Below are 245,765 nucleotides of genomic sequence, written 5' to 3' on the forward strand. Positions count from 1 at the left end.
CTGACATTGTCTAACTTGGACCCTTTGTAAATGACCAGATTTCTTTTCTCCCCTCTGGAAGCCTTTAGAGTCTGGGCTTCATATTAGTTGCTTTTGCTAGATTATGCCGTGTAACAACCTCAAAATCTTAGTGACCTACAACAAATATTTATTTCCTGCTCCTGTTACAGGGCAGTGGTTGTGGTTTGGCTACTGCAGGTTATGGTTTGAAAACAGGTTCATGTGTCTTCTCACTTAGACACCCAGGCTAAAGGAGCAGATGCTATACGGGGTATGCCCTTCTCATGGCAGAGGGCACAGGAACAAAAGGCCCAGTGGAAACTTGCAATGCCTCTAGAACCTTCTACTCAGGAGCAGTGCGGGTCCCACGGCAAACCACCAGACCCAAGCCCAAGTCCACCTTCTCTTCTGAGTTTGAAAGTGTTCCCTAGGAAGCATCCAACCATGAATCCAGCCCCTGAATTTTTACAAAAATTCTACTCATACAAAGTAATCTGTGGGTAGCATTCTTTACTAAGGATGGGGAGAAAATGAGAAGATGGAGGCAGGATATCTATAGTGGCTCCAGAAAACTCCAAATTTGAATGTTGACATTCATGGGTAGAAGAGTCCTTTTATTCCCCTACCACAGAGGCCATTTCACTCCCACCTCACCCCATGTGGCAACCAGACATCCTGCTCTCTCCATCTTCCTCCCGCTCCTCCCTTCCCCACACTCTCCTCAGTTCTTGGAATTTGGGGATTAATATTTTGGAACTTGAGCAGGAAGCAAGTGACCTGACAGAAAAAGATTAAACATGCCTGTTCCAGTTATCTTTTGCTCCATAACAAACCGCCCCAAAACTTTGAGGCTGACAACAACAGCCATTTCATTATCTCTCACCCGTGTGGGGGTCAGCTGGGGCCCAGCGGGACCATGATTTCTGCTGGCCCCGCTCAGGGTGTCTTGTGCTCAAGCACAAGCCAGATAGCGATGGGGCTGAAACAGCCAAGCCTGCCTCACCCCACACCTGCCTGGAAGGAGGCGCTGAGATGGGGCGCCGGGCGGCCTGGCCTGCCTCCATGTCCCCTGGTAATTTCAGGGCCCGTCTCTCTGTGTGTGATCTCTCCATAACGTGCATCCAGCAGGTGGCAGAACTTCTTACATGTGTGCTCGGGACTCCAAAATAGACAAAAGCAGACGCTGCCAGCCCCCTTAAAGCCAAGAACGGACAGGGTGTCACTTCTGCTACCTTCTATTAGCTAAAGTGAGGCCTGGGTCAGCGCAGATTCAGTGTGGCGGGGGACGTCCCAGGAGCAGGAATTAACAGGAGGCCACCTTTGGAGAGGGATCCCACCATGCTTTAGATAACAGTGAATGGCATACATGCCTTTGTTAAGTGTGCTCATAAAGTAGTAATAAAAGTTAATACTCTCTGGCATTAGACTACTGATATTAAACTGGGTATTTATTACTTTTTGATTGCTGATTGCAGATTTTGATCACTTGGACTCCTTGGTGCCCCCTTCCTGCCCCCCCAAATAGATCTAGTTCCTCCGTGGGTTCCCTTTTATGCCTCTAACACACGTACGCCTTTTAAAGTCCATCAGCTAGACTTGGTTCATAAAGCGGGAGGCACCACCGCACCCTCACCTCTCCTTCTCCCTGCCAACTTCCAGCCCCATAATCTCTGTCGTCAGGGTTGGTAACATTTACAGGGTTCTGGACGGAGACTTGCTCTCCCTGCTTCTCTACAGACTGATTCTAGAAGCTCAAAGACCACAGGCGGTCAGGAGAGGCCTTTGTGTGGACCACCAAGTGAGAACTCGGATGGACTTGGAACGAGGTAAGGCCTTCACATCCTCCTCAGCTGCCGTCCCAGCCTCTGCTGGCTACTGCAATCAGTGTTTTTTATTTTAATGAAAGAAAGGAGGGGAAGGAAAAGAGTGGGAGGGGGAGGGGACGTTTGTGGCCACGTTAACCCGTCACACCTGCAGCGGAGAGGGCAGAAAGGTGGGTAACCTTGTGACCGGACCTGGAGTCCTTTTTCTCCAAAGTGTTGCATGTAAAAAAAAAAAAAGAAAGAAAAAAAGAAAAAGTCTTTCACACTAGTGCGATTGTGGCCTTTGTGGGTGGGAAGCTGATACTGCCACACTGACCATCCTTACAGCGATAAAAGCCTCAAGGGCGCTGGCTGCAGGGTGGGGCCTGAGGGGGGAAGCCGGCCAGCCACTAGGCAAGCCCCTGGGGCCGCCACGGACCCTGAAGATGCATCTACCCCACTGCTGCCTCCGAGTGATTTCTTTGTTCCCAAACTTTCCATAATGTCTCATGAAAGATTATAGCCTGGTACTGAGGCACCATGAACCGTTAGAGAGCTTCCAGCTAGAAGGGATGGAGCAGCCAGGAGGAGTCAAGGGATAGCAGTGGAGTAAAACCCTACACATCTGTAAATAGGAGACCCCAAAATTTGGTGATTGAGACTACAGAGAGGTTGACTTCCCTGTCACCTAATGGTCCAAGATAGGGCTGCACCGCCATGGGCCCGGCCGTTCCTCACAGGCACTCAGGGCCATGAGGACGGCTGCTGTGCCACCCTTGACGCGCAGCTCCCAGGGTCGGTTCAGTCATCGATGTTTAAGCCACAGGAAGGGAGAAGAGGGAAAGTGGAAGGCCAGGAATTCTTTTTACCTGAGACAGATGGAACTGCTACATCGCTCTTCCTCACGTCCCCTGGTTAGAGCTTAGCACCCCCCCCCCCCGGGGGAGGGAGGCTGGGCGGTGTGCTCTGGCTACCTCTCTTTCTTGTGGAAAAGAGGGTGTTTCATTCCTGGTGGACAGCCAGCTTTCTCGGCTGCTGTGGTCACAGCAGAGACCAGGTGACGCCAGCCGGGCGGTAAGCGGAGGGCAGAGGTGGTGCAAGGGCAGTGTGGCTGCTTGAGGACTTGACCCAGCGGGAGATTACAAGAGCAACATTCAGTGACTCCTGAGGCAGCAGACTTCAGACTCGGGGAAACAGCTGGAGGACCCTTGAAAGGGAATTAGCTTCAAGCAATAAGGTTGCTGGGGATTTATCTTCCTAATTGCCATGATGAATGATTCCCCCCTTTGCTTTTATGGAGAGGAACTGTGGTAAAGTAGAAGGAAAAAGGGGCTGGAATTAGGAGACCTGGGTGTAAATCTTCGTTTTTTACCTGTCAGTAACTTTGAAATCAGAAGTCTCTCATTTGGGGGCAGAGGGCACCTGGCTGGCTTTGTCCGTAGAGCATGTGACTCTTGATCAGGGGGTAGTGAGTTCAAACCCCACGCTGGGTGTATAGATTACTTGAACAAAAAAATCTTTACAAAAGTCTCTCATTTTTAGTTTCCTCATCTGCACACTGTCAAGACCCTTCCTTCTTAGCTTGCAAGATTGTTGAGTCAAACAAAAAGGATTTTAAAGGCCTCTGTAAACTATAAAATACATTGCAGATAAAAAAAAATTGCTCGTGATAATAACTTGGTTTATCACACTATGAGATGACATAATGCAAGATCTAAAAAAACAAAAAACCCCACAAAACCCCTGGTCCTTTGGCAATCTCTTGTCTGCAAGCAAGAGCTCCGGGTTGAATGCAGTAAGTTCACATTGCCTCAGACCCACTTGAGAATGAGGGGAAGTTTATATGAAAACATTAATCAAGGATCATAAATCTGAAGGAATTGAAATAGGAGCCTCATTGCTTTCCTATATTTGCCATTTGGATACATGAACAGGAAGTACCCAATATCTGCCCAGCATCTTCCTGAGCTGAGCCTCTAATAGCCTTGCTTCTTCGGGACTTGTATAAAGAGGGAACTTTTATTTTTATTTATTTTTAAGATTTTATTTTTATTTATTCAGGAGAGACACACACACAGAGAGAAAGAGAGAGTCAGAGACACAGACAGAGGGAGAAGCAGGCTCCATGCAGGGAGCCTGACATGGGACTCAATCCTGGGTCTCCAGGATTGTGCCCTGGGCTGAAGGCAGCACTAAACCGCTGAGCCACCAGGGCTGCCCAAGAGGGAACTTTTAGACAGAAAGACCTCAAACTTCATCTCCGGCTTCAAAGGATCATCTCTAAGAAACCGAACTTCTCCATAAATTCAATACAAAAGGCAAAGGAAAGAATGCTCACCAAATAAATCCCAAACCCAAATGCCAGCTATGAAGAATGAAGGAAAAGAGATCAAAATAATTTTTTTTCTGGGAGTTTTTTTTTTTTTTTAATGACTCTAACATCCTGAAACTGTCCCATCATGGGCTCGTTATTATCAGAGCCAGCCCATCTAGGTAAACTGTGAGAAAGGCCATTTGCCTCTGTCTCCCAAACCTTCACACACAAATACGTTCTCATTCATAAGGCATTGGAAATCTACAGACATTGGACTTTCTCCCTTTACCCCAGGGAAACCCCATTCTCAGCAAAGGAGCTGAGGCACTCACTTTCTTTAAGGTGTAAATATTAGTAAAGCATAACATTTTATTCTTTTTTCATGTTTAAGATGAGATAACATTTTAAGCCAAAGGACTAGATCTCTATTTGTGAAATTTCAGATACCAGCCAGCCCATTTCCCAAAAGTCTCACATAAAAAAAAACAAAACAAAAAACAGTCCTTGTTATAAACTTGCATCTTTGCCAATTTGTTCAATGAAAAACAAATTGGTATCTTCTGGTTTTAATTTGTATTCAATATAAACTTTCCATATGTGTTTTTGCCACTTGTGTGTTTTCTTTTGAATATCGCTTACTCATGTCCTTTAGTAGCTCAGTAGAAAGCATTGGGCAGGGAGTTGAGAGACCTGGGAATCAGCCCCAGCCCACACACCTCAGGCCTGGGTTTCTTTAACTATAAAATGAGGGTGACTGGTTCAAGGTGACCATGATATTCTCTAAGAGCTCTAAAATGCACTGCTGAGCACATAATGCCTGGCTTTCTGTAATTTTTGCTTAAAAATAACTAATCACATAGACAAAAGTAAAACCAGGAGCCAAAATCTTTTACCTCCTTTCCACGCTTAATAAACAAATAAGGATGATTCATATACAGCCTGCATTTGCATCATCCAAGCCAATTTGTGTCATCTACGGGCCTAAACCCCTTCTGGCTAATTTCGAGGTGAATTCTTATCTGAGGCCTTTATTTACCTCAGTTATGTTTACAGAAGTTAGTTTAATAATTGCCCTTTTTAGACATTATCTACTACATTTTCCTCAAGTTTGAGAATAAGGCTACATTAGATTGTATCTGAGTTGTTCAAATACTAAATACAGTCTTAAGCAGACACTTGAACGTGGTTCGAGTGATGAATTCTTAGAACAAAACAAGTACCTGCCACTCACTTTATAAAATATAAAGACATGATAGGCAGACACATTGATAGAACTGATGGCTACAATACCACAATTTTGGTTAATAATATAATTACCTAAAATCCTATTTTGGAGACAGTAGATAGGAATTACCACACCCACATTCAGATCCCTTAGTATAGATTCTACTTAGCAAAGATGTTAATAAGGAATTTTAGATGCAAAGGTACAAAACCTCTAGACTATTTCCAATAAACCTACATAGAACTAGGCATACAGTATTCTTGATAGACTGTTTCTTCCTGATTTTTGTTGTTTGTTTTGAAAGATGGTTGAAAAATATATTACACTTGCCTGTTTTCAACAGCCTGAATGAAACAAAGTTAGAAAAGACATTGAAAATAAGGAAGGTAAATTATAATACAGCGAGAGCTGTGCTGTCCAATACAGTAGCCACCACATAAGCCCTTGAGTTATGGCTGGTTCAAACTGAAATCTGGTTAAGTGTAAAATACATACTGGATTTCAAAGGCAGTATGAAACAGAGAATGTGAAATATCTCATTATTAATATTCTATCAATTATATGTTAAAATAATACTTTGGATATACTGGGTTAAAAATTGTTTTAAGCATGCATTTCTAATATATCTATTTACTAACTTGTAAATCATACATATATACATACTAAGCTAAATCACATGCTTTAGAAAATATTTATTTCAGTTATTACTGATACAAAAATTTTGCTCTTACTAAAAATTTCATTACTAGGGGCACCTGGGTGGCTCAGTGGTTGAGGATCTGCCTTTGGCTCAGGTCCTGATCCTGGGGTCCTGGGATCGAGTCCCACCCTCTGCCTATGTCTCTACCTCTTTCTCTGTCTCTAATGAATAAATAAATAAAATCTTAAAAAGTATATATCATTACTAGCATAGCAATATAATTAGTAAGAGAAATATAATTTAATATGTCATGATTATAATGTTTGGTTTAGCACTTTGCAATGAAGCAAAGGTCTGGTTCTATGTTCAGCTTTTTTTTTTCCCCCAATACATTCCATTAAAGTCTGTCAAAGCTAAAAAAAAGTGCTTCAAAACAGTATTATATTATTAGATAAGCTTCCTAAATCATAATACTCATTTTTAATCCTTACCTAACAATTATATTAATGTGTTGTTGAAATTTGGTTAGAAAAGTTTTTCATTTTCCCTAAAGTGAATTAGTTATTCTTACAGATTAATTGGAAGTCGTCAAATTCTTATTTTAAACAAGTGTATTTGAAACTTATTAAAACTCTACATTTGTAAGATTTTTAAACATGTTAGAAAATTCTGTTTTTAAATTTTTTGTGTGTGCACATAATACAGATTTTTTAAAGGTTTGATTATAGGGGATCCCTGGGTGGCTCAGCGGTTCAGTGCCTGCCTTTGGCCCAGGGCTGTGATCCTGGAGACCCGGGATCCAGTCCCACATCAGGCTCCCTGCATGGAGCCTGCTTCTCCCTCTGCCTGTGTCTCTGCCTCTCTCTCTCTTTCTCTATGTCTATCATGAATATATAAATAAAATCTTTTTAAAAAAGGTATGATTATACTTTGAGGGTTTCTTTTAAATTTTTATTTATTTATGATAGGCACACAGTGAGAGAAAGAGAGGCAGAGACATAGGCAGAGGGAGAAGCAGGCTCCATGCACCGGGAGCCCAATGTGGGATTCAATTCCGGGGCCTCCAGGATCGCGCCCTGGGCCAAAGGCAGGCGCCAAACCGCTGCGCCACCCAGGGATCCCTACTTTGAGGTTTTTTAAAAAATAGCAGAATGATGGAATTCTTTCCAAGTATACTTTTTCAAAATAATTTCTTCAAAGTATACATTTCTTTCAAAAAGCAGTTACCATATTATCTATTTCTAAAAATGTCACTTGTGTCTTAAAAAGTTGGTCTGGTTTGTTTTTTCTTTTCTTTTTTTATAAATTTTTTTATTTATTTATGATAGACAGAGAGTGAGAGAGGCAGAGACACAGGCAGAGGGAGAAGCAGGCTCCATGCACCGGGAGCACGACGTGGGATTCGATCCCGGGTCTCCAGGATCGCGCCCTGGGCCAAAGGCAGGCGCCAAACCGCTGCGCCACCCCAGGGATCCCTGGTTTGTTTTTTCTAAAAAATATCTAGTAGCAAGTTTAAAAAATTGTCAACACTTGAAAGACAAGATCAACCTGTATCTTTTTTTTTTTTTTTTAAGATTTATTTATTTATTTATTTATTCATGATAGAGAGAGAGAGAGAGAGGCAGAGACACAGGAGGAGGGAGAAGAAGGCTCCATGCAGAGAGCCTGACGCGGGACTTGATCTTGACACTCCAGGATCATGCCCTGGGCCGAAAGCAGGTGCTAAACCTGCTGAGCCACTCAGGGATCCGCTGCTTGAAGATTCTCTACCTCTGCCCCTCTCCCTACTCTCTCTCTCTAAAATAAATAAATAAATAATAAAATCTTAAAGACTGGATAGTCCCAAAAGAAAAGATGTTCCCCACACTCCCTACCTCATTACAAAGTGTTATTATAAATATTACACTAAGTCCACTTAAGAAGACTTACCTCAGGTGCCTGTACGGCTCAGTTTGTTGGATATCCAAGTGTTGGTTTTGGCTCAGGTCATGATCTCAGGGTGGTGGGATTGATCCCCTTGTCATGCTCTGTGCTCACAGAGAAGTCTGGGATATTCTCTCTCTCCCTCTCTCCCTCTGCTCTTCACGCTACTTATGCACTCGTGAGCATGTGTGTGCACATGTGCATATGCATGTGCATATGGGTTCCTGTGCATGTAGGTACATGCTTATGTGCATGCCTGTGCATGTGAGTGCACTTGCACGTGCTCTCTCTTTTTTTTTCTCTCTCTCAAATAAATAAATCTAAAAAAAAAAAAAAAAAAAAAAGAAGGCTTACCAAGGCTACAATATTCCACAAATACTCTAATAGGCTAAAAGTCAAAGAGTGAATGGAAGCCTCACTGTCAAACTATCCATATCATGAAACTTCTTTCTCTCAGATGTGGCTAAATGAGGATGCCAGTGTTGGTCTCCATGTTAAATAGCAGAATGCTTCGTATCTTTTTTCTTTTCCAGACAAAAAAAAAAAAAAAAAGGGAAAAAAAACAAGTTATGATATTTTCTCTCCATGAGATCTTGTATCCTGAGTGCATGTTTCTGCCTTTGGAGAAGTCTGCTCCAGGCCAGTGAGACTCAAGAACCAGTTGGTTTTTCTGGATCACAGCAAAAATGAGAAAAATATGGACAAAAAAATAATTTTTTCCTTAAGCCAAATTAATTCAAAAGTCTCTCTTTTTTTTTTAAATTTTTTTTTTTATTTATTTATGATAGTCACAGAGAGAGAGAGAGAGAGAGAGAGGCAGAGACATAGGCAGAGGGAGAAACAGGCTCCATGCACCGGGAGCCTGATGTGGGATTCGATCCCGGGTCTCCAGGATCGCGCCCTGGGCCAAAGGCAAGCGCCAAACCACTGCGCCACCCAGGGATCCCACAAAAGTCTCTCTTTTATTTGGGGATTATTCTTCCTTCTTTTTTTTAAACTAAAATGTCTTATCATTTGTAAAATGATGGCCATAGGACATGGCAGTATTAAGTCCTTTCTTGACAACAACAACTACAAAAAAGTCAATTCCTCTAAAATATTTTCAAATTGAATTTCTCTGTGAGGATAAAAAAATCTGTAGTTTATTGTTCTAGATTAAATAGTATTTCAAATCATTCCTGCAAAAAGATTAGGGAAAAGTTCAGAAAGCTGCCTAGTAAATATAAGTGCAGGAAGATACTCAATCATGTCATTAGGAAAATGCAAATGAAAACCACAATGAGATGTCATTTGATACTAATCAAAATAGCTATTCTTTTTTAAATGGAGGAAAATAAGGAGTATGGGCTGGGAAATTGAGAACTCCCTCCTGCACTGCTTTGGGGAATATCAAATGGTGCAGGACCTGTGGACAACAGTTTGGTGGTTCTTCAAAAAGTTAAACCTAGAATTACCACATGATCTAGCAATTCCACTCCAAGGTATCTACTCCAAATAATTGACAGCCTGGGTTAAAACAGGTCCTTGTCTACCAATGTTCATAGCACCATTGTTCACAATAGCCAGAAAGTGGAAACAACCCAAAAGTCCATCAACAGATAAATAGATAAAGAAAATGTGTGATATAGATACAATGGAATATCATTCAGCCTTAAAAAGGAATGAGATTCTTGATACATACTTCAACATAGACAAACCTTGGAAACCTTATGCTAAGGGAAAGAATCCAGAGACAAAAGGACAAATATTGCATGGTTCCACTTCTATGAGATACCTCAAATAGTCAAATTCATAGAGACAGGAAGTAGAATAGTGGTTACCAGATGCTGGGAAGATACAGTTTAATGGGTACAGAGTTTCAGTTTGGGATGTTGAAAAATTTCCAGAAGTGGGTAGTGGTGATGGTGACACGACACCCTGAATGCACTTAAGGCCACTGAATTGTACATGTAAAAATAGTTAAATGGTAAACTTTACGTATATTTTACCACAATAAAAAGAGGGTGGGGGGAATGCCTGGGTGGCTCAGCGGTTGAGCATCTGTCTTCGGCCCAGGGTGTGACCCTGGAGTCCCAGGATCAAGTCCCACATTGGGCTCCCTGCATGGAGCCTGATTCTCTCTCTGCCTGTGTCTCGGCCTCTCTATGTCTCTCATGAATAAATAAATAAAATCTAAAAAAGAGAAAAAAAGAACCAACTACTGATCCATGTAATAGCATGGATGAGAGAGACTTGCTATTTCAATGACATTATGTTGAATAAAAGAATCCAGATACAAAAAGGAGAGTACATAGTTCATGATTCTATTTATATAAGTTCAAACAGGTAGAACTATTGACCTGTGGTGATACAAATCAGAAGAGTGGTTATTTGGAGTTAGGCTGGGATAAGTAAAGAGCAATGAGGGAATTTTCTAGAGTGATGAAAATGTTCTGCATCTTGACTGGGGTTACACAGATGTATACAATTGTCAAAACTCATGCAACTGTACATCTAATATCTGTGCATTCAGCTCTATGCAAAGTGTATGTCAATTAAAAACAAAACAGACAAAACAATATGATGAACTAAAATAGAACTGAATTAAAAATAGACATTTAAAAATAGAGTCATGGGGCATTACAAAACAAAGTGGCTCTCAATACTCAATACTGCCTCAACAATTCAGGTCTTGCTGAATTGCCAGAGCTCATCTCTTCACTGCCTGCTCAGTGGTGGTCAACACAAAAAATTCACAATCCCCAAGAACTTGAAATATTTTTTCATTGTTTCTTGTTTTTTTTTTTTTTTGGTCTGTTTTGTTTGTTTGTTTGTTTGTTTAGTGTTAGATAACAGCGCTAGCTGGCTATTAAGACAAGGGAACAAAAGAAACTGAGCTAGAGGAGAACATTAACCTCAGTTCCAAAGTGTTGTTTCCCCAAGTGTCTCCATTATGGTCCATGAATTCTCGAGATTTCCTAATTTTCAGAAAAACACTCCCCTCTCTACTGGTTTTACTCTGTGGCATTCTATTCTGTGAGGTGTTAATTTAGAGAAAAACAAATTAGGTCAGAAAAATATTCTGTCTGGTTTTCTGCTGAAAGAGGCCCAAAGGATGGATTAAATCATCAATGCAAACCAGAATGTAAATCCCAACCAAACCTTCTGGAAACCACACCCAACTTCCTGGGTAATAGGGCAATGCCTGGGGAACCAGAGTAGTCAGGGCTGCCAGGAGGGAGGAAAAGAGACAAGCGAAGGGAGGATCACACACTATTTTAGGAGCTTTACTCTAATTATGTCACTTAAAGAATGTAAACAAGAGTTTGGAAAAGAGAGTCAAAGAGAGGTTAAAGAAAAAAATGTCTTGCCTATCTTTACCCACCAAGTACAAAGTCATATCTCAGCAGAAGCTGACAATGACAGATTCCAGGAAGGACTGGGTGGAGGTGGCTGCCAAGAACAGTCACCTCCTAGGAACTCCAGTACCTCCTTCCCTACCCCCCCACCCCCACCCCAGAACAGGTGGCTGGGCTTTTGCAAGACTTGTCTAAACAGCCAGTAAAAGAAAGTGCGTGTTTAATTTTGGAGAAAAGACCTGCTGTTTTACATGATTATTTTTAATTAGCTATTTTCTGGGGTTGATTAAATTTGGATATAATTGCACCTTAGGAACTATTTAAGAACCTCAGATTGTAAACCTAGGGCACCTCAGGAATTCAGGGATGGGTTGTCACTCTATGACCAATTGCCAGTCCTGAAAACAAGCATCCTTTGTCCACAGAAGAGATCGTGGTCATGCAAATTTTTTCTGGTTCTTCTTTGCCTGGAAAGAGAATCCCATCTGGCCGACTTCTCTCTCCAATCCATTTTCTTGTATGAAATATGCAAAACACAAATGCATGAGCCACCAGAGCAGCAGATTATGTCGCCTGCATGTAGCAGATAAAATTGAAACATGACAAGAAGTTAAAATTTGCCTCTGGGAGATGCACGTAAAAGATGCTTTATTTGCATAATGATTTTATAAAAAGTTTAATAAGTCCAAGATGGGAAGTCAAATAATTATGGGGGTAAAAAAAAGAAATTTGCCAGTTTGGAAGATTCAGTCATAAATAAAATATAAGAGAAATAGTTTAAGGATCTAGAATATTTTAAACTGAGATGTGAACTTGCTTTATAAATAGAAAAACGTAAGATATGTTTTATACTGTTAAGATTCTATGTCTAACCCAATTTACAATGCACTTTCACACCCGTTATACTATCTAATCCTTATGACTAAGTGGTAGGCAGAGAACATATTATTAGATTTATTTTACAGATGAAGAAGCTGAAGCTTAGAACAATTTTGCCAAAGTTCATACATGAGCTTTAGTTGGAACCCACAAGCAGGTTTTGACATTCAAAACTCCTGGGCTTTTGCCACAATACTCCACTACTTCTATTCTCTTACTGAAAATATTATGAAGCTAAATAATAAGTTAATCAGAGAGCAATCTCTTCAGTTAATTATATTTATCAGTACACATTTAGAAAGGCATTATAGTGTGGCAGTTAAGAGCATGGACTGCTTACCATTGCTTAGCTGTGCTGCCTGGGGTAAGATACTAAACCGTTTTCTCCCTCAGTTTACTTATCTGTAGAATAGGAATACTAAGAGCACCTACCTCATAGAGGTTTTAAAAAGCAATACTTGAGTTAATACATGTTAAGCGCTCAATGCAGTGCCTGACTCATAGTAATCATTTTGCAAGTATAAGGTATTATTCTCTTTGCAAATTAATTTCTGTTTAGGTTACTCTGGTATGTATTGAAATATTAATTATTTCAAGTAGCTGCATTAAATTTGCAGATTAATTTTACGTTTAGGTTACTCTGATAAGCACTGAGATATTTTAAGTAGCTGTGTGTGCTGTATTATATAGATCCTAAAATCCATACACATTAAAGACTGAAACCAAATATCTCATTTTACTATCTCCAGCATGCTCTTGCCAATTATGAGTGAGTGTCTTTTTTTTATCTGATTAAGGATCTGACCTCAGAGTCAGTTAACCTAAAGTCATAACAAAACACTGCAATTTACACCTATTCTGAATCACCCTAGTCTAAGAATCACAGAGACTTCGATATAACTTTGAACAGGCTTTGCCCTTTCCAAAATAATGGTCAAACTCATCTTGCGTGAATAAATTTACTGTGGAGAACATTATTTAGATATCAGGTCCCTTCTGGTTAATGTTCACTAGCAGACTTTGTTCCTGCCCTCAAGATTCATATAAAAACAATCAAATACACAGTCAAGAATCACTGAATCTTCTTGCATCAGACAGCAAGATGCTCTAAACACCTCCTGGAGCCTGGTGGAAAGAACACAGCAACAGCTTGAAGGAGATTCCATCAGGTAAATGAGAGACTATTTGGATATTCAAAAGAATGGTGACTGTAACAGATTTTAGCATGCTGAATTTCCAAAGTCTATGAATCCATGGTGATGGAGGAAGAGAGGAGAATAGAGAGAAAAGTAGGGCAAGGCAAAAGAAAGTTTTTCTGTATAGAAGGATTCCAACTAAGGGTGCCTGGGTGACATAGTCAGTTAAGTGACTTGGTTTTGGCTCAGGTTGTGATATCAGGGTCCTAAGATTGAGCCCCATGTGGGGCTCTGTGCTCAGCAGGGAGTCTGCTTAAGACTCTCTTCTGCCCCTCCACACTTTCTGTCTCTAAAATAAATAAATAAAACTTTATAGAAAAGGATTCTAGCTAATGAATCAACAAAATGAAAAAGCAACCTACAGAATGGAAGAAAATATTTAAACCACATATCAGGTAAAGAGTCAATATCCAAAATATATTAAGAATTTATAAACTCAATAGCAAACCCCACCCCCTAAACAATCCCATCAAAATAGGTAGAGGAACTGACTAGACAGTTTTCCAAAGAAGACAAATGGCCAACAGGTACATAAAAAGATGCTCAACATCACTAATCATCAGAAATGCAAGTCAAATGCAAGTCAAAACTATAGTGAGATCTCACCACACATCTGTTAGAATGGCTATCGTCAAAAAGACAAGAAACAACAAGTGTTGGCGAGAATGTGGAGCAAAGGGAATATTTGTACATTCTTGGTGGGAATGTAAATCAGTGCAGTCGCTACGGAAAATATTATGGAGCTTCCTCAAAAAATTAAAAATAGAACTACCATATTACTGATCCAGCAATCCCACTTCACTTCTGGCTGTATATTCAAAGGAAATAAAAATAGGATATTGAAAAGATGGCTGCACTCCCATGTTTATTGCAGCATTATTCACAATAGCCAAGATATAGAAACAAACTAAGTGTCCATCAATGGATGAATGAATAAAGAAGATGTGATATATATAATGATATATATATATATATATATATATATGGTGGAATATATATATTATTATGGTGGAATAATAATGGCCAAGATATAGAAACAAATTAAGTGTCCATCAATGGATGAATGAATAAAGAAGATGTGATATATATAATGGTGTATATATATATATATATATATATATATATGGTGGAATATATATATTATTTTTCCACCATTATATTCCACCATATATATATACATATATACATATATATACATATATACACACACACAATTTTCATCATATATATGATGAAATATTATTCAGCCTTAAGAAAGAAGGAAATCTTGCCATTTATGACAACATGGATGGACCTTAAGAGCATTATGCTAAGTGACACATGCCAGATAGAGAAAGACAAATTTACATGATCTCATTTATGAGTGGAGTCTAAAAAAGCTGAACTCAGAGAAAGAGTAGAATTAAAATTATCAGGGGCTAGGGGCTGGAGGAAATAGGAAAATGTTGGTCAAAAGATAAAACCAGCAGTTAGAAGATGAATACGTTCTAAGCATCCGATACAAAGTATTGTGATTAGCAATATATTATATACTTCTAAGTTACTGAGACACTCAATCATAAATATTTCACCACACGAAAAAAAGAAATGATAATTATGTGATCTGAAAGAGATGTTAGCTAACACTATGATGGTAATCATATTGCAATATAGAATTGTACCAAGTCAACACATTGTACACCTTGCACTTACCCAATGTTATATGTCAATAATATCTCAGTAAAAAAAGAGGAAGAATTCCAGCGAATAAGTGTTCAATGGATGATGGAAATTTACCATATTGCAACTTCAATAATTTAATTAATGCCAGTAAGGAGTATCTAAATCAGTGGTTCTCAAATGTCAATGTGTATTAGAATCAATTAGAAGCTTGTTAAAACACAAATTACTGGATCCACCCCCAGAGTTCAGCTGGTCTGGGGGCCGAGGGTGCTAAGAATTTGCTTTTTTATTCAAGTCCCATATGATGCTGATTCCAGGATCACACTTTAAGAACTATGGGTTTGAGAACCCATTGGGTGATAGTTTGTTAAGGGACAGAGTATTCACAAAAGCAAGGATTATTTAAAATAAAGATATAAAAGGGGGGAAAAAAAAGAATCAGTAAATCAACACCTTTCTCTGGCTAAGTTCAGATACTGTTCATGTTGTTATTTTGTCCTAGAATCACAGGATCTGAAAAGGGCAGACCTTCCTTGAAATACCAGGCAAGATCACATTGAAAGGTTATAAGCATTTTAGGACCAAGAAATCTAATTTTACTTTTGGTATTAACAGACTTGTTTGACATCAAGCAAGTACTGATTTTTCTTTAGGCTCTATCCCTTTACTTACAAAATTAGGATCTCGAACAAAATGTTTCCTATAAGCCTAATGGCAGAGGGTCGCAATTCCTGAAGAAATTATGCTCAGAGAAATTACTGCATTTCGTGGCTTTGAAGTTAGAAAAGAGCAACACAGAGACACCCATATCTAGTGAAAAGTATTTTTATAACATTGCATCAGGGATTTCTTTTTCTAAGAAAGTTGCTTGTCTTAGCATCTTAGCAATATAGATTTTAAAAGAATATGAAAGAGAAATGTTGTAAGACAAGTTTAAAAAAAATCAATGCTGCTGCAGCCACTCTGCTTTCTATAGCAGTGGGGGTGGGGGTGGGGGTGGGGGATAGGAATCACTTTACTCTGCAGAAATAAATTAGCTCCGTTCTCTGGAACAAGTACTACCTCCTTGCTAGATATAAAACCATAAACCACTCTTGTGAAATTTTGTGTGATAATGAGGAAGACTAAATCAGAAAATAATGTGTCTTTGCTCCTGACAGCCTGTAAAAGACAGCTAGTTTAATACTCAGTCAGGGACACCAGGGTGGCTCAGTGGTTGAACATCTGCCTTAGGCTCAGGATGTGATCCTGGGGTCCTGGGATCGAGTCCCGCATGGGGCTCCCCCTGGGGATTCTGTTTCTCCCTCTGCCTATGTCTCTGCCTCTCTGTGTCTCTCATGAATAAATAAATAAAATCTTTTTTAAAATCCTCAATGCAGTTTAGACAGGCCCCACACTTATCTTCTTTACAGAGTCTCCATTCCAGTCTCAAAGCCATTTTAAGGAATCAATGGAGTTGGATCTATAATGAGCATAACTGAAAGGGTACCTCAAAGACCACTTCTCTAGCTCCTGCCTTTTTACATGAATTTCATCAGTAAAGATCCTCCTGGCTGGGGAAAGGGCAGGTCAAAATGATGGGAATACAGCCGGGGAAAAGTGGTTTCCCAAAGGAAAGCTCCCAAAGGAAAGAAGGGGGAGCTGGATAGGCAAAACTAAGGTTACATGCCAGGGTTTGGTTCGGTGAATTCAGAATCTCTGAGGAAACGGGAGTTTGGACCCTGGCAGGTGAGGACCTTGGAAGTGAGGCTTGGGTAAGGAAGGGGGAGATGGAGCAAAGAGGCAGCCAGGTGGGCAGGATGGGTGGGGTGACGCTTTGGGCAGCTTGAAGGCGAACCCTGTCTGTCAGCGGGGGAAGAAGAGGATGACCCAGAGATACTGGACTAACTTTCATTTTTTCCTATGTTGCAAGTGGATTATAAATGTCACTTTCAGCAGAGCTGATAAGACCGAAATTATGCAGTTCTGGGCTCAACATTCTCATATATTTTTATCCCCTGCCTCAATCAGCACAGCCTTCTCCTCCCCCTACTCCACACACTCCCAGTCCAGCAAGATGTCGTTGTGTCACTGTCCATCCTAGCTACGGGCTGTGGAGCTCAGAAGGCAGGGCAAAGCAAGCGCTGAACTGCAGTGCCCACTTTTTCAGGCTCTTTTAGCTCTAATCTCCAAGTGCCCTGGAGTGAAAGCCAAAGTCAGATAGATATGCCAGACTGAGAACCCAGGGGGAAAATCATGTCCAGTCTTTGGCTCGCCTACATTCCATGATAATTATATACAACAGAAACACATAATTAAAGACATTCCAATGTGTACTTAAGCAAACACATTTATTTGGCTTTAAGAAAATGTCCTAATACTGCAAAATATAAAAGATTTGTAAAATGGTAGGAAACAGCTGCCCACCGCCCCCCACCCCGGGATGGTGTTATATCATGCTAAATTAACTTAGCAATGGGTCTCATTTTGGGGAGATTCAGTGCTGGTCTCATTTTATGTAAAGCAAATGTAAAGCATATACAGATCACAAACATAAAAATATGGTTTCACAAACTTAGGCCAAGGATCCATTTTTCTAGGACTAAGTTTTAAAGGTAGGAGTTACATAGTGACTCAGGATCAGATTTACCTCCTAAACACAAAACACTGAAGAACAAGAATGGGATTGAGCAGGGTGACTTGTTCAAGTTACAACCTGCTGTCAGCCCCAGCTGGACCCGACATATTCTCACACACTGATGTCCTTCGAAAGATCAAAGAATAAGCTGTTGGAACTTTCCTCTCTTGAATGGTCTCATTTTTCAAAAGATAAATCTGAAACAGCAATGTACAGAGAGTCCTTGGCATGGGGAACCATGGAGATGAAGTGCAGTAGGCAAGCACAGACTCTGGTCCGCCAACAGCATTGCAGTGGGTGAGGTAGGGCAAAGTGCTTAAATTTGCTGAGCCTCAGTTTTCGCCTCAGAAAAGTGGGAATACTAACCCCTGCTTCGTAAACTAAAATGTAAGTAAGGTATACCTGGGACATTGGAAAGGCTCCAAAATGTTCGTTTCTTCTGCCCACAGCCAAACCAGTTCTTTGAAAGCAGCACCCTGGGGTGATACACATGGTCCTTGAATTAAGATGAAGGAGAAGGATGTGGCAGGATGGAAGAGCTCCAGGTTGATGGTTTTGATTTTATTAATGAGGTAAAAATCAAGGTCAGGAGCAAAAAGGAGGTGGAAATAGGTGGGAGAAATAAAGTAAGAGGCAAAGGTGTAAATTAGGTGTTCCAAAGACTGGTTCAGTTTACAAGGCTAGTGATCATGAAATTATGGTGACACCAGCTGAGCACAGCCCAGATCACATGTGCAGGCACAGAACTGGTGGGTGGATGGGGTTATTGAAGGCTGAACTTTTTTGCAAGGCAAGTATGGTAAAGGGAGAAAGGTAGGGAAATGGAAAATATTCTCAAGGGATTGATCATAGTGGCAAACATGGGATTTAAACCAAATAAGAGGAGAAGAGACAGTAGGCAACTGCCCTGAAAGTGGAATAGAATAGTGCGGATATTTATTCCTTTTCCAGTATAAATTATATTACCTTTCCCCTTTGAAGGCAGAAGCAGTTAAGGCCAGTTTTGCTTTAGAATAATAATTATTTATCTGAATCACACCAGCAAACTAAACCCAGGAGTTTATTAATATGAGCAAGGACAGGGCAGCCCTGGTGGTGTAGCGGTTTAGTGCCGCCTTCGGCCTGGGGCCTGATCCTGGAGACCTGGGATCGAGTCCCACCTGGGGCTCCCTGCATGGAGCCTGCTTCTCCCTCTACCTGTGTCTGTGCCTCTGCCTCTTTCTGTGTCTCTCATGAATACATAAATAAAATCTTAAAAAAAGAAAAAAACGAGCAAGGACAGTTTATTCTAGGAATGTATGAGTACTTAAATATTACATCAAAAGATGAATGAAGAATAACCAAATGCTCATATTATTAGGTATAGTACTGGTTATTTATTACTGTGTAACAAACCACCTCCAAAACCTCGGGGTGTAAAGCAACCATTTGCTTACACTCATAAATACTGAGGGTCAGTAATCAAATAGAGCACAGCAGAGACCATTTACCTCTGCTCTACAGTGTCCAGAGCCTCACTGGGGAGACTCAAAGTGTGGGGTGTCTTGATGACTGAGGGACAGAATCATCTGGAGGTATCATCACTTGCTTGTTTTACACTTAATGCTGGGATGTCAGGTGGAAAACTCATACATGGCCTCTCCAGGTACTTTCTGCAAGGGTTAATCTGAACCCTCTCATAGCATGGCTGATGGGATCCAAAAATGAGCATCCCAGGAGCAGAGGGTAGAAATGCATTGCATTTTTATGATCCAGCCTTGCAGGTAACATACCATCATTTTGGACATACTCTGTCCAGGCAGTCGCAGAGATATTCTCAGGGTCATATAAACCCTACAACTCAATGAAGAGCACATCAAGCATGTGGGGTGGGTGATAATATTTCAACCTCTCAAAAAGTATTATCTGCTACAGATACTAAAAAAATCATTTGATAAAATTTACCAGCCCTTACCTTTTTAAAGCCCTAGGAAGAAAGAAATGGGTATGCATTAAAAGCAGGACTTCAAAGAGATATTTGTACAACCATGTTCTTAGTGGCATTATTCGCAACAGCCAAGAGGTGCAAGGAACCCCAGTGTCCATTGACAGATGAATTAATAAACAAAATGTGGTATATCCATACAATGGAAGATTATTCAGCCTTTAAAAGGAAGGAATTCTGACACATGATACAACATGGATGCAACTTGAGGGCATTATGCTAAGTGAAACAAGACAGTCACAAAAAAGACAAATATGATTCCACTTAAATGAGGTACCTAGAGAAGTTGGACTCATAGAAACAGAAAGTAGAAGGAGGAAATGGAGAATTGTTGTTTAATGGGTACAGGGTTTCAGTTTTGCAAGATGCAAAGGGTTTTGGAAATTGCACAAAAAAACATGAATATACTCAACACTATTGAACCATACACTTAAAATGGTAAGTTTTATGGTATATGTATTTAATCAGAATAAAAATAAGAGATATAAGGAAACAGGCTAAGGAATACTATGGCCAGTATTGCAAATTGGCATGCTTTATAATGAATGCACAGATGGAAGCTAAAAAACTCTATCCCAGGCTCTCTTTGTGGCTAAGGCTCAAGATGTCCCATCAAACAGAAGCATGCATGTGAGATTTTAATCTGAAACCAAGTCATCTGTGGAGAGGCAGTGTGCAGAGCATCTGCATTGTTGATGTAGACCACGGCAGAGGTGGCATGGTTCTGGAGCTAGCCACAGTAGCAGTAGCTTATTAATTTGGCAGATGACTTTTTGATTCAGCAGCTTTCAGCATCAGTAGTGGCAGCATTTTCAATTTTGGTCAAGGTAGAGTGGAGAGTGGTTATAGGGTCCAGGTCTTGCTCCTCCCTCCCTCCTTATGAAAAGGCTGAAGGCAAAATTGTCAAGGTTTGCACAGAAAATGATCATAAACATAGGGAATCAAAAACACTGTATTTTAAAAAGAAAACTGTTGGTGTGAATGAAAAACTTCATAAGGTAGCCAGAGTTAAGATAATTATATGAAAGCAATGGTTAGATTAAAAAAAAAAAAAAAGATTGGGTAGAAATGTAATTTCAAAATTCCATTCCAAATGACAACAAAAGTTAACAAGAACTAGGAATAAACTTACAAGAGATGTGCTTAACCTAATAGGCACATAGATTCCATCTCAAGTCTTTCTCCCTCTGCTTCTCCTACCTAAAATCAATAAACAACAGAAAGGAATATTGTAACAAAATATTTTGTGAGAACTGGTCCCACTGGCTTCAGTAAGAAGATAATCTATTTTTGCCTGATCAGCTGAGAAAATTAAAATTCAATTCTTGAAGCACCTGGGTGACCCAGTCGGTTGGGTGACTGACTCTTGATTTCAGCTCATGTCATCATCTCAGGAGGGTGAGATCGAGCCCTGCATTGGGCTCTGCACTGAGCATGGGGTCTGCTGGTCCCTCTCCCTCTCTGTCTGCTCCGCCCTCTCACTTACTTTGTCTCTCTCTAAAATAAATAAAATCTTTTTAAAAAAATTCAATTCTTAAAAAATAAATACATTCTATAGCTGTTGGTGTTGTTTTCCATCCTCAGGCTTTGTTGTTTTTGTTTTAACTTCTATGTTAGAGTTAAGAAAACGAAAACTAGACACCCCATAAATCAAGGCAAACTTTTTCATTTCTAGGCAGAGGAGGTTAAGAGGAAATCAGTTCTGAAGCAGTAATGCTTCTGCCTCAGGGACAAGAAAAGTTTAATATAATCCTTATGAAACTATGTTTCTGGCATTCTCTTCATAAGCCATGCATGTATAAGTAATTTTCAAAGATTTGGGGAAATGTGCTGTTGCACAAGGGATGATGGGATGTGCTATTTGTTTTTGTATTACTTTTCTCTCTCTGTCTTCTTTTAGAACTGCTGGTAGTTTACTGACCACCCCCCCCCCCCAAAAAAAGAGATTGTCTCTGTCCGAAGCAGTTAAAGAAGAATAGATTTGATGAAGTTTGAATGCTTTAGCCATATTTATTCTAACTAAACTCTGTTTAAGGAACATAACCAAAATTAGGGTAAACTGCAATCTCTTTACTGAGAGATGTAGAGCTATATCAATTTCTGTGCATATCATGAGAAAGGGATCAGTTTAGGAAATTATGGATGTATTTCTATAATCAATGAATTTAAGGTGTTTATATGGATGCATCATGATTAAAAACATCGGTTGATATCCTGTAAACAGTATTTATTCACAAAAATATTAGTTGGGTCTGCTGGGAAGACCCAACTGAGATGAAGCTAAGAGTGCAAAAGGCTTACTGAGAAGTTAACGTCCATGAAGGGAGAAAGGAGGAAGCAAGACAGGGCAGAGGAGCCAGAAGACCACAATGCAGATCTGCAATGACTCTCCCATCCCAGTGGGGAGTTCCAGAGCAAAGCTTGCCCAGTAGAGGAGTCCTGCAATGGGTGGAAATGGCCAGTCTTTTGTTCTACCATTTTGCTGAGTCATCAATTGAGGCCACCTAAAGAAGAGTATGGCCTTGGCTCAAAAGCTGAAGGAGACTTGAAGGGGTTAACAGCTGGAGGCTATCAGCTCACTGCATAATCCTTGCAGTTGGGCAATGAGTCCTTTCTTAAAGAGACATCTGGGCTACACAGCATCTCCATATCTGCCACAAGTTAGCATCAGTGTTACAGACAAAACAAATTATGTGCTGCTTCTTTACAATTTCTTATTTAAAAAAAAAAATGATGAGGATGTAAAACCTATAAACAACATCAGTTTTTTTTTTTTTTTTTTTTTTTTAAGAAATGACAACTGACCAATTGGCTTGACTGGCTCTATCATTTATTTATTTATATACTTGGGAAAAAATAGCCATTTTGTACGTCATTTAGCTAATACACTCTAGTGTAACTCCACTAGTTTGGCAGATCATTTTAGCTCTCAATGGGGTAACAGCCCTGATATCCAAAGAACTGACAGCAGGGCTCCTGGCTGGCTCAGTCAGTAGAGCACATGACTCTTGATCTCCGGAGTATGAGTCCCAACTCCATTTGGGGGTAGAGTTTACTTTAAAAAGAGAGAGAGACAGAGAGAGAAAGAATTGACAGCAGATGTATCGTGGTATAAATTTATCTGCTGAAATTAAGCTACATGCTTTATAGAATGAATACAGAATAAGACAATAGTATTAAAAATGATAATTTGTCCTATATATCATTCAGGAGGTATTACCACTTCAAGGCATGAGGTATAACTTCAAAGAAACTCAGAATACTGTCTTAAAGTCCTTAGAGATACTAATATAATATGAATAGTCACTATTAGGTTACTAAGATGTTTTGTCTTGGCTTAATATTACTACACCACTCCTAATGAGCACCCTAAAATACATTATGAACATTAAACAATCAGCCCACTAGTTTGTCTATATTTATCAAAATTGCAAATGTACTTTTCATGGACCCAGCAATCCCTCTTCAGGGAATTTATCCTCAGATATACTTGAATACAAGCAAAATAATTTTACTTGTTGCAGTGCTGTTTGTAATCAAAGATTAGGAAAAAAACAAATGTCCCTCAAAAGGTGACTGGTAAAATAAATTATTGTATATTTAGGTAATAGAATTCTACGTAACTACAGAAACATGAGAATTCTCTTTATGTATGGATTTGGAGACATGGTTAAGATAAACTATTAAAGGTAGCAAAAACATTTAAAACAGTGTTTGTTACAATTTGTTAATAAAACAGGAATGTAATAATACATATTTTTAGACCTAATAAATGAGTTTAGAATGTTGCAAGGCAAAATACAAATACATAAAAATTAATTTTATTCCTATATACTACCAATACAGAACCTGATAATGATATTAAGAAAACAGCTATTTATAATAGGATCAAAAAGAATAAAATAGAACTTAGAAATACAAAAAAAGTACAAGACTTACACTGTGAAAACTACAAAACATTATTGAAAGAAATTAAAGATCTGCACAAGTGGAAATGACATTTCATGTTCATGAATCAAAAAAGTTAATATTGTTTAAGATGGCACTATTAACCAAATTGATCTACAGACTCAATGCAATCCCTAACGAAATCCAAACTTCCTTTCTTTCTTTTTTTTTTTTTTTTGTGGAAATTGGCAAGCTGATCATAAAATGCATATAGAATTGCAAGGAAACAAGAACAGCCAAAACAATCTTGGAAAAAGAATAACAAAGTTAAAGACCTCACCCTTCCTTATTTCAAAATTTATTACAAAATACGGTAATCAAGACAGTGTACAATTAGCATGAGGATAGACATATGGATCAATGGAATAGAATTCAGTGTCCATAAGCAAACCCTGACATGTATGGCCAATTAATTTTCAATAAGGATATCAACACATTTCAATGAGAAAAGAATAGTTTTTTTCAATAAGTGGTGCTGGGATAACTGTTTATCCATCTACAAAAGAATGAAATTAGACCCCTTCTTCATGCCACACACAAAAATGAACTCAAAATGGATGATAGACCTAAATCTAAAAGCTGAAGTGCCAAAACTCTTAAGTGAAAATATAGAGATAACTCTTCAGGATGCTGGGTTAGGCACAGTCTTTTTAGAAATGACAACAAACACACAGTGACAACAACAGTAGATAAATTAGATTTAAATGAAAAACTTTTTTTTTCCAAAGGGCCGGTTACAAAATAAAAAGACAACCCAAAGAATCAGAGAAAATATTTGCAAATCATGTATATGGCAAGGGTCTTGTATTCAGAATGTAGAGAGAACTCTTACAATTCAATAATAAAAAGACAAATGGCCCAATTAAAGAATGAGGAGAAGATCTGAATAGACATTTCTCCAGAGAAGATACACGCATGGCCATTAAGTACATGAAAAGATCTCAGCATCATTAGCCATCAGGGAAATGAAAATCAAAACCACAATGACATACCACTTCATACCTGTCTAGGATGGCTATAATAAAAAAGAGACAATAAAAAAAAAATAAAAAAAAAATAAAAAAAATAAAAAAAATAAAAAAGAGACAATAAAAAATGTTGGTAAGGACATAGAGAAATCATAACCCTCGTATATTGCTGATTTAAATGTAAAATGATGCAATCACTTAGGAGAAAGTTCTGGTAGTTCTTCAAAAGATTAAACGTAGGGTTACCATATGCCACAGCAATTCCACTACCTACTTATATACCCAGGAGAAATGAAAACATATGTCTACATAAAAACTTATACATAAACGTTCATAACAGCATTCACTACCCAAAAAGTGGAAATAACCCAAAATTTCATCGACTAATGAATGGACAAATAAAATGTGGTATATCCATGCAACAAAATATTACTTGACAAGAAAATTAAATACATGCCATAACATGAAGGAACCCTTAAAGACATTATACTAAGAAAAAGAAGCCAGTCACAAAGACCACATATTGTATGTTTCCATTTATCTCTCTGGAATAGCCAAATCTATGTATGGAGGCTGGAAGTAGGTTAGCAGTTGCCTGAAGCTGGGGGAGGTTGGGGAAAAATGAGTGATGACTCTAATGGATATGAAGCTTATTTGAGGGGGGAGTGTGATGAGAATATTCCAAAATTGATTGTGATGATGGTTGCACAACTCTGTGAATATACTAAAAACCATTGATTTGAACACTTTATTTTAGAAAGAGAGAGAGCATGGGTGGGGAGTTGGGGGAGTAAAAGGGTAGGGGGGGAGAAAAAAATCTCAGACTCCCCACTCAGCACAGAGCCCAATGTGGGACTCAATCTCACAACCCTGAGACCATGACCAAGAGTTGAGCCACCCAGCACCCCGATTTGAAAACTTTAAACGGGTCAATTGTACAGGATGTGAATTACATTTCAGTAAAGCTGATTTTAAAAAAATAACATATATTTGTACAAGTTACTAATTAATCACAAAAGCTAAAAATAACTTTACATTGGAGAAATTTGTCTGACTCCACCTTAACCAAGTAATCAAAGTTAGCATCACCACTGATGGAAGAAACTGTCTTCGTGTGCCCTCTGATGTGACAGTCCCAGAACATCTCATTCATGTACTATCCCTGCCAAAAAGACAAAACCTAACTCTTAACATGCTCCTCAAACAAATCCACGCTGAGGAATATTATGTAACTAAATAGCCTGTCATCTTAAAAGCCAACACCAGGAAAGACAAAGAAAGACTGAGGAACTGTTCCAGATTAAAAGGAGACTGAGGAGCCATGAAATCTGAACGCGGTCTATGATCCTGACCAGGAAAAGCAGTCTCTACAGAGAACATTGTTGGAACAATCGATGAAAAAAGGCCTGGAGATTAGAGAGTAGTATTATATTGATGTTAATTTTCTGAATTTAATAATTTTACTCTGATCATGTAAATGAAAATCCTTGTTCTGGGAAATGCACACTGACTCACTGAAATGTTTGGGGTAAAGGGGATGACGAGTGCAAATGGCACTCAAGTAATTCTGAAGAAGTATTATGTGCACATATGTGTATGTATGTATGTATGTATATACGTATGGAGAGACAAGGACAGAGAGTAAATGATATGGCAAAAGTGGCAATGTCTTAAAAATTTGGTGAATCTCACCAAAGAAGACATAGACATGGGCAACAAGCACATGAGAAAATGTTCCGCATGACTTGCCATCAGGGAAATACAAATCAAAACCACAATGAGATACCACCTTACACCAGTGAGAATGGGGAAAATTAACAAGACAGGAAACAACAAATGTTGGAGAGGATGCGGAGAAAGGGGAACCCTCTTGCACTGTTGGTGGGAATGTGAACTGGTGCAGCCACTCTGGAAAACTGTGTGGAGGTTCCTCAAAGAGTTAAAAATAGATCTGCCCTACAACCCAGCAATTGCACTGCTGGGGATTTACCCCAAAGATACAGATGCAGTGAAACGCCGGGACACCTGCACCCCAATGTTTATAGCAGCAATGTCCACAATGGCCAAACTGTGGAAGGAGCCTCGATATCCATCGACAGATGAATGGATAAAGAAGATGTGGTTTATGTATACAATGGAATATTACTCAGCCACTAGAAATGACGAATACCCACAATTTGCTTCAACGTGGATGGAACTGGAGGGTATTATGCTGAGTGAAATAAGTCAATCGGAGAAGGACAAACATTATATGGTCTCATTCATTTGGGGAATATAAAACATAGTGAAAGGGAATAAAGGGGAAAGGAGAGAAAATGAGTGAAAATATCAGTGATCAGTGAGGGTGACAAAACATGAGAGATTCCTAACTCTGGGGTAGTGGAAAGGGAGGTGGGTGGGGGGTTGGGGTGACTGGGTGATGGGCACTGAGGGGGGCACTTGATGGGATGAGCACTGGGTGTTATGCTATATGTTGGCAGATCAAACTCTACTTAAAAAATATACAAAAAAAAATTGGTGATTCTACATGAAAGATATATGGGAATCCTTCCTCTGTTTTGAAGCTTTTCTCTGAAAAGTTTTTGAAATAAAACTTTTTCTTCATAAGAAATTTTCTGAAACTGGAAACTTGGAAACTTTTCTGTTAGAAAATTGTATTTGTGTCTGCTTGTTTTTGTATGGAGAATAAATAAGGCACTAATAAAAAATTGTTACCTGTTAGTAGCAAGAATAAGTAGAAGCATTATAGCTTGGGGGCAGGGTAAAAAAGATACTTTTTGAATAACATGAATATATTACCCTTTTAAAAAAGAAAAGATTTTATTTATCTGACAGAGAAAGAGAGAGCATGAGTGGCAAGGAGCGGCAGAGGGAGAGGCAGAAGCAGAAGCTCCGCTAAACAGGTGGAGGATGGGGGGCCCAATGAGGAGTGAAGGGCACTTGATCCTGGGACCCTGGGATCATGACCTGAGTGAAGGCTGACGTTTAACCTACCGAGCCACCCCGGCGCCCCTGTGAATACGTTACTTATTTGAAAATTAAAATGCCAAATGATTCTAAAAATTAACCCTTGAGGGACACCTGGGTGGCTCATTTGGTTAAATGTCTGACTCTTGGTTTTGGCTCAGTTCAAGATCTCAGGGTTATATAGGTCTTAAGTAATTTGCTTAGAGCAACAAAGAACAATAAAGGACTGAGTTCATTGGCCTAAGTAGCTCTTATTTTCTGTCTTCAGTGGTCTCTCTAATCTTTAGTATCTGAGATTGAGAAGCTTTGGAAATGTTAGCCTTTTGTTGGTGAGAAGAGCAGAGAAGGGAAACTGGCAGTCCGTATCGATGGCTTGTCTTCAAAGTGCTGTGTACTTGCGCTTACTTCTAGCTTCTGGTCTATAGTTAGGAGCAAATAGATTTTACTTCCTAAGTGCATTTCTGAGACTGTCACAGTCCTGTTTAGAATGGTCTATGAATTCACTCGGCTCTCTCAATATTCACCCATTATAGTCAACATCCCTCCTTTGTGTGTAGCATGTATTTGTGACATGTACATACAAAAAAAGAGTGTATGTGCTTAAATTTCAAAATAATAAGACAGGGGCATCTGGGTGGCCTAGTCAGTTGAACGTCTGCCTTTGGCTCAGGTCATGATCCCAGGGTCCTAGGATCGAGCCCTGTAACAGGTTCCTTGCTCAGCAAGGAGTCTGCTTCTCCTTCTCCCTCTGCCTTTTCCCCACCTGCTTGGCTCTCTGGATCTCCCTCTCTCTCTGTCAAATAATAAATAAAATCCTTTAAAAAATAAAATAATAAGACAAACAAGTCAATGTGTGCCTTAGTTCATTTGGGCTGTTATCACAAAATACCATATGGGGTGGCTTTCAAACAACAGAAATTTATTACTCACAGTTCTGGAGGTGCCAGTATTCCACAATTTGTTTACCCATTCTACTGTTTCTGTTATTACAATCAATTTCTGGAATATATATGCTATGGGAATATATCTATGCTAATTTATATAGGACATGTCCATGTTCACCTTTTAAGAAATAGTTGTAAGTTGTGTACTAATTTATTTTCACATAGCTGTGGATGAGAATCTTCATTGCTTTACATCCTTGCCAAATTTTAGTATTCTTCAGCTTCTAGATTTTTGCCAATTCAATGGGTATGACATAATATTTTTCACTGTGGTTTTAACTCGTGTTTCCCTGATCACTAATGAGGTGAACATATAGCCATTGTTATTTCCTCTAAAGTAAACTACATGTTCTGAATACAAGTTCTTTTTTGGTTATGTGACTTTTAACTGCTTTCTCTTATTTAATGGCATATCCTTTCACTTTTTTTATTGTTTTATTTTATTTTGTTTTATTTTATTTTATTTTAAAGATTTTATTTATTTATTCATGAGAGGCAGAGACACAGGCAGAGGGGGAAGCAGGCTCCATGCAGGGAGCCCCACGTGGGACTTGATCACAGGGCTCCAGGATCAGCCCTGAGCCGAAGGCAGATGCTCAACCACTGAGCCACCCAGGGGTCCCACCTTTCACTTTTTTAAAAAGTAAACTCTACACCTGATGTGGGGCTCCAAATCATGACCTAACCCGGAGGTCAAGAATTGCATGCTCCACCAACTGAGACAGCCGGCACCCCTTGTCCTTTCACTTGTTAATAGTATGTTTGGATTTAGAGAAGTTCTTAATTTTAATGAAGTCACATTTGTCAAACTTTAAATTTATGGTTTGTGTCTTTTGTCTCTTATTTGAGAAATTTTTTCCTACTTTGAGCTCATCAAAACATGCTATATTTTCTTCTAATGTTATGACTTTGTTTTTAATATTTAAGTCTTTCGCCAAAGTGGGACTGTTTTGTGCAGTGCATGAGTTGGGGATAGAATTTCATTTTTTCTGTATGTATTTATCAATTGCCTATATTCCATGTATTGAGCAGTACATCCCTTCCCTAATCATCTGCAATGTCTGCTGTGTCATGAATCAAGTGTCCGCGTATGTGGCCCTTCCCTGATCCATTGGTTTGTTTGTCTATTCCTGTGTTGACACCACATTGTTTTGATTACTCTGGCTCTGTAATAAAGTCTCCATATCTGGTAATTTTTCCTACCCTGTTCTTTTTATAGAAGAGCAGGGTTTTGTCTTGTTGTTTTTTTTTTGTTGTTTGTTTTGTTTTGCTATCCCGTATACATTGTAGAATCAGTTAATCAAGGTTCATGACAAACTCTGTTGGGAATTTGATTAAAGTTGCGTGGGATCAGGATGCAATCAGTTTGAGGTGCCATTACAACTTGCAAGAGACTTTTGCAAAAACAAAAACAAAAAGAAACTGGACTCTCGGGGGCTCTTAAAAAACAAAGGGCCAGGAACAGTCTCACGTTGTCTTGGAGAGCTTTTGGATCTTTTCTTCTCACCGTCCCTACCCTGCTCCCCACCGTCTTTGACCGAGAGATACAGAGGGAGGAAATCAGAGTTGTAACTAACAAGTGATAAAGGGTAGGTAAGCGGTGGTTTTCTGGGTCACTATTTTCCCTGTTGTAGTCTCTTAGGGACATACAATTTGGAGAACTGGAATTGAAAAAGTAGGGGTTGGGAGGACAGGGTTAAGGAGGGACACGAAGCGAGGATATGCCGCTGGAAGAGAGGACTGTGGCTCTGCTGGTGGCTGAAACTGCTGTTTCTTCTGCCCACTGGGCTCTAAAGCTTAACGGTAAGAATCCTGAACCCGGGGGAAGACCTGAGAGAGAAGGGGGCGCAGGAGCGTGGAAAAGAGTCAGTTCCTCGGTGAGTGCGCACATGGGAGATGAGGCGAAGCCCCGGCGGGGCGGGGGAGCAGCTGTGGGCTCACCACGCGGACGCAACCGCAGAGGCGGGAAGCAGAACGCGATGGGTTAATAGGAGGCAACAGTTGTCCCCTTTAAGTGAGACAGAGCTGGAGAGATAAGTAGTGTGGCCTGATTGTGCAAGGTCATGAATACCGAGCTAAGGACTCTGGACTTTATCCTGGGATAGCAGTGAAGGCTCCGAACAGGGAGGAACTGGACCTGAGGTCCGCTTCAGCAGGATGCCTGTCGCCGCAGCCAGGCGGGGAGCCCCGCGGCTGCGTGGGGGCAGGCGGCGCCGGGAGAAGAGCACTGCTGCCTGCAGGGGGCGCGCCGCCGGCCCAAGCTCCCTCCCCGCCCCCTTACCCGCGGCGCGGGGGCCGTCGCGACGCTCTCGGAACTCGGCTAGCCGTCCTGGACGCGTCGCGCTCGGGCCTCGGCTAGTGTGTCGGGCGCGCCCCCGTGCGTCACGTCCGCTCTGGCTCAAGGCTCTTTAGGGCTGGGGAGGGGCGCGGACGGAACCTCTGCGCCTGCGCCGCCGCGGGCGGCCGTCGGCCGTTAAGGCTGAGCGCCCCCAGGGAGTTTTCGCGTTTCTACTAGATGCACGTCCGTGTCTCCCGCGGTTGTCTTGTGCCGCTGCACGGCCGTAAGGTGTTTTGATTTGTGCCAAGAGACACAAGCAAACGGCGCGGAGGGGCTCGGTTGCTCTCCGACCTTAGCGGCGCCGAGCCCAGAACCACGCCCCTTAGGGCTCCGCTGAGAAGCGTCGAGCCTCTGCAATCTTCCTCCAGCTGCTTGCTCTCAGTCTGCGGCCAAAACGTAGATCTAAGCTAGTGAAAACCTGCCCTGGCCGTTAAGCATGCTCGTGCCGGGCTGTAACCCATGTTTCAGGAGGGCTTGTTTACCTCTGCAGTCAAAATCAGAGACTCCCAAGTTGTAGGGGACTCCAGATCTAACCTATTAACCCCGGAATGTACGGTTTTTATTGGCACCACCCCCACCCCCCGGCCCCGAAGACCGTCTGTGTTTCTGGGACGACTGTGATTCGACAGCCTTCCTCGAAGTTTCCTCCAACTCCCGTTCCTTTGAAAATACTCGTTGAGCACCTGTGTGTATCCAGGACTGTAGGTGGTGGGGATACAAGGATGCAACAGAGAGGTTGAGCTCTTGGAATGCACTCTAGCGGCTGTGATGATGCTAGCAAGGGAATAAGCAAGGTTTATGGTGAAAACAGATGGGTGGGAACAACTTGGCGTGATGGGAGAAGGGCTCCTGGAGGTGGTAACGTCTGTAACCAGCCAAGTGGAGAGTTAGAAGCAAAGTGAGTTTCAGGTTGAGGGAAGCACAGAGCTCCCGAAGCAGGATAGAGTTTGGTGTTTTCTAGGAATAGACAAAAGGCTAGTGTGACTTGGGAGTGTGGTGAGCCAAGGTTGAGAATGTAAAACAGGGGCCAGGTGCAGACTTTGCGGGTCGTGGTAAGAAGTTTTTTGAAAAGTATGCTAAGAGGGGGCGCCTGGGTGGGTCACTCGGTTAGGCAGCCAGCCGCTGACTCTCGGCTGAGGTCGTGACCTTCCCACGGCGGAGCCCGGGTGGGGCTCTATGCTTAGCAGGGAGTCTGCTTAGATTCTCACTGCTTCTCCCTCTTCCCCTCCTCCGCGAGCATGCTCACGTGCTGTCTCTAATAAATACTCTTTAAAAAAAAATGTATTCTAAGAGCAATGGGAAGCCAAGGAATAATTTGAGCCAGAGGCTTGATCTTACTTCAATTGTTTAGAATCACACAATCCTATGATTCTTCCATGTTAGTCCTTTCATATCATATTTGAAGATGGCTGGCTGAGACCCTTCTTTCCCCTGAAACCCCCTTCTCCTGCCCCCAACTCCTCTAAAAGCTGTGATTCCTCTATCTCCATCTTACCCACAGGATGTATGGATGGTTTTCAAAATGTCCATTGCGAATACTTTGAAAGTGTGAAGGATATTAAAATGTAAATTGCTTGTACATTTTAAAAGGGAAAGACCTAAGGCTTTTCTAAGAGTTTGGCAAAGAGGTCTTGTAGAGATTAGGAACTATGACTGCTTTAACGTTTTCATCTATGTGATCCTGTTTATTGTTCTCTGGAGTAGCAGTGTCCAGTATCAACTTTAACCAAAGCTTAGTTCTCTAAACTGTCTCCTCATCTGTGAAATGAATACAATGGGATTGCTATGAGTATTAAACGAGATTATGCTCAAGAAGCACTTAATGGTAAACCGTGAGGGCCAGCCACACAGGGCCGTTGTTAAACACCTGCATCCCTGAGAGGAACAGTTTGTAGATAATGCTCCTTTAGCGCTCCCCAAACATTCACTAAGTGCCTATTCTGTGTAGAGCCCTTAGTGCAAAAGATCTGCCTTGCAGGAGTTTGCTATCTAGTTCAGAGAGCCAGGAGAGATTACAAAACAGGTAAGCCAAATGCCCCACGTTCTGGGACCTGGGAGCTGCGAAAGAGGTCTGTTTCCACGGAGGTGATTCTTGGCGTTCAAATTTAAGTGGCTTTGAAAGATGAACATACTGAACTCAAAACGCACACGCAAAATCTACACTGCAGGTACGCATTTTATCCTTGGTGATAAACCTTGGGGTCGGGGGGGAGACGTATGGGAAATACTGCGATCACTTCTATTGTCCGACAAATATCGAGCAGTAGGTTGGTTTCGTGAGAAAAGCACCTATCTTTTGTCCAGTCTGTTTACTATACATTGCATGCTCTGGGCAGGTCTTCATGTTCAGGAACAAAGTACACACACACACTCACTCACACGCCCCTTTCCGAGACTAAAGGCCCGGGGACTCCCGAGACGTGGGAGCCCTCGCGACCCAGGCACACAATGGGGGTTGCTTCGCGGCAGCTCGCACCGCACCCCGCAGGCCAGGGTTCGACTCCTCGGGGCCGTCTGGCTCCTCCCCTGCAGTCCTCGGGGGCGCCCTCCCTCCCGCGCGCTTCCCTCCTCCTCCGCTGGGGAGCCGGAAAACCCGGAGCGAACCGGCCCCGCTGGGCGGCGCATGCTCAGTCGCGAGCAGGTTCAGTTCGCTACTAGGAAGCTGGAGCGCTACACCGGCGTCGGCGGCGGCACCTCCGGGCAGCCGGATCCTCCGACGACGACCTCGGGCCTTTCCCCTCCCCCGCTCCGCCCCGGCCCCGCTCCGCCCCGGGCCGCTAGCGTTTCGGGGTCCCCGCCGCGCGGAGCGGGCGCCGCGGCCGGAGCGTCCGTCCACACGCCCTCCCCCAGCCGCCGGCTGCGCCGCGGGGCCAGGCCGGGCCCGGGAGCGTAGCCCCGGCGGGCGGCGGCCGCGGCGGAGGGCAGCCCGGGGCGGCGCCGGCGGGCCGGGGAGGGGCGGGGGGGCCCGGCCCCGGGGCGGTGGTGCGGGATGCCGCCGCCGCCGCCTCCGGGCTGCGTTCGCTGTCCGCCGCTGGTGCCCGTGTCGGGTGGCTGGCCGGGCGCGGGCCTCGCCCGTCAGCCGCCTCTGCAGGGCTAGCCCGGCCGCGCGGCGCCCCGAGGGGGCCGGGCCGTCCGGTGGGGCCGCGGGCCCGTTCGGTGCTGCGAGCTCGCCCTCTCGCGGCTCCCCGGCCCGGCCGCCGCCGCCCCTCTCCCCGCCCAGAGGCGCCCCGGGGGCACCATGCAGGCGCAGCAGCTGCCGTACGAGTTCTTCAGCGAGGAGAACGCACCCAAGTGGCGGGGGCTGCTGGTGCCGGCGCTGAAGAAGGTGAGGAGCGCGCGCGGGACCCTGCTTCCCGGCTTGCAGCCCCTGCGAGGGCGCGGGGCCGCGGGGCCGCGGGGCCGCGGCGGGGGAAGGGCCGGGCCGGGGCCGGGGAAGGGCCGGGGAAGGGCCGGGGCCGGGCCGGGGAGGCGGGGCGCGCGCTGGGCCGTCTTTCTTCCCGGCCTCGGCGCCTCCCCGAGAGGCTTCCCCCACGCTCGCCGGCTCGCTGTTGACATTCACCGGGTGTGTGGGAAGGCCTCGGGAAGCCAGGCAGAGTTTGTCCGAATCATCCAGCCTCGGAGAGGTGAATGCCCTCCCCCCCCCCCCCGACTCACAGGCAGGAGTTGAGGGGGGCTCAGTTTGCAGCGGAGGTCAAAGCAGGCCACTTTTCCGCCTTGTCCGTCTTGCCCGGGAACTGCTGTCAGCCTCCAGTTTTAGGTGTCCAGGATGCTGTTTGCAGGGGGCTCGAGAACGCTCTAGCCACACGCTGGCTCTAGGTAATTGCAGAGCTCGCCTGCCAGCCGGAGCGCGGCCTGCTTTGCTCGCCCTCTGTAATCACTCTTCATTCCCCCGGGTTCCCCGACTGCTCCGGGGAACAGGGGCGGGTGCACAGGCTACTCCCTCCCCACCCCCACCCCCCCGGCGCCCGAGAATCTTCATTCTATCTTGCTTTGTTGATTTGGATTTTCAGCCTTTCTGTATTTTTTCAAGTTTGCCACATTGTTATCTAAAGTTGTACACTCCATGATCTGTGCTTTTAAAATGTTTTAGTACATTTAGGAATTGTTGCTACACGTTAAAAGCTTCTAAAGCAACATTGTGACTTAGTACAAACACCAAAGCGTCAGAAACTGATGTGTTTGAATGAACATAATAACGGTGTTTTTTTGTTTCCCTTTTACCTTTTCTATAAATAGATTACTTTAGTAGTGTTTCTTAATCCCAATTTCTTGTTGCTCAAAAAATGTTTTTTATGTTATTAAAAAATATATTTGCTCCTACTGAGAGTTGAGATTGTGGTGTACCTTTTGTTCTAAACATTTATACTTTTAAAAACTGTGTCTTAAAAGGTGCCTGATGTTTCCCAAAGGCCAGCAACTTTTACTTTCCCTTTTGCCCTACGCAGCACTCCCCCCCCCCCCAACAGCTCCTTGGAAGCTTACAGTGGAAACTATTTAGTTAGCCGAATTTGCTCATTTTTTTCAGATATAAGTTACTGACTCTTTTCCTTAAGTGTCTGAGTAAGTAACAGGCATCTCTGTGATACTGTTTTCTAAGAAAACCAGAGAGATGCCATATTCCTTATATACCGTATTCATTAGCTATCCCATCAGGGCTCTCAACTCTTTTTACTTTACCTGTAATCTTGGTGTCTTAGCTTATAAGAGGAGAGTAGGAGGTCCCAGTCATGATAGAAGCCTGGTACTGATGGAGGTGGGGGTGGAGTGGGGGAGGAGACAGAAACATTGTTGAGAACATACAGAAGAACTCATAAAACCCTATCTGTTTGGGGCTCTTTGGCTTAGGAGCAAACAACTCCTGTCCCAGGGAACCATCAAGATAGTCTGTTAGTTGAGGGTACTGTGAAGTAATGGAAAGAGCACTGTAGGAGTTGGCAGATCAAGTCTAACTGCCACACTGGTGGCCCTTGCTGAAGCATTTTCCATAGAAGCATTTTGTTTGGCTGGCACAGTGTTCTTTTACAAACTTTTAATGTAATTAGTTGCCAGTATTTAAACGTGGGAGATGTTACGTAAAATCTGAATTTTCAGTTTTTCTTGAAGAATAGGAAGGTGTCTCCCCACTGGGCAAGACCGTAAACTGCTGGAGCTGAGTGAATGGCTTTCCTCTTTAGACTGGGCATGCATCTCCAATTTATCACAGTCCCCACTGGTCCTCGTTGCCTATTTACATAAACCTGCTTTGACTTGAAGCAGAGATAACCTTGCGTGACAGAAGTGATGGGGGGAGGTGGAAGTGTACACAATCTAGCTGATAAGTAAAGATTCTTCCAATTCTTATTTGAGATAGCCACTGCTCTTGACTCTAAGCCACCTAAGATGAGGTTGAAAATCTATTGCATATCTGGATGCGCTCCTGGCAACTCAGAACCTGCATTTTCACCTGCTTGCTAGACATTTCATGTGGATAGCTCCCTATTTTGAACTCTTCCTTTAGACTTATTTTACTGTTTGCAGACGTGCCCAACTTGTGTTTTCTTACCTGAGGCTCTGTTGTTATGTTATTCTCTTAACCTGGACTGCCCTTTGCCTGGCCAGCACTAACTCAGGTGTTTTCTCAAATCCTCAGGGCTGAGTTGGATAGTCTTTATTTTCTTTTAGCAGCAAATCCTAGCACTTCAGTGAGTTGTAAGTTCCTATTTAGCCGTCTCCCCCATCCCAGGACTAGATTGGATGGTCCTTGAGAATAGGAATGGTATTTTACCCTTCACACATTCAGTGCCTGACATTTACCTAGTAGGCACATAATTTGGCTGAATGGGTGAGGGAATACCCAAACTAAAACCGTCACCTCTCTCCCTTACACTGACTATTTAAAAAATTCCTCTTGATTAGGGCTTTATTGTTTTATTTGGTTCAAAACTTTGGAATCATCTCTTACTTCTCTCTTTTACATTCCTCCCCATACCCAGGCACAGCCTAGCCTATTGGTTTATTCCATTTTGACATGTTCTTCTAATCTGTTGCCTTCTACTCCGAGTCTCCTTTCCCAAATACTGTAGATAGCCTCTTAACTAGTTTACTGCCTCTTACCTTTCCCATATCAGTTTTTTGAGATTTCAGAAGTTATAGAACACTTCTGAATATGTTGCACTCTTGTTCTCAACCACTGATGTCAACGTAGGGGAAGGGAGAAAAGGGAGAAGCAAACTCTAAGGGTCTCTTAACTCCAGAGAACAAACTGAGGGTTGCTGGAGGGGTGGTGGGCCAGGGGATGGGCTAAATGGGTGATAGGGATTAAGGAGGGCATTTGAGCATTGGGTGTTACATGTAAGTGATGAATCACTAAAATCTCCTGAAACCAGTATTATACTATATATTAACTAACTAGAATTTAAATAAAAACTTAAAAACACACACACCAAAAAACAATTGATAAATTTTGAGGGCATAAGATGAGGTACACAGTCTTTAGCATGGAATTGGTGGTGATCAGTGATCTGGCTTCATCCTGCTTTTCTGACTGGATTGCTTACCATAATATTTCATATTCTTTATGCTTCAGCTAAACTGGATGACTGCTTTTCCTGGATATGTGCAGAATGTTTCGCTATATCAATCTAAGTCCTATCTTATCTATTGCACAAATATGTCATGCTTACTACAGACCAGGTAATGCCCTTGGCACTAAGGATAAAAAAGTAAATGACATCATCCAGAAATGACTAAGTTAGAGCAGGGTGGGAAGGGGCAGAGGATGAGTTTGGAGAGGAAACTGGTTTATAGAGAAATTTTTTAATATTAAGCTAAGCAGTTTGAATTTTTTTCTTGAGGGGATGAAAATCAGTTTGGAATTTTAGAAAATTCACTTTGGCTATAGAATAGAAAATGCATTGGAGAAGAATGAGACCAGAGGTAAGGAGAAAAGTTAGAAGGCTAGTTTAGTAGTCCAGCCAAGAGATGATATACATTTGAATTAAGGGTGCATTTGAACTAAGATGGAGATGTAGGGATGGATTTTGAGAGACGTAGGGCGCGTGATAAGAGAGCAGGAAGAGTCTTAAGTTTCTGGTTTGTGTACCTTTATAAAGTCAAGACAGGATGGAGGAGGAGAAGCTCTTGGGGGTGGAGAGAGTGGCATAAAAACACGTTTGGGACATGTTGATTTAAAAGATGGCTTATCCAGGTGGACTTGTCAAAGCTGGCAGTTGGTTGTTGGTATCTGCCACCGCAGATTTGGGACTGCTAGGGGTGTAAGTAAAGGCTTAAGAATAGATGAAGCCTTGGGGCACTTGGATGGCACAATCAGTTAAGCGTCCGACTCTTGGTTTCAGCTCAGGTCATGATCTCATTGTCGTGAGATCCAGCCCCACGTTGGGCTCCAAGCTCAGTGCAGAGTTTGCTTGAACTGCTCTCCTTTTTTTTCTGCCTCTCCTGCTTCTTCTCTCTCAAATAAGTCTTAAAAAAAAAAAAAAAAAAAGATGAAGCCTTTATCCATACAAAGACTTACACCTAGATGTTCGTGACAGCTCTATTCATGGATTCAACCCAAATGTCCACTAACGGTGAATGAATAAACAAATTGTGAAATAGTCATACATTGGAATACTACTTGGTGATAAAAAGGAATGAATTATTGACACAAATGACAATATGGCTGAATCTCAAAAATAATTAAGCCAGCTCAAAAAAGAGTATATACTATATAACTATGTAAAATTCTTGAAATTGAAAACTCATCTACAGTGACAAAAAGGTCAGTGGTTGTTTTTGAGGAAGGCTTTTGTGTTCATTTGTTGATTATACTGATAGTTTCAGGGATATATACATTTGTTAAAATTTAACAGATTGTATAGCTCAGGTGTGTGGAATTTGTTGAAGACAAAAAACAGGTTTTGAAAGAGTAATTTGGTTAGAGAGTTTGCATTTTTATTTTTATTTTTTTGAGAGTCTGCATTTTTAAACACTATGCTATGCTACTTCTAGCAGGGGTGATGGCAACCTTTTTTCTGTGTTGGAGAGGAAAGAAATAAAGTTGGGTTTGTACGTTGTTGGGCAGGGAGTTCATGGCAGGTAGTCTCTGTTTTCATAATGAAACAAAAGGCAAGAATCTTTACGTAGAGTGAGGAAAGAGAAATGAGTAAGGAGTTTAAGAAGCAGGGTGAAGTTTTGGAATTGCTGTTGGGGATTGTGGAGAAGGAGCCAGCCAGTGAATTAGAAAGGAATTGCTGAGCAGTGCTGAGTGTGGAGACCATAAACTTGGGAGTATCATTAATTGGTCTGGTTATTAGATTTCCTCCAGCAGCACTCATCAGTTTAGGAAGAGGGGTACAGAACAAGAATTGGTAGCAGGTGGTTGCAATAGAGACTAAGGATAGCAGTATTTCAAATGATAGGAGGTAAAGCTGTAAGACAGGTCATGGAGGTTTAAATGAAAGCTCCCATGGGGATGCCTGGGTGGGTCAACATTTGAGCATCTGCCTTTGGCTCAGGGTGTGATCATGGGTCTGGAGATCAAGTCCTGCATTGGGCTCCCTGGCGAGCAGCCTACTTTGCCTACATCTCTACTTCTCTCTCTGTGTCTCTCATGAATAAATAAATAAAATCTTAAAAAAAAAAAAAAAAAAGGCGGCTCCCATGGATTAGGAATCCTGATGAGTTGGAAAAGGAGGGTAGGGTAGTGAGAGCAGATCGGGGATTATGAGTAGAAATGACAATTATACTTTAGCGTTTTAAGATTCCAGAGATGAGAGAAATAAGACAGGAGCTCCAGAGTTAGTATATTGAATGATGGATTGGAGTACTCTATACATATGGATGATGACGAAGTCCAAGGATTATGGCATATGTTGTAGTGGACAGGAAGACTCTAATCCAGCAATGTCAGTGAGGTCCAGAAATTACAGCAGTGAGGATACTTCAGCCAAAAATTGTGTAAGTGACAGCTACTCCCTATTTTCCATAATGTATTTTATTTCACAACTGTGGGTAGAATAGGAAAGAATTTTGCACTTTATTTTTGAAATTTTGTCCTTTTCTACCCAACATTTTATTATGAAAATTTCAGCTCATCACCTAGGTTCTATAATTTACATTTTACTGTTTGCTTTATCACATGCCTATCCTTTCCTCCCTCCATCCACCAATCCATTTTACATTTTCATGCATTTCAAAGTTAGTTACAGATATCAGTACATTTTATCCTTAAACACTTAAGTATGTATGTTATTAACTACAGTTCAGTATTTGTTTACAGTTCTTTTTGGTTTTTAGGTAAAATCTAATGTACAGTGGAATGTACAAGTGTTAATTGTACCATTTGATGAGTTTTGACCAATAGAATCCCAAGCCTCTATCAAGATATCAGACATTACTATCACTGCTGAAGTTTCCCTCATGTGCCTTGTCTGTCGATCCCTGCAACTGTTCTGATCTTTTATCCTCCTACCATAGATTAATCATACCTATTCTAGAATATCATATTAATAGAATCATATAGTATATGTTTTTGGTAAGGCTTTGTGGTTGTGTTTATCAGAAATTCAGTCCATTTTTCTATCATAGGATTGTGTCAGAATTTATCAAGTGCTACTTCTAGCAGGGGTGATGGCAAGTTTCTGGTTTGTGTACCTTTAGTCAAGGAGGGAGGTTTCCAGTTTGAGGCTATTATGAATAGTGTTTCGATGAATGTTCTTATTATACAAGTTTTTTTTTTTTTGTAGGACTACGTTTTCATTTCTCTTGGGTAAATACTGTTAGGTAAATGGCTTATAGAGTGTTTAGTTTTCTAAGAAACTGCCAGACTTTTTCTCAAAGTGATTGTACCTTTTATATTCCCATCAACAATGTATGAGAGTTCTAGTTGCTCCACATTTTGATGTTATTAGTCTTTAATTTTAGTTGCTGTGATGGGTGTGCAGTGGTAATGGTGGTTTTAATTTGCATTATCCTGGTGACTGATATTAAACACCTTTTCATGTTCTTATTGGCCATTCTTATGTCTTCCTTTGAATGGTGTCTGCATAAATCTGTTGCCCATTTTAAATTTTGAGTTTTTAGTATTGAGTCATAAGAGTTCTTTGTATGTCTTGGATAACTTGTTTATCAGAAAGATGTTTTATGAATATAAACATATTCTGTCCTGTGGCTTGTTTATTCGTTCTCCTAATGGTGTTTGATGAGCAGATTTTTAAATATCAAAGGAGTCAAATTTATTAGGTTTTTTTTTTTTTTTTTTGGTTATTGCTCTGTAAGAACCCCCTGCCTGCCACCAAATCATGAAATAATTCCCTAATGCTGTTTTCTAAAAAAACTTTATAGTTTTAGCTTTTATAGTGCTCGCTTTGGCAGCACATATACTAAAATCCGAAGTTTTAGCTTTTATGTAATCTGTGGTCCCTATCAGGTTAATTATTGTGTATAATATAAGTGGGAATTGATTCTTTTTTTATGTTGAGATCTAGTTATTATAGAACTATGTGTTGAAGAGATTTTCCTTTCCCTGTTGGACTGTAATGCTTTTATGAAAATTAAATGAATATATATCATATATATTTATGTGAATGTATATTCAGACATCTTCAGTCTATCCCAGTGGTCAGTTTGTTTATATCAGTACCATACTTTTGGTTACTGTGGATTCAGTAAGTCTTGAAGTTAGGTAGTGTTAAGTCCTCCAATTTTGTTCTTCTTTTAAAATATTCTTTTAGTGTTTCTAGATTTGGATTTCACTATAAATTTCTACCAAAATATCTTGGTGAGATTTTGATTGTGATTGCATTGAGTCTATAGATTGATCACTATGGAGAGTTGACATCTTAACAGTATTAAATCTTTGGGTCCATGAACATGGTATATCTCTCCATTTATTTAGACTTTTTAATTTCTTTCTTTCTTTCTTTCTTTCTTTCTTTCTTTCTTTCTTTCTTTCTTCCTTCCTTCCTTCCTTCCTTCCTTCCTTCCTTCCTTCCTTCCTTATTTGAGAAAGGACAAGCGCCAGCAGGGGAAGGGGCAGAGGAAGAAAGAGAAGCAGACTCCCCACTTGAGCAGGGAGCCTAATTGTGAGGCTTGATTTCAGGACCCTGGGATCATGACCTGAGCTGAATGCACCCCAAGAGTTTTTAATTTCTGTCAGCAACACTTTAGTAGTTTTCAATGGAGAAGTCTTAGATGTCTTTGGTTAAGTTGCATGCATGGGAGCATGTGGTGGGGTGAGGGACAGAGGGAGAGAAGGAGGAAGATAAGCAGACTCCCCATTGAGCAGGGAGCCCATTGAGATCATGATCTGAGCTGAAATAAACTGGTTGAGCCATCCAGCTACCCCTAGAATTTTATTTCCTAATTGTCACAAATATGCAAACATAAAGCTGCTTTTTATATGTTGAGGTCATATCCTTTGATTTTGCTGGTAGTTGTAGTTCCATAGAATTTTCTATGTGATTATGTCATCTGTAACTACAGACAATCCAATATATATATATATATATATATTTATATTTATTTATTTATTTATTTATTTATTTATTTATTTATTTATTTATTTATTTTCCTTTCCTTATTTTACTGGCTAGGACCTCCATTAAATGTTGAATGAAAGTAGTGAGAGTGGTCATCTGTTTTTATAGCTGAGTTTTACAGATGAGGAAATGATCCTTAGAGAGGCAGACTGCTCAAGATCTTAAAACTAATACAGGATAGGGATCCCTGGGTGGCGCAGCGGTTTGGTGCCTGCCTTTGGCCCAGGGCGCGATCCTGGAGACCCGGGATTGAATCCCACGTCGGGCTCTCAGTGCATGGAGCCTGCTTCTCCCTCTGCCTGTGTCTCTGCCTCTCTCTCTGTATGACTATCATAAATAAATAATAAAAAAAAATTAAAAAAAAAAACTAATACAGGATAGAATTAGGATTTGAACCTGAGTCTGTCGGCTTCAAAGACAACTCTTTCTACTGTACTGTATTGCTTCCTTTGAGTAGGTGGTATAATACAGTACAGTGGTGTTTTAGTTATCTTGCACCTTAGATTTTAGGAAAGAGAAGTGCCTTAGGATTCAGAAGACTGAATGAAGAGGGCTTTGAAATCCCTTGCTTTAAGCTGAGAAGCTCAGCCTTTTTATGGATTAGGGCTCTGCATAGGATGACATTTGGAAAAGGGGTTCTGCTGCATAAAAAATTAAGACTTTTAAGGGCACTAGTTAATGGAAAGCTAGTATAGACCACAAAGGAGGGGGCTGAGAAGTAAAGGCTTGGGGTGGCAATAGGAAGCTTGGAGACCATCCTGTGTGTTTATGTTTGGGAGTGACAGAAGTGATGTTTTAAGTGGAAATGGGAATTAAGTGAGGATGATGAGGAAGTATTCAAGGATTTGTGGTGGCTTGGAGTCTAAGAGGAGCTCAGCTTTTTAGGAGTTCTGAGTCGCTGGAGACTAGAGCATGGGGCCAGATCTTGTGAGCAGTGAGGAACCAATGAAAGGTTTCAAGCAGGATATTGACAATTAGATATGAATTTTTTAAAAATATTTTATCATACGAGCAAGTGGGGGGGGGCAGAGGGAGAGGGAGAGTGAGAATCTGAAGCAAACTCTCTGCTGACCATGTAGCCTGATAATGGGGCTCAATCTCATAACCTTGAGATTGTGACCTGAGTGGAAACCAGGAGTCGGAGGCTTAACTGACTGAGTCACCCAGGCGCCTCTAGGTGTGAATTTTGAAGGCTCACTGGCTGCTCTGTGGAACATACATTACATAGTAGTAGAACTGTAGGCAGGAAGGCTAGTTAGGATGGGATGATGGTGGTTTTGACCAGGGCAACAGCTGTGGGGATAGAGAAAAGAGGACAGATTCAGATGCAGAGGTAGAATGATGATTGAATGGTAGAGTAGTGAGAGAGAGAGAAATCAAAACTTATTCTTCACTTTCTGGCTTAGAGGTCTAAGTAGTAATGGGATGAAAAAGGACATACCAGGAGAGGAGCATCTTAGGAGAAGAAGAACTAAGAAGCCTTCAGTACTCTGGGAATGAGAGGGTGTGAGAGGCTTGTGTTAGAAGGGGTTTACGGTTAGAGGATAGCCAAGTGTGGCAGGGATAGAAAGTGTCGTTGGACTGTCCTCAGGAATTATAGGCAGGCAACAATCTGAAAGCTCTGATAATGTATTTCAAAGTACATTTCAAATACCATTTTCTCCATAAAGGAGGAGTAGAAACACTACAACTCCATCCCCTAAGGAGAATGAATCTCTTGGTTTACTTAGGACTCTCTACCTCTATTTTAGTACTTAGTGAGTCTGCCTTCAAAGTTTGCATCTATGGCTTCTGTCTTTATATTGGGAAGTACCTCAAGGTCAACAATAGGATCCTATATTCCCTAAAATGCTTAGCATATTTTCTCACGTATAGCTGATGCTCAGGACATATTTGTTGAATGGCATGTGTTTCTGAGTCTGTCCCTTCAAGTTAGGTGTTGGTTGACACCTTCAACTTCAAAGGACATCGGAATTGCCGTGTTCAGCATATACCTATTTTATATAGGTATTTTATACCTTTTATATAGGTACCTATTTTATAAAATATACCTATTTTAGCAAATAGGTAAGCAAATTACTATATTTTAGAAATAATTCATTTTAAATGGCTATATATATATATATATATATATATACATATATACATATATATATATACTCATACATGCATGCCCAGTGTGAAGCCCAATATGGGGCTTGAACTCACAACCCTGAGATCAAGACCTGGGCTGATATCAAGAGTTGGATGCTTAATAGACCACCCAGGTCCCTCGAAATGGCTAGTTTTTTTTTTTTTAAGTGTACAATGCAGGGGAGAAGCAGATGCCAAGATGGGGTTGGGTGTTCAAGTATTTATTAGAAGTACTTGTGAGAGAAAATGGGGAAGGAGTTAGGAAGAGTCTTTAGACTATGATGCAAGTCTGACTCCCAAGTGAAGGAGAGAGAGAGAGGTAAGGGAGGAAGGAACTTTGGGTGAAAGTGTCTGACACTTTCAGTGCAGTTCTAAGGAAAGTTCTTGAGTGAGAGTTGCCTGTCACAGGAACTCTTCGTCTCCCAGGAATAAGCCTGCCTTAGTTTGCCTGCCTTGCTCAGTCCCTGACTGGGAGCTGCCACCTGAGCGCAGCCTCTGTACGAGCACCGTGATGGATCTCTGAATGCAGCAGCTGGAGTCCTCAGTTATCTTCCCTGGAGTTCAAGATTTGAGAGACTCCTTCTCATAGCCAGCCAGGGTCACCTCTGTAGCTATAAATTGCCTGATTCGGGATAATCATTTACAATCTTCCACCACTTCAAGGGGGACTTCCCCCTGCCCCCAAGCCCTTTATGCTGTAAAAAGGAAAAAAAAAAATCTATCTATCTATCTTAGGGTGAGTTTTATTTTTTTTTATTTTTATTTTTTTAAAGATTTTATTATTTATTTATTCATGAGAGAGAGAGTGAGGCAGAGAGGCAGAGGAGCAGGCTCCACGCAGGGAGCCCGATGCGGGACCCGATCCCAGGTCTCCAGGAGCACACCCTGGGCCAAAGGCAGGAACCAAACCACCAAGCCATCCACGGATTCCTACTTAGGGTGAGTTTTATTTTTTTTTATTTTTTTTCTTTAGGGTGAGTTTTAAAAGTCAAAACTTAATTATCGTTCATATTAGTAGTACACAGTTTGCTTTAGTAGTTGTCAAGTAAAGTTCACATTTCACATTCAAGTTTATCTCGTAATTAAACCTTTAATGTACAAAACCACAAAGCAGTAAAAGCAAAAGAAAACAATGCGAATGATACCCATATTACTCTACTATATGAACTAGGAGCACTTCAGCACTACCTTAAGTGGTCCACTATCCAACATGAAGATGACTGCTTGTTGATTTTCCTTTCTAGACTTGGGCTACCTCAGAGGCAGACAAGCACAGATCAGTACAAGAAATTCATCAAAAAGTCAAATTCTGGTCACTTCCCATTGGGGTTTGGGGGAAAAATTTAAAGTTTGAGTTTTATGGACCCTGAATTACTTAGATATTATTTTTAAAATACATATTTTAAAAGTGTAACAGGAAGATGATTTTGAAAAAGTTTCTTTAATGTTGCTTCCTGCTGATTTGACTGGTTTGGTTTTATTCACTAAATTTGTGGAGCTCTTACTGTACGGCAAGCATTATGGATATGCAATTCAAAATAAAAAAAATTTGTTTCTCTGAAACTTGTATCTGGTGATAAAACAAAGTCTATAATCTCCCCCTATACATTAAAGCATCCCAATTGCAAATAGGATTGACCTTAGTATATAGAAAGGAATTTGACAGTTCAGGGTTCAAAATAGATAATAAATAGATCTTGAGAGAAAAAGAAAAGTGGAGTTTTTCATTAACAGAAACTATCTGTAATAAGCTAATAATTCCAGTTGCTCATTTATATACCCAAAGTAAAGTTTTCCCTTTCTATATAGATATGATTCATTTTCTATTTTACTTATAATCTAAATCATTTGCGAGTAAATTGATTTCTGTGTATGGCCAAATAATTTGTAATGGAATGCACTAACTGATAATTACTTTTACACCTGTTTTCGTTAAGGACTTTGATAGGATTCTGATTTTTGTACATACCCTTAATAATTCTCTTAATTTTAAATATATGTAACATGAAATTAGCCATCTTAACTGTTTTTAAGTGTATAATTCAGTGCCAATAACTACATTCACAGTGTTGTGCAACCATCGCCACTATTTCCAAAACTTTTTCATCATCCCAAACAGAAACTCTGCACAAATTAAGCAATAGCTCTCCACTTCCCTCTCCCTCAGCCCCTGGTAACCTCTAATCTACTTTCTGCCTCTGTGAATTTGCCTATTCTAGTTATTTCATGTACGTGGAATCATACAATATTTGTTTTTTTGTGTCTGACTTCACAGACACAAACACAGACACAGACACTGTATAATGTCTTCAAGGTTCATTCATATTGTAGCATGTATCAGAATTTCATTCTTTCTTAGGGTTGAATAATATTCCATTGTATGTTTATATCACATTTTGTTTATCCATTCACCTATTGATGGACATTTGGGTTGTTTCTGTCTTTTTGCTATTGTGAACAATGCTACAGTGAACATGGGTATACAGACACCTGAATCTTGTTTTCAGTTCTTTTGGGTATATATCTAGAAGTGGAATTGCTGGGTCATTTGGAAATGCTATGTTTATCTTTATGAGGAACTGCCATACTGTTTTCCATAGCAGCCATTTTACATTCCCACCAGTAACACACAATGGTTCTAATTTCTCCACATCCTCACCTATACTTCTTATTTTTTGTTTTTTTCTTTTAAAGATTGCTATCTTAGTTTGGTATGACATGATAGTTCATTGTGCTTTTGGTTTGTATTTCCCTTATGATTAATGATATTGAGCATTTTCTCATGTGTTTATTGGCCATCTCTAGATCTTCTTTTTTTTTTTTCTAGATCTTCTTTATAAAAAAATGTCTATTCAAATCCATTGCCCATTTTTAAAATTAGATTGTATTTTTGTTAAGTTTTAGTAAATCATTAGATGTCCTTTTTTTTTTTTTAAAGTGGGCTCCATGCTGTGTTTGAACTCACAACCCTGAGATCAAGACCTGAGCTGAAACCAACAGCCAGACACTTAACCAATGGAGCCACCCAGGCACCCCTATTTTTCTTGATGATAGACCCATTCAAACCCAACCATGTTGTGTTGTTCAATTTCTTGATAATGTCCTTGCATAAAATTTTTTTTTCTTGCATTGTTCATGCTTTTAATGTCATATCTAAGAATCTTTTGCCAAATCCAACATCATGAAGATTTATCCCTAAGTTTTATTCTAGGAGGTTTATGGTTTTAGCACTTATATTTATGTCATTGATTTATTTTGGGTTAAATTTTGTATATGGTGTGAGTTAGGTGTCCATTTTTTTTTTTTTTTTTTTTATTTATGATAGTCACAGAGAGAGAGAGAGAGGCAGAGACACAGGCAGAGGGAGAAGCAGGCTCCATGCACCGGGAGCCTGACGTGGGATTCGATCCCGGGTCTCCAGGATCGCGCCCTGGGCCAAAGGCAGGCGCCAAACCGCTGCGCCACCCAGGGATCCCTAGGTGTCCATTTTTATTTAGCATAATGCTTCAGAGGTCCATCTATGTTGTAGCAGATGGCAAATGTTCATTCTTTTTTATGGCTAAATAGTATTCCTTTATATATATCACAATTTCTTCATCCATCCATCTGTGGACACTTAATTTGTTTCCATATCCTAGCTAATATAAATAAAGCTGCAGTGAACATGCTAGTGCATATAACTTGAAGTTAGTGTTTTTGTTTTCTTTTCTTTGGATAAATACCCAGAAGTGGAATTGCTGGATCATATAGTAGTTCTTTTTTAAATTTTTTGAGGGGGATCCCTGGGTGGCGCAGTGGTTTGGCGCCTGCCTTTGGCCCAGGGCGCGATCCTGGAGACCCGCGATCGAATCTCACATCGGGCTCCCGGTGCATGGAGCCTGCTTCTCCCTCTGCCTGTGTGTCTGCCTCTCTCTCTCTCTCTCTTTGACTATCATAAATAAATTTAAAAAATTTAAAAAAATATAAATTTTTTGAGGAACCTCCTTACTGTTTTCCATGGTGGCCCTACCAACATACATGCCCACCAGTGATGCACAAGACTTCCCTTTTCTCTACATTCTTGCCAACATTTGTTATTTCTTGTCTTCTAATTTTTAAAATTTTATTTTTAAGTAATCTCTATACCCAATATGGGGCTTGAACTTGCCACCCTAAAATCAAGAGTAGCAAATTCTACCAACTGAGCCAGCCAGGCTCCCCTCTTGTCTTTTTAATAGTAGCTATTCTGACAGGTGTGAAGTGATACCTCATTTTGATTTTGATTTGTACTTTCCTGATGATGAATGTTGTTTAGCATCTTTTCATGTACCCATTTGGCTGTCTGTCATCTTTGGAAAAGCATCTATTTAGATCTTCTGCCCATTTTTATTTATTTATTTATTTATTTTTTGATTTGGGGGAGGCTGTTGGGTTGTATGGGTTCTTTATATATTTTGGATATTTGTTCCTTATCAGGCATATGATTTACAAATATTTTCTTCCATTTAAATGGTTGCTTTTACATTTTGCTGTGCAGAAGCTTTTTTAGTATGATATAGTCCCACTTACTTATTTTTGCTTTTGGTGTCACATTCAGAAGAACTTTGCCAAGACCAATGTTAAGGAGATTGCTTTCTATGTTTTCTTCTAGGAGTTTTATGGTTTCAGGTCTTATGTTCAATCAAGTCTTTTTTTTTTAATATTTATTTATTCATTCAGAGAGAGAGAGAGGCAGAGACATAGGCAGAGGGAGAAGCAGGCTCCATGCAGGGAGCCTGACGTGGTACTTGATCCTGAGACTCCAGGGCCACACCCTGGGCCGAAGGCCGGCGCTAAACTGCTGAGCCATCCAGGGATCCCCTCAAGTCTTTTTTTAATTATTTTATTTTATTAATTTAATTTAATTTAATTAAGTTTTTTGTTCATGTCTTTAATCCATTTTTAGTTAATTGGACAGCCACATGCAAAAGAATGATCGTTATCTTGTATCATACACAGAAATTAACTAAAAATGGATTAAAGACTTGTCCTTTCCCCATTGTATGTTCTTGGTTCCTTTGTTGTAAATTAATTGGCTAGTATGCATGGGTTTATTTCTGGGCTCTCTAGATTGTTCCATTGATCTTTGTGTGTGTTTTTATTCCAGTGTCATTCTGTTATTAATAAGTATTATAGCTTTGTAATATAGTTTAAAATCAGGGCACATATCTACAGTTGTTTTGTTTTGTTGAAGATTTTATTTATTTATTCATGAGAAATAGAAAGAGGGGCAGAGACAGGCAGAGGGAGAAACAGGCTCCCCGCAAGGAGCCCGACATGAGACTTGATCATGAGACTTGATCACGAGATCACGCCCTGAGCCAAAGACAGATGCTCAACTGCTGAGCTATCCAGGTGTCCCTGTTTTGTTTTGTTTTGTTTTGTTTTTTTTGATCCCTACAGTTTTGTTCTTCTTTCTCAAGATTACATTGCCTAGGTTACAAAACCTATAGGGTTTTTTCTAGTTCCATTTTAGGACTATTATTGTATACATTTTAGGATTATTTATTGTATTTCTTTGAAAAATGCCATTGGTGGGGCATCTGGCTGGCTCAGTCGGTTAGGTGTCTGACTCTTGGTTTGGGCTCAGGTCATGATATCACGGTCATGGGATTGACCCCCCCCCACCTTTGGGCTCCATGCTGAGCACAGTCTTCTTCAGGTTCTCTCCTCCCCCTCTCCCCACTTGTCCTCAACTCTCTCTCAGAGTGTTTTTTAAATGCCATTGGAATTTTGATAGATATTGCTTTGAATCTGTAGATTGTTTTGAGTAGCATGAACATTGTAATAATATTGATTCTTCCTGTCCATAAGTGTAGAATAACTTTCCATTTGTGTCGTCTTCAATTTCTTTTATTAATGTTTTTTAGTTTTCAATTATTCTTCCTCCTCTTTGGTTAAATTTATTCCTAGGTATTTTATTCTTTCTGATGCAATTGTAAGTGGGATTGTTTTCTTTATATTTCTTTCTGATAGTTATTGGTTTGTAGAAAGGCAGTTTTTAGTGTTTTGACCCTGTGTCCTTCAGCTTTACTGAATTAATTTCAGTTCTAGCAGTTTTCTGATGGAGCTTTTAGTGTATTCTTTGTATAATATCATGCCATCTGCAGGTAATGACACTTTTACTTCTTCCTTTTCAATTAGCTTGCCTTTTATATTTTTTTTTTCTTGCCTGATTGCTCTGGCTAAGACTTCCAATACTACGTTGAATAAAAATGGTGAGAGTGAGCATACTTGTCATGTTTCTGATCTTAGAGGAAATGCTTTCAGTTTTTTACCATTGAGTATGATGTTAGCTGTGGGCTTGTCATATATGTCTGTTATTATGTTGAGTGTTGTTCTATACCCACTTTGTTGAGAGTTTTTATCATAAATGGATTTTTTTGTCAAGTATTTTTCTGCATCCATTGAGTTGATTATATGATTTTTATCTTTCATTTTGTTAATGTGGTATATCACATTGACTGATCTGCAGATGTTGAACCATCCTTGCATCCCTGGAATAAATCCCACTTGACCCCAGACTATGATCCCTTTAATATACTGTAGAATTCAGTTTGCTAATATTTTGTTAAGGATTTTTGCATTTTTGTTCACCAGGGATAGTGGTCTGTAATTTTCTTGTGGTGTCCTTGTCTGATACTGCCCCTGATAGAGTAAAGGTAGCCTCATTAATTGGGCTCCTCCTCTGTTTTTTTGGAAGAGTTTGAGAAGGATTGATTGGTATTAATCTTCCTTTGACTGTTAGGGTGAATTCACCACTGGAGTTGTCTAGTCCTGGACTTTGGTTCATTGGGAGGTTTTTGTTTCTGTTTTAAGATTTTGTTTTTAAATTAATCATGAGACACACAGAGAGAGGCAGAGACACAGGCAGAGGGAGAAGCAGGCTCCATGTGGGGAGCCCGACATGGGACTCCATCCTGGAACTCTGGGATCACGCCCTTACCAATGGCAGACGCTCAACTGCTGAGCCACCCAGGTGTCCCAAAGAAGTTTTTTATTGATTCAATCTCCTTTAGTAATCAATCTGTTCAGATTTTCTATTTCATCATGATTCAGTTCTGGTAAGTATATTTCTAGGAAATTATCCATTTCTTCTAGGTTGTCCAATTTGTTGGCATATAATTGTTGAAAGTTGTCTCTTAAAATCCTTTATGTTTCTGGGATCCTTGGGGGGCACAGTGGTTTGGCGCCTGCCTTTGGCCCAGGGCGCGATCCTGGAGACCCGGGATCGAATCCCACGTCGGGCTCCCGGTGCATGGAGCCTGCTTCTCCCTCTGCCTGTGTCTCTGCCTCTCTCTCTCTCTCTCTGTGACTATCATAAATAAATAAAAATTAAAAAAAAATTATTAAAAAAATCCTTTATGTTTCTGTGGTATCAGTTGTGACTTCTTTCATTTCTGATTTTATTTAAGCCCTCTCTTTTTTTTCGTGATAAGCCTAATGGCTTGTCAATTTTATCTTTTCAAAGAACTAGCTCTTAGTTTCATTGATCTTTTTAGTCTCTATTTAATTTATTCCTGCTCTAAGCTTTGTTATTCCCTTCCTCCTACTAACTTTGGGCTTTGTTATTTTCTAATTCTTTGAAGTCTAAGTTAGGCTGTTTATTTGAGACTTTTCTTTCTTGAGGTAGGCATTTATTGCTATAAACTTCTGTCTCAAAACTGCTTTTGCCGCACAAATTTGTTGTATTTTCATTTTCAATTGTCTTAAGGTATTTTTGGGTTTCTCTTGATTTCTTCTTTGACCCCATTGGTAGTTCAGTAGCATGGTGTTTGATCTCTACATGTTCGTGAATTTTCCAGTTTTCTTCATGTAATTTCCAGTTTCAGATTGTTGTGGTTGGAAAAGATCCCTGATATAATGTCTATTCTCTTAGATTTATTAAGACTTCTTGTGACCACATATGATTTGTCCTGGAAAATGTACACTTGAAAAGAATGTATATTCTGTTGCTTTTGAATGGAATGTTCTGAATATATCTGTTAAGTGCAGTGATTTAACATGTCATTCAAGGCTGAGATTTTCTTGTATGTTTTCTGTTAATATTTGCCTTATATATTTATGTGCTCCTCTGTTGGATGCATAAATATTTATAAGTGTTATATTCTTTTGTTGGATTGGCTCTTCTGTCATTATGTAACATCCATCTTTTCTCTTATTACAGATTTTTTTTATGATAAACAAGTGTTTAAAATATATGTGTGCGTATATTTTTGTTTTTTTTTCCCTTTTTTTATTTTGGTATACCCTCTTTTGCATCTTTGTTCCCCCCCTTTTTCAATATATTTTGGAGAGCATAATATTTAAGATCACTCTCATTCTTTTCTATGGCTGCATTCTGTTGTTTCGTTATACTGTAATTTATTTAACTAGTCTATTCAGAAACACTGAGGTCATTTTCTGTCTTTTTGTATTGTAAACACCAGTGCAGTGAAAACTTGTATGTATGTCATCATCAGTATGTGAACTCTTCATGTCTCTTACTCATTTTCTAATCAGACTATTTACTCTCAAATTGGATTATTTAAAAATTCTTAAAACTCAACAGTAAAAGAATAATCTGTGTGTGTATGTATGTGTGTGTATATATATATATAAAATAAATAATATGTATTAACTAAATATATATATGCTAAATAAATACTCATACACACACACACGATGCTAATCATTTGTTGGATATGTGGATTGTAAATATTTTGTTCCACTCCTTAGCTTGTCTTTTTGTCTACTTAGCAGGGTCTTTCTCAGAGCAAAAATTTTAAATTTTGATGAAGTATAATTTATTGGTCTTTTATGGATTGGTGTCAAGTCTTAGTACTCTTTGGCTATTAATGGATCCTGAAAATTTTGTCATATATTTTTTTCCTGAAAGTTTTTTACTTTTATATTTCATGTAAGTCTGAAGTATCTTGAGTGTTGGAAGTTGTCTCTTCCATTGAATTTTTTTGCACTTTCTTCACAAATTAATTGAGCATATTTTTCTGGACCTATTTCTAGGTTCTCTATTCTGTCTGTGTCTCTCTGTCTACCAATACTACATAGTTTTTATTGCTGTAGCTATATAATGAGTCTTGAAATTGGGTAGAATAATTTTTTTCATTTTATCCTTTTCCAAAATTAGTTTAGCTATTCTAGTTCTTTCTTTTTCATATAAGTTTTAGAATAATCTTGTCGATATCCTTTAAAAAAAAAATCTCTCTGGGATATTGATAGGAATTGTGTTAAACCTATGTATTAATTTAAGTGGGTGGGAGAATTGACTTTCTTACTGTGTTGAGTCTCCCCTTCCATCAACATAGACTGTCCGAAAAAAAACAAAAAACAAAAAACAAAAAAAAAAAAACATAGACTGTCCGTTTATTTAGAGTTTTGATTTCTTTCACCAATATTGTATTGTTTTCAGCATATAAGTCCTGTATTCGTTTTCTTAGACTGGAACTGAAGTATTTTGGGTGTGTGGATTATTTTTAATTTAGTTCATTTAGTATGCTTGTGTTTATTGTCACTATATCAAAATACAATTGATTTCTGTATGTTTCTCTTGTATCCTTTGTCCTCTGTTCTAAGGATTCCCTTTTTTTGTTATTTTTGCTTTTTGCAGGTTTTTTTTTTTTTTTTTTTTTTTTTTTTTTTGGTAGCTTCTTGGAATTTGCTTCTTAGATAATTATGTCATTGGCAAATAAAGGATAGTTTTATTTTTTCCTTTCAAATTTGTCTTTCATTTCATTTTCTTGTATTATTGCACTGGCAAGAACTAATAGCATGATGTTCAATATGTTGACGGTGGATATTCTTGTCTCCCCACCTCCCAGTTGTAGGGAGAAATCATTAAGTCTTTCACTGTCTAGTGTATGGTAACTGTAGGTATATTGTAGATGCTCTTTATCAAGTTGAGGCACTTTCTTTCCTGTTTTTCTAAAAGGTGTTGTCAACTCCCTCTCCACAAATGGGTGTTGAGATCTGTCAAATGTTTTCTCTACCTCAGTTAATGTGATCAATGTGGATTTTTTCCTTTAGCTTTTTAATATGGTGTATTATATTGATAAGTTTTAGAATACTGATCCAGACCTACATCCCTGTGATAAACTCTTCTTGGTCGTGGTGTGTAATAATTACTTTTTGTGTATTCCTGAATTCCATTTGCCAATATTTTGTTAAGGATCTGTAATTATGAAGGATATTGGTGTACAGTTTTCCTTTTTGTACTGTTTCTGTCTGGTTTTAGTGTTGTGGGGTAATACTAGCTTAATAGATGAATTTGAAAGTATTTCAATTGTTTTCTGGATGAGATTGTGGGAATTGGTGTTAATTTCTTTTAAGTTTGCTATAAATTTTCATGAAACCATTTAGGCCTGATGAGTTCTTTTTAGAGTGTTTTGAAATTACAAATGAAATTTATTTAGTAGGTATAGGGTTATTCAAATGGTTTCATAATGAGTAAGTTATGGTAGGTTTTTTGTTTTTTGAGAAATTGATCCATTTTTTTCTGAATTGTCAACTTGTGTCTGAAGAGTTGTTCATGGTTTATTCTCTTATTATTCTTTTATAGTTGCACAGTCTGTGGTGGTCTCCATGCTTCAGTCCTGATTTTGTCCTAATATTGCGAATCTGTGTCTTGTCTTTTTCCTTTGTTAGTCTTCTTAGATGTTTGTCAATTTTTTATTTCTCAGGCCACTTGAGTGGTGCAGTTGATTAAGCATTGGACTCTTGGTGTCAGCTCAGGTCATAATCTCAGGGTCATGTGATTGAGCCCCACATGGGGCTTTGTGTTCATTGTGGACCTTTAGACTTTCTCTCTCTCCCTTTGCTCCTCCCCACCCATGCACACTTGCTTGTGCTCTTTGTCTTTTTTGAATTAAATAAATAAATCTTTGAAAGAAAAAAGAATAGTAGTTTCATTGATTTTTCTCTATTTTTTTTTTCCTGTTTTCAATTTCATTCGTTTCTCATCTTTATTATTTCCTTCCTTCCTCTTGGTTTGCTTTTAGCTTGCTCTTCTTTTCTGGGGTTCTTAAATGATTGATTTGACGCTTTCCCTCTTTTCTAGTGTGCTATAAATTTCCATCCCAGCATTGTTTTACGTAATCCCCACAAATTTTAACATTTAAAAAAATATTTATTTATTTGAGAGAGAGAGAGACAGGGATAGTCACAGTGAGAGAGGGCAGGAGCAGGGGGGAGAGGGACAAGCAGGCTCCCCACTGAGCAGAGAGCTCAAGGCAGAGGCTTGATCCCAGGACCCTGGAATCATAACCTGAACTGAAGGCAGATGCTTAACCAACTGAGCCACCCAGGCACCCCCAAATTTTAATATATTGTGTTTTAATTTTCTTTCACATGTATATGAAAGAAATATATATGTATTTCTTTCGTGTGTGTGTGTGTGTGTGTGTGTGTGTGTGTGTGTGTGAATTCCCTTGAGACTTACTCTTTGCCTCTTTACCCCATCTTTGTTTATTTAGGTAAAAGTGGTTTTTTTAGTTTCCAAGCATTTGGATATTTTTCTATTATTAATTTCTAGTTTGATTTTTACTGTGATCAGAGAATATATTCTGTGTGTTTTCAATTCTTTTAAATTTGCTAAGGTTTGTTATGTAGTCCTAGGTATGTTTATCTTTTTTTTTTTTTTATGTTACATACTTGAAAAGAATGTTGTCTCTACTATTGTATGGAATGGGGTTTTTTGTTTTGTTTTTAAGATTTTATTTATTTGAGAAAGAGCAGAAGCACAGAGGAGAGGCAGAGAGAGAATCTCAAGGCTGCATGGAGCCTGACAAAGGGCTGGATCCCAGGACTCTGGGATCATGACCTAAGCCGAAGGTAGATGCTTAACTGACTGAGTTACCCAGGTGCCCCTGTATGGAGTGTTTTATAAATGGTCAGTTAATTCTTGTTGATTGATGGTGGTGTGTGTGTGTGTGTGTGTGTGTGTGTTTATTGTTGGTGATTTTCTCTATACTTGTTTTATTAATTGTTCAGAGAAGGGTGTTGAATTGTCCAACTGTAACTTTGAATTTGTTTCTATATTCTTTCAGTTCTCTCAGTTTTTGCTTCACATATTTTGGAGTTCTGCTTGGTGGATATACTTTTGGGGTTGCTGTAGCTTCTTGTGGACTGACCTCTTTATAGTTATGTAATGTCCCTCTCTTTGATAAAGTTTCCTTGATTTGAAGTTACTTTATCTGATATTAATATTGCTACTCCTGCTTCCTTTGATTAATGTTTATGTGATATATATTTTTATATTTGAAGTATCATGTAGATAGCAAATAGTTGGGTCATGTCTTTTAAAACACTCTGCAACATCTGCTTTTAATTGGTATGTTCAGACCATTTTTATGCAGTGTAATTATTGCTATGTTTTGGCGTAAGCCTGTTATTTTAGTTATTATTTTCTCTTTGTTCTACTTTTTTGTTTCTATTTTCTTTTTCCTGCCTTACTGCAGGTTGCTTGAACATTTGTTAGAATTTCATTTTTATTTATTTATAGTGTTTTTGAGTATCTTTTTGTATGCTTTTTAGTGGTTGTTCTAGGCATTATATATACATATAACTTACTGCAGTGTATTGGTGTCATTTTGTCAGTTTGATTGAAGTATAGAGAAAACTTCCTTTACTCACTTTTGTTTATGGTTGTCTTGATAATTCTTCGCCATACGTTTAGAACTACATGAGACAGCATTATAATTTTGTAATCTTTTTTTTTTTTAAATTTTTATTTATGATAGTCACAGAGAGAGAGAGAGAGAGAGAGAGGCAGAGACACAGGCAGAGGGAGAAACAGGCTCCATGCACCGGGAGCCCGATGTGGGATTCGATCCCGGGTCTCCAGGATCGCGCCCTGGGCCAAAGGCAGGCGCCAAACCACTGCGCCACCCAGGGATCCCTATAATTTTGTTTTAACCATCAAACATAAATGGTTAAAGCAAAATTATAAAGGTCAAAGGAGAAAGAATTGTATTTACTATTGTATTTTCACATATATTTTCTCATGTTCTTCCTTTCTTCCTGGTATTCTCAAGTTCCTTTTCTTGTTGTTCTTTTTAGATGACTTCCTTTAGCAATTCCTTTTCTTTTTTTTTTTTTTAATATTTTATTTATTTATTCATGAGAGACACAGAGAGGCAGAGACACAGGCAGAGGGAGAAGCAGCCTCCACGCAGGGAGTCTGACCTGGGACATGATCCCAGGTCTCCAGGATCACACCCTGGGCTGAAGGTGGTGCTAAACCACTGAGCCCCCAGAGCTGCCCTAGCCATTCTGTTAGGGTAGGTCTACCGGTAATGTATTTTCTTAGTTTTGCTTCATTCCAGAATGGAGCTTAATTTTCTCCTCATTCCAGAATGTATTTTTACTGGATATGGTATTTTGGATTGATAACTCTTTTTGTTTTGCACCTAAAAAATACTATGCCACATCTTTCTGACCTCCATGTTTTTGGATGAGAAGTCTGTTGTCATTCTAATTTTTTTAAAATATGAATAAGGTGTTTTTCTTTGTCTACATTCCAGCTAGTCTATTTAGAAATTCTACGTTGTATTTGCATATGATTATTTATTTATTTATTTTTTGTGAAAAAATAGTTTTTTCCCAATTGAAGTTGTATTGGTCTTGAAATACCTATAAAGTTTTTAGTAAAATTACTTCATAATGAAGCTACTACTTTTTTTTTTTAGATTTATTTATTTGAGAGAGAGAGAGAGCGAGTGAACATAAGCGGGGTGAGGGGCAGAGGGAGAAACAGATTCTCTGCTGAGCAGGGAGTCTGACATAGGGCTTGATCCCAGGACACTGGGATCATGACTTATTAATAGCAGCTATAGCTATGTAAATTAACCCTTGAAAAGAAAGTCTCCAGGAGGTGAGGGGAAAAATTATATTTAACTTCTATATTAAAATTATATTTAAATTACATAGTAAAATTATTGGCCATTCTCACTCCTTGATTCTAAGCCAGGGCAGTTCAAATTATATAATAAAATAATTTTTCACTTCATTGAAATTTGGAATCAAGTATCTCAGCCCATAATATTTGTGCTATAAAACTACCAGGACTTGAGTGTAGTGGAGTCTCCTTATGACTATATTTTAAGTTATATTTGTGTTAAATTAGCATTTTACCTGGGTATCTTAAGCTTTCCAAGATGGGAAAAGTGAAAGTAATCAGAAATCTTTTCAGATCTTTGTAATAAGCCAATTCTAGTTTTGCTTCTGCTTTTTCTGGTTTTTGTCTTCTATTGAGAGTTCTCTTACAGTAATTAGGTCAAACAACTTTGAAGTTGGCAAAATACATAACGATACATTTATTGATATCTTACTAGTTTTAGTATATGAAATGAATTCCACTTTTTAGAATGATGAAAGTACCAAGTGTCCAGCTTCTTGCAGAATTAATTGTTCTACCAAAATATCAAGGAAAACCCAAAACATTCCTTATGTGGTCTAAGAATGTTAGTACATAATGCTTTTTAGCAATTCAGAATACTAAGCTGTTTTAGTCTGTATATATTGGTTACATCAAAATACAAGTTTATTTCTATATTAAAAATAAAAATTTCAAATGGCCAACATTTAATAGGCATTATGCTGGTAACTGGACATCCTTGTAATGGTTTGTAGCTGTCTTAAAAAAAATTTAAAAAAAGAACTTAAAAGATAGAAACCTTCCTTATGACTCATTTAAGGGAATCCTTTTTTTAAATAGTAATAAGCATTCAGTATTGAAATAAATAAATAATAGTACAAAATAAAAAGGAATATCTCTTCCTTCATTCTATAAGCCTCACTCAGAATCCATATAGCGTAGTCTTTTGGACTTCAGAATCTTTTGTTTTTCGTCTCAGTATTAAAACCCTAGTCCATTTTTAGAAGTAGAGATAGTACTTTATAAAACAATACCTTAAATGAAAACTCAATATATTAACAGGTCACAAAGAAAGTTGTGTATTTTTTCTTCTGGCAGAGGCAGTATGTAGAATTTTGCTGTCTCCTCCCCTCTCCCGGGTAGTGTTTTTCATACCTCTGGGGAAGCCCTTCATTCTGTGCTCATAATTTGAAAACTGCTCTTCGTGTGCTGCTGGTCATTCAAAGCAAGAAGAAATTAGTCAGGCATTTTATGAAAGAAGTATACATCCACTTTTTAAAAGTGTTTTTAAAAAATATCCTTGTATTTCTAACACAAATGCTCGTTTGTTAGAAGTTTCCACATTTGGAACAAATTTTGGTAATTTCTAAATAAATATAATTCAATCTAGGCTTAGTTAGGATGGGTGCCCAGAATGCTGTCAGGATTCATATAATGTGTTTTCTATATTATTTAATTGTTCAACAGTTGGTTTAGGCATACTACTAAATATTCTTGCAGCTAATATATAGGTTTTTCTTTATATTTTCTTACTGTGTTATGCCCTTTCTCCTCTTTCTCCGTCTCTCTTTTGGGGAAGAGTTTTATTGGCATATAATTTATATATTGTATAGTCCACCCATTTGAAGTATATATTTGGGGAATAATTAGTAAAACTGTGCAACCATCACTATAGTCAATTATCAGCCATTTTCATCACCTCAGAAAGAAACTTTGTACCCTTTAGCTGTCTCCTTCCAGGCCCCCAGCCCCAGGCAACCGTTTGTATACTTTCTGTCTCTCTGGTTTTGTCTGTTCTGGACATTTCATCTAATACAGTCATATGCACTCATATAATACGTGTTTTTTTTTTTTTTTTAAGATTTTATTTACTTATTCATGAGAAACACAGAGAAAGAGGCAGAGACACTGGCAGAAGGAGAAGCAGGCTCCCCAAAGGGAGCCCGATATGGGACTTGATCCCAAGACTGGGATCACACCCTGAGCCAAAGGCAGATACTCAACTACTGTGCCACCCAGGCATCCCATTACATGGGTTTTTTGAGACTGTTGTCTTTTACTGATCAAAATGTTTTCAAGATTCATCCACGTTGTGTGTATCAGTATTTCATTCCTTTTGATAGCCAAATTAGAGTCCATTTTATGGATATGCTAAATTTTATTTATGCATTTATCAATAGATATTTAGGTTATTTCTACCTTTTGCTGTTCTAATGTTGCTGTATGAATTTTATTTCCAAGTTTTTGTGTGGTCATAATGTTTCCATTTCTTTTGGAGGAAAATTACTGAGGTATATGGTAACTCTGTGTTTGAGGAGCCATCAGATTGTTTTCCTAAGTGGCTGCACCATTTTATATTCCCACTAGCAATATGTGAGGTTTTGATTTCTCCTTCACCAGCCCTTACCTTTTAGATTCTAGCCTACATTGTAGTTGGTGTGAAGTGATTATTTCATTGTGGTTTTTGTTTGCATTTCCCTGATAAGTAATGATGTTAAACACCTTTTCAATACATATTTGCCATTTTTATATCTTATTTGGGAAAATATCTATTCAGATTATTTCTCATTTGTTAATTGGGTTATTTGTCCTTTTGTTGTTGAGTTGCGAGCGTTCTTTATTATTCTGAATACAAGTTTCTTATTAGATATGTGAATTGCAAATATTTTCTCCCATTATGTGAACTAAAGTATTCTTATAATATTATGATTAATAAAGAATAGTTAGTTTAAAGCTTACATAAACATTTAATTTTCAATAGGTGAAAATACTTAAACTGTTCTCATCATGGATGTTGATCGTTAATCCATGCTCTTGTATGTTAGAGCAGTTGTTCTCAAACTTTATTAAGCATTAGAATCACATGGAGGGGCTGTTGAAACTTACTTCATTGGGGCCCACTTCTAGAGGTACCTAGATATTCAGAAGGTCTTGGGTGGGGCCCAAGATTTTACAGTTGATTCCTGGACCTTTACCTTAATGATCGCTATGAACTATCATAAAGTATTCAAGTAATGCTGATAAATAGAGGAGTTTCTACCTGATAAAAGGGATAAAACTTTTATTTTTATCCCACATTTCCATATATAATTTGCATATAATTGCATATATATTATAGTTTTAAAATAATATTTAGCCATTGTTAAGGCTAAATTATTTGGGTTTTTTTCAAGGCTCCTGTATATATAACATATACCTTTTTCCTAGGATTGTCTTTCGTAGATCCTCACAAATTTCCTTGAACTTAAGTAGATATTTAATAAAGAGTTTTAGGACGTAAATTCAGTCCCCCTCTGTAGAGATTAGTTAAATCACTTGATCCAAGATCTCATAGCAAATTAATGGTGGGTATTGGTAGTAATTTTATTTCTGTTAATTCCTTATTGTTTGAAGAAAAATAAAAATTTATTTCAGCTAATATATTTTTAGTGTTTCTCAAATATAGGTCTCCTTGGTAACATATTTCATTAGGTAATAAAAAAGCTTAATATTTTTGAAATGACTTTTTATACTTGTTCTATACTAAATGATATTTTATTACTTTACACCAAAAACAAACAATACCAAACAAACCCACATGAATGTAGCCTGACAAATAATTAGGTTTTAAAAGGTATATATTATTGATATCTCTTTGTTTTTGTTTTCTCTCCCCACCGACTTTAGCTTTATTGAGGTGTGATTGTCAAAAACTATTTATATTTAAGGTGTACAACTGTTTTGGTGCACATATACATCATGAAATGTTTACCACAGTCAAGCTAACTAACATATCTATTACCTCACATAGTTACCAGTTTTTTTTGTGTTGTGAAAACACAAAAAAATTTGCTCCCAATTACTCTGGGAGCAAATTTTAAACATATAGTACAATATTATTAACTATAGTCACCATGCTATGCATTAGATCTCCAGAGGAGTGTGTCTGGCTGGTTCAGTTGGAAGAGCATGTGATTCTGATCTTGGGGTGGGGGGTTTTGAGCCCCATGTTGGGTGTAGAGATTATTTAAATAAAGAAAAACTAAAAAAGAAAAAAGCCAACTCAACATTAGAGCTCCAGAATTTATTCATCCTATATGAATGAAACATTGTACCCTTTGGTCAACATCCCCCCTTATAGGCCCTTTTCTTTTCTGCCCTTAAAGGTAACATATAATGAAGAAGACAGATTTTAAAGAATGTGTGCAGGTGAGATGTGGGATAGATTTCCATAAATTAGCTCATGTAAAATGGAGCACTTTCAACATGTTTTTTCTTTGATACCTCTTATACCTATTAGAAAATTCAGAGGGAGTAACTGAGGAAAGGAAGTAATAGAAAAAGTATAAAACTGCTCACCTTTCCCCTTCTCTTGCCTTTAAAAAAAACTCCCTAAGTCTGCATAGGGGAAAGACAGTCTTGCTTTCACTAGCCTAGGTTATAGGCCAGTAGATGTTCATTTTAATTATTGTGGAAATACTAAAATGTCTTTTTTTCATTCAGCCTCACTTTAATAGTTAAACAACCTTTTTTGTGGGGTTCCCGCCCCAAATTAGTTGATCTGCATTGTTTCTTTTATAAGAGTTTGGGTAGCCAAATAAGTAGCTCCACATAAACATCTTGCTTCTCATGTACCAACAGTAGAATGCACAGAAATGATATTAAACATTAAAAATGGATTGTGAAAACACTACTGACTTATGAAACTATTTCCCAATGAAATTATTTCCCAGTTGCCTTTGGTCAGTTCATGCCTAGACTTCTATACAGCCAATAGCCTCTTCCAGTCATTCTGTAATGTTGCTAAAATAATTTTCTGCTTCACTCTTAAAACTCTTAATGACTCCCCTCTGTCCTCTTTGAACAGTGACACAGCCCTATCCATGTCAACTCAGAATATGTGGAACTGGGATAATTTTTGTCTTGGAAGCAAGTATTCCTATTAAGACTTGAGGCTTGGTTTGTCTCACCTTTTAAATTTTCCTTAATGTAGGGAATTTAGCAAAATAAGAAATGTTCATCTGGCCCAGATTGAGGAAAGTGAGTTATTTTACTATCTATATTATAAACTTGCATGTAGTCTGCAGAACTTTGGTACTTGAGAGCCACAGACTGACTGGCAATTCTCCTTTATAGCCTAGAAGCTATGGCTCACCCTTGCCCTTATGGATCCTCTCATTTCTGAGCTGAGCCTTTTCTGCTTGCCTAATCATAGTGTCTCTTTTTTTCAGGAAGCCTTTTTATGTTAACTCCACCCATTTACCAGTCCTGAAGTAGTTTCTCAAGAATCCTTAGACATTCTCATGGGTCTGAGAGTTCTCTATGAGATTTAAACAATTTTGTGGTTGTCTATATAGATGCAAAAAACATACATCTGGTTTCTCCTGGAGAGTAAAGTTGAAAATGGCCATTTAAAACAACGACAGAACCTTTCTGAAACTTAAGTAAGCAGCAAGTTTAAGCAGCAGTTTAAAATAAAGATTTAAAAGCTGCATTCTGTGAAATTCTAAGTAGTACTTTAAGGGATTTTCATGGTAGCTAAAATGATGGATGAACTGGAGGCAGAAAATACCACCCTCATTTTAACCAGAGTAGCTTTACTTTTATTTGTATTATGTTCTGTATTATATATTGTGGCTCATTGGAGATTTCTCTTGGGAGCTCCCTTCTCCTCCCTAAAAGTTATAAAAATCCTTGGACTAACAGGTTTATAGTTTTGGGTTTTAGTGAGAGAAGAGAGATGATGTGTGTGGCTGACTGTTAAATTATTTGTAAATAGATTTTCTGTAGTTTATCTGACAAGGAGTCCTCCAAAATTATTAATGATGTTTGGGGAATGCTACTCCAGGACATCTTTGATTGATAGATGAGTAGTTCTCAAATTTTTTATCTCAGGATCCCCTATGCACTCTTAAAAAATTATTGAGGCTCCCAAAGAGCACTGTTTATATGGGTTATACCCACAAATTTATATTTTTGAGAAAACAAAAAAATTTAATTTAAATAAAAATAATAAGCTGTTAGGTATTAACGTTCTTATTAAAAGAACTATATTTTCCAAGATAAAAAAAATTTAGTGAGGTATTGTTTTACATTTTTGCAGATCTCTTTAATGACTTCCTTAGTAAAACAAATCTGTATTCTTATATCTGCTTCTGCATTCAATCAATAGTGATATGTTGTTTTAGGTGAGCTGTATGAAGAAAATCCAGTCTTATGCATACAAATTGTTGGAAAGGGAAGAGGTATTTAACAGGTTTTTCAGCTATTATGAATATTTTTCTTTGACATCCGACCCCACAAGTGGTAGTTTCTTAAATGCAATGTGGAGTCTGAAACCATAGCAATGACCTTTTTGTTCCCTGAATTAAAAGTAGCAGTGCACCCTTGTAGAAAGACTCTACACGACCTTCTCATTGGCTTTTCATCATTGCTGCTGTATTGTGCTCAAAGTCCTTAAGTGATCTTGCCTCCTATCTCTCTGATCTCATCTCCAAACTCTGCTGACTCTGCTCTAGTCACACTGAACTTTTTGTTCCTCTAAGCAGTCTCCTGTGTTGGGTTTTTGTGCTTGCTGTTCCCTCTGATTTCTTAGCAATTTCAGTATTGTGTCAAATGATCATGGGGATCCCTGGGTAGGTCAGCAGTTTAGCGGCTGCCTTTCAGCCCAGGGCGTGATCCTGGAGTCCTGGATCGAGTGCCACATCGGGCTCCCCACAGGGCGCCTGCTTCTCCCTCTGCCTGTGTCTCTGTCCCTCTCTCTCTCTCTGTGTCTCTCATGAATAAATAAATAAAATCTTTAAAAAAAAAAAAAAGATCTTAAGTAAAAACCTACCAGTAGAACATATCTGATTTTGAATGTGAAAATAGGGATCCCTGAGTAGAATTTCTTACACTTGATCTACCCTGCTCTGTGTTGGTGGGACTGAAAGTGGTACTGAATCATTTGGATTGTAAATACTTTGCTCTAAAGAGCAAAAATGTGCTTTCCCATTGCAAAAACACTAAAAATTGTCTTTCCTGTTATAGTTTAGTAGGACCTATCATATGGGTGATTAGTTATTTCAGGAAAATATAAAAATTGTCTTTCCTGCTATAGTTTAGTAGGACCTATCATATGGGTGATTAGTTATTTCAGGAAAATATAGTAGAAATACTATATATATAGTAGAAAACGACTATTTTATATGTTAGGATTTGGTTTAAATCTAGGTGATTGGGGCAAGCCCCGGTGGCTCAGCGGTTTAGTGCCGCCTTTGGCCCAGGGCATGATCCTGGAGACCTGGGATTGAGTCCCACGTCGGGCTCCCTGCATGGAGCCTGCTTCTCCCTCCGCCTGTGTCTCTGCCTGCCTCTCTCTGTGTCTCTCATGAATAAATAAATAAAATCTTAAAAAAAAAAATCTAGGTGATTGAAACAAGCTACTGGTCAGGAACATTCAACATGTTTTTCCAAAATTAGTTTTATTGCTTGATGTACTTATTAATATTCTTTACTTAAAAGGTGTTATAAACTATAATACATTTTCAGGAAGTTGCATTTTTAGATGATATTTTATGTTTTACTGAATTTACCTGATTATTGAGTTGCAGACCAAGAATCTAGGGGTTTAAAAAAAAAAAAAAAGAATCTAGGGGTTTAAAAGATGTATCTCCTACACCAAAGGAGGTTACAGAATTGTTACGGTATTATATTGCATGATTAAGAGTCCCAAATACACAATAGCAAATTCTTACTAAGTCTTAAGGGAAAGGCTTGTCTCTGATTTAGTGGGTTAAAGACTGACATCTGGTGATTTTTTTTTTCCTGTTATGTGTTAAGAGTTAAGCAGGCACAGAAATATTCAATTCTATAATTTTATGTACCCTGGATATCTATAATAACTTCATACTTTAAAAATTCAATTTTAAGGAAATAATTATTGATATATCTTAATGATTAGGAATTTTATTTAATAATGTACTTTTAAAACCCACAGGCCAAATGTCAGCATGAGAAAGCAGCTCATCCACCTTCCTTATCATGTTTATTTCCAGATTTCAAAAAGACAAACCTTTCAGTTTCCCATTAGTTTAGTATACCAGTTGGGATTCTTGGTTGCAAATAAAAGGTCTTGATCATAAAAGAGATTTGTTGGAAGCTACTGCTCAGGGGTTCATGGAAGGAATTGACAGGAGCCCAGGGAGCTCTGTCTAGGGCTTCAGGGTTCATGCTGCAGGCTCCTAAGTGGAAAAGGCCTGGTGGATCTCAGCTTCTGCTGTTGATGGACTTCCAGTTTTTCCTTCCTTGGGTTACACGCTTATACTTTAGCAGAGATTGTCTACCTACCCCTGGAACTGGAAGAGTTAGGGTCTAGCTTCTTGGCTTCTCTATGGTCACCAGAAAGTCCTCTTTCTCTAAGATTGTACAGAGGGAAGAAGTAATTCCTCAAAAGGAAGTTACAGTCCTATTAAGAAGACACCCAGGAATGACGGGTATTTGCTGCATATTAGTTAAAGGGTAAACTCTTTATAAACCCATAGAAGGAAGGAACAAGGATTAGTTAAAACTGGATTGCTGCCTCTATTGAAAGCATTCAAGACTGCAGTTAAAATACTTTTTGTACAATAGTACAAAAACACCTGGACTGTTGCATTAGTAATTTCTTTCTTTTTTTTTTTCTTAAATATTTTATTTATTTATTTATGAGAGACACAGAGAGAGAGGCAGGGACATAGGCAGAAGGAGAAGCAGGTTCTCGCAGGGAGCCCGATGCAGGACTCAATCCCAGGACCCCAGGATCATGACCTGAGCCAAAGGCAACATGTAACCACTGAGCCACCTAGGTGCCCTACATTGGTAATTTCTGAAATAAACTTACTTAGGTCACTACTTACCGGTGTGATAGTATTAAAAAAACCTTACTGTGTATGTGGTGCATTGTGTAGTGAAGGGACTTCAATTAGCACTTAACTGATAAGGGAGTTACTTAAAATTTTATGGGCACATTCATACACATAATCCCTTGAAGTTATAACATATTTGAATTTATTATTTAATCTCTGTTTTAACATTGTAATAGAGGTATTATCCTCAGTTTATGGAGTAGGAAAACTAAGAAGTCAAATATTTTGTCTAGAGTCATACAGCTACTTAATAAAATAATCAAGATTTTAATCCAACTCTTTAAAGAAGATGTGATATATATACACAATGGAATATTAGCCATCAAAAAGGAGGAATATCCACCATTTGCTTCGATGTGGATGGAACTGGAGGGTATTATGCTGTCAATCAGCGAAGGACAGTCATATGATTTCATTCATATGTGGAACATAAGAAATAGTGAAAGAGATTATAAGGGAAAGGAGCGAAACTGAGTGGGGATAAGTTAGAGAGGGAGACAAAACATGAAAGACTCCTAACTCTGGGAAACAAAGAGTTGTGGAAGGGGAGGTTACTGGGTGACAGGCCCTTAGGAGGGTGGACCCTTGATGGGATGAGCATTGGGTAATATACTATATGTTGGCAAATTAAATTTAAATAAATAAATAAATATATTTTAATCCAGCTCTAAATTATTCACATATATTAAGAATGGCCTGTATAACCCCTTATTATCTGTACAGTGAGGAAAATATTGCCTATCCTATAAGATTTTTTGTAGATTATAAAAAAAGTATAAGAAGTTTCCTGTTACTGTAAGAGTTAACAAACCTTTATTTAAGTGTTAGTTTTTAAAATGCATTTATTTAGGGATGCCAGGTGGCTCAGTGGTTGTTGAACAGTTGAGCAGCTGCCTTCAGCTCGGTGTGATCCTGGTGTCCAGGGATCGAGTCCTGCATCGGGCCCTCTCTGCCTATGTCTCTGCCTCTCTCTCTGTGTCTCTCATGAATAAATGAATAAAATCCTTAAGATAAATAAAATTCATTTATTTAAAAAATTATAGTATTTCTGTGATAATTGCTTTTTTGAGATCTTTGTATATGCTGAGACTCCTTTTAAAGTTACATTTTACAAAAGAAGTAATAGTGCTTCATAAGAGTTCTGAAGTTATAACAGGATGTTGATATTTAGAAGTAAATTGTCATATTCATTTTAAGCTTTAATTGGAGACTTTGAGTGATAGGAAGTTTTTCTTGAATGCGTAATTTGAAGAGACATTTTTACAACTAATTAAGAGCTTCCAAGTAGATTTAAATTTGTCTTGCTTTTAAAGAGATTTTATTTGAAAATGTATAAGTCTTTTGAGGCTTTTATTTTTTGGTAAAAATTTATTTCAAGTTTTAAATCTATCACCTCCTCTCTTGCCTCAAGAAGCTATAATTTGTCAGTAGATATATAAGGTATAAATATATGGATTTTGCTATTTTTAAAAGTTGAGGTATAAATAGAATGTGAATGTATGTTTGTGAAAGCACAAGGAAGAGAATATTTAACAGAATATATTTAAGCAATAGTGAGGAAAAGGTCTATTGAGCCAGGCTGAAGAATTATGAACTACTGGGGACTTAATTTTTATCCAAGAAAATTTATAGGAGGTCAGGAGATCCAGCTGCACCTGGTAGACTGTGAAGAGATAGGGAAAGGTGTGCTTTAAATCAGCAGTTCTCCACCAGCAGTGATTTTGCCCCACCTCCAGAGGACACTTGACAATGTCTGATGACATTTTTGGTTGTCACAACTGGCAGGGGCAGGAATGCTAATGTCATTCAGTGGTTAGAGGCCAGTTATGCAGCTAAATATCTTATGCTACAAAAGACAGACCCTCACAAAAGAGAATTATTTGGCTCAAGATATCAGTAGTGCTGAGGCTGAAAACTCTTAGTTTAGATACAGAATGGCTGGTCCAAAATAAAGGACTAAGGGCAGCCTGGGTGGCTCAGCGGTCTAGTGCCACCTTCAGCCCAGGATCTAATCCTGGAGACCCAGGATCGAGTCCCACGTTAGGCTCCCTGCATGGAGCCTTCTTCTCCCTCTGCCTGTCTCTCTGCCCACCCCCCCACCCCCGTCTCTCCTGAATAAATAAATAAAATCTTTAAAAAAACAACAACAACAAAAATAAAGGAATAGGATTGATAGTCATCCTAAACTGGACAAAGAATTAATTCAAAGTGAGTCACAGACCTAAGTGTAAAATACAAAACTATGAGATTCTTAGAAGGTAGCATAGGAGAAAATCTAGATGATCTTGGCAGTGCTGTTTTAGATACAACACTAGGCATGATCAATGAAAGAAATAACTGATAATCAAAGAATGGATACTATTTACATTAGCACCCCAAAATTGAAATAATGAGGTATAAATCTAACAAAATATACATAAGATCTATATGAGGAAAACTACAAAACTCTGATGAAAGAAATCAAAGAACTAAATAAATGGAGAGAGATTCCATGTTCATGGATAAGAACTCCTCGATATTGTCAAGATGTTAGTTTTTCCCAACTCAATCTATAGATTCACTGTAACATCAGTGAAAATTATCCCAGCAAATTATCTTACTGATATTTACAAACTGATTTTAAAGTTTATATGGAAAGCCAAAAGACCCAGAATAGCTAAGGCTATACTGAATGAGAACAAAGTCAAAGTATTGATACTACCTGACTTTAAGAGTTACACTGAAGCTATAGTAATCAAGACAGGGTGGTATCGGTGAAAGAATAGACAAATAGATCAGTGGAACAGAATAGAGAGCCCCAAAATAGACCCATATAAATATAGTCAATTGATCTTTGACCAAGGAACAAAAGCAATACAGTTGAGCAAAGGTAGCTTCTTCAACAAATGTTGCTGGAATGGGATGTCTGGGTGGCTCAGCAGTTGAGCATCTGCCTTCTGCTCAAGGTGTGATCCCAGGGTCTGGGGATTGAGTCCCAAATCTGGCTCCTCACAGAAAGCCTGCCTCCCTCTGCCTATGTCTCTGCATGTCTCTCATGAACAAATAAATACAATCTTTTTTTTTTTAATTTTTATTATTATTTATTTATGATAGTCATATATATAGAGAGAGGCAGAGACAAGGCAGAGATAAAGGCAGAGGGAGAAGCAGGCTCCATGCACCGGGAGCCTGACATGGGATTCGATCCCGGGTCTCCAGGATCGCGCCCTGGGCCAAAGGCAGGCGCCAAACCGCTGCGCCACCCAGGGATCCCAATAAATACAATCTTAAAAATGAATCTAGACAGACATTACACCTGTCACAAAAATTAATTCAAAGTGAGTCACAGACCTAAGTGTAAAATACAAAACTAAGATTCTTAGAAGGTAGCATAGGAGAAAATCTAGATGATCTTGGCAGTGCGGTTTTAGATATAACACTAGGCATGATCAATGAAAGAAATAACTGATAAGGGGAGGGATACCTGGGTGGCTCAGTGGTTGAGCATCTGCCTTTGGCTCAGATCATGATCTTGGGGTCCTGGGATCGAGTGTCTCATCAGGCTCCTCACAGGGAGCCTGCTTCTCCCTCTACCTTTGTCTCTATCTGTCTCTGTGTGTCCCTCATGAATAAATAAATAAAATCTTAGAAAGAAAGAAAGAACTGGTAAGCTAGACTTTCATTAGAATTAAAATTTTCTGCCCTGCAGAAGATACTGTCAAGTGAATAAAAAGACAAGCCATGGGCTGGGTGAAAATATTTGCAAAAGATGTAATCTAATAAAGGATAGTTATCTAAAATATACAAAGAACTCTTAAGACTCAACAATAATAACCCAATTAAAAATGGGCCCAAAAAAAAAAAATGGGTCAAAGACCCTCACAGACACCTCACCAAAGAAGATACACAATGGCAAATAAAAATACTTCACATAATAGGTCATCAGGGAAATGAAAAATAAAACTAAAATGAGATATCACTACCTCTTTGTTATAATGAAATCTGGAACACTGGCAACATCAACTGGTGGCAAGAATGTGGAGCAATAGGAAACTCCCATTCATTGCTCTTGGAAATGCAAAATAGTGCAGCCATTTTAGAAGTTAGTGTGGTGATTTTTTTTATGAAACTGAATATACTCTTATGATGTAAGCCAACAATCACACTTTGGGAATTTACCCAAAGGAATTGAAAACTTACATCCACAAAAAAACCTGCACATGGATTTTATATATATATATATATATATATATATATATTTTTTTTTTTTTTTTTTTTTTTTTTAATTTATGATAGTCACAGAGAGAGAGAGAGAGAGGCAGAGACACAGGCGGAGGGAGAAGCAGGCTCCATGCACCGGGAGCCTGACGTGGGATTCGATCCCGGGTCTCCAGGATCGCGCCCTGGGCCAAAGGCAGGCGCCAAACCGCTGCGCCACCCAGGGATCCCTATTTTATAGCAGATTTATTCATATTTGGCAGGACTTAGAAGCAACCAAGACTTCCTTCAGTAGGTGAATGAATAAACTGTGGTATATCCAGACAATGGAATATTATTTAACAGTGAAAAGAAGTGAGCTATCAAGCTATGAAAGGATATGGAGGATGTTACATGCATTATTTTATTAAGTGAAAGAAGCCAATCTGAAAATGCTGCCTACTGTATATCTTCAAACTATGCCATTTGGGGAAAGGCAGAACTCTGGAGATAGCTAAAAGATCAGGGGTTGGGTGGGAGGGAAAGATGAATAGAGTACAGAGAATTCTTAGGGCAGGGAAACTATTGTCTGTGATACTGTAATGGTGCATACACCTCGTTATACATTTGTCGAAACCCATACAACACCAAGAGTGAACTCTAATTTTAACTAAAGATGTTGGGTGATGATGTAGCAGTGTAGATTCATATAGTTGTAGCAAATGTACCAGTTTGGTGTAGATGTTGGTACAGCAGAGGCTATGCATGAGTGGAGGCAGGGGGGTATATAGTATACAGGAAATCTATCTTCTCAATATTTTTTAAAAATGCTTTTAAAAATACTCTTAAAAAAAAGTTTAGGAGTTACCAGCTTAAAAAAGGCAATGAAATCAGCTGTATGCTGCAACATGGATGAACCCTGAAACATTTTGCCAGGGGAAAGAAGTCAGATACAAAAGGACGAATGTATGATTCCACTTCTATGAAATACCTAGAATAGCCAAATTCATGGAGACAGAAAATAAAAGAGTAGTTATCAGGGACTGGAGAGAAGAAGGGATATGGAGTGTTACTGTTTAATGGCTAGAGTTCTGCAGATGGATAATGGAAATGGTTGTACAACAATGTGAATGTACTTAACGCCACTAAATTGCTCACCTAAAAATGGTAAGTGGTAACTTTTATTTTACCACAGTTAAAAAAAGAAGCATGTTCCTTGGTTTCACCCCACACATACTGAACCATAAAATCTAGGGTTGAGGCTCAGAAGGCTGCATTTAAAAAGAAGCCCAAAAAACAAACAAACAAAAAAAACCACTTTCAGATAATTGTTATGCTTCGTGTAGGTTAAGAATGACTAATATTTAGGATTATATAATTCGAAGTGGAATAATATGGGTTTCACTGGTGTATCTTTTAAAGTGAAACTGCGACGAACACCTGGATGGCTCAGCAGTTGAGCATCTGCCTTCAGCTCAGGTCCTGATCCCAGGATCCAGGATCGAGTCCCACATTGGGCTCCTTGAGGGGAGCTTGCTTCTCCCTCTGCCTATGTCTCTGCCATTCTCTCTCTCTCTCTCTCTCTCTCTCTCTCTGTGACTCTCATGAAAAAATAAATAAAATTTAAAAAAAATAAAAAACTGAGAAACTATCAGATTGATAAGGTCAAGTACATATAATCTTCATCTATGTGTTTTATGTTCAGCTGTTAAAATGTGTGCCTCACTATGTATGGTAATGTGAATAATGACTACTCATTATTTAGCATTGTATTTTTTAAAGTGCCTTCAGATACATGATTTTATTTGATCATCACAGTATCCTGAGGAAATGGGTAATGATATTGCCATTTTCAGGAGAGAAGCTTGAGATTTTAGGAAATTTAATGTCTTACCTAAGATCATACATACAGGGGAAGTCAGACCTCCAAGATAGGTATTCTGACAACTCCTGTTATTTTTTTCCTCCCCCTTAGCAGTCTCCAAGAAAATAGTAGATCTTGTTATTATAAAGATCCCATGGATTTAATTGTCTTGTGATTGAAAAGTGTGAAGTTGTTAAATCATAGTACTTGAGTTTTGCAGACAAGACTTTATCATTTGACAACCCTGTTATTCTTGCCACGTTGGCAATGCTTAATATTTACAAAACTAAGATACACTGATTGTATTTAATGAAGTATTTTTATGAAGTATAAATATGTAATACTCACACGTAGTGTCAGTTATCAGGAAACCTGAAGCAACTCTGTCATTCTGTGGCACTGATCCTTTGCATCAAAGTGATTCTCTACACCCAACCATTTGTGCCTAGTATGTCTTCCTTAAATGTGACTATTTTCTAAAGCTTCCCTTTGAAGAGTATATTTGTCACAGTTGAGCCCAGGAGTCAGTAGATTCTGTTTTCTTGCCAGGGACATTCAGCCACATTCTAGAATAGTAGAAGGTAGTAGGGGAAAGCTACTTCTAATATTCCTGTCTTACACATACCCTCTGTAGCCTTACTGTCTGTGAGGGCAGGGGCTGTGTCTATTTTATATTCCTAGTATCTAGCACGATATCTGGTGAACACATGCCTGTGTGCATGTACCTTATTTGGGATATAGCCTCTTTAACTCAAAATCTGAAAATGGATAAAATTTACAAATAGATTCACAGATGACATTGACCATTTTACCTTCCAGAAAAGAAAATATCTATATGTGTGAAATCCATTTAGTTTATCTAGTAAATCAATTTACTACTGTCTTAGTAATTAGACATCAAGGAACCTGATCTGTTTAGAGAAGTTTGCATTTGTAAAAGCTTTTCCTTCTGCTCTTCTGCCTTTGACTCAGTAGATTTTAGAATCTAACACTTCAAAGTTAGGGGGAGTCAATTGGTGAATCTTACTAGAAATATATTCAAGTCACAAACTGCCATCTGTTGGTATTTTTAGGAAAACTACCAAAGAATAGACGGTAGACACACATGTGTTGTGAATTGCTACTCCAACTTTAAAGATGCCTCTTCAAATGGTATTGAAACTTCAGCAGAAGGATAGGATGTATGGGAATGCTATGGGAAAAAACTGGGATTTTATAGAGAGCTCCTGCTTGTGTCAAGGACATGACTGATAACAGGGATTTCTGCCACATTTGGAAGACTCAAATATGAAGATTAAGAAAATGCTTGAAGAACTAAAAAACCATCAGAGATCCTTTTTCTTGAATCAGTTCTTTGTTTTATTGGTGGGAACTCTGTTATCACAAAAAGTAATAAAAAATTTGTTTTGGAAGGCCATACTTATTGTTTTTAAAGCAAAACAAATGCAAGATGATATGAACTTGGCAATTGACACATATTTGGAATTTGTGTATAGTTATTTCCTGTGGGAAAGGACTTTGGATACTGTCTTTCCCATGGCTGATGTATACACAGCAGAAAAGCAATCGTAAGACCTTTATTTAAATGAAAAATTTTGTTTTATTTATGCATATATAAAATGTTACAAACATATATAAAAATGGCACAATTATTTTCAGTACAGTTTTTTGGGAAGGGTGGGAAGAGAGTGGTTGGTTTGTTTTTCTCCCATCATTCTTCCCTTCCATCCATATTCCTTCTCTGCCAGCACCTTTAACCCATGTTAACAACTTAGGTTATATTATTACATATTTTCATCCAGTTGTCATGTTCATGTACAAATGTATATTTATAATATAGTGTATACGCACATGCACATGTATATGGTTTGAGATTCCTTGTACTTTAATTTTTTTCTGTCTTGAGAATACCTTGGGCACCTGGGTGGCTCAGTCAGTTAAGTGCCTGCCTTTGGCTTAGGTCATGATCCCAGGGTCCTGGGGTGGAGTCCCACTTTGGGCTCCTTGCTCAGCAGGGGAATCTGTTTTCCCCTTTGCCCCTGCTTGTGCTGTCTCTGTTGCTTACTCTCTCTCTCAAATAGTAGATAAATAAAATCTTTATGGAGAAAAAAAATCATACCTTGTGGAAGTCTGTCAAATGGCATAGCTTTAATTCTTTTTAATGGATACATAGTTGTATTAGTTTGCCAGGGCTACCATAACAAACCAGATGGCTTAAACAACCGGAATTTATTTTATTGTAATTCTGGAGACTAGAAGTCTGAGATCAAAGTTTTGACAGGTTTGATTGCTTCTGAGGCCTCTCTCTTTGGCTTGTAAATGGCCATCTTTTCCCTGTGTCTTTGCATGATCTTTCCTCTGTGTATATATGTGTCCAAATTTCCTTTTTATAAGAACAGATTGGATTTGGGCCTACCCTAATGACCTAATTTTAACTGAGTTGCCTTTAAAGAGCCCATCTCCAAATATAGTCATATTCTGAAGTGCTGGGAATTAGGACTTAAACATACACATTTGTAGGGGACACAGTTCAGTCCAATAACAATACTATCCTACAAAGCATGTTTAACTTATAATATAGCTAATACCATATAGAATTTAACAGTGTGATTCATCCATTTCATAAGTACTATGTGAACAGAACTCTCGTTCTTCTGATTTATCCTAATGTGGGGAGGGATTCTGTCTTCTGGAAAAGAATGCAAGAAGACTGGTAGTAGGCAAGGAGCAGAATATACGGGTGATACGATAATTACAATAAAATGTAGGGAGGATAGGATCCTGGCTCTGTTGGGAAAGAGAATTCTGGATTAACCACCAGTTATGTGCTTACATGATACATTCATTAGTTATGTGTGAGTAGAGTGTTTTATATACTTTGAATAATAAGACATGTTCAATTCATAGAGACTATCATATGTACTGTGGTTACATATGTAGTTTCCTTTTTTTAAACATAGTTTTTTAAAGATCTATTTATTTATTTTAGAGAGTATGTGTTTGTGAGTAGGGAAAGGGGTGGCAAAGGGAAAGGTAGAGAGAGAATCTCAAGCAGACTCCCTGCTGAGCGCAGAGCTGGGCACAGGACTCTATTCCATAACCTTGAGATCATGACTTGAGTCGAAACCAAGATTTGGATGCTCAACCAACTGAGTCACCCAGGTGCCCCATCCTTTTTACTTGTATATACTTGATGTCTCATTTCAGTGGATTGAGGCTGAAGTTAAGGTTTCTTATTTTTAAAAATAAAAGCACAGGCCAAGACCCCTTTTCTTACTATAATATAAGCTCAGTGTGAATTTCATTTAATGTTGAATCTCTGACATTTAGAATAAGGTCTTGTTTCACAGCAGATCTTTAATAAATATTTGAGTCCAGTTGAGGTAGAAAATAACTTTTTTCTTTCTTTTTTTAATGTTCTTATTTCCTCCCACACTGATAAATACAAGAAAAGGGACATACTTAGACTAAACATAAGTCAAGGTTTTAATCCTATCAGAGTAAAAACTAGAAATGTAAATCCTTGTAGTTTCTTATTAAAACACAGCCAACTGCTTTGTTGCATTACTTGCCAAAGTGCTCTTGGTGGGCCTGGGGCCCAAACACAGCCTCCCACAGCGGAACTTCTTCCTTATTAAACATTTTTTTCTGTCTGCCTTGCTGGGACTCCAGTTACATATCTCTTAGACTGCTTAGTATTGTCCCAAGGGTCATGGAGGTTTATCATTTTTTTCAGTCGTTTCCCCCCCCCCCCCACCGTTGGTGCTTAATTTTGAAGAGTTTCTCTGCTGTGTCTCAAAGTTCCCCTGTATTTTGTTTTGCAGTATTCAATCTACTGTATCTTCCACTTCAGATATTATAATTTTATCTCTAGAAGTTTTATTTAAATAATTTTTTGTATCTTTTCCTCATCATGTTCATATTTTTCCTTTACATTATTAAGCATATGGAGTATATTCTAGCTATTTTATTTTTTCTTCGTGATTAGTGTATTCTTTAATCCTCATCACGTATTTCACCCATTCCCTCACCCACCTTCCCTCTGGTAACCATCAATTTGTTCTCTATAGTTAAGAGTCTGTTTCATGGTTTGTCTCTTTTTTTTCTTCCTTTGTTTATTTGTTTCATTTCTTAAATTTCACATATGAGTGAGATCATATGGTGTCTTTCTCTGACTTGCTTTGCTTAGCATTAAATTCTCTAGCTTTATCCATGTTGTTGCAAATGCAAGATTTCATTCCTTTTAATGACTGAATAATATTCCACTGTATGTGTAGACCACATTTTCTTTATCCATTCATCTACAGATGGGTACTTGGGCTGCTTCCATTGTTTGACTATTGTAAATAATGATGCAATAAACATAGGGATGTTTTGTATTTTTGGGTAAATGCCAGTAGTGCAATTCCTGGATCATACGATAGTTCTATTTTTAATTTTTTGAGGAATCTCCATAATAATTTCCATAGTGGCTGCACCAGTTTCCATTCCCATCAACAGTACCAAGAGGGTTCCTGTTTCTCCACATCATCACCTACACTTGTTTTTTATTTTAGCCATTCTGACAGGTGTGAGGTAATATCTCAACATAGTTTTGAGTTGCGTTTCCTTGATGATGAGTGATGTTGAGGATCTTTTCATGTATCTCTTGGCCATCTGTATATCTTCTTTAGAGAAATGTCTGTTCATGTCTATTAGCCATTTTTAAATTGGATATTTTTTGGTGTTGAGTTGTATAAGTACATAATGTTTTAGCTACTTACCCTTTATCGGATATGTCATTTGCAACTGTCTCTCCCACCCAGTAGGTTGCCTTTTAGTTTTTTTTTATTGTTTCCTTCACTGTGCAGAAATTTTTAAATTTATTTTTTATTTATTTTAAAGATTTTATTTATTTATTTATTTATTTGAGACACACAGAGGCAGAGGCAGAAGCAGGCTCCTTGCGGGGAGTCTGATGCAGGACTGGATCTTGGGACCCTGGGACCATGTCCTGAGCAGAGGCAGATGTTCAACCGCTAAGCCACCCAGATGTCCCTGAAATTTTTTATTTTGATGCAGTCCCAGTAGCTTTTGTTTTTGTTTCCCTTCCCTCAGGACACACATCCAAAAAAATGTTGCTATGGCCAATGTCAGACAGATTATTGCTATTGCTCTCTTCAGGGATTTTTATGATTTCAGGTCTCACGTTTAGGTCTTTAATCTTTTTTGTTTATTTTTGTGTATGGTGCAAGAAAGTGGTCCAGTTTCATTCTTTTGCATATAGCTCTCCTGTTTTCCCAGCACCACTTGTTGAAGAGATTTGTCTTTTTCCCATCGTGTATTCATTCTTCCTTTGTTGATGATGGATTGACCATGTGATTGTGGGTTTATTTCTGAGTTTTCTACTCTATTCCATTGATGTGTGTTTTTGTTCCAGTACCATACTGTTTTAAGTACTGGAGCTTTGTAATATAACTTGAAACCTGGAATTATGATACCTCCAGTTTTTTTTTTTTTCAAGATTGTTTTGGCTCTGCAAGGTCTTTCATGGTTCCGTACGAATTTAGGATTGCTTGTTCTACTTTTATGAAAAATATTGTTGGTATTTGATAGGAATTGCTTTAAATCTGTAGATTACTTTGGGTGGTATAGACATTTTAACAATGTTTGTTCTTCCAGTTCATAGGCATGGGATATCTTTCCATTTCTTTGTGTTATCTTGAATTTCTTTCATCAGTGTTTTATAGTTTTCAGGGCATAGGTCTTTGAACTCTTTGGTTAAGTTTGTTTTATTGGTTTTGGTGCAACTGTAAATGTGATTATTTCCTTAATTTCACTTTTCGCTACATCATTATTAATGTATAGGAATGCAACAGATTTTTGTACATTGATTTTGTATCCTGTGACTTTATTGACTTCATTTATCAGTCCAGTAATTTTTTGGTGGAGTTTTTAGGGTTCTCTGTGTATAGTATCATGTCATCTGCAAATAGTGAATTTTACGTCTTCCTTACCAATTTGGATGCCTTTTATTTTTACTGTTGTCTAATTGCTGTAGCTAGAACTTTTGGTACTATGTTGAATAAAAGTGGTTAAGAGTGGACATCCTTGCCTTGTTTCTCACCTTAGGGGGAAAAGCTCTGTTTTTCACCATTGAATATGATGTTGGCTGTGGGTTTTCATTTAAGGCCTTAATTGGGTTGAGGTGTTCCCTCTAGACCTAATTTGCAGAGGGTTTTTTTTTAATCATGAATGAATGTTGTGCTTTTTATTTTTTTAAGATTTATTTATTCATGAGAGTCACAGAGAGAGAGGCAGAGATGCAGGGAGAGGGAGAAGCAGGCTCCATGCAGGGAGCAGGATGTGGGACTCCATCCCAGGATTCTGAGATCACTCCCTGAGCCAAAGGCAGATGCTCAACCGCTGAACCACCCAGGCATCCCTGAATGTTGTACTTTGTCACATGTTTTTTCTGCATGAATTGAAATGATCATATGATTTTTATATTTTCTCTTATTGATATGATGTATCATCTTGATTATTTTGTGAATATTGGCCCACCCTTACATCCTGGGAATAAATCCCACATGGTCATGATGTATGATTTTTTTTTTTAATGAATTGTTGGATTCAGTTTGCTAATACTTTGTTTAGGATTTTTGCATATATAATACCTGAGAGATACTGGCCTGTGGGTTCTCTTCATTTGTAGTGTCTTTATCTGGTTTTGGTATCAGAGTGACAATGGCTTCATGGAAAGAATTTAGAAGTTTTCCTTCCTCATATATATGTATATATATACATATGTATTTTTTCTCTTTTGAATAGTTTGAGAGGAATAGGTATTAACTCTTTAAATGTTTGGTAGAATTCTGTGAAGTCATCTGGTCCTGGACTTCGGTGTTTTGGAAATTTTTTTGATTACTGATTCAGTTTCATTGCTGACAATTGGTCTGTTCAAATTTTTTATCATTCCTTGCTTTAGTTTTGATAAGTTTTATGTTTCTAGGAATTTATCTATTTCTTCTGAGTTATCCCAATTTGTTGGCATATAGGTTTTCATAATATTCTGTTAACAGTTGTTTGTATTTCTGTGATGTTGGTTGTTAGTTTTCCTCTTTTGTTGGTAATTTTGTTGATTTGGGTCCCCTCCCCCACCCACCTTTTTTGAGTCTGGCTTGAGGTTCATCAATTTTGTTGATCTTTTCAAGAAACATCTCTCCTGGTTTCATTGATCTGTTCTATTGTGTTTTTTTAGTTTTTGTATCTTTCATTTCTGCCCCAATCTTTAATATTTCCTTCATTTTTATTCCTTTTGCTGGTTTGGGGTTTTGTAGTTCTTTTTTTCCAGCTCCTTTAGATGTGAGGTTAGGTTGTTTACTTGAGATTCTTGCTTCTTGAGGTAGGCCTGTATTACTATAAACTTCTCTCTCAGATCCACTTTTGCTGCATCCCAAAGATTTTGTCTGTTTTTTAATTTTCATTTGCTTCCAAGTAATTTTTGATGTCTTTAATTTCTTGGTTGACCTATTCAATGTTTAGTAACATTATTTAACCTCTATGTATTCGTGCTCTTTCCAGATTTTTTTCTTGTGCCTGATTTCTAGTTTCATAGTATTGCGGTCAGGAAAGATGCATGGTGTGACTTCAGTTGTTTTTTGTTTTGATTTTGAATTTGTGGAGATGTGTTTTGTGGCCTTATGCTAGCTATTTCAATTTCTTTGCTGATTCCATCATCCTTACCATTTTCCAGGTTCAATTGATTAACTCTTCTGCTTTTGGGTTATATTTTTCTGTTGCTTTGCCTGCTAGTAATTTTTTATTGGTTGTTGGAAATTAATGAATTTTATAACAATTTTATATTGTTATTTTGTTACATTTTATGAATAGTATTGTATTTTGTTCTGACAAGTAATTAAATTATTTAGGATAAGTTTACCTTTTGAGATTTGCTTTAAGCTTTGTTAGAGCAGATCCAAAGCAGGTTTTAGTTTTACTACTGAGATAGTATTTTCTTAAGAACTTTACATGATATTCCATGTATTAAGAGATCTTTCCCCTGTGGCTGATGGCAGCATGAACTAATCCCACTCCTGTGTGAGCTCTAGGAATTGTTTTGTCTGCAGCCCTTTTGGTGGTTCTTTCCTGGCCTTGAGAAATTTTTTCTCACTTGTGCACATCAGTATTCAGCCATAGATTTGAGAGTACTCTGCAGATCTCTAGAGCTTCCTCTGTCTTGGGCAGTCTTCTCCATTTTCACACCCTACTGCACATATTTGGCCACTTTGACCTGTATGATTTCTGTCTCTTTAACTTGAGATTCCCGGGCTCCCTTTGAGTCCTTCCTCTATTCTCTCCCTGCTCAGAGACCTGAAAACTGCCTCCAGGCAGAAGCTGAGCAGTTATAGGGGTCACCTCATTGATTTCCCTTCCTTTTAGGCATCAGTTTTGAGTTGCCTTTTTCCCAATATCTGAAAATCTTTGTTTCATATATTTGGTTTTATAAATTTTTCAAAGTGGGAAGGTAATTCTGGGGCTTGTTACTCTTTGATGACCAGGGACCTGTTCCTTTGTTGGAACTGCTGGAAGTGCGTAGAAAAATCAGAAATGGGGGAAGGGAGAGTTATTAGAGGCAAGAAAAGAGGTCCCACTTGTCCTAGCTGGCAGGTTAGTACCCTTGCAGCTTTTGCATACTTTTCCTCCCTTTTCCCAATTTGTTGTTTACTTACGCTTTCTTCCCAAGTGGATTCTAAAAGATTATCCCCAAACAAAATGTCTGATTTAGTATACTTCCCAGTCTGTGTTTGTATTTGCCTATTTATCTTTGGCCACCTTATTACATGTGCAATATCCACTTTGGTTAGAAACAGAAGGAAAACATAACTCATTAGCCACTAAACCTTTATTAGAAATAAAAGCCAGTAAGAAGTAATAGGACATCCATTAGGTGTATACTGTGTATCTGAAACATAGGCTCTCAAGTAATATTTCCTGAATGAATGTGTCAGGCAGTGTGCTCATCTCTGGCACATGGGTGTTGAATGGGAAGTGTACCACACAAACAAGTGATTTCTTTTAAATCTTTATCAACATAGGTAAAATGTCTTCCTTTAAAATGCATGAAATAGCAAGAGTAATCAATTTTTGACTCACAGTTGGGTATTTCCTTTCCCTTCTGTGTTTTGGATCTCTTTTTAAGACTTTTACAGTTACATCTTTTCTTTTCTTCCCTAGAGTTTCCCCCCAGGAGCAGTCTGCGTTTAGGATCTCTCTTCCCCTCTCTCTCTTCCCATTTATTCCACAATGGCCAGACAATTGAGTCCCATTTTGTTGAGTTTCATTTGAGTTGCCATTTGGGTTCTGTGCGTGCTACTCTAAGAGGTCACCATTATGTGCTAATGGTTCATTAATTGGTCTTCTCAAAATACTGTGAATTTTGCAACATTTAAAGCTCTTGGACAATGGTTTTTGTTTTGCCTCATCTTCATCTGCTTGTTGCTTGCAGGTAGGTGCTACCAAGATTCTGTCCTGTCCTTCACTGCTCTGTGGTCTACCCTGGACTGCGATTTTATTCACTCTCAGTTTGTACTATTTCCTAGATCCATTTCTATGGCCTTCACCTCTTTATGGAGCTTTACGACCTAGCTAGATTTTCTGGCTCTTCTTTGGTAAATTTTGATTATTACATTAAGATATCTTATTTTTCTATTCTTCTTTATTTTTTCGTTAACATAGATTTCATTCTTCTTTGCCAAAAGTACAGAGGAAAATGATGGAAAATACACAAGTCTAACCTAGACCAAAGAATTTAAGTTCTGCGAGGACTAGACCTTTGTCTTTTCTGCTTTTCCCCAATGCCTGCTACACTGCTGAGCATATGGGCTGCTTAACAAATATTTGTTGCATGAATGAAAGAATTGTAAGAGGAAGGTTAGAAGAACTACCAAACATTCTATCAGGCTAAGATGGTCTATAATCTTAATTCTGATGTTTATATAGTAGTGTTTATTTTATTTCTCTTCCTTCTGTAGCTTGAATAATTTTGCTGTGCTCCCACATGAATTTAGATTTTTAACAAGTTTTGTAAAATACCTGACTATATCCTGTCTCTTGGCTACATACTAGCTAAGGACTTAAGTCCCTATTTCAAGTTTGATTTTCATTATTGAGATATAAGTAACAAAATGGAATAAATTGAACAGTTCATGATACTAGTCAGTTCAGGTTTACTTTTCTCCCTGGAGCGGACATTAAAATTAGAAATAAGATGCTTCTGGGTGAAAATTTCAAACTCACTCAAGGGTTTAACTATAAGTACTCTAACTTTTATTTTATTTTATTTTTTTTAAAAGATTTTTATTTATTTATTCATGAGAAACACACACAGAGAAAGAGGCACAGACAGAGGCACAGGCAGAGGGAGAGGGAGAAGCAGGGCTCCATGCAGGGAGCCCGACGTGGGACTCCATCCCAGGTCCCCAAGATCACACCCTGGGCCAAAGGGAGTACTAAACCGCTGAGCCACCCGGGCTGCCCCGGCTCTAACTTTTATTAAAAATAAGATAAAAAGTTAATAGTGTGTAACAAGGCAAAGAAGCCAGGCACCTGTGCTTAATTAGTCCAAAACTTGATTATTCTTAGTACTTTGTCAGCTTTTTAAATTTTTTGATGTGATGCATTGTATTTTCAAGATATTTTGTAAGACATCCTCCTTAGGTGGGAACTTAGGATACAAAGTCACTTCTGGCTCTTTCTTTTCAACACTTTTAGATCTTATGATTGTATGTGTTTGTATTTCCTTTCTTCAACTTTACTATTAATTCTTAAACAGGTATCATTTTCTATATCCTTTTTATATGACCTAGGAGAGTATTCCTTATGGAGAAGTTTTTAATAAAAAGTCCAGAAACTTGTGAATAGTCAGATGCTATATTTGTGAATTAAAAATCAGGGAAATTATCAAAAAATTTATATCATGGATTAAATATTTGCAAAGATTTAAAAATAAAAATGCCCTATGATGAATAGAAGGAACGTATACATATAAAGTTATAGTACCTTTTATTCTTAAGTATATATACATAGGCCTAAACACAAATCTTCTTCTTCCACCAGAGTTAACAAATTTTGGTTCCAGTTTTAGAATTTAAAATGAGATTATACAGATAAAGGGCTAGTTTCCAAAATCTATAAAGAACTTATTAAACTCAACACCAAAGAAACAAACAATCCAATCATGAAATGGGCAAAAGACATGAAGAGAAATCTCACAGAGGAAGACATGGACATGGCCAACATGCACATGAGAAAATGCTCTGCATCACTTGCCATCAGGGAAATACAAATCAAAACCACAATGAGATACCACCTCACACCAGTGAGAATGGGGAAAATTAACAAGGCAGGAAACAACAAATGTTGGAGAGGATGCGGAGAAAAGGGAACCCTCTTACACTGTTGGTGGGAATGTGAACTGGTGCAGCCACTCTGGAAAACTGTGTGGAGGTTCCTCAAAGAGTTAAAAATAGACCTGCCCTACGACCCAGCAATTGCACTGTTGGGGATTTACCCCAAAGATTCAGATGCAATGAAACGTCGGGACACCTGCACCCCGATGTTTCTATCAGCAATGGCCACAATAGCCAAACTGTGGAAGGAGCCTCGGTGTCCATCGAAAGATGAATGGATAAAGAAGATGTGGTTTATGTATACAATGGAATATTACTCAGCAATTAGAAACGACAAATACCCACCATTTGCTTCAACGTGGATGGAACTGGAGGGTATTATGCTGAGTGAAATAAGTCAATCGGAGAAGGACAAACAGTGTATGTTCTCATTCATTTGGGGAATATGAATAATAGTGAAAGGGAATATAAAGGAAGGGAAAAGAAATGTTGGGAAATATCAGGAAGGGAGACAGAACATAAAGACTCCTAACTCGGGGAAACGAACTAGAGGTGGTGGAAGGGGAGGAGGGCGGGTGTTGGAGGGGAATGGGTGACGGGCACTGAGGTGGACACTTGACGGGATGAGCACTGGGTGTTTTTCTGTATGTTGGTAAATTGAACACCAATAAAAATTAATTAAAAAAATAAATAAATAAATAAATAAAAGTATAAAAAAATAAAAATAAAATAAAATAAAATGAGATTATATGAGGAAATAAGTACAACCTGATTTTATTGTATAATTAATCAGAATCAGAGACTAGGATTTCTTCCCTTCTTATTAACTGATGTTTCCATAAAAATGAAAAAAACAGACAAGTAACCACTTTAATTCTGACTACAGAACATAGTATGGATTTTACCTCGTTAATAAATGCAAGAAAAAAAATCATCAGAACTTTTTTTTTTTTTAATTAATGATAGTCACAGAGAGAGAGAGGCAGAGACATAGGCAGAGGGAGAAGCAGGCTCCATGCACCGGGAGCCCGATGTGGGATTCAATCCGGGGTCTCCAGGATCGCGCCCTGGGCCAAAGGCAGGCGCCAAACCACTGCGCCACCCAGGGATCCCCATCAGAACTTTTTAACTTAACAACTATGAACATTCTTTGCTAACAATTAAGAACTTGTAGGGGCACTTGGGTGGCTCAGTCAGCTAATAAGCATCTGACTTTGACTTGGGTCATCATGATCTCAGGGTCCTGGGTTCGAGCCCCAGGTCCAGTTCCCTGCTCAGCAAAGACTCTGCCCTTCCTCCTGCTTGTGCTCTCTCTCTCTCACTCATATGAAGGAATAAAATCCTTTTTTTAAAAAAACCCAAAACTTGTCAATTTTATAGTTGCATCAATTTATTTGTTTTGCTCAGTACTCATTATCCAAATTAACAATAAAAACATTTTTTACTCGTAAAGTTATGTATTATTTATATTTTATAACATTTACTGAAGAAAATACTTAAAAACTTTCAAGACTAGAAAAAATAGTTTTAAATATTACTCAGAATCCTTTAATTAAAAAAAATTTAAGTATATCATACATTTAAAAAAGTGCATGTAACTAGCATTCAGTTTAAAATGAAAACCTATGTATGTAACACATGGTTTAAGATATAAGGTATTTCTAATACTTTAAAAAGCCCCTGAGTTTCTCTACCTGGTTGCATGTCCTCTCCCATCACTTGGAAGTAACAATTTACTGAGTTTTGGATTAATCAATTGTTTACATTTCTTTACAGTTTTATCACATATGTAAATTTCTGAACAATGCATAGTTTGATTTTGCCTTTTCTGAACTTGATATAAATTGAATCATATTGTTTATATTATTCTGTGACTTACGTTTTTACCCAATATTATGATTTTGAGAGTCATTTGTGTTACTCTGCAGCTTTTAGTTCACTCACTTTCACTGGTATATAATATTCTATTTTGTAAATTTACTACAATGGATTGATCCATTCTTGTGTTGATAGACATTGGGGTTGTTTCCAAGTTTTGCATTTCAGACGTTACTTACTATTAACATTTTTGTGCTTATTCATTTTTGCACACATTTAAGAGTTCTTCTTTGAGTATCTGGCTGGCTCAGTAGACAGTGTAGCTCTTGATTTCACAGTTGTGACTTCAAGCCTCACATTGGGCATAGAGCTTATTACTTGGGGGAAGAAAAGAGTTCATCTATAATATAATAAAAAGCAGAAATGCCGACCATGTAATATATGTATATTCAGCTTTACTAGGCTTTTTCAAACCTTTTTTTTTTTTTAAGATTTTATTTATTTGAGAGAAAGAGAGCACGAGCAGGGGGAGGGTGTGGGGTAGAGGGAGAGAGAGAAGCAGACTCCCCACTGAACAGGGAGCCCGACACATGGCTGAATCCTGTGACCCTGGGATCATGACCTGAGCTGAAGGCAGATGTTTAACTGAGCCACCTAGGCACCCAGTATTCTGAAACTTTAATCCAAAAGGTTATGTTGTTTTATATTTCCACCAGTAATGAATGAAGTTTCTTCACATCTTAACTAACACTTGATACTCTCAGACTTTAAATTTTTGTCAAAAAAGTAAGATCTGAAATTATATTTCATAGTTTTAATTTCTGTTTACCTGAATATTTACAAGGTTGAAGCTGAGCACCTTTGTATTATTTATGCAGCAGTTGTGTTTCCTCTTATGTGAAATCCCTTTACATTTTAAAAAAATGGAGTGTTTGTTTTTATTAATACTTTAGAGTTCTTTATTTATCCTGGATATTTATCCTTTGTAGATTACATGTGCTCCATTTATTTTCTCCCACTGTGTGACTTAGCTTTGTATTTTTTGTGTTTTGTTTGATGAAGCAGTAGTTCTTAATTTAAAAGATTGAATTATGATTTTTCTTTGTTTTATGCTTTTTGTGTCTTCAAAGAAATTCTTTACTGCCTCAAATTATAAAGATGTTCTTCCATACTTTTTTAAAGGTTTCTAAATCTTTTGTTCATCACAGTTATGTATTTGGTCCATCTTTGATTTTATCTGTATAGTTTGTATCTTAGCCTATTCAGTTGCTGTAACAGAATACCATAGATTTGGGTAGCTTATAAACAACAGAAACGTATTTTTCACAGTTCTGGAGGGTGTAGAGTCCAAAATCAAGGCACTGGCAGATTTGATGTCTGGTGAGGGCTTGTAACCTTGTTCTCAGACCCCCACTTTCTCTCTCTAGCTGCACGTGGTGTGGTGTGAGGTCCAGGGAGTTACCTATTTTTTATTTATTATTGCTTTTTATTTCTTTCTTTTAGGTAGTGCTGTTTTAATATATCTTTCTCCTCCCACCCCCAGTTTTTTACATCAGATGCTTAGCCCATTCATTTTCATCCTTTCTTCTCTTCTAATATAAACGGTAAGGCTTTAAATTTCTTTCTAGTACTACTTCAGCCACAACCCACATTTTTAAAAATAAACTTTACAGCAGTTTTTTATTTACAGAAAAGTTGCAGAGATAATACAGAAAATTCTTGTATACCCCTTACCTAATTTCTCCTTATTAATGCTATATGTCACTGTGGTATGTCACAACTAAAAAATCAACATAAGTATATGACTGTTTACTGAATCTACTACCTTATTCACATTTTGCCAGTTTACCCACATGGTTCTTTTTACTGCTTCAGAATCCCACCCAGATTACCGCATTACATTTAATCTTCTTGTCTCCCTTGCCTCCTCTGGTCTGTGACAGTTTCTCAGATTTTTCTTGTACTTGATGACTTTGAGAAGTACTGGTCAGGTTTTTTTGCAGAATGCTTCTCTATTTGGATTTGCCTTTTCTCATGGTTAGACTGAGGTCATACGTTTTTGATAGGAAAACTACAGAAGGAAAGTGCCATTTTTTGTCATAGCATATCAAAGGTACATGTTATTAGCATGATGTCATTGTTGATGTTAATCTTTGAGCACTTGGCCAAGGTAGTGTTTGTTAGCTTTATCCAGTATAAGGTTACTCCTCCATCCCCCATCCTTTATGTATGCTGTGGAAATGGATTGTAACTAAAGAGGATAGTATTAAGTACCCATCCTCCAGCTTGCTTCTAAAGAATATGGAAAAGATAGGGGAGGGAGTAACTTTATAGTTGCATATATGTATAAAGGAAATAATATATATTTCATATATATATGAAAAGAGACCATCTCCCTTTATTTAGGAAAATAAATATATATTTATGTTTCATATATCTATCTGAATATGTATCAGGAAAGCCTCATGGATACTTATTTATTTATACTTTGGGTTATAATCCAGTACTCTTTCCTTGCTCAGATTGTACCAGCTTTGACCATTGGAAACTCATGTTGGCTCCTGTGTTGTTTTTCCCTTTCTTTCATTTTTTTTTTTTCCCCTCTTAGGTCTTTTTGACATACCCTACCCTTTTGGTTTTTGAGCACTTTTTTACTTTCCAGTATTACAACATGCTCTAGGCTCATTCTGTATATACCCGTCCCCAGACCTAGAATCAACCATGTATGCAAGGAACCCTTCTTTCTCCTTTGGAGAATGATGTTAGAAACCAAGATGAGGGCATTGGATGTATTCTCTCTCATATTTTTGTGTATTTACCCGCAGTATTCCTGCTAGATTGCTCTCCTCATTGATTCACCCAGAAGATTTCCATTCATTTTTCAAAAGTTAGCTCAGGTTGTAGATCTTCTATCAGTGTTCCTCTTAACATCTCCAGATATATTTAGGACTTTAGAAGTTCTTTCTTCTATGTTAGTATTTCTCAGAGTATGATCTCAGGATCACTTGCAAGAATCTCTGGAGGTATTATTAAAGATACAGATCATGGGGCCCATCCCCAGACCTTCCCAAAGGGAATAGTAGGAATGAGGTGAATTTGCATTGGTGATAGTCTCTGTAGGTGATAGTATTTTTATATCTCACACCAGTATTTTTAAATGAAAAATTTTAAACATATGCAAAGTAGGCAGAACAAATCTTCATGTGTCCATCACCTAGAGTTATCTAGCTTTTGCCACATTTACTTCATCTTTATCCACCTTCCTTTTTATTTTTCCCAAAGGACTTTAAAGCAGATCACATTCATTAGAGGTCATTTCCTCCCTACCTGTTTCAGTATGCATTTTTCTTCTTATAGAACTACAATGCCATTATCATAGTTATCAAAATTAACAGTTTCTTGGTGTCATCTAGTAATACTAGTCAAAATTCACATTTGTCCATTTGAGAAGTGTCTTTTTTTTTTTAAGCTTTTTACTTATTTGAGAGAGAGTGGGAGCATGAGCAGGTGGGGGATGGAGAGGAGTAGAGGGAGAGGGAGAAGCAGACTCTCCTGAACTCTCCAATGTTCAGGACTCAATCCTAGTACCCTGGGATCATGAGCTGAAGGCAGACATTTAACCACTTGAACCACACAAGCACCAGAGAAGTAACGTTTTTGCAGTTGGTTTATTGGAATCAGGAGCCAAACAAAATCTGCATATTAAATGTAGTTGTTATGTCTCTTAAATTTCTTTAATTTATAGACTCTCCTTTCCCTATTGACTTGTTGCAGGAACTGGGACAGTTGTGCAAGATGTTCAACATTCTGGATTTTTTATTAGATTTATTTTTAGCTTTTTTGGCAAGATTACTTCACAGGTGGTGCTGTGGCTTCACACTGCATCAAATCTGACCCCAATTTTAGTGGTGCTATCTAAAATTGATCAGGGGATTCAGGAGGTGATAGCCTTAGCCCTTCTTTATAAAGATGAACTCTTCATATAACAGTTTCATTGGCTGGTGATTAATGTCTGAATTTATGTTGTTCAAGTTGCAAATGGATGTTTTTTGAACTCTGCGTTCCTTTTACATTTATCTGGAATCCTTCTGTAAGGAAGATTTCCTCATCAGCTTGGATTGTTTGGTTATCCCAGAGCATAGTTCAGACAGGAAAAGAAGAATGTATATAAATTCTTTCAGAATAAAGAATTGATGCCTCAGTTATTTCCAGTGCTGTTTAATGAGTTTGGTATTTTATAAACATCATTTGACCTCATTGGTTTTTTTATAGATTCATTGTATTTCACATGTCATTCTTGCACAGGAGCCATACTAATCTTCTTTGTGTTTTTCAAATTTAGTATATGTGCTAGCAAAGTGAGCACAGATTCAACATATTTTAGTTAAGGTTGATTTGGTTCTTGAATTAGCCCATATTTTGCAAGTGAGAAGCTTTTTTTTTTTTCCTAAGGTTTTATTTATTTATTCATGAGAGACAGAGAGAGAGAGAGAGAGAGAGGCAGAGACATAGGCAGAGGGAGGAGCAGGCTCCCTGTGGGGAGCCTGATGTGGGACCCAATCCTTAAATCGGGATCACACCCTGAGCCAAAGGCAGATGCTCAACCACTGAGCCTCCCAGGCGTCCCATGAGAAGCCTCTTCATGATATTTCTGTGTTCTCTTGTTTTGTTTTGTTTGTTATGACCCATTCCCCTCTAAGAGCTTCCTTCCTTTCTGGTACAATGAAATGTCCCAGGCTTACATCGGCATTCACAATTTAATTTTGAATGAAGAGCCGCCTGGGTGGCTCAGTTGGTTAAGTGGTTAAGTGTGTTTGCTTCCAGCTTGGGTCATGATCCCAGGGTCCAGGGATCACCCCCACGTTGGGCTCCCTGCTCAGTGGGGAGTCTGCTGCTTCCTCTGCCTCTGCCTTCTGCTCTGCTTACTTGTTCTCTTTTTCTTTCAAATAAATAAGTAAATAAATAATCTTAAAATAAGGTTGAATGAAGAGTTAAATGTGTATGTGTTTTTAAAATTTCTCCTATTATAATTGAAAATTTCTTCAGATGGTATGAGATAGACTTTTTCAGTGACTATATTTCCTATAATTTAAAGTTTTTGCTATATGTTAGCTATATCTTTTTTCATTGCTTTTATTTTAAAAATTTAATTACAGTTTAAATTATCTTAATTATTTTTATACATACATTTTTGGGCCATGGGTAGTAGTCCAAAGCTACCTCTACAGTGTACACAGGTTCTCAAATTGTTTATTTATTTATATTTTGCTCACATGACCAAATATGTGATAAGTTGTCTTAAATAATTTTTACTTATTTCAGTTAATTTACTGTAATCATTTAACATTAGTAAAAATGAAAAATCTTGAAAATTGGGACTAAGTTATTTGCAAGTATTCATTAAATAAGCCCTCTTTACGTCCTGTAGTTATGACAACTAGTAGGTTAAAAAGTAAATATATCTCTTACATAAACACCCAGTAGTTAAGTAGTTTTGCTACTTGAGTATTTGAAATACTACTAGGGCAAATAATTCTTTACAACCAAAAAAAAAAAAACTAAATAAAAATTTCAAAACCACTTGATAAAAAAAAAATTCAGCTTTGTTTCACTACATAAGATACAAGAACCTTAAACTGAAGTGCTCAACTTGAATTTCTGCAAAATACTGTCCTCTTATAATATTTCCTATACTGGTTAAGTTGGTGGTTCTCATTGTTGCCCCCACTCTCCTTCAAAATAGTTGTCCAAACACACTTCCTCACTTTCCCACCTCCCCCTATTTCTGCCTTGGTTCAGGCCTTTACTGTTTGTTTTTCCAGAACCTATATACCATCCTTCCAATTAGTTTTGCTTCCTTCAATCTCCTCTTCATTTCAACTCAATCTTCATCCTGATACCAGAGAGATTCTTGAGCAAACAGATCTAGTTATGTCAGTGTCTTGTTTAAAACCTTTCAGTTTTTCTTTACTTCCCTGGTCACTCACCTCCCCACTTCTTTGCATTAAACACAAGCCTGTCCTTTAGGCTTAGCCTTTCCTCCAGGTGCTCTTAGACCCAATTCTTAAAGTTTCCCAACATATCATTTGGTCTTGGCCTCTATAATTTTTTGTATGCTGGCTTTTTTAGTAAAAGCCCTGCTTCCTTAAGTGCTGCCTTTCATATCTTATTCTTTATACCCCAGTTTATATGTGTTTTACTTGGGAAGACTCTTTTTTTTTTTTTTTTTTTAAGAGAGAGATAGTGCAAGCTGGAGGAGGGTAGGGTCAGAGGGAGAGAGAGAATCTTAAGCAGGCTTCATGCCCAGTGCAGAGCCCAACATGGAGCTCAATCTCAAAACCCTGAGATCCTGACCTGAACTGAAATCAAGAGTCAGACGCTTACCTGACTGAGGCACTCAGGCGCCCTGCTTGGGAAGACTTCTGATACTCCTCACGCCACCAGCAGGGTCACTCCCCCTTTTTTTTTTTTTTTTTTGTCATCACTCTATCTTAAATATAACTACATTTTAGCCCCATCACATTGTTAAGTCATTTGTGTACATGTCTAGCTCCTCTGTGAGCTGAACTCTTTGTGAGGCAGGTGCTATGTCCTTATTCCTCTTTGTGTCCCCAGCAAATAAGGGGAAGTGTGGAAAGAAAGAAAGATTGTTATATATATGGGCCTAAAGGCTAACTAACAGGCTCCAAGAAATGAGAAAATATTTTTAGTCAATTTAATTATAGAAAAGATTTAAATTCTCTGATTTGTGTTATTTTTTGGCTTCTTAGATTTTGTTTACAAAGGATTTTTGCTGTGATTCTTAAGTCTATGAATGAGGAGAGATAAGCACCTTAAAATCTCAAATGTTGGCTAAATAATCATTGTAACACTGAGAAAGAAATTTAACAATCCAAATCTTTAATATTATTTGCTAGGGTAAAGATTTTGAGAATACCAGTTTTATTTTATATTCTCTGTTGTAGTTATAAATAAAAGTAGCAGATCTGTGCTCAAGATAGGACAAAATACACTCCAGAAGCCTTTCTAATTCTTCAGAGAGCCATTAGCTAGAAAAGGCTATGAAAAATTCATCAGAATTCAACATAGTGTTTTCTGGCAGTTTACCCAAGGGGTTGCTGAATACACTTAGAGGACTTGTATCAAACAACTAGGAATTGAAATAGACCTGATCCCTTTGTTTTTTTCAGATTCCACAAAATCTGGCAATAATAGTCAACAAAGTTGCTTCTGAACCTGTTAGAAACCACTAGAGACAAAACAGACCATCAAGATAGATGCAAGCAGTCCTTAAAGAAGGTTTAAAATTCAACATGACATCTTCAGTTGAATATAATGATTATACCTTAAAAGAATGAGTCACTGTCGTGATCACATGAATTTCTTATCCATAGTTAACATTAATTCTTTACTGAAGTTCTTGCATTTGCTTTACTTAAATTACCTAATTATACCTAATTATATTTTTTGAAATATATGAAGTTTTTAATATCAATAAATATAGGGCAGCCCTGGTGGCACAGGGGTGTCGCGCCACCTGCAGCCCAGGGTGTGATCCTAGAGACCCGGGATTGAGTCCCATGTTAGGCTCCCTGCATGGAGCCTGTTTCTCCTTCTGCCTGTGTCTCTGCCCCTCTCTCTGTGTCTCTCATGAATAAATAAATAAAATCTTAAAAAATATATATCAATAAATATATTTTGAAAACCGTATATAAGATAGAGCCCACATTTGATGTATAAACCCAATTCTAAATGCTTATTATAACTGGTGTTATACACACCCTCAGTGAATATCAGCTGTAGATGACTTTTGAAGGCTGTCGTAAGATTTGGCTGGGTAACCTATTCTGTATGGTCTTGAATAATTTGGATCATTTGATCTAATAAATACCTTTGAGTACCACTTAAGTGGAATGGAATGCTTTAGCTGTAACCCTATACAGCTGTAACACTCATAGAAAAGAGCTGTTTTTTTATTCTGTCTGTATAGGAAATGTAATACTACTTATGTCTGCTAATTAAGAAATCTCTTAACAGCATCTTCCTTAAAAGAATAAAGAGCAAAGTGTGTATTTCAGGAATTGGTGCTCTCTTGTCTTGAAACATTTACCATTATCCATACTTTTCAGTCAGAGGTTTTGAAGTATTGTTTTTGTTTTTAAGGAAATAAAATAACATTAGTCTTTCATGTGAATGAACCTTGTGATCCTCATTTGACAAGTTTAAGATATGGTAAAGGTTAATATTCATAAACTTAGAACAGCTGGCACCATGCATTATTTTCTGTTTAAGCCTAATTCTTTGTGATTAACTTATATAATAGGTTTTTTTTATATATAATAGGTTTTATTTGGCTATTAATAACCATCAGTGAATAAAACGGTTTGAATTTAAATTTTTAAAATTGTATGCATCATGTGAGGTGTCAAACCTAGCCAACATTTGAATTGTATGTGCCTAAATTGTAAGCAATATCAAGTTCGTTTGTTTAAACCATAGCATTTCACTACTCTGGTTATATACAGTTCATTTGATTCTACATAATAAGCATCTATTTTAGTTCTGTCTTTATATGTTGAGTTTCTGCTTTCGGGGTTTATGCTCCTGAAATCCCCCAAACTCAAGCCTTACCACTACCCCCTTTTCAATCTTAATTCCAAGAAAGAAATATTTTATCCCTTTCATCCCTATAGCACCAAGGCTTTGAATATACTGTCAATGTCAGGGATTTAGAGTGCAAAGTAAAGAGCATAAGATTCTATAGCTAGATAAACAAGGCTCTGCCCAATTAGATCATCACAGTCCATCCAGTAAACAAGGGAACATGCAATGTAATTCAGTATGACAGACTGATAACAAAAATATGGTAAGCATTAGCAGAATAAAGGCCTCTATAAGCAGGGGTTGTTTTTGGTTTATCTCTATGTATCCCACACCAATAGAGTCTGGTACTCAATAGAGTCAATAAATCATTTAAATGAATGAGATTGATTCTACCTTAGAAAGAGGTGAGAAACAAGTAAGTCTTCCTAAATGAGGTGAGATCTGGGCTTTGAAAGCCAAACAGGCAGATGAAAGGGTCAGAGAATGAATGATAGGCATGGAGAACAGTGTGAGTAAAACTGCATGCCATGTTTTAGCAAACTGCAAATAGTTTGAATTGCTTCAGCATAAAGTGTAAATTGAAGAGCAGCCAGAGATGGATATATATATATATTAGTGAAGAATTATATTGTTTTCATGGGTTTCTTTGAAAAACAGAGAACATTTTAAAAAAATCTGATTAATTTACACTTTCCCTGAACACTTTTTATTTTTATTTATTTATTTTTTAAAAGATTTTATTTATTTATTCATAGAGACAGAGAGAGAGAGAGGCAGAGACACAGGCAGAGGGAGAAGCAGGCATCATACAGAGAGCCTGATGTGGGACTCTATCCAGGGTCTCCAGGATCACGCCCTGGGCTGCAGGTGGCGCTAAACCGCTGTGCCACTGGGGCTGTCCCCTGAACACTTTTTAAAATGTGTTTCTAAAAAAAAAAATAAATAAATAAAATAAATAAAATGTGTTTCTGTGTACCTAAACCTCAGAGGGCTTTCATATTTTTAAAAGTTAATTAAAATTATTGTTGATTAAATATTTTCATTTTATCTATAGCATTTTAGCTGGATTTTTAGTAACTTTATAATTTTATAAATTTTGCTTATAATTTTGAATGAAAATGATTGTACCTTTTCAGATTATACAGGTTTATAAGTGCTGCATTTGCATTTATTACATGCCAATGTTCATTAAAGTATGACAGCATACTTCAAGCCAAGTGTTCTATGGAGCTGTACTCTGTGAATAGATAAAGTTTGTGGGCATTTTCCTTATGCTGGTGTGTCTACTAGGACACTCCTCAGACTCCAAATTTGACAGTCAAGGGTTTAGTGGAAAGAGCTGTAGCCCAAACACCAGGAGGCCCAGGTTCAGTATTTACAGCATTACTAGTTAGCTATAGGATCGTGGGTGTTTCCTTTTTCTCATTTGCTAAATAAATAGTGGGGCTGAGTTAAATGACTTCTAAAGTCCCTTTTATTTCTAAAATTCTGTGGTTTTATAAATCTGTAGCTATAGTTCATATGATGCTGGAGCGTTGGACGGGAATGTAAACCCCAATTATAGTTACAGTTTCCAGTACTACATCTTGTGAAAACAGGAGCTGTCTATACTGTGTTTTCTCAAATATACTTTCATTTTTTAAATTTAGTTCTATGTGTGAGATACAGCTTTTCTTCTTTTAAGTGCTTTAAAAAAAAAAAGATTTTATTTTTTATTTTTAAGTGATCTCTACACCCAGTGTGGGGCTTGAACCTACAACCCAGAGATCAAGAGTCAGATGCTCCACCAGCTGAGCCAGCCAGGTGTCCTGAGATACAGTTTTTCTTATTAAACTTTTATAATAAATTTCTTTTTCTCCCCAAGTTATATATATATTAGAGATTTGGGTAGGATAGGTGGTGGAGATATCTAGTAAGTGATTTGAAGTGTGTGTCTAAAACTCAGGAGAGAAGTAGATTTCGAGTCATCTACGTAGATTATAGTTTAAAATGTGGAAGTAAATAAGATTGGGGGAAATAACAAAAGAAGGGAGTAAACAAACAAGAATATAATTCATACTTAAGAGATAGAGGAAAATGAGGAACTTCACAAGAAAATGTGAAAGGAGCAAAGAAGAGAGGTAGAATTGATTGTGTTGACTGAGAGCCCCCCAAGCAAAGCACACCATCCGGTGTTAAGATTTACTAATAAATGAAGATAAATCAGCCATGAAGGTAAAGGGTATCAGAGAAGGCCATTCAAGCCAGTGGGTGCATGCAATTCAATAAATAAATATAAAACTTTTGTAAGAAGAATCAGACCTATAAATACAGAGAACAAACTGATGGTTGCCAGAGGGAAGGGGCTATGGAGATGGGCTAAGTAGGTGAAGGGGAATGGGAGATACAGGCGTCTGGTTGTAGAATGATTAATAAGAGAATAGAAGGAACAGCATATGGAATATAGTCAGTGATACTATAATAGTATTGTATGGTGACAGATGGTAACTACTTGTGAGCATAGGTATAGAGAAGGTGAATCACTGTTGTATACCTAAAACCATTGTAACATTGTGTGTCACCTATACTCAAATTAATAAATAAAATATATGTCAAGTTCTAGTTTAAAAACAAAAAAGTGGTTTAATCTTGTTAAGTGTTGAAGGGAAATAGGTTTACAAGGTTCAGTAGCTATACACATTAGAGTATGATGGTATGGTGAATAGCAAGCACTGAGCTGAGAAACTGATTCTGGGTTCTAAGTCCAAACTCTATCCATTATTTTAATTGTACAGCCATTCAGTCATCTAATAGGGTGGAGAGATTTATAAACAAATCAGTTCCAATCAGGTTGGTAATTGCTATCCTAAATATGACCAAAAATGATTGGGCAAATTATTTAAGTCTTTTGGGGCTTAGTTTCTTCACCTATAAAATAATAATAAGTTGTTTTAAGTCTCATATTTGATGTAGCACCCCATCCTACAGTCGTGAACTGTTGTATTATTTGCCTCTAAAATTCTTCTTAAAAGCATTTTAAATGCTTATAAAAAGCATTTTTTAAAAATTTAAATGTATTTTTTAAAAAGTAAAATTTAAATGCTTATATAAAAAGTATTTTATATGTATGTATATATATATATAGAACTATGTTTTTTTAAGATTCGTTTCTTTATTTGAGAAAGAGTACGAGTGCCCATGAGTGGGGGGAGGGGCAGAAAGAGAGAGAATCCCAAGCTGACTCCCCACTGAGTGCAGAGCCTGATGTGGGGCTCCATCTCGACCCATGAGATCAAGACCTGAGCAGAAATCACAAATCTGATACTTAACTGACTCAGCCATCCAGGCGCCCCCTATGTACTTATAACATACATTTCAGAAAGTTGTTATGTGGTATACTATTAAAATGTCCCCTTACACTGAGGCTTTCATACCTTGTCTGCTGATGAAATATAATAGTATAAACCATACTACATGTGCTTGGGCAGTGAGTACTGTGCACTTTCCTCCAAAGAAAACTCTGCCACTCTTTGGAGAGCTGAGCATATTTTAAAATATATGTTGTTTGTCTCCTGGAACTGATATTTCTGCCATTTTTTAAAAGTAGGGAATAGGGGGACCTGGGTGGCTTAGCCAGTTAAACGTCTGCCTTTGGCTTAGGTCATGATCCCAGAGTCCTGGGATTGAGCCCTAAGCTCGGGCTCCCTGCTCTGTTGGGAGTCTGCTTCTCCCTTTCCCTCTGCACCTCCCCACTGCTTATGCTGTCTCTGTCTCAAATAAGTAAATAAAATATTTAAAAAGTTAAAAAAGAAAAAAGAGAGAGAGAGAGAGAGAAAGTTGTGACCCATAGTGAATGGCAAAGTATGCCAGTAAAGACTATCATGCTGGTTATTAAAATGTAAGTTTTACAGAGGCCAGTGGCCTAATGGACCTCCAAAGAAACAGTTGAGGAAAATGAAGGTAAAGATTATTATGCATTTATGAATGAGTGACTACTAAAGCAGAGACAGTCACAGATTGTCAGAAGTGCTCATTTTGTGTCCTTTGATATAAGGTGACTTTGTATTCAACAAACATTTATCAAGTTTCTTTTTTTTTTCTTTATAATTATCCTTTATTTTTTTTAATTAATTTTTATTGGTGTTCAATTTACCAACATACAGAAAAACACCCAGTGCTCATCCCGTCAAGTGTCCACCTCAGTGCCCGTCACCCATTCCCCTCCAACCTCCAACACCCGCCCTCCTCCCCCCTTCCACCACCCCTAGTTCGTTTCCCCGAGTTAGGAGTCTTTATGTTCTGTCTCCCTTCCTGATATTTCCCAACATTTCTTCTCCCTTCCTTTATATTCCCTTTCACTATTATTTATATTCCCCAAATGAATGAGAACATACACTGTTTGTCCTTCTCCGATTGACTTATTTCACTCAGCATAATACCCTCCAGTTCCATCCACGTTGAAGCAAATGGTGGGTATTTGTCATTTCTAATTGCTGAGTAATATTCCATTGTATACATAAACCACATCTTCTTTATCCATTCATCTTTCGATGGACACCGAGGCTCCTTCCACAGTTTGGCTATTGTGGCCATTGCTGATAGAAACATCGGGGTGCAGGTGTCCCGACGCATTTATCAAGTTTCTATTATGTGCTGGTGTTCTATTGGTGAAATCCCTTTTTGGATTTTATCATTTAGTGGGAAAGAGAGTGGAACAAAGGCTAGAGACTCATGGGAGGTCAATTTTGCCTAAGTAGTAAATGATCTAACTACCACTTTTTTGTTGTTGTTGTTGTTTGTTTTCTCTCCTACCACTGGTTCATGATGAAAACTATATAAACTCCATCTTTTATTCCTTTTATTCTCTCTCCCTCTCTGCATTCCCACACCTCAAGGTAACTGTGGTTTAAGAAAAAAAATATATTGAAATTTGTGGTTAAGTATCTAAATCTCCAGCAGCACGTGAATAAGCCTGGATGGTATATGTAGCTGGGAAAAAGTTTAAGAACTGACTTCTGGGTCATAATATTTAAATCTGTATTGCAAGCCAGATCTTATACTTGAGTACAAATCTGCATTTTAATTACTTTTGCTTTTTGTTTATAGGTCCAGGGGCAAGTTCATCCGACTCTTGAGTCTAGTGACGATGCTCTTCAATATGTTGAAGAATTAATTTTGCAGTTATTAAATATGCTATGCCAAGCTCAGCCCCGAAGTGCTTCAGATGTAGAGGTATGTTAAATTTTGCCTTGTATTTACTTCATATATACAGATATGTATATACACACATATATCTAATCTGTACTTATTGTGATGTCAGTGGAAGAGTTTGCTCTTCAAGTCCACAAAATATATATGTGGTACTAAAAAAATGAAGCCTGAATTTATTCTTTGTATTAGGTGTATGATAACTTGTATATGTTTTAGCTGTCCAGTTATTCCATGTTTGGCTTTTAATCTGGAATGAACTTTTGTTGGCCTCCAAATACTACTTCTTGATGCAAGAATTTTAAGCATACACACATAGCTTTAAAGTGGAATATGTTCAAGTGTTTCTTTCATTTTTAAAGCCAACTATCATTTATAAAACATATCATTTGGGGCACCTAGGTGGCTCAGTTGGTTAAGCGTCTGACTTGATTTCAGCTCAGGTCTTAATATCAGGCTCATTAGTTCAAGCCCCGCTGGTCATGGAGCCTACTTAGATTAAATTTAAAAAAATTTGTTTTTAAATTCATGTCAGTTAATGTTTTGATCTTCAGTTGTTACATGTATTTTATTTTATTTTTTAAAAAAGATTTTATCATTTATTCATGAGAGACACAGAGAGAGAGAGGCAGAGACACAGGCAGAGGGAGAAGTAGTCTTCCCACAGGGAGCCTGATGCAGGACTCAATGTCTGGATCACGCCCTGAGCTGAAGGCAGATGCTCAACCGATGAGCCACCCAGGCATTCCTGTTACATGTATTTTAGATAGTGAGTGAACTCCTTCCCTCCAGTTGGAAGGGAAGGAAACATAAAAATCTAGGAAGTTCTTGCAGTCTCTTAGTAAGATGATATGGCCCCTGTATTTTTAGGGTTTCTAGTTTAGAGGAGATACAGGTGGGAATATGGGCAATAACATTATGTGATATACTGCATAAAAGGTATGTGGCAAGCTATAAAAGGGACAAACTAATCACATAGGTTTTGTGGCTTAAGGATTAGCCTCCTAGAAGAGGCATCTGAAGGAGTCAAAAGTCTGAAAAGAAAAGAAAAAAGGTGGGATCCCTGGGTGGCGCAGCGGTTTAGCACCTGCCTTTGGCCCAGGGCGCGATCTTGGAGACCTGGGATCGAATCTCGAGTCGGGCTCCCGGTGCATGGAGTCTGTTTCTCCCTCTGCCTGTGTCTCTGCCTTTCTCTCTCTCTCTCTCTCTCTCTCTCTCTCTCTCTCTCTCTCTCTCTGTGACTATCATAAATAAATTTAAAAATTAAAAAAAAAAAAAGAAAAGAAAAAAGGTTTGAAATTCTACCTGTAAAAAATGGGAGATAGAGCTGGAAGAAATATAGTTTTCTGGCATGAAGGATCAATTTGACTTTAATGACATTGAATATATACTGGTACAAATCTTTGAGTTTCTCTGACATTTCTTTTGCCATTTTCAAATGTGGGCACAAAAAAGATAGTTGGGTTGAACGTGTTTCACCATGGATATACAGTGGAACCGTAGGCCAAGGAATGAGGGAAATTAATAATAGCGATGCTTTATAACTTTTCAGAATACAACACACATAGAATTAAACAAAGATTTTATCACAAAGAGTGGCTAGGTAGGAGGTATATCTAAATACCCCAGGCCCTGCTTAGTTCCCTAGGAGGCTGAGGAATTAATATGAGGGCATATCCGATAAGAAACTTCTGAAAAGGGACGCCTGGGTAGCTCAGTGGTTGAGTGTCTGCCTTCAGCCCAGGGCGTGATCCTGAAGTCCTGGGATCAAGTCTCACATCGGGCTCCCTGCATGGAGCCTGCTTCTCTGTCTGCCTTTGTCTCTGCCTCTCTCTCTCTCTCTCTCTCTCTCTCTCTGTGCTCTCTGGGTCTCTCATGAAGAAATAAATAAAATCTTAAAAAAAGAAAGAAACTTCTGAAAAGTGTATCCAAACTGGATAGGGAAAAAAAGTGAACTGTAATAATGGCTGCTATTTGAGTGCTTGCTATAGTATCATGCACTGTTCTAAAACACTTCTATGTTTTACGTTTTATTTAAAGTTTTTAATAACACCATGAAGATGGTGCTATTTTTTCCCCTTACTAGATGTAAGCTCCAAGGTTATTTTTCTTGCTCACTGCTGAATTCCTAGCACCCAGAACAATGTCTGGCACTGAGAAGGCACTCAGGAAATACATGTTGAATGAATAAATGTGGAAACTGAAGCACAGAGAGGTTAAATAAATTGCCCTTGCCCAAGGTCACAGCTAAAAGGTAGTGAAGCCAAGACTAACCCCAAAAGTGTAAGCTTTCTGGATGTACATTCCAACTCAGCTGTTCTGCCAGGAGAGGGCAAGTAAACTGGAAAAACATGCATGGAACTAGGGTATTGGATTTCTCAATAAGGTCAGAGAACTGATAACACTGAAATACCTGAGTGGGAGAATTAAAAGAATAGATTGGGATCAGAGACAAAATTGTTGGAATTTAAGATTTCCTCAGTAACACAGTTACAAAGCAGGATGCGGCCCTGTGATGGTGGCTGGGCTAGAAGCAAAGGTCCCCAAGTTGAGGTATTCAAGGAATTAAGAGGCCAGGGTATTTTATGTGTCCTTAATATAGATGATAAAGTCACACAGGATGATGGCAACATTTTACATGACCCAGAAACAGCTTGGGGAGTGGAAAAGATGTTAAATTTACCTTCAAGTGGGTTTTGGGACAAGGGCAGCTTTTGCTCTAGAAGTCTTCAAGAGAGAGAACAGATTTCAGCTGAAGCAAAGAGATAAAACTCTAAAAAACACTGAATTACAGGGGTTGTAGATGTAGAAATATTTTATATGATGGAATAGTAATTCACTTTGATTTCCTAAGTAATTCAAAGTAGGTTTTATACATTTTTATCCCATTTTTCCCATTGAATTATAAGATCAGCTATCTTATATTCATGATTTATTTTAGATACTTAATTACACTGGGACTCAGAGTAGATCTTGAATAGAACTGGTTGCCTGGCTCTTCTCATGAACATTTCCAGTTGCAATTGCTCTTTTGGATCTTAGTTAGGTTCTCCCACAGTGTTTATAAAATGCAGCATTCATCCTTGTGCCTGCTGTATTAGAATACAGATCTCATCTTGCTTGTCAATCTGATGCTAGATGACATTCCAGGAATTTCCTGGTTTGATAACATTACAAACTCAAATTCAGCTCTTTCTAGATACCTTGACTATATACCTATGTTTATCTAGCCTTCTTCTTTAATTAATATAGAAACAAATATATAATTTTCCAATATTGAAGAAATTTCCATTAATTCTTGGAAATTACTGAGTCTCTTCAGTCTTTAACTTGTGCAGATTTAACCAAGGCCCTCAAGCCCTCAAGACTCTAATAAAAAATACTTCATAGCTTTTTAGTGTTCAGAAAACTTCTGAGATCTTGAAGGTATACGTTTACCCTATGCCTTATCTTGTTATTTTCAAGCACTTAACCTGGACCCTTAAAATAGATATAGCCATGTGATATATCAGTGATCTGGCTTTGGGATTCGGAATGGTTGGAAGAGAGAATATATGACAGTAATAGAAATAACAATGAGTTGTGTAATAGGCTTTGTGATTTCAGAGTACTGTTACATACATATTTGTCTTTATAACAACTCTGTAGTTATTCTCCTTATTTTATATGTTAGACAACCCTCAGAATGGTAGATTTTTAGAAAAGGTGGAAACTTGGGTCTTTTCCATTCAGTAATCAAATACCTTTGTTCTTGTGCCATTCCCTAAAGTTTATTTAGACAAGAATATGGATATGTAGAGATATTTAAATAAATATAATGGTTTCTTAGATTCTTTTATCAGAAAATAATTCTTCATTTTCTCATTCATTAGGATTTTTTATTTCTTTAATACATTTGTTTAATTTCTTTAATACATTTAATTTCTTTAATACATCTATAGAGCTTTCTTTTAGAATAATAAGGGCCATGAATTTTGCAAGCCCTTCAAATAAATTTTGAGGTAAGAGTTCATCAAAATTTTTTAAAATATGGGGGCCATATTAAAAATTTTACTTAAAAATAGATCCATCTGAATTAGTGCAATATATACATTTCTAATCTTTCTAAAGAATACGTTTCGATTAAAGTATCAACAAAGTAGAATAGCAATTCAAGCTTAATATTTGGCCCCAAGGGGATTCGTTTTAATGAAAAACTAAACGTTTTAGTTGCCCTATAATTTTGGGAAAAGATACTTCAAAAGTACTTGAAAACTGATGGATTATATAATACATATCTATAATCTTGCTTACGTTAATTAAAAGTTTTGATAAATTGTACTACAGATAATCACAGGTTAGGGACTGTCATAGTTCAAATGAAAGGGATTTCTTTTTATTGATATTGCCAAAATTCACTTATCCATACCACCAATATTTGAGCATCTACTACCTGTCAGGCAGTGTTCAAGATGAATAAGGAAGCATTTATATGAATGCTCTGGGAATGCAGAGGAGGAGTACATATTGTTTCTGTCTTTTCAAAATAATTTAATATTTAGAACATAGGTATAAAATTGTTCCAGTCTAGTTTATTCTCCCTATGTTCGTTTTCTATATTTAATCTTTTTTTAAAAATAGAAGCAAAAAATAATAGTATTTTTTTCCGTGTCCTGGTAAAGTATATTTTATTTAATTTCTTAGGTCTCATCCTTTCATAATTGTACTTGTTCTTTTTCTCCTTTTCTCTGGTTAACAAAACTGATTTCCATTTGTTAATGTCTTTCTTCTTTCCCTTTCTGGCCTCTATGTCCTGTATTTAACCAACTTTCTCATTTAACTCAGGCTTTCTTGGACTAACTTACCTAAGACTTTTTTTTTCTATGAGCTATAATCTAAAATTTTAAAAGTGTGCTTTACTTTTCCATTCATTTTTAAAAATTCTTTTCCTTCACATCCTAAAGAATCTTTATAATTTCTAATAAGTGTTCTATTAACGTTTAGATTTCCCAAGTAATTTCTCCATATTTTATACCTTTCTAGGACCCTCCCCCCCAGTTCCCCACAGTAAGCCTTTATTACTATTAATAGGACTTCAAAAGTACCTGTGGGTCTGAATATTTACACTGAAATACATGTGTGGGAATTTTCATAGGTCCTAGAATATTTGTATTGGAATTGATCTGCAAGGATATCTATTTAGATCCTTTTTTTATGTAAAGGAAAAGAGAGGGTTCTGCTAATAAAGAGACAGCTGAACCTTAAACCTAGCTCTGTATCTCAATTTTTTCCAAAGCCACTAGATATTAATAAAGATGGAATTTCTCATTTCAAAAAAATGAAATTATTAAAGTAGCAGAGTAGTAGAATTTTAATTCATGAATCTTTCATTGATCATTCCTCTTTGGGCTTTAAAAAAACTTTTAAAATCTATAAAATAATTGTAAAAATTTATTGTGCTCTATTAAATTTGCCACTACAAGGGATAAAGTGATTCTTTCAACTTGGCCTTTTCACATTTAAGGCACTTTTATTTTTTGACCCTACCAGTTTTCCCATACATTGACTCCGATTATTACCTCCTAAATATACAGTTGGTAATTTTATTCCAGTAATATACTAAGAAGTAAGTTTAAAATGTATTTTTCATCAATATTATTTTCCCTTTCTTGCTTCCTCTTTTATCATTCCTGATTTTCTTTCCCCTTCTTTATCAAAACAATAGATAAACTTGGAATTAGATGGATACAACTGAGATGGGAAGGGATTGCTATTCTTTTTTCTTCCACCTCTATTCCTGTCTCATTTGCCTCTGTGATTCCACCAATGTCTTTTTTTCCCCAAAAAGACATATGTTCAGTATATTTAGAATTGGCATACTGAGTTCAGCTTCTCTTCTGCTTTTCTCTCACCATTATACACCAGTGCTTTTTAAGATTCTAGGTCATGACCCATTAATAAGTCATAAAATCACTTTAGTGCATTGCCCAACATTTTTTTTTTAATTTTTCTTTATTTATGATAGGCACACAGTGAGAGAGAGAGGCAGAGACACAGGCAGAGGGAGAAGCAGGCTCCATGCACTGGGAGCCCGACGTGGGATTCGATCCCGGGTCTCCAGGATCGCGCCCTGGGCCAAAGGCAGGCGCCAAACCGCTGTGCCACCCAGGGATCCCCCTGCCCAACATTTTTTAAATGAATAGAAAATATCAGTGCATTGCATCTAATAAGGGCAGGTTCTGTTTTATGAACTTTGTTCCAGCTTAGTATGTGTATGATGTGTTAGGATGTAATGTGAAATGTATTAAGAATTTATTATTTTTAGGAGGCCTGGGTGGCTCAGTGGTTGGTTGAGCGTCTGCCTTCAGCTCAGAGTGTGATCCCAGGGTCCGGTGATTGAGTCCTGCTTCGGACTCCCTGTGAGGAGCCTGCTTCTCCATCTGCCTATGTCTCTGTCTCTCATGAATAAATAAATAAAAATCTTTACCAAAAAATTTATTATTTCTTACTCTGAGTTGAGGGGGAAAAAAGAAAGAAAAAGAAATTAGCAATCCACAGGGCTATCTATAATTGTTACTTTTGGATTACCAAGTTGTTTCCTGGGAAAACGGAAAAGAATTTTTGCTTTGGTTGTTCCTTTCCACCGTTTTCCCCTTCTCTTTTCTCCTTTTTCACCTGCCAGACTACCCCCAATATTTTGGACCTCTATACTGCTTGTATTATATGAAGATATACTGTCCTGGCAAATAGCTTTTCAACTAGGCATTTCAAAAAGTATGTGAAATTATAATTACAATAATTTCTTTCAACACACCTCTAATTCATTAATTAGAATTGAAACGATCACTTCTTATGTTGGGCAGCTGATTTAGCCTTAAACGTAGATGAAGAGAAAATTTATTTAACTGGAATAGGTTGAACTATTCTTACTTTATACGTTTGTTCTTAACATGTCCTAGAATCAACATGTTTTCCCCCAGAGTATCCCATAGCAATCTTTTTATTTTCCATTTTAATAGCAATTGACAAAAGTTTTTATTCAGACTTGTAATGAGTGATGTTTAATTTTATCTAATAGATTTTACGTACTACTAGTTTCATACATGTGTTTAAATTATGTTAATAGTGACCTCTACTGGCTTTAACTATGGTATCCTGAAAATGGAATTTAAAAACTTAAGAGAATGTTTTGAAGTGAATTATATTAAAGTATTAAAGTTTGGAAATTCAGCTTTTACATTAATATGAGTTCCTTCACTTGCAGTGGAAATTCTAACTGAATAAGTACTAGAAATTATTTTGTTAAAAATTAATGACCTATGAAGGATTCAAAATATAAAAATTACTGTTACCAAGTGTAGACCCTTGATTCCATGATGTGTAAATAGTTTTGAAGTTAGGTACTTTAGTATGATGAATAAAGTGAAGAAAAAAATTCTTAGAGGTTTCAATTGTAAAATACTACTTGAGGTTATGATTGGTGTTGAAAAGATAAATGAAGGAGAATTGGGTTTAGATATATGCTTCTTGAATTTAGGTCTTGTTCTTGAGATTTTATATACTCAATGGTTATTCTAATCATTCTTGTCATTAGCTTTATCACAGTGAAGTCGAAATTCAGAATGTGATTTTCCCCCGAGATAATATAAGGGATATTTAGTCTCTTACTTGCCTAATTAAGAAACTAATACATTGACAGCTATAGTTCTCTTAGCTTAAGTATGTTTGTAGTAAATAAATTATACCACATGTGAAAAGCCTGCTTTTGATATTCTTTGATTTTACAAGTAAATGGTAAGTGAAGAGCACTATTTAATGTATTTGTTGCTTAGTTGTTATTTTCCTATTTTCCAAGGAACGTGTTCAAAAAAGTTTCCCTCATCCAATTGATAAGTGGGCAATAGCTGATGCCCAATCGGCTATTGAAAAGAGGAAGCGAAGAAACCCTTTATCTCTCCCAGTAGAAAAAATTCATCCTTTATTAAAGGTAAAGCTGAAATACTGCCTTCTTGCCTTTTAAAAGCAAAATAAAACCCATGATTTTCAAACATTAAGAATATATTTTTATGGATGATAGTGAATTGAAGGGTGAAATTCTCTCATATTAATTTTTCCAGGAATTCTTGTTGTGGGGAGGGATGATATAATAGGAAAGTATAAGTTGGGCATCGTGATTTAAAGTAACTTCATACCAACAAAAATATGCAAATTGAAAAGACTAAAAGAAAAGTTACAATTGTGGATTTTATTCATCTCAGGTGTTACTATAATCTCAGAGAATTTATAAAACTCCTTGCTTGTTGGTTAGACCTAAGTGTCCTTATAAACCTTTCACATCATTATGTGTGAAGGGACCTCTGTGAGGCTGAGGCATACACAGAGCTACGTGTAAGCTTTGAATAAAAACTTTCTAAAGGTTATCTAAACTACCCAGTCCTCTCTTCATTTAAATCAGTCAGCTGAATCTCTCCAGAACTAGTAGAAAGAATAATTGCTGGAAGCTCTTATTTATTTAATAAAATGAACAAACTAATTATTAACACTCACATAAAAAATATAGGGGCTATAGTAATTAAAACCTTAACAATACTTTGATATCCATAATTTTGTATAAACTATAACACAACCAAAATGCTAAATCTTACATATATTATCTCTAAGTGTTATTACTCCACAGAGTTATTCTCATGCCCAGTTTGTAGATGAAGTGACTGAGGCAGAAAGTAATTGAGTGACTTTGAGTTCATGTTCACAGGGCTCAGAGTGATAGTGTCAGGAAATGTAGATCTGTTGGATCTTGTTCAAGATTTAAGATTAACACTTGGATAATATTTAGGACTGTAAAAGGTTATGTTTTGTATTTGGGTTGTTGGAATAGAAATATCTGCCTATGTCTTAACTGGTCTGAGGAAATAAGTACAAGTTATAGAAAATTACTGAGCTCTATTAGTAATTGCATACTTCTTTATAATTCTCTTCATGATTTTTACCAGCCATACATTAAATTATATTCTAAGAGAATTAACAAATTGAGGTATGTGCATGCTGTATTAATAATGATCCTAAACTGAATTTTGTGATCTGTTGTGGATATCATTCAATTTATTAATACATCCTTATCACTATAAACATTTTATAGTTTTTACATGTCTTTAAAGGTAAATGCCACCTGTCCCCAACTTAAGTAAACTTTTTATTTCAAAGGTTTTTTTAAATTGGATTGTTTAGAAAATAGAATTTGTTTTCCTGTAGGCATTAGTCAGCCCCACAAAATCCCATACATCCTTTGAATTCTAATCATACTATTTAATAACATGCTCTTAATAACCACTGTTGTTCAGTAGAACATAGCATGATTTTTTTTTTCCCATAGAAACAGTTATAGTTACCAGGAATGTGCCACTAGGGTTTTGGGATCCCAGGTTCTTTTGGAAAGAAGAATAGAGCTATAAGGCTAGTAGATATTCCCAGATACCAGTAATATATTAACTTTTGTTCTACGTAAAGATAAAATTTATTTTATATTTATTTATATAAATTTATTATTTTATTAAATAATTTATTATATAAATTATTTTATTTATAGTTTTACTTATTATAGTTAATTCCAAGTTTCCTGAATTAGATAAAGTGAACATTCCCCTACCCCCAAACTGGGGCTTCCCTTCCTAGATTAAGGATGATCTATTAAGTAATCTGTACTACTTAAGTATTTTATATGATCATAGGTAATTTTGCCTTACCTTTGCTTAGCTTGTATTTCCAAATAGCAGTATGTATATTATTCACAGATGAACCTAGAATTAAATGTTGTTGATAGTCACAGGCCTCTGTAAAAATTAAGCTAAATTGTATGCATTGTTTCTTTTTAATCGGTGTGTCAAATTTATAGTATATGATTTTTAAGCCTGTTTTTCTTTTAATTTTTCAGGAGGTCCTAGGTTATAAAATTGACCACCAAGTTTCTGTTTACATAGTAGCAGTATTAGAATACATTTCTGCAGACATTTTAAAGCTGGTGGGGAATTATGTACGGAATATACGGCATTATGAAATTACAAAACAAGATATTAAAGTGGCAATGTGTGCTGATAAGGTAGGATACTGATCTTCTCTGTTTTGTTCTTAAATTTTTATTCCTGATTTATTGGATGCTAATCTGTTCAGACAATAAAATTATATATTGTGTTAGGATACATTTCCAGTAACCCAATAGCAAGTACTCAAGATAACACTTTATGGAAATAGAGTATTATTTATAGTACTAAACTGTTTAAACATGTCATGCAGTTTTTCTTTGATGTGCTCTTGCAGATAGGGTTAATACTGGTAATAATCTCTTATTAGTAAAATTCTTTAAGTTATTTAGATCGGGACACTTAGAAGATTATGGATTTTGAAAATATAAAAATGCTTAACTCTTGAGTTTTATTTTAATACTTAACTATCTGTAGATACTACTTGTATGGTTTTATTATAATAATATTAAGAGCAAACATTTATTGAAAGTTAAGCATATATGAAATTTATGTAATTTGGTCTTTATGGTATCACTCTAAGGTAAGATGCTCTTATAAAAGGGAAACTAAAGTTCAGAGAGATAAAGAAATTGTTCCTGAATTTTCTGAGAAGTTTTAAAGCCTAGACTCAAACTCTAGATTTGAGTCTAAAGGTTTTAATTATCATGCTAGACTGCCTCAGTATTTTCATAGTATAAAAATAACTTTGCAGAAAATAAAATATTTTCTGATGAAGGATTTCAATCCATTTTTTCTCACTATACTCTTACTGATTTGGAATATTCTTTCTGATTACTAAGTTCACTTAATTATGTTCCAGTCTTCTTTGTTCTTTCAGAATGTGAACATACAGGATTAAAAAACACCTGATCTGAGGAAGGATTTCAAATATATTGATATTTTTAAAGGAATAAGTATTTGGTTTTTAAAATAGTTATCTTTTCAGTAAATGTAAAATATTTGACACTTCTAAATAAATTAGATAAGTATTTTTGAGTACATACTATGAGCTCACACAGGGAGGAAATACAAAAGAAGTGTAAAACAAGGCCCCAGGGGTGCCTGAGTGGCTCAGTTGGTTAAGCATCTATCTTAGACTTAGATCATGATCCCACGGTCCTGGGATTGAACCCCATGTCTTGCTCCCTGTTCAGCAGGAAGCCTCCTTCTCTTTCTGCCCCTCACCCTGCTCATGCTGGGATCAAACCCCATGTCTTGCTCCCTGCTCAGCAGAAAGCCTTCTTCTGTTTCTGTACTCACCCTGCTCATGCTCGCTCTCTCTAAAATAAATAAATAAATAAATTCTTTTAAAAAACACAAAACCAGTCTCCAGAGTTGGTGAAGGAGAAAACTTACATTTGTGAAACAAGCAGAAAATAATCCAAGATAAAATATTACTTCACTTTGTTGTAGGGATAATCACACAGAAATTTACAGAAATGGAGAGATGAGGTTTAGCAAGAATAATAATAGTAGACTTCTTTGAAGAAACAGGACTAGTTTTGATCAATTTCCAACAAATGTAGTTAAGGAGGCCAATTAGCAGACTGTGAATTATCAGATACAGAGTGATGAGCCCTGGAATGAGGTAGCGATGGCAAGGGTATAAAACAGAAGAAACTAAGAGAAATCCAATACAGGATTTGAGAACAAATTTGAAGTAATAGGTTAACAAAAGAGACAGACAATACTAGTATTAGTAGAGAACTTAGAGAAAGCAGTTTGTGATATTAGATGGGGAATTCTGTTTTAGAGAGATACGGAGGTGACAGAGGCAGTATAGCCAAGAAGAGATAATTGTGTACCTGCTTTTTATCACTTAAGAACTATATTCAAAGAGCAACTTAGGGTGCTTAAGTTTGACTATAGATTCATATTTTATTGTATTTGTTTTATATTTCTGTTTAGGTATTAATGGACATGTTTCATCAAGATGTAGAAGATATAAATATATTATCTTTAACTGATGAAGAGCCTTCCACCTCAGGAGAGCAAACTTATTATGATTTGGTAAAAGCATTTATGGCAGAAATTCGACAGTACATAAGGGAACTAAATTTAATTATAAAAGTTTTTAGAGAGCCCTTTGTCTCCAATTCAAAATTGTTTTCAGCTAATGTAAGTATTGTTGTATTGTGTACACATACATCATTGCATGTGTTGATCATTTTACATGACAACTCAGATTTGAAGTTGTGTAGTTCATGATTGCTAATTTGTCATATTTTTAAGTTGTGGGATTTAATTCATAGTGACTATGATCTCATAGTTGCTACAGTAGTTTGAATAAATTCAACACCAAAAATTAAAAGACAAAATCAAAACTCTAGATTGAACTCTAAGTGCAAATGAACTTACAGAATCTTCTTTGTACTCCAAGGAATAAAGCTTCTTGTTAAGGTGGAAGATGTTTTTTGTTTAATTTGACTCATTTATTTGAGTCATTCAACTAACACTTCATCAGTGCTGCCTATATATGTTGTTAGGCATCATATAGTACTTTACAGTAGGGATTCAAAGATGAATAAAAACAGTTCCTTCCCTCAAATTGAGTCTAGTCAAGATTGAAATGTAAACTTAATATTAAATTGCAGTATAGTGTGGTAATTTCCACAATAGAAGTATGACAACAATATTTTGAGGAACAAAAGGAGAGAGCTTATGACATTGAAAATTAGAGAGGGATCACTGATCTTACAATAGTAATCAAACCAGCCTACTCAATGCTGGGGAAATGCTGAGTGGTAAGAACAATTGAAATTGCCAAAGAGAGTTACATTCTAGTAATTCTTAGAGGTCTACCCATGGATGACAGAAAAGTAGTGCTCACTATAGAAGCACCAACGGGGGCTTGAGTTATGGCACTGATTGACCATTAAAAGTTAGAGGATTCATTTATGAGTTGCACAAATCTTTATATGGAGTTTTAAAAAGCCACTGAATTGTTCACTTTAAATAGATGAAATGCATTCTATGTGAATTTTACCTTAATAAAGCTGTTTTTAAAAATAAAAGAATGAAGGGGCACCTGACTGGCTCTGTCAGTGGACATTGCAACTCTTGATCTCGGGGTTGTGAGTCCAAGCCCTACACTGGGTATAGACATTACTTAAAAAAAAGGAGTAAAGAATAGGCAAAGATTTCTTAAGACACAAAAATTAAGACCATAAAATAAAAAATTAACGAATTGGACTTCATTAAAATGAAAAACTTTTGCTCTTCTAAAGACATTGTCACAAAATAAGCCACAGATTGGTAGAACCTATTTGCAATACATATATCTAACAGGACTTGAATCCAGATTCTATAAAGAGCTTTTACAATTCAGTAATTGGAATAACAGCCTGATAATTTTAAGTGGGCAAAAATTCACACACTTTGTGAAAGAAGTTATACCAATGTCTGAAAAGCACATTGAAAGCAATGCTTGGGATCCCTGGGTGGCGCAATGGTTTGGCGCCTGCCTTTGGCCCAGGGCGCGATCCTGGAGACCCGGGATTGAATCCCACATCAGGCTCCCGGTGCATGGAGCCTGCTTCTTCCTCAGCCTGTGTCTCTGCCTCTCTCTCTCTCTCTCTGTGACTATCATAAATAAATAAAAAAAAAAAAAAAGAAAAGAAAAGAAAAAAGAAAGCAATGCTCAACATCGGTAGCCAGAAGGGAAATGCAAAGGCCACATAAAGACCACAGTGAGATACTACTACAAACTCATTAGATAGAAAGGCTGTGATTAAAAAGACTGACAATACCAAATGCTGAAAAGAATGTGGAGCAACTGCTTATGGGAATGTAAAATTCCCTCATTGCTTGTGAGAATGTGATCTAGTACAAATAGTTAGGAAAAGAATTTGGCTGTTTTGTGTAACATTAAACATAAACTAGCCATACTACCTGCAATTCCACTCCTAGGTTTTTACCCAGAAGAAATGAAAACATGTCCACACAAAACTTGTTTGTGAGTGTTCATAACAGCTTTATTTGTAATGGCCCCAAACTGGAAACAACCCAAATATCCACCAGCAGGTAAATGGATATACAAATTGTGGTATGTCCATGCAATGGAATACTATTCAGAATTAAAAGGAATGAAGTAGTTATAAAAGCAACAATATGGATGTATCTCAAAAACATTAGCCAAGAAACTAGACAAATAAGAGCAAATAACATCTTGACCTAAATTGTTATATTTTGAGATGTTTTCATATGAGAAAGTACCAAAAATGTGCACAATATGAAGGTAATTTACAGCAAGAAACAAATACACAGCTTATTTTATTTTTTGCCTTTATGTAAGCAGATGAGCAGAAGGCTATTCATTACTTTGGTTGATGTGTCATATATATTTTGGCTAAAAATTATAGGAAGTTGTTCCTCTGAGGGAATCTTTTAGGGGGTGAAGGCAGGGGAATAGCAGTATTGGCTCAGATTCAAACTGGCATCACCATAAACCCTGAATACCAGGGTGGAATGGAGTCAGCCTTTTATAGTTGAAATACAATTTTTTATTCACCATTGTATGCACAAATCCTTGAAAATAAAATTTCTTTCCCTAAAAAAAAAAAAAAAAAAGGATTTCATTTGTTTAATATTCTAGAATTCTAATCTGTCTAATCTTTGACAAAGCAAATCACTGGTTTCCTGAGGGCAATAGTGGTGATTAATGGGGATAGGGCAGAAGAAAACTTCTTAAGGTAATAAAACTGTTTTATATCTTGACTATGGTAATAGTTTTAAGAGTGAATAACTACATAAAATCTCTTCCAAATATCCAATATATATTATTGGATATGAATCATGCCTCAGAGTTGATTTGACGAAAAAAATACAGTCACTACTAAAAATAATCAAATAAAAAATATAGTAACTGAATAATTGTAAGTGAATATTTGTTTTTCAATTGCCTAGACATTTTTCTAAAAGTTAAAGTTTTCTAAAAGTTAAAATATAAGACTGATGGATTTTAATGTAAAAGTACAAAATTGATATGGTTTCAGATTCCACATTGTAACTAACCTTTAAGAAACTACCATTTAGGGGTACCTGGGTGGCTCAGTTGGTTAAGTATCTGGTTTCGACTCAGGTCATGATCCCAGGGTTCTGGGATTGAGTGGGTTGTGGTTCCCTGCTCAGCAGGGAGTCTGCTGCTCCCTTTCCCTCTGCCACTCCCCCTGCTTGTGCTCTCTCTCTAATGGATAAATAAAATCTTTTAAAAAAAGAAACTACCATTTGTTGAGTTTTGGTATAATATCATAAAAGGCTGTTCACTCCATTATATATGAAATGTCCAGAATGGGCAAATCCATAGAGATGGAAAGTAGATTAATGGTTGCCAGCCCCTGGCAGAAAACAAGAATGGAGAATGCTGCTAATGAATGTAGACCTTCTCTGGGGTGAGGAAGATACACTGGAATTTGATAGTGGCAATAACTGAACAGCTCTGAATATGTGAAAACCATTGAATAGTGTTCTTTAAAGGGTGAATTTTATGGTGTGTGACATATCTCAATAAAGAAACAGTACTGAAAAAGATCTACAATTATTTGAATAATTATTAAAATATTCCTCCCTTTTTCAAGTATCTGTGTAAAACTAGATTTTCTTTGTATGCTTTGATCAAAAACAACGTATCACAACAGATTAAATGCAGAAATATATGTGAAAATCCAGCTGTCATCTATTAAGCTAGACGGTTGAGATTTGCAAAAATGTAAAAACAATGCCATTTGCTTCATTCACTCAACTGTTTTTAAAAAATGGTTTTCATAAAAGCACTATATATTATTTTGAGAACCCCAACCTAAAGAAATGTATTTGCAAATTATACACCTTTGCAAAAAAAATTCTTGAATTGTCTTTTACTTGGATTTATAAGTTGTTAAAATTTCTCACTGTACTTGCCATGTTAAATTTCATGATTATAAAATGACTTATTGGCTCAAAATCTGTTTTTTATTATACAGCCCAATTACTTAATGTGTTTTTCCTCCCAACAGGATGTAGAAAATATATTTAGTCGTATAGTAGATATACATGAACTTAGTGTAAAGTTACTGGGCCATATAGAAGATACTGTGGAAATGACTGATGAAGGGAGCCCCCATCCCTTAGTAGGAAGCTGCTTTGAAGACTTAGCAGAGGTAAGTACTTTAATTATACACCAAAAAAAATTCTGCGTAAAAGCTGTACATTTGCATTAAAATTGGAATCTTAATTCTTATTTCCAGCTAAAATCCTGGATATTGACTGCTGACTACTTAGCCGTATTAGTCTGTTCCTTGTAGGCTCATTGTCAACATTTGTCTCTTTATCTTATGAAACACACAAAAAAGTAGTCTCTCATCTATTATAAAAAGCAGATCCCACAGAGGCAAGGCGTTTACACCTGACAATCCATTATCTTTTCTTCTATGACAAAGCTAAGAAAAGTCCATCAATGCCCTTTCATTGAAGAAGCCATGGAAGCTGGACCTGAAGTTAGACTACTTGTGTTCCAGTTTAAATTCTGCTACTTATTAGTTGTATGTGACTGTGGGCAATTTATCTCCAATCTCTAAATCCCCATGTCTGTATTTCTAAAATAGGCATAATAATAGTAGGACTCAGGATTTTTGTGAAAATTAAAGTAACCTACCTAAAATATTTAGCTAATCACCTTCATTACTATAAGCTATGATAACCATACATTATTATTTAGAATAGGAGGAATGAAGTGAATAGGAAAATCAAGACTAGGACCTAGATGATTCAGATGTTATGGGGGTGGAAAAATAGTAACCACCTCCTTGGGTATTCAAATTCTAAAATATATGAATTAGTCCAAATGAGTTAGCATTGATAGTTATTCTGAGATCTTTAGCTCTTACTTCATTCTAAGCCTAAAATCCATAAATACAGGGTGAGTTTGGTAAAAAAAAAAAAAAAAATATTTAAGATTTTCAGGATATTTTGGTAAGCTTAAGTTTCGTTAGGGCCCCTCCACTCTTGCTTCAAACACATAGAAGTCATAAAGTATATTACTTTTAAAAGAAGGAATATACATAACTAGACTCAAAAATAAGATTAGAAATAAACATTCAAGGTAATAAGCTCCGATAGTTGGATGTTCAGCTCTTAAGGACAATGAAGACTAAATGTACTCCATGAAAGTGAGCAAGACTTCTTGCTGTAAAACCCTGATCATAGGAGGATACCAGGGAAATCCTATCAACTTCCTCCCTGCAAGGTTTTATAGGAAGTCGTAGACTTAGGTAAGAAAACAGAAACACTACATTATAACAAAAAAACTTTATTTTTATTTTTTATTTTTTTCAAAAAAACTTTAAAACCTAACAAATTATCCTACAATATCAAGCCGGTACGATGATAGAGCTTACAACCCCAAAATCTGTTACAGAGCAGGTTTGGGTCTGGAAGAGTGATCATAAAGGGATAGGAGAGAAAAAAAGGAAACCAAAAATTAAAAGCCTCCCCCTGAAAAGTCTATAGTACAGAAGAGTACTGTACTATAGACTTAGTATAGTACAGAATATAGAATAAAGTATAGAATATAGGAAAATCAACAATTAGAAAATAAATTCATTCTAGATGAAATTAATTTTGTACAATAGACATACAAAGAGTTTATAAAAGATGTTTAGGATGCTCATATAAATGAAGAAATACCATTTTTAAAGAAGATGTTGTGAAGTAAAAATCAGTGGAAACAAAATAAGAACAGGTAAGTATCGAAACAATTAGGATATTGGGAATTAAATATAATTAAAAACTCAGTATGTAGTAAACATTTGCTAAACCTAGTTTAAGTAGAAAATTAATGAATTGGAAGAAGGAATTAACTAAAAATATGACACAGAGAAAAGCTAAGGAAAAGAAAAGGAAAGAAAAGCTAAGAGTAATAAAGGTTATATCGAAGAGCTTTAATAGCCTCTAATAGGAGTTTCAGGTAAAGAATGATGGAGAAGAAAGATATGAAGAGGTGAAAATTGAGAATTTATCAGAAATGAAGACATGAGTTCCCACCATCAAAAATGAATTCCAAATACTGGATGGGATAAATAAAAATAAGCCTACAGCTAAAAACATTATAGTAAAACTATAGAACATCAAGTGATAAAGAGAAAATCTTAAAAGCTGTTAGAGAGAAAAGAGTATTACTTGGAAAGGAACTACAACTAGAAAAACAGAAGGCTTCTCTTTAACAATAGAAACTAACAGTCATTTGAGTGATATCTTCAAGTACTAAGAGAAAATAGAATTTTCTGCCCAATTAGACTTCTCTTCAAGAGTGAGTTCAAAATTTAAAATAATAAAGCTTGCAGAAGCAGATGTAAGAGATCTTCATGACCTTGTGTCTTAAATAAGACACAAAAAACATGAAAGAAAAAATTGATAAACTGGACTTCATTAAAGGTAAGAACATATGTATCAGTGACCAAAATTAAGAGAATGAAAAGGCAAGCTAGGGTAGGGAGACAATATTTGTAATATCTATAGCCAATGAAGGACTCATGGTGAACTATATGAGGACACTCAAAATACTATATAATTCCATTTGTAGGAAGTTCAAAAACATGTAAACATGGCAATTCTAAGATTTGTGTAGTATTAGAAGTATTAGGCAAGTTCAGTATTGTTGCTACATAAAATAAAAATTGATAGTATTACTATGCTCAGTTATTACCCATTGAATACACATGACATTAAAGGAAAAAGACTCCATTCTAGAAACAAAACTATAAGACATTCAGAAATGTGCCAAATAAACATTCAAGACCAATTAAGAAAATCATAAAATAATTAGATTCATAAAGAAGATCTCAGTAAGTGGGAATACGTACTATGTTCATGTATGGAAATACTCAATAGTATAATGATACCAGTTGTCTCCTAAATAATTTCTAAATCTAGTGCATAGTAAAGTAATCCTAATATTTGGAAGAATGAATGTAGAAGAATGAAGGGACAAAAATTAAAATTCTGAGGAAGAACAAGTTGAGAGGATTTGTCTTGTCAAATTTTAAAATTTATTATGTAGGCACAGTAAATATAAAGTAGTGGTGTAGCTATAAACAGTGCGACAGAATAGAGTACCCTGAAAAAAATATACATACACACATGGTATGTGACTGAGATTACATTATTAATCAGTAGAGAAAGAACAAACGAATTAAAAAATAGTGCTGGGTTAAAAAATACACTGGTTATCCATGTGGAAAGAAAAAAATTCCTTAGCTCACTTCATACCCAAGTTCTCAACAGATTAAAAATCTAAAAATGGAAAGCATACTTTAGAAGTTTAGAAGAGAATATAGGAAAATATGTTTTTGACTTTGAGATAGAAAGGGATTCTTAACAGAGAGTGCATACCATAAAAGATTAAAATTTTAAAACTTTTGTTCACAAAAAGACACTATAAAGTTATGAGAAACCTGAAAGAATGAAATTGAACTTTTTGCCTCACACATTTACAAACATAAAATGGATCTAATGTAAGAGCTAGAATGTCAAAACTCTTAGAAGAAAGCAAGGCTAAATCTTCACAACCTTGGCATTGGCAAAGGATTCCTAGATGTGACACATCCAAAGCATGAGCTACAAAACAAAGAGACATAATTTAGACTTGGGTGCTAACAGGAAGGAGGGAGGTTGTGATTCTAAAAAGAGAAACAAGAGAGGGGCGCCTGATTGGCTCAGTCAGTTGAGCGTGGGTTTTTTTTTTTTTTTAATTTTATTTATTTATTCATGATAGTCACAGAGAGAGAGAGAGAGAGAGAGAGAGAGAGAGGCAGAGACATAGGCAGAGGGAGAAGCAGGCTCCATGCACCGGGAGCCCGACATGGGATTCGATCCCGGGTCTCCAGGATCGCGCCCCGGGCCAAAGACAGGCACCAAACCGCTGCACCACCCAGGGATCCCAGTTGAGCGTGGGGGTTGATCCTGGGTTGTGAGTTCAAGCCCCATGTCGGGTGTAGAGATTACTTAAAAAAAATAAATAAGACCTTGAAAAAAAAAATTTTTTTTTTAAAAAGGTCAATAAGAGAGATGCCTGTGGATAGAAATGTTTCATACTTTACTACATTGGGGTCAATGGCCAGATTGTGATAATTGTACTATATTGTACTATTGGAAAATGTTACCAGGATGGGAAACTGAGTAGTGTGCACACAGAATCATTCTATGTTATTTTTTGTAACTGCATGTGATTCTAAATTATCTCAAAAAAACATATCTATACTATAGAATGTTACAGAGTTTAGAATAAATAAATGGAAGAAACCACATTAATCCAAATGGATAAATCTTGGACACAACTTTGAATGTAAAGTACAAATTGGGGAAGAATAAATACATTATGATATTTATATAAAGTTTGGAAACATTGCCTTATTTCTTGATACATATGTAATTATAAAAACACATGTGGGAATGATAAAATTCAAATTCAGGACAGTGATTTCTTTGGGGATCAGTAGGGGAGGAGATAAACTTGTGAAAAGGAGCTCAGGAGGATCAATTACCACAATACTGTCTTATTTCTTTTTTAAAAATTGAAACATATATAAAATGTTCAACTTTTTTGAGCTAAATGATGAATATAGTTATGTTAGGTTGTTCTCTGTACATTTCAGTGTTTAGAATATTCTACATTTTTAATCATTAATACACAATGACATTGATAATTTAAAAAATAAAAGTATTAACTTTTAACTAGTAAACTAATCATAAAATGATCTATTAACTAGTACAAGGATTCCTAGAAGTGCTTGCAATTCTAAAAATTGACCATCTAGAATTAAACTGATGAGCAGTTCGGTTCCTAGTTATGTGTTGGTTTTTTCTTTCTTGAAATTAGCTATTTTAGAATGATAATACTGGGTACAGCATACTCAGTGCTTACTATGTGCATGACAGTAAGCATTTGTTTGTAAGCATTTTGCATATATCTCGTTTGATTTCTAAAACAATCCCTTGAAAGTAGATATTATCCACTTTCCAGTGAACAACCTGGCTTAGTTTATCAGAGCTCCCACAGCTAATAAGTAGTACAATCAGAATTGGAATCTGGATCTCTGAGACTCTAAAATTATGCTTTTAAGCCACTTCAGTGTATAGCCTTTACTTTATATATAGCTGTCATACAAATTCTGTAGTAAATTAGAGTTTATCGAAAGAGAGCGAGGGTAAATATTATCTGCTAAGCAAGAGGATTTCTAGAGTTCAAGAGACCCAAGATAAAAGTTTCAAGTCACATTTTTATTCCTCTCTCCCATCTACTCTGTTCACACCTGACTCCTTTCTGTTATTTTTGTTGAGACTTTACTATTCATTCTTGTAAAATCTACAATGGACTGCAATTTCCAGTGTTATATTATCATAGAGATTTACAGTTGGGAAAGTGGTTGAAGGAGTTGAAATTGGGAAATTAATAAGGAGCCAGTTCAAGGAATTCAAGATGACTTAGAACTTTATGTGCACATAGAACTTTGTGTATTTCACAAAGAGTAGAGCTTGGGTCTTTTGATTTCTGATCTTGTATTGTTATTATTCAATTTTTTGTTTAAAAAAATCTGAAAAACATTAAGGGTAATGAATATAAATATCATTTGTGCTGTCAGCCCCTCTTCCTTCTGTACTCCACTAGATGTCCTCTTCCTCTTTCTGGAATTCCCCATCCTAGAAATGAGCTCTTGTTAGAATCTACAGCACAGTTCTCCTAAGGTTTTTGGTTTTGTTTTGTTTTGTTTTAAACCAGGAATAAGGCATAGGATGGCTCCTGCTAAAATCAAGACACTGATTCTCTTTCCCTCAGGAATCATCAAAACCAATAGATTGTACTCTTTTAGACCTAACCGTTAAATTTTTTTTGTTTATTAATGGTTGATTGATTATAGTAAAATTTTCGGCAATTTGGATTAAACTCATGTTTGTGAAAACTGATGATACAAACTGTTTACCTCTGGCTTAAAGAATGTGAAAGTAAAAGTCTACCACTAAGAAACAGCCATGAGAAAATAAATGTTAGGCACCCATATTCTAAGGGTTTATATTTTACTTCATTGTTGATATCTGTATTCGTTGTTGTTGAAGCTTAACTGTGTTTTCCAGAACCATAAGTCTTGCCATTCTTATGACCACTTTTGTTGATAATGCTCTACTAGAATCCTTGTCATAACATATAAGGATGCCATTATTCATCAGAAAGAACTGATTTACTTACTCTCTTACTGGAGAATATTAAACTTATCCTATTAAAATTATAATTAATAGCCATGTAATTTTGTTTGGAGGCTTTAAAAGAAGTATATAATTGTGCTAGCTTAGCTGTACTCATAATTTAATCTTTCTGTGTTTCTGGTGGTGGTTATTTATGTTTTAACTTAGAGAAAGATTATTTATCTTTTTCATTCTTTATTTTCTAAGGAACTGGCATTTGATCCATATGAATCATATGCTCGAGATATTTTACGGCCTGGTTTTCATGATCGTTTCCTTAGTCAGTTATCAAAGCCTGGAGCAGCACTCTATTTACAGGTATAGTAATTTAAATAAAGATATATGATATCTGAAAAGTAAACTTAAAAAAAATTAATTACTTTGTTTTTTAGTCAATAGGCGAAGGTTTCAAAGAAGCTGTTCAGTATGTTTTACCCAGGCTACTTCTAGCCCCTGTTTACCACTGTCTACATTACTTTGAACTTTTGAAGGTAAGAAGACTCTTACTGCTATTTATAAAACATGCAGATGTGATGCAGTTTTTTTCCTACCAATTTATTTGTGAATTACTATGTGAGCACCCATGAACATTAGTCTATATCTAATTGCTTTTTCTAGTTAAGAATAAAATGTAAATGAATCTGCAAAAAATTCTATATTTTCTCTAGTTTTAATAGTGAATTTTAAAGCAATCATCAGATATTTTTATCTTGTGCCCTTTTTGCTTACATGGCATAAAAAATATTTTTTTCAAACTGTTTAACATTACTTTAGAGTGAACTATGTATAATCCCAGTAAAAATTTCTTATTTGATCACACAGTTCAAAATACTCGATTTAGGAAGCACTGATAAAAGGATTTTTATTTTTCCCCCCTTTTCCTTTACACACTGAAATTAGCTAAGGAAAAAGGGACTTAGTCTGTATAAGGGTCATTCATTGATGTAGCTCAAAGTGATTTACTTTTAAACAACTTATGTATATGGGATGCCTGGGTCGCTCAGTAGTTGAGCACATCTACTTTCAGCTCATGATCCTGGAGTACTGGGATCAAGTCCCACTTTGGCTCCCTGCATGAAGCCTGCTTCTCCCTTTGCCTATGTCTCTGCCTCTTTCTTTCTGGGTCTCTCATGAATAAATAAATAAAATCTTTAAAAAAAAAACTTACGTATGTATCTAATGACATACATCTCCTTTGGATTGTGGATAATATGTCCTAAAAATCATTTTTTTACAAAAGCTTAAAATAAAGGATGCAATATTAAAGATAATCTGTTTACCCTTAATGAACTAGCCCCATAGAGACAAAATAAGATATGGGTTAATACTAGTATTATTTCTTTAGCTTTTAAAGGAATGTGTGCTTCATTAAGGAAAAATTCTATTTAATATCATGATTTTGTTATGGAGAATTTATTAGCAGAAATTTTGTTTACGATTTGCAGGAGTACATACTAAATTGGACTATGAATCAGTGAATGAAGTCCCAGGCTTTTTACATTATAGTAATTTGGACCCTAGATTTCTCAAGTAGGAATGTCTGAACTGGAGAAGGACCAAAGGAGTTAAAGGATTTAATCACCAAGCAGAATTATAGAGTTCTTAGCTCTCTATTGTAGACTGAAAACAGCATACCATTTAAGGTCTTTGGTATAGACCAAAAACCAATATACTATGGTATAGAATGATTATTTTAAGAGGATGATCAAGAAGGAAGCATTTGTTATACAAAACCATTCTTTACAAATAATTCACTATGACAAACCGTAGTCCTCATGGGATATTTGCAAACAAGTTTATTATATAGAATCCTTGTTCATAATAGTTTGTATGATAATGGGATTTTAACCTGAGACTGTAATGAAATTCTGAAACATTAAAGGCCAGATAAAACCTGGAAACAGTTACTAATTTATAAATAATAATAATAGGAAGCTTTGACAAAGATTCAAAAGGCTGTAAAACCTAATCATCTTAATAATGAAAGAAATTATTTACTCCCCACAAGTACAGGCGATTAAGATTTTTTAATTTGTAAGTTGTGGTAATAGAATTTTTATTAGAAAACATCATTCAGCAGTTTAAAATATTTCTATTGGTTTAAGCACCCTTGTTTGTATTACTACCTAAAGTTCCATTGCAAAATTAGTAGTATATTGAGTGGAAACCTTCTAATTAATCTCACAGACTGTGATCCCTCTTTTTTATTCTGCATTCCCTCTGTACTAATGTATTATTTATACTTATTTTTCAATTTCTAGTTGTTGGTATGTTGCTTAATTAAATATTTTCACTGAGCAGTATTTTCAAAGAATATTCTTTGAGATGCTAGTCCCATGGGATACTTTAAATAAAAAGTTGGTGGGTGTGTATAGTGGTCAAATATGTTGGAGGAGCATTACATCCTTAATTATATACTCCTAGAAATTTTCAGTGTACACTAGAATATTAAAGACTTTGGGGCCGCCTGGGTGGCTCAGCGGTTTAGCACCACCTTCAGCCTAGGGCGTGAGCCTGGAGATCCGGGATCGAGTCCCATGTCAGGCTCCCTGCATGGAGCCTGGTTCTCCCTCTGCCTGTGTCTCTGCCTCTCCTTCTGTGTGTGTCTCATGAATAAATAAATAAAATATTTTTAAAAAAAATAAAGACTTTGTTAAGTTGTATAATAAAGCAATCTAATTGTTTTCTTAGGATTTCCCAAATTAATTAGACCATAAAACCCTTTTATATTTTCTTTATTTTTGTTGAAGTATAATTAACACACAGTGTTATATTATTTTCAGATGTATAATACAAGGATTCAGTGATTCTATATATTACTTAGTACTTATCAAGATAAGTGTACCCTTAATCCCCTTTAACTACTTCAGGGGATCCTCACCTGCCTCCCCTCTGGCAACCATCAATTTGTTCTTTGTATTTAGGAGTCTGGTTTTTTGTCCTCTTTTTCTCTTTGTTGTTCGTTAGTTTTGTTTCTTAAATTCCACGTTTGAGTGAAATCAGATGGTATTTGTCTTTCTCTCACTGACTTATTTCATTTAGCATTATCCCGTAGGTCCATCCATATTGTTACAAATGGCAAAAATCTCATTCTTTTTATGACTGAGTAATACTCTATTGTAGATATACACCACATCTTTATTCATCTATCCTTGGACACTTGGGCTGCTTCTATAATTTAGCTATTGTAAGTAGTGCTGCAGTAAAGATAGTTGTACAGTATATCTTTTCAAATTAGTGTTTTTGTATTCCTTGGGTAAATACCCGGTAGCAGAATTACTGGATTATATTTTTAATTTTTTAAGGAATCTCCATACTGTTTTCCATAGGGGCTATACCAATGTACATTGCCACCAACAGTGCATGTGGGTTCCTTTTTCTCTACATCCTCACCAACACTTGTTATTTTGTGTATTTTTTTATTTTAGCCATTTTGATAAGTGAAAGGTGATATCTCATTGTAGTTTTGATTTGCATTTCCCTGATGATCAGTGATGTTGAGCATCTTTTCATGTGTTGGTGGGGCATCTGAATGTCTTCTTTGGAAAATTGTCTATTTGGATCCTCTGCCCATTTTTTAATTGGATTACTTGTGGGTTTTGGCATTGAGTTGTATAAGTTCTTTATATATTTTGGATATTAACTCCTTATTGGATATGTAATTTGCAAATACCATCTTCCATTCAGTAGGTTGCCTTCTTATTTTTGTTTTTCCTTCACTGTGTGAAAGCTTTTTATTTTGTAGAGACCCAATAGTGTAATTTTGCTTTTGTTTCCTTTGCCTGAGAGACATATCTAGAAAAATGTTTCTACAGGCAATATCAAATTTTTTTAAAGATTTTTTTTAAAAAAATATTTTATTTATTTATTCATGAGAGAGAGAGAGAGAGAGGCAGAGACACAGGCAGAGGGAGAAGCAGGCTCCACACCGGGAGCCCAATGTGGGACTTGATTCCAGGACTCCAGGATCATGCCCTGGGCTGAAGGCAAGCACTAAACCACTGAGCCACCCAAGCATCCCAGATTTTATTTATTTATTCATGAGAGACAGAGAGAGAGAGGCAGAGACATATATGCAGAGGGAGAAGCAGGCTTCCTGCAGGTAGCCTCATGTGGGACTCAATCCCAGGATCTCATGATCACAACCCAAGCCAAAGGCAGATGCTCAACCACTGAGCCACCCAGGTGCCCACCAATATCAAAGAAATTAGTGCCTGTTTTCTTCCAGTAGTTTTATGGTTTTAAGTCTCACATTTAGGTCTTTAATCTATTTCGAGTTTATTTTTGTATATGGTGCAAGAAAGTGGTCCAGTTACATTCTTTTTTCTTTTCCAGTTAAATTCTTTTGTATGTAGCTCTCCAGTTTTCCCAGCACCATTTGTTGAAGAGAATATCTTTTACCTATCGCATCTTCTTGCTTTCTTTGTTGTAGATCAATTGACTATATAAGTGTGCGTTTATTTCTGGGGTCTCTATTCTCTTGATCTGTGTGTGTGTTTTTGTGCCAGTGCCATACTGTTTTGATTACTACAACTTTATAATGTACCTTGAAATCTGGGATTCTGATACATCCAGCTTTGTTCTTCTATCTCAAGATTGCTTTGGCTATTCGGGGTCTTGTGTGGTTCCATGCAAGTTTTAGTATTATTTGTTCTAGTTCCATGAAAAATGTTAGTATTTTGATAGAGATTATGTTAATCTGTAGATTGCTTTGGATAGTATGGACATTTTAACACTATTGAGTCTTCCAATCCATGTGCGTGGAATATCTTTCCATTTGTTTGTGTCGTCTGAATTTCTTTCATCAGCGTTTTATAGTTTTTGGAGTATAGGTCTTTCACTTCCTTGATGAAGTTTATTTCTAGGGATGTTATTGTTTTTGGTGCAGTTGCAAATGGGATTGTTTTCTTAATTTCTCTTTCTACTTCATTATTAGTGTATAGAAATGTAACAGATTTATTGTGTATTATATTAGTTGTATATGTAACTTGAGACCTCACTGAATTTATCAGTTCTAGTAGGTTTGTTTGTTTGTTTTGGTAGAGTCTCTGACATAAAACCCTTTTAAAATATGTTATGAACATTATATTTTTATATTTATATTATAAATATAAACATTATATTTCTGGGGCGCCTGGGTGGTGCAGATGGTTAAGCATCCAACTCTTGGTTTCAGTTCAGGTCATGATCTCAGGGTGTTGAGATTGGCCCAGTGTCAGGCTTTGCACTCAGCATGGAGTCTGCTTGGGATTCTCTTTCCCTCTCCCTCTGCCCCACCCCACCACTGGGTGTGTGCCTTCTCTCTCTCTCTCTCTCTGTCTCTCAAGTAAATAAATAAATCTTTCAAATGTAATACATTTCTGGAAGTTCCTTGTGTTCTCTACACTTCACTAACACTGCCTTAGCCCAGGTCTCCCAGCATGTCTTGCTGGGACTACTGTAGCAGCTTCCTATATGGCCTTTATGCCTCTTAGACCTTTCAGTTTAAAAAGGACAGTTGGTTCCCTATCAACTTCAACACAAATCTAAGTTCTTTAGCCTCTTTCCAGCCTCATCTCAGTACCTAGTCTTAACCCGACTTATGCTTTAGCCATAAGAAAATTTTTAGCAGCCCTGGATATATCAAACCTGTTCAGGATTCCACTTTCCTTTTGTTCCCATTTCCCTTCCCTTCTGTTTCTAGCTTCCCCTTTCATCTAAGAAATTCCTGCTTGTCAGTTTGTTCAAATCTTGGTTTCTCTGTCAAGTTACTCTTGATTCCCTACGCTGATCCTTTTACCTAATGAGTTTCCTTTCTTCATACTTCCTCATAGAACTTGTCCCATTCCTTTTGTCTACCTTGTTATTAGACTGTGTGCTTCACACAGAGTGGGTGAGTCCTAAGTATCTTTGAATTCTTGTGCCTAGTAGTGTCTGGCACTTAGACAGTAAACACTTGTTTAAAACTTTGCAAAAATAAAGTAAGTTTTCCTTAGAATTCCTATAGGTGTCTTATATTTTAAAAGACGTTTAACTATAAATTGTATGTAATTACACTAATTTTGGAAACTTAGAATTTTTTAATAAAATTTACTTATTAGAGAGAGAGTGAGCATGTAAGCAGGGGGAAGGGGTAGAGGAAGAAGGAGAGAATCTGAAATCCCTGGATGGCACAGTTGGTTAAATGTCCAATTCTTGGTTTCCTCTCAGGTCTTGATTTCAGGGTGTTAGGATCAAGCCCCACATCAGACTCCATGCTCTGTGCAGAGTCTGCTAAAAGGTTTCTGTCTCTCTCTCTCTCTGCCTGCACCCCTCCCCATGCTTGCCCATGCTCTCTCTAAAATAAATAAAGAAGAGAATCCCTATCAACTCCTTGCTGAGCACAGAGCCTGACACAGGGCTTGATCCCATGCTCCCAAGATCATGACCTAAGCCAAAATCAAGAGTCCGACATTTAATGGACTGAGCCATCCATGTTCCCTGGAAACTTAGAATTCTTTAAACTTTATAAATTCAGTAATAAAAGTTTAGTCAAGTAATCAAGTAAGTATAAGACTTGAGTGCTCTGAAACTGAAAAATAATACTCTTTTCTGTGAAGTTTAATTTGCTTTATTAAGCAAATTTAGAGTTGTTACTTGGGGACTATGTAAGTATGTTGACCATACAATATAAGGAAAAGTAAGTTTCCCTCAATTTAAAAAAATTGGGTTCAGGGGCATGGTTAGTTCAGTCAGTTAAGCTTCTGCTTTTGGCTCAGATCATGATCCTGTGATCCTGGGATCCAGCCCGACATCAGGTTTCCTGGTCACTGGGGACTCTGCTTCTCCCCCTTCCCTCTGCTGGTTCCCATGCTTGTACTTGCTCTGTCTCTCTCAAATAAATAAAAAAAAATATTTTTTAAAAATTGGGTTCACATCTATACTGTTATATGTACATTAGTGTATTCATTTCCTATGGCTGCCAGAAAAAGGCACCACGAACTGTGTAGCTTAAAAACAACAAAAATTCGAGCTTTAACAGTTCTGGAGACTAGAAGTCCGAAATTAGGGTATCAGCAGAGCCATACTCCCTCTTAAGACTTTAGAGAAGAATCCTGCCACTTACCTTTTGGTGGATCCTAGCAATCCTTGGTAGCCTAGCCCTTGGCTTGCCCATGCCATTATTTCTTTCCTTGCCTCCATCTTCACATGGCTTTCATCACAGCTCCCCATTCTTCTGTTATCTCTGCATCTGCTCTGTCCTCTTTCTTACAAAGGTGCTAAGTCAACAGATGTAGGGCCCACCCTAATCCAATATGACTTCACCTCAACTTGATTCTATCTGCAAAGACCCAGTTTTCAAATAAGATCATATTCCCTGGTACCAAAGGTTAGGACTTGAACACGGTTCAACCCATGACAATTAAGTTTTGGTATACTATAGAATTATACTCATTTTTGGTTTTCTGATTTTCCAGTATATAATGACTTTCTTAAATATATATATATATACACACACATATATATAGTTTTACATTATATATAACTATATATATTGTTTTACATTATATATATAACTATATATATTGTTTTACATTAAGCCAGTTAAGTATCATTTCATTCTGATCTTAGATTTTAAAATTTAATTATAGGGACGCCTGGGTGGCTCAGCAGTTGAGCATCTGCCTTTGGCTCAGGGCCTGATCCCGGTCTGGGGATCAAGTCCCGCATCAGGCTCCCTGTGAGGAGCCTGCTTCTCCCTCTGTCTGTGTCTCTGCCTCTCTCTCTGAGTCTCATAATAAATACATAAAATGTAAGATTTTTTATTTATTTGTAAGATTTTGTATTTATTTAAAAAAATAAAATAAAATTTAATTTTAGTCCCAAAAATTCTTGTGAAATGCTAATGGCTGCAGTATTTTTCAGATAGACTGTAGGCAGGCAAAAAAGAACAGGAATATAAAATTACTAGATCATCTGAATAAGACTAAGTGTATATAATTGGGTTTGGGGTTATCATATATGCTTTCTCTTAAAGGAAAAAATAGAAAATTAAACACTTAAAATCTCTATACCTTTCTTAGTTTTTACTGATAATAAAAAGTACAAGATAGCAAAATAATTGAGAGAAAAAAATGTCCAGGTTTAATTTTAACACATCATAACAACCATGTGTTTTTAAGTAAATTAAATTGAGGACTAACAGAATAGTAAGTATTGTAGTTGATGTTATTTCATTTTAACATTGCAGTGTTTATCTTGATCACAAGCTTTATTTTAGAAAATAAGAACACTAACGACTTTAATCCAAAGGCTCACCTGGTTAGATTCTTGCTATATGTTAAAATGTAACATTTGTGGTGCCTGGCTGGCTCAGTTGGTGGAGCATGTGACTCTTGATCTTGGGGTTGTAAATTTAAGCCCCATATCGGGTGTAGAGATTACTTAGAAATAAAATCTTTTTTAAAAATTTAAAAAACAGAGTTCAACATTAAATTTTCTAATATTCCTAGATTTTTGCATAGCGGACTGATTTGAAGATTGGCTCTTTTTCTTCTTAACATCACAAATATTACAAAAATTATAGCCCCAAATGTTTCAGTACAGGAATTGTGGGAAAGGATTACTGATAAAGATTTAGAACTCAATAATCTGAATGGTACAGTGAGTGGAAAACTTAGGAGAAAAAATTGAGAAATGTTGGGTGCCTGAGTGGCTCAGTCGCTTAAGCATTTGACTTCAACTCAGGTCATGTTCCCAAGGTCCTGGGATCTGTGGCTGCCCTCCCCCCCCCCCCACTTCCGGCTCCCTGCAGGGAGTCAGCTTCTCTCTCCCCCTCTGCCTTTTGTTCTCACTTGCACATACCAGAGTTCTCTCTCTCTCTCTCTCTAATAAAAAAAATAAAAACCTTAAAAAAATTAAAAATTTGAGCAGTGTTAAAATTAAGAGATTTTATCCTCCCAATATATAGCCTTTTTTAAAAAAAAAATGCTACACAAAACAAATTGGAAGAGTCAAATATAAATTGTGGTACATAATACACTTTAAACACCCACTACTGGCCTTCATGTAGTGTGCCAAAAACTCTTTGTAAAGAAATCTGCTCTGCAAACCCCACCACAAACATCTTGGCATACATTTGTTAATGTCTTTGGTTTGCTGCTTTTTCAGTTTGGGAGCTGTACAATAGCAATCATCTACTCTACATCATTTTTTATCTATAATTTTTTTCATTTTTTACATCTGGTTTTACTGCTGTATGCTTCAGACCATTTTCTATACTGCCCATCAACTGATGTTTTAATACCAGCAGTAAGAGAAGATTTAGAAAACATAGCTTCTATAATAAAAATAAGCCCAACAGAGATCTATCTAGCTTCCATTCCCTTGAACTAGGTTTCTAAATTTGGAAACTCTTATCCAGAAACCATGGACTCCAAGCAGTGAGCTAAATGGTATTATATCTGACTACAGATGTTAAATGTCTAAAGTTAAACATAGGGGACGCCTTGGTCTCTCAGTGGTTGAGCATCTGCCTTCAGGATCAAGTCCTGCATTGGGCTCCTTGCTGGGAGCCTGCTTCTCCCTCTGCCTAGGTCTCTGACTGTGTCTCTCATGAATAAATAAATAAAATCATTTAAAAAATAATAAAATAAAGTTAAACATAAGATAGTGTAATTCAATAGCCATTGTAATAATAAATAAACAGCTGACTATTGTACTACTCTAATTTTAAATTTTAAATCAACTAAACTGTGAGGTGCATTTATAATTTTCTCTCTGATAAAAACAGGGAGGTGGTTTTAAAGGTATTTTATTTTCATAAATGTTATGCCTAACACTTTTTAGGGTTGATATCCTATTTAAAGTTTCAAACTCCTTTCCATGCTTCAGATTTTAACTTGCTTTTCCATTATGGTTGCATTTTCTGCCATTTTTTAATTTCATTTTCTCTCCTTCTGGAACTCCAGGTACATTTACGTTGAACTAATTTGTGTTGTCCCACAGATCTGTAAGACTGTTCATTTTTCTTTGTTCTTCAAATTAGTAATTTTTATTAAATCTGTCAGTAGAACTATTAATACCTTGCTTACTCTAAAATTTCCATTTGGATTTTGTTTTACAGTTTCCACAGACTCCCTATCTGTCCACTCAGTAAGACCATGTTTTCCTTTAATTCTTTGAACATGATCATAAAAGCCTCTTTGAAACCTTTCTTAAATCCAACATCTGGGCCCACTTGGAGTCATTTTCTGTTAACTGACTCTCCCCCCACCCCCTCGCCCCTGAACATGGGTCACACTTTCCTGTTGTTTGCTTGTGAACAATTCTGGATTCTATTGTGTTGAGGATTGCTGGGTTTCTTGTTTTGGGATTATTTACTTTGGTTATTTACTTTGATAGGCAGTTCACTTTCCTAGACTCGGCTAAAAATTTCTCTTCTGTATTATGCAGCAGCTGATATCTCTGTTCACTTTCTAGGATTTCTGTGTGTTGCTTTAGGTGATTCTCTTGGGTCTCCCCTATGCATGTATGATTTGGCAGTCAGACAAGTGTTTGGGCAGAGATTATGTTCAGTTTTGGGGGCACAGTCTCTGTGGTTCCCTTATACCCAGGGATTTCCCCTTAATTTCCAGCTGCTCTGTCAGCTTTAAGCTTTATCTCCTGGCACCTGAAACAAATAAGGCTTCAGCTTTCTGCTACCTGAGCTGTGTACATTTGGGGAATAAACCCATTTCTTTAAAAAAAAAAAAAAAAAAAGCCTCAGAACTTCTCCATTAGAGCTCAATCCTTCAAGAGTAGATTCCTCTTTGGTCTCTGCCTGCTTTTTTGCCAGGCTTCCTGGGGTTGTCCGATGCATGCAAAGTTTAGCAAACAGTCAGGTACTTAGAGTTTATTTTCAGATTTTGGGTTTCAGTCCTTCTGCAGTTCATTTCCAGATTTCCCCCTTAAATGTCTTTTTAAACTGTGGTCTCTTTGATCTCTGGCCTGTAGAGGCTTCTTTTCCTCTCATTCTTCCCCACTGTTGTTACCATGAGAGGTTGGGGAAAGCCTTAAATCGCTCAAGTGTGTACATTTGCTAGTTGCAGCTTTTCAAGAATAATTGGTGCTGCTGGCTATGCTTTCTTCATTTTATTTTATTTTTTTTTAATTTTTATTTATTTATCATAGTCACAGAGAGAGAGAGAGGCAGAGACACAGGCAGAGGGAGAAGTAGGCTCCATGCACCGGAGCCCGATGTGGGACTCGATCCCGGGTCTCCAGGATTGCACCCTGGGCCAAAGGCAGGCGCCAAACCGCTGCGCCACCCAGGGATCCCCTGGCTTATGCTTTCTTTTAGATGTTTTCCAGTGTCTACAAATAGTTGTTTTTTACATTTTGTCCAGATAATATAATTATTATCTGTGGGAGGGCTCTCAAGACTTCTTCAGTTCACTACCATTCCTGGAAATTCTTGCATTTTTATAGCTTTTCTGCAGTATTTGTTATGGCTGTGGTGTTTAAAGCAGTAAGAGGGGAAACAGTGTAAGGCTAATATTTGCTAATTTAATTCTGAATAGAACTTGATGGGCTTTCCCTTGTTGATCTGCCCTTTTCAGTTTTTTCCACTCAGCTACTATTAATATTCTAAATAGTTTCGAAAGGATACAAAGGGCCACACTTAATTATCTTAATAAAATTTGTGACTTTTCCTTCAAAAAACTTTGAAAATTTTGCTTTTATTTCCTAGCAGTGAATCATACATCATGTTACAATTTATATTTTAAGCTTTCATTTTTATATTTTCAACTACTGGTTAGTTTAATAAAGCTATTATATAAATTATAATTATGGAAGAACTATACTAGTTATACTATAAATTTACACTGCTTATGCTACAAATTTATGCTGTTTATTCCATTTCTTATGGGGGAAAATGAGAGCTTGGGCTGATTAAAAAGATCAAATTTTATTAACATATTAATATCGCTTATTTGAAATTTTGTGTATTGTAAGAATTATCGGCATATATGAAATCACTACACATAAAATAACTTTTGAGAGGAAAGGAACTGGATTATGAAATGTACTTTCTGACTTAGCAAGTAGTATGAGTAATTGAAGTCTGCAGACCATCTCTAAATCTCATTTTAGTTATGAATTTAATCTTTTTCACCCATACTTTTTAGTTTTGCTGCAACTGTAAAAGAATAGTTGAGGGTCATTGCCTTTCTTGTGCTTAGCCTCAAATGGGATGTGTGAATTATGAGATAGCATACAGTCAGGAGCAGCTGGCTTAATTTGTTGGTTTCTGGAATAATTTGGATAACATTCCATATATTTGTTAACAAAAATAGTAAATTAAATTTTCTATTTGACCATGTATTTTCCACTTTGTAATCTATTCTTAGCATCTTATCAGAGTATACATGTAACCATTCCACAATCAAAACGCGATCCCCATTTAAGATAAAAACAAATCTTTATGTCCCAAATCTTAGAGTTATATATTTCTTGATTGTATATTTTGTCATCCTGTGCATTACAATTCACCTATTTGAATGGAATAGGTTTTATTTGGTGAATATTTTCTTAATAGGTATTTCAAAGTTATATCCGTTTTTTAGGTAGTATATTGAGAAGGTCCTTGAACTGAGGTTCAGAAATCCTGGTTCTTTCCTGCCTCTGTCATCATTTATTAATGGCAGTTCCTTCATTATATGTAATCTCTTATTGGAAAAATTAATTTCTAGAAATAAAAACATGAATTCAAAGATTTTGTTTTTTTTTTAAACAAAAGGAAGCCATTATATGTTTGTGAATTAGTTGAACTCTTTGCAACTGCTTTGTTTCTATAACAGTAAGCCACACCTTTGAGAGTAGCTAGCTTCAATTATTCTGCACCAATGCCCAGTTTAAGTCAGCGATGTTAACGAAAATGCTTATAAGAAAAGTCATTTATTACCTTGAAATTTATTTTAGATGCTTGGGTAATGGTACGAAGGTAAAAATTGCATTTAAAATTTGCCTCAACTATCATGTGACTCTGGGGCAGATTACTACTTCATTAGTAAAGTCTTACAGGTTTGGCATAGACTTTGGGTTTGTGGTTTTTAAAATGTATTTAATATTTTTGAGATAGTGGTATATTCTATATGTGAAATGCTATATAGTTAATAACAGATCAATGACCCAGAACCTTGAAACATTATTAGAATAGAAAATCAGGGATCCCTGGGTGGCGCAGTGGTTTAGCGCCTGCCTTTGGCCCAGGGCGCGATCCTGGAGACCCGGGGTCGAATCCCACGTCAGGCTCCCGGTGCATGGAGCCTGCTTCTCCCTCTGCCTATGTCTCTGCCTCTCTCTCTCTCTCACTGTGTGCTTATCATAAATTAAAAAAAAAAAAAAAAAAGAATAGAAACTCAAATGCATGTCTAAATGGATTTGTTACTTTTTTTTTTAATTTGTTACTTTCATAGCTCTTTTTATGTCTGTCAAAACTGTGGGTTTTTGTATAACTTTAGGTATGTTTGCCTGAATTAATAATATAAAAAATAAAAGGATAGAATATGAAGGACTCAATATTCTACCAGCTCTTTAAGATTAAAAAATTGCCTTGTATCCTATTGACTCAAATATTTGAGTGATTGCATTCTGAAATAACTCAGTGAAATAATTCTCTTTAGTGGTGCTTTTGTTACACCACATAGAATTTTGCCATTTTTCTTTTTTTTTTTTAATTTTTATTTATTTATGATAGTCACAGAGAGAGAGAGAGAGAGAGAGAGAGAGAGAGGCAGAGACACAGGCAGAGGGAGAAGCAGGCTCCATGCACCAGGAGCCCGTCGTGGGATTCGATCCCGGGTCTCCAGGATCGTGCCCTGGGCCAAAGGCAGGCGCTAAACCGCTGCGCCACCCAGGAATCCCGAATTTGGCCATTTCTTAATGCACATTGCTTTCAATGTGAAATTGCTGCCTTGGAAACCTTAACTCAGTAAGGCTAACAGTAACATTTTATTTGTCTCCCAAAATTCCCCCATATGAAAAGTAAAATAGGGACGGGGAGAGTATTTTGAAAGAATGCCCTAAGTACAGCCTTCAGCCTACCAGTTATATCCATTAAGTAAAAACCTGGTAGCTTTCTTTTATGAACACTTGGCTGTTGACTTTCTTTAATCTAGCTGGCCATAGTGAAGAGTAATACTATGGGTAAAAGATACATGAGTATTTATATATATATATGTGTGTGTATATATATATATATATATATATGCATGCTTTGAGGGAGAAAAAGATTTTTTTACCCTTCTTTGTCCTGGGGGTTTATCATGAATAGAATTTTGTTTTACTTAACACAATTGAGATTGAATATTTTTCTAAAAAGTGCAGATTGTGCTTCTTGTTGAAGGTATGGTGAGTTCTTAATATAAGAAATTAGAATAATAAAACTGAACATTAAATAGACATCACAATATGGCATTTACTATATCTGGAATACCTGAGCATTTAAGATATTTTATTAAATTATTTTTATAATGATTTAGGTTTTGAGTAAAAAATATGTTTACTTTTCACAAGTCATCAGTATGTGTATGTGTTATAACTGATTTCATCAGGTGAAATGAAAAGGAATGTGTTGTTGATCTTTAAGGACTATCTCTCAAGAACATAAAATACTTAAAGTAATAATGAATAATTACACTCATTGAATAGTAAACCTTTACTAATTACTTTGAATATTTTGTGATTTTATTTCTCACATCTTTTCTGTTATGGTAGAGAGTGTTTTTAAATGTTGTGTGAAAACTACTGATACGTGTTCTTAACTTTTTCTTTTTGGTATCCAGAAATAGGTTTAGAAGTTTACTGGATTCTTGTCATTTATTGTAACTCATACCTCAGTTAATTGCTTGCTTGAATTATAACCACCTGTTGTATTGATAATTGGTACTTCTTCATGACTCAATCCTTACTAAGTACAGAGTTTCTGTCTAGCATATATAGTATATTTGCCACTCATAGAAAATGTACTTAGTTTCACTAATATGTACATATCTAGTTTTATTCAAAATCTTAACGTGTGAATACTAACAAAGTGCTTCATGATAACTAATGTTACTTCTGCAGTAGAACTACAAAGAAACAACTTAGACTTATCCTGCACATTACCATTTATAAGTGCTTTGATTTTTAATAAGAGCCCCATTAAGTAGGCAGGGCAGGCTTTTTACAAGCCTTGACAGTTGAGAAAAGTGAGACTCAGAAGCCAAGTAATTTGCCCCAGAGTCACATGGAAGTTGAGGCAAAATTGGGGCCTAGGTTTTGTGTCTGCAAGTTCCTCTTCACTGTATTGCATCTTTCTCTGTGTCCTGATCTTCCTAATCATCCTGTTGCTACAATAGTAGTGTTGGATCCAGAAACCTAAGACCAAATTCCATACTTAAGGAGACATCTTATCTATGTGCTTACTGCTGTGCAAATCCTGTGCTGGTTAAGAAGATAATTCATGTCCCTCATTTATCTTCAGTCATATTCAGCTGAGAAACTGCACATTACTGCCTGTCACAAGGCATGACATCTTTTAACACTGGTTTTGCTCTTTTTTTTAATATGGAAAACTTGGTTGCATGTTGATACAGAAAGCAATACATAAAGAAGACACTTTATGACATGTTTAAAAATTTTATTGTGGCAGAAAGAGTTGAATCAATGTTATTCTCATTCTTAAATAAAATGAGCTTATTATTCTTTTTTGTCCAAAACTGTCCTATGGGTTCAGATTTGTCATTTTGACTTTGCAGCAGTTAGAAGAAAAGAGTGAAGATCAAGAGGACAAGGAGTGTTTGAAACAAGCAATAACAGCTTTGCTTAATGTTCAGAGTGGTATGGAAAAAATATGTTCTAAAAGTCTTGCAAAACGAAGACTGAGGTGAATATTTTTACTATTTTAATAATCCTCCCTTTTACCCTGAGTATTCTGGTATAAATTCAGGGATCCCAGTTCCCTCCTCAAGTAAACAATGAAGAAAATAGTTTTAGTGACAAGCTTGGTCTTTCAGAGGAAGTGACATCAAAGCCAAGAGAATTTGTTATTGTTTGAAAAACCTTTCATATTTGTGCATTTTCCTTGCATACTCCCAGACAAGACCTCCTGAGAGTCAACTGGTAAGCTAAGGGAGAGACAGAGAAAAATGTCTTGAGTAGATTTATGTCAACATCATCCTTCTGTCAAAGTAAAATTCGTAGTGTCCTTTATTTTAGGGATTATATAACGTGAGGTATTAATTCAGATAACATTGCTTCCACTTTCTTAATTATAATATGTGCATGTTTGTTAGCTTTAGGATTTGTCCACTTAAACACTTCTAAATAATTTTTTAAGTCTTTTAAATGATTTTTTTCACTATATTGGGCTACTTTTTAATATTTGTCATTCTAAATATTTAGTAGTCAAGGTAGAAATAATCATTCCATAGCTAAATTTATAGAGTAGAATTTTGTCATTACTCATTGTTCTTTTTAGAGCACTAAAAAAAGTCTCTACTATGTTGCTTTAGTTCCTAAAACGGTGCAGTTTTGTAACACTAATATATTTGGAAAATTAATGAAAGCCTTCTCCGTGCAACTTTTTAAAATGTACTTTTATATTGTCCTTTATTTTATGAATTCTAGATTGTCTGTCATCTGTGTACTAATGATGTTTTTTCCTTTATCCCAGTGAATCTGCATGTCGGTTTTATAGTCAGCAAATGAAGGGGAAACAACTAGCAATCAAGAAAATGAACGAGATTCAAAAGAATATTGATGGTTGGGAGGGAAAAGACATTGGACAATGTTGCAATGAATTTATAATGGAAGGAACTCTTACACGTGTAGGAGCCAAACATGAGAGACACATATTTCTCTTTGATGGCTTAATGATTTGCTGTAAATCAAATCATGGGCAGCCAAGACTTCCTGGTGCTAGCAATGCAGAATATCGTCTTAAAGAAAAGTTTTTCATGAGAAAGGTACAAATTAATGACAAAGATGACACCAGTGAGTACAAGCATGCTTTTGAAATAATTTTAAAAGATGAAAATAGTGTTATATTTTCTGCCAAGTCAGCTGAAGAGAAAAACAATTGGATGGCAGCATTGATATCTTTACAGTACCGGAGTACACTGGAAAGGATGCTTGATGTGACGATGCTACAGGAAGAGAAGGAGGAGCAGATGAGGCTCCCTAGTGCCGATGTTTATAGATTTGCAGAGCCTGACTCTGAAGAGAATATAATATTTGAAGAAAACATGCAGCCCAAGGCTGGAATTCCAATTATCAAAGCAGGAACTGTTATTAAACTTATAGAGAGGCTCACGTACCATATGTACGCAGGTAAGAAATATAAGTTGCCTGTCACTTTTATTTTCCTGCTTCCAACTGATTTTCTTTGCTGCACAGGTCATTGTGCCTAAAATAGAAAGCAAACTAACAACAGAAGATCTCTGCATTATTCCGAGTTCATTTTCCTTTGCCTAAAAATACTGCCATTTGTACCTTTTCTGCCACATTTAAATATTTTTTTAACTTTACAACCAGAATTACAAATAAGAAAATAAAATCACTTGGCTAAATTTACCCAATTGGTGGCAGAAACAAGATAAATCATCATTAGGGTCTAAAAACCTTTACCTTTTTTTTTCTTTCTTTCTTCTCTTTCCATTACTGAGATCATAAAGTCAGTAAAAATTTTAGTATAATTCATTACCAGAACTGTGCTGGTAGTACAAATATGCGCATTGCTTTTTCTTAATTTCCATTCCTAAAACTTTCATTAAAGTTTTCAATATTTTTTTTCTGTTTTACAATTGATCACATTTAAGAAAACAGTATTACCTTAGCAGGGCAGTTTTTAAGAGACAAATGCGTCCAAACTACCTAGGAAGATTGGTGGAAGCCAAATCAAATGTAATATTGGAGAGTTTAGGAACAAACATGATTTTTTTTTTTTAAGTAATTCTATTTCTTCTAGTAAAGTAACCCATGATAATCCAATGTTCCTCAACCTTCAACTTCCCTACACGATAGAAAGCTTGGTAATTGTATAATGCTGTAGCCTATGGTATAGTGGAAAGAGCACCAAATCTGGATTTACACCCTCACTCTGTCACAGTTCCCTAAGGTCCCAGACCTCAGTTTTCATCCCAAAAATCAACATCCCAACAGCAACCTTAGAATGTTATTGGAAAGAACAGATCAACAACTATATGCAAAAGCTCTTTGTAAATATAAATGTAAAATTTCAAAGAATGTTTGTATTACAAAGATCTATAAACTCAAATGTATATCTTATAACATAAATGCTCTTTTGAAGTAGTTGAATGTGAACATTAACCTCCATCCCTATACTTCTTGCTTAAATATATTCTTATTTCTAAGAGATGTGTATTTCTAAGGGAGGTGGGGGTCTTTTGGTTTGTTTTGTTTTTTCATTTTTTAAAGTCCTCTAAATGGGTTCTCAGTTCTCTCTGGAAACTGTTCTGGCACCAGTTAAACTTTTAAAGATTACCCATTAACTGATCCATTGTAATAAAGATGAATAGCATTTGATAATATTAATCTGTTTGATTTATTAAATGTCCAGTCAGAACTACTTAAATGGCCTGGAAACTATCAGGGCCTCTTTGCAAAAAAAGTAAAATCAAGTTAGAATATTTTTATCAGTGATATCAAAACACTTTCATTAATATCATGTTTCATTTTCTCCACATGTCTCTGGGATAAATAAGCCAGTTTTGTTTTGGTTTTAATTTTTATTTGGCCTCCAATTGGTAGTTCTTTTGCTAGCTAGCCTTTTCCATAGTAAAATATTAGTGTTTTCCATAGGTTATTAAAAGCAGTTTGGATTCTCTAAACAGATTCCATTTGGTAGTAGAAGGCAGTAGCTGAAACATGTTGAAGATCATGCAAGAAACCTAGTCTGGGATTCCAATTTTACTACTGATTTTTCACCTAGAAACTTCTGCTATCAGTGTTTTCATTTTACTGACTCAAAAATGAAAAAAACAAAGCACAGGAAAGTTAAATAAGCTGCCTAACATTTTACATGAAAAAGAAACAGATTACTCTGGCATCTTTTTTTATGTTATATAAAACTTTTTGAGAGGTATAATTTTCAGTAATTAATATGACTAACCTATTTTTTTTATCTTCATCAGTTTCTGTGTACTCTTTAAGATCAAAATCAACTACAAAAATGTTTCATTAAATTACTCGAAACTTGTGGTTGCAGAATACTTCTTTCTTTGATTTTTAAGAATTTTTAAAGTTGTTACACAAGTTCAAATTGTTCTTCTTGCCACATTATTCTCAGTCTTAGATGATTCACTGATTTCGTTAGCATGAACATCCTAAACTGTTTTTTATTTTAAATACCTTTGCTTTGAGTTCTTAGACTGTTTTAAATTAATCCTTAGATTTTTATCTACATAAGACAAAAGTTTTACTGTTTTTTTCCTGTAGAGCAATGTTAAGTAGAAAGTGCTAAAGAAGACTTATTATGTCATGGTAGTGGCATTTAAATTGGAAAACATATTTTCAGATTCCAAATTTTTTAATATAATTGTTTCTGTAACACTTGATTGTTGATAAAGTTTTTTTTAAAAAAACTGCATTTCACAGAACTAACTTATTAGTAAGCAGTTGCAGAACTACAATTAAATATTTTCTGGAAACTGTGCTTTTTATTTATTTTTTGAATTGAAGACACTTTAAAACAAAACTTGAACAAGCATAGCTGAGAGTTTTTCTGTAGTCTTGAATATTTTTTCTCCTTAATGTACACAATGCTAGCCAAGTCTGTAGACATAGTACTTTTGCTGTAGTGTCTTGTGAGTTACTTTTGATTGTGGCTCTTCTTTATATTAACCTTTAGCTTTTGAATAGAGTAGTATTTTCAATGGTTTTACTTCTAGTTAGTATAAAACACTGAAATTTCTAGATCTACAGGACTTTGTAAGCCTAAGTGTATTCACATTTAAACTGACAAGATTATTTTACTTTTTTAAAAAGTTAAAGTTTTTCAAAAATTCCTTTATTAACTTCTCGAGGAATAAAATGCCAGTGTTAATTTTAGAAGTGTTGTGGCCAAGGTTTTTTGACATTTTTCTTTTCTGTCTTCTTTTGAAGCTTAATTGAATATTTTAACATATGTCACTAAGGTATATTACTGGTGTAACTGGAATACACAAGCAGCTTTCTTGAGTTATGGTTTACAATACGTACAAATAGTATTAATTACTAGCTTATTTGGACTCTTCTGTATGAATATGTTAACTGAATATGTTACTGGCAATATGGAATGTGTTTTTATTAGATCATCTGTGAACTTGTAAAACATGAAAACAGTTATTTTTTAAGGACTCTTCCAGATTAAATGTACTTTGAGTCCTCGCAACAATAATAACAGATCAAGTGACCGTTTGTTTTTAGAATTATTACTCTTCTCTTTTTGGTGGAGTGGGGGGTTCATTTGGTTGGTAGCTATTTTTATTGGAACATACAGTGCAAATTAGGCTGAAATAAAAGCTAACATTTAACTTGTACATTTTTATTATATTGTACAGAATTGTAATAAAAGACATTGGCTATAATATGTCAGAAAATTTAATATCCACTAAGCATCACTTGCAAACATTTTTTAGCTTATGGGTTGGACAGAAATTGTCATAAAAACCAGAAGAAAAACTGGTTTAACCTTACTTGATTCAGACTTCACTGTGGCTTCAGCCAACTTGATCCCTCAAGTGTTTTTAACAATAACTTTGAAACAACTATAGATTTGCAGTGTCAGACAAGATGACCAATTCCTCAAACAACAGACAAAAAGCCAAGGCCCCTGAAAATTATGATTTTCCAGAAATCATACCAATTGCAGAATGAGGACTAAAACTTAGGTTTCTTGATTCTTAATAGACTGTACTTTATACCATGTTACAGTGACTCATATAAGGCTAATTTTTTCATTATTAAAATATATTTCTTATGTTTGTCACATAAAAATAGAATTTCATGTGTAGTTTGAATTACAAGCAATATAAATGGGTTGTTCATTAATGGGTAAACACAGGTTTACTATGAAGATTTAAGCAGAGTAATTCTTTTCTCTTATTGAAATAGGTAATAATCTCTAACTATAGATAAACTTCTACTTTAATGCATAGATTTTAGTATACCATTAGGTATTGGGCATCATAATTTTAGTTTTTAACAAAACCCAGTCTATTGGTGTTGTTTGTCCTATAAAAGAAAGCTTTCTGGGAGAAAAAGTTAAATTAAGGTAAATTAGAGAATGCTTAACTTGCTTAAAAGATTCCAACAGGTTCTTATGTGGAATCTGATTTATAACTTGTCTCTCAGATCCAGTATTTCTGTAAATATAGTAATCTGCTAACTACATCAGAACTTTGGAATTCATTTCAAATGCTGGAGAGGGGACACTATCTTGTTAGATCACTCTGAATCTGACAAGAATATGAAGAGACTTTTCTTACCTACCTTAAGAGAACACAAAGCAATGCATGTAAAGAAGAGATGAGAGTAGGAATTTTACTTCTGTTTCAGAGTTATAGGAGATAAAGTAAAAATTAATTATTGAGACTTAAAACGACATGAGTGAAGAAATGTTTGGTAATGGTGTGTCTGACTTGATAATCTTATTTTAGAGAAATGAGATGACCTCGAGATAGGGAAAATTCAGAACTGACATTATATGGAAATAAAAGCTTTTCATATTGAAGTGTGGGAAAAAGGTGTTTCCCATACGTGGTGAACTATTTTCTAGAAAATGGTATTGAAAAAACTTGCACCGGTTGATAGTTTTCTTTAAAATATTTATTTCTACTTTATGCCCTCAGAAAATCCTCAGAAACCTGCATTAGATTTCTTTTGAGTTTGTGTCTTAACTTTAAAAAAAAAAATCTTTTGAACAATTTTTGATCTATAGGGCAGTGCTGTTCTATTTTTAAACTCTCTGATAATTTTTTTAAATGTTTGTGCGTCAGCATAGCGTCTGTTTCCTTTTTTAAGGAATTCAAGAGTGATTGTTTATAAACCCTTGTTGAGGAGCTTATTGTTTCTTGTGGCTTTTTAAATGGCTGTATTAAAGGGAGAATTATCACATGAACAGACATCCTGATTAACAGCAGTTCACTATGGTGGCGGGAGGAGGGGCATTCTTGACATAAATAACTCCATGTAACAAATATTTCATAAATTTCATTGACCTTGCCAAATAAAATGTCAAGTGTCAATCAAAATAGGTACCTAAAAAAAAAAAAAACAGTTGCATTATCACCTCCAATTTAGCATGCTGTCCTCTGAACATTAACATAGGTATATTTTGAATTCCTAAGATTTTGAAGAACTGTGCAATGAAGGATCTTTCAAAGAATATTTTCAAGTGAAGGAGAAAAGGCAGCTAGAAGATCAGCAGAAAAAAAAGCCTGCAGCTCCTGTTCAAAATAACGTGGATCAAGGATTTGATGGGAGAGTGAGCAACTATATTTGTATGGAGAGTTGTATAGAGGGAAGGAAACAGCAGCTAGTGAGCTTGGTAGAAATCTTAGTGCAGGAATTTGAGAATCTAGTAGAAGAGACTAGTACCTAAAATAATAACGAAGAAAACCAGAAGGAAGTTTTTTTTATCATTGTTCATATTGAAATCATGTTTGAGAAGGAGGTTTGCAGGATTTACATCCACAAGCAAGTGAGAAAAGAAGGAGAGAAGGAGACTCTCAAACTAGCCAATTTTCATGGTCTCCACAAATATTTGTGCTTATGTTCTGAAACCAAAGCAGCCTGGCTTTTGTATTTTTAATGTGTTTGCCTTCCATCTGTCTCTGAAACATCATTTTATAATACAGGTAGATAGCTGCTGCCTCACAACCAACAGAACCAAAGACGTAGCTTTAGTCATTGCCTGAGTAGGTAGTACTTTTTTCCTTACAAAAATTATATAATCTGTACTTATTGATGAGTATTTTTAAAATATCAAATTATCTTAGTCCTTCACATCATCCATCAGATAAAGGTTTCCAGAGGTTAGTGGGACATGGTACATGTTAGAATCACTGAAGAGGGGAAGTTAATAGAGATAAAAATAGCTTCTGGAATATGTACCCTTTTATTGTTTAAAATTTCAAATACAGATGTTATGTCCTCTCTTTATATAAAAAGTTTTTCATTCATTAGCAATTTTGCACCACTTGCAACCAAAAATGGAGTCTAAATCAATACAAGCCTGGGAATATATGCAGCCTGTAAGATATTTTTTGAAAGTACTTAAACTTTTGCCAAGTTTTCTTGGTTTATTTTTAGCTTCTGCTGGTTTTTTCTTTTTGGCAAGACTGCTCTTATTTCTAATCAAGCTAAAAACAACTTAAACTTGAGTCACTTTAGAATCTAGTACAACAGTGATGATTGTGGGAGTGTTTATTTCACTGCCCGCTTCAGAAACTCCTCTTCTGAATACAGTGTACAGGAAGGTACAGCTGCTACTTCCTAAAATCTGGAAGAAGGCTTAACAAGAATTACAGAATCACAATTAGCCTGCTAATTTTTCAGTGACTTTGTAGTGCCTTTAACCAGATTAGCAGTTTACAGCTACATTCTGAATTAATCATTTGTTTGTTTCTGTATTGATTACATAACTCATAGAATTATTCTTTGTATTTATATGTCACAGCTGTGAAAACTTGAAGGGATCTTTTAGTCCAGAGAGGTTATGTGATACAGTAGAAAAAAAGCATAAAATTAGGGATCACACAATCTAGAGTCTGGTTGCGTTTCTGCCACTCTACTGTGTGACATTGGATGAGTCTTAGCTACTTCTCTCATAAGCAGAAAGGAAAAACATCAGCCCCACTCACTTCACAGAAATCATAAGGAGTAAATTATGTGAGTGCCTTTGGAGAACGTTACATAACAGATAGCAGGAACTGTGCCTGATGTGGGACCAAGGCATGTCAGGACTTTCCCCGCATTGTCATCAGTTACTAAGATACTGAAATGACCAGAAGTTTTGGTTGAAGATGAAAAGACCATTTAAAAGTAGTTTGCCTTTAAAAATAGGCAGTTTTCTTAAAGAATAATTTACTTAGAACTTGTTTTTATTCTTTTTCAGTTTAAAGTACCTTTGATATCCCACAACTTTTTAGCCTAACTTAGGTGGCCTCTGAGAAGAAATGGATCTGAATATTGATTTTCGGTTTTTAGACCAAAATAAACTTTTCCTTTAAAATTGAGGGGTCAGCCTAAATTTAGAATACAGCTAGAATCCAAGTAGACTTGGAACACTGCTAAGCGTCTGAGCTCTCTCCATCAGTGACAGCTCAGCATCTCTGCAGTGGCCACTGCTTTTGCTTCCTAGACATATGATGTTTTGAGAGGCCTCACCTTACAAATAGATTTGCAGAACAGGAAGTAGATTCTTGAAAGGGAGGATTGTGATGAAATCGATATAAATCTCTGTTTTAAAATCTTGTACAGCCTTCTGTTCTAAAATCTTTTCTTCTGGATGAGACATTAGTCTTTAACGTTTGAGGAACTCTGTAACTGAAGACAAACAATAAGATACCAACAGAGAGGAAATTACTAAAGGATTGTATATATTTGAATTACTTTTATCAGTAACCCACTCTAGACTTGGAAGGTAGAGGAGGAGAGGGGCATTTAAAATCAATATGTTTTTATTCTGTGAATTTTCTTTAACTTAAAAAAAAAAAACCTTATAAATTCAAGGTTGTCTGATATTTAAATCAATTCATTATCTTGATGACCACATATACCAATAGATTAGAAATAGATTTCTATGATAAAACCATGCATTTACTTTGGGGAAGGGAGTTTAATATATTATCATTATTTTATGTTAAGGTTAACTTTACAGTGGTTCTTAATCAGAAAGAATCAGCCTAAGTAGAAATTTTCCAAACAAATTAACTCTGATTCTTGGTAAATCCTATGCTAATAGAAGAGCATATTCATAAAGGATCCACAGTGTGAAGCCTAACAAAAATAAAGGTACTTGCTACTCTCCATGAATTTCTCATTACATTAGAGCTTACCAGTCCATAATGAAAACCAGGAAAAGGATGCTCCCAGTAAGAAAAGTTTATGAATTCTCCCCTCCTTTTTTTTAAAGCCTGATAACTAAATGTGGACCTTGATGAAATTTGAGTCATAGGAGGGAATGATTTTTTTTTTCCCATTGTGGGACAATGTCTCTACCCCTCTTTGTGCAGAAGATGACAGCCCAGGTCTCGTGCTGGTGGCAGGAGCCTTTCTCCACAACCTGGGAGAAAACTGGCAAGGATAGACTGGAGTAGGCCAGACCTAGGGAAGTTACTACGCTCTGTCAGCCTCCTGATTTACTTCATGGAGATGTGAATGAAAAGTAGGTTCTCTCATGGAAAGAGTTGGAGACTCCTGCTCTTATGATTAAACTCTTACCATGACTATTTGAAATAAAAAGAATTGACTTGTGAAGAGAACCAAATCCATATTCTCACACTTATGGGTATTTGTAAGCTTCTTTTAGCAGTTTTAATGAAGACCTCTAGCAAATAAAATCATTGAGAGACTGTATTTATTTATTTATTTATTTATTTATTTATTTATTTATTTATTTATTTAATTTATTTATTGAAACTGTATTTAATCTACAGCATTCTAGGATCCAGTTTCTAGTTGAATGCTCTGTTAACATGATTTAAAGGAATCTAGGTAGCTGATCCTAGATAAACTAGTCTGGATGTCAGAAAAAGTAATGGGTTATCACTGTGGCCTTTCTCTTCATGAGGTAGATAGAAACCAACTGGAGATGTTCTGAGATCAGGTAACAGGTGGAAGCTTGTTTCCATGCTCTTTGCCTTTCTTCCCTTTGCATTCCTGCGGCTGATGAGGAGTTTAGTAAGTTCAGCCACTCAGAGTGTACAGAGGTCAAGAACTAAGTTGATACAGAATCTTAGTAACTGGTTTTGCCACTGATTTTAGTAAGGGCTTAGTCTAGCAATTTGTTATAAAGTCCAAAGCATTCTATGTGGTCAGAACATTTTGGGAATTTTAAAATTGTTCATTGTCTTTTGAAAATGTTAATAATAGCTTTATTAATAGCTTTAATTAATAGCTTTAATCATTCTGAATCAAAGATTTTAATAAGATAATTTTCCTTTTTCTTCTTAGATCCCAATTTTGTTCGGACATTTCTTACAACATACAGATCCTTTTGTAAACCTCAAGAACTACTGAGTCTTATAATAGAAAGGTCTGTTAATGTAAAATGTTTAAATTCTTTTTTTTTTAAAGAGATTGAGCTAAGATCCTACATGTTTCTCAGAAATAAATTATATGAGCTTTAAATTATAGTTCATGAGTACTTTTTTAAGAACTAACATCTCTTAGATGACCATTTATATTATAATAATCTTTTAGTTTTGATCATTGGAATACAAAAATGAGCATTCTTTTTTACATGGAAACCCAGTATGGGAAATTTCAAATTTATGGAATTAGTCAAGCTAAAGAACTATATAAAAATGTATAATTTAGGCTCTGGAAACTTAAATTTTGATGATTTAGATGTTCTAAACAGAATTTTTCAAATATATCACATGTTGAAGAAAATGGAGCTTATCAGTGAACAAATACCATAATCAAGAAAAGTGTTTCAGCCACCCAAGGAACAGTCAACTTTTTAAGCATTACCCTTAAAAAGTATTATGTTAGCTGATTTAGAGTGATTACACAAGCCAAAAATGAACAGCAGTCCCATAACTTTATAATCACATTTATTTTTAGACTCTGCATGTATTCTTTATTATGTTTCTCATTTTTTTAATATTGGCAAATATTAATTTATTTTTTAAAAATTAAAGTAAGATCTTTAAACCTTTATAGAAGCCTTACTTGTTTTCACTGATAATGTATGTATGTCTGTAGTTAATTTTCACATTGCTCTCTTGATTGTGCTGACTAGTGAAAAGGTTTGTAGTTTTCAGTTTGTATAATTTGATATTATTAGTATTTTCATTAGTTTGTTCTGTTTTATGTTAGGTTTGAAATTCCAGAGCCTGAGCCAACAGAAGCTGATCGCATAGCTATAGAGAATGGAGATCAGCCCTTGAGTGCAGAACTAAAAAGGTTTAGAAAAGAATACATACAGCCTGTACAACTGCGGTAAGCAGTAATGAAATAACTGAAGTAGTGAAGTCTGTCTTGAGCTTTGGTTTCAGAATTGAAGTAAATAAGGATCTTTCCAAGCAGGAGGAGGTAACAAGTAAAATGAGGGAAGCAAAAGTGTAAGCCACTGATAAAATTATTTAATTTGGAAAGAATTACTCTTTTAATTTACACAATTCATCATGATAAGCATTTATGTCTGAGTTCCCATGTAATTCAGTTATTCTTCTGTGTTAATGCCATAGAGTATTAAATGTATGTCGGCATTGGGTAGAGCACCACTTCTATGATTTTGAAAGAGATGCAGATCTTTTGCAGCGAATGGAAGAATTTATTGGAACAGTGAGAGGTATGGTGTTTTTTTTTTTTTTAAGTGCCTAGTTTTACATGTAAAAGTACCACTATGGTGACTATCAACTGATGTCATTATTGTTCAGTGTTGTTAAAAGTTGTTTATAATAGTGGCAGCATAAGCACTTGAAAAAGTTGAAAATTTTCATCACACAACGTTTTGATTTACAAATTCCTCAATAGTCACCCTGTTGACCTGGTGTATTTTCATTTAGTAAATCAACTTACTGATTATTTTCGAACTGGCTAAAAAAAAAGTCTCAATTTATGCTATTTTTCCACTTATCTGAAGGTCTGTGTACCAGAAGACAATTAGGAAGGGTGTGTCATCATATCCCCTTGAGTTTCAAAGATTCTATGATTGTGTGGGTCTAAGAATGTCCTAGACAAACTTGTTTCTAATTTCCATAGTGCACTCTAAATGAGAATCAGAAAATAAAGAGTTAAATGAGAGTACTTTCATGCATAGTACAAAACAGAGTCACATCAGAAACTCTAACATGAAGGAATCAAGCCCCTGGCACTGTTTGGTGTATAAAATGCAATGTTAATTAGGTTAACAGTGAATGTGTATAGTTTATTCTTATAAATCTCATGTCTTTTTTATGGAGGATTATAAAATAACATTTGCACTGAAGTTTGGAAGAGGAGGTGAGAAATCTCTATGAATGAGTTACTTTCTAATTTTATTTAGAAAGGACGTGGAAGAATGTATACGAGACTGTTAATGGTGGTTAGCCATGGGAAGGAGCATGAGATTAGGATAGGGAACAGGGAAATGGTAAAGGGGAACTTCCTTTTTTTTGAATTTTGATCATTGAACTTTGTAATAGCAAAGATATATTTAAGTATCACCTGTCTAATTTTAAAATATTTTAAAAGAATAAAATAATTGAGTGAAAAGTATTTAAATGTCATTTAAAATGTAATGTATTTCAGGTAAAGCAATGAAAAAATGGGTTGAATCCATCACTAAAATAATCCAAAGGAAAAAAATTGCAAGAGACAATGGACCAGGTCATAATATTACATTTCAGAGTTCACCTCCCACAGTCGAGTGGCATATAAGCAGGCCTGGGCACATAGAGACTTTTGACCTGCTCACCTTACACCCAATAGAAATTGCTCGACAACTCACTTTACTTGAATCAGATCTGTATCGGTATGTAATCTGACATTCAAGCTGAAAAATCATTTCAAAGGAGTTAATTTTTTTTAATGAAATACTGGTTTCTGCCTTATAGGAATGTTAAAAGACCTAAATGAGCTAGTACCTGAAGTGTGTAGTAGTAAAGCCTTGATGGATAGACGGCCTCCCCTTCTTTCTCTCCCTGATTCCCCTGTTCTGCCTGGATTTACAGGTTGTGTCTGTTGTCACTCCCGCTGGTAAAGCTAAGTGCAGATCCTGGCTTTACCAATCACTGGCTTGGTATCCTTGGGCAACTTGAGCCTTCTTGTGTCCCTGAGCTTCCTCAAGATTAAAATGGGGCTAATAGCAGTACCTATTCCTGGGGCCATTGTTAGATTGGAAATAGTCAGTATATAAACAGTGCTTAGCACATTGCCCAGCACAAAGTAACTTACATTCAGTAAGTTAGCTGCTGCCCTTGTAGTTGTGAACTTAAGTTATGGCCAGTCATAGCCTCTTTTAGTTTTTCTGCATTAACATAACTACTGTCTCAGTGTATTTCTCATTTTAAATGGGGACTATTTAGAATTTAGAATAACAAACTATTTTTTAATAACTACATGAATAAAAGGAACTTAATTTATAGATCTCTGTCTGCTCCAAAAATCATCACTTTCCCAAAAACCTAATGTATTACAATCTACTTTATTTCGCAGGACCTTTCTGTGGTGTGGTTCCCCTGCCTCCTTTAGGGGAAGAAAAAAGATTTATGAATTACAGTGATTACTATATCCTCAGTGAACTGATTATTACAACAGATACCATTATTTAAAAGAACTATCCCAAATTACACTGTCACCCTAATTCATTAAATAGTATTTGTACGTGCTGGGAAAGATGTTATGAAAAAATCCCAATGTTGCCCAAAGCAGAATGCTACTATAAAGTGATAATATAAGTATATAGATACACGCATAGAAATAGAAAAATACCCATAATTTTAAGATTTTGTTATCCCTTGTTTTCATAAACCTTTCTGTTGGTGTTCAAAGAAGTTTTATATGGGAGTTTGGTTTTATTTACCTCATTTACTTAATAAAGCAGTGTGCTAGAGGCAAAGGTATCATGTAGAATTATTGTGTCTTGATGATTTTAGAGCTGTACAGCCATCAGAATTAGTTGGAAGTGTGTGGACAAAAGAAGACAAAGAAATTAATTCTCCTAATCTTCTAAAAATGATCCGGCACACCACTAATCTCACTCTGTGGTTTGAGAAGTAAGTAGTGCTGCCACCATACGCGTCATAGCAGCCCGCTCTTAGAACCTGAAATGCAGTTCTGCTTTTGTATGCCTCATGTCCTTTTTTATTCCTCTATTCCTGCTTTGTTTTGCACTGAGAATAGTTTTCTAACGTATTTTTCCTCTTTTTTTTTAATGTATTTTTATTTCATTTAATGGTTTCTTGAGGGTGTGTTTAGTGTATGCTTTATCTTCTCGGAATCAGCTGCAGACTTGTGCTAGCTTGATTCCAGGGTACATAGAGGTGTTCCTCCTAGGTAGCCCTATTCCGTCTTCCTTTTTTGTGGTATTATTGTACTATGTGTTACATATAATAATGAGGCAACTCTGATAAAAATACATTGTAACAATTGTTGCTTTACCGTTTGTGGCCCACCTCTTCTATGTAGTTATTGGCAATGTATTATATATAGATGCCTTTTAAGTCCAACGATACATTACATACATATTATTTTATACAGTTTGCTTTTTAAATCAGTTCACAGAAGCAATGAGAAAAAAATATGCATTTGTGTCATCTTATGTAATCACAACTACTATCACTAGCACTCTGTTTTTGTGGATTCGTGTTACCATCTGGGGTTCCTTGCTTTCACCCTGAAGAACTTCCTTTAGTAGTCTTCCTCTGCTGGGTTTGCTAGCAACAGATTCTCTCAGCTTTTGTTTATCTGGGAAAGTCTTTATTTTGCCTTCGTTTTTGAACGATAGCTCTATCTTCAAGTTAATTATTTCTTCTGCCAGTTCAAATGTACTTTTGAGCCTCTTTAGTAGGTTTTTTAACTACTGTATTTTTTAATTTCAGAGTTTCCATTTGGTTCTTTTTATTACTGCTGTGTCTTTTATGATACTCTGTGCTGCACTCTGTCATCCTATCTTCCTGTACTTTTTAAATCCCGCTTTCTTTCCATTAGTTCTGTGAACATATTTGTAATGGCTACTTTGAAATCATTTTCTATTAAATCTGACATCTGGTCCTTCTCACAGGCAATTACTATTCCCTGCTTTTTACCTCATGAATGGGTCATCCAGTAATTCCCCCTTATCCATGGAGAGTACATTCCAAGGCCCCCAATGGATGCTTGAAAGCATGGATAGTACTGAACCCTATATATACTATGTCTTGTTCCTATACATACATACCTATGATAAAGTTTAATTTATAAATTAAGCACAGTAAAAGATTAACAACGACTAATAACATAGAACAGTTATAACAGTATACTACAATAAAAGTATGTGAACGTGGTCTCTCTCTCAGAATATCTTCCTGTACTGCAGTCACCCTTCTCGTGATGATGTGAGGTGATAAAATGCCTATGTGATGAGATTAAGTGGTGTGAATGCTCACGTAATGTGACATAGCCTTAGGATACTAATGACCTGATGAATCTTCAAAAGGAGGATCATCTGTAGGATGTGGTTGGCTATGGGTAACTGAGACGGGGAAAATAAAACTGCAGATGAGTGGGGACTGCTGTACTTTCTTGTTGCTTTGCATGCCTCGTTTTTTGTTGGAAACTTGACATTTTAGATAATACATTAAAGCAACTTACGGGTAGTTCCTTCCCCTGACCCCCAGAGCTTGTTATTGTTATTGCTTATTTAGTGAATAACTAACTAGATTTATTGTAGTGAAGCCTATCCCCCCTGCTCCCTCCATACTGAGACTTGAAGCTGAGAAATTCCTCTTCTGAGAGGTATAGATTTGGGTATGTCCATCGTCATCCTAAGAAGGTGGCAGTAAGGTAGGGATTTCTTGGCCACACTCAGTTGTTAAACTCCACTAATTGGTAACTGATTACTCTACTGTTTCAACAACTTCCCAGGCACATGGGTCAGCCTTCGGCTCAGGTCATGATCTTGGGGTCCTGGGATCAAGCCCCTGGTGGGCTCCCTGCTCAATGGGGAGTCTGCTTCCCCTTCTCCCTCTGTCCCTCCCTTCTGCTCATGCGCTCTTGGACTCTATCCCAAATAAATTAATAAAATCTTTTTAAAAAAACCCACAAAACCATTTCCCTAGTGGTATAAATTAATCTGCAAACTAATCCAAATTGTGACTGCTCTTAAGGAGTAGTTTCTTAGGTCTCTGATATTTGTTCTGACCCCAGGAAGACTGCTTTTTAGCTCTTTTTCCCTGGTTCTCTCCTGCAAACTAGTCAGCTGACATTGTAGGCAGTTAGATCCATGAATCTTCCTATCGCCTTCACCACAACCTTCCTTCATTGTTCTCAAGATAAACTTCCTCACAGTTGGTTGCAAATGACAAGAGTAAGTAGGAACTCTTTGAGCCTGCCCTCCTGATCTCAGGATGATGGCAAGCTTCTCTGAAACATTCCTGCTCTAGGAGCCAAATGTATAGTTGGGGGTGGTATGTGAGATCCTCCTGGCATGGAATCACTGCCTCAGGAACCAGGGAGAGTCTGTCTTCTCAGCATTCTCAGTATTTCATGGGTTCAAGTGAGAACCTATGTTCCGTGTAGGAGTTAGGTAGAAGAAGGGAGTCCCCACTTCTCAGCTGCACTCAGCAAGGATTTAGCCTCAGTGACCAGGCAGCTGGGGACTGCATGATTAATGCTAAAGTCCTGTTCCTCCAGAGAAGAAAGCCCTCAATCTGGGAGCTAGGTGGACAGGGAGACCTGCATTCTTGGCTGCAGCTGACTGGAGTAGACTCTTCCCCACCACCAGAGGTTCTTTGGGAGGAAGGAGGGAGGAGGCTTGGTTCCAATGCCATAAACTCTACAAAAATTCAGTAAGAGAGGCAAGATTTTCCTAAATAGATGTTTCTTCATTTGCCATTTGCTCTTAGGGCTATTTCCAGAGACTTTAAATGTTGAGGAAGGGGGAGTCGATTTATATTATATTCATATTTTTACTTATATGTATAATTTTCACCAGTTTCAATGAGGAGTGGGAAAGCAGAGCTGCTTACACTGCCACATCAGCAATCCAGAATCTCAATGCAATTTTATAGTTGGGGCCACAGAGTAGCATTTTATATACTGGCCATTTTTTTCTGAGTAAATACAAAATGATTAATTGACTAATATGACTGAAACTTTAGCTAAAATGTGGATAAAGGCTTGAAAGCAATTTCTAAAGAGAAATTAGCATTCCAAGTTACTTATTTTATGTTATTATTTCTTAGCCTCTAGAAAGTAAGACTTTAGGGGCACCTCGGTGGCTCAGTTGTTTGTGTCCAACTCTAGATTTTTGTCTCAGGTCATGATCTCAGGGTTGTAAGATCGAGCCCCACATTGGGCTCTGTGCTCAACAGGGAGTCTGCTTGAGATTCTTCTCTCTCTCCCTCTCCCCCTCTCCCATTGTTCTCTTCCTCTTTTTTTTTCTGTCAAATAAATTTTTTTTAAAAAAGTAAAACTTTATAATTTGCCATCTAAATGTTGCTTCCTGATTGCTTCATTATCAAGTTAAATAACTGTACTTAAACATGCAGAAGACCTTTTCCATCATAATGATTAAAATGTATGTCTATAAAGAGGAAACATAACCAATAAGACAGACCATTTTCATTTCTATCCTATTTTTTAATAGAGGACTGAAAGGCCATTTCCTGCACTTTTTCCTTTTTCTTATTTTTTTTAAATTGTTGTAAGAACACCTAACATGAGACGTACCCTCTTAACAGTTTTTTTAAATGTGTAATACAGTATTTTTAATTTTGAGGCATAATGTACAGTGGATTTCTAGAATTCATCTTGTGTAACTGAAATTTTATACATGCTGGTTGACAACTCCCTATTAATCCCTTCCCCTAGCTCCTGGCAATCACCCTTTATGCTTTTATAATTTTGACTTATTTTAGATGCTTCATATGTGTAGAATCATGCAGTGTTTGTCTTCCTGTGATTGGCTTATTTATTAGAATAGCATCTTCAGGGTTCATCAATATGGTCACATATTGCAGGATTTTCTTCTTTTTAAGGCTGAATAATATTCCATCATGTGTATATACCACATTTTCTTTATCTGTTCAACCATAGATGGGCATTTGAATTATTTCTACATCATGGCTATTGTGAACAAACACTGCAACAAACATAGAGTGCTAATATCGCTGAGACCCTGACTTCAATACTTTTGAATAAATAACCAAAAGTGGAACTGATGGATGATCATATGGTAGTTCTATTTTTAATTTTTGAGGAACCTCCGTACTATTTTCCATAGTAGCTATACCAGTTTGCATTCCCCCCACCAACAGTAAACAAGGGTCCCAATTTTGGCTTTTTCAATGTGAGAGATTCTTGTTCATTTGCTATGGTGGTTCTCAGCCATGGATGTACATTAGAATTGGAGTCACCTATGGATAAATCACCCCAGACTTACCTGGTTTTTACAAAAACTCCACAGGTGATCTTAGTCTGTGTACCTAGGTAATATCAACTGAAATAGTTAAATAAAAGCTGTATATATACTTGTACTTTTTTAAATGTCCAGCTAACTAGTTAGCCAGTATATGACATATTTGTAGATATCTAGCTAATGCTTTAAACATGTAAACATGTTATGTTTAATTTGATAGCAAGGCGAATTTATTTTGATAGTTTTACAATAGTTTTTTTCTTAGTGACCATTTACTCTCATTGGCAAATAATGTAACTTTCACCTTTATATTTTTAAAAAAATTTTTTAATCTTTATTTATATTTATTTTTCCATTTATATATTCTGGGTTTTTTCTTAGATTATACGTTGTTTAATATTACATTATTAAAAACCAAGTTTAAAATGCCTTTTTCTTTCCTGGTGATTAGTAAATTAAAAAATTCTCTCAAATATTAGTAAGTGTTTACTGAGGAGTTTTCTTTTTGAGCATAGTATGCTTCCTTTTAACTATGCCCTGGAATTTATGTACCTTCCAAAGATTCTTGATTTTTAAATATAAAGTGCTTTTGACTTTTTTCTTCCTTAGTAATTTAAGAAATTTTATTCTTAATTATGGTAAAATACTTTCATTGACTTTTTAACATTTCAGTGCTTTTCTAAAGAGCTGCTCCTAGAAATGTAGCTAATTATTTCTGTATACCAAAGAAAGAAACATTAATCACTGCAATCTTGGAGTTAGATGAATAGGAGACACGGAATTCTTGAGTTCCAGAATAAATTCCCCTAGAATACCCACATCCCAAAGACCAGCATACATTCAACAAGATGTTAAGCTCATCAATTAATCCTAATAGAATAGGAAAAAGCTGGACTATTTGGCTGTGTCAGTGTGAAAAACTAAAGAGCGCCATGCCCAACTGAAGGCACTGCCTTATCCGGTCTTCTGCTGTTCACCTGTCACTCTGAATATAGATTCTCTATAGTTACTCTATAACCATCCGCCCCACTCTACATTATTTTATTTACTAAATTCCTTAAGTTATAGCTTTGTTGGGAAAACTACAAATTTAATTCATTTTTTGTCTTTGATTCCCAGATGTATTGTAGAAACTGAAAACTTAGAAGAAAGAGTAGCTGTGGTGAGTCGAATAATTGAGATTCTACAAGTCTTTCAAGAGCTGAACAACTTCAATGGTGTTCTTGAGGTTGTCAGTGCTATGAACTCATCACCTGTTTACAGACTAGACCACACATTTGAGGTAGGTTTGTGTAGGTATTTCTTAAATGAAGAATCAGGATTTTAACAATCATAGTCTTTAATTTTTAAGTGCCTCGTCTGTCTTTTCAATAAGTTTAAAAGATGTAATTGTCTAAGTTTTGTATTGAGTTGGTTGCGCTTTTTAAATTAGGCATTCTCATTAAAATGCATTCACAGGTCCTAGGCTAGGTTTGAAGAAGAAAAACCTTTCAGGATTTAATTTATATGTAATGTACAATTAAGTGCTCTCGTAATTGTGTAAGGAATTGCAAGATAAATTAGATTTCTCTCTCTCTCTCTCACACACACACACACACACCTCTTAAGTTTGTTCTAGGATCCACAAAGATAGTGTGTTTGAAACAATTATTATCATTCTTAGAATCAAACTGATACTGTTGTATTTGGCTTTATTTTTAGCCCAGCATTTTGGGACAAACCTGTGATTCCTTTTATAAACTCATGCTCCCAAAATTTCTTTTTTTTGTAGCAAATACCAAGTCGCCAAAAGAAAATTTTAGAAGAAGCTCATGAATTAAGTGAAGATCACTATAAGAAATATTTGGCAAAACTCAGGTCTATTAATCCACCATGTGTGCCTTTCTTTGGTGAGCATTTCTTGAATTTTTATTGTTTCTGGATATAACAAGACATTTATTTCATTAAATGACTGAATGTACATATGTGTCATATGCCAGCAGAAAATACTTATTTAATAAATAATTAGCATGTGAATCACCATAGAATTTTACTCTATTAGGACTTTTGAAAAGGGAAAAATGTTCTTGCTTAGCAAATTAAAATTATAGGTTTACTAATACTGAACTTTCCTATTTACTAGTATTAAACCTTATTTATTCACAGTAAATTGATCTTTTAAGTGTACAAATGAATTCTATTTAGGATTTTTATATCCATCTACATGAATGAGATTGGTCTGTGATTTTTCTTTGTGTTGTATCTGTCAGCTTTTGTTGTTATTATATTTACTTTGTAACAAGAGTTCAGTAGCTTTCTATCTTACTCTATTCTGGAGTATCATGAAATGATTTAGCATTTAAACTTTGAAACAGGCCAACAGAAAAAGTGTATCTAGGCCTGGAATCTTTTATAGGATACAGTTCTTTAGTAACATTTTTATTCCTACCTTAATTTTTTTCTATTTCTGTTTTCTGCTACACAATTGTCTTATTATTTTATTTTATATATTTTTTAAAGATTTTATTTATCCATTCATGAGAGACACAGAGAGAGAGAAAGAGGCAGAGACACAGGCAGAGGGAGAAGCAGGCTCCATGCAGGGAGCCCAACGTGGGACTCCATCCCGGGTCCCCAAGATCAGGCCCTGGGCTGAAGGCAGCGCTAAACCACTGAGCCCCCCGGGCTGCCCTTGTCTTATTATTTTAAAAATACCAGTAGTCAGTTATATCTATCTAAATTGTTCCTATTTGCAATATATCTTTCCCATTTCTATTTTTACTTTGCTTTTTACTTCAAAAAGATAAAACTGAAATGTAATTTTTTTTTCTTTATTAAACTGAAATGTAATTACTCTCTTCTTTTGTTTTTTATATCATGTATTACTTTTTATCATTATAATTTTTTTTTTCCTGAGAACTTTTTGCCCCCTACACTCTTGGTAAAACTATTGGTTAATTTATTTTCTCTTTCTGGCAAAACATTTTCTTTTTAATTATAAAAGTACAGATTCAAGGGTACCTGGCTGGCTCAATCAGTTAAGCATCTGCCTTTCACTCAGGTCTTGATCTCAGGGCCCTGGGATTGAGCCATGTCTGGCCTCCCTGCTCAGTGGGGAGTCTGCTTCTCCCTCTGCCCCTCCCCCAGGTCATGTGCACACATGCACACTCTCTCTCTCTCTCTCACTCCCTCTCTCTCTCTCTCCTCCTCTTTCAAATAAATCAATAAAATCTTTTTTAAAAAAAGTACAGATTCATCAGATTTAATTTTCAAAATGAAATGTATCTTACATAAGATGTTGTAAGTTAGAAATGTTATACCTATCTGGGCACTACAGAAGATGCACAGACCTTCCACAGTTCCTAGAGGAAAGAATGTAAAGACAATTTTGATAAGGAGTTAAAAACAATTTTAAAACAGTTTAGAAAAAGAATCAAGAAGCAGATGCATTAAAATCTGTGTATTTCAAGTGTGGTGACTAGTTCATACAAGGGAGCCTTGGAAGAACCTGGGTAGGCCTGATATTCCTTTCATTCCATCTGTCAACAAATTCTTGAGTACCTATGAAGTATCAGGGACTATGCCAGGTGCATAGAAAAAGTAAAAAATACACAGTACCTGCCTGTGCTCCCTGAGCTTATGGTTGTACTACTTGTGATATCCTACAGCTTCTACACCTCCTACACCTCACAGAGGTGAACCAAAACTTCAGGGCCTATTCACCCAGCTGTTTGTTTGGCCCCTGCTACCCTATCACCCTGATTGGTGAGCAGTTAGTCACACAGACTGCACTCTCTAAACTATTCTCCATCAGACATATGAGCTAACATAACTGATCTTCATAATGCATTGTTAAGTGAAAAAAAAAGTTTCAGACCTGTATTTAGAGTATGATTTCATTGTTTTAATGTTGGCCATGTGATTTGGTGAGTGAACACAAAAGTGTAGCTAGTTTGATAGGTACAGACAAGTCACCTGCCAGCTTTCCTACCTACCTCTGCTTATCTCTCTGGTTATTGAGCTTCATTGTTTCAAGGTCAGTTCTGCTGCTCTAAGATGATCTTTGCTGTTCCCCAGTTCCTGGGGTTAGCCACACAGCCTTTCATGGTTCTGACCAGAGGGTAGAACCAGATGTTATTGCTGCTTCCTAATTCTGTATCGTCTATATTAGACAAATAAAACATAGTCTTATTCTCAATAAGCTCTCTTGAAAGAGCAGAAAAATAAATTACAGTACCATGTAGTAAATGTAATACTGCATCACAGAAATGTATATATTGAAGTATGTGGAAAGTGCTACATAGGAACCTAGAACCCTGAGCAGCCAGTTTTTCCTCCAAAGATTGGGAAAGGCATCAGCAACAATGTAAACCTTACCCCTCTTCATTATTTATGTCATAATGCTCTGCTTTCCTTCTCCCCAGACAGCCATCACCAGAGCAGGGTATGTAAAATGATCTATTGAAAAAAATTAACCTTTACCAGTAGATGATATTCAGGTCTATATATCCATTTGTACTACATTTTTTACTCAGAAACATACATATACATATATACATATATATATGTATATATGTGTATTTTTTTTAAGAGAGAGAGAATCTGTGCTTAAACACTTTTTTACTGATGGTAGTGTGTGATCAACAAAATTTGGATACATCTTTAATCATTTGCTCTTCTTTTAACTAGCCATTAATATGTCATAACATAATTTCCAGATTCTATCCAGAACTCTCCCAAAATGCTACGTGTAAGCATTTACACAACTTTGTTCAAGTATATGCTGAACACATACAACGTCCCATAGCTTATTATCCTCTGTGTTCCCAGTGGCAGTCATTATACCCCCACCCGTTCAGTCAGGCACAATCTGAGAGTCTTCCTTTCTACCCTGCTCCCTCTGCCCAGACCAGTTACTCAGTTGTTGTAGAGTCTACCCCTTAAATATGTATGCACTTCACTCTATCACTGGAGACCCTAAGATAGCCCTCATTAGCTCACCAGGACTACATTTACCCTGCTAATTGCTCATCCTGCTTCTAATCTTAACTCCTAACCCATCTGGTTTCGTAGTACAGCCAGAGTAAACCTTCTAGAATGCAAACAAAGATGCCAATAATCTCCTATGAATAAAAATTAAGGTCTTTAAAAAAAGGCTCCTCATGATTCCAATCCAGGTGCTGCTACCCACAAACTCTTGGGCCATCAATGTGGGACCAATGTAGAAGGTTGATTCCAGCTGCCCCTTAAATATGTTTACCATATGAATATGTTTGTCAGACTGAACATTGAGCTATGTACATCATGCAACGTAGTGTAGTGGAGGATATAACTGGCTGCAAGTAAAAGAGCCAAGTAACAGGCAGATGTAGAAAATAAAAAGCCTGTGCATATTAGAACACATGGTAAATCTGTCTTATGAATATGAATGTATAATCAAGAGTAGCCTAGGTGCTAAGAAACAGCCAACTAATACACTTAAAAACCAGATACTTTTTAGAACCAAACAGGCATTGGTATCTATCATTTTGCATTATTGCTGACTTTTTCACTGAGTTTGAGTCATTTAATCTTTTCAGGAGTGTGGCCAAATATTCAGGTATTTGAAAGTGTGCCTCTGCTACAAAAGCCTTTAGAACCACTACACTATGATTAGAACAAAAGTGCCTGTTATTTTGTCCATTCTGCTCCTTCCGTGGTGCACAACCTGCAGTGATGGGGGATTAGAACTAGTAATCCCTTGCCTATATCTGTCGTCCACTCTTCCTCCACTCTTCCTCCACCCACACACCAAACCCCTCTGGTCTAGCCATACGCACAGCATGCTGTCTCCGACTATGCCTTCCAAGCTTCGTCACAAACCAGTGCCTTCGTACACACTGCTGCTTTGCTTAGGATGCCCCTCTCTTACTCATTAAACTTTGCTTCATTTTTTGAGATTTATTGTCAACATCACTTCATCTGTGATGCTTTTTCTATTCCCACCAGCCCAAGGCAGACAGGCACACCTCTGTGCTCTCATAGCATCTTATGCATTACTACTGATATAGTACTTACCAAACTGTACTGTAGCCCACATTCAAAGCTCTGAACTCCTTGAGATCAGGGACTGTGTGTCTTGTTCATCTTTGTACTGCAGCACCTAATGCAGTGCTGGTCATGCAGCAGAGACTCAGTACTTGTATGCTGGGTGAATGAACTCAGATATTCATACACACTCTTTTCTTTCCCCAATGTCACAGTCAGTACTTTAGGGGGAGAGGCAGAAGCTTAAAAGAATAAGGCAAGACTGGCAAATCAGCATCAACAATCACAACCATCGCTAATTAAGTATTTGCTGTTGTCAGGCCCTATTCTAAGTCTATATGTAAAGTTACTCCTTTATTTCTCAAAGCAACTCTGCTGTCCTCATTTTACAGATGAAAAAACCAAGGCACAGAGAAGCTAAGCAACTTGCACAAGACCACACAAGCAGAAAGCTGCAGAGTTGGCTCCAGAACATTTATGCTAGAACAGAAAGGAATTAAGGTGCTCCCCGCCCCAGAGGGCCATATAAAGAATGTGCAGGTGCCTGGATTGGGTTCCTTCTCCTCCTCCAGTGCACAACCTACAGTGATGGGGAAACAGGAACTCAATTATGAGACTGCCACTCATCCTAGAAGTACTGAAGACCAGAACAGACATAAATTATATCCAACACTGTGTTTGATAGGTTTGCAGGTCCTTCTACATTCCCACAAGTAGGCCTATCCAAACAGTATTACCTCTGAATTACAAAAGCCAAACGAGCTTTGAATAAGCAGAAAATATGATCCTTTGAATTTAATGTTTTCCCCTTTGGCCAGAAATATGTGTTGTTACGTGGTGGGTTATGCTCAAAGTTCCTTTAACAAAACAGGGACTTGTGTCAAATACCACATGGTTTTGGAGGTATGGAAAATTGGTTATCCTCCTGATAGAGCTCTTAAAATTTGTTAAACTTGGTTTCCCTTTTTCTGCGTATTTATAAAACTTAAGTGTCACAGAAGAATTTGACATTTATAAAAATATTTCTCTTGATATTTAGCTAGTTTTTCATAGAATGGAAATCTGTGCCTTAAATCTTTGGTTATGGTGATTGAGATGGTAGTGTGATATGCTGACAATTACTGACAAAGAAAAAGAACAAACTGGTTCCTTTCTTATCCTTGAAATAATTTAATTATATCTTCCAGGAATTTACCTAACTAATATCTTGAAAACAGAAGAAGGCAACCCTGAGGTCCTAAAAAGGCATGGAAAAGAGCTTATAAACTTTAGCAAAAGGAGGAAAGTAGCAGAAATAACAGGAGAGATCCAGCAGTACCAAAATCAGCCTTATTGTTTACGAGTAGAATCAGATATCAAAGTAAGTTGAATTCTTTGAGGATATGTCTTTCTAATAAAGTTTATAAACCAGCTGATGAAAGCTGGTTTATTTCATACAGGTGATAAAGGAAAATAAAATTAAAAATAACTCAAATTTTCATGTTAAATGTTTTCATGAATTTCAAATGCATTTAAAATATTTAATATTAATAATTATTTCTTGCATTTATTTTAGAGGTTTTTTGAAAATTTGAATCCAATGGGAAATAGCATGGAAAAAGAATTTACAGATTATCTTTTCAACAAATCCCTAGAGATAGAACCACGAAACCCTAAGCCTCTGCCAAGATTTGTAAGCATTCACATGTTTATATTTCTTTCATATTTATAGATTTTTTTGCAGTTATCTATATCTGGTTATATCATCACTACCATATGTGTTATACAGATTAGTTTCCATGAGGTCATTCAGGGATGAAGTATACCTGTGATGGATAAAAGTAATGAATAAATGCTTAATAAGTATGCTCAGGAATATCCCATTTGGTTGGAAATAAGTGAGCATTACTATTAATATGAATAAATCCTGATAGATGAAGAAATTGGGCAAATATGTAAGTTGTTTTTGTAAAAAGAAATGTTATTTGACATGTATTCTTAAAGGCAGGAAATTTGATTAAGTTATGCTAATTCACTTAATGAATGCTTAAACATATTCATTTATGACTTTTCTAAAGTAACAACTTATGAAAACTTTTAACCACGAATCATTAGCCATAAAAATAACAAGTTTGGTTAAAGATACTTTTGGGGGGAAAGTAAAATTTCCATTGTTTTTTATTACTTGTCAATGCCTGGCTAGTTTTATGTAGTGTCATCACCTCACTGGTCTGAATATAATCTGTCTTGTTCCTTCTTAAAAAAATAAAAAATCAAGAAGTAAATAAAAGTGGCTTCCTTAAAAAAAAAAAAAAAAAAAGTGGCTTCCTTAGTAACCAAGGTAAATTTCAAAGTATCTGTGAACTAAAGCTTATGCAATTACCTCGCAAGAAAATTTCTTAAGGCCTAAAACCTTTTTTTAAAAGATTCATTAAAAACAGCAAATTAGAAGTAGCTATATAGTCTTGCTTCAAAGAGCTTGGCTAATGGCACTCTGTAAGAAAATTTCATAAAACTAGCATACACACACAGATGAAAACTGAAGCAATTTAATGCATTTGTAAATAGCTCAAACAATTCCAACATCACAGTATTATAGCATCATAAGGTATTATAGTTCATAATCATGATCCTGGCTTTTCCAGCAAGGTTAAATTAGTTCAACAAGGTCTGTTTAAAAAGCCAGGGAAATCTACAGCATATCTGAGAAAGATTCCCATTCAAAAATATCAAGATAACAAATACTGTAGTATTTTTAGGACTAAGACTCCGCTATTTAAAGAAATCCATTGCCTACTATTTTAGGTAGCCAAGGCTTTATGGAAACGGGATGTTAATATAACTTGGACACTTTGATTTTAATCATTTGTTTAGTAGTGACTTATGGTTTTCAAAGATATTAGTTGAGTTTTACCAGGCATACAAAAAAAAACCTTCCTTTCTGTTATGGTATTGTAAATAATGTGTTTCTTTTGATACGTCTACAGCCAAAAAAATATAGCTATCCCCTAAAATCTCCTGGTGTTCGTCCATCAAACCCAAGACCAGGTACCATGAGACATCCTACACCTCTGCAGCAGGAGCCAAGGAAAATTAGTTATAGTAGAATCCCTGAAAGTGAAACAGAAAGTACAGCATCTGCACCAAATTCTCCAAGAACACCGTTAACACCTCCTCCTGCTTCTGGTGCTTCTAGTACCACAGATGTTTGCAGCGTTTTTGATTCCGACCATTCGAGCCCTTTTCACTCAAGTAGGTGCTAAAATTTTAAGTGCTTTAAAGTAATTGTTAGTATGATACGTGCTAGAGGTAAAAAAATATATATATAACTTTTTTATTTTTTGTAAATTTGTAGACAAATACCATTTCAAAATATATTATTATAAAAATATAAAGCAAATTCTAAACTCCAGCAACTTACAATTTTTTTAAAACATGTTAGAATAGCCCTCTTTAAATTTGTTATACTTTATCAGAAGGCCTAGTGATAAAATTGGTAATTTAAACTTGATTTGAGCATTTGTTTTCAATTGGTGAATTCAAAACGCCTTCCTTGTATCTAGAGGAAACAAAGATAACTCCTAAAATCTGCAAGGATTGTCAATCCACTGCTTTAAATGCTGCCTCCAAAATTATTATATTTGAATACCACTCAGTACATCATTCCCTTTTCACCAAACTCTATAGGTTTCAATTTTTGCAGCAAGTATCAAATTTAATCTCCTATTTAACCCTTTCTCAGTCTACACCATCTGGCAGATGCTGTATAGCACCCGCTAATACACTGCCTGTGCTTTCAAGCCCAGCTGTACAGATCTCACAGACTGCATACTACTGCTCATTCCTTTCTGATTTCTAGATCAGTGCTGTCTAATAGAAATATAATGTGAGCCACGTAGGTACGTTAAATGTTCTATAGCCACACTTACAAAAGCAAAAAGAATTAGGTGAAATTGATTTTAATATATTTTATTTAACTCAGTGTGTGTAAAATATTATCATTGCAACATGAATTCAAGATAAAAATTTATTGAGCTATTTTACATTCTCTTTTTGTTCTAAATTGTCAAAATCCAGTATGCATTTTACACTTAGAGCACACCTCAACTCAGACTAGCCACATTCACATGCTTAATCCACATGTGCCTAGTGGCTTCCAAACAGTAGAGCTCAGCTCTAGCCCTTTGAAGAGGCTACCTTTTATATGTAGGTCACCTTGCTTCCTCTAATTTTCTAATTAGAAATTAGAATTTCTAATTCCATGTGGAGCTTTAAAGCTCTAAGAATGCATGAACTCTTTCCATTTGTTCAGAATTAAAACTTGAATCCCATCACCTTTACCCCTCTCACAAACTCTTCCACATGCTCTTCCCATTGGCTATCTCAGATCAATGTACAGACCAATTCCTAGTATCAGACAGAACAGAATCCAGTCCTGAGAAGACAGCATGTCGTTATTATGGGGGAGGAGGTCAAGGAGCCAGGTGACCTAGGAGTTAGGAATCTGGTTGAGGATCTCAGTCTGCTAGTGAGCTTCTCTGATTTTTAGATATAAGACATTTTCTGTGCCTTCTGGAAATCCAGCTAGATTTTTGAGGTTTCTTCCAACTCAGAGAACCTAACTTTTTAAATAAAAATTGACTTAAAATTATTCTTCAGAGGTGTATTATTTTGACATTTGGCCCAGAATCCTATCTATTTATTCATGTGTTGTACATACATTTGTAGTTGCCCAGTAGTATCTCTTTTTACCACCTAAGGTGTGTTTGTTTTGAGAATTACTATATCTTGGCTTCGTTTGGCTACTGGGGATTTTGGAGTCCCGTTATAAATGTACTAAAGCTATCAGATATCTTTGTAAGTTCAAATAAACATCAGGTAAAAAAAGAAAAAAATCCCACTTATATTCCCCAATTCATAAACCCTCTAAAATTAAGTAATAAAACCAGCACTTTTAATTATATACCCAACCCCAAATCATGATTTATTCTGACCTATTTAATTCTTTGCAGGGTTTTTTTTTTCTTAGAGCAGATAGGTGTGGTCTATATTATGAAGATTCCCACATAAATAAATGATTGAAATCACATGAAAGCTATCAGTTGCAAATTCTGCTTCTCTTAGTTTAAAAAGTAGCTAAAAATGGAAGAGGAGGGAAAAACAGGAGATAAGCACATTAACATTCCCTACTGGTGCTAGATCTTTAAAGCAGTTAAGTCATAGAGGGAAGAAGGAATCATTTTGGAATGCAGTGCTCTGTCCTACGCAGCAGTGGAACAGTATTCAGCAGCTGGACAGGTGGAGGAACCACTGGTCCAGGAGTTAGGCTTTGTAAGCTGAGCGTAGAGGGTTTGCTCAATTTGGCTTTCTTTGTGATAAAACTCCTTTTACGATTCTCTTTCCTCTGAGTAAAAACTGAAAATAACTATTTTGAAATTAGAGAAGCCAGCATAATATAAAATCATCTGTGTGCTCAGTCCCTTACTTAAAACTTACCTGTGGGCCTCTGTGTAGTGAAGGTTCTCATGTGCTCATGACCCCAATTCTGCTGAACAGACCCACTAGTACTGTGGGGGTCACTGGAGCTCCCAGCTTGCCAAAAATGTTTCCACCACAGAGAGAATTCCTACGTCCTCAGGGCCTGTCAGGAAAGAGCTGCTGTGCCTACCTTCTTAGCTCATCTGAACATATTCCACTTGATACATGGCAGCAAAAGTATCATTGCCTAAGTTTTTCAAAAGCCAAAGCTTGACTAGAATTTTTGATCAGTTATAGTAGTGCTTTTTTGCTTCTAGTTTTGTCTTTCAAAATAGTTTATTTTAAAACCATAGCTAAAAAAATAAATAAATAAATAAAACCATAGCTAATTAATCGGCCAGTATTTGTTGCATGTCTCACTCTTTCCCAAGCACTTACACATCACATCTCTTCTGGTAAAGCTCATAATCTTACTGAGAAAGGAAAAATAATCATAGTACAAAGCAAATCATAGTTAAATGCTTTAACCATTGTTAAATGCTATGATTCTCTTTGTACTATATTTATTTTTCAATCTCAGTAAGATTGCAAGCTTTACCAAAGAAGATACCTAAGGGCTCAGCAAAATGCTAAATGAGTGGTGAAGACACAGTGCTGTGGAAGTTTACACAAAGATGATCACAGAAGGGGCAAGAGTGGTCACGGAAAGCTTTGTGGTGAGGACAGAGAGGTAAGGAAACTGGCCACCCACCTAGTCAGCTTCCTATACTCCCACTCAAAGCCCTGCTCCACATCTTGGCCTGGCCAGCTCCACCTTTGAGGTGGTCATGACAGTCTCCATAACCAAGGGAGAGGTCACCCAGCTTGCTGCTTTGTTTCTGCTGCCACCCCAAGGTGGAGAGGAGGAGGAAAGTGTTCTAGGTGCCTTCCTGTTTGAAGATTGCCTGATCATAGAAGGCAGCCAGAGGTCCCACCCGTCTGTCTACTGCTGATGAATTTCAGCTCTAGGACTCAGGAGAAGAAACTTTGACCAGAAAAGATGTATTCCAAGCATTTCAAGCTGGAATGCAAGGCTTTTCTTCATAGAAGATTGTTGTAGGTCTCTGCACCCCCCTCTCATGAATAAATAGATAAAAAATAAAAATCTTTTAAAAAAAAAAATAAATAAAAGCTTTCCAGGGGGATTATAATGTGTAGCCAAGATTGAGAACCACTGATCTTTTGTCTGGGATTTGTACTTAACAAATTAATACTACCTTTTTTTAATTAATTGGGTTTCACTATTAAGTCATTATCCATGAATTTGTTCGGTTCCTAGCTAGTATAGAATGTCTAGTATATATTTCTTGATTAGGGCACGAATAATTCTAAGAGGTTTTTTTTAGCATTTTACAGACAGTAAGACCAAGAAATTCATTTAAAATGACAAATCAGGGGCATCTGGGTGGCTCAGTGGTTGAGTGTCTGCCTTTGGCTCAGGGAAGCCAAAATAATCCTGGGGTCCTGGGATCGAGTCCCACATCTCCCTACAGGGAGCCTGCTTCTCCCTCTGCCTGTGTCTCTGCCTCTGTGTCTCTCATGAATAAATAAATAAAATCTTAAAAAATAAAATGACAAATCAGAAAAGTGCCCTTACTTTACCACACACATAAGCCTGCACCATCCATATATATAAATATGATCCAAGTCAAGTCTGTGTATGTACAGTGGGTACACATAGGTATAATTATTCTTTGTAAAAGCCTGCAGTTTGTAGCTATCAGAAGCTTTGTTTTTATTTTATTCTCATATTGTACTAAGTGTACTACCATGTTCTTGAGGCTTATCTCCAGGAGGCATATTTATTTCTTTTCTAAGAAAAGTGGAAAAAACATGAGTAGGGAAACACTAGAGGTAAATACTCCTTTACCCCTGTCCCATCATAGGTGCCTAATAAATAGTGGAGTGAATCACTGACAGAAAGAACAACAGCTTCATTTAATATCAAAATACAAAAATTAATTTTTATCTTCTGAGAGATAACTTACTAGAATTAATGGATTGCTACCCTTGGTAACAACCATGGCCTCTAAATAAATTATCAGTCCATAAGGAAAGGAAATTAATGGGATAGATTGTTGGAAATTGGGGCTATATGGGTATAAATAGCAATCACATTAATAGTCTTGCCAACTGAACCTGAAACATAAAATTATCCTTGTTCTGACCAAAGCAGCTAGAAAAAACAATGGTCCAAATTATTTGAGTGATTGTTGTACAAAGAGAGGGAGAGAGGAACCTGAACTTTTAAAAAAAATCAGCTGAGATTAGTGTTAAAGGAATTATTCTAGTCTCTTGGATATTATCGCTTTAATATGTTGGTAATAGGAGGCAATGTCACATAAACAACTATGTAGATTTAGAGCCAGTACAGATCACAGCCTCTTGTCTCAGTTTTTCTACTTTAATGCTCTTGGGGCTTTGGCTTTTATGGTTTTCATTTTTTTTTTTCCTAGAAGAATTAATACTGTTGAAATTAAACATCCTAAATTTGTGAGTTTCCTGTATAAAATGTGTCTAAGCGCCAAATATATATGAAGTGTTCAAGAATACAGAAGGAAAAGGCTATATCCCTTTCAAGCTTGTTTTACAATATCCAAAGCTATAATTATTTTGTAATAAGAATATATGCTCCAAGAACATTTTCAAAAGTATATAATATTAGTAAGAAATTCCCCTTTATTTTTCAAGTTATATAACATAAATTCATTATTTATTACTTAACTTCACACATTTGAGTTTTCAAAAAATCTCTAGTAAATGACCTGTTTCTATAATGTCCAGCTGAATTCTTTGCTTGAATTGGGTTTATACATTTTTTAAAAGTCTTCCACTAATAGAAGATATTTTAGTTTTCTCATGAATGCTTTTCATTTAAATATTATGACATCAAGTAGAATCTAAAAGGAATCTTCAGAATTCCCAATATATTAGCTCAACATAATTATTTATTTTTCTCAAAAGTAAGAAGTAGTGAGCTTTTACTAAAGACTGCTGTACCATTCTTTACAACTAGAATAACAAAAATTATATTTTTATCAGCAATGCATTTTTACAGATGAGTTGAATTTATCAATGAAAGAAAAAAATCTACTCTTTCTTGTTTCCTTTCACAGGCAGCGATACCGTCTTTATCCAAGTTTCACTGCCCCATGGCCCAAGTTAGTATATTTGGTTTAAGACTCATAATTCTTGCTTTGGCTTTAAAAGTTAAACCAAGTGTAACCTTCCCTGCTAAAACTCTTCTTGGGTCTGGCGGCATTGGTACATTGCTTGCAATATCATAGAAGCGAGGGCTTCACTCGTGCTATCTTTTGATCCTAAATGATTTGCTTCAACTTATATACTTTTCATGCTTTTTGTAAAACCTATTTTCTCTTTTGAAAAGAACATTATTATATGGGTGACTTCCACATTTAACCATTTCTCTTTTCCAACTATAGAATTCTAAATATATTTTAATGCTCAACTTAAAAAAAAAAAGCAAGAGCATGCATGCGCAGATGGGAATGCTGGCAGCTATGTGCAGTGTCTAAATCACAAAATACACTTAGCCTGGCAACAGCACAGACTGTAGGCAAATTACTACTACTACTTGACTTTAGAAGAACTATCTTATAATTGTAACTTAATTTATGTGGCCTAAATATTCATCACTGTTAAGCAAAATAAAGTTATACTGTAAATATTTGCTTTTTTATTTTTAAAGTCAACTAACAATTCATCAAATGATTCCATAAGTTTTAAGCTAATAGATTAGTGGGTTATGCTGCCCTTCATACAAATGATTTCAAAATGTATACAATGGAAAACATTAGTTGTAAGCTAAATTAACTTCCTACATAGTCTCCTAAGAAGAAAGGTAGGTGACCAAAATGTTGCTCACTTGAATAATATCAGTACACAAAGCACTCTTCTAAGTTCTATATTGTTATAACTTTTAATCGACAAAATAAAAGCTAGTGGTACTTAAAGGAAAACAAGAACCTCCCAAGTATAATTCTGATCATTTATGTATTTTCATCTCTTTTTTATACTTTGCATAAACTAACAACTTACATAAATGTTGTCTCTCAAAATGTAATTACTTTATGCCTATGTTACGCCCGTGTCATCATAAATGTTTATAGGATAAGTTCTAATAAGAAGCTTTTTTATGCCAGTTCATCAACTCACTCTTAAATCAGGTTCACTAGATTCTAGTGTAATTTCTGTTTTTATCAGGGCTGCCTCAGTCATCTTAAATAGCTCTATCACAATTAAAATTTTTGGATTAGAGTATGATTAACCTGATTTTGCTCACTCACCAAGGAGAGCCAGCCCATACCTAGACAAAGTGAGGAGACCCTTCCTCCAGACATGAGATTCTCTCCCTGGCACCCTTTGAGAAAACTGCTCAGGAGAGCAGTTAAGATCAAAAACTCATCCCAAGGACTATCCAGTAAAGACAAGGAAATTCTATACTAATAAAGTCAGAGAAAGAAAGTGAGCCCATAACAAAAAACCTAATAAAATTACCATTCCAAAAGTTTTTAGTAGTTTGCTGTTTCTCCCAGATTCTGAGAATCATATTGAAATAAAAAATTCCAGTAAAAAATTAACAGTGGGAATGTTATTTTGTTCAAGAAGCAAAATAACAGAATATCTTAGGCAGTTTTGTTTGTTTTTTCTGAAAATTCTGCTAGGAAATTCTGCATGCTTTTAGAGCAATTTGCTTTAGTAAAGGAAATCCTATTATGTACTGGTTTATTGAACTGCTTTTGATAATTCTGTACATTTCTTTTAATAAATATAAGCAGTTTCCAGCTAAGCCTTTACAGGATTAAGAGATGAAATAGAATACCTGTCAACTTTTTAAAAAATGTAACACCCTACAGGATCTGCTTCAGTATCATCTATAAGTTTAACCAAGGGCACTGATGAAGTACCTGTCCCCCCTCCTGTTCCTCCACGAAGAAGGCCGGAATCTGCCCCCGCCGAATCTTCGCCGTCTAAGGTAAGTAGAGTCCTGTCACCTGGACACTGGAGTCATTATGGTTACAGTAGAATCATGTTCCCACCAGGTTAGGCTGAAACTTCAGGGTAGCTAAGCTTAATAGAGTGTAGACGAGAACTAAATACAATTTACCCTGGAGTTATGTTTATTTATTTTCTTCTGAACATAGTTTTTTGGTATGTTTTAAGAACCCTTATAAATCTAAATTATGGGTACTGTCAAGGAAAAAAACAAGCTTAATCTATAAAGAGTAATGTAGTCTCAAGCAGAGACTATGCAGAGAAAGAGAAAGAAGCAAAGAGGTGTGAAGCTTTATATGAAAGCACATTTAAAGTGAATCTTAAACATTACCTATCTGAGCCCTTAACAGATCTGACATGCTTTTAAATGGGATTTGCCTGATGATTCTGCGTTGGAAGAGACTTTAACAGCTTATAATAGCCTTTTTTTTCCCAGTTGTTTAAGCTTCTTTCTTTGCCAACTCTTAACTTGATTCAGGGGTTCTCAAGTGTCCAGAGAACAGAGCACCTGAACAAGTCAAGACACTCTTTGCAGAACATCAAAAAATGTTAATGTAGTAAGTTTTAAATTATAAGATTAACTTATGTTAAATTGTAAATGATTTTATATTAGACTGATAGGTAAGCAGTAGCAAGCGACAAAATGTTGAGAAAAATAAAAACTTAGAAAAAAAAAATCTTAACAAATTGGTATTAAACCTTCATTTAAAACATATGGCAAAACCCCCTGAACCATACCCAGGGCTCTACCAGTTGTGTTTTTGAAAACCCCAACTTAATTCATAATATGTTTGTGGTACTACATCAATTACTAATAAGTTTGTGTTTTATTCTTTTTCTCATTTGTGTCAGATTATGTCTAAGCATTTGGACAGCCCCCCAGCAATTCCTCCTAGGCAGCCCACATCTAAAGCCTATTCACCGCGATATTCAATATCAGACCGGACCTCTATATCAGACCCTCCTGAGAGCCCTCCCTTATTACCACCACGAGAACCTGTGAGGACACCTGATGTTTTCTCCAGCTCACCACTACATCTCCAGCCTCCCCCTCTGGGCAAAAAAAGTGATCATGGCAATGCCTTCTTCCCAAACAGCCCTTCCCCTTTTACACCACCTCCTCCTCAAACACCTTCTCCCCATGGCACGAGAAGGCATCTGCCATCACCACCATTGACACAAGAAGCGGACCTTCCTTCAGTCACTGGGCCGCCTGTTCCTCCACGACAAAGCACTTCCCAACATATCCCTAAACTCCCTCCGAAAACTTATAAAAGGGAGCACACACACCCATCTGTGCACAGAGATGGACCACCCCTGTTGGAGAATGCCCATTCTTCCTGAGTTTCTCTGTTCTGGGATGGACGTTTCCTAGCCCCAGCTCCATGGCTGGCAATAGAGGGCACTGAATGTGCCAGCACTGAGGAGTTAAAATGACAACTCCAAACACTAACGCCTCTCCTTCGGGATGCAGTATGAGACAATGAACTTGAACCTAGACGTAATTAGAACATGAAAATGGTATTCGTTCAGAATATGGAAAGACTGATCTAGAGGAATTGGACAACTGATTTCACCTGAAAATCAAGTGAAGGGACTGTTTCTAGCCGATAGGCAGGAGTCCTCTTTTTGTGAAGTGATCTTTATCATTAAAGGGATGGAAAACACAGTCTAGTGTCCAGCAGGCCCACATGATGACAGTTTTTGTAATTCAAAATATGCACTTTTTAAAAAGAAATCTTAAACAGGGATCTTCATATCTCCTTTGTTTTCCTTTGCTTTTACTCATCCTACTTTAGAATATTTTCTTAAAAATCATTCAAAGGACTGTGAGGAGTGGCTGTGCTGCCTGACCTTGTTGGCGTCAAGGCCCAGCACTGTGCCACAGTCCTGTTTACAGATTATTACAGTGAAGTGAATGGGTACCAAGGCTTCACCAAAGAGGTACTTTATCTTTCTTTCTTCCTTCCTTCCTTCTTTTCTTTTCTTTTCTTTTTCTTTCTTTCCTTCCTTTCTTTCCTTTCTTTTCTTTTCTTTTTCTTTCTTTCCTTTCTTTCTTTCTTTCCTTTTTTCTTTCTTTCCTTTTCTTTTTCTTCTCTTTCTTTCTTTCTTTCTTTCTCTCTTTCTCTCTCTCTCTTTTTTTAGGAGTAATTATACTAATTTTAAGAGCATTCCCCCACCCTCCCTACACAAACAAAACATGGTGGTGTTGCCTTCAAACCAGATAAGTTTTGTGTCATTAACATGACAGAAGAACTTTTTTAAAAATGTAACTGTCATGTATACGATTTACATTTAGGAGACTGTTAATCTATGCTAGATTGTTATTTTCCCCCCTTCTCCCACAAAAGTTTACTGGTAATCCATGTCATGGCTCATAGCTGTCCCTCTAACCATACTCTGGAAATGTAGTCACCCAGTGTGAAAAGAACCACTTGCTGGGCATCACTGACACCATTCATGTTTTACTGATAGTTGAGTAATCAGCATATCTAGAATTACCTTGCATTGCTGAAATCATGTGTATATAGTGAATGTTATATAATAAACCTGGCAGGTCTGTTTTAATTTAATGAATAAAGATACAAATACTTTGTTTGACTGGCATATATTAAATTATTATATGGAGAAAATGGTTGATTCTTATTTCTTTCAGTTGAAACACACACACACACACACACACATCACATGCAAACACTAAGCATAAAAGCACGTATTGCGGTACGCCATGGTTTCTAGTTCTGGATGTATGTATTTCATCTTAAAGAATGATCTAAAGTTACAGTTGGGCATGTAGGAAAAAATTTGGTTAGAATAGAATGGGTATCTTTTAAGCAGAACTTTGTTTTTTAATTTCCTAGGCAACATGTATACAGATTGTTATATTAAACATTCTACCTTGCTTGAGGTCTTTGCTCTATTCATAATAGAACATCTACCTACATCATTAGTATCATAATATGGATTATTCATTAAGCATATGTACTGACTGATCTGAGTCTAACCAATACTGTGACTGAAATGCATGCAATTTGTCGAAGAGAAAACGTTTTAATCTCTACTACAATGTCTGTGAATTGTGCAGTGTTCCATCAGTAGAGAGTCATCAGTGTCTGCATGTGTCTTCAGAATAATGAAGCAGCATCTCAGCAATTCTGTTAACCATGCCATTAGAGACATTTTTAGAAGTGCTGCATCATGGTGGAAACCTAGTACTTTAATAATTTCCTGTGATCTTTATTAGAGCATTAAATGTACTTCACCAGTATTACAGTATATAGTCCTTTAAGACTAGAATGTTGATTGCATCATCATTAAACAATCCATCCTATCATATCCTTTCTTATTTGTTAGAGTTGAATCTTTTTTGTTTAATATTTGTACCATTCCTATTATGGTAGCCATTTTTCTATCTGTAAAATGTCTCCTTTTAAAAGTCTCCTCCAAAGTAATTTCAAATCTACTTGTGTACACAAAGTGTTCATAAGACCATTCATTCAACAAGTGTTTATCTACGCCTACTTACTAGAGCTGCTACAATTAATCCTAGTGCACATTCCAGAATCCCTCATGACTTTTTATTAGACCAGCATCATTTTCCCTACGATTTCCCTTTCTATGTCTTATTGATCACTTCTCTTGGATTATCCCACCTCATTTCAAATGTGAGCCTGAGAAGTCACATGGGAGCCCATTCACAATCTCCCTGGCCAGTGCGTCAGCCTTCAGCCAGGCTTTTCAACTCTCCTGATATGTATAGAGGAAAAGCTCAGATTTGGTTTCTAGTCATAATTCTCCCGAAGGGAACCATTCTTCTACCCCCAGTGGTTCTAGGAGACCACTTCACTGTGCATCAGCATTGTGGATAGAGGATATTTTTATTCTAAAGTTGACATTTGGGTAAAAATATTTTCTGCAGTGGTAACGGATTAGAAACCTTTCCATTGGAGGCCCTTAAAGAGAGGTGAGAAAACTATCCTTGCCTTCTTCATATGTGAAACATTAACTAGCCGACGAATTTATTCTTTGTAGTAACTAAAATATACTTATTCAGGGACAAGAAGTGGCTAAGAAGAGAAATGCATCACCACTCAATTCTGCTTTTGAATCCAGGACATTACAAGATAGGGCAGCATGACTATTTCTAAACCACAATCCAAAACACAGGACATTTCTTTTAGAAATGGAGATGTTCTTAGAAGTTTCATTATCTTTGGAGCACAAAAATATTTCAAGGTTGAATTAAGTGGGCTGATTATAACAACAGAAAGGGAGAATTTTCACATCTAGGCACTTTTTAAAACAGGAACAGATAAGTAATATGTTTCTAAGTTTATTGAAAGACAGATAATTGACTGTTCCCAGCCCTCCTAATGTATTTCAAAAGTACAAATTATCAGGAAATACACAAACATTAAAATTTTGCTTAATTAAAGGCTGTTGGGTTTCACATTACATGTTTAGTAGGTTACTATGCTCTAACAGCTCAAGAATGTTTTAATGGATCTGAATTTAGGAAAAAGCATGCCACACTAATACTACAATCAACACAACAGTCTAGTGAACAAGTATTGTTTCACTTGAGGGTATATTATGGTTTTGAATTCTTCCTTAATGGTTTTTTTTTTCATAAATTAAAAGTTACACAAACTAAAACTTAGTTGGTATCTATGACCATGATCTTAAATCTTAAGTTTAGCTTACTTTAGTCATGTATTTCATCCTTTTAATGATAGCTTAAATTCAGTTTTAAGTGGCTCAGCAAAACAAATCATGGAAATGGAGGAGGGAGAGGTTCCCAATTTGTTAGTGTTGTATATATTGAGGAAAACCTTTTGTTTCCTCCAGATTTAGAAAGAAACTTAACCATTTATTTCTTGGTATTCTGCTGCTATTGTTAGATTCACTTATTCTTTTAACTTCCACTGTATGACCGTTGTACAAGTGTAGGTCCTGTTGCACATTCATCTTTACCAGTAAAAGCAACAAAGTGAATATCTGTTTGGCTGAAAGAATTATGCAGTAGAATTATTTATAAGGGAAAGTTATGACTTAAGTTTATTTATTCAATATTTTTCTTTTGAAACATCTCATTACTAAAAATCATTTCATGATCCCTAATACATGAGCCAATGAAATATTTTGAGCTCTAGTTAAGAAGCATGAAGTCTATATGTTAAATCTAAACAAAAGCACTTGTAACTTATTTTGTAAATTTCATGCCTTATTTTCCATTTTTGACACCGTAAAGTGCATTTTCTGTCAACTGTGAGCAAATTTCCCTTTTGCCTTTAATGAAAATAGTGCATTAAGTAGCCAACTGCTGCAAAATTATAAATCAACTTAGCTGAAGGTGGATCACATTAGACTATCATTCAAAGAAACAAAATGCATAAAATGGAAGTCACGTGGTATTGCTTTAGGGAGAGTGCACCTGTGCCAGATGCATGCCATTTTCAGTAGCTGCCAAATGTGCCTTTAATTAAGAACATCTCTAATTTTTTTCTTCAGATCAAGTCAGCATTTGGGGGCGGGATCAGGGCAGGGGACCTTGGGGTGCAAATATCTGGTGAAACTCACCAGAGAAGAAGCCTTTGTCAAAGTGACATGTATAACTTTAGTAGAAACGTGTTTGTGTATATGTGTGTGTGTGTTTGTGTGTGAGTGTATGTATTTGCCTTTGTTTAGTAGCACGGTATTTGCTAAAATAATCGTCCAAAAAATTGCTCTGTCAGTCTTACTCTGATGTAAAAAAAAAAAAAAGTGCAGTCTATACATCTAATATGGACTTTGTACCTAACCACGTTCGTAGGTAATCTTTGTACTCTGTGTGCAGCAGTATTCGGTTTGCATTTAAAGTGAAAATAATGGCTGTTATTTTTCTGGCATTACTAGGATAAACCGAAAAATAATAAAGAAAAATGCCTTACATAGTCCACAAGTGTATTCTTTTTGTATGTATTTATTTTAGAAAGCACTCCTTTCAGCATCAGTCACCATTATTTTAGCTTGTCCTCTCCATAGATAAAATAGTTTGTTCTTTATCATAGTCTTGCTTTGGACGTACTTTTTCCTGTATCATCATACAGAGAAAATTCAGGATTTCCTCCTGTATCAAGCCCCTCTGACTATAGTGAGTGGGAGACCCTTGGGATGAAAATCAGTACCTTAGTGACCTTGGATGTCACCTGGATGAAGTTTCAAAGGGCTGAGGGAGGCACTTGTATTCCATAAAAGTTTTCAGATATCACAGTTCCTGGACAGACAAGTCTTACCAAGACCTGTTGGAATGTGGCAGCCTGACGTTTAGCAATTCTTTCTAGGCTTAACATAAAAAGATAACAGTTTATGGTTATACTCTGTAAAGAATTTTTTAAGTGTAAGGTCATTCATGATGAACTACAGAATGTAAAAATGTGTGAAGCCCAATGCCTTTTACAGAATAGAGTGCTTAATAAAGGTAACTAAAGTTATAAGGGATATGTTTTCAAAGTTTGCCTGCTTGTAGGTATCTTTTTTTAAGAGATTGCTATTTCATTCTGAAGTTCCCATAACTTCTTGATTCTTTACTATCCAGCTTCCTTTGCTGTTACTATCATTTCAATTGCTTTTAAATGACCGCATTATAAGCATTTCATAGGGCCCATCTGACTATTCAACAAATACTTACTGTTCCAGGTATACTTCTGATGTTAGGAATATAGCAATGAACAAAACAAAAATCTGTACCAACAAAAAAAGACAAGGTGACTAGGAATGTAGGGGATGGGGTAGAGTATATTAAATGAGATGATCAGAGTCAGCTCAGAGAGAAGATTGCATGTGAGAAAAGACTTGAAAGAGATGAAGGAAGGAGACATGCAAGTGTCTGAGGAAGAGAATATGCCCAGTCACAGGGAAAGGCCAGTTCAGAAGCCCAGCAGCAGGAGCACACGTGGAACATCTGAAGAATAGCGAGGCTACTTGTGCCTAGAGAGGAATGAATGTAGGCAGAATAGAAGATGCCATCAGAGGTTTAACAGGGGCCAGATCACTTTTAATGACTTTGGCTTCTCTTAGAAAAGGAGCTCATACAGCGTTTGAGCAGAGGTTCACTCTGGCTGACCATGTTGAGAGTCACTTTCAAAAAGATCATATTTTAAAACTAGCAGACTGGATATGATCACCAAAGAAGGTAAGTACAAAATGGAAAAAGAAGAGATCTAAGTAAAGGAGAGCCCCCAGGCCACTCTGATAAGAGAGGGAGGAGAAAGCAGAACCAGCAAATTGACTAAGAAGGAATTGCCAATAAAGAAAGATGTAACCCAAGAGTATGTTGTGCCCTTGAAGACTAGTAAATTAGTAGTAGTAGTAGTAGTAGTAGTAGTAGTAGTAGTAGTAGTAGTATTTCAGAAGGAAGAGGTGACAAGCATGTCGAATACTATTTGATAGAGTGGACTATTCATTTAGCAAGTGAAAGTCAGTGATAAACTGGACACAGCCAGTTGAGGGGAGTGGTACAGGCCAAGTGAGTCTAATAAACAATGGGAGGAGAGAACTGGAGCAAGTTTCCTCACTCAAGTTTTACTAGAAAGGTAAGCAGGGATATAAGGCATAGCTACAACAGTCAAGATATCTTTTGCTTAAAAAATGGAAGAAATAAGAGCATGCTTGTATGCTAAAGTGTTTGCCTCACCTGGAAAATGTGATTATAAGGAGAGGGGATGTGGCCTAGGGATGAATGGAAACAACCCACTTAGAAACACAGATGGTATCCAACAACAGACCTCTACAGTAGAGACCACTGTCTTCAGATAAACAGCTTTATAGACATGAGAAAGAAACACAATACGTTTGTTTTCCTGCTAAGAATTATGAGCATTTAATACAATTACCTCTGAAGGGAATGAGGCAAGAGGGGAGAAAAAAATCTAGTTTATAGATAAGAAAGGAGTTTAGATGACTTACCAAGATCATGCATAAGCTCTTTGAAAACAAGTTTTGGAAAATAAGTTACTTGGGTAGAAAAATCTCGACTATTTTGCAGTTCTGACAACCTCCAAAAATAATATTTTCAGCATTACCTAAATCATATCGTATATTCTTATACATATGTTTAAAATTTAGGTCTAGTATCACACAACAATTTCTACTTTTTTCCCTTAAAATATATAGGTCCTCATCAATTTTCTCAACCTCTTTTGTTTCCTTTTTTGAAAGAGTATATATCATGTTTCCTTTTTTGAAAGAGTATATATCATGTTCCTTTCCCTCACCCTGTCCCCACCACTGTGAGACTCACTGGCCCATATTCCATACATACCAGAATGCTCAGATGCTGAGAGCGCTACAGTCACATCTTCATGCTAAATCAACTTTTAGGCTATGAGAATCCGAAGTGTCCCAAAAGCATTACTGTTTAGGCTTGGGAAGAAAATTATCAATGGTGATATTTCAAGAGAAAGTTTAGTCTGGAAACTAGATTTAATTTTATTATACAACTTAATATAAGACATTCATTTTATTGTTTTCCTAAGTGCATGCAATTATCTGGACTATACAATCAATTTTGTCAATTTATTATAAAGAACACTAATCCTGTGTATATGTATATTTTAACCAAAATATTACTGTATGTGATAGTAAAGGTCACAGATGATAAATTTAAGAATTCAGAAAGATTCATTTGGATTTTGATGAACTATCAACTTTCTGTATCTCAAGATAAGTGTAATCAATTCTTTATTCTGTCCTAAATTTCCATCTATGGATAGAATCTGCATGCCGAAGCTTACATACTAAGATCAATTTATTGGTCTAAGAAGTAATGGCCCTAAAATTTTGGTAGGGCAAAGAATCACCTGAATGCATTTAAAATGCAGGTGCCTGGGCCTCACTCACAAATATTTCAATAAAGTGGGACTGAGCTAGTACCCAGGAACCTGAATTTTTACAAGTGCCCTCATGGTAAAAGTAACATAATAGTAAAGACTTGAAGAAGGTAAGCAAATGAGACATGAGGTTCTATAGAAAGCACTACTTAAATGGTTTTCCCTGGGCAAGCAAGAAACATTCTACTTTCAAACCTCCAACAGGTTTTAACTATTTGTCACATGATCAAACAACCCACTACAGAGAACCCTAGAGTGCTGCTCCACAAATCCCTGGTTCTACAAGGTTCCACTTTGGGAGTCAGAAAAGCAGGGGAATCCTTGCTCAGGCTTGTATACAAACCACAGCAGGCTGCAGAAGGGACCTGCTGCCACTCCCAACCTGCGTGAAAACATCCACCTCATCTCCTGGTGGAATGTTTCTTCCTGCTTATGAACCCAGAGACTTCCAGAAGACAGCTATAGTCTCCTATGTAAACTGTACTTTTCCAGGAGACTGGAGCTCACAGATGTAGGAACTGCAAACCTCCTTCTCACCCTGACTTCATCCTTAATCCAGCATTATATTAAATGTCATTAAGAAATATCATTAAAGATCCTATCTCCACTGTCGATTTACAATACTATGTAGAAAGATTATGAAATGAGCCAGGACAACACAGAAAAAGGAGCAAACTTTTTAAGTAGAGAGATGTTTTCTAACTCTAGATGCTGTGAAAGTGGCAGTGGCGCCTTCTGCCTTTAAGCAAAAAGTGCTTCTGAAGACAATTGTATTTTATTTCCTTTGTGATTGGTATTTTTCTTTTTAAAAAAAAAAAAAAAGAAAGAAAGGCAAGAAGGTAAAATGACAATCCTGAAGCTCTTTGTCAAATTATGAGTAGATTTTATTCCCGGTAGCCTACTCTACACTATTCTAGAAGTGGAAAGGAATTTACAAAGATACGTCATAGTTCCTGTCCTTGAAGGGACTTACATTCTTCTTGGGAAGACAAGATAAAACATATGAAAAGACAGGCATGTTACAACACAGGAGATCACAGAAAGATGAGGGACTTAAACTGGACCTTGAAGACCAGCAGAGAGGAAAGAGGCTAGGAAAAAGGCATAAGGCAAGGTTCAAGGCTCACTAGCAAGCAATAAAAGCCCAGCTTTGCTGATACACGTGGTCCAGCAGGCCTATAAAACGGGAGATGGCAGCCAAAGAGAAGATTTGGAGCCATACTGGCAAGACAGACAGCCCTGAATGTCAAGTCAAGGAGTTCAGAATTTGTAGACAAATAAGAACATTCAAAGAGTATCATACAATCCAGCATTGGGAAATATTAATGTGTTAGAGATGTGTAGGATTGATGGGAACAGACAGTACTTGGGGACAGTTAGAAAGCTACCAGAAAAATCCAGATATCGAGTAATGGAGACCCAGAGAGTAGCAGCACTAATTATTACTAATTTTATATGCTAGTTTCATAAGACACAACAAAATTGAGTTATGCTACAGATGTAACATCAAGATTTTTTCAAAGGATGTTATCCTTTGCGAGGTATGTGATGCTTTTGAAACCTTCCCAGGAATCTATCATTTATATGATCAACACTATGAAGGAGAAAGAAATGTTATTGTTTTTACACTTTACTTAAAAGACTGTGACTTGTACTTCACTTTCCGCATCCAGTCAGTTCTGTGTTGTGCTTTCAGGCACTGCACCCAAACCACCTTTGGCCTACTAGTAGAGAGAAACTGGAACTTCAAAGGAGTTCATTAACTTCAGGAAAATGAAAAGCTTGGCTTACACTTAAATATTGGAAATTCCCAAAACTTGGCAGCGATCTTTTAAGTGCTCCAGACCACCTATTGTTCAAAATGCTAATGGATGAGTTCCTAATTAACCATCAGACAAGTAGAAGAAAACCTACAACACTCAGAAGCTAAACTTCCCCCAAATCTATCATACAGCACATTCCTAGAGGAACACCCTCTAAAGAAAGTTGGTTTGAGTACCAAGATTTTGAATAAGCTGTAACCAAATGCCTCTAATTCATTACAGACAACTGCCTGGGAAGAGAGACCTAATTTTTTTCTATTATTCTTACATTTGGGGCATGTCAAGGATGTGGACCATCTTGGACATATCCATGTGGAAACAAAGCACATTTTAGTACCCCATAGTCAGGCAAGCCTCATTGCAATGATTCCTCTGTCTGAGCTATAAGAACTGTTTTTTGTTTTTGTTTTTTTTTTACAGCTTACTTCTGGAAAACAGAAAAAGAACTGCCAGCCTTAAGTTTTCATTCTGACCTGGTGTTTTGTAGCAACCCATGTGTGTGAGCCATTAAAGCACTGATGTTGCCATCTTCTTTCCAGACTGAAGAAAGTCTTTTTAAAGAGAAGATGTAGCTTAATAAGTGCTTTTCCCCCCAATCTATCTGTTCATGAGTGTTTGTGACATTCAGGATCACTAGTGGATCTTTAAATCCTGAATACTCAATAACACATAGACTCTGAACTGTTCTCATCTACAGCATAATCCCCATGAGGGAAAATATTTCTTTGGCCTCCCAGTTTTGAGAGATATCATTGGTCCCTGTACTGATTTTCATTAACAACAGAACTAAAGAAATACTACTCTCAGGGTTCTCTTCCTGTTTGGAGATCAATGTGTCTATATGCTTTGAACCTTCTATATCATGGTTTAAGCACAAATACTCCACAACTCAGATTGGCAACATGTAAAATATAACCCTGTTAATTGATCCTTTGCCTTTAGGTGTGCCTTGGAGTTTTTGGAAGATATATGGTAAGACAGACCTGGCCCCTAACACCATGTGTATTAGCCTAAGAGCACTGGAATGAATTCATAAGGTAAATGCCTAGGAAGCATAAAATTCACATCCATGTTACATGCTCAATATTATACTGGGGGAATGACTTCAAGTTGGAAGTTTTTGTTCTTACAAATATTTATTTTCCTCCAAATTTATTGTGTCTGTAATGCTGTGAAAAGTCTTCATTTCCCTTTTCCCAAGTGTTGAGGTTCAAAAAGCCAGCTCTCAACCATAGACTAATCTTCATCTCTTCAATGTCTTGTATGTTGATTTAGTTTCATATGTAAGTATTTATATTAGTTTTCTTCAGGGATTTATACATCAATATATATATGTATATATATATATATATATATTCCTACACAGATATATACAAGCTTTTTATCCTCATCTTACCACTTGACAATACAACTTTAAATATGTTTTACACAGCTGTTCCTTGGTCAAGGTCATTTGCAAGAGCAAGTCGGTTTCTGAAGAAATCTTGTTTGGTGGGTGAAGGATCCATTGAGGGATTCTCATTAGTTTTTTCCCTGTATTCTGATCCACTGGACCTAAAATCTCAGCACACAGATAAAGTACAGGTTGATTTGGTTTTGTTTTCAGATATTTTATCTATCCAAATTGTTTTGCATTTGTAAAACAATTGCCTTTTAGATCTGGAATAATTTTTACTTTCCTTCAATTTCATGACTCAGCACATGTGTAACTAAAATTTGCAACGAATATAAAGATAATATCTTTCTCATGCTTTATGGAGACAATTGTGACAACTGTGTATGTTAGTGTAAGATATTGTGTATAACATTGTAAAGGGGAAACAAAAGCTCAGAAAATTTAGGAAATCCTATTTTTGATTCAACCCAGCAACTATTCCACAAATTACCAAGGCCCTTAAATTAAAATGGATGGAATTCATTGTTCTCAATCAAGGTTATCTATCAAGGGCCATTACTGAATTTGGGCATTACATTACAAACTCTTGCTTTTGCTTGTTTTCATTTTTAAATGAAAGATTTATTGAAGCCAACCACACATATATGCTACATTTGGTAGAATGCAGAAATTAGTACAGTAGTCAGATTGAGGAGATTCTATAATCTCAACCACCACGAAGGAGACCAAGCCCAATCAATCAATAGTCAACAACTCAAATCAGTCCAATTGAGTCCCCAGTCGAGGGTGCATTCTTCCTTTATCTTGGTTAAGCCAGTTGGGTAATCCATTCCAGCTCTGCACCTTCTCCAGTTTGTTCATGTCAGAAGTCCCTGGAGGGAGGAGGCTTTCTGGAAATAACCTCTGATAAGCTAGGCTGGGGCCCTTTGGCTAACTTAAACTCTGAGCTAGAATGAGTAAAACTAGCCCAGTGACTAAGACCAATATCAAAAGACCTCATGCAGGATATATGGAAGTGACATTAGACATGAAGTTCTTTGTCCAAAGCTCCTATACAACTGAACAGGTTCTCCATATGCTGAGGGAGAATCAGGCATGCTTCCACTATCCACAAAAGAAGGATAAATTCTTTCACTATCTTTGGTATGCTACAAGTCCTCATTGTTGTTAGATAAGTTAATTGTCACTCTATCACTTACTGAATTAATTGGGCAGAATTCAAACATCCCTTTATATTATTCAAGGAAAGAAGTTGGATCCACACAAAGACTAAACTCCTGATGTCTGGAAACCTGATGACTGACTGGATTTTTTTTTTTTAATACTATTCATCCTGATGCTTGGTGTCACAGATGAAGCCAGAGCTGCCCACCATGTTTTCTACTTTCATTCAGGAAGAAGCACTTTTCCACTACATCACAGTGCATAGAGGAAAAACTATTCTTTCTCTCAACACCAGTCCATCTGGGTACTCATGAGATAAGATTCTATCTTATCTGGTGAGGTGAAAGTCCTTTTCCCTTTCAGAAGCCCCCCCCCCCCAACTCTGCCTTGAAAGAGCCTCCACCTGCCCCACCCTGACTCCACACCTCCTCTCAACTCAGAATTCCCACCTACCTACAGTTCAAATCATCCCTGAGTAGTACAGTTGTGCCCAAAATGTTAGGAAGATATATTTTTGACAATTTCATTCTTTCTCCATATCTTCTGCTATTCAGAAAGCTAGGAATGCCTATATTTTGGGGTGGGAAATAGGAAGCAAGATTTTAATCTGGTGGTGTTTCTTCTGAATGGTTCCCCCTTATGGCAGTTTCTCATCAGAAAATCATTAGCCAAAACTTAAAATCTTTACCTCACATTTCCCCTCTTAGCTACATCTGATCTCTCCAAAACCCAGTATGTTATACTTTGATGGTTCCAACATGCAACTGTTTAGTGTTTACCTGGAAATGGGAAAGCTTTGATGTCACCACCAGCCCCAAGGACCACAGAAATCTTCACCAGTTGCGTTCCCATTTCTGAAACAAATGCCAAAATCGCCCTGTCTAGTTTTCAAAGTCCACAAACTCAGCTTAGTATTTTCTTTTTTTAACCGCTCTTCTCACAAATCACTTTCTCTGTGTCTCCAAGTATGTGAATTTCTCTATATTTCCTGATATTAACTATTAATTAACTAATGGCTAACTTGCTAATCCTTTTCAAAATCCAGCATTCTACTGTAGCCATGACTATAAGCTTGTTTTTATACTTTTAAAGATAATTTTAATTTGCTTACATAGTATGTGGCCACTTGGACTCTTCCAAATGTGTGGCTATTAGGCTTTGAAGTAATGTACACCTAAATTACTGGGAAATAATTTGCAGAATCTAGGAGAAGGGGCTACCGTATTTGCTTTTATTCTCTTCATCCCTTCATCCTTCCTCTCAGTCCACAGAGACAAAGAAAATAACAAGCTGGGTAGATCATACAAGTGTAGATTTGCTACAAATAAGCCTTGTAAGTTTATTTAGAGCTGGGAAAGGAGCAGGGGTAGAATCCAGTGCCCTGGAATCCTCTGACCTAAGAAGGGCTGGTTTTCTGATTGGAAAGACTGTCTGCTGTGAAAGCTTTAGCAAACCTGCACATGGAAAGGCAAGGGAGCAGGGCAACACCCATCCTGTCCCCCAAACCAGTCAGCCCTAGTAATCAACAAGGTGACAAATTAGCATCATTTTACTATATGTTTGTTGAGTGCTTACTATGCTCTAGGTACTAAACCTTCAGCTCGGTTACCCTTACATCTGAACTATAAGCTTCTAATGGATTACAACTATTTCTTTTACTTCTTTTGTGCTAGACAGAACTTAGTACACTAAAGACCCTTCCTTAACTTAGTGATAGGTTTCAAATGATCTATTAAGAAACATTTGTAATGAGGTTTAAGTCATCTAAAATGTTATGCTTTCAATCATCTCCTTTGATTTTGAAGTTATGTAGGGAAATCAGAGAGGAATCCCCAGTAGATAAGAAATGAGAGGACTTGAAATAGGCTTTGAGGAAGTAAAGAAGAAGGTGGGATAAATTATCAATTAATTCTTTGGTAGTAAAAAAAAATGAAATATGAAAAAAAAATTCTTTGGTAGTCCTGCTTTCTATTACATGGTTCCACAGCCAAGCTGTGCATACACAAAAACAGCTAGTAAGACACCAAAAGAGGAGGATTCACTGATGTTCAGTTACATGGGGCCCTGTAGAAGTATTCTGTATGTGTGTGTCTTTAAGAAAAGAGAGAGATTTTGATGTGACTGGTACAGGGAGGGTGATGAGGAGGAAGGAGACACTCTGAGATATATCAGTATAAAGCGTTAAAGGGAATGAGAATGGGTGAGGAAACAGAACTAATCATTTGGAAGCCATATTCTTTTTCTTCCACTTCCCCAAATTTGGGAATAAAAGAACACCTATACTCTCTACCTCTAAACTGTCTTACATAATCCTCTTCCTTCATGCCATACCCCTAACCAAGCATACTTATTAAACTAAGTGCAAGATTGATATATATATAGAGATAAAGTAGCATTTGCTTCACACTTCAGAGTAGTCTAGATATAAGTCTTAAACAGCCTCCATATCCAGCCTTCTAGAATGGGACGGTTTGTCTTACTCCCTGCTCAAAGGCAGAGATAAGGGTTCAGTCCAGCGTCAGCCTATCATATTAGGTCTGCTCCTGGCTTCTAAGGATCTTCATTTAAAATTTTTTAAAGTTGCTTAACATTTTCAAGCTTCAGATATGTAGTCTTTATTCTGATCAATTGTGGGCAGCTTTCAGGGACATGTGGCCTGGTATCTACCCAGGACAAATGTGCCTGAGATAGAAATAATCAGAGCATCATCCTTTTCCCAAATATCTTGGGCATTTTTCAGGACTTTTTTTTTTTTTATGATGTCAACTTGACTCTCCCCTTTGAATCCTTGTGGGTCTGAGCATTCGGCCCTCCCAGCCTCAGAGGGAAGAGAACCCTTTCTCAGGTTTTCTGCTGCATCTGGCTCCATGCCTAGCTTCATCCCGAAGCAGCACTCTGGGTGTGTGGGGCCACCAGCCAAACAAGCCCCTATGGATACAAAAAGTGTGTCAGTGTAGACAGGAATGAGCCTCCAGAGGGCTGTGGGGGAGGCAGGCAGCGAACCCCAAACTTGACACAGGTGGCTTTTCTGGCACTAGTCCATTTTGGACCTCGGAGGCCAGGTTGTGGCATGGCTCCAAGACCCAGGATTAACCACTTCTTAAAGTCACACGTCTTGCTGCCAGCCTGACCTCTCCACACATGGGAGGAGAATGAGCTAAATGTCTCTTTCTGGTTCCTCCCTGTACCTGTCCACATGCCTGACTTCAGAGTACAAGTTCCTATACGACAGCTGGGACTATGTCATTCATGATTCCTACACAAGTGTCTCATACAGTACATGCATATAAGAAAGAATGTTTAACTACCGAGAAGAATGGTGTGTTCTCATCTGAGTTAAGAGCCACTGACCTTTCTATGCTACTCTGGGACTTTCTTACCCTTCCTCTCTATCTTAGCATAGTAGAGCAAACTTCCCATGGTTTTTACATGAGAACACTCAGGAGAACTACTCAAGCTGCTTCTTTATCCTGTGCAGAGTCCCAAAGCACCTATTATGGTATCCTGACACAAGGCAGTAAGCAAATATCACCTGGTGGTGCTCACAATCCTACCCTAGATGTTCAAAGCTAGGAAAGTCTGCCAGAGGGAGCAGCCATCTGTGTGGCACCCCCTTCACTTCCATTCATATACCACTTCAGATTTTAAATACAAAGGCAGCAGCAGAATTGGTGGCAGCACTGTGATTGGTGCAGAAGAGACTGATCTATGAGAAAAGATAAGAGGCCGAAGGAGATCCACTTAACTCTCTAAGAAGGATCCCCAAAAGGTGCAAGAAGACTGCAAGCAATTAACCAACATGAATTTGGAGAGTCCACAGCTAGTCCTCAGCACTGTGCCGAGGGCTGGGGGGCGGGGGGTGGTGGGAGGGCTACAGAAAGGTAAAATCAGGTCTTCCACATGGTGAGTCTTTAAAATTATAGGTCCCAACGCCATATTAATTTCTTGTTCCAGGTGTTAAAAAGATGTGATTACTCAGATTGATCTAAAACAAAGCCAAAGTACAGATAAAGCAAATCTCAGGTGCTTATCTTGGGCAATTTCCCACTTGGTGCAGGAATCCCTTCCATTAGCATCCCTGACCCAAGTCATCTAGCTTCGACTCAGGGGAACCCATTCCCTCAAGAGGCAGCCAGTTCCCAGTACCTGCATCTTTAGATAGTTCTTCTTCTTACCCACTGCTCCTAGTTCTGCCCCTTAGACACAGAGAGGACAAGTCTACTCCCTCTGCCTCAAGTAATGGACAGAGCATTCTCTTACATTGCTCCAAAAAATGGGAACCCGTGGTGAATCCATGGCTCACTGTCTTCCAACAGACAGTACCCACTCACTATAAATGGCAGTGGGTAAAAAGTGGCTATTTGTTTTGGCAATATTGTGGTTTAACAAAAAGATAGGCTTAAGCAGTGCCTATCTTAGTCCTTAGAAGGATTTAGGAGCCTAAATTCTAAGGTTAGGTTGGGAGGGTTGTCTGCTTCCAGGTCTCTCCATCCCAGCCAAACATGACAGAGGCAGGCAGTAGGCCAAGAAAAATCTAATCTATGAAGGTAAAGAGAGTAATACAAGTCTTAACTCCTCGCCCTCTGCATAAAGGGATCTAGCAATAGTCATGCATGCATGCACAGGGCTACCTTAGTCACAGTGAAAGAGGACATGGTGGAGTAGTACTGTATCTAACTGTAATAATGTTGCTCTCTTTCTCTTCCTCATTCTTCCAGTAACAGGCAGGGACCCACAATTAGAGATCTACTAATCTCAGTATCATCCTCCCCATGGGAGAAAAATTGGACAAACCATCAAAAAAAGTCCTCACTCCAGGCCTGCCCTCAACTCTTCCATCAAGACCATTATCTACATCAGCCAGTAACTTCTACCCTCAAGGGAGAAAGTGATTTCCCTCTACTTTCTCACTTATAAGCAATTCCACAAGGGCAGCTACAGTGTCTTTAACTTTTCCATCCACTAAATGTTGAAAACTGACTACAAGAATCTTCTCTCCCAAGAGAAACTAAGTAGTAGGGAAACTCTCTCTAAGGGAGGGGGAGGTGGCCTGAGGACCAGTGGAGATGAGAGACAATAGTCTCTCAGGCAGGCAGTGACTGGACTGGAGAATCCCTCTCAGGTCAAATGCTAAATGCTCCAATCTCTCTTCCTTACATTTCATGCTGGGGTTTGGCCATCATCTCCCAGTCTGTAAGACAGTGCTCATAAATGCTGGCCCAAATGCCTGATGGGTGATTCCCTGCAACAAGGACTTAGAATCTTAGAAGGACCACAGGAGGGAAATGTCTTGTTTTTGCCTCCTCTGGAGTATGGAAACTCCATTAAAGCAATTTTTTCTTTAACTAGGGCCCAAGGCAAATCCATTCCATCATTTCTGATAGGGAAAACACTAGTAAACCAAGTACTAGCATCCAGGATAACTATAGACTCCTATAAGCAGAAGTGCTGAGATGCCCTGGAAAACTTTCCACAGCTGGGGAGATTTGGATAGAGCACCCATTATACCCAACTCCAATAGTGGATCCCATGCCTCCCAGTCTCAAAGGGATTTGATTGTCATCAGCTCATTACCCTGGGGACCTCCTCTGCTTACTCTTCTCAGACACACAACTTTGGGAACAAGGAATAGCTAAAAGAGGCAGAGGACATGGCTGAGTTTGCTTTTACTCTAGGAGATTACAAGAAAACATCTTCACCTGGCAGGAATCGTGGCTACTGGCTGCAGGCACTGAGCGTGAAGCTGTTGTGTGAAACCCGGCTACTCGAAACTTATTACTGTTAAAACCTCAAGACTTAGCCCAAAGGGAAATGAGTTACAATGCTGTCTTGTCTAAGGGCTACTCACTTCTTTTTAAAGAGCTTGCGGAAGGAGCTGCGAAAGCCCCCTTTCTGGTCTTGCCTGGGGTTTTGATCGCTGAAAGATGTTTGCTCACTTTCTCTTTCTTCCTTTGGACAGAATCTGGTGGTGTCTTCTAAATGCATCTCCTGAAAATAAAATAAAAGAGGGGTGTTTATTTACTATTTCCAAAGTTAATATTACCCTCTGATTGGGACAATTCTTTTAACTCTGTCACTTTCCTCTCCTACCCCAAAAGACTAACAGTGAGCACCCTATTCCAACTAAAAAACCTAGGCTAACAAAGAAATCAGAAGTCGGCAAGAGGATAATTTTCTACTGAGTTCAGAAGGATTTTGTACGAACCAAGGCAAACAGTCTTAGAGTAGGATTATGGTATAAAAATAATTAAAGATCAGGACATAAGGGAAGTTAGCAAGTATCTTAAGACTACGGAGAACAGCTTCTTATTCTGGTACCAATACTGTCTTGCTGAAAAACAAGTAGTGGTCCCCTCACATCTCTGGAAGTGTTTCTCTTTCTACAAAATAAGGCAATTCCTTCCTTGTAATGTTAGTTTTTTTTTTTTTAATTTTTTTTTAAATTTTTATTTATTTATGATAGTCACAGAGAGATAGAGAGAGGGGCAGAGGGAGAAGCAGGCTCCATGCACCGGGAGCCCGACGTGGGATTCGATCCCGGGTCTCCAGGATCGCGCCCTGGGCCAAAGGCAGGCGCCAAACCGCTGCGCCACCCAGGGATCCCCTAACTCTCCATTTTAGACATAAATGGGGAAGGAGGTTTTGAGAGGTCAGAACTGTTTTTTTTTTTTTTTTCACATCTGTTTAGAAGTAAATGTCAACTATGTATACAGGCACATGTACATGCATGTGTGTATGTGTGCCTGCCACATTATTTCCACCCTGCAAATACGCCTTTAATATAGTTTTTATAATTCTTAATTCGTGGTATTTGCAGTGTAAAGTAAAAATAAATAAAACAAGGCCCTATCTTCTGTGAACTTTCTAGTTTCTTTTTAACTGTGAGATGTGCTAAATAAAATAGATATGTACTTATGTTTATGTTCCATATGAATGAAATATTTCATTTCATTCATGAAGTGACTGAGAACTTAGAAGGGACCTAAAATAGCTGCTTAATTTTGAACCTAAGAAAAGAACCCAAGAGATCAAAGCAAAAACCACCCCAAAACTTTCATGAATTGGATGGGTGCCTGCTTGCTGACAGTGAAGTGAGGCATGGAGATGACTTTTTTCAGGACACATGGGTTTGACTTTGAGAATTTAACTTGGGGTTATAGTAACAGATTTAGAGATTCTCTGAGACTCTACTAAGATTCATAACTAGACTATGAAGAGCAACATCTTGATAGCTTAGTGGGGCATTTCTCAAAGTGTGGTCCTGGGGCAACAGGATCAACTGGAGCTTCTATTTAAAATGTAGATTCCCCGAGCCCCAACCCAGACTTTCTGAATCAGAAACTCTGGAGTTAGGTCTAGGTAATCCTGATACACACTTAGATCTTAAAAACCAGTAGCTTAAGGTATGTATGTTCCTGCCCACCTGCACTTAATGTTTATATGAGTCACCCATTTGGGGTGGGGCCCAAATTCTGCAATTACAAAAGCTCCCAGGTAATGAATGCATTTACTACTAGCCCAAGGAACATATTTTGAAAACTGGGCTTTTAGGGACTGTTTAGGATTGCGTCTTTCTATGCATTCATGATCTTGATAATATCTTCCATTTGAATAGCATTCCATACTTTACAAAGCATATTCACATACTTTATCTTATTTGGCCTGATCCTCACAACAATGCTGTGAATTAGGTAAGGTATATACTGTCTTATTTTTATAGAGGAGAAAACTGGAAACACAGAGATGCCAAGTGAATTGACCAAAAGCACAGCTATTTGGCACCAGAACCAATACTAGAACCCAGATCTCCTGACACCCAGGTAGGTGCTCTTTGCACTAAAGCATGTTCCCTTCTTTCCTGACTCTTAGAAACAGGGCTTGGCTGGCTCTGCGGGGCAGGTGTGGAAGATATACAGAGTATATTTAAGGAGATGGAATAGTAGGAGCTTTGCACATCTCAGTAGGAAAGAGCTGACACCTTTAAAGATAGGGCTTTTGAAGGGTTCATCTTTTGCAACTAAAACCTCATCTCACACCTCAACCACCCACACTCACATACAAGCACACATATACATATATACATATATACATACATATATATATACACACAGATGCATGCCCACATACACACATGAATGTACATGCACATACATACATACATGCACACACACATAACCACACAGAGCCTCTGCCCTCCTAGACTTTGCATTCCATCTCTCTCTAGGATTCCCAACAGTCCACACCTTCTGAATTTTTAGAAAGAAAAACCTTTGTCCAAGAACAGAAATAATAAGCAAGGTGAACCTCGTGTGAAAAATTCACATGCTTGAAAAATTTACTGACAACTGAAAGAGAAAAGGCCTTTTAACTGACCTCTATTTGACATCTCCTTAGTGTCACTTTCTGAACTGAGCTGATTCATGTCTGACACTGTTATGGGATGAAACTTGCTGCCCAGGATGTCTGAGTAACAATCCGTAACATAGTGTTTATTGTTATCTGGTATGTCTGATAAACAGCCACAAATATTTTACTCATTGTTTGCTTCTCAGATATATTACTTGTTTATTTCTGATTAATGTTTTTTTCTCCCTGTCAACTGCTGAACTCCCATTTTTTCACATATTAACTAGTGGGGAGGGAAGACACTTTTATGAACATGTGAAATAAAAGCATTCTTTGCAGCTTAGACTATACTAGTTAGAGGGTTTTAGATGTGAATCTCTGCTCATCTCAAGTCAATTTGAATTGGCATCATTATTTCCTACCTATTTCCCCTTGTTAATGAACTTCTAAACTCTGACACACGCCTAAGGTTGATTTGTCTCAGAAATTTTGCCTAATAGAATTTTGTAAAGTTCAGAGTTGAAGATCAAAGTCAGAAAAAATATCTCAGAACCCTGGGGAATCTCAGCAACTTCAGCTGAGCATACTAAGGTCCCTCTGCAGGAACCAGTCAGACTTTGTTGTTGTTGTTGTTTTTTTTACCAGTCAGACTCTGATGCTGGAGTCTAGATGGGCTACAAGCTCCAGGACTCTTCACAACCCAGCCCCTTCCTGTTCCTCTGGCCTGACATCCATCACTCCCACTTGGTAGAGTATCCAAGAGGAAAAGCATCACCCTGCTGTTTTTAAAAAAGACTCATGAGCCTTCTTCATATTTCTCTACCTCACTCTTCACCTAGGCAGCTTTTAAAGTTGAATTAAGACATTCAATTTATCCAGGAGGCCCTCTCTATCACTCCAGGAGGGTTTAAATACCCCTCCACGTGTTCCCACAGTTTATTATCATTCTGGGTTTCTGGGTTTCCTTCCTGCCATATGCCAGAGGTGCTAGAGGGCAGATTTAGGCGCTATTCATGTCGGAACCCTCAGCCCTTGGCAAAGAGCCCATTGGGAGGCAGGTTCTCAGTGTCTGCTGAAAAATGAATGAATGGAGTCAGTGATCCTCAATCTATCCTAGCTCACTTGGAAACAAGAACAGGTGGAATATAGAGCCCCTCATTCCTGGAAAAATCTCCTCTAGCCTAGGCTTGATACAAGTGATACTTGGTGCAGGTAAAGTTAGTCCTGGACCGTATGATTCTCAAGATGTCCCAATACAGAGCTGCCCTGCAAAGCCTAACTACCACTCTTAAAACGAAGTTAGACAGCAAGGATGGTGGCAGAGGTCAAAGCTATCCCGCCACTCTCCGCTTAATCGGAAACTGCATCGTTCCGATCACACGCAGAGAAACCGTTTGCTCAGGAACCACTAGACGTTTCATGCGTATGTACTTGAACACCTCTTTAAACGTCCCAAGGCTTGCAGAGAGGAAGTTCAGACATCCAAAATACCAAACATTGATACGGACGCCAAAGAAGGTGTTTGCGAGTCAACGCCTCCTTGACTCATCGTGTGGTCCATGTCCCCACTGGAATCTGCGAAGCAATGGGACCCCACTCGCCGCAGACTTTGCAGGCCGTGCACAGCGAGATGGGGCAACCCGCGTCCTTCCCAGCGGCAGGCGAGGCTCGTGCGGGGTCAGGGAGTGGGGCAGGCTGGCACACCGTGTTCGGTATTTCGAACACTTGCACACGCAGGTGCGCGCAGCAGGAGAGGAGGAAACAGGCCTCGGACGAGCGTGCAGGGCTCTGAAGGTGCAACCGTGAGGTGCCGCGGCTTAAGGCAGAAAACAGCCCTAACTCTCTGCGGAGGGGACGGGAGGGGAGGCTGGTGACAGTAAGCAGGTCTAGGAGTCCGTTCTCTGCTGGCTCTTCGCCACCGCACGCACCGGTGCCGCTCGCCTCCGGGGGCAGCTCCCCTGGCGGCCTCCGCGGCCCCTCGGGCCAGCCCGCTTTCCCCTCAACGCTAGGGGCGCCCAGGCTGCCCCCTGGTGACCTGGACCCCGGGGGGGGGGGTGCCGGCGCTGTGGGTGTGGGTTTGGGTTTGGTTTTACTTTACCCTCCTTACTTCCAAATAGGTCTGCTTTTCGCTTTGGGACCTCTGTTGGGGGAAGAAGGTCCGGGGCGCGCCGCGGGCGGCGGCGGCAGCGGCGGCGGCGGCCGGGCCGTGCGGCTGCGCGGCGCGCTCGGCCTTGAGGGGCGCGCGGCCGCCGCTGCTGCTGCGCGTGCTGTAGAGACGCGGGGCCACGCCCTCGGCGGGCGGCGCGCGCGGGAACTCCTTGAGCGAGCGGCTCAGCGGCTTGGCCTTGCCGTGCGCCTGCGCCGCCGCCTCCAGCTTGTAGGCGCCGCTGCTGCCCGCCGGCGACGTGGCGCTCTTGGGCAGCGGCTGCAGCGGGTGCTCGGGCCGCTCGGCCTCCATGGCGAAGCTGACGGGCCGCAGGAAGCAGATGTCCAGGCTGGACTCGGAGGAGGCGGGCGAGCAGTTCTCGAAGAGGGCCGGGGCCTGGTACGGCTCCTCGTCGTAGGGCGCGGGCAGCGCGAAGATCTCGCCGCCGTACTCGAACTCCTCGTAGCCCGCGGGCACGAAGCCGCGGGCGTCGGGCAGGAGCTCGGCCGGGGCGCGCAGGGAGCGCTCCACGTTGGCCAGCGGCTCGGCGGGCGAGGGCTCGAAGTCCATCTCGGGGATGGCCTGCAGCGGCCCGGCCAGCGCCTTCACGTCCTGCTCGGCGGCACAGAACTGCGCGGGCGCCAGCAGGCTCTCGGGCCTCTCGTGCTTTCTGCCCTCCAGCTCCCACTCACTGGGCTTCCCGGGCTGCATGCTCTCCATCAAGCTGGGCTGTGGCTGGCTTTTCTTCACTGGGGGCATCAGATGTCTTTAAAAGGAAAACAGGACACAAAAGGAGGTGAGCTTACGTCGGTTAGTGCAGGCCTCAGCAGCCGGGGCAGGGGGTGGGGGGCGCCGCACGCTGCTGTCAGCCACCGCTCGCGTCTCTCGCCTCCACCCTCCCAGGCGCCTGCGTGTGTCGCCTACCAAGCTCCACAGGCTCCTCTAGCTAAGGAGGTCCCATGAGCCCTGGCCCCCCACGTAGGGGGGTGAAAACGCCATCTGGCAAGAGGGTGCCCGAAGTCTCTGTCTGAGCAAGGAGGCTGCGTGTCGACAAGGCAAGTCGGCCAAGGAGCGTCCTCAGGCCGCGCGCGCCGGGGAGCGCCGACCCACCCAGCTCGTGTCCAGAGCCCCCGAGGTATCTCCTTCCTCTCACCTCTCGATTTTTTTGTCCTAGCAGTATGACACGAAATAATGGAAGGGGCTTTTGTTCGACTCCTGGATCTTCGCGCTTAAGAACAATTACATTTCTAGATGGAATGAATGTGTGAGATCTTGAAAACTGTTGCATCTTGATGATGGCGTACGGGGTTCACGGTACACCTTCGTATATATTTGAAGTTTTCATAATAAAAAATTTGAAAAAAAAAATTGAAAATTTTGTGGCTGTGGAGAGTGCTGTATAAAGTCGTCTCGAACTTTCACCCTCAAAACCCACCAAAAGGGATCCCTGGGTGGCGCAACGGTTTGGCGCCTGCCTTTGGCCCAGGGCGCGATCCTGGAGACCCGGGATCGAATCCCACATCAGGCTCCCGGTGCATGGAGCCTGCTTCTTCCTCAGCCTGTGTCTCTGCCTCTCTCTCTCTGTGACTATCATAAAAAAAAAAAAAAAAACACCAAAATGAAAAGGCTTTCACTCTAAATATGCCCAATTTCATGTTTAATAATGAATAATTTGCATAAGATATTAGGGTGGCATACACATCAGATTGGATGGGATTTGCCAGTTCTGGTAGAAGGTGATTGCCAGGCAGATGTGAGTGGCTACACACTTACCTAACCTGATTGTTCTGCTAGTTTACTAATTCTGCCACACAAAAAAATGCATTAAAAATGCAGATGTATTAAAAAGGAAACATAGATGCAAAAACCGAGTATCTTTCTCTGGTGATCTTAAGATGAAAATGAAGTCTCACACTTTCAAAGGTGAAAAGAAATGATAAAATGAAATACCTAACTTGAATTGCCTTTTCACTTGGAAAATTGTTGAATTTTCTACTGGCCATTTTGCCAACACAGTGCAATGACAGCCATCTTTTTTGGGTGGGGTATCATCTCTAGGGATTTCTTTTCTTTTTTTGTTTTTGTTTGTTTTTTGGTTCTATTTGTTGCACTTTAAGATACCTTTATTGGGGATCCCTGGGTGGCGCAGTGGTTTGGCGCTTGCCTTTGGCCCAGGGCGCGATCCTGGAGACCCAGGATCGAATCCCACATCGGGCTCCGGGTGCATGGAGCCTGCTTCTCCCTCTGCCTATGTCTCTGCCTCTCTCTCTCTGACTATCATAAATAAATAAAAAATAAAAATAAAAAAAAAAAGATACCTTTATTGTCATAAAAGCTGAAGTGACCCAAAAAGTTAATACCCTCTTCCTACCTGTCTTCCACTCTCCACCCTGGAAAGGTACTTTTTCTGTATGGAGTTCTCCCCCTACAAGACTTACGGGGTTTTCTCTATAGGAAGAAAATCTTCCTGGGCTCTCTCTATGGAATGGTTAATGTTTCAGGTTTCAGAATGATTATGGAATTTCTCTTTCTTTTCTTTCCACATTTGCACTTCTATCTTTCCAGAATACATCTTCTCAATTTTATGAGGGCAGAAAGAGGAAACAGCGTTTATTTTTCATTACTGATCAGATACTCCTAACAGTGATTGTAACTGGCATTTTAAAAACTATAGTGATTAAAAATTGAAAGAATCTCAGTTGCCTACCTCTTACTTCATTGTAATCTTAGACAAGAAAAGTAACTTTTTGCACAACTTCTTAATTTTCCTTTAGATAATAAAACCCAAAGCAGAAATTATAGTGTATACTTTGATGAGAATTATCTGTATTTGACATAGGGGGGTTTTGGAATTCTGAGTTTGGGTTTCCCTTATCTTTCCAGAAATCCTGGTATCAAAAGTAGCTAATTTGACTTTATTCTATCCTTGGTAAAGAGTTCCAAATATATATAAATGGCCTAATCCTTAATGTAAAAATCATCGAGAAGCCTGGTGAATACGAATCCAGCTCAGTGTGCTAGAGTGTTGTGTGCAGAGACTTTGAAAGGCTATCATATACATCCAATGCATAGAACAACTTTAAGAGAAGCTATCATAAGTGAAGAAAAGAACTTAGAAAATCCCTTTCTGAAGAAGCTTCAAGGGGCATTGAGAAGGGACTAAACAACATTCTTTATGTATCACCTCAAGCCTATTTCTCCTCTCAGAGCCTAAACTTCCACTTACCCCCAACTGGGATTCTTTCTCTCTACTCTACCTTTTAGAGAACTTAGGTGGGTTCTCACCCTTCTGAGGAGCTGTAAAATGCCTTCCTGTTTTGATGTGGCACTCTTCTACTCAATCACTGTCTAAACCCAGAGAGACTTATGCTGTAGATAGAAGGTGGTTATGTGTGATAAAATTGTTAGTCGTAGTCTTCAGCCTGTAGACCTGCCCTGTTAACATTAGCCTTCCTCTGGGACCCAACCATTGGGTTAGCTGCTTGCCTGCCATATTTAGGCCTGATGGAGCAAGAGGGAGGCAAGAGTCCTGTAGATGATACTCCTATTCCAGGCTGTCCTGCGACCCCATACAGATGACTTGCCACCCAAGGGCGTTGCCATTAACCTTTCCATAGCAATAGGTGCTTACGTGACAGCAGGGCCAGAACTGGGAGCAGAAGGGTAGGGTTGCAGTATCTCTTCTGAGTGGATCCCACTGTCACGGACAGCCTCAGGGCCTGCAGTAGGGGAAGCATCTTGTCCAGTATTTGCACACTGGGAAGCCAGCCCTTTGTACAGCTTTGCCATGGATGATCTGTGAGAATGGAAGTAATAATTTTCAGGGTATACAGTGGAAAATTGGTTCTGAATTATCTGAATCGATTCAGATTATCCCAAGATAGATCAGGAAACAATATTTCTCAGATGAAACTCAGCTGTGAAGTTCCCTCTCTCTTTCTGTCTGTCTGTCTCTCTCCATGGCTCTCTACAAACCAGGTTGCTTACATAACAGTACAAGCTAGATGCTGGGCAAGAATAGGGATGCTGATTAATTGCCTGAATTAAGTTTAGGGGAAAGGGATGGTATAGGAAGATGTCCTCCATTAGAGGAGCCCTGGCTTGGGAGAGAGCATCTTTTTCTGGTCTCAAACAACCCCAGAAATTATTGTTTTCCTCATTGGCTTGGGATGACGTTAAAGGAAATCCAGAACATTAGGAAATTCTGCTATGGGTTGTTTCTGTTCCTTCTGAAGCCCAGATTCTCCCTAGTCAGCCCTTTTTGTTTCTCTTTAGCATGAAATTTGTTCAACTACCACCCTCTCCCTTATTTGTTTTGTTTTTATCCATAGCATTTATACCATCTATTTATTAACTGGCTGTCCAGCTCTAGAAAGTAAGCTCTACATGGCAAAGCTTTTTATCTGTTTTGTTCATTGCACTATACTCAATACATAGAGCAGGGCCTGATACACATGCTCAATAAATATTTGTTGAGTTCATGAAAGAAACTACATTCTGGCCTTTAAACTGCTTTTTTTTAACCTGGCAAACTTAGGGAAATAACTATTTTCAAAGTGGTTAATAACAGAAGATGGGGTCTGTATAGGGATTAGAGTAAAATTTTATTTTTCTAAAATAATTGTACCTATTACCTGGTGAAAATTACCACCAGGTAATAGGTACCTCTCTCCTGTAGCCAGCATGACCATCTCATTTTCATCCTCTTCTCTGTTCTCTTCTACCCCCCTGACACTACATTTCAGCTATTTAACATACAATGAGGTTACTTGTGACAGGTATCCACACTGACTGTATCCCTGTTCTCAGAAACCTTTGATCAACCCTCTAGACGGCACCATCAGAAGCTTACTTCTTGAGCTTTTTCCGTTTCTGAATAAGCAAATCCTCATTGCATTGAAACAGCAGGGTGTAATGCGAGATAAATACTCGAAGGCGCTGAACACACACCAGAAGTAGGTAATAGTCAGGGTGTTCCTGCTCTGTGAACTTCAGGACATTCTGGGTGGAGATAAAAAGGAGGCAGCATTTGCATAATTAGAATGAAAACTTTTGTCTCTTTTGCACCTTGCCTCCATCTGTTGTGAGGGTTTGGTAGTCATTTAATCAGAACATCAATATATGTGGCCAATCTAATTGTAAACTGAAAGGTTAAACCTGCTATTCTCTTTGTCCATCACACCAAGGGAGAATAATAGTCACCATAGCTCCTGTTTCAGTTGGACATGAACGTTGGATAATTCCCTCTGAAAAATTAGAAGGATCTACTCATTAGATCTCTAAGGTAATGGAGCCATTCTAACAATTACTGTCTACAAGCAATGCCTTATGACCCAAATGAGTCAGGCCAATGGTGAGACGTCAGGCATTAAGGCATGCTGGAAGGGGAGGCTGTTTATGATCAAGCCTGGCCTGCTGGTCCCTCCTATTATATTGCCTATTGTGCTGTAGAGGAACATGCATATTAGTTGGATCTGGGAAAGCTAACATTTATTGAGTCTTCCTATTGCCAAGTACTAATGCCTTTACAGATTTGTTTCCTCATTTAATGTTTACCATAGCTAGCTAGATTAGATAGGTGCAATTATTACCTCCATTTAACAAATAAGGAAATCAAGGCACAGCAAAGTTAAGTCATTAGGTCACACATCTGACAGGTAGCAGAGCCAGAAGTTGAACTCAGACAGTAGAATCAAGGCTCTTATTTACCATACTGCTTGTAAGACCTGGGTTTCAGTCCCAGATTTTTTTCACCTATGAGGTGTGTTAACTTGGACAAGTTACTTAATTTCTCTGGCTCTCTATTTCCTTATCCAAGCTATAGTAATGATACTTATTTCATGGGATTTTTGAAAGCATTAAATAAGATAATTATTGAGGCACCTGGGTGGCTCAGCTGGCTAAGCATCTGCCTCTTGATTTCAGCTCAGGTCATGATCTCTAGGTCATGAGATCAAGTCCCATGTCATGCTCTGCACTCAGCAGGGAGTCTGCTGGAGATTTTCTCCCTCTCCCTCTCCCTCTCCCTCTCCCTCTCCATCTCTCTCTGCCCCTCCTCCTGCTCATGGTCTCTCTCTCTAAAATAAATATTTAAAAATAAATAAGATAATTACTGTGAGAAGATTTTATTTTATTATTTAAAGATTTTACTTATTTATTCATGAGAACAGAGAGAGAGGCAGAGGCACAGGCAGAGGGAGAAGCAGGCTGCCTGCCAGGAGCCCGATGTGGGACTTGATCCCGGATCCCAGGATCATGTCCTGAGCTGAAGGCATTTGCTCAACCCCTAAGCCATCCAGGCATCCCTGTGAGAAGATTTTAAATTTTAAAGCCACACAATATTGATACTAGGTTACTTCTGCCTGAGATAAATTTCAATCATTTCTAAGATGCTTTTCCTGAATTACTTAGGAAAATCAATCAGCAATTAAATCAGAACAGATGGATGGTAGAAATAAGAGGGACTGATAAGGGTGTTGGTGAGCTTTTCTCTCAAATCTACTTCCTCCCAGGTACTGCAATCCCTGTGGTAAAATGGTGTGCAGAAGTTAGCTCATCAACTTCTGCATGGTTTTTCTGTGACATAAAACATGAACAATATGTGGTAGGCCCTTGGACTTGAGCCAAAAGAAAGTAGTCAGGATAGCAGTTAAGTGGACAGGTTATATAGATACTTCTTAAATGCCGGGGGTGGGGTAAGGGTTTGGGGGTTCATTTAGATGGTGTAGAACAAGGTGAAAAGGACCGAATGGGTACTCAGAATCTATCAGGAGATGCTATAGGAAGATCTTGGATCAACAGAGGTGGGGATTGCTGGTAAACGAAGATAGAACTTCAAAGATAAATATTATGAGTCAAAGATTTTTAGATATTTAGATTTTAGTTCATTCCACAAAGTAGGAATGGGGTAATCACAGTAGTCTAAATCATTTCATCACCCCTTAGAAATACCAATGATTCTTCCTTGACCCTTTACCACGTTTCTCAGTTGCAAGCCACAAATAGTAGTTTAGCTTGAAAATCAGTTTGTTGGATTCCCAGCCATGCCTACCTGCAGATGTATCAGATATTCAGGGATGCGCTGGACTATGTGAAAAAACAGTGTGTAGATGTCAGATTTAATCTCTTCATCACCCTGAAAGAAAGGTAGAGTCACTCTTCATTGTCCCTGAAGACACTGGCTGCAGAACCCCAAAGTGAGTCCTACCAGAGTAAGAAGGGGTTTTTTTTTTATTTCCAGAGCATTTTCTTTCTCTAGAGTGCCATGATCCTTCATTGCATAGGCCACTTGTTCAGAGACATGCTCAAGGAGACAATTCTTCTGTAGCAGGAAGCATATCATGTATTTCTTTTAAATCCACCCAACTTTCCAAACAACCCCCTCATTCCCCACCACTCTTTTTAGCACAGTGCTGGACAGATTTGGGCAGTCAATAGATTATATTTGAGTTGAATTAATTCATAAGGATTCTCTTGGAAGTACTCATTGCAGTGGCTTGCTAGTAGGCACTAAGGGTGAATTGGAGCCTTGTGAGGGTGGAGAAAGACTATAACTAGAAACTTGTCAGCTGGGCTGCAGAGGAAACACGTCGCATTCTCTCCATGTTCCTTTCTTTCCCTCCCCTCCCTCCCCTCCTTTCCCTCCTCTCCCCTCCCCTCCTCTTCCCTTCCCTCTGCTTCCCTTTCTTAAGTATTTGCTGAGCACTAATATATGGTGGGCATTATACTCATATGGTTGAGAGTAGTGGAGGGTTGAGGTAAAATGTTAATAAGAAAGAGACCCTCACCTCCTGTAAAACTTGATTAACTCAACTTACTGACCTAAAATAACTAGAATTGTTAGATAATTATATGTGCTTATTGAGTACCTAATATAGCATTGCAGTAGCAATACTTTAAGCTATATAATTAGAACTTTATCATCTTATAAACTGACAGACACAGCATGATTTGAGTTTAATATTCAGAGTTAAATTGTCTGAGCCTGGAAGAGGAGGAAATCCTCATATAACATGCAAGCTGCAATTTGAGGATATCTGCTTAGAACACCTGTTTACTTTGGGCAAACTTCCAATGGAATATAAGAGAGTAGAGCAGGGCAAGGACCAAAGCACTGGCACTCATCCTCAAGTGGGCTCCTTTAACTCCAGGTAGAAGTGTCAGTGGCTCTGTTTGAGCCATTCCCCAGCCTGGAAGACAAGCTGAGTACATGTGTTGTCCTCCCCTAAGTGGATGAGCAATGGCCTATAGATACACATGTAACCAAAAAGCAGTCCATGCACAGAGTTACCTTACCTCCTTCAGGACAACAACATGAACCAAAGAGATGCATTCAGGCAGGTCCCTTAGATAGGCAACGTAATAATCCAAGAAATTATTCTTGAAAACAAACACAAAAATGCATGGTAAGAACCTGGAAACAGGAATGATAACAGCTAATGTTTTTATAGAGTCATGTATATAAAAACGGAGTACTGGGATCCCTGGATGGTGCAGTGGTTTAGCGCCTGCCTTTGGCCCAGGGCACGATCCTGGAGACCCTGGATCGAATCCCACGTTGGGCTCCCGGTGCATGGAGCCTGCTTCTCCCTCTGCCTATGTCTCTGCCTCTCTCTCTCCGTGTGTGTGTGACTATCATAAAATTAAAAAATTTTAAAAAAAAACGGTGTACTTGGCAGATTATCTTAATCATTTATTTAATGTGCTCATTAATGTTTTTTTATTTTTTAATTCTTTTTTCAAGTCTTTTTGATTTCAAGGTAAATATCCATATGGGCTTGGGAACCAAACTCAATAGTCCTGTTTTGGTTTTTTTTTTTTAAATCTCACACTAGCTTTATTTTTTTTTTATTATTTTTTAAATTTTTATTTATTTATGATAGTCACACAGAGAGAGAGAGAGGCAGAGACACAGGCAGAGGGAGAAGCAGGCTCCATGCACCGGGAGCCCGACGTGGGATTCGATCCCAGGTCTCCAGGATCGCGCCCTGGGCCAAAGGCAGGCGCTAAATCGCTGCGCCACCCAGGGATCCCAATAGTCCTGTTTTAATGAGAAAGTGAAAAACCAACGCAGCAAAAAGGGGTCACATAAGTTGAAAAAGTATTTTTAAATTGTTAAATGATTAAAATGCCTATTTTGCTTTTAAGTTACTTTTAATTTCAATCATCTACATCCAGTAAGGAACTTTGTCCAACTCACTTCCCAGTGTCTAGACCAATGATTCTCAACTTCTTCCACTAATTGTGTATTTCCACCAAATGCTTATTCACCTATGCAATATGTTCCAGGAAAATAGTTCTCAGCTTCCAAAGTTATATTGCCACAGATACAACAATTCTCACCAAGAAAGCATACTGAATACAAATAAAAGTGATATTAGAGGGATTGCATTACATCCATGTAAGTAAATAATTTGTAAACTATACAAGTAAATAATCCGTAAACTTTGTATTATCACCTATCATTGAGAATCATTGATATACAGAGTTTGATTGCAGGCTAACTCTGCATGTTAATTTTGCAGCCCAATTTTAATTAGCCCACAGAATATTTTTAAAATTTCAAACAAAATTCTGGATTGCCAGTGTCTCTTAAAGTATCAGAAGATCTGGCAACTGTAGTCCCTTCTTCCTGAATAATAATTGGATAGTATTTCCTGTAGAAAAGCATATATGCTCCACTTAAGCTCACCTCCCAACAATCCATATTGTATCACATTCTGCTTTCTTCCACTCATTTTTATCATTGCCTGGCCCTGTAGGCATTTGAGTCTGCAACCTCTGGCCTGAGTCATATTTTCTTTGCAGAACAGTATAGAGACTTGGAAACTTAGCAAAGTTTCCTTCCTTTTCTCCAAGGAAGTGAAAATTAAAAAACATGCAAGACAAATAGCTGCCCATCACATTTTCATAAGGAATGAAATAAGTGTGAAATACATATACATACACAAACCCTCCTATATTTATTTCATATGTGTGAATGGGTATATATGTGATATATATATTTATTTATACATAAATGAACACATACGCAGATTCAATGAAGCAGTTATACATAATACAGTGGGAAGTGATGGGCTGGAAGTTAGGAAACTTGGATCACAGGTCCACAACTACCTAGCTAACTCAGTGACTTCAGCAGTCTTTTCATGTTTCTGAGCTTTATTTCATTATCTGTAGCATGAGGAGGTTAGACTATACATCTCAACAGTTTTCCTAACTCTGAAAATCACTGATTTGAGGTTCTCCATTCAAAGAAGCAGACAAGGGGGACACAGATGCATGTAATTCAAACTTATAAAGGATTTTTCCAAAAAAACTCACCTCATCATTTGTTAACTTAAGGAATAAATCTCCAAGAACTCCTTGGCGTGGCCACTTTAGGACCCGTTCCTGCAGAGCATGAAGCAAATCGAGGTGCTGCTGGACAAGGTACCGTAAAGAGCCAGGGAAGAGGCTTGAAACAGAATAGAGATAGGATCACACAAACCAGGTGTAGAGAAGAAAAGACCCTATGAGAATATATGCAGGAGGTTCCATTTTCCCAGTCATTCAAAACATTGAGTCGCAACTCTACATCAGGATTTTTTTTTTAAAGTTTGACATTGTAGAGCTAATAGCAAACATCCTCAAGATGTAAAAAGACCGCATTAGGGGTGCCTGGGTAGCTCAGTTGGTCAAGCGTCCAACTCTTTATTTTGGCTTTCATGATCTCAGGGTCCTGGGATCGAGCCCCAAATTGGGCCCCACACTCAACAGAGATTCTGCTTTGAAGATTCTTTCCCTCTGCCCCTCTACCCATCCTTGAGAGCATGAGTGCATGCACACACACACACACTCTCTCTGTCTCTAAAATAAATAAATAAATCTTTTAAAAAAGGAATAAAGATAAAAAGACCCCTTTACCAATGGCTCCTCCACAAATGTGTATTGTACTAATAAAGAGCACATCGCTTGAATGGCTTTTTTTTTTAGTTTATTTATTTTATTATAATTATTATTATCTTTTTGGTAATCTCTACACCCAATGCAGGGCTCAAACTCACAAACCTGAGATCAAGAATCACACACTCTTCCAACTAAGCCAGCCAGGTGCCCCTTGAGTGGCCTTTTATTTTTTATTTTTTTATTTTTTTATTTTTTTGAGTGGCCTTTTAAAAGCCAAACTGTTATGCTCTCATATATGTGACAGTGGAAATTCTAAGGGAACTCTTTTGTGAAACTTTAAAGTTATTCCTGCTTGATGTGCAACATAGTCTACTCTAATTAATGCTGTATATGACAGCACTGAGGGGGCACTTGATCATTCTTAGCTACGAGGTAAGAGACTCTGATTTAGGTAAAAATGAAAATTTGTTTCAAGCTGGGAACTACATGCTCAGGGCATGGGCTTCTGAAAGAGCTCCTTTCCTTTCCTATTTCCAAGAGGAATACTGGGCAAGGACACAGTCTTACCCGGGGAAGCTGAGGACCAGGCCTGGCCTGCTACTCCCTGGAGCATCACAGAGCCCCTCCCTCTCCCCTATCCCACAGAATGTCTCAGGTTGGTTGGTTGGTTTGTATTTTTCTCCAGGGGAAGTGAAGGAAGGAAGAGAGGTGTCAGCAAAGGATGTGGTGGAGAGGAGAGAGAGAAAGAATCACGGCCAGAGGAAGAGTGGATGGAGAGTGGCAAGGCAGTCAGGGGCCTATAGGAATGAGGAAGGAAGCTGTAAGGAAAAGGAGTTTTGCTGGGCCAAAGCAAGGTTTGGAGCTCTAACTTGGTGACTTAATGGGAATTGAAAGCAGGTTCTCTTGTGCTTTCAAGACCACAGGTTTAACAAAGATGAAAGTGATGGCCTGCTTGTCACTGAGGGCTGAACTTATCTGGATATTCCCTCAGGGTCCAACGAGAATAAATTAGTGGGTCATTGGGGTGGTTTGCCAACCTGGAACAAATAGACCTTTGTTGAGAACAGTAGGAAGAACACTGGTTTGATAAGAAGTCTTTTTTAACCCCCTCCCCAAAATAAATAAATAAATACATACATACATACATAAATACATAAATAAAAAAATGTTTTAAAGTTTTTCAACCCATCTTTACAAAAAGCAAAGATCCCCCTGGGGCTATAGCTCAGAGAAGTACACAGATACCAGAGAGAGTATCCAGCCCCCTGTGAAAAGATATAAGGATTCCTTCCCACTGGTTTCCATCCCTCCACCTCCTGTACCATTAGCCTTCACATAGGCAAAGCCATGTCCATAAGGTCACATGGAGGGGCTTCCCAATTTGACTTCTTATGACTGACGCAGTGGGCTCAGAAGGTCTAAGTAATCCCTGTCCGGACCAGAGGGAAGCTGGAAGGGTGGCTAGGAGACAGTCTGACTGGGAGGAGACCATAAAGCTGGTAGAGGAAAGCAAAGCTGACTGAACTGAAAAAGTAAAACACTGATCCAGCAAAAGGTCTAGATCTGAAAGATTGCTCCCCACCCAAGGCTGTCATGACTTTGGGTAATATTCCTGGGGTGACACTGAAAGATGTTAGGGCACCATGCCATGGTGAGATCTGACTTTGAGTTGGGTTGTCTGTATAGGTTATGTCATATCTCTTGGATTATCTCTTTTCTTTTTCTCTTTCTTTATTCCTTTTCTGGCCTCACCTGGCCCCACCTGACCTGACCTTCTTTCTCTTTATTTTGAGAAAGCTGACTTCTGCTATGCGGCAATCAGTGTACTCGCAGTATTGGAGAGCTGGTAACTTGGTCAGAGTCCAGGTACTTCCTGGGCTGTCTGCTGGGGGTAATAACTTGAGGTGAGGTTTCAAGGTGAGGGTCAGAAAATGCTCCCAGCAAGTTTTTTTTTTTTTTTTTTTTTTTGCTCCCAGCAAGTATTATGGAAACATGTAAGTTCCATGAAGAGCAATGACCTACAGTGGGTTCTATACTAAATATTGAAAAAAAAAGTTTTATTTAATAAGGATATTTGAAATCAGGGAGGAGTGTGGAGGAGGTGAGCCAGGAGATGGAGAACAGAAGGAGAAAGAAGCAACCAAGCAGTATAGACACACACATAACCTGTTTCATTGTTTTGCCTAGAGCCAGACCTGATTCCTAGAGACAACTTTTTCATGAGGAGGAAAGTATTAAGTACTCAACTTCTTTTCTCTTCCTTACAAGGGATGAAATTCTAGCAACTACATGAGTAGTTTATTCTTTTTAAAACCTTCAAAGTTATTTCACAATACAGTACTTAAACAAGGGAGATAAACCAAAAGCAATCAAGGAAAACCCAGTTAGAGTTTCAAATTAATAACTTAACTCTTGCCTGTCTAATTTTAGGCCAAAATAACTCCTGAGCTTCAACAGTGGGATGTAACCACATTTGAGGGGCATCGATAATGAAGCATGTGCCACCTGGTGGTGATCTGGAGCATACTGAGTGCTTGGTGAATGTGGAGCTGGAGTTTAGCTTAGAAGACTGGCAATACTTTCAGGCTGAGGTTGCCCTTCTTCACAAGTATTCAGACAGACAGGACTGTTTGATCCTGAGCTTGTAACTCTATCTAGGGGAATCATACCAGAAATATTCAAGAACTGCAACTTTTGTGATCCTCCAACAAATGAACAGTAGCCCACAAGTTCTACTCAAGACCTCAGCTGGCGGCTCAACCTCCTTTCGTTCAGCCAGGAGCAGGGCCGGCTTGACACAGGGTGAGGAGGCTCTTGAGGGCTTTACTTTTTTGTAGGGAAAAACTAAAGTTTTATTTTATAGATTTGAGAAGAGGTGGCAACCTCAGTTTTGAGTGGCAGGTTGTAGTTACGGTGGGTTTTATTTTTACCCCCAGGTTACTTTGCAGCAGGGGTAGAAAGTGCTGGTGGCTTGTAATGTATAATGGAAAAAATAGGAAATGTTACAATTTATTTTCATCTTTGCATGGGGAGAAATGCCAGTAGGGAAAAGGAATCATCTCATTCTGTTGTGTTACTTCATTCAGCTGGCCTATTTAAAGTGCACATGGAGGCTTCAGAAAGGCTTAGAAAAAAGAAGAAATGTAGTGAGTGAAGGAGTTCAAAAGAAATCCAACCCTGGGGTGGAAAAATGGCAACACTGCAAAGCTCGGACCTAGAGTCTTTGCATGAGTACTAAGAATATTGACTGAAAGCTTTTTCGTCTTGAGCTATGAAAAGAAAAAAGAGGGTTAGCTCAACAAATAACTAACATGAATAGCATTAGCACAGATATGAGACATAACTATTTTTCTTATTTTCATGGAGGATTGTGTGATAGTTTTAAACTTTTTCTAATCTCGGGATTTGAGAGAGCTCAGTCCTTCCTCAGTCATCGGTCAGTCATGGGAGAAGATCTTAGAGGAGAAGGAAGTGATGGCAAGTAGAAGAGAGCTTCAGTGAGTCAAGGACTCCTGACAGTGGAGTTGAGATCTGGGCTGTTAAGAGGGAACCCTACACTGTGAAACGGACAGACAGAGTACGCTTCTGGCCGAGAAACTTGACATGTTGCTATTAATCAGGTGACGTCTTTGAAACGATATGGTTCTCAGGGAAGTAGTGTGATGTAGAAAGGTCACAAGGACAGGAGCAGATGAGCCTGGGTCCAAAGTCTGGAACTAATCAACTATGTGGCTTTAAATCCCCCCTGAACCTTAGTTTCTTCATCTATAAGGTAGGCTTCACAGGATTCTGGGGCAGATTTCATGAAGTTATAAACAAAGTGCCTGTTTACTGTGTTCCAGAGTAAATAATTCTCTCTCTTTCCATGCCCCATCCCTAGATTTTCAGAGACAAGGAAGAAATTCTGCTGGCTCAGAATCTTAGATGTGGAAGCATTGCTGCACCAAAAGGTAGACTTGCCTTTAGATTTGATTAATGTAAACCGAGCAGGTCTCTAGCAATGGCAAAATAGAGGCTAGGTCTCCAATAGAGGCTGTGGAGACCTCTCAGAGGCCCAAAGGGGCAATGTGGGAGGGTAGGGCAAGCCAGATTGGAGTCTAGCAGGGGATTCAAGTGGCTAGACTGGGAAGGAATGACCAGCGTTGGAAAGAACCTGGGTGGCCACTGAGAGAGGGTGAAGCCCCATCAAGGGCCACTAGTGATCAGAGCTTTAGCTCACACCACTCTTTCTGTTCCTTGTTACTTTCTATACTTTGCTTACTTCAATTTTGCAGTAAAATGATTCTTGAAAATAGTCAAGCCACTTTTGAGTTTGTCAGGGAATATTCCCTCACCTCAGCCATTTAGAAAGGGGGAGCATTGCGTTCTGGTAACTAGGTATGCTTCTGGCAGCTGCAAAGCCAAGTAAAATTGGGGAATGGTAAAGAGCAGGAAAATGCAGTTAGGGACTTCCCTAGAAGGATTCATAGTTTGTGAACCACCAGGGTCTATTACCTGACAGACTGTTTAAACTATTACTGCTGCATTTATCTGTAAGAGTCCGTAATTCAGACCTTCCAGTTTTTGGATTGGCCTTTTCCTCAACTAATCTGATTACATCTTCATTATGTTAGTCTTTTCCACCAAATCAGAGTTTCCTCCTTCCTGTTTTTCTCAAAGGAGAAGAAGCAGAGGAGATATAAAGATTATGAGCAGAAGCAATCAAGGAGTGTTGTAATCTTGGAGCTAGCATGCTGTTATAATATACTGCAGACCCTGTGGAAGCACTGCCTCACCACACACACACACACACACACACACACACACACCAGTTGTGCACCGTCTAGTACTATGGGATCACCTGAACAAATAAGAAAGATCCAAGTCCAGAGTTATTCAGCCCTTTGCCATGTATCTAATGGCCACTTAATGCTCCAGACCTACATTGCATCCATTCCCTTCTACTTCTATGAGACCTGTGATCCCAGGAGGACATGCAGATGGCAACGAGAGCAATGTCTCCCTCACTGGAACATTATTCTCCCTTTAGGTTCTTTACATACATGCCAGGAACACTGAAGGTCTCAGAGACTATATTCCTTTTCTTATCTGCTATAAGTCTAAATGTAAGACTTGCCAGGGGTTACCTGCTGTCACTGCCTACACTCTCTTCAAAGACTATTTCTGGAACTCTTTGCAGGTCCCAGAATTCCCAAAGTGAAAACAATAAACAACTTACCTTAAAATTTTAATCAATCTGAAAATCAAAGGCAATGAATACAATGGATACCTTCTCTCTTTGGAATTCCTCTTTCCATCTGACCCTTGGAATGTTGCCTTGATCTTCAGGATCAGAGAGATGTTGATGACATATTTTCTTTCTGATTCAAGGAGTTCTAGAGCCACAGTCTGTCTTTTAGCTTTAAAAACAAATCAAAGAGGGAATTTTTGTCAACCACTCCTTTCCAAAGCTCTGTGAAATGATAGAAAGCAATAAAAAGACATTGAAAGCAATAAAAAGAGACATCGGCAAGTTTTTGGAAGATGGTAAACAGAGTGGAAGCATGGTAATTAATTCAGCCGAGTAAGGGCACAAAACTGTGGTGTTCTTGTCTGCAGATGGAAAATCTGCTGAGAAGCAGAAAGGCTCAAGGAGTAGAGGCACCAGGCATCATAGAAAGTGCAAATAAAGATCAATGCTGAAAACAGGACACAAGTCTTCATAAAGTGCAATTGGACTTCCAGTCCCCTACTCCCAGGCCAGATGACTTCCTCATTTACGCCCCATGAGAAAATGTGAAAAATTAAACTAGAGGGGCCCTTATCTCTGGGGTCTGGACTAAAGACATCCGACCATAGAAGGAAGAGTTGAGATGCCAAAATGAAAACAAGGGGACTCAGAGAAGGCTTGCATAGTGATTGGGGAGATTCTTCTCAGCCCCTTCCCCTGCAGGTCTTCCCACAATACCAGTAGACAGACTTATACTCTCCAGGCAGGAGTCTGGAGGATGTTCCACCAAAGAAACTAAACTATCCAAGGGAAAAAGACCTACACTCACTGACATAAAGAAGTCACCTACCAAAAAGTTATTTTGCTACCTGCTTAGCCTATAGTGAAGCCTGTTTAACTGATAAGCTTGGCCAATATAGAATCTTGCAGGTTTTTTATTTAGGGCTATATATATATATATATATATCAGCCAAGAATCCTCAGACATTTGAATCAACCTTACACCATAAAAAAAAGAGAAAAAAAGGTATATATGCATTTTGAATAGAGACAATGCAGAGGATGTAATGTAAAGCATGGTGACTATGATTAATAATATTGCCTTGCATAATTGAAAGTTGCTAAAAGAGTAGACGTAAAAGTTCTCCTCAAAGAAAAAAGAAATTTTTACCTATGTGTGGTGATGATATTAACTAGATGTATTGTGGTGATCATTTCACAATATATACAAATATCAAGTCATTATGTTGTACATCTGAAACTGATATAATGTTATATGTCAATTGTACATTAAGTAAAAAAGAGACAATGCAGAAACAAAACTTTTTAAAAATCCTATAATTAAGGGGCAGCCGGGTGGCTCAGTTGGTTAAGTGCCGACCATGATTTCAGGTCAGGCCATGATCTTGGGGTCCTGGGATCTATGGAGCCCTTCCTTGGACTCCCTACTCAGCAGGGAGTCTGCTGAAGGATTCTCTTTCCCTCTGTGCCTCCTACCACTTGCGCACTCTCCTTACATATATAAAAATAAGTAAATAAATCTCTTTTTAAAATCCTATAATTAATATCCTCAAAGAGATAAGAGAAAAACATTCTGCCCATTTAGTAGTTACAGTATGCTATATTTTTAAGAAAAGAGAACATTCCAAAAGAAAGAGAGAGAGAGAGAGAGAAGAAGAAGAAATTTTGGCATTTTTTCAAAGAGAAAAGAGTGGAAGATAAAGTCAAAGAGATTTCCTGCCTTCTTCCTCACTCCTCCCCAAAACAAGAAAGAGACGTGTTGAAGAAAAAGAGACTAGAAGTGAAGAAGAGGTAGTGAAGAACATCAATCCAAGAGACCCAACATCAAATTAGTTATTAGAAATTTCAGAGAAAAGAAGAAAATGGATGCGAAGATACTATCAAATTAATAATAGAAAAAAATACCAGGACACACTTTTCTAGAGGAAAGGGCCCTACTGTGTTCAGCATAATTAATGAAAAAGACTCAAATTTCTGTGAAACTTTAGCACACCAAAGGTAAAAAGAAGATGCTAAAAATTACCAGAAAGAACAATCGAAACAAAGTACTGGGGATCAGAATGGTATTGGACTTTCCAATAGTAACATTAGACATTAGAGGACAATGGAACAATTGCTTCAAAATGATGAGGGAAAAAATATTTTGTATTCACCTAAATTATCAACAAGTATGTAGAAGCTACTGGACAATGAGTTCCATCAAACAAGGAGTAAACCAAGAAACCAACAAAGACACACAAGATAAAAGCAAACAAACAGGAATCTGACATTGGAGAACTATGAAAGAAATTTTTAGGAAGAGTGGGAAGTCCCAGGATGGCAGCAGTGCAACAGACCAGGATGGAGTAGGATGATAGAGGTCTCTAGGGCAAATGCTTTGGTGGGGGAAAAGAAGAAGAATGTAAATGATAGATTTCCCATTACATTGCTAAGAAAAATTGAAGGGGACCTATATAAAGGGAGACATATCCCATGTTCTTTGATTGGAACACTCAATACTGACAAGATATAAATTCTCTACTAATTGGAATAAAAAGAATATAGAGTCTAGAATTAGACCCACCCATATATGAATCACTTGATGCTCTCTACACAATTTAATATAGAAAGACAGATATTTTTGATAAATGGTACTCAAGCAACTGGATAGACATATAGGGAAAAAAATGAACTCGGACTCTTTCCTCACACCATACATCAAAATCTATTCAAGATAAGTAGTAGGTTTGAGCTCCTGACTGGCTCAGTTAGCAGAGTATGTGACTCTAGATCTTGGTGTCATGAGTTTGAGTTCCACATTGGGTGTAGAGTTTACTCAAAAAACATCTAAAAAAAGATAATAGATCTAAATGTGAAAGCTAAAACTATAAAAATTCTCAAAGAAAACATACTAGAATATCTTCACAACTTTGAGATAGGCAAAGATTTCTTGGAAGGACACATAAGTTAGAATCTATATAAAAAGTTTAAAATTGATAAACTTCATCAAAATTAAGAACATCTATTCACCAAAGACTATTAAGAAAGTGAAAAGGCAAGCCACATCCTGGAATAAAATGTTCACCACACAGATGTCTAATAAAGAACTCATATCCAAAATATATTAAGAAATTCTACTAATTGATAATAAGAAGATAATGCACTTTAAAAGTTGGACAAGGGGCAGCCTGGGTGGCTCAGCGGTTTAGTGCCACTTTCAGCCCAGGACCCAATCCTGGAGACCTAGGATCAAGTCCCATGTCGGGCTCCCTGCATGGAGCCTGCTTCTCCCTCTGCCTGTGTCTCTGCCTCTCTCTTTCTCTGTGTGTCTCTCACGAATAAATAAATAAAATCTTTTAAAATAAATAAATAAAAGTTGAACAAAGAACTTAAATAGGCACTTCATAAAAGAAGATGTACAAATAACTAATAAGCACATGAAAAGATGCTCAACATCATTAGTGATCAGGGAAGTGTAAATTAAAACTACAATACCAGTACACCCCTATGAGAATGGCAAAAATTAAAAAGACTGACCATACTAACTAACTGTGGTCATTATATTCCATCTAGTAACTCACAGACATTACTGGGTGGAATATAAAATGTCCCAACCACTTTGGAAAACTTTGATATTTTCTTTCAAAGTGTAATCTAATCCTATCCCATAATCTAGAGATTTTACTCCTGCGTGTACACCCAAGACAAATGAGGCCATACATCCAAAACAGACTTGTACAATATTCATTTCAGTTTTACTTATAATAGCCCTAAACTGGTAACAATCCAAATGTCCTTCAACAAGAAAACAGATAAGCAAACTATGGTAAATTTATTCAATGTGACTGAAAAAAGGAATGCACTACTGAGTGAATTACACACAACACATTATATTGAAAGAAGCCTGACTCAAAAGAGTACACATTGTATTATTCCCTCTGTATGAAGTTCAAGAACAGACAAAACTAATTTACAGTGATGGAGTCAGAATAGTGGTTCTTCAGGTGGTAAAGTGCATGAGAGAACTCTCTGGGGTAACAGAAATACTGTATATCTTGATCCAGGTAGTGATCACAAGGGGTATATATACATATATAAAAAGTCAATGAACTTAAACTTAAGCTTTGTGAACTTTGCTGTATGTAAATTATCCCCCAGTAAGGTACTGATTAAAAAAAAAAAAAAAAAAAAAGTAGGGACGCCTGGGTAGCTCAGTGGTTGAGCATTTGCCTTTGGCTCAGGGCGTGATCCCAGGATCCTGGGATTGAGTCCCACATTGGGCTCCTTGCATGGAGCCTGCTTCTCCTCCCTTTGCCTGTGTCTCTGCCTTTCTCTTTCTGTGTGTCTCTCATGAATAAATAAATAAAATCTTTAAAAAAAAAGGCAGCATAAACTTGTTTGAAAACATGGAAGCAATTACCAGAAGGAACTGAAAACTATGTAAAGTGGTTACTGTTTTCTTCATAATAAACCTTTTAGTACTATTTAATTTTTCATGTGTTTGATAGTAAAAATTAATTTTTAAAAATTATCTTCCACAAAATAGTTGGAGAGAAATGCCGTTGTATGACATATAATGAGTGTTATGTAGCAACTTGTGATTCAAAGGAGTGGAAGGAAGGAAAACAGGAGGGAGGGAGGGAGGGCAGACCCTGTTGCAGTGCTTGATATTTTGGTGGTAGACTACTGATGCAAGAGGCACATACTGAAGATTTCACACCACTGAATAAATCATAAAATTCTGCCCTCTTCAACAACTTTATGCCTTTTTTTCCTCCCAAGGCACTGCATTACTAAATGTCATGGATATCCAGAATCAAGGTGGCTGTCCCAAGCTGGCCATGTGACCTCAGGTGAGTCCCTTCATCTCTATTGGCTTTAGTGTTTGTCTGAAAAGGAAATCAGATACCAGGTGGTCTTGTAGGTCCACTGAATCTAAATTGCAAGGGTTCTAGCCACTAGATTTCCTGTTCTTCAAATTTTCAGCCTATATTTCCTCCTGGGACTTACCAGCTAAAGAGGTTTCACATAAAACATTTTCCAAGGAGCTGTGTCTGCCCTGGCCAGCGTCCTTGAGTTTATCTGGGTGGTCTTTTGTGACATATTCGTCACCCCATTCTTTACCATCCTTAGGCTGCCTCCACACACCAGATGAGAGATGGCTCTTGGATTGGATATCAGCCGAGAGGCAAGACTTTAGGTTTTCTTCTGCTTCTGGAGTTGTTGGGTTCATTCCTGAAAAATAACACCTGCCATCAAGATCCAACTTTTTAAAAACAAATTATATTTGTTATGAACTCATAGATATCATGCCCCTGTTTGAGTACAAACTATCCCTTGAGGATTAAATACATCAACTAGGGATTAAAAGTTTCCACAGTTGCAAAGGATCACCTCTGTCTGTTTCTGGCCTATATATATATCCTCTAGTCTCTGTATGTAATCTCTACTAAATAAGGCATTTAAACAAATAAATTTATAAAATAATATAATTAATTTGTAGTAGTATGCATTGACTCCTTATATCTCCTTCCTTTTAGGTGAGCACACCAGGGGAAAAAATACAGAATAAGAAAGATGCGGAAAGCAATGTTTTCTTTTGGAATTTGTCTTCCTTGGCTCCATAATGGTAAGTTGAAAAAATGAAGGAAGAATGGAAGGTGGGAAGATGAAATAATTTACAAAATACAGATGAATTTTCAATATTAAGTAAATAACCTTTAAATTAAATAAACTATAAAATGTGTCCGTAAGAAACTGATGTCGTGCTACGTATACCTGTGAGTTTGTCAGTGAGTATTATTTCATTGATAATTGAAATGAGCCGAAAAGAACCGACAATACTAGGTTGTCTTAAACATCTCCACCCCTTCTGTCTCCTTGGGTTTAACTGAGTCACTGATTTACTCCACTATACATCTTGGATTCTTAGTAACCATTAGTAACTCATGCCTGAGTTCTTTCAAGCCTGGTTTGGGCCTGAGGGAATAAGAGAAGGGAAAGGGTAGATATTGCTAGAAGAGAAGAGAACTAAAAACAGAGCTACTTACCAGGACCCATCATCCCCTTCACATTACTATCTCCCACATGCATGGATCTGGACTCTTGGGCTATAGAGAAAGGAAAGCTTTCAATCAGTATTTCATTCCACTATCAGGAGCTGGCCATCTTCTATGAGATGCTCTCTTTTATGCTCTCTCCCTCAGTAAACTGTCAGAGTTTACTAAGGGAGACAGCGCAGCAAAAAAATAAAATAAATATCAATATAGTGGCAAGCTGTTTTCCCATTTGTAAGAAGATATAATAAGTGGCACTTACCTCATAGACTTCCAAAGAATTAAATCAATTAATATGTGTAAATTGCACAGAGTAAGAACTAAATTATTGTCTAACTATGATGGTGAGGATGGTGAGGATGAAAAGAGCTGGAATGATGCTGTTCAAATGTTAAGTCAGACCCTGTCACTCCTCTGCTTAGCAATGGATTCCTGTGTCTGCATAAAAGCCAAAGGCTTTATAATGACCATGAGGCCCTAAAATATCTGCCCCCTCCTCTGCCTGCTATTTTTTTCTTTTCTTAAATCCTCATCTCCTATTGTCTCCCTTGGTCACTCTGCTCTAGCGCCACTGCTCCTTCTCCAACTTGAACATCTCAATTATGTCCCCTCTAGGACCTTGGCACGGGCTGATCCCTTTCTTCCCCTCAGTATGCATAAGCTCACATTCTCACTTCCTTCAGGTCTTTACCTGACACCCTCTCTAAAATTATACCTGTGTTTCCTTATTTTTCTCATCACTAACATACTACACATTTTATCTGTCTCAGTTCATTGTCTGCTTTTTTCAGAGCAAAGGCTCCATGAGAGCAGGAATGTTTGTTGTTTTGTTCATTACCATCTCCCACCATCTAAATCTGTGTCTGGGGTGATGGATGGATAGAAGGAAAGAGAAATGGATAGTGGAACAATCCATGCGGTCAAGGAACACCTTGACCGCAATCTCATGAAAGACCTGGAGCCAGAGGCACCCACAGATTCCTGCCTCAAAGAAACTATAACATAATGAATGTTTGTTATTTTAAGCTACTGAATTTTGGAGCAATAAACAACAATTGAGCCATTTTATGATTAACAGGGAGTAAGCCAACCCTTCCTGAAAGTTTAGCCCTTAGATCCTGAATTTTAACATAACCTACCACCAATCATACCCAGAATTTCTTACTATGGCACATCATTTCCAAATTCTGCAGTAACTTGGTTGAATAAACTATAATATATAAGCCATGCATATTATAACAGGGAAGGAAGGAGGAGTTGCCACCACACAGCTAATTGAACTCCATCTGAACACTTTGAATATAAAATTTTTAATCTTTTATCTTGTGAACATGTTCAACTTCCCTAGACCTGGCATTGATCTGACCTCTACTTTTCAAGGCCATCCTGTATTCTATCCTAATAAGACTATCCTTTCATATCCTGTTCTTCGTGACACGGAGCAAAGAAAATAGAACCACCTGTGATTAACCCACTCATTACCCAGTTGGGTTGGTGAGTTTTCCATCAGTCTCTAGAGTAACTACTCAAAGGGGTACTAAAAAGAAAAAAAAAAGCATTTTCATATTTTGAAGTTAAACTGATTAAAAGCCATCTGATTTAGATTTTTTTATTTATATTTTTATATTTAGTTGTTCAAAAAAGATTTATTGTCTAGGAATATATTGTGCCTTAAGGCATAAGGGTAGAAAACCACCAACCCTGCCCCTGAGGAGCTTACAATTGATTAAGAAGTCCTTGAGCTTCTTTTGGAGACTTTCTATATGTGACCAAAAAAAAAAAAAAAAGAGAGAGAGAGAGAGAGAGAGAGAGGACAATTCCTCTAAACAACATTAATGTCTACACTCTCTGGCATACAAGGTGCTTTGCTAGACGGTGCTGAGCATACACAGATGTAGCAAATGCGTAACCAGACATGGGTACAGATGGAGGTAACTGGATGGAAACCCAGTTTCTGTAGGACTGCCCAGGAACAATTTTCTAGCATCTGTTTTATTATCCTTCAGCCCAAGAGTGTGGCTAGTGACTGTCAGCCCACAGGCAGCACCAGCTCTTGTTATCCAGAGAAAGAGGGGTACAGAGCTACATTGCCACTGACATCACTGCCCAACAGTTAAGGCAGATATGATTTTCTCCTATCAGTGAAACCTTGCTGGAAAAAAAAAAACAAAAAAACAAACCAGAACACACAATTTTATGCTAAGAATAAGGCTATCTTTAAGATGTTTATGCAGGGAGATGAGGATTGAGAGACAGTGTAGAAAATAAAATGAGTTATTAGAATGAATAATTTTTTGTAACATTTTTCTCCCAGGGTTAGTATTTGAAATTTAGAAAACCCAGGTAAGTATTTTCCCCCAAAAGAAAATCTTTTAGGGGCGCCTGACTGGCTCAGTGAGTTAAACATCTGCCTTCAGCTCAGGTCATGATCCCAGGGTCCTGGAATTGAGCCCCACTTCCACGTTGGGCTCTCTGCTCAGTGGGAAGTCTGCTTCTCCCTCTCCCTCTGCTGCTCCCCCTGCTTGTGCTCTCTTTCTCTCTCTTTCTGATAAATAAAACCTTTTTTAAAAAATCTTTTAAAATTGGGCAGATTCTCTTGATCTCGTAGAATCCTCTGGATTCTTTTTTTTTTTTTTTTTTTTTTACTTATTTATTCATGAGAGACACGGGGGGGGGGGGGGGGGGGAGGCAGAGACACGCAGGCAGAGGGAGAAGCAAGCCCCATGCAGGGAGCCCAATGTGGGACTCGATCCTGGGTCTCCAGGATCAGGCCCTGGGCCGAAGGCAGGCGCTAAACCGTTGAGCCACCCAGGCTGCCCAATCCTCTGGATTCTTATAAATTCCAGTTACAGGAGGAAAAATTCTGAGCAATACATCATTTTCCTATAATAAGGATGGAGGACATAAGCCCATTCTCACTATTACTTAAGCTTTAGGAATCAAGGGGAAAGGCTTGGCTAATTCAACATGATTTGCAAAGTGTACCTTTTTCATAAGCCTGAGAGGGCAAAAGATTTGTAAAGTCTTCACTTGGAAGAACAGGCTCAGGGATATTGATTGAACGGAAAGGACTTCCTTGTGCTTGAGCAGGCCCAGCCTGTGAGCCATGTTCTTCTTTTTGAGTTTTCCTGGGGAAGGAAAACAAAGAGTCTGAATGCCTGATGGGTTAAGAAGAAAATCAGTTCAGAATAATTTAAGAAAAAAAAAAAAAAAGAATAATTTAAGAAAAATTCTGAATTATTAGGTTGGGCCATACAAAAGTGCTGTTTTTGTAAATTAAAAATAGTTAGATATTAGCAGTTCTTAGAGTTCAATTTAATTCATCTCCAAAGCTGGAGAAAAGATTTCAAATACATACAAATCACATCCTAATTGTAATATTTATATTTTTTGCTTTTCTGTTACTGGCTTCCTTGTCATCGGGATCTCTACAGTTTGCAATGATGATAATTTGCTTTGGAGAATGTACATTCACTTAACAAAGCAACACAAAGATACCAAGAGGCAGCAGGTCTTCCAGCTGCAAACACGAAGCCATTCTTCAGGGCCACAGAAATATTATTTTCACATTTTTCTATTTTAAATTCGATAATTGAAAAACATAATAATGATCATATATGCTTAATGGTGAAATTTAATTGATTCAACCTGATTGAGACATTAACACAAATTTTATTTTCAACAGTAGAAGTAGACTAGGTGTAGCATTACAGAAATTTTAGAAAATGAATAAAAAAAAGAAAATCATTAGTGACCCCATTATATTAAGACAATAGTCACTATTTTTAAATATATCTCTATAGTTGTTATCTTACACATTTTTACAGTTGAAATAAAATACCACATGCCATCTTATATCATTTTCATTTCACTTCCTATTGTGTTGTGCATTTTCCATGTAATAATTACCATCCATTTTTAATATTAACCAATTTTTATTATTCTATAACCTCGATCACATGCTGAGTGGCAGATTCCAGAAGTATATAGGCAGTTAGCTCTCTGTGTATTGGGGAAGGTATTCTCCATGTCACTTTACAAGCTACTGCTTATGGGTTTGCCTTTGGCCAATTTTGTGTAAAACACTCACTTGGCTTTAACTTTTCGAGATTCTCTTCGCTTTTCCTGCTGAAGCTGTTCAATTTTCTGTTGCATTTCTTCTTGTTTGGAAGTGATGGCCTGAATCATTGACATGGCATTGCTCAACTCTTCCTAAAAAATAGGAATCAATACATATTTAATGTGATAAAAGGGATGAAAGGATATATAATATGATATCTAGTACACAGTAAGCTTTTAATACATATTTGTTGAATGAATGAATGAGAGATGAACATCTTATTTCTATTGTGGCCTATAATTTTAACACCAAGATCCAAAAAAGAAAAACAGGAAATAGAGTTTTGTTTCATGATAATTAGTGAATGGGTCAGAAGGAAATTCTTTTATTTGGCTGCCACACGAAAAGGTGTTTTCTACTTCTGTGACTCTCTGCTTAGCAGGGAAATAGAAGAGGAGCCTACCTTGAAATAGTTTAATGAATTCTTCATCTCAGTAACTTTTTCTTCCATGGAACATCGGCAGCTCTTAACCTTCTCTTCCAAAGCATATTCTCCATGTTGAATTCTTGACAGTTCTTGCATTGCTTCTGTGAAACCAGTTTTAAGTTCAGAGGCCAAGGCCTGCAACTAAATAATAATCACCAAGAGTGAATTGAATTTGCTAGAAACTATTATAAATATTACTATTGGCCCCATGAATTTTCCTTTGTTTGAGAAACCAGGCTCCTAAAAATCTATAAATTTCATTTACTAGTAGACTTAAGTTTAGACAACATAAGGCAACCTTAGCTCCATTCATTTAGGGAAAAGAGAGTTTTTTATATAGCACTTGCAGAAGTTGACAGTGACAAGCAAGCAAGCAATTAATTAAGTTTACAAGTGCTCCTGTGAGCTACTGTTTATTCTAACACATTTGATTAAAATGAGATTTACTTGAAAGGCAACTATGCATGTTGAATACAATCTTGATCCAGTAACTCTTTGAATCCCATGAAAGAAGGGGTGGATCATATTATCCTTGGTGTTATAAGAAGATGAAGAAATTCAGTTATTTTTCCTTTAAAAAATTAAATGATAAAAAGAGTAAAAACTAAGCATATCTAAGAATTTCTTTGAAAGGGAAGAGGATATATATATATATATATATATATATATATATAAACTGGATGATGTGGAAAAGGAGAAAATGGCATTTGCAGTGGCAAGAAATAGCTACAGTGTTAGGAGCTCAACACGCTGTTGATAGTGATGTTGCATTATCTTCAAGAGTCAAGCTTGGCTGTGTAGGAGTGCACACATTGGACTTCTGTTGTCAACTTCCACATCATGAAAAAGGTATTAATTTTGGAGTCAGGGTACAAATCCTAGCTCTCTCCTATAAGAAGTAAGACCTCAGGCAAGTTGGTTAACCTCTTTGTAGCAATTTCCTCATGCATAAAATAACTACCGTGACACCTATTTCACAGGGCTGTCTGGAGAATTAAATGAATAAATGTAGGCAAGTTTCCTGCCACAGTGCATGCTTGGTACATTGAAGGTGTTCAAAAAATTTTATTTCTTCTCCCCCTTTAAGTACCACATCAAAAAGTTAAAGCACAAACAGAAATGTGGAGAAAATGGAGCACTTCTAAAAGTTCAAGTTTTTTTTATTGAACAAACAAAAAAAAGCATTTTCAACAGACAAAGAGTTAAGATAATAACAATAAGATAATAACATTATTTTCTTGAAATTCATGATCTTACACTCTACTAAGGAGAGGAACTCTTGGCTCCAGTTCTCTTCAAAACAGAATTTTTAACAAAATTAACAAAATTCCTTCAAATGTGTACTTCTAAACATTTTCAGAATCTGGTTATCCAAATGATTCCAACTTGCAAAGATACCTCCCACTATAAAATTATTTGGTCTCCTACACCACATTTTTGAAATATAAGGTTTTGTGGTTCACTGTACCTCACAAGGGTTTCTTTCAAGGGCCCGGAATAGGAAGAAATAAGAGGAACCAAAGAGATCATTCTGAAGATAAAAGTGGGATCTGCCAAGTGTTCAGGGCTGGAAGCCTGAGAAACAACATGAGCAATCTGTATTTCGCTCCAATCATTCTTAATTTTAATTAATCTTTGTGATGGATTTTAGTACGTGTCCTAATCTAGTCATCATAATGGATGAAATCACCAGGTCAACTACTTTTGATCTGGTAATTCTCGTGATGCAAATTCATCTTCAGTGAACAAAATAAACAAAACTGATGGCAATATAACATCAAAGCAAAAATTGTGCAAGTTTTCAAATCGAAGAAAGGAAACCTGACCTTCATTCAGGTGCTCTGAGGTAAGTTCAAATTTCCTGTTTGAAAAAGAAAGGGAACCACCATCCAACAGAAATAGGTTTCATTATCACTGCTCCCTTGGGGGGATATGTAGAGATTCCCCCAGGAACCAAAAGGCAGCAGTAGGATCCTAGGGGAAAGGATTTTTCCTTGCCTGAAGAACCCCAGCTCTCAAAAAAAATTGAGTTTCCCCCAACAATCTGGTTATATGGGGACCTTGAGAATTCTGAAACCATTTTAAACTATAAGCCCATTTCCTTCCTATGTATTACTTTGAGCCCCTTGGGTACCTGCCACTGAAGTAGCACTACTGCCTTATAAACAGCTTCACAAACACTGAAAAGCCAGGGAGGGAATGCCATTAGTGAGAATCATCACACGCCTGAACCAACATGCTACTCTTTAGATGCATGCGATTCAGTATCTTTAGCTGCCACAGACTGGTTTTCCAATACTCACTGGCCATTCCTTGTGAATAAAAAAATACTCTGAGGACACGGATGTAACATCTTTTTTTTCTGCTCTCCCTTCAGCTCTCTCATTCGACAGCCCACAGCCCACCCCAAGGATTAGAAATGGGTGTCTACCTTGTTCTCCAGCGAGTTGAACACGTTCCTCATCTCGTTGATTTTTTCATGAAGCTGCTCTAGAGAGGTTATGATCCCTCCATCCTGCCGCTGGAGGCGGGCTCCCACTGGAGGCAGGTTCAGGGAAGACTTGTACTTCGAAGCCTAGGGCACCACAGAGGGCATCTTACGCTCAAAGAAATAGGGGAGACGAGTCCGAATTCTTCCTATTTCCTGTCCTCAATTTCTGTTGCTCAATTTTCTTTACTTTCTTGGCTTCTGATCTCTTCTCGAGGTCAATTTTAATCAATGTCTTCCCATCTTTTTTTTCCACCAAAGATCCCTCAAACTACACTTTCATAAATTATGCAAGTTGTTCCAACTTGTTTCTCACATAGATTTGTCCTTTGTTCTGTTCCATAATCAAGGTCAAAGGCTACAATGGGGCAAACTCAGGGGCCTGTGCCTGTGCCTTGAGATCCTGGCTAAGTCACAAATGTCAAGATTTGAGAAAGCTCCACATGGCAGGCCACATTCCTACAACACCTGACTACAGGCTCTACGAAGCAGCACATGATGGCAAGGATGCCAACGTAATTGCTTTGGTTTCCCCCAAACCAGGGTTTGTACAGAGGAAACACAGTTTTTCTGCCAACTGTCATCTTAATATTAGTTCTCTTTATTAATCCCCAGAAATGCAATAACTTAATACAAAAAGTGGGCAGCAAGTCGTTTGAACAGTCAAGAGTAAATTTCCCAAATCTACTCCTCTACACTCCCTGCAAAAGTTGACCCTTCATGACATTCTTGCAGGGCATTATTGAAGCTGGTATGAGGCTTGTTGTGCCAGTTTATCTTACTGATCCCTGGATGCACCACAGGCCTAGCAGAATTCATTTCTCTGGTATTGGAAGACATTCCTCAATGGCAAAAAGAGACTGAGGCTCAAACAGGACTTACAAATTGCAGAAAACTTTCAACGACAGTTTTAATGATGAAACCTATTACTGTAGGACTGGTTCCCATAGTTTTTTAGTTAGGAGTCATTTTGGTCCATAACTCTTTTTCTTAAATGATTTTCATTAGAGAGAAAAAGAAAAAAGAAAAAAATCACTTCAAATCTCCTTACTTTAATACAATTGCGAATGTTTTGGCATATTTCCTTCTGTTTTGTTCTGTGAAAGTAAGTGCAGACATTTATATAGTTGAAATCATACTACAGATATATTTTGATTCTGCCCCCCTTTTTTGCAAAACACTCTTATAAACCCTTTCTCATAGCCTTCAAAATTTTTTCTAAGTGTCTATTTTTAATGGTTGCTCAATATTCCAACCAATGGATGTGCCAGAGTTTATCCACTCATTCACTCTTCTTGGAAATTCATGTTGTTTATAATTTTTCAATATTATAAATAATGCTGATCTACAATACATTTTATTTAAATTTTTGTATGTGTTTCAAATTATTTCCTTAGGATAAATTCCTAAATATGAAATTACTGTGAGTTTAAGGATGTTGGGTAGTATTTGATCCAAAGGGCTAAATTAGTGTATTTAGAAAAACAAAATGCATAGAATATAAGTAATATAAATGGAGGAAACTGCAATGTTTACATTCCTACAAGCGAGCCAAAAACACAGTTGGAATTCACATCATTAGGCGAGAGTTGAGCTAGGACCAAGATGGTGCAGTTGCCATATCTGTTGCCTTGATTGTAGGACCCCCACCACCACTTCTCATGTTAATGCAATCTTATTTTTAAAATCTATGTGCAAAAGGAAGAAATCAGTCTGAAGCAACCAATCTGACTCTGGAGAAGAAACTGGGTGAATTTTGAGAAGCTTATGTACAGTGGACCAAGGATGAGAGAAAATCAGGATAGACTTGGATTCAAATAAAAGGGAACATGAGCTAAGGCGCAATCAGTGTATCCACACACATTCAGTAGTTCTAGTAATAATTCTGGAGTGGGAGATGGTAGTGTTCATTCTCCTATTGGCTTTTGTGACCTGATTTGAGTCAATGTACCTTATTCACCAAGGAGGTCAAATCCATCCAAAGAACAGGGAGCCAGTTAGGGTTGTGAACATTTTAACACTTTAACTGTATTTTAACTAATAATTTTTGTAAAAATTTCCACTAGGGGATCCCTGGGTGGCTCAGCAGTTTAGTGCCTGCCTTTGGCCCAGGGCGTGATCCTGGAGTCCCGGGATCGAGTCCCACATCCGGCTCCCTGCATGGAGCCTGCTTCTCCCTCTGCCTGTGTCTCTGCCTCTCTCTCTATCTCTCTCTGTGTTCTCATGAATGAATAAATAAAATCTTAAAAAAAAAAAAGTTTCCACTAATTTATACACACTCATCGGAATTAAGTATTATTATTTCATTATTCACTAATCAGATTGTCATAAGCTTCAAAAGTCTCAATTTTCTCTCCTATTTATTAGCTGTCTATAATTCTACTTTGGTAAATTTTCTGTATTTTTTGCCTACACTCTACTGAGGTCTTAGAAGTGTCTTTTTTTACTGACTTGTATTAACTATTTGTATATCATTAAACCCTTGTGGTATTTTTTGTAATAATTTTTCCATTTTGTTATAGGCCTTTGAATAGGTTGAAAATATATTGATATACATTGGGAAAATTTTTAATTGTGATGTGGGTGAAATCTCTAGGCCTTCCCTTTGTGATTTCTTCCAGTGCTTTTTCACTTAGAAAGATGTTTCACATCCAGAGACTAGATAAATATTCACTAATGCTAAATTTTTATGGTTTGATTTTTAAATTTCTAGCCCTTTAATCCATTTTTGAGTTTATTTTGATTTGGGTATGAAGTAAGGATCTCTTCTTTTATTTTTTTCCCGAAGAAGAATCAGACAATTTTCCAAACATCATTTGACACCAGACTAAATGTCTACATCATATCTCTTGGCTCAAAGCAATATACACATCTTGCAGATACTTTCATTCATCCAACTAATATTTATTGAATATGTGTTATGTTCCAGGCACTGTACTTTATGCTGAGAATACAACAGAGAGCAAGATGTACTAAATCCCTGCCCTTGGAGCTTACATTCTAGAGAAGGAGACAGACAATAAAAATAAATAAATTAACAAGATAATATTTACTATAATATCAGGTCGGGATCTATAAAATAGATGGAAAGTGACTAACACATCACATTCTGCTTCAAGTTTCATATTTTGCTCTCCCTTTTTGGTATAGGTTGTACTCTATTATAGTTAACCTCTCCCTGCTTCCCTCCTTCCTCTTCCTCTTCTTCTTTCTTTACTTCTCCTTCATCTTCTTTTGGTTAAATGTTGCTTGGAGTAAACAGACTGGGGCTTAGGAAGCATGCTTTTAAAACAAGGATGGGGTTATAATCACAGCATCACAGAGGTCATAGAGACCAACTTCACTTCCACTCTTCATTTGTTCCACTGTGAACAGATGTACTTGGATTTGTGATACAATAAGAGAATGAGGCCATCCCCCACTGCTGCTATATTTAGCCAACATTCAGGGAGTGACCTACATAAAGTCTATAATAGACTTTAAATCATACCTAAGTTTAAAGACATACTCACAGTCATTCATATGCCATACACAAGTCAGATATGAACAGAGAGGAGGTGAGCAAGGAAGGCATTTGGAGGTCATGGATAAGTGCAGCATCAAATCAGCACTGAGTGAAGACTCACTCTTACTTCCAGGCCTTTGTTCAAGCTGGTCCCTTTGCTTGAAACACCCTTCCCCATATCCACTTACCAAACGACCAATTTGTCCTTAAATGCCTGGTTCAAATCCTTCAGCCAATATTCATTCATCCCTCTGTTGTAATCCTTCCAACAGCCTACCTGTTTGAACTATTAATTGTATATGTTTTCCAGGTGGTGGACACTTAAAAATCAATTGCAAATATCTGTTGATTCTGTTATTTCTCATTAGGCCAAGCAGTTGGTTTTGTACACAGTAACTGCTCAATAAATACGTATTAAATTCAAATGAAGCTCTTTCCTCTACCCATTCCCACTGCTGGTTTTGGTCTAGGAGCAACATGATTACAAAAATGTTTTCATAATTCTGTGTTGGCTTGCCCTCATTGGCCCGCAGCAATGATCTATTGCATGATATATCTTGCAACTAGTTGTGAAAATATTCACTCTACTATCACTTAATCTCAACAAATCTAAATAACATTTCCCCTAAAACTCTCCACTCTTCTGGATTCCTGTAGCCCTTTACAGAAGACTACTCTTTATCCTAACGAAAGCTTAGAACTTTACCACCAACTTTGAAGTCACCCTTTCTCCCAGCCCATCAAGCCCTGTTGTTTCTTTCTCCCTCCTCCTGCAATCCAGAGAACAGTGCCCTAACTCTAGAGAGGAGCATGAATTTCCCTAGCCAGAGCTGCTTTTATACTACAAATTACATCAGAATTAACTCCCATGATTTTTAAGGACAGAATTTTACTTCAAATTTACATTTAGAAGATAGAAGCCAAACAAATACTGTTTAGAAAGCCAAAGCAGCCCCATGTGATCCTTGTTGCAAATGTATTTCAAAATGTTTTGCAGAATATGTATCTTCCTTGTACATTATTTCCATTGTTTAAAAGGAGCTTAAATTTTTTTCTATCACCATATTTGAACATTTGCAGTGTTAACTCCCTTTCAGTCCTCAATTCTCCCTGTTAAAGTAGGAAACAAACAAACAAAAACAGGTCTTGCTCTCTCCTTCACTCTCGTCTCTCGTGGAGATGGCATTATACAATGTAATGGCCATAGTGTTGGTGGTGACAGGCTAGAAAAGCAAAGTGGACGTGGAAGTGATAGTGCTATAATTTATAACCTGGATAAGCTGTTCTTCACTAAACAGTTTTCTCAAAAGTGCAACATGAGTGGCACTCTCTCCCCTGCCTATCTCAGAGTCCTGTTAAGTGAACAAACACAGTGAGAGATGTGTAAGCACTTGCAAGTGCTAGAAAATTTTATACACAAATGACAAGCATCATTATCACACAAGGAGTGTTCAAAACAATCTAATTGTCTTTACCTGGTAAATCTGTGTGGAAGGATTATTCATCGGCATATGTTCATTCTCTCCTGTAGGAAGAAAGAGCTCTGTTCAATGAATATAACTCACTCTGTCCCTGGCCTCTTCACACACAGAGGAAAAGGGGACTTAGAGGATCTTAAATCTGTGACTGCATGACAAGAAACCAACAATATAAGAACAAAACATAAGCTGGTGAGGGTGGTTTCTATATTCACATCCTAATGACCTAATCATTTCTACCTGATATAACTCTTGTAGTGAAAAGCAAAACAAAACAAAACAAAGAAACATGTTCTACCACAGTGGGAAAGTTTCTCAACCGAACTGAATGATTAATCATCATTAATCAACCAGAAGGGAATGTGCATGAAGGGTTTCCTTCATGTTCGTGGGGCTGACAGCAGTTTACTTGAGGGGGTAGTTCTATAACCAGGAAGGCTACACAAGACACCTGCCCCATCATCACTCTGCTGTTCTCAGGAAGCCTGCATAAAATGTCCTTGCCAAACTTCTAAGCTCTCGCCTCCTGTCACTGCCCAGATCAGTTAAGGGTAATCTTACTGTCTTCCTGGGCAAAAGGGTTGGTAGAAGGGAATTGTCAATGGAAAGACTCTGGGAAGAATGCAGGCAAAAAGAAAATAATATTAGAAACAACAGAGATTGCAAAACACAGGGCAAAGACAAAGGAAGTAGTAGGTTTATAAAAACCACTACAAACTAGGGAGAAAGATGGTTGGCTTAGAGTGTACCTTTCAGAATCAGATTGGCTGACCATGAATTCAAGACAATCCGTGTAAAACATACAGCTCATCCATTTAACTATATCTCCATTGTTGGAGAAATGGTCACATTGTATGAATCAAGCAATTTATAGATGAAAGTACTGGTTGCAAATATTTGGTTACATGGACACGTATATTGTTCTCTAAGACATGCTGTATAGAAAACCCTTCCTTAGAGGAAACACCCTCAGTGTATTAAGTTCATAAATAATATATAACCTCAGCCCAGAACTTATACAGATAGAAGGCTGTTCCTCTAAAATCTGGATGGTTTGAGATCACCAAAACTCCCCACACAAGCTTGGGTAAAGATTATTTAGCTTATTTTACACTGTGTTCCAACAGCCTGGTATCATGGCAAGGACCAGAATGTGGGAACAGAGACCAGGCTCCCAGATCAAACTCTGACATTTTGTGATTGTAGCTTGACTTCTCTATGACTGTTTCCTTATCTGGAAATTGGAGGTGATAAACTATTTCTATATGGTTGATTCTATATGCCAAAGATGAAAAGAGAGAGCACTTATGTTTCTAGGCTAACCTAGAGGGTATTGGATGTTTCTTAGTTGAATCTGTATCTTGGCCTCATTCAGCAGGTTGTCCTGAAGCAAGTCCTAAAGTTATTGCCAAGAAAAATAAGATAACTACTCAGACCAAATTATATGTATAGCATTTCCTGTTTTTCTAGCACCGAGTTTGTGCTCTTTGTGGTCATTACAGGATGATAAGGAAATGAGAATAGTCAAGGTAACATATTATCATGTTTTGATACAATGGCAAGAGAACACTGAAACCTACATTTCTTACATCTCAAAATATAAAGCAAGACATAGGAGAAATCTAACCTTGCTTTGTTTTTGTCTTTTCCATGGTGACTGTTGCTTCTTTCCTCCAGCTGATTCTTCAACATTACATCTTCATTGTCCCTGGATCAGGCCACCCCTTCTTCTCTGGACCTGTCAAATGAAATCAAGAAGAAGGGATAGCAGGAAGAACTGGTGAAGTAACTGGACTTATTTTATGTGTTAACTTAAAATAATTGAAATGAACACAGCTATTAGAGGTAACTTGAGGTTTATGTAATTTCGGAAAAATATCAAGTTAATATTTAGTTTAAAAGTTAAAGGTGGGTCGCCTGGGTGGCTTAGCAGTTGAGCATCTGCCTTCAGCTCAGGGCATGATCCTGGGGTCCCAAGATTGAGTCCCACATCAGGCTTCCTGCGTGGAGCCTGCTTCTCCCTCTGCCTGTGTCACTACCATTCTCTCTGTATGTCTCATGAATAAATACAATCTTAAAAAAAAAAAAGTTTAAGGTAAGGGATGCCTGGATGGCTCAGCAGTTGAGGATCCACCTTTGACTAGGATCGAGTCCCACATCGAGCTCCCTGCATGGAGCCTGCTTCTCCCTATGGCTACATCTCTGTCCTCTCTCTCTCTCTCTCTCTCTCTCTCTCTCTCTCATGAATAAATAAGTAAAAACTTCAAAGAAAAAGTTAAAGATAAGTATTTTGTAAATAAATATGAAATTTATTACTTAAAATTACAGTGGTTTTTAATATGCTACATTCTTTTTCCAATCAAATCCATTAGTTTAGACCCATTAATTTTATTAACAGGTTCTGGTTTAGGAAAATCACCTTAAGTAGAAAAAACTTAAGCAAGTATGAAGGCAAATACATCTACTTCTATTTCATTACACAGTAAGTGCTTTGATGATGTCATTCCCACTTTCGGAGTCCGGTAGGCCACTTTAGACACAGGAGGTGTTATCAAATGTGTAGTGACCATTAGATATGAAGCTGCAAGTTCAGAATGCAATCTAATGAACAAATATAACTGTCAGTATTGTAGACGTTGGCCCTCCTTTTGGCCATCTAGAATTTTAACCCCTTCCAATGATGGGGGAATCCTCCCATCTTATGAAGTTTGATTAAACCTCTTGCTCTAGAGGCTGTAAGTGGCATGTTCTAGCCTCTCTTGCAGCTTATGCATAAAAGCCACATGACCTAGGATATGCCACCCAGATTTACTCACTCCAGTTGACACTGGAAGTTGCAGAAGGATTTCCTAGGACAGATATATTGGACATACTTAGTACTTTCTAAGAAACAGTTCCTAAAACAGCAGTGGCAGCAAGGGTGGTGGTGGTGACCATGATGTGGTACAGAGCTCAGGTAACTCCAAGTGCTGCTTGTGGTGCTTTCCTCACCAGAACAGCTGTACTCTATGATTTGGGGCATTGTTGCTGGCTGCATAATCCAGTCTTGTTCCCCAGTCTCCCAGAAATTCTATGAGCTGCCTTTCAACAAACTCCTTTGCTGCTGAAATCAGCCAGAGCTCTTTTTTGTTGGATGCAACTAAGAATCCTGATTGAAACTATCAAAATATATTAACACTATCCAAGATTGAGAAAACATAATAAAAAATGTGTTCATTGGCCTAGAAAGGACATATCTAATCTATAGTGACAAAATGCAGATCAGTAATTATGTAGGGTAGGAGGTGGGGCTTAACTGGGCAGAGGCACAAGGAACTTTTTAGAGTGATAGAAATGTTCTATTGCTTAATTGTGATAGTAGTTATACATGTGCATAAGTTTGTCAAAATTCATAAAATGTATGTTTTAATGGAATGCATTTTATTTGCTACATGTTATACCTCAAGAAATCAGAATTAAAACTTTTCATTCAGGAGTTTCTGGGTGGTACAGTCACTTAAGCATCAACTCTTGGTTTCAACTCAGGTCATGATCTCAGGGTCATGAGAAGGAGCCCGGAGTCAGCTCCACAGTCAGTGTAGAGTCTACTTGAGATTTTCTCTCCCTCTCCCTCGGCCCCTCCTACTCATACTGTCTCTCTCTCAAATAAATAAATCTTTTTAAAAAACAAAAACAACCTTTCATTCATATATTGAAGTCTGTAAAGCAAAATAATAAGTTGGCAGGGGCAAAAGGGTAAACGTTAATGAAAAAGCATTTTATCAACAGCTATATAATTATAAATGAGGGATATCAAGAAAGTCAATACTATATAGTCTTTGGAATCTTGTACATTTTTCAAGTGAGCATGAAAGTTACATCAAGGTTGGGCATTTTCTCTAGTTATCTGAATATCTTTTAGAGCTGATTTAAGTATTGCTCAGAGGAAAACTTTCTTCTCCTTAGCAATTGTTCATTTGTTTGATATCTAATGCATTCTATGATGTATGCAAATTAAATCACAGAATGTTAGAGCCAAAGGCCATGAGAAAATTATTTCATCCAGCTTCTTCATTTATAGGCTCAGCTGAGGCCTGGGGAGGGGAAGAAAATGACCTGCTCAAAGCCACACAGCTTTGAAAATTACTGTTAGAAGTGATGTCTATTACTGTTTAGAGGAGAAAAAAATCTTAAAATATGTAAAGCCATATTTTTATAGATAATTATTTCCTAGGGATTTAGTTATCTAATCTACAACTAATTAAAAACAAACTGAAAATACCTCTTATATGTCATAAATAATATCTAAATTTACACATTTTCAGAGTTAGGACATCATCAAGCTCACCTATCTACCTATGGTGATTGATTTCAAGACATGATAAAATGTGTGTGGTTAGTAGAAAGTGAACTAGAATTTTTATTTTATTTATTTGTATACAAAACCAACAAAACTACAATGGAAAAAATTTAGAAAATATAGAGGAAAAAACCAACTATAATGCCTCTACTTAAACAACCGCAATAATCATTTAGCTGTATTGCCTGCCAATCTTTCTTCTCTTGAATGTTTTACATGATTGGTTGGACCTACTTGCATCACTATTGCATTACCTACATTATATCATGTTTTACTTTCTTTTTATTTTATTTTTTATTTTTTTAAAGACTTTATTTATTCATGAGTGACAGAGAGAGAGAGACACACAGAGAGAGGCAGAGACACAGGCAGAGGGAAAAAGCAGGCTCCATGCAGGGAGCCTGACATGGGACTCGATCCTAGTCTCCAGGATCACACCCTGGGCCAAACGAAGGCGCTCGACCGCTGAGCCACCCAGGAGTCCCTTTACTTTCTTTTTAAAACTTAGATTCTTGGGGATCCCTGGGTGGCTCAGCGGTCGAGCGCCTGCCTTTGGCTCAGGGCATGACCCTGGAGTCCGGGCATCGAGTCCCTCGTCAGGCTCCCTGCATGGAGCCTGTTTCTCCTTCTGCCTGTGTCTCTGCCTTTCTCTATGTGTCTTTCATGAATAAATAAATAAAATCTTTTTTTAAAAATTGGATTCTTGGGACACCTGGGTGGTTCAGTGGTTGAGCGTCTGCTTGAATTCAGCTCACCTCATGATCCCGGGGTCCTGGAATCGAGTCCTGCAACAGTCCCCCTGCATGGAGCCTGCTTCTCCCTCTGCCTATGTCTCTCTGCCTTTTTCTGTGTATCTCTCATGAATAAATAAATTAAATCTTTTTTAAAAAATCCCCTTTACAAAAAAATTGGATCCTTGTTAATCATGTTTTTTTTTTTTTTTTAAGATTTTACTTATTTATTCATGAGAGACAGAGACAGAGAGGCAGAGACACAGGCACTCATGTTCTTATTGTGGCCATTTGAGCAGGGAGGAGGAGTGTTCCTCCCCAGTCCCATCCATGTTAGCAGTTTGCTAGTGTTCTTCCATTCCTTTCTCCATTCTCATATAATTGTATACACACACACATACACAGAACATACAAGTTATCATAGGTCCAAACTAGACCTCCCTGCATCTTATTTCTTTCACTTAATAATACATCGTGGCAATCTTTCCAAGTTAATTGGTGTAGATCCAATAAATTATTTTTATTTATTTTTATTCATTTTTTAAGATTATATTTATTTATTCATGACAGAGACAGAGAGGCAGAGACATAGGCAGAGGGAGAAGCAGGCTCCACTCAGGGAGCCCAACGCGGGACTCGATCCTGGGACCCCAGGATCACGCCCTGGGCCGAAGGCAAGCACCAAACCACTGAGCCACCCAGGGATCCCCAATAAATTATTTTTAATAGCTGTCTAGTATCTGAGGTATGGATGACCTATGTTAATCATTTCTGTATTGGCGTACATTCCCTCTATTTCCATTACTTTGCCACTGCAAACAATCCTATAACAACTTGGTACATAGAGCCTTACTTATTGGTGCTTTTAATTATGTGTGGTTTTAACAGATACAACTAGGCTGTTTCACAAAAGGACTGTAATTATTCTCATTTCCCCCAAGAATATTGCACGAGTACCTCTCCTGTATCCCAGCCTATAGTGGATCTTAACACTTTTTACTTCTTGCCAGTTAGGTGAGTGACAAGTGATAGCTCATTACTATTTTTGCTGATTACTACTGCTACTGAGCATCACTACATATACTTACTGTACATTTAGAAATGCTGTTTTGGGATTACCTATTCCTCTGTTTTGCATATTTTTCCATTGGGTTATCTATCTTCTCCTTATCAATCAGTAAGAGTTTTCATATAATACAGGTTAGATTTTTATTTGTTGTGTGAATTTTGAATATTTTTCCCATTAATTTTTTTTTTGTCTTCTGACTTTATGGTCATTTTGGCTACTGAAATATTTTTCAATTTATGAAATCAAATAGATATTTTTCCCTTTTTACTTCTAGATTTCTTGCACTGCTTTAAAAGCTCTCTGAAGCCCCAATGTTTTATATCCATGTTTCCCTAAATTTTCTCCTAAAGCATTCATTATTCTTAAGTGTTTAATTCATTTGGAACTTGTTATTATATGAAGTGTGAGGGCATGTTCAATCTTCTTTATCTTCCAGATGGATAGCCACTTGTACCTGCACCAGTCATTGCATAACCATCCTTTTCCTTCACAGAATTGAACATTATTTTTGTTACACATTAAATTCTCATATACACAGAGACCTTTTATGGGTCCTCTATTCCATTCCGATCTCTCTATGTCTATTCCCAAACCACAAATTATAGGTGTTCTCTGATATTTTAAAGATATTTGGTAAGGCGAGTCAACTATTATTTTTTATAATTTGTTTTATCTGATATTTATTTTACCATATGAATAAATGAACTCCAAGATTATTTTACCCATTACAAAAAAGATTGGGATTCTCACTGGAATTACATTAGGTTTATATATTAATTTGGAACAACTGATCTTTTTTTTTACATCAGATCTTGTCATCCAAGAGCATGTATGTTTTTTTCCATTTGACTGGATCTTGCTTAAGGTCTTTTGATCAGGAATGCCTGGGTAGCTCAGTGGTTGAGCGCCTCCCTTTGGCCCACGGCGTGATCCTGGAATCCTGGATTCAAGCCCACATAGGGCTCCCTGCGTGGAGCCTGCTTCTCCCTCTGTGTCTCTCATGAATAAATTAAATCTTTAATTTAAAAAAAAAGTCCTAAAAAAAAATAATAAATAAAATAAAAAATAAAAAAAATAAAAAAAAAGTCTTGGGGATCCCTGGGTGGCGCAGTGGTTTAGCGCCTGCCTTTGGCCCAGGGCGCGATCCTGGAGACCCGGGATCGAATCCCACGTCGGGCTCCCTGTGCATGGAGCCTGCTTCTCCCTCTGCCTGTGTTTCTGCCTCTCTCTTTTTCTCTCTCTGTGACTATCATAAATAAATAAAAATTTAAAAAAAAAAACTAAAAAAAAAAGTCTTTTGATCAGATTTTATTGTTTTCTTCTTAAAGATCCTGTACCATTCCTGTGAAATTTATTCTTCAGCGTTTTATAATTTTTATTGCTATTGTGAATGGCATTTTTCCAATTCCATTGCTAGCTGGTTTTTGTATCTATTTTTTTTAAAGATTTTATTTATTCATTCATCTGCCCTGTATCCTCTATTTTTTATATTTATTTTACATTTGGCCACCTTAATAAATTCCTTTATTAATTACAAAAGATTTCTAAATGAGTATTTTTGGGGACACCTGGGTGGCTCAGTCATTTAAGTGTCCAACTCTTGATCTCACCTCAGGTCTTGATCTCAGGATTGTGAGTTAAAACCCAGAGTGGAGCCCTCTTTAAAAAGTAAAATAAATAAATGAGTATTTCTTGAGCTTCCTAGGTAATTTTTTTAAGTTTATTTTATTTTATTTTTTTAGTAATCTCTACCCCAAGCCTGGGTTAAGCTCAAGCCCAGAACCCCGAGATCAAGAGTCACACACTCTTCTGACTGAGCCAGCCAGGTACCTCCTTTCTAGGTGATTTTTATCCTTATTTTCATATATTTATACTGGCTATTTTGCTGTCACCATTGTATTTGTTAGAGCTTCCAGTATAGTGTTTAATAATAATGGTAATAGTGGACATCATTATCCATTTTCTGATTTTAATGTAAATGGCTTTAAGCATGATACTTGCTCTTTTTGGCAAATAATCTTTATCATATTTAAGTAATTTCTTTTTAGTTCTATTTTACTAAAATTTCTTATTAGGAATGCATATTATATTTTATTGGTCCTCTCAGTAGCTGTTGATAGAATTACTTCTTAAAAATTTATTATTATAATGAATTATGCTGATTCCTTGATGTTGAGTCATCCTTACATTCTATAATATTTGCTTGGTCATAGGATATATCTCTTTTGATACACTGCTGGATTCTATTTGTTAATATTTAGACAATTTGCATCTATATTCATGAGTGATTTTGATCTGTGGAAGATTTCTGTTTTTTATCTTTTACTCTTTTTTGGCATTAAGATTATGCTAGCTTCCTAAAATGAACTAGAAAGTTTTCAATCTTTTCCTATAATTTAGAAAAAATTCAATTAAATTGGAATTATCTGTCTTTAAAAGATAATAGAGCATAGCTATGAAACCATTTAGACCTAGTGCTTTTTAAGAAAAGGTAGACAGATTGGGCAGCTGAGTGGCTCAGTCATTGAGCATCTGCCTTTGGCCTCAGGTGGTGATCCAGAGGTTCTGGGATCAAGTCCCACATCAGGCTCCCCGCAGAGAGCCTGCTTCTCCTTCTGCCTATGTCTCTGCCTCTCTCTCTGTGTCTCTCATAAATATATCAATAAATAATATATTTTTAAAAAGTAGACATATCTTTAAACCTTTTTCAGTTTTCTCAAAGGTAATTGATCTCAATTTTTCTACTTAATTCTGTAATTTGTTTTCCTAGGAAACCATATATTTCCTTAAGTTTGTCAATGAATCCATCAATAGAGTTTAAGCATCTTTCCATGTATATAAAGAATAGTGGAGAGAGAAATCACATTTATTGAACAGCTGCTATGTGCCAAACACTATTGCTTCATATTTATTTATATTATCACATTTAATTGAAGCCTCATATTGGTTCTGTTGAGCATGCATCATTATCCTCATTTTATAATGGGAATATTGAGGGTTGGGAAAATGAAGTGATAATATACCCAGGATCATGGATAAAAAATGGCAGAGGGAGTCTGAATTAGAACTCAGGTCTCTGTGATTTCAGAATGCTGTTTTGTATCTTTCTCCAAATAGTTACACAATCATTATTTTTGTTACTGAAAAATAATTGTTTGAGGAAATGTGTCATTGTTTTCTTTCCTTCCCCCAATTATTCAACATTAGGACAGTTTTCTTCTTTTCACTATAATAAATAAACGTTAAAAGAAATATAGCTTTTTTTCTTTTCATATTTAAGACAGTTTTTCCTTAGGCAAGGTTTCCAGAAGAGAATTACTAGTGCAAATATTATGATCATATAAATGAGTAACATACATTGAAAGGCACATCTTAAAAGGGACAATAACAAGATTACATGGAAAAGTTGTATGACTTTTTCTGGAAAAAGCCTTACTACATTCTAACATTCCCTTTGAGATCTTAGTCTTTTCTTCATTTTCTGTAGGAATCCCTCACTCTCTGAGCCCATTCTCTATCTGTCCTTCATTGTGCTGGAATCACTGCCTACCTTTGAATAACTAGCAGATGCTTTCCTCTCACCAAGTTAACGTGGCTTCTATATTTCCTCCTCAGTCTTCCTCCTATATTTCCATCTCTACAATAGCAGTCCTGGGCTCTAAACACACCCATGTGGGATTTGGCAGACTCTTGGAAAACACTGTTAAGTTTTTAGGAAAAGCCTGTTAGTTACTAAACCATGGCTGATTGTTATATAGAGCAATGGTTTTCTCTATATTCTTTGAAGCCTGTGGGGTTTTTTGAACCTGCCATGAAACAAGGAGAAAGCCACCAAGCTGTGGGCACCTGGACCCCCCCTTTCCATCCCTTTCAACCAGAGTCTCCCTGTTCTTGTCTGATTAACAAACTGCAGCTTTTGGGGAAGGGTTTCCTTTTAAATTGATTGCTGCTGCTTAAAGACAAAGGTTCTAAAATTATTGCAATAAAATTATTACAATAGAGAAATAGGAATTAACCCAAGAAGTGATAGCCAGACTTTTATGAAATTAATTCAAATAATAAAGTTAATAATATTAATAAAGTTAATAGAAGCCTAAAGAATACCAAAAAAGATCTCCTGACCCTCCCCCAGACTGACCTAGAATGTATACCGCACACACACAAACACGTATAAGACCACAAAAACTAAGGATTGTCTTATTACTTTCCAATTACTGCTGTGACAGAAAAAGAAAGTTTGGCACTTTGGGGAATTGAAATTAATTGAAAGCAGACTTGAGTTAATTTCCATTTCGGTGTCCTTTATTGAATGGGTCTTTAGTGCACATTTCTAATTAGTAGAATGAGAACTTTTTATGTTGGGGGGAGGGTGATGAGGAAATATTCTACCCTGAAACTAAAGTAATTCATCAGGAAAAATCCTGCAAACGTTTTCAGGGAGGAAAATCTGTATGATCTTTGTGATCTGTCTGATCTTAGAAGAATGCTTTAAAAATATGGAAGGGGTTGTTTGATTTCTTCTCTAACTTGGAAGTGACATAGGTTTCACGATGTGACATATTTCATGACCTTGTTTGTATATATGTCATAGTTTGTACTTTCTCCGATGCTGTCTTACTAGATCATTACTGGGTCCCTTACTTCATCCCTCTGCAAGGCACTGTTATCATCTAGGTTATATGGAAGGAGACTGAAGCTCTGAACAATTAAGTATTTACTCAAAGTTACTTAAGAAGTAGCTCTAAGTAAGACCATTACTCTATTAGCTTAGATCTTTAAATAAACCACTTCATGTCACAGGATTTCAAAGCACTATAATATAAGGAACCACTTTTACTGTCATTAATGATGTGTTCCTTCCTATGTGGGCTCTGAGAGCCATCTGAACAAACAGGTTGAATGGATTGGTAAAAGAAGAAAAGTTCTGACAGGTCTGATGAGACAGAGGGAGATTGAGAGAAAGAGAATAGAAAAAAAGAGGGATATAACCCCTAATTCAGAGGCTATGAAATATTACTTTAAAAATTTTATGTGTCATTTATTGCCAATAATTTTTAAAGCTAGATGAAATGGACAATTTTCTAGGAAAACATAAATTGCTGAGCTTTGTTTTAAAAACCGTACAACGCCAGGGTCACCTGAGTGATTCAATTGGTTAAGCATCTGCCTTCAGCTCAGGTCCTGATCCCACATTGGATCTCTGCTCAGAGGTGAGCCTGCTTCTCCGTCTCCCTCTGCCTGCCACTCCCCCTGCTTGTGCTCTCTCTCTCTCAAATAAATAAAATCTTTTAAAAAATTTTTTAAAAATAAAAACCATAAAGTCAACAACAACTGTCTAGATAAGATATTGAAAGAGGGATGTCAAATATCTACTTCTCAAATAAGAAATAACCTAGGATAATATCACAGGAAATTTCTGAAAATAGCAGTGACTATTATTTAATCTGTACCAGAGAATAGTATATATGTAAATCACTATTTCCATCCTATGAGGTTCTGATACCGAATCTACTCTAGAATAGCCTAAATAAATAAATATACAAATATTCTGAATAAAATATCAGAAAGCAAAAATACAATAACATGAATTTATTCTAGAGCACAAAATGGCTGGATGCTTATAAATCTATTAATATAATTTATTAATCAACATAATGAAAGAAAACAAAGAACATGACATGACCCTTAGAAGCAAAATGGATGCAAGTATTTAAAACAAGGATACCCCATGATAGTGTTATTTTTTTATTCCTGCTTCTAAAAATATAGATAACCAAATCATTCTTGAATATATAACAGCTTATGGTGACAAAAACAATACATTAAATAATTAAAATATAGGGCCAAACAGCGCCCAAATTAAGCAGTCTTATTTTGATAATGGTCCTTGGTCCTCAAGTCAGACTCTTAATTGATTTTTTCCCATATATGGGTGTTGCTAGAAACAGGGCAGCCCCTGCCAACTGAACCAGGTCACAAAGCCATCATCATAGCCTTGGTTAACTGTCTGAATGCTAATCGCCTCACCAGACTGAGCAACATGGGAGCAGAGTGGGGTTTGTCTTTGTGTCCCCAGCTCTTTGTGACATTCTGAGTTTGTCATCAACAAATGCTTGTGGAATTGAATTGAATTCCCATCCAGTACTACAAGAGAAACGTGCCTTCTAACACATGGTGCTTCACATAGGCAAAAAACAATTACTGGTAAATAGAAAGAGTTTAGCCTGGAGGTGGTTTTTGTGAGGGGGGGGAAAAACCTATCAAGCAAAGTTTTAGTAGCAGAAATATATCCCCTGTGCCCACCACGGGGCTTAAAGATCCGGCAATCTCCTAAGGAGTGGTCCCACACTAAAACTAAGTACAACTGATCCTTCACTATTGCCAGCAATCTGAGAGCTCCCAAAGCCAGTGAGAAAAGGAGCAACAAGTGGGCAACCCTGTATCTTAGGAGCACATGGAGGTTCTTTACATCAGAATACAGAATAACACGGGACACCTGGGTGGCTCAGCGGTTGAGCATCTGCCTTCGGCTCGGGGCGTGATCCTGGGATCCAGGATCGAGTCCTACATTGGGTTCCCTGCCTCTGTCTGTGTGGAGCCTGCCTCTGTCTCTGCCTCTGTGCCTCTCATGAAAAAATAAATACCTTTAAAAAAAATACAGAAAAACAGATCTTTCTACTTCTACTCCACAGGCATATTCATGTTTATTTGTTTGTTTACATAATATCAGCCAGGATAGAGTAATTTGGTTGAGTTGTTTGCTATATGTCAACATCAATCGGAAAAAAAAAAAAACAACACCAGTATGCTATCACACACACAAAAAACAACCCAATGGTTAGAGATAATTATTTTAAAAATTAAAGTCAAAATTTAATTTATCATGTCATTTGAGACATCAAAACATATCACCAGTTTCAGAGCCTATTACTTCCAAGGGGTCTTCTGACTCATTTTATTGTCTGGCATACATAAATGTGCCAGAACCCAATTTTGTGAACCTAAATGCTATAGCATGGGTCTAGTCAGGAAGATGTGCTCGCTCTCTTTTCTTATCCTGGTTCTACTCATTTAATTTCAACCTTTCAAACAGGTTCTCTCTCTGGATTCATCTGAGTTGAAATTAAGAGCTTCTCCAAGACACTCTCCAAGAGGTGGAGAGCCCAGTGTTGCCCCAGTGCAAGGTAATACCTACTTCAAAGGAAGATGAAGTTACTGTCACTGTATTTTCACCAGGCTGGTCCTGAGTGGAGAAGCAGGAAGACAGTGAAGGGCAAGAAAGGCTCCTAAGAGAACCGTGGAGAAAGAGCCCTGAGCTTCAGCCCTAGGGATGACCCTAATTAGCAGAGGGGTCTATCAAAGTGGCAGACCTTAACTAGTCCTCAGGAAGTATGCTTCCCACTGAGGCAGAGGCAGCAGCAAGCCTCAGAAAAGCTGGATCATGTGGCTGAGTTAGTAGTACCTTGTGAAATAGATCATCAGTCACTAAAGCCTTTTTTAGGTGAGAGGGGAAACCAGGTTACTGCTGCCTCTCCTGGGAGACATTTCATAGTTCAGATAAAATGACATCCAATTTGGATCTGCCTTTGGCGCTTTCAGAACTGCTAGAAAGGAGAATAGTGTAAAATCCAATCCTCAGAATGACTGTAATTTCTCATTACCTCCCAGTGAACGAAGACTCCAGGAGTTGGAAATCACAGACAAACTCTGCAAATCTATATCCTCAGTTAGAAGAATAGCCTCACAGCTCATGCAGTGTTGACAGGGGTCAGCAATGTTCTCAGGCCACTAAGAAGCTACAACATTCTCGTTGCAGAACTGGTCTACCTACAAGCTGTATGCATTTGTACCTGAGGATCTCAATTCCTGCAGGTCCCCTGCCTTAAAACCCTCTGCACTCTTCCAACCCAAATCCCACTCAACCTCCAAAAGGCAGTTCATGTGTCATACTCTTCCTAAGCCTATCTTGGCCATTCTCCTCAACTGTCACCTATCCTCACTAAGGCAAGGGTCATCTTAGAATCTGTTATTACTAGAGTCTAACAACATACTAACCTAAATAAAGAAATATTCAACATTTTTATTCATCAATGAAAAATGTAAATTCATCATTAGTTTGATTATTTCATCTCTAATTTCAGCCTATTTCCTGCATGGCCTTCCTAGAGTTAAGGTGTATCAAACACAATCTTGAGTAACTTCTTACCACTTCTTACCAATATCTGGTAAGTTTGGCACAAAGGCAAAAGGTCTAGAAATATCCTATCAAGAAATAAGAACACATTGGGACTAGTTTAGCTAAGAAGCTATATTCTGATTCCTAAATCTCTTGTTGCACTGTTTCAGTTTCCTTTTGGGAACAAGTTGGGACAGGAATAAGTAAATGAAACATAGAAGTTCTTTATCCTTTTGCCTCCAAACTGAATTACATGCTTCTCCCATCCCCGATTGTCAGATAGCAATCCTATTCTTCAGAACTTTTAAAAAATACATATGGAAACAGACTGAACAATCACACTTGACATCTATTCTAGGGCTGTTT

General features: G+C 37.4%; 2 protein-coding genes and 1 pseudogene across 8 annotated transcripts; 1 reads left to right on the forward strand and 2 right to left on the reverse strand.

Moving 5' to 3' along the window:
* Nucleotides 1-1,587: 1,587 nt before the first annotated feature.
* On the forward strand, nucleotides 1,588-176,434 carry SOS1 (SOS Ras/Rac guanine nucleotide exchange factor 1). 5 transcript variants are annotated; one of them, XM_041757107.1, is made up of 23 exons: nucleotides 1,588-1,826; nucleotides 100,084-100,209; nucleotides 108,020-108,151; nucleotides 110,096-110,260; nucleotides 112,092-112,301; nucleotides 116,177-116,320; nucleotides 122,604-122,714; nucleotides 122,789-122,887; nucleotides 138,137-138,264; nucleotides 139,054-139,709; nucleotides 148,557-148,638; nucleotides 149,427-149,549; nucleotides 149,798-149,901; nucleotides 150,843-151,065; nucleotides 152,189-152,308; nucleotides 157,771-157,933; nucleotides 158,423-158,540; nucleotides 163,845-164,017; nucleotides 164,213-164,329; nucleotides 165,624-165,888; nucleotides 171,270-171,314; nucleotides 173,031-173,149; nucleotides 174,022-176,434. In XM_041757107.1, exons 2-23 carry the CDS (start codon nucleotides 100,168-100,170, stop codon nucleotides 174,511-174,513), a joined length of 3,831 nt encoding a protein of 1,276 aa, XP_041613041.1. In that variant the 5' UTR covers nucleotides 1,588-1,826; nucleotides 100,084-100,167; the 3' UTR covers nucleotides 174,514-176,434. The 5 variants fall into 5 exon arrangements, with proteins under 5 accessions (XP_041613041.1, XP_041613037.1, XP_041613040.1 ...); XM_041757103.1 differs by lacking the exon at nucleotides 1,588-1,826 and adding an exon at nucleotides 33,849-34,070; XM_041757102.1 differs by lacking the exon at nucleotides 1,588-1,826 and adding an exon at nucleotides 45,229-45,333.
* Nucleotides 90,663-90,760, reverse strand: LOC121492258 (annotated as a pseudogene).
* Nucleotides 176,435-184,858: 8,424 nt separating the features above from the next.
* Nucleotides 184,859-232,741, reverse strand: ARHGEF33 (Rho guanine nucleotide exchange factor 33). 3 transcript variants are annotated; one of them, XM_041754092.1, is made up of 16 exons: nucleotides 232,712-232,741; nucleotides 231,082-231,131; nucleotides 223,590-223,754; nucleotides 223,157-223,278; nucleotides 222,052-222,194; nucleotides 219,061-219,120; nucleotides 218,021-218,245; nucleotides 213,071-213,200; nucleotides 207,238-207,370; nucleotides 205,210-205,293; nucleotides 203,966-204,049; nucleotides 201,767-201,915; nucleotides 200,546-200,710; nucleotides 196,867-197,680; nucleotides 192,271-192,410; nucleotides 184,859-185,416 (listed from the first exon to the last, which is right to left on the reverse strand). In XM_041754092.1, the coding sequence occupies exons 1-16, from the start codon at nucleotides 232,734-232,736 to the stop codon at nucleotides 185,287-185,289; spliced, it is 2,619 nt and encodes an 872-aa protein (XP_041610026.1). In that variant the 5' UTR covers nucleotides 232,737-232,741; the 3' UTR covers nucleotides 184,859-185,286. The 3 variants fall into 3 exon arrangements, 1 of the variants encoding a protein (XP_041610026.1); XR_005987663.1 differs by lacking the exons at nucleotides 184,859-185,416; nucleotides 200,546-200,710; nucleotides 201,767-201,915; ... (9 more) ...; nucleotides 231,082-231,131; nucleotides 232,712-232,741 and adding an exon at nucleotides 185,894-189,350 and having other exon boundaries at nucleotides 196,876-196,983; XR_005987664.1 differs by lacking the exons at nucleotides 184,859-185,416; nucleotides 200,546-200,710; nucleotides 201,767-201,915; ... (9 more) ...; nucleotides 231,082-231,131; nucleotides 232,712-232,741 and adding an exon at nucleotides 190,304-190,407 and having other exon boundaries at nucleotides 196,876-196,983.
* Between the last annotated feature and the right edge of the window lie 13,024 nt (nucleotides 232,742-245,765).

Source organism: Vulpes lagopus, chromosome 5, assembly GCF_018345385.1.
Source record: "Vulpes lagopus strain Blue_001 chromosome 5, ASM1834538v1, whole genome shotgun sequence".
In the NCBI taxonomy this organism is placed as follows: domain Eukaryota; kingdom Metazoa; phylum Chordata; class Mammalia; order Carnivora; family Canidae; genus Vulpes; species Vulpes lagopus.

Bases quoted from the DNA above. Each gene is read 5' to 3' on its own strand.
- SOS1 (XM_041757102.1), top strand. From the start codon at position 45,244: ATGCGGGACCCGATCCCAGGTCTCCAGGAGCACACCCTGGGCCAAAGG. The intron at 108,152-110,095 runs GTAAAGCTGAAA...TTAATTTTTCAG, and splicing joins AAATTCATCCTTTATTAAAG to GAGGTCCTAGGTTATAAAAT. The intron at 152,309-157,770 runs GTAAGTAGTGCT...TTTGATTCCCAG, and splicing joins CTCACTCTGTGGTTTGAGAA to ATGTATTGTAGAAACTGAAA.
- ARHGEF33 (XM_041754092.1), bottom strand. From the start codon at position 232,736: ATGGAAAAGACAAAAACAAAGCAAG. The intron at 219,121-222,051 runs GTACACTTTGCA...CTTTCTCTATAG, and splicing joins CTCTCAGGCTTATGAAAAAG to CCCAAGAGTCCAGATCCATG. The intron at 213,201-218,020 runs GTAAGTCCCAGG...TTGTTTTTAAAG, and splicing joins ATGTGAAACCTCTTTAGCTG to CTAAAAGACAGACTGTGGCT.